This window comes from Chlorocebus sabaeus, chromosome 6 (genome assembly GCF_047675955.1).
Source record: "Chlorocebus sabaeus isolate Y175 chromosome 6, mChlSab1.0.hap1, whole genome shotgun sequence".
In the NCBI taxonomy this organism is placed as follows: domain Eukaryota; kingdom Metazoa; phylum Chordata; class Mammalia; order Primates; family Cercopithecidae; genus Chlorocebus; species Chlorocebus sabaeus.
In genome coordinates this window covers 10,882,616-11,165,990 of record NC_132909.1, presented here as the reverse complement: position 1 = coordinate 11,165,990, position 283,375 = coordinate 10,882,616, and the positions used below count along the sequence as shown (strand labels likewise).

The following is a 283,375-nucleotide window of genomic DNA, read 5'->3' as shown; positions in this document are numbered from 1 at the left end:
CATCTCTACTAAAAACACCAAATTAGCTGGGCGTGGTGGCACATGCCTGTAATCCCAACCACTTGGGAGGCTAAGGCAGGAGAATCGCTTAAACCCCGGAGGCGGAGGTTGTGGTGAGCCGAGATTGTGCCATTGCACTCTAGCCTGGGCAACAAGAGTGAAACTCCATCTCCAAAAAAAAAAAAAAGGCTGGGCGCGGGCGCGGTGGCTCAAGCCTGTAATCCCAGCACTTTGGGAGGCCGAGACGGGCGGATCACGAGGTCAGGAGATCAAGACCATCCTGGCTAACTTGGTGAAACCCCGTCTCTACTAAAAAATACAAAAAACCCCATCTCTAAAAAAAAATACAAAATACAAGAAAAAAATACAAAAAACTCTACTAAAAAAAAAAAGGCCGGGCGAGGTGGCGGGCGCCTGTAGTCCCAGCTACTCGGGAGGCTGAGGCAGGAGAATGGCGTAAACCCGGGAGGCGGAGCTTGCAGTGAGCCGAGATCCGGCCACTGAACTCCAGCCTGGGCGACAGAGCAGAGCGAGACTCCCTCTCAAAAAAAAAAACCAAAAACTACTGCCATGTGCAAAAATGAATAAATCCCAAAAGCATTATGTCACGTAAAAAAAGTCAGATGCAAGAAGCTACATAGTATATGATTCCACCGATGTAAAATTCTTTTTTTTTTTTTTGAGAGGGAGTCTCGCGCTGTCGCCCAGACTGGAGGGCAGTGGCCGGATCTCAGCTCACTGCAAGCTCCGCCTCCCGGGTTTTCGCCATTCTCCCGCCTCAGCCTCCCGAGTAGCTGGGACTACAGGCGCCGCCACCTCGCCCGGCTAGTTTTTTGTATTTTTTTTTTTTTAGTAGAGACGGGGTTTCACTGTGTTAGCCAGGATGGTCTCGATCTCCTGACCTCGTGATCCGCCCGTCTCGGCCTCCCAAAGTGCTGGGATTACAGGCTTGAGCCACCGCGCCCGGCTTAATTCTAGAAAGGTAAAACTAATTCATAGTGACCAAAAGCAGATCAGGGGTTACCTGGGCCTGGAGCTGGAGAGAGGGGCAGACTGCAAAGAAGCATGGGGAAATTTGAGGATAAGAATATCATGTATCTTGATTATGGGAGTGGTTTTTCACAGTACGTTCATCTGTCAAAACTCATTTAACTGTATTTTATTTATTTATTTATATATTTTTGTTTATTTTTTTGAGACACGGTCTCTAGTGTTGCCCAGGCTGGTCTCAAACTCCTGGGCTCAAGCGATCCTTCTGCCTCGGCCTCTCAAAGTGCTGGAATTACAGGCATGAGCCTGACCTAATTGACCTTAATGGGTGCAATTTATAATATGAAAAAAAAAATTTTTTTTTTTTTTGAGACGGAGTCTCGCTCTGTTGCCCAGGCCTGAGTGCAGTGGCACAATCTCGGTTCACTGCAAGCTCTACCTTCCGGGTTCACGCCATTCTCCTGCCTCAGCCTCCCAAGTAGCTGGGACTACAGGCGCCCGCCACCACACCCGGCTAATTTTTTTGTATTTTTAGTAGAGACGGGGTTTCACCATGTTAGCCAGGATGGTCTCAATCTCCTGACCTCATGATCTGCCTGCCTTGGCCTCCCAAAATGCTGGGATTACAGACATGAGCCACCACGCCCGGCCGAAAAGTTTTTTTTTGAGCCAGCCTTGCTCTGTTGCCTAGGCTGGAGTGCAGTGGTGCCGTCTTGGTTCACCGCAACCCCTGCCTGCTGGATTCAAGTGATTCTCATCAGCCACCTGAGTAGCTGGGATTACAGGCGTGCACAACCACACCTGGTTACTATTTGTATTTTTAGTGGAGATGCAGTTTCACCGTGATAGCCAGGCTGGTCTTGAACTCCTGGCCTCAAATTAGCTGCCTTGGCTTCCCAAAGTGCTAGGATCACAGGTGTGAGCTACCTTGCCTGGCCTATTGTATGTAAATTATACCTCAATTTATGGAAATTATACCTCAATAAGGTTGACCTCAAAAAGAGCAGATGGGGGCAGAATCCAACATGCCTAAGAACACTGACCTTTCTCTAAGACAAAACTGAGTCACTGCCCTCTGCCTTTCTGTCCCCATACTGCCACTCTGAGCCTAGAACCCAGGACCAACCCCAATCCAGGGCCAGCCTGGGCCCTCCCTCCTGGGCCAAGCTCCTTCAAAGAGGCAAGAGGGTGGGTGGGGCGATGGAGAAAGGGAGAGAAAGGTGGGAGCTGGGAACTGGGACTCAGGGAGTGGCCATCAAAGTGCTTTTTCTCCTGCTCTTACGTAACCCGCACCAGCAGCCTGTGGGTGAGGCATAACAGAGCCATTGTCACCAGCTGGTGAGACCTGGCAATGCTCACCCAAGGTCACATAGTTACCAGGCAGCGGAGTCAGGACTGAACCAGCCTCTTCCACCATTCCACCAGTGTTTATTGAGTACTTGCTGTGCTCATGCACCGGACCCCATGCTAGGCTCTGAGCATACAGCAGTGAACAATTCAAAGACAGGCAGGAAACAATAAACATCATAAAGCAGTGAGTTCTATAGCCTGTTGGAAGGGGACTGTTGCTATTTAAAAAAGAGAACAGGGCAGGGTACGGTTGTTCACACCTGTAATCCCAGCACTTTGGGAGACATAGGTGGGAGGATCCCTTCAGCCCAGGAGTTCAAAACCAGCCTGAACAACATGCAGAGACTGTGTCGCTACAAAAATAAATAAATAAATAAATAAGAAAAAAAAACTAGCTGGGCATGGGAGCATGGGTCTATAGTCCCAGCTACTTAGGAGGCTGAGGTAGGAGGATCACTTGAGCCTGGAAGGTCAAAGCTGAAATGAGCTGTGATCATAAAACTGCATTCCAGCCTGGGCAACAGAGCAAGACCCTGTCTTTAAAAAAAAAAAAAAAAAAAAAAAAAAGGGGCCGGGCGCGGTGGCTCAGGCCTGTAATCCCAGCACTTTGGGAGGCCGAGACGGGCGGATCACGAGGTCAGGAGATCGAAACCATCCTGGCTAACCCGGTGAAACCCCGTCTCTACTAAAAAATACAAAAAACTAGCCGGGCGAGGTGGTGGGCGCCTGTAGTCCCAGCTACTCGGGAGGCTGAGGCAGGAGAATGGCGAGAACCCGGGAGGCGGAGCTTGCAGTGAGCTGAGATCCGGCCACTGCACTCCAGCCTGGGCGACAGAGCGAGACTCTGTCTCAAAAAAAAAAAAAAGGCAGGAGAATCGCTTGAACCTGGGAGGTGGAGGTTGCAGTGAGCCAAGATTGTGCCACTGCACTGCACTCCAGCCCAGACAACAGAGCCAGACTTCGTTTCAAAAAAAAAAAGCGACAGGGTGTCCCTCTGTTTGTTGCCCAGGCTGGAGTGCAGTGGCACGATCATCGGTCACTGCATCCTTGAACTCCTGGGTTCAAGGGATCCGCCCCACCACAGCCTTCTGAGCAGCTGGGACTACAGGTGCACCACTGCACCTGCCTAATTTGTTGTTGTTGTTGTTGAGGTGGGAGTTTTGTTCTTTCGCCCAGGCTGGACTGCAATGGTGCGATCTCGGCTCACTGCAACTTTTGCCTCCAGGGTTCAAGCAATTCTCCTGCCTCAGCCTCCTGAGTAGCTGGGACTATAGGCACCCACCACCACGCCCGGCTAATTTTTGTATTTTTAGTAGAGACGGGGTTTCACCATGTTGGCCAGGCTGATCTTGAACTCCTGACCTTGTGATTCGCCCACCTCAGCCTCCCAAAGTGCTGAGATTACAGGTGTGAGCCACTGTGCTCGGCCTTAATTTTTATATATTTTTTTGTAGAGACAACGTCTCACTATGTTGCCCAGGCTTGTCTTGAACTCCTAGCCTGGAGCGATCTCAAAGTGCTGGGATTAGAGGTGTGAGCCCCCACGCCCAGCCCAGTGGTGTTTGATGAGCAGATACTGTCATTGTAGTGGCTGGTGCTTTAAGTCAAATTCTCAACAACACCTGATTAAATAGTTGACACTCAATTTTATTGCTAAAAAAGTGTCCTCTGGAGTGACAGCAGGTATTTGCCCTCAGCCTCTCCCCAGAGTCCCTGGGAGTATTTCTATTATTGTGGAGGGAATAGGGGATCTGGGGACATGGTGGGACGTACTGTGGAGACAGGAGGTCACAGAACACATATACACATGTGCACACACACATATTCCCCCCAACAACTACAGCCGCCAAAATAACCAGCACGGTGTTGAAACATCCCCCCAATGGGGCTAGAATTCCCCATGGTGACCTGTGACCTGCTCCCTGACACAGGTAAGGCCAAGTAGGTCATGGTGGGTAGGCAGCAGGACATTATTTCTCCATCTTGCTGTTTTCTAGCCTTGAGTTGGGGACATGAGTGAGAATTGGGGGTTTTGAGGAGTAACCCTGATGAACACATGTACTCCAGCAGCCAGGCATCCCAGATCTCCTGTCCAGGAGGGGGCTGGGGCCCCTGGCTCCCCAGAGTGTGCAGGCAGACCCCCAGAGCCCTAGTTCATTCATCTATCCATTCCTCATAATCCAGTGTCCAATGAGCACCTCCAGCAGGGCAGGGAAGGTCCCTCCTGGGGTTTACATGACTGATTCCTTCTCAGAGGCGGCCGTGGCATCCCCCGCAGGCCCCCGATAATGTTTGAGGAGGGGGTTCCCTTCCTCAGTGGGGGCTGGCAGCGGATCCAGGGGCAGCTCACTCTTCACTTGTATCAACTCGGGCTCTGTGCTTCTCACCTCCATACGGTCCACGTAATTTTGGAGGAGTCCTGCCCCCAGAGCGTCACCTTCTACATTGAGGACGGTACAGGACCGGTCACTAAAGGGGTAGAAATGACAGCAAAGTAAGTGGGACGGGAGAGGGTGACAGGGAAGGAAAGGGCCAAGGCCTAGGCCTCCTGCCTCTCTCCCCCTGGAATCTAAAAAGTAAAAATTAAGAGTTGGAGTCAGCGTGGGCAATAGAGTGAGATCCCATCTCCATATAGATTAAAAAAAAAAAAAAAAAAATTAGCCAGGGATGGTAGTGCACACCTACAGTAGCAGCTACTCAGCAGGCTGAGGCAGGAGGATTGCTTGAGCCTGGGAGGTAGAGGAAAAAAATTAGCCAGGCATGGTAGTGCATACCTATAGTCCCAGCTACTCAGGAGGCTGAGGCAGGAGGATCACTTGAGCCTGGGAGGTGGAGGCTGCAGTGATTACAACCATGATCACATCACTACACTCCAGCCTGGGCGACAGAGTGAGACTGTGTCTCAAAAAAAATTAAAGTATAATTCACCTACCATCAAATTAACCTTTTAAAAGTATACATCTTGGTATTTTTTAGTATATTCAGACTTGTGTAACCATTGCCAATAATTAATTCCAGAATTTTTTTGAGACAGGATCTCACTCTGTTGCCCAGACTGGAGTGCAGTGGCACAATCTTGGCTCACTGCAACCTGCACCTCCTGGGTTCAAACGATTCTCCTGCCTTAGCCTCCTGAGTAGCTGAGATCACAGGCATATGCCACCATACTGGCTAATTTTTTTGTATTTTTAGTGGAGACGGGGTTTCACCATGTTGGTCGGGCTGGTCTCCAACTCCTAACCTCAAATGATCCACCTGCCTGGGCCTCCCAAAATGTTGAGATACAGGCGTGAGCCACCGTGCCTGGCTGCTTTCCAATCTTTATACTCTTAATAGCTTAATCGTGATAGCAAATAATTATATAGCAATTATTGCTTACTGGGGGCTGCTCTAAGGCAGGTGTGTCTATTATCTAATCCTTAGGGAGAGACTGTTCTCCTCCTCATTTTACAGATGGAGAAACTGAGACACAGGGAGATTAAGCACTTCCCGAGGGCATAACAGCGAATGTTGGAGCTGGGATGTGACCCTGAGCAGTCTGACCGAAGAGTCTGCTGTATTCACCACACAGACGCCCTACTTTTCTGACGTTCCTCTTAGAGCCGCAAAGATGCCATTCCTTGCCCTCAGGAATGCTCACGTTTCCCCTACTTTTCTCCAGCATTCCTTCCTTCTTCTCCTCCTCTGTCCAGAGGCTCTACGGACTCTCACGCACTCATCCTCTTTCCCAGGCCCCTGCCCCAGTCTCTAGACCCACACTCACACTAGCCAGTCCACAGCCAGGATCAAGGAGATATGGTCGACCGGGAGGTTGACTGCTTCGAGGATGATGGCCAGAGTGAGGACACCTCCAGCAGGGATGCCCGCTGCCCCCACGCTGGACGCTGTGGCCGTGACCCTGAGGGAGAAGGTAGGAGGTTAGGCAGACGCCTCTGTTGTGGGAGAAGATGGGGGTCAACTAGGGTCCGGGGGTCCCATCCATAGCCCCCGACACTCACAGGATGGTGATGATCTTTACGAAGTCCAAGGACTGCTCGCTGAGCTGTGCAATGAACACTGCAGCCACGCACTGGAAGAGCGCGGCACCGTCCATGTTGACAGTGGCGCCGATCGGCAGGATGAAACGGCTGATGTGCTTGGCCACGCCATTATTCTCCTCCACGCACTTCATCATCAGCGGCAGCGTGGCCGAACTACAAGGGATGGGGGAGCTGAGTTAGGTCAACCTGCTGACGGGGCTCCGCCCACCCTCCAGGTCCGGCCCAGGCGAGGCCCCGAGTACCCCATCCCAACCAGCCAAAGCCCCACCCACCCCACCTAGTGGATCCCCACCAAAGCCTGCCTAAGCAAAGCCCTGTCACCCAACCAGCCAATGGCTGCCCACCCTCCAGGTCCGACCCGCACCACCAACCCAGCTGAAGCCCCGCCCACCCAGAGCCCACCCACACCACTTGCCCAGCCAAAGCCCCGCCCACCAGATCTCGCCCATACCACCTGCCCAGCCGAAGTTCCGCACACCTCCCCAGCCTGTCCCTTGGTCCAAGGCCCTCCCATCTAACCTAGATCCCCTTCTCTCCTACCACGTCCAGACTCCACCCCCAGCCCTCACTTGCTATATCTAAGCTCTTTTCCCACAAGCAGGCAGCACTAGGGAACTCAATACCAGGACTACAAAATCTGAGTCCTGGAACCTCTGGGAGAGTATAGACTACTACCTCCCAAAATACCCACACAATTCACACCTAAATTCTAATGTTTGGGTCCTGCTGACTCTCACCAATAATACACTAAGAATTACTACTATCTTGGAAGGGGACAGGGCCAGCAGGGACAAATGAAATGCCCAGGAGAGAGGGTGGAAGGAGTTCTGAGGTTGAATCAGAGCAGAATTTAAGAGCACCCCAGGGGCTGGGCACGGCGGCTGTAATCCCAGCACTTTGAGAGGCCGAGGTGGGCGGATCACTTGAGGCCAGGAGTTTGAGACCAGCCTGGTCAACATGGTGAAACCCCGTCTCTACTAAAAACACAAAAATTAGCTGGGTGTGATGGTGGACACTTGTCCCAGCTACTCGGGAGGCTAAGGCAGAGAATCGCTTGAACCCAGGAGGCAGAGGTTGCAGTGAGCTGGGATCACACCACTACACGCCAGCCTGGGCAACAGAGCGAGATCTCATCATTTAAAAAAAAAAAAAAAAAAACAGTGCCCCCAGTGCCATGGGGAGGCAGTTTAAGAAAAGGGGGAATAAATCTCTAAGGCAATCATTTCCTGTTTTTTTAAGGGTGGGGACAAATCCAGGACCTTATGAGGATCTCCTAAAGTATGGCCCCTGTACCCAGATCCAATGTCCCCGGCACAGAAAATTTCATCCACTCCATGCCGCTTAGCTTAAACATCTCGCCCTAGCCCACCCCAAGGCCGTACCTGGAGGAGGTCCCAAAGGCAGTGGCCAGCGGTGTCACGATGCCCCACAGAAAGCGGTAGGGGTTTTTCCGGGTGAAGAGGAAGTAGATGAGGGGCAGTACCAGGAGCCCGTGGATGGCATGGCCCAGCAGGCAGCACAGAATGTACTTGCCAAGGCGGGCAAAGAGTAAACCCACGTCTTCCATCTCCACAATCTTGCCGGCCACCAGGAACATGATGCCCACAGGGGCGTACCTGATCGGTAACACAGGCGACAGTTTGTTGCCTCTTCCACGGGCCCAGTGGCCAGGCGTGAGGCTCAGCACCCTGCCCACATCTTCCTGCCTTCTCCTGAGGTCAGGAGAAGCCCCAGCAATGTGTGCTTCAGCGTGGGCACCACTCGCAGGCCTGGCCCCTGAAGCCCCGGTGCCAACCTCACACTCTCTTTTCCCCTCAAAGGTAGAGCAGCCCGGAAATACAAGTCTCTGTGCAGGCCGGGCCAGGTGGCTCACGCCTGTAATCCCAGCACTTTGGGAGGCTGAGGCGGGTAGATCACCTGAGGTCGGGAGTTCAAGACTAGCCTGACCAACATGGAGAAACCCCGTCTCTGCTAAAAATACAAAATTTGCCAGGCATGGTGGCGTGTGCCTGTAAGCCCAACTACTCGGGAGGCTGAGGCAGGAGAATTGCTTGAACAGGGGAGACGGAGGTTGCTGTGAGCCGAGATTGCGCCATTGCACTCCAGCCTGGGCAACAAGAGTGAAACTCCGTCTCAAAAAAAAAAAAAAGTCTCAGTGCTTCCATCAGCACATGAAGCAGTCACCAGATTTGGACTTCACATGTGAGCCACAAGCGGATCACGAGGTCAGGAGATCGAGACCATCCTGGCTAACACGGTGAAATCCCGTCTCTACTAAAAATACAAAAAAAACCTAGCCGGGCGAGGTGGCGGGCGCCTGTAGTCCCAGCTACTCGGGAGGCTGAGGCAGGAGAATGGCGTAAACCTGGGAGGCGGAGCTTGCAGTGAGCTGAGATCCGGCCACTGCACTCCAGCCTGGGTGACAGAGCTAGACTCCGTCTCAAAAAAAAAAAAAAAAAAAAAAAAAGAAATGTCCATCAGTGTGTGCCATTCACACTTCTGGGTTGCTTTGCTATGGCAGCTAGCATGACTTGAACCAATACGCTCTCCGCAGATGATGAAAGATAAAGAGGTTGGGCACCGTTGCTCATGCCTATAATCCCAGCACTTTAGGAGGCCAAAGCAGGAGGATTACTTGAGGCTAGGAGTTCTCGAGACCAGCTTGGGCAACATAGTGAGACCCAGTCTCTACAAAAAATAAAAATAGGCCAGGCACGGTGGCTCATGCCTGTAATCCCAGGATGTAGGGAAGGCGGAGGCAGACAGATCGCTTGAGCCCAGGAGTTCAACACCAGCCTGGGCAACATGTCTGTCTCTCTTTTTTTTAAATTTTATTTTCTGCCAATATGTATTTTTTAAAATTTTCTTTTCTTTCCTTTTTTTTTTTTTGAGACGGAATCTCGCTCTGTCGCCTAGGATGGAGTGCAGTGGCCAGATCTTAGCTCACTGCAAGCTCCGCCTCCTGGGTTCACGTCATTCTCCTGCCTCAGCCTCCTGAGTAGCTGGGACTACAGGCGCCTGCCACCTCGCCCGGCTAGTTTTTTGTATTTTTTAGTAGAGACGGGGTTTCACCGGGTTAGCCAGGATGGTCTCGATCTCCTGACCTCGTGATCCGCCCGCCTCGGCCTCCCAAAGTGCTGGAATTACAGGCTCGAGCCTCCGCGCCCGGCTTAAATTTTATTTTCTGCCAATATCTTGATTTTGGAAAAACCCAGTTTCTTTTTTTTTTTTTTTTTTATTTTGAGACGGAGTCTCGCTCTGTCGCCCAGGCTGGAGTGCAGTGGCCGGATCGCAGCTCACTGCAAGCTCCGCCTCCCGGGTTCCCGCCATTCTCCTGCCTCAGCCTCCCGAGTAGCTGGGACTACAGGGGCCCGCCGCCTCGCCCGGCTAGTTTTTTGTATTTTTTAGTAGAGACGGGGTTTCACCGTGTTCGCCAGGATGGTCTCGATCTCCTGACCTCGTGATCCGCCCGTCTCGGCCTCCCAAAGTGCTGGGATTACAGGCTTGAGCCACCGCGCCCGGCCTCTTTTTTTTTTTTTTAAACAGAGACTTGCTCTGTCACCCAATGCAGTGGCGTGATCTCGGTTCACTGTACCGTCCACCTCCCAGGTTCAAGCAATTCTCCTGCCTCAGCCTCCCAAGTAGCTGGGACTACAGGCGCGTGCCATCATGCCCAGCTAATTTTTTGTATTTTTAGTAGGGACAGGATTTTATCATGTTAGCCAGGATGGTCTCGATCTCCCGACCTCGTGATCTGCCTGCCTCGGCCTCCCAAAGTGCTGGGATTATAGGCGTGAACCACTGAGCCAGCCACCCAGTTTCTTTAAAAAAAAAAAAAAAAAAAAAATTAGCTAGGTTTTGTAGCTGGGGTCTGTAGTCCCAGCTACTTAGGAGGCTGAGGTGGGAGGATCACCTGAACCCAGGAGGTCAGGGCTACAGTGAGCTGTGATCACACCACACTGCACTCCAGTCTAGGTGACAGCGAGATCCTAGCTCAAAAAACATTTTTTTAAATGACTATTATTATTATTATTTAGACAGAGTCTTGCTCTGTTGCCCAGGTTGGAGTGTAGTGGTGCAATCTTGGCTCACTGCAAGCTTTGCCTCCCAGTTTCAAGTGATTTTCATCCATCAGCCTCCTGAGTAGTAGCTAGGATTAAAGGTGTACACCACCATTCCCAGCTAATATGTGTATTTTTTTGTAGAGAAGAATTTTCGCCATGTTGGCCAGGCTGGTCTCTAACTCCTGGCCTCAAGCAATCCTCCCACCTCAGCCTCCCAAAATGCTGGGATTACAGGTGTGAGGTGCCACACCAGCCAAAAAACACATTTTTAAAATAAAAATTTGAAGGCCGGGAGCTGTGGCTCATGCCTGTAATCCCAGCACTTTGGGAGGCCGAGGAGGGTGGATCGCTTGAAGTTAGGAGTTTGACATCAGCCTGGCCAACGTGGCAAAACCCTGTCTCTACTAAACATACAAAAATTAGCTGGGCATGATGGTGAGTTCCTGTGGTCCCAGCTGCTCAGGAGGCTGAGGCAGGAGAATCAGCTGACCATGGGAGGCAGACGTCGCAGTGAGCTGAGACTGTGCCACTGCACCTTCAGCCTGGGCGACAGAGCAAGACTCCGTCTCTAAATAAATAAATAAAATAAAATACAAATTATAGAAAGGCCATGGCCCGGGTCTTAATAACAACTCCCAGGTATGAAGCATTTTTGATGTGCTGTGCCCTTGAACATGATATTGAATCTTCCCAACCACCACCAGAGGGAGGTTCTATGAGTCAGATTGCAGATTACACAACACCCAACAGATTCCTCACAGGAATGCTGGGAGGATGCAATGAGATGCCAGTTGAAAGGAGCTAAAGCTGCTGGGCGCGGTGGCTCACACCTGAAATCCCAGCACTTTGGGAGGCCGAGGCGGGCAGATCACAAGGTCAGGAGATCGAGACCATGGTGAAACCCCGTCTCTACTAAAAATACAAATAATTAGCCGGACGAGGTGGCGGGTGCCTGTAGTCCCAGCTACTTGGGAGGCTGAGGTAGGAGAATGGCGTGAACCTGGGAGGCGGAGCTTGCAGTGAGCCGAGATTGTGTCACAGGACTCCAGTCTGGGCGACAGAGTGAGACTCCGTCTCAAAGAAAAAAAAAAAAAAAAGAAAGAAAGGAGCTAAAGCTTTTTACAGACAGTAAGTGATCTATAAACTTCAAGTGGGGTTATTATCACCTCCCCTGCTGTGAAGATCCCAGGGATGGCTCCAAGCCAAGAGGACTCCCAAGGCTGGGCATGGTGGCTCACGCCTATAATCCCAGCACTTTGGGAGGCCGAGGTGGGCAGATCACCTGAGGTTGGGAGTTTGAGACCAGCCTGACCAACATGGAGAAATCCCTGTCTCTACTAAAAATACAAAATTAGCTGGGCATGGTGGCGCATACCTGTTATCCCAGCTACTCGGGAGGCTGAGGCAGGAGAATCGCTTGAACCTAGGAGGCAGAGTTTGCAGTGAGCCCAGATCACGTCACTGCACTCCAGCCTGGGCAACAAGAGCAAAACTCCGTCTCAAAAAAAAAAAAAAAAAAAAGCCTCCCAACATCACTTCCCTTGATTACTCAATCATGGATCGCCCATCAATCATCGCTGACTAGTTACTTCCCCAGCTCCTTCTTGTAAGTCACAGAAGAAAGGCATATTTTCCCAGCCACTTGTGCAGAGAGGGGAGGCTAGATACCCAAGTTCTGGCCAGTGGGAAGTGTCCGGAAGTTATACAAGCAAAATGCCCAATAAATATTAGCTATTAGGATTTACTGTAGGCACGCAATAAGCCAGGCACTGTACTAAGACCTTCCGTGTACCGTATTAACTTTCTTTTTTTTTTCCTTCTTTAGACAGAGTTTCCCTCTGTCGCCCAGGCAGTGGCATGATCTCCACTTACTGCAACCTCCGCCTCCCAGGCTTAAGTGATTCTTGTACCTCAGGCTCCCGAGTAACTGGGATTACAGGCGCATGTCCCCATGCCTGGCTAATTCTTTTGTATTTTTAGTAGAGACGGGGTTTCACCATGTTGTCCAGGCTGGTTTTGAACTCCTGATCTCAAGTGATCCACCCACCTCGGCCTCCCAAAGTGCCGTTCCCATTTTACAGATGAGGAAACTGAAGCAGAGAGGGAAAATCACTTGCCTAAAATCACACAGCCAGGGCATGGTCAATGCTGGATTTAAATGCAGGCCATCTGGCTCCAACGAGTGACAGAGGGTGCCTCACCCCACACAGAATGCCCCACACCTGCCTCTGGCAGCAGACCGACCCTCCAACCCCACCCACCCCAGCCTCCTCTCCCACCACCTACCACATGATCCAGGAGACCAGAACCATGGTGGCCTCATTGAAGGAGTTGAAGAAGCGGATAAGCAGCTCCCCCTCAGGCCCCAGCTTCCGCAGTGCCACACCAAAGACAATGGCAAACACTACTAAGCCCAGGATGTTCATGCCCTCCACCTCCTGCCCCACGGGCACCTGTAGGCAAGGAACAGATCGGGGTGGAAGGGACATTCAGTCTACCTGCACAGTCACTGAGGGCCAGTCCTGGGCACCACTGGGACCCAGCAGAGACATGGCAGCCCTCGGACTCCTTCCACCCAAGGCTTCCAGTCCAGGTCCAGGGGAAATATATGAGTCGTCAGGGATGGCCCAGAGTAGGTGGGGCTGGAATAAGGGAGCCCAGGGGAGTGTGGGAACCGAGAGAGGGCAGTGCCAGCTTGGGGAGTAGGGGGCAGTCGGGGGGACTTCCTGGAGGAAGGGGCATCTGAGCTGAGACCTGGAGGACAGGAGGAGTGAACCAGGTAAAGAAGGGTGGTAAAAGGATCTAGAGAGAGGAAGCAGAATGTGCAACAGCCTAGAAGTGAGTGCAACTTGGGCATTCAAAGAAGAGCCATAATCTACCGTAGCTAGAGTAGAATGACCTGCGCAGGGTCACTAGCTGAGGCTGGGCAGCCAGGCGGGCTGGCAGGGGTTTGACCTCACAGGGACCCCTTGGTCATAGACTGTAGCAAGGAGACTGGACTTTCTCCTGAGGGCACTGGGGCACATGGCAGGGCTCTGGGTACTGCAGAGATAGGGTCACATTTGTGTTTTGAAAAGATCCTCTGGCCGAACGTGGTGGCTCACACCTGTAATCGCAACACTTTGGGAGGCTGAGGTGGGTGGATCACCTGAGGTGGGGAGTTCGAGAAACCACCCTAACCAACATGGAGAAACCCCATCTCTACTAAAAATACAAAATTAGCCAGGCATGGTGGCACACGCCTGTCGGCTACTCAGGAGGCTGAGGCAGAAGAATCACTTGAACCCGGGAGGCGGAGGTTGCAGTGAGCAGAGATCGTGCCATTGCATTCCAGCCTGGATAACAAGTACAAAATTCCATCTTAAAAAAAAAAAAAAAGAAAAGAAAAGATCCTCGGGGCCAGGAGCAGTGCCTCACGCCTGTAATCCCAGCATTTTGTGAGGCCAAGGTGGGCAGATCACTTGAGCCCAAGAGTTCAAGACCAGCCTGGGCAATATGGCAAGACTCAGTCTCTATAAAAGATACAAAAATTAGGCCGGGCGCGGTGGCTCAAGTCTGTAATCCCAGCACTTTGGGAGGCCGAGACGGGCGGATCACAAGGTCCGGAGATCAAGACCATCCTGGCTAACACGGTGAAACCCCCGTCTCTGCTAAACACATAAAAAAAAACAAATTAGCCGTACGTGGTGGCAGGTGCCTGTAGTCCCAGTTACTCCGGAGGCTGAGGCAGGAGAATGGCATGAACCCGGGAGGCAGAGCTTCCAGTGAGCTGAGATCCGGCCACGGCACTCCAGCCTGGGCGACAGAGCAAGACTCCGTCTCAAAAAAAAAAAAAAAAAAAAAAAGATACAAAAATTAGCCGGGTGTGTTATAGTCCCAGATACTGGGAAGGTTGAGGTGGGAAGGATCACTTGAGCCCAATCAAGACTGCAGTGAGCTGTGATCGTGCCACCGTACTCCAGCCTGAATGACGGAGAGAGATCCTGTCTCAGAAAAACAACAACAATAACAGCAACAACAAAAACCTCTGACTGCTTGCCAGGTTGAGCAGGTTGAGGGTGGACGGAACAGGGCAGGGAGGGGGCAGCATGGAATGGGGTTGGGGGGTGAGGGATAAAGGGAGAAAGCAAGAGCCTGGACCAGCAAAGGAAGACCAGCCTGGGGCAGGAAAAGAGGGGACAAAGTAGAGACCTATCCAGAAGGCAGAAAAGACAGAAACTGGGGAAGGAGAGCAGAGTGTCAATCAAATTCCACAGTAAAGACTGAGGCAGAAATAAAACCAAAACATTACAGCAATGGGCAAAGAGGTAGAGCCCCCACTGCCTTCACTGCTCTCACCTTCACCCTGGTTCCGGTGACATTCCTCTCTTCATAGGAGGTAGAGTACTGTAGGTGGGGTTGGGAAGAGTCAGTGTCCATTGTCACCAGGGCCCCCCAACCCTATGCCAAGTTAACAATGCTCAAAGCCTGCCCTTCCATATCCTTTCTATGTGATCTCATTTCGTCTGCTGGCAACCCCACCGAGGCAGGATGATCAATATCCCCATTTTCCAGAGGTGAAAAACTGAGGCTCAGAGAGGTAAACACATTTGCCCAGAGTCACACAGCTAGAATTAAAACTCACAGGAGGCTCTGAGCCTGTGTTCTCATTGCACATGCATTTTTCCAGGCACTAACCAAAATCAGGTAGCAAGGGCTCCCCCTGGCTGCCATCCCTCCCTGTCCACCCCCCACCCCTCAGGACACCCCTGAGGACTCACTGAGCGAAAGGCTGCCGACACCAGGTTGGAAGGGAAGATATTTCTGCAGAGACAGAGACACAGAGACACAGAGGGTTATTAGATACCATAGCGGGAGGGCAGCATTGTCTGAGAGGCTGGGTTGGCATTTTAAGGCAGTGAGTGGAAGCTTTGGGGCCCCATCTGCACCCAAACGCAGTCCCTACTCATGCCTCAGCCCAGCAGATTTGGAACTAGACTTGCACCCCTTTGCAGGATGTGGGGAGTCAGCCTCCTTCAGCCCCAAGAGGCTGGTGTGCTAGCCCTGAGGCATTGTGCGTTCGGGGTGAGGAATGCTGGCCTCCCACAGCAGGCTGGGGAGGTCGGGAGGTCGGGAGGTCGCTCCGGGCCTCAGCTCCACCCCATGCAGCAAACTTAATACCCTGGACGGCTTGCATCATCTACTTCCTCCTGGAGGGCCAGCCAGCGCCTCTGAGAGCATGGGGGAGGATCTGGGTGTGTTGGGAGGCGGTGGCAGGAAGGGAGACAAGGGACGGCTTCATATCTCATGAACATGCATCTGTGTTTACAAGGCTACTCTTACTCTTGTTTGACAGTGCCTTGAGATGAAAACAGTAGCTAAGGCCAAGGCGCTTGCCTGGAATCCCAGCACTTTGGGAGGCCAAGGCAGGCAGATCGCTTGAGCCAGGAGTTGAAGACCAGCCTGGGCAACATGACAAAATCGTGTCTCTACAAAAAATACAAAAATTAGCCAGGCGTGGTGGCGTGTGCCTGTAGTTCTAGCTACTCTGGAGGCTGAGGTGGGAGGATCACTTGAGCCCAAGGAGGTTGAGGCTGCAGTGAGCCAAGATCACACCACTTCATTCCTGCCTGGGACAGAGTGAGACTCTCAAAAAATATATATAGCAGCTAAGCCATCTACAGCACCTACCGTGTGGCAGGCAGGCATTTTGGCCTGTGCTTTACACAGATTAACCCATTTCATCCTTATGACAGCCTTGGGAATAAGCACTATTACCCCATTTTATAGAAAAGGAAGCTGAGGCCCAGAAGGGTAAAGAAAATTGCCCAGCTGGGAAATGGCAGAGCTGGGATTTGAACCCAGCCAGTTGGCTTCATAGCCCCAACCACTCCACATGCTCCCTCTCACCAATGACCAGTGTACAGCCAACGCCATATGTCCATATACAATCTGTCAAATGTTATCGGTTTGGGTGCGGGTTAAGATTCAGCAGTCCAGCACCTACGTCCCGCCGCCGTCGCCACCATGCCCAAGAGAAAGGCTGAAGGGGATGCTAAAGGAGATAAAGCCAAGGTGAAGGACGAACCACAGAGAAGATCCGCGAGGTTGTCTGCTAAACCTGCTCCTCCAAAGCCAGAGCCCAAGCCTAAAAAGGCCCCTGCAAAGAAGGGAGAGAAGGTACCCAAAGGGAAAAAGGGAAAAGCTGATGCTGGCAAGGAGGGGAATAACCCTGCAGAAAACGGAGATGCCAAAACAGACCAGGCACAGAAAGCTGAAGGTGCTGGAGATGCCAAGTGAAGTGTGTGCATTTTTGATAACTGTGTACTTCTGGTGACTGTACAGTTTGAAATACTATTTTTTATCAAGTTTTATAAAAATGCAGAATTTTGTTTTACTTTTTTTTTTTTTTTTAAAGCTATGTTGTTAGCACACAGAACACTTCATTGTTGTTTTTGGGGGAAGGGGCATATGTCACTAATAGAATGTCTCCAAAGCTGGATTGATGTGGGGAAAACACCTTTCCCTTCTAGTTTTGAGAGACTTCCTCTTGGTTCCCAGGAGGAGGGACTCCCTGACTTTGACACACATGGCCACCTTGGCACAAAAGCCTTGTGGTATGGAAAAACAAATTTGTTTTTATGTCCTCTTCTCCCTTTCCATCTTTCAGCATAGACTTAACTCCCTTAAGCCCAGACATCTGTTGGGACCTGACCCCTAGTCATTGGTTACCAGTGTGTCAGGCACTCTGGACTTTCCAGTGATGCCACTGAGATGGCACCTGTCAAAACAGCATTGGTTCCATTTCTAGATTGTGGATCTTCAGATAAATTCTGCCATTTTCATTTCACTTCCTGAAAGTCAGGGTCGGCTTGTGAAAAGTTGTTAAACAACATGCTAAATGTGAAATGTCAACCCTCACTCTAAACTTTCCCTGTTCAGAGCATCAGATGAAGACTTCATTGGGTTTTATAGTGGCTTTCTGATTTTTGGTAGTCCATTGAAGAAGGGAGTTTGAAAGTTGTTGTATACTGTTAACGATTGTCTGCCCATGTCCTGCCTGAAATACCATGATTGTTTATGGAAAGTATCTTTAATAAAGCTGGATACAGTTTGGCTTGGAAAAAAAAAAAAAAAAAAAGATTCAGCAGTATGGGACAATGCCCACGGATGGCCAGCCACGCATCATGATAGAGTAAAATAACGTCATGGTAGAGTAATGAATTTGGCCGGGTGTGGTGGCTCATGCCAGTAATTCCAGCCCTTTGGGAGGCTGAGGTGGGCAGATCACTTTATGTCAGGGGTTCCAGACCAGCCTGGCCAACATGGTGAAACCCTATCTCTACTAAAAATACAAAAATTATCCAGGTGTGATGGCGCACCCCTTTAATCCCAGCTACTCGGAAGGCTGAGGTATGAGAATCACCTGAACCCAGGAGGTGGAGGTTGCAATGAGCCAAGATAGCGCCACTGTACTCCAACCTGGGTGATAGAGACTGTCTCAAAAAAAAAAAAAAAAAGCATGAGTTTATTGGTGTGTGACCACATAGGTGTGTATGTGAGTGTGTACTGTGTGCTCTTGAGCCTGTGTTTAGATGTTGGTGTGGCTGGCAGCATCACTGAACAGCTGTGCTACAGGGCTGTGTATGACACAGTGAGCGTGTGTATGAGTGTTGGTATCTGGCCATGTGTTTTTGTCGAGATGTTACAGCCTCAGCTGAGTGTCTGTGTGCCTGTGTCCAGCTGTGCGTCATTTGGTTGTAAGCCTGTGTGGCCGGCCAAGTGTGAGCTACAGCTGTGTTTAACACACAGGGGAGGCCTGTGCTCATAAACAGCCTTGGAATGGGTGTGTCTACCTGAAGGTAGGCCTGTACCACCCAGGTCCAGAGGCTGGGCCAGGACCCAGCTAATCTCCCCCGGCCAGAAGGTACTCTGAGGCTGCAACTCGGGACACCAAGCCTGCCCCAGTCTCCCATCTCAGCCTGCACTGACACCCCAAAAGCTGGGGAAACCCTGTTCCATGACTCATCATTTCCTCCCCTCAATTTCCAGGAAGTCCCCAACCTGGAGACACTGAATCAGCAAGCCCTAAAGGCAAGGGCATCAGGGCCTCTGCCCCCCGCCCTCCTCAAAGTGGGGGAGGCCATTCTTGGGGGTGCGGGGCAGAGACCAGGAGAAGGAAAAGAATCTGCTCCCCTTTCTGACTGGTTCTCTTCTGGGCTGCCTGCTAGGGGGTGGCCCAGACAGAGGAGGAAACGGGAGGGAAAGGCAGGGGAGGCAGGGCTGAACCAAAAGAAAAAGGGGAAGCGGCCAGGCCCCAGCTGAAATGGGTGGGAAGCGGATCCTGAAAACAGAACCTGGTTATATCCGAGTGACACGTGGTGTGGGGGTGCCCCAGGGCTGGGAAGAGGGCCTGGTGGGAGTTACTCAGATCAGATCCTCCAGGGGCTCCTTACCCAGGGATCCCAAACTCTCCGACCCTGGCCCCAAATTATATCTAGAAGCCCCATCTTGGGGCCCTTGACCACGCAAAGATTCCCTCCCCAAAATTTCCTCCTGGGGTCCCCTCCCCTCACAGTATCTTTCTCCCCTAGGCAGACCCTCCTGTGTCTCCCCACATCACTTTCTTCTCCCTCTAAGACCCCACTTATGTACCCAGGCCCCCAAATTTAGAAACCCCCTTCCCCAGGACACGAGACTTGCACTCCCGAGGGCTGGAGCTCGCCGCAATATCCTGTCGAGTTTTCCTAAGACTCTAGAGGGAAGTCTCGGCTCTAGCTGCCCCAAAGCCCTGTCCTACCCACGTGGCCACTTCCGCCAGCGCTAACACTCTTCCCCACCTCCCAAGGGAGCAGGGTCTGACCTCGCAAGATCCAGGAACGAATCGAGCACCTCCTTGTTGGGGGCATTTTCGGCACTGCCAGCGGCTCCCACCGAGGCGTTGATGGCGGCGGAGGCGGCGCCCGGCTGCAGCGCCAGCGCCAAGGCCACTCCGAGCGCCGACGCCAGCAGCGTAGTGACCAGGAAAAAGAGCAGCGCCCAGGCGCCCAGGCGGCCGAGCGCGCCGGGGTCCAGGCTGGCGGCGCCGCCGATCAAGCTGCACACCACCAGCGGCAAGATGATCATCCGCAGCAGGCGCAGCAGCAGCTCGCCCGGGAAGACGAAGGCGCTCAAGCGCTCCGGGCCCAACGCCAGCGCACCTCCGGCCCCCGATACCCCCAGCCCCAGCGCCACGCCGACCACCACGGCCACCACCGTCAGCAGCACAAGCAGGTTGGCTCGAAGGCAGCGGCGCACCCGGTCCCGGGAACCGCAGCAGCCGCCTGCTGCCGCGCCTTGGTCCTCGATGGAGGCCAGCGCCAGGTCCCCGTTGGCGGTGGGCTCCGCCGCTGCGAGCCCCTTGGGGTCTCCACGAGGAGGATCGGCCACCATGATGTGACGCACCGCAGTTTCTTAGCGCCTGGAAGCTGGCTGGGAGCGCTTGGGCTCCTTCCCAGGACCCGACGTTCCTAGGACTGAGTTGAGTAACAGCACCTGGAGACTGGAACTTTGGAGGGCTTCTTTAGTTGAGTTCACCGCACTGAAGTTCCTTGACTCTTGGAAGCCGGAGTGTTTAAATTTCCCAGGCTGGGCGCTGGGGCTTCTCTGCTCTGCCCCGTGTGTCAGATGCTCGAAAACTGGGAGTTCAGAGCGCCTGGGTTCCTTGGCCCTAGGAGCTGGGAATACGAGAGTTTCTCTGGGTGGAGCGTGGGGCCCTTGGCTCCAGGAGGTTGAGTGCGCCCAGATGGCGGAGGTCTGCAGGAGGCTAGGTTCTGGTGGCGCAGATCCGGGACGCCTGGATCCGGGAGGCTGGGACCCCGGGTGCCTGGGTCTTGGACATGGAGGGCTGGGGCGCCAGAATCTGGGGCCGGGAAGCGGAGCTCCGGCACCAGGAGACCCAGGCTGTTAGGTCCAGGAGGGTGGGATGCGGGCGCCTGTGTACGGAAGGCGGTGGTCTGATGCCCGGGAGTAGCGGTTACCAGCACAGAGAAAACCTCCGCGCGTGCCGCGTGGCTCTGAGCCTATTTAGCGGAAGCTGCCAGGAGTAAGGGTAGCGGGGCGGGGTTTGAGAAGGCGGGGACCGACCCGCGGGCGCCGATTGGCTGTAGAGCGTTCGGAGCCTGGCCGAGTAGGGGTGGGGCTGATACCCGAGATGGGCCAGGTCGCCCATAGAAGGCCGAATAATGATACCCATCTACAGGGGCGGGGCCCGGAGAGGACGGGGCGGGGCCAGGACGGGGCGGGGCCTTGGGAGGGTGCTGTTTCCCGTCAAAGGAATTGGGTTGTGGGTTGGAGCCCTTAAACCACAGGGGTTCGTTCCCTGGTGCGAGGGTCGCTAGAAAGCTCAGGTGGTCCTCGGGTGATTCATCTGCAAACCAACTCAGCTTTGGAACTCCTCAGCCTTGAGTTTGGTTTTTAGTTGCCTCTGAGAACTTTAATTCCTCGAATGTAAAATGCAGGTGATAAAAGCTTTTGTCTCATATGATTGCTGTAAGATTTAAATAAAATTGATGTATTTATTTAGGGAGCCGTGGCTCACGCCTGTAATCCCACCACTTTGGGAGGTGAAGCGGGCGGATCACTTGAGGTCAGGAGGTCGAGACCAGCCCGGCCAACACGGTGAAATCCCGTCTGTACTAAAAATACAAAAATTACCAGGTGTGGTGGCACGTGCCTGTAATCCTAGCTACTGGAAGCCTGAGGCAGGAGAATCGCTTGAATCCCAGAGGCAGAGGAAGTCATTCACCTTGAGGCCACACTTAGAGAGGATGCCACTTGCATGTCCACGTCCCAAGCCTCTAACCGCACCCACTCTGGTGCCTTCTCCCCAAATTCTCTGTTAGTGGCCGTTTGGGAAGTTAACAATGAATCATGATTCCTTACTCCATCTGACAGTGTTGAAATCCTCATTCTTTTCCCATCTCTAGCCTGTTCTGTGACATTTCAGGCTTTCACACTTGCTCAAAGATTGTAGTGGTAATGCCAGAAGCTTCCTCAGGCTGTGAGGCCTCAGGTAATTTACAACCTCTGTGAGACTCAGTCTTCGTATATGTAAATGGGAATAATAATGTCATACTACCTTGAGTGTTGCAAGGGTTCAAATGAGATAGTATGGCCGGTCGCAGTGGCTCACGCCTGTAATCCCACCACTGTGGGAGGTGAAGCGGGCAGATCACTTGAAGTCAGGAGTTCAAGACCAGCCTGGCCAACATGGCAAAACCCTGTCCCTACTGAAAATACAAAACCTAGGTGGGTGTGGCAGCACATGCCTAGAATCCCAGCTACTCAGGGAGCTGAGACAGAAGAATTGCTTGAACCCAGGAGACAGAGGTTGTGGAGAGCTGAGATCTCACCACTGCACTCCAGCCTGGGTAACAGAGCGTGACTCCATCTCAAAAAAAAAAAAAAAAAAAAAGTTATTTATTTGTGCTTTAAAAATTTTTGTTCTGGCCGGGCGCGGTGGCTCAAGCCTGTAATCCCAGCACTTTGGGAGGCCGAGATGGGTGGATCACGAGGTCAGGAGATCGAGACCATCCTGGTTAACACGGTGAAACCCCATCTCTACTAAAAATACAAAAAAATTAGCCGGGCGTGGTGGCAGGCGCCTGTAGTCCCAGCTACTCGGGAGGCTGAGGCAGGAGAATGGCATGAACCCAGGAGGCGGAGCTTGCAGTGAGCCGAGATAGTGCCACTGCACTCCAGCCTGGGCAACAGAGCAAGACTCCGCCTCAAAAAAAAAAAAAAAAAAAAAAAAAAAAAAAAAATTTTTGTTCTTTCTCTCTTGTTTCTAACAAAAATGCCTTTCAGAAGAAAGTCAAATACTACTACTACGATTGCTGTTATTGTTATTATTATTGAAGAACAAGCTGGATGCAGTGGCATGCACCTGTAGTCCCAGGTACTTGGGAGGCTAAAGCAGGAGGATGCCTTGAGACCAGGAGTTCAAGGCTGCAGTGAGCTATGCTCATGCCCAAGATTAGCCACTGGACTCCGTCTGGGGCAACATAGTGAGAACTTGTCTTTAAAAACATGAAAATAGGCCAGGCACGGCGGCTCATGCCTGTAATCCCAGCACTTTGAGAGGCCAAAATGGGCAGATCATAAGGTCAGGAGATGGAGACCATCCTGGCCAATATGGTGAAACCCCGTCTCTACCAAAAATACAAAAATTAGTTGGGCATGGTGGTGGGCGGCTTTAGTTCCAGCTACTTGGGAGGCTCAGGCAGGAGAATCGCTTGAACCCGGGAGTCAGAGGTTGCAGTGAGCCAAGATGGCACCACTGCACTCCAGCCTGGGCAACAGAGCGAGACTATGTATCAAAATAAACAAAAACAAAAACAAAACAAAACAAAAAAAACCAAAAAATTCCTTGGTTGCTAGAGTGGGGAGACAAGACAATAAACTTGGGCTTGGCCGGGTGCAATGGCTCATGCCTGTAATCCCAGCAATTTGGGAGGCCGAAGTGGGCGGATCACTTGAAGTCAGGAGTTCAAAACCAGCCTGGCCAACATGGTGAAAAGCCATCTCTTCTAAAAATACTAAAATTAGCTGGGTGTGGTGGTGCATGCCTGTAAGTCCAGATACTCGGGAGGCTGAGGCGGGAGAATCACTTGAACCTGGGAGGCAGAAGTTGCAGTGAGCTGAGATCACACCATTGCACTCCAGCCTGGGCAACAGAGCTAGACTCTGTATCACAAACAAACAAAGAAACAAACAAAAAACCCCACAAAATTCCTTGGCTGCTAGAGCTTGCATTCTAGTGCTGAGAGACAAGACAGCAAACTTGGGCTGTCAGCTGGAACTAAGTGTTGGGAGAGAGCAAAAGCATCCTGTGAGTGACAGAGTGGACAGCACAGCCACTGGAAGGAAGGGACATCTGCACTGAGATCTGAAAGATAAGAAGGAGCCCAGGACACAATGTGAAAACATTCAAAGGAGGCATGCGAAGCCCTGAGGCAACAGACAGAGAAGCTTCTTTCTCTGTTAGCTGTGCTCGCAGACACGCAGACACGGTTTTATCCCCACTAATCCAGGAGACCAGCTCACACTCCCATTATCTGATTTGGAAGCAGATAAGGGTAATGAGGTTTGCTGTGGCCCAAACCCCAGGCCTAAGCAAGAAATCTGAACTCAGATGTTTCTGATCCTGGTCTGCATCTCCTATCAGACACCATGGCTACTCCTGCACTCGGCTCTCTCCAACTAGGTGTTTTCTTCAAGGGACAGTCATTTATTCTGAGCTCAGTGTTGGGCCCTGCGATGGGTGATACCAGGGATCCAGCGGCGACCAAGACAGTTCTGGCCCCGTTCTGCTGGGACTCAAAGTTCAGTGGGGAAGACAGATAGTGATGATACAGAGTGGGCAGGGCTGGGATGGGGGACCTCAGAAGGGATGCTTGACCAGGCTTGGGGGACAGGGAGAGCTTCCTGGAGGAGGAGGCATCAGAGCTGGGATATGAAGGAGTTGGACCAATCCCAGGGAAAGAATATTCCAGACAAAGAGAATAACACATGCAAAATCCCAGACTTCTGGCCGAGCGTAGTGGCTCACGCCTCTAATCCCAACACTTTGGGAGACTAAGGCAGGTGGATCGCTGGAGACCAGGAATTCCAGACCAGCCTGGCCAACATGGCAAAACCCTGTCCCTTCTTAAAAAAAAAAAGAAAAAAAAAAATAGCCAGGACTAATGGCACATGCTATTCCGGAGGCCAAGGCAGGAGAATCACTTGAACCCAGAAGGCGGAGGTTACAGTGAGCCAAGATTACACCACTGCATGCCAGCCTGGGCGACAAAGCAAGACTCTGTCTCAAAAAAAAAAAAAAAAAAAATCCCAGACTTCAGAAGAGTCTGGAATATTTCAAAGCACAGATCGAACTGGGCCACCCCTACTCTCTGAACAGCCCCAGTGGCTTCTCTCAGGATAAAATCCAGTCTTCAGTTGGGCATTGGGCATTTGTCCACTTGGTGATTCATTTCTTCAGTCATTCAACAAACCACATCCACAGAACAGAAGGTTGAGAGACATCAAATAGAAGGAGACGGATGCTCGTGAGCTGACATGGGATCGTTGTGTTGACTCATCTGATGAATATTTATCAAACACTGAGAAAAACAGATGAGGAGCCGGGCACAGTGGCTCACTCCTGGAATCCCAGCACTTTGGAAGGCTGAAGCGGGTGGATCTCTCAAGGCCAGGAATTCGAAACCAGCCTGGCCAACATGGTGAAACCTCATCTCAACTAAAAATACAAAAATTAGTGGGGCGTGGTGGTACATACCGGTAATCCCAAGCTACTTGAGTGGCTGAGACAGGAGAATCGCTTGAACCTAAGAGGCAGAGGTTGCAGTGAACCAAGATCGTGCCACTGCACTCCAGCCTGGGCGACAAAGCATAAAAAGAAAAAAAGACAAAGAAAAACAGATGAGAAAAACATGAGCAAAACAGATGAAAATCCCTTCTCTGCTGGCACTGATATTCTAGCAGGGGGACACAGTCAATAAATACTAAACATAATATACAAGTAGGGTAAGTGGGTTATCTGGCTTGTAACTTACTGTCACAAACCAGAAAGTGCTGTGGAGGGAAATATATGTGTATGTATGCATGCATTAGGAAAAGTGAGGAATTAGATGAAAGAAAGGTAAATTGCAATAATAAGTCAGGCTGATCTCAGTGGCTCACAGTTGTAATTCAAACACTTTTGGAGGCCAAGACAGGACAATCACTTGAGCTCTGGATTTCAAGGTTATAGTGAGCTGTGATCGTGCCACTGCTGCACTCCAGCCTAGGGAACAGAGTGAGACTTTTTATCAAAAAAAATAAAAATTAGGTGGTCACAAAAGCATAGAGGGAGGCCAGGCACAGTGGCGCACACGCCTGTAATCCCAGCACTCTGGGAGGCTGAGACAGGAGGATTGCTTAAGCTCAAGAGTTCGAGGCTAGGCGCGGTGGCTCATGCCTATAATCCCAGCACTTTGGGAGGCCAAAGGGGGTGGATCATTTGAGGTCAGGAGTTCGAGACCAGCCCAGTCAACATGGTGAAACCCCACCTCCACTAAAAACACAAAAATTAGTTGGGTGTGGTGGAAGGCACCTGTAATCCCAGCTACTCGGGAGGCTGAGGCAGGAGAATCGCGTGAACCCAGAGGACGGAGGTTGCAGTGAGCCGATATCGCACCACTGCACTCCAGCCTGGATGACAGAGTGAGACTCTATCTCAAAAAAAAAAAAAAAAAAAAAAAAAGAGTTCGAGACCAGCCTGGGCAACATTTCAAAAGCTCATCTCTACAAAAGAATACAAAAATTAATCAGGCATGCTGACACACGTCTGTGGTCCTGGCTACTTGGGAGGATGAAGTGGGAGGATCACTTGAGACTGGAAAGTTGAGGCTGCAGTGAGCAGAGATCCCACCACTGCACTCTAGCCTAGGTGACAGAGGGACATCCTGTCTCCAAAAAAAAAAAAAAAAAAAAAAATAGAGAGAGGGAAAGCAAGGTGCAAGAAAGTGTGTAGAATGGGGAAAAGCAAATGAACATATAGCATCTGTTTTATTTGTTAATCTTTTTAATTTTTATTTTTTATTTTATTGTGTTTATCGTATTTATTTATTTATTTATTTATTTATTTATTTATTTATTTTTGAGACAGAGTCTTGCCCTGTCACCCAGGCTGAATTGCAATGGTATGATTTCAGCTCACTGCAACCTCTGCCTCCTGGGTTCAAGTGATTCTCCTGCCTCAGCCTCCCGCGTAACTGGGACTACAGGCGTGCACCACCACATCCGGCTAATTTTTGTATTTTTAGTAGAGACGGGCTTTCACCATGTTGGCCAGGATGGTCTCGATCTCCTGACCTTGTGATCTGCCCAACTTGGCCTCCCAAAGTGCTAGAATTACAGGCGTGAGCCACCGCGCCCGGCACATTTTTTATTTCTATTTATTTAGTTTTTTGAAACTGAGTCTCGCTCTGTCTCCCAGGCTGGACTGCAATGGCACGATCTCGCCTCACTGCAACCTCCACCTCCTGGGTTCAAGTGATTTTTCCTGCCTCAGCCTCAAGAGTAGCTGGGATTACAGGCACCTGCCACCATGCCCAGCTAATTTTTTTGTATTTTTAGTAGAGATGGGGTTTCATCATGTTGGTCAGGCTGGTCAGAAACTCCTGACCTCAGGTGATCCACCCGCCTCAGCCTCCCAAGTGCTGGGATTACAGGTGTGAGCCACCGTGCCCAGCCAACAGCATCTCTTTTAAATGCATTGACTATTCAAGAATTTGCAGAAACTGCTGGAAGGATTTGCTTTCAGGAAGGAAAGCTGTGACTTTGTGGTTCGGTGCCAGGACCCTGAAATCTGTCATCTTGACCTTGTATCTCACTTAGCAGCTGAATAGTCTCGGGCAAGTCATTCAACTCTCCTGTCTCAGTTTGCTGGGCTGTATAGTGGGGATCACTGTAGCTTCTGCCTTGGAGACCATGGAGGGGTCAGCAGAGTTCACGTGTATGAAGTGCTTTGGTTGGTGCCCAACAAATCACAACCCCATGGTATTTTAAGTTATGACGACCTTTTGCAGATAAAGATTATAAAGAAAGGAAAAGAAATAAAGATTTTTTTTTTTTTTTTTTTTTTTTTTGAGACGGAATGTCGCTCTGTCGCCCAGGCTGGACTGCAGTGGCCGGATCTCAGCTCACTGCAAGCTCCGCCTCCCGGGTTTACGCCATTCTCCTGCCTCAGCCTCCCGAGTAGCTGGGACTACAGGCGCCCGCCACCTCGCCCGGCTAGTTTTTTGTATTTTTTAGTAGAGACGGGGTTTCACCGTGTTAGCCAGGATGGTCTCGATCTTCTGACCTCGTGATCCGCCCGTCTCGGCCTCCCAAAGTGCTAGGATTACAGGTGTGAGCTACCGCACCCAGCCGCTGGGATTACAGGGTGAGCTACCGCACCCAGCCTAGAATAAATCTTTATTTCTAGGCTGGGCGCGGTAGCTCACGCCTGTAATCCCACCACTTTGGGAGGTCGAGGCAGGCGCATAGTTTAAGTCCAGGAATTCGAGACCAGCATGGGCAATATGACAAAACCCCGTCTCTACCCCCCAAAATACAAAAATTAGCCAGGCGTGGTGACACAGGCCTGTAGTCCCAGCTATTCTAGAGCCTGAAGTGAGAAGATCGCCTGAGCCTAGGAGGTGGAGGTTGCGGTGAGCTGAGTGCCACTGCACTCCAGCCTGGGAGACCCCGTCTCCAGAAAAATAAAAGAAAAGAGAACAGATCTCTTCCAGTGCTTACCCCGGAGCACAGATTCACAAGCTGGGAGCCTTTCCCCTGAGGACCCAGGGACCACTGGGCAAAGGGAGGCCTGAGAGGCCCCTGAGGGCCCCAGCAGCTGGTGACGCGGCTGGGGTGTGGAAGCTCTGGCAGCCCTCCAGGTCATCAGCACCCTGGGGTTTGGAGAAGTGGCCCAGGCCAGTTGGGCAACTTGAGCACAGGCCAGGCTCAGCCTAGTCACTGACCACCCACTCTAGAGCTAGAGGTGCCAGACAGGGGGAAGTTGGAGGGAGGAGGCTCCAGGACTCAGGAGACCCCAGAATCCTAGACCCTTCAGGGAATGTGGGGTGGGTCCAAGCCAAGAGGGCAGGGTTTGAGGGTTTGGACGATGTTGTCTGGAGCGCCTCGCCCCCTGCCCTCCCCCTTCTTAGAGAGGAAAATATACCAGCTGGTCTCAGCGGGCTTTGCTCCCACTAAGCCAAACCTCCTACCCAGATTCTGATTTCATCATTGGAAAAAAAAAAAAAAGACCTGGGGCTCCAGGAAGGCGGTGAGAGAGGCCAGGAGGAGGCTGGATGGAGCAGTGGGGAATCTGGACCCCACAGAGCAGAGAGGTCCTTTCTGGCCTCAGTTTGCCACCTAGGAAATGGCTTTGGGTCTTGTCTTGTATTGTCTTGCCTTTTTTCTCTTTTATTTATTTTTCCCTTCCCCTCCCTTCCCCTCCCTTCCCCTCCCTTCCCCTCCCCTCCCCCTCCCTCCCTCTCCCTCTCCCTCTCCCTCCCCTCCCCTCCCCTCCCCCTCCCTCCCTCTCCCTCTCCCTCTCCCTCCCCTCCCCTCCCCTCCCTTCCTTGAAACAGAGCTTTGCTCTCTTGCCCAGCCAGGAGTTCAGTGGTGCAATCATAGCTCATTGCAGCCTCAAGCTCCTGGGTTCTGGCTATCCTCCTGCTTCAGCCTCCTGAGTAGCTAGGACTATAGGCACACGCAACCATGCCTGGCTAATTTCTTAAATTTTTTTGTAGACCTGGGATTTTGTTATGTTGCACGGCTTGTCTGGAATGCCTGGCCTCAATAGATCCTCACACCCTGAACTCCCGAAATGCTGGAATTACAGGGCTGAGCCTCCGCACCTGGCAAGGTGCTGTTTTGAGTGGTATGCCCCCGGGAAGCCTGGTGTTGAATAACTCCACACCTTCAGCCTCATCCTCAAAAAAACAGGACTTGGGCAAAGTCCTCCCAGAGCTGAAGAGCCCCGGCATTTTGGGGGCGGGAGGGGGAGGGCAAAGGGGCTCCAGTGAGGAACCCACCTGAGGCTCCAGTGAGGCCTAGGCCCATGAAACCGAGGAGGCCAATCCCGTCCTGATAAAGACAAGGCAACCAAGTCTCAAAGTCCCACAGCCAATGAATGGAACAGCCAGGGGAGAAGCCAGGAGCTGGGAAGACTTTATGCTTCCAACCACCAAAGCCCTGTGGTGGGGGCCCTCACACGGCCTGAGAAAATCAGCAACACACATTCCACACAACTGTTTTTTTCCAAGGGCCAATTTATGATGATTATTATTATTTTGAGATGGATTCTCGCTCTGTCGCCCAGTCTGGAGTGCAGTGGCGCAATCTCGGCTCACTGCAACCTCTGCCTCCCAGGTTCAAGCAATTCTTGTGTCTCAGCCTCCCGAGTAACTGGGATTACAGGCATGCACCAATCAAGCCTGGCTAGTTTTTGTATATATATATATTTTTTTTTTTAATATGGAATGCTTCATGAATTTGCGTGTCATCCTTGTGCAGGGGCCATGCTAATCTTCTCTGTGTCGTTCCAATTTTAGTATATGTGCTGCCGAAGTGCGCATGATTTTTGTATTTTTTGTAGAGATGGGGTCTCACCATGTTGGCCAAGCTGGTCTCAAACTTCTGACCTCAAATGGTCCACCCGCCTCAGCCTCCCAAAGTGCTGGGATTATAGGTATGAGCCACCGCCCCCGGCCCAAGTGCCAATTAAAAAACAAAAAACTTTACTATTATTTTTATTTAAGGAACAAGGTCTCACTCTGTCGCCCAGACTGGAGTGTGGTGGTGAGATCATAGCTCACTGCAGCCTCTAACTCCTGAGCTCTAGTCATCCTCCCATCTCAGCCTCCTGAGTAGCTGGGAGTACAGGTGTGCACCACCAATACATATAGATAGATGATAGGTAGGTAGGTAGGTAGATAGATAGATAGATAGATAGATAGATAGATAGATAGATTTGTTTGTTTGTGATGGAGTCTTGCTCTGTCACCCAGGCTGGAGTGCAGTGGCGCCATCTCGGCTCACTGCAACCTCCACTTCCCAGGTTCAAGCGATTCTCCTGCCTCAGCCTCTTGAGCAGCTGGGACTACAGGCACATGCCACCACACCCGGCTAATTTTTGTATTTTTAGTAGAGACAGGGTTTCACCAGAAAAAAAAAAAAAAAAACTTGTTTTTTTTGTTTTTTTTTTTTGTTTTTTGAGACGGAGTCTCTCTCTGTCGCCCAGTGGCACGATCTCAGCTCACTGCAAGCTCCGCCTCCTGGGTTCACACCATTCTCCTGCCTCAGCCTCCCAAGTAACTGGGACTACAGGCACCCGCCACCACGCTTGGCTACTTTTTTGCCTTTTTCGTAGAGACGGGGTTTCACCGTGTTAGCCAGGGTGGTCTTGATCTCCTGACCTCGTGATCCGCCTGCCTCAGTTTCTCAAAGTGCTGGGATTAGAGGTGTGAGCCATAGCGCCCGGCCAAAACTTATTTGCTTTATATTTTCGCTTTCCCCTGGACCTGCCAGCCTGATTCCTTTTCCCTAATTAGGAGTCCACAACTAATGCTTATTGAACATTTACTATAGCCCAGAGGTACAGCTTCTCAGCAAACCAATGGGTCCTATTAGTATCCTCATTTTATAGCTGAGTAAACAGAGGTACAGACAGGTGGTGTGACTTGGCCAAGGTCTCACAGCTTAACTGATAGAGCCACATTTTTTCTTTCTCGTTTTTATTATTATTTAAAATTTTTATTTTATTTTTTTTTAGAGACAAGATCTCGTTCTGTCACCCAGGCTGGGATGAAGTGGCATGATCACAGTTCACTGCAACCTTGAACTCCTGGGCTCAAGCAATTCTCCCGCCTCGGCCTCCTGAGTAGCTGTAATCCCAGCACTTTGGGAGGCTAAAGAGGGTGGATTGCTTGAGCCCAGCAGTTTGAGAACACCCCGGGCAACATGACGAAACCCCATCTCTACAAAAAATATAGTAGCTGTATACCAGCTACTCGGGAGGCTGAGCCTGGGAGGTCAATGCTGTAGTGAGCTGTGATCGCAACACTATACTTCAGCCTAGGTGCAGGAGTGAGACCCTGTCTCAAAACATACACACACAGCCTGGCAGAGGCATGCACTGTTGAAGGTGCTAACATGGAAGAGAACAACAGTGAAAGGCCAGGCGCTGGGCCTCATGGTAGCACTCAAACTCCGGGAGCCAGCTATGCCTGAAGCCAGCCCATCGATTCCCGATGTCGCTGAAGAGTTACAATCAGGTTTTCAGCCACTCGAAACAGAAAGAGACCAAACTTACCCAGGGGAGGGACGAATGGATTCAGCCTGCTGATATGGCAATGGGAAGTAGGGTTCATGGAAAGGGGAAAGGTGGGACCGTGCAAGAGTGAGTGGGAACACGACCCATTCCAGGGAACAGACAGCAGATCATCGGGGTGGCTGTCATGCAAAATTTATAAGGGGTCATGGTGAGGTCATGGTGCCACCTTTCAGTTGCAAGAGAAAGGGAGAAGCCGTGACTATTGTGAAAGAAAAATAGAATCTCAGGACCCCAGATTCACTAGGCCAAAGGGAAAGTTAAGCTGGGAAACTGAGGCATCAGTCCTGTCTTCCTTTTGTTCCCAGATTGCTGTAATTTTCCAACCCCGTATCATAGCTTAATTAATTAATTAATTAATTTTTTTCTGAGACAGAGTCTTGCTCTGTTGCCCAGGCTGGAGTGCAGTGGCACGATCTTGGCTCACCGCAACCTCCGCCTCCCGGGTTCAAGTGATTCTCCAGCCTCAGCCTCCCAAGTAGCTGGGACTACAGGCACGTGCCACCACACCTGGCTAATTTTTTGTATTTTTAGTAGAGACGGGGTTTCACTGTGTTAGCCGGGATGGTCTCAATCTCCTGACCTCGTAATTCACCCACCTCGGCCTCCCAAAGTGCTAAGATTACAGGCGTGAGCCACCATGCCCGCCCATTTTAAAATTTAATTTAATTTATTATTTTTTTTGAGATGGAGTCTCATTCTGTTGCCCAGGCTGGAGTACAGTGGTGAGATCTCAGCTCACCGCAATCTCCACCTCCTGAGTTCATGAGATTCTTGAGCCTCAGCCTCCCAAGTAGCTGGGATTACAGGTGCCTGCCACCACACCTAGTTAATTTTTATATTTTTAGTAGAGACGGGGTTTTGCCATGTTGGTCAGGCTGGTCTTGAACTCCTGACCTCAGGTGATCTACCCGCCTCTGCCTCCCAAAGTGCTGGGATTACAGGTGTGAGCCACCGCGCCCGGCCAACACTGGATTATATCATGAAGGGAGAATCCAAAGGCTTCATGCAGGATCGGTGAGGACCACTGAAGGGTCTAAGCAGCGGAGTGACACAATCAAGTTTGTGTTGTTAGAAGCTTCTGCACTCTGACACATTTGCTGGTGGGTGTGGAAGTTGGTACAGCCTCCCTGGAAAGTCATTAGGCAAAAGGCCTTAATCTTAGATCCTCCCACACCCTTTGACACAGCAGTTCTTCTCTGAGGGATTTATTCCACGGCTATTGTCTTGCATGTGAAAAATCACCACAGCCCTGCTTGCAGTAGCAAAAGACTAGAAGCAAATTAAGTACATATCAGGAAGGAACTAGCAAAATATGTTATGGCCCATTCATGTTATGGAACACTAGGCAGCTGTAGAAAAGAATGAGCCACACCTACAGGCATCATACTGGCATGCTGGTAAATATTTGACCAGGCTGGGCATGATGTACTTGCAGCATTTTGGGGGGCCGAGGTGGGAGGATGGCTTGAGCCCAGGAGTTTGAGACCAGCCTGGGCAACGTAGCAAGACCCCTGTCTCTACAAAAAATACAAAAATTTGGCTGGGTGTGGTGGCTCACGCCTGTCATCCCAACACTTTGGGAGGCCGAGGTGGGCAGATCACCTGAGGCCAGGAGTTCAAGACCAGCCTGGCCAATGTGGCAAAACGCTGTCTCTAGTAAAAATATAAAACTTAGCCAGGTGTGGTGGTACAGGCCTGTAATCTGAGCTGTTTGGGAGGCTGCAGCATGAAAATCGCTTGCATCCCAGAGGTGAAGGTTGCAATGAGCCGAGATCACACCATTGCACTTCAACCTGGGTGACAGAGCTAGACTCTGTCTCAAAGAAAATACAAAAATTAGCTGGGTGTGGTGGCACATGCCTATAGTCCCAGCTACGCAGGAGGCTGAAGTGAGAGGATCGCTTGAGCCCAGGAGGTCAAGGTTGCAGTAAACTCTGATTGCACCACTGCACTCCAGCCTGAGTAACAGAGCAAAACCATCCATATATATATATATGAGATATATATAAAATATATATTATATATAATATATATTTTATATATATCTCATATATATATATATAATTTTTTTTTTTGAGGTGGAGTCTTGCTCTGTTGCCCAGGCTGGAGTGCAGTGGCGCAATCTCGGCTCACTGCAAGCTCTGCCTCCCGGGTTCACGCCTTCTCCTGCCTCAGCCTCCCGAGTAGCTGGGACTATAAGCGCCCGCCACCATGCCCGGCTAATTTTTTGTATTTTTAGTAGAGATGGGGTTTCACCGTGTTAGCCAGGATGGTCTCAATCTCCTGACCTTGTGATCTGCCCACCTTGGGCTCCCGAAGGGCTGAGATTACAGGCATGAGCCACTGAGCCCAGCCAATTTACTCTTAAGGAAAAAGGTGCATCAGCCTAGGCAATATAATGCGATACTGTCTGCACAAAAAAATTTTTTTTTTTTCTTAAGACAGAGTCTCATTCTGTCTCCAGGCTGGAGTGCAGTGGTGCAATCTTGGCTCACTGAAACTTCCGCCTGCTGGGTTCAAGCTATTCTCCTGCCTCAACCTCCGGAGTAGCTGGGATTACAGGCATGCACCACCACGCCCAGCTAATTTTTGTATTTTTTTTTTTTAGTAGAAACGGGGTTTCACCAGGTTGGCCAGCATGGTCTCGATCTCTTGACCTTGTGATCCGCCCGCCTCTGCCTCCCAAAGTGCTGGGATTAAAGGCGTGAGCCACTGCGCCGGCAAAAGTTTTTAATAAATTATCCAGGTGTCATGGACTTTAGCCTCAAGTGCATGGCCGCTGCCATTGACTGTGTGGACCAGACCATGGAGCATATGCGCTCGAGCGTGGAGCACATTCACCCTGCCATTGAACGCATGGGCCTGAACGTGGAGCATATGGTGCTTGCAGGCATGGAGGCTGGCCTGGGGCACATGGGCCCCATGACGGATCACATGGTCACTGGCCTAGAGCACATGGGCGCCAAGAGCCTCGCATGCATGGGCCTGGCCATGGGTGGTAGTGGCAGTGCCAGCTTTGACTGTGCCATCAATATGGAGTGTAACAACTTTGGAAGCTTTGCAGGTTCCTTTGGCAGAGCGGGAGACCATGCTCCTGGGAGTGGCCAGGACCCAGTCCTCTTTCTTGGCCATCTTCACACTCTGTGACCCCCACTATTGCCCACATGGTAAGGCTGGAGTCTATCCCAGCTCCAAACCCTCTCAGCTCAACTGCCTACTGACCATGCCCAGTGAGCTACCCAACAGGACTCTCAAATTAATCACATCCAGAGGAGATGACCACCTTCCCCCAGCCCAGCTCATTTTCCACCTTCAACTCATCACAGTGACCATGGGTGGTCTCAGCCCCTCAGCCAGAAACCTGGAGTCCTTGGACTCAGTCACCTCGCCTCCCACACTGAAATGGCTTCTGCGTACTTAGCTACTGCATTTAGATGTTCTTTTTTTGTTTTTTGGTTTTTTTTGCTTTGAGACATACCAGATATTTGTAAGAAATCTCCCATTCAGTTTTACACGGAAGATGCTAAAGGACAAATTCAACCAGTGTGGCCACATGCTGCAGACTGACATCAAAATGGAGAACGGGAAGTCCAAGGGGTGCATTGCAGTGTGGTTAAGTTCGGATAGCCAGAGGTGGCTGAGAGAGTCCGCCAGATGATGAACGGCATGAAGCTGAGTGGCCAAGATTGATGTTCGAATAAATAGAAATGCTTAAGCAGTTGCCTTTTTAAAACATCAATACCAGACCTCTGAATTTGTTGTCTTTTTTTTTTTTTTTTTTTTTTTTTTTGAGACAGGGTTTCGCTCTTGTTGCCCAGGCTGGACTGCAATGGTGCGATCTCAGCTCTCCGCAACCTCCGCCTCCAGGGTTCAAGCACTACTCCTGCCTCAGCCTCCTGAGTAGCTGGGATTACAGGTATGCTACCACGCCTGGCTAATTTTGTATTTTTAGTAGAGACAGAGTTTCTCCGTGTTGGTCAGGCTGGTCTTGAACTCCTGACCTCAGGTGATCCGCCCGCCTTGGTCTCCCAAAATGCTGGGATTACAGGAATGAGCCACTGCACCCGGCCCTCTTGCTAACCATTTTATTTTTTCCTTCTTTTTTTTTCAGACACGGTCTCACTCTGTTGCCCAGGCTGGAGTATAGTGGTGCAATCTCAGCTTATTGCAACCTCTGCCTCCTAGGTTCAAGCGATTCTTGTGCCTCAGCCTCCCAAGTAGCTGGGACCACAGGCATGTGCCCCCACACCTGGCTAATTTTTGCATTTTTAGTAGAGATGGGGTTTCACCATGTTGACCAAGCTGGTGTCAAACTCCTGACCTCAAGTGATCCACCCACCTCGGCCTCCCAAGTGCTGGGATTACAGGCGTGAGCCACCACACCGGCTTTTTTTTTTTTTTTTTTTTTGGAAACAGAGTCTTGCTCTGTCGCCCAGGCTGGAGTGCAGTGGCGCGATCTCAGTTCACTGCAAGCTCTGCCTCCCGGGTTCACGCCGTTCTCCTGCCTCAGCCTCCCAAGTAGCTGGGACTACAGGCACCCGCCACCACGCCCGGCTAATTTTTTGTATTTTTAGTAGAGACGGGGGTTTCAGTGTGTTAGCCAGGATGATCTTGATCTCCTGATCTTGTGATCCGCTCACCTCGGCCTCCCAAAGTGCTGGAATTACAGGTGTGAGCCACCGCACCTGGCCTTTCTTTTTCCTTTTTTTTTTTTGAGACAGAGTCTCGCTCTGTAGCCCAGGATCGAGTGCAGTGGCACGATGTAGGATGTAGGCTCACTGCATGCTCCGCCTCCCAGGTTCATGCCCTTCTCCTGCCTCAGCCTCCAGAGTAGCTGGGACTACAGGTGCCTGCCACCACGCCCAGCCAATTTTTTTTTTTTTTTTTTTTGTATTTTTAGTAGAGACAGAGTTTCACCATGTTAACCAGGATGGTCTCGATCTCCTTACCTTGTGATCTGCCTGCCTCGGCCTCCCAAAGTGTTGGAATTATAGGCATGAGCCACCATACCTGGCAGCATTTTTTTTTTTAATTTAACATTTTAATTTTTTTTTTTTTTTTTGGAGACGGAGTCTCACTCTGTTGCCAGGCTGGAGTGCAGTGGCACAATCTCGGCTCACTGCAACCTCCAACTCCCTGGTTCAAGTGATTTTCCTGCCTCAGCCTCCCAAGTAGCTGGGATTATAGGCACATGTCACCACATCCAGCTAATTTTTATTTTTTATTTTTAGTAGAGACGGGGTTTCACCATGTTGGCCAGGATGGTCTTGAACTCCTGGCTTCATGATCCGCCCGCTTCAGCCTCCCAAAGTGCTGGGATTACAGGTGTGAGCCACCACGCCTGGCCAATCATTTTATTATTTATTTATTTATTTATTTTTGAGACAGTCTTACTCTGTTGCCTAGGCTGGAGTGCAGTGGTGCAATCTCAACTCACTGCAAACTCCATCTCTCGGGTTCAAGCAATTCTCCTGACTCAGCCCCCCAAGTAGCTATACTGTAGGCACCCACTGCTACACTGGGCTAATTTTTTTTGTATTTTTAGTTTTGCCATGTTGGTCAGGCTGGTCTCAAACTCCTAACATCAGATGATCCAACCACCTCGGCCTCTCAAAGTGCTAGGATTACAGGTGTGAGCCACCACAGCAGACCACTTGTTAACCATTTTAATTTGTTGACTGGATGTATAAAGATGTTTAAAAAGCTTGAACCCAGTGAGACAGAGGTTGCAGTGAGCCAGAGGTGGTGCCATTGTGCTCCAGCTGGGCGACAAGAGCAAAAGTCCATCTCAAAAAAAAAAAAGTTAAAAAAACATCAGTTGCTCTTTAGGCTAATTTAATTACTTGTTTAATGACTGGGGTTCCATCTGACTGTTTGCATTGAGATTGCACTGTGTGCAATTTTTTTTTTTTTTGTAGTTATGGCATCTTCTTGATATTGAATATGAGTTTGATAATAAATACTGGTTCCTAAAAAAAAAATTAGCCAGGTGTGCTGGGGCACACCTATAGTCCTAGCTACTTAGGAGGCTGAGATGGGAGGGTGGCTTGAGCCCAGGAGTTGGAGGAAGCAGGTGAGCCCGAATTGTGCCACTGCACTGCCGCCTGGGTGACAGAGAGAGAGAGAGAGACACAGACAGACAGACAGACAGAGATAGAAAGACCCTGTCTCAAAAATAAATAAATGAGGCATGAGGCTGGGCAAGGTAGCTCACACCTGTAATCCCAGCACTTTAGTAGAGAACCCCGTCTCTACTGAAAATACAAAAATTAGCTGCACATGGTTGTGTGAGCCTGTAGTCCCAGCTACATGGGAGGCTGAGGCAGAAGAATTGCTTGAACCCAGGAGGCAGAGGTTGCAGTGAGCTGAGATCGCCCCACTGCACTCCAGCATGGGCAACAGAGCAAGACTCCGTCTCAAAAAAAAAAAAAAAAAACTAGCTGGGCATGGTGGCAAGCACCTGTAATCCCAGCTACTTGGGAGGCTGAGGCAGGAGAATCGCTTGAACCTGAGAGGTGGAGGTTGCAGGGAGCCGCGATAATGCCATTGCACTCCAGCCTGACTGACAAGAACGAAACTCTGTCTCAAATAAACGAGTAAATAAAATACATGAAAGTTGCAGACACATGTGAATGGCCTGGGCAGCATTTCTCCACCTGTGCTTGCATTTGGTAGACAGTCTGGGACTCTCTGTGGGAGAAAACACGAGAAACCGGCCCCTCTGCTGGTTCCCCACCTGGCCTGGCTCTCCTATTCTCTACCCTGCACGCTCATGCCTGGAAACCTGCCTCTCCTCTGAGCCTCCCTCACAGCAGCCCGGCCCACGTGGCATTTGATCTGCCCACTTCAGAGCCTCCACCTCCGGCCTACAGCCCATCAGAGGCAGCTGGAGCCGGGCATCCTCCCCACATGGGCCTTTGAGGATGAGATGAAGGAAGCTGAGCGGAGGTCCCGGTGCCTCCCAGGAGGGGCCTGGAGGGGAGGGAATAGGGGAGAGGAGAAGGTTTTTCCACTGTGTCCCCTCCTGTGACTGTAGAAATGAGCCTTGTGACTTTAATTACCTATGAATATTTTTTGAAGTGTTCTATAAAAAGTGCCTGCCTCGGGCTACTGTGGGGAGCAGGGAAGGAGGAGGGTGAGTCCAGGCATGAGGAGGCCTGGGCGGTGACCCGGGAGTGGGGACGGCCGAGGCTGCCAAGCAGTCACAGCCTGTTCCAGAAGGCCCCATGGTGGAATGCTGTGCAGAAAGTCCTTAGAAGGCTCTGGCCGGGGAGGCCTGTCCCTCAGCACCCTCCTCTCCAAGCCAACTTGAGGGTTTCCCAGAAAGACATCTCCTCCATCACCTCTGCCCCTACCCAAAAAGATCCCCAAATGTCCGGTGGATAAAAACTCTTCATCTTTCCTTCACGCTAGGTCTGTAAGTGTGGGAGCTGACTCACATCTGGCCCTCCACCTCCACCCTTCTCCTCTCTCCTCCCCGCCTCCTCCTCTCTCACTTGTGTCCTCTCTCTTCCTCTCCCTCCTCTCCATCCTCCCCTCCTATCCTTCCTCCTCCCTCCAAACCCTCCTCCTCCCACTGCCTCTCCTGCCCTCCCTCCTTCCAGGGAGACACAACCTCCTCCAGGGCTCCCCAAACACCAACCCTCTCTTTGCTCCATACTTTTGCCCATGCTGTTCCTGGTAGATTTCATTTGAATTTCTCTGATGATTTGTGACGTTGAGCATCTTTTCGTGTGCATTGTGGGTCATTTGTATGTCTTCTTTGCAGAAATGTCATTCAAGTCCTTTGCTCATATTTGAATTGGGGTGCCTGGAACTCTCTGCCCCCCCGCCCCCACCGCTCCCTGCCTCTTCACCAAACCCTGTTTTCTCCTGGGGATCTTGGATCCTTCCTTCATCTAACAAATATTTGCCAGATGTCAACTCTGCGTCAGGCACCCTGCCAGGGGTTGGGGAACACAGGGTGAGGAGAGGCTGCATCGTAGTGGAGAAGGCAGGAAATAAAGGAGTCAACAGAGACTGCAAACAAGGGAATATTTTCTCTTCTTTTTTTTTTTCTTTTTCTACAGCATTCATGGGCTTGCTTTAAAAGCTTGCTTGCTTTTTTATTATTCATTTATTTATTTTTGAGACAGGGTCTCATTCTGTCGCCCAGGCTGGAGTGCAGTGGCGTGATATGCACTCACTGTCACGTCTGCCTCTAATTCTTTTTTTTTTTTTTTGAGATGGAGTCTCGCTCTGTCGCCCAGGATGGAGTGCGGTGGCCGGATCTCAGCTCACTGCAAGCTCCGCCTCCCGGGTTCACGCCATTCTCCTGCCTCAGCCTCCCCAGTAGCTGGGACTACAGGCGCCCGCCACCTCGCCCGGCTAGTTTTTTGTATTTTTTAGTAGAGACGGGGTTTCACCGTGTTAGCCAGGATGGTCTCAATCTCCTGACCTCGTGATCCGCCCATCTCAGCCTCCCAAAGTGCTGGGATTGCAGGCTTGAGCCACTGCGCCTGGCCCAATTCTTTAAAAAAATTTTTTTTAATTTAAAAAACTTTTGGCCAGGTGTGGGGACTCACGCCTGTAATCCCAGCACTTTGAGAGGCCGAGGCAGGCGGATAACTTGAGGTCGGGAGTTTGAGACTAGTCTCGCCAACATGGTGAAACCCCATCTGTACTAAAAATACAAAATTAGCCAAGCACGGTGGCACACACCTGTAATCCTAGCTACTTGGGAGGCTGAGGCAGGAGAATCACTTGAACCCTAGAGGCAAAGGTTGCAGTGAACCGAGATCACACCATTGCACTCCAGCCTGGGCAATAAGAGTGAAACTCTGTCTCAAAAAAAATAAAAATAAAAAACCCTTTCATTTTCATTTTACTTTTATATTTTATTTATTTATGCATTTATATATGTGTGTATGTACGTATCTATTTAGTTTTGAGATGGAGTCTTGCTCTGTCGCCCAGGCTGGAGTGTGTGCCACCACACCCAGTTATTTTTTTTTTTTTTGTATTTTTAGTAGAGATAGGGTTTCACCATGTTGGCCAGGCTGGTCTGGAACTCCTGATCTTAGGTGATCCGCCTGTCTCGGCCTCCCAATACAGGCATGAGCCACAGTGCCTGGCCCACTTTTATATTTTTTAATTTAAATCTAATAGAGACAGGGGTTTCCTTATGTTGTCTATGCTGGTTTTAAACTCCTGGCCTTAAGTGATCCACCTGTCTTGGCCTCCCAAAGTGCTGGGATTACAGGCGTGAGCCATGGCACCTGGTCTCCATCTGATTCCTAAACACTTAAGTTCATTCTCACGTCTGATTCATTGCACTTGCTATTTCTTCTGCCAGCTTCTGTCTTCTCAGTCCCTCACCAGGGAGGTTCCTTGTCCTCCTTCAGATTGCAGATGAATTCTTCTTGCAGCTCTGAGCTCTTTTAAAAACATTTATTGGCCGGGTGCGGTGGCTCAGGCCTGTAATCCCAACATGTTGGGAGGCCGAGATGGACGGATCACGAGGTCGGGAGTTCGAGACCAACGTGGCCAACATGGTGAAACCCCATCTCTACTAAAAATGCAAAAACTAGCTGGGCATGGTGATCACGTGCCTGTAATCCCAGCTACCCGGGAGGCTGAGGCAGGAGAATCACTTGAATCCGGGAGGCAGAGGTTGCAGTGAGCCGAGATTGTACCACTGCACTCCAGCCTGGGCAACAGAGCAAGACTCCGTCTCAAAAAAAAAAAAAAAAAATGTCTTGGCCAGGTGCAGTGGCTCAAGCCCATAATCTCAGCACTGTGGGAGGCTGAAGCAGGAGGATCACTTGAGCCCAGGAGTTTAAGATCAGTCTGGGCAACCTACTGAGACCTCATCTCTACAAAAAAATCAAAAAATTAGCTAGGCATGGTGGCGGGTGCCTGTAATCCCAACTACTCGGGAGGCTGAGGCAAAAGAATTGCTTGAACCCAGGAGGTGGAAGTTGTAGTGAACCGAGATCATACCACTGCACTCCAGCCTGGGCGACAGAGCGAGATTCCATCTCAAAATAAATAAATCAATAAGAATGAAAAGAATTAGAAGGAACAGTGTGCCTGGATTCAAGGGATTGCAGGGAAGTGTCATCAGATGTTGCTGAAGAGGTAGGTCAAGATGGGCATCATAGACTCTGTGAAGAACTTGAGAACCTCCTCTTCCAGGAAGCCCTTCTTGACTGCATCAGCTAGGTTTTCCCATCCCAGCCCTGTGCCCACTAGGTTGTTGCTCTCGGGGCACTGGCCTATCTGCTCCACTGGCCTGTAAGCCCTGTGAGGGCCAGGCCAGTCACCACTATGTCCTCAGCATCACCTAACACAGGCCTGAGCACACAGGAGGTGATCAGTAAATGCCCAGGTCATTCTGGCACTGCCAGCTAACCCCAAGAAGCATCCCTTGCTCTGCCTCCCCGCCACCCACCCCTATTCCTGGGCGTAGCACCAGGGATTCCTGAGTTCCCGGTTTGGCCACTCACGTTGGTTTCAGCCTAGCCTCTTTCATCCCATCCTCAAAGGCCCATGTGGGGAGGAGGCCTGGCTCCAACTGCCTCTGATGGGCTGCAGGCCGGAGGTGAAGGCTCTGAAGTGGGCAGATCAAACGCCATGTGGATCAGGCCGTCGTCGGACCGGCTGAGAAACGCAGGTTCCCAGGCATGAGTGTGCAGGGTGGAGAACGGGAGAGCCAGGCCAGGTGGGGACCAGCAAAGGGGCCCATATGTTCACCCGTCTTTATAATAACACAAATTCCAATTGTTGATTCATTACGGCCAGGTGCAGGGTTAATTTTGTTTGTTTGTTTTTGTTTTGTTTTTTTTTTTGAGACAGGGTCTCACTCTGTCACCCAGGTTGGAGTGCTGTGGTAACATCATGGCTCACTACAGGCGTGTGCTACCATGCCTGGTTTATTATTTTTAAAAATGTTTTGTAGGCCGGGCACGGTGGCTCACACCTGTAATCCCAGCACTATGGGACGCTGAGGCGGATGGATCACCTGAGGTCAGGAGTTCAAGACCAGCATGGCCAACATGGTGAAACCCCGTCTCTACTAAAAATACAATAATTAGCCTGGTGTGGTGGCGGGCACCTGGAGTCTCAGCTACTCAGGAGGCTGAGGCAGAAGAATTGCTTTTACCTGGGAGGAGGAGGCTGCAGTGAGCCAAGATCGCGCCACTGCACTCCAGCCCGGGTGACATCACGAGACTCTGTCTCAAAAAAGAAAAAAATGTTTTGTAGAAACAGGATCTCACTATGTCACCCAGGCTGGAGTGGAGGCACAGCTGTAGCTCAATCCAGCCTCGAACTGCTGAGCTCAAGTGATCCTCCCACTTCAGCCTCAGAGTGCTGAGATTATAGGAATGAGCCACCACGCCCAGCTAAGAGTCAATTCTTTTGATAGAAAGGTCAGAAGAGCAGGGAAGCTCAAACAGCAGGTTCACGTGCTGATGGGAATGATCTGGATTTCTAGATTCTAGAAGAGAAGCAAGAGGGGAAAGTAGCTGGATTGTTGTTGCTGAGTAGGCAAGAGGGGAACCATCCCCAGGCTCAAGAGGAGGAGAGGTCTTGAGAAAGAGTGTGAGGTGGCCAGGCGCGGTGGCTCACACCTGTAATCCCAGCACTTTGGGAGGCCAAGGCGGGTGGATCACGAGGTCAGGAGATCGAGACCATCCTGGCTAACACGGTGAAACCCTGTCTCTACTAAAAAAAAATGCAAAATAGCCAGGCATGGTGGCAGGCACCTGTAGTCCCAGCAACTCAGGAGGCTGAGGCAGGAGAATTGCTTGAACCTGGAAGGCAGAGGTTGCAGTGAGCGGAGATCGCACCATTGCACTCCAGCCTGGGCTACAAGAGTGAGACTCCCTCTCAAAAAAAAGAAAAGGAAGGAAGGAAGGAAGGGAGGGAGGGACAGAGGGAAGGAGGAAGGGAGGGAGGTATAAGGCACTCTGAGAGGCTGAGGCGGGCGGATCACTTGAGGCCAGGAGTTCCAGACTAGCCTGGCCATCATGGCGAAACCCCCTCTCAACTAAAAATACAAAAATTAGCTGCTCGTGGTGGTGTGTGCCTGTAGCCCCAGCTACTCTGAGGCACGAGAATCACTTGAACCCAGGAGGCAGAGGTTGCTGTGGGTAGAGATCACACCACTCCACTCCAGCCTAGGTGACAGAAAAAAAAAACAAAAAACAAAGAGAGTATAAGTCTGGACGCAGTGGCTCATGCCTCTAATCCCAGCATTTTGGGAGGCGGAGGCTTTCAAATCACTTGAGGCCAGGCGTTTGAGACAAGCCTGGCCAACATAGCGAGACCTCATGTCCACTTAAAAAAAAAATACAAAAAATTAGCTGGGCGTGGTGGCACACACCTGTAATCCCAGCTACTTGGGAGACCAAGGCATGAGAATCACTTAAAACAGGGAGGCGGAGTTTGCAGTGAGTTGAGATCGCACTGTTGTACTCCAACCTGGGTGACAGACTGAGACTCTTTCTCAAAAAAAAAAAGAAAAAAAAAGAAAGAAAGAGTATAGTTCAGCCGGGCACAGTGGCTCATGCCTGTAATCCCAGCATTTTGAGAGGCTGAAGTGGGAGGATGCCTTGAGCCCAGGAGTTTGAGACCAGCCTGGGAAACATGGCCAATCCCCGCGATATGATTTGGGTGTGTGTCCTAACCCAAATCTCATATAGAATTGCAATACTCAGCCGGGCGTGGTGGCTCACACTTGTAATCCCAGCACTTTGGGAGGCCGAGGCAGGAGGATCATTTGAGCCCAGGAGTTGGAGACCAGCCTGGGCAACATATGAAGAGTCTCTACAAAAAATTTTTAAAAATTAGCAGGGCATGGTGGCACACACCTGTAGTCTCAGCTACTCGGGAGGCTGAGACAGGAGAACTGCTTGAACCCAGGAGGCTGAGGTTGCATTGAGCCATGATCAGGCCACTGCACTCCAGCCTGCACCACAGAGCCAGATCCTGTAGGGAAAAAAAAAAAAAAAAGGAAACCTCCAGAGCAGTAAGGTAATAAATAAATCTGTCTCCTATGGAGCCACTAAGTATATGGTCATTTGTTACAGGAGCAATAAGAAACCAATACCCTTGGCTGGGCACGGTGGCTCACCCTTGTAATCCCAGCACTGTGGGAGGCTGAGACAGGCGGATCATCTGAGGTCAGGAGTTCGAGACCAGCCTGGCCAACATGGAGAAACCCATCTCTACTAAAATACAAAAAAAATTAGCCGATTTTAGTGGTGGGTGCCTGTAACCCCAGATTCGAGAGGCTGAGGCAGGAGACTCATTTGAACCCAGGAGGCAGAGGTTGCAGTGAGCCGAGATCACACCACTGCACTCCACCCTGGGGGACAAGAGCAAGACTTTGTCTCAAAAAAAAGAAACAAAAAACAAAACCCAGTCACAGTGTGCATGGAATAGAGGAAGAGCGGGTGGAAGATGAGGTCAGACAGGGAACAGGGAGCTTGTGAGTTGTGGTGAAGACGTCTTTTAGTGAGTGTGGCAGGAACCGCAGGAGGGATTTGAGGAGGGGAGTGACATCACGTCACTTCTGTCAAAGGATTCTGCTGCTGTATGGGGACCTTTCTGTTGGGGACAAGGCCAGAAGCAGTGAGGAGGTGACTGTAATTGTCTAGGTGAGAGAGATCGTGACTAGAGTAGCTGTGGGGGGTCAGACTTTGTTTTTGTTTTTGTTGGGGTGCAGTCTCACTGTGTCTTGCCCAGGCTGGAGTGTAATGGTGCGATCACGACTCACTGCAGCCTCCATCTCCTGGGTTCAAGCGATTCTCCTATCTCAGCCTCCCGAGTAGCTGGGATTACAGGCATGTGCCACCATGCCCGGCTAATTTTGTATTTTTTAGTAGAGACAGGGTTTCACCATGTTGGCCAGGCTGATATTGAACTCCTGACCTCAGATGATCCACCTGTCTTGCCTTGGCCTCCTAAAGTACTGGGATTACAGGTGAGAGCCATGGCGCCCGGCCTTTGGGGGTCTGACTTTGGGCGCCTTTTGAAGGTCAACAGGATTTCCCACTGGATGGGATGTGGGGTGTGAAAGCAGAGAGGAGCCGGGCGCGGTGGCTCAAGCCTGTAATCCCAGCACTTAGGGAGGCCGAGACGGGCGGATCACGAGGTCAGGAGATCGAGACCATCCTGGCTAACACGGTAAAACCCCGTCTCTACTAAAAATACAAAAAACTAGCCGGGCGAGGTGGCGGGCGCCTGTAGTCCCAGCTACTGGGGAGGCTGAGGCAGGAGAATGGCGTGAACCCGGGAGGCGGAGCTTGCAGTGAGCTGAGATCCGGCCACTGCACTCCAGCCCGGGCTACAGAGCAAGACTCCGTCTCAAAAAAAAAAAAAAAAAAAAAGAAAGCAGAGAGGAGTTATGAGCCCTTTCTAAGTTTCTAGACGGCATGCTTGAACAGACGATGGTTTCTCTGCCGCTCAAGGAAATTAGGCTACTCACGGCCCTAAGGGTGTAACTGCACACACGAAGTGTACTACTGTGCTATGTTAATTAAAGCGGATGTTGTCAGCCGAGTTGGAGACATCCTGGGGGAGGAAAGGTCGGGCTGACCCTGGTTAACTTCAGGCAGGTATCGGGCACGCAGCCAATGTCATCTTCCGCCTCTCGTTCTCCCTCTGGGCTGGGCCTGCCTCTTCCTTCCCCAGCTGGCAAATAAATCATCTCTCCCATTTCCGCCTCGAATTCATTCTCACTCAGGTTTAATGAGGCTCCCACACCCTCCAGCCAGGTGTGTCTTCACCCAGTCGCTGATAACTACAAATAGGTTATATTTCAACTCTTCTGAGTATGCTGTGAGGTAGAGATCCAATTTCCTGCTGCTTGTGCAGAAGAGGAAGACTGTCTCACAAACAAAAAGAAAAACCAAAACAAGTATTTTAGGCCGGGCGCAGTGGCTCACACCTGTAATTCCAGCACTTTGGGAGGCTGAGGCAGGAGGCTGAGCTGGAGCTCAGTAGTTTGAGACCAGCCTCAGAAACATAGGGAGACCCCTGTCTCTGCTAAAAATTTTAAAAATCAGCCTAGCGTGGTGGTGCATGCTGTAGTCCCAGCTACTAGTGAGACTGAGGCAGGGGTGATGGCAGTGGCTGCTGTCATTATGCCGGCTGCAGCAGGGAGGTGCGGCTGGGGCTACACACTCCATGGAACCGGTGGAAGCTCTGCCCCTTCTGAGCTGTGGCGGGAGTTCCCCAGGTGCCACTGTAGCCGCCCAAACCGCCACTGTGGATTGACTGTGCTCTTGCGGGGTCCAGGAGTAGACAGGGTCTGCCCTCCCGGGTGCAGCTGCAGCGGGCCACCCATGGCTGCCAACCTGGGCCTCCTGCTCCACAGAGTGGGCAGGAGCCAGAGACAAGTGGGAGCCCCGCCCCTTCCAAGTTGGCAAGGCAGGAGCTCCCCGGATGCAGTTCTGGCCGCCCTCCGAGGCTCAGGACTTGGGCCTCTCTGTAGCCTACACTCTCAGGGGCCGGGAAGGCTCCCCCAATCTCTGTAGGCTCCCGGGTGTGTGCTCCTGCTGCCTGGCCTCTCTTCTCTCCCAGCACCAGCTCTGATCTGGGATCGGGGTTGGGGTCCCGTCCTGGGGCCATGAATGGCAGCGGGAGGCAGACAGATTCCTGGGCAGAAGTTGGGAGTGGGGGGTCCCTGGTAAGGCCCCACCTTCTTGCCAGGGACGGCCTGAAGGTTGAGGGCCAGGCTGCCAATCCCACAGACAAGAGGGGGGACTTGTGCCTCCTCGGGGCCCACCCATGGCGGCCCATGGACCAACCAGCACATACTTCCTCCTCTATGAGGTCCATAAAAGCCCCAAGCTCCACCAGTGCAGGGCAGAGGGCAGAGGGCAGAGGACAGAGGGCAGAGGACAGAGGACAGAGGGACAACGGGATGACCAGCTGCACAGAGGAGCTACATTCTCTGCTGAGAGCTTCAGAGACCTGCAGAGACGCCTAAATGACCTGCCTGCAGAGAGGAGCCACCCCCTCCAGGGACTCGTCTCTGCTGAGAGCCGAACACTCGATGGGGTGACCTGCCTACTGAGAGGAGCTACCCACCGTCGGTCTCCTCTGAGCTGTTCTAAGACTAAATAAAGCTCCTCTTCCTCTTCCTCACCCTTTACTTGTCTGCATACCTCATTCTTCCTGGACACAGGACAAGAACTTGGGGAAAGGCACTGCAGCTACAGAGGTTTATGGGAAGAAAATCTACACCCCAAAGATCCCGTAACAGGAAGGTCACTTGAGCCCGGGAGGCGGAGGCTACAGTGAGCTGAGATTGCACCACTGCACTCCATCCTGAGTGAGAGCAAGGCCCCATCTCAAAAAAAACAAAACAAAACAAAATAGCCCAAATATTTTATAATAAAAAAAACTTATGACTGGCCGCAGTGGCTCACACTCGTAATCCCAGCACTTTGGGAAGCCAAAGTGGGCAGATCACTTGCAGTCAGGAGTTCAAGACCAGCCTGACCAACATGGTGAAACCCCGTCTCTACTAAAAATACAAAAATTAGCTGGGTGTAGTGGTGTGTGCCTGTAATGCCAGCTACTGAGGAGGCCGAGGCATGAGAATTGCTTGAACTCAGGAGGCAGAGGTTGCAGTGAGCCAAGATCACACCATTGCACTCCAACCTGGGCAAGTGAAGCTGTGTCTCAAAAAAAAAGAAAAAAAAAAATCGTGACCAGCCTGGCCAACATGGTGAAACCTCATTTTTACTAAAAATAACAAAAACTTAGCCCAGCGTGGTGCTGTGCACCTGTAATCCCAGCTACTTGGGAGGGTGAGGCGAGAGAATCACTTGAACCAGGAGGCGGAGGTTGCAGTGAGCCAAGATTGTGCCACTGCACTCCAGCTTGGACAACAAAGTGAGACTCTGTCTCCAAAAATAAATAAATAAATAAATAAATAAATAAATAAATAAAATAAAATTTATTGAGACCGAGCCTTGCTCCATCGCCCAGGCTAGAGTGCAGTGGTGTAATCACAGCTCACTGTAGCCTCTATCTCCTGGCCTCCAGTGATCCTCCTGCCTCAGCCTCCCAAGTAGCTGCACCTAGCCCTCTGGGTTTTTTTTTTTCTGTTAATGTGCTTATCTAATCTTTATTCTATTTTTTTTCTTAATCCCCAATGGGATAGTATGCTTTGTCTAACCTTATGTAAATGCCATGCTTTCCTCTTTGCTAAGGCTGAATAATGAGCTGGATTTCTGGTTGGGCAAGCTTCTCTCATGTTTGTCTTCAAAATTATTTTGCCTTTTCTCAGAGCTTCATTTTCCTACATATATTAGTTTTCAAGGACTGCTATAAACAAGTACCACACTGGATTGATTAAACAACAGAAGCTTATTGTCTCACAGTTCTGGAGGCTAGACGTCCAAAACAAGGTGTCGGCAGGGTTTGTTCCTTCTGGGGCTGTGAGGGAGAATCTGTTCCTGGCTGCTTCTTTGGCTTGTAGCCACCTTCTCCCTGTGTCTCTTCACTTTGTCTTCTCTCTGTCCATGCCTGTCTGTGTCCAGATTTCTCCTACATTTTTATTTTGAGATGGGATCTCACTCTGTCACCCAGGCTGGAGTTCAGTGGTGTGATCTCGGCTCACTGCAACCTCTGCCTCCCAGGCTCAAGTGATTCTCCTGCCTCAGCCTCCTGAGTAGCTGGGATTACAGGCGCACGCCACCATGCCTGGCTAATTTTTGTATTTTTAGTAGAGATGGGTGTCACCATATTGGCCAGGCTGGTCTCTAACTCCCGACCTCAGGTGATCTGCCCGCCTTGGCCTCCCAAAGTGCTGGGATTGCAGGTGTGAACCACCATGCCCAGCCTAACATATCTTTTTTTTTAAGTGGGACACAATTCAACACATAACATTACGTAAACTTGGAAATCAGCTTAAATGTAGAAAGACTTTTTGTGAGGGGAAGGGGTAGATATTAATCAGAATTGCCTAAAATAGATAAATCTCCTGAAGTCAGGAGTTTGAGACCAGGCTGGCCAACATGGCAAAACCCCGTCTCTACTAAAAATACAAAAATTAGCTGGGCATGGTGGCACACACCTGTAATCCCAGCTACTCGGGTGACTGAGGCAGGAGAATCACTTGAACGCAGGAGGCGGAGGTTACAGTGAGCGGAGATCTTGCTACTGTACTCCACACTGGGTAACAGAATAAGATTTCATCTCAAAAAAACAAAAAAGAAAAGAGAAAAGATAAATCTCAGTCCATTTCCTGAAATTATTTCCTGCTTCTTTTTCTATTTTTTTAATTATTATTTTTTAAAAAATTGTAGAGACTGGATCTTGGTGTGTTGCCAGGCTAGTCTTGACCTCCTGGCTCAAGCCTCCGAGTAGCTGGGACTACAGGCACTTTGTCCTCAAAGTTCCCTCCCCTCACCAGGCGCGGTGGCTCACACCTATAATCCCTCCTGCTTCCATCTCCAAAAGTGCTGGGATTACAGGCATGAGCCTCCATGCCCAGTGTTTTTCTTACCTTTTAGAGACAGATCTCTCTTAAACATCTGTGCCCCTTAAAGTAAATGGGGGTCAGGTGTGGTGGCTCACATCTGTAATCCCAGGATTTTGGGAGGCCAAGGCAGGTGGATCACTTGAGACCAGCAGTTTGAGACCAGCCTGGCCTCAAAAATACAAAAATTAGCCAGGCGTAGTGGCACACGCCTGTAATCCCAGCTACGGGGAGGCTGAGGCACGAGAATTGCTTGAACCTGGGAGGCAGATGTTGCAGTGAGCTGAGATCGTGCCACTGCACTCCAGCCTGGGCAACCGAGTGAGACTCTCTCTCAAAAAATAAAATAAAATAAAATAAAATAAAATAAAATAAAATAAAATAAAATAAAATAGGCCGGGCGCAGTGGCTCACACCTGTAATCCCAGCACTTTGGGAGGCCAAGGCGGGTGGATCATGAGGTCAGGAGATCGAGACCACAGTGAAACCCTGTCTCTACTAAAAATACGAAAAAATTAAAAAAAAAAAAAAGAAAAAAATTAGCCAGGCATGTTGGCGAGCACCTGTAGTCCCAGCTACTCAGGAGGCTTAGGGAGGAGAATGGCGTGAACCCGGGAGATGGAGCTTGCAGTGAGCCGAGATCACGCCACTGCACTCCAGCCTGGGCGACAGAGCAAGACTCCGCCTCAAAAAATAATAATAAAATAAAATAAAATAAAAATAAAGTGAATGGGAAGACACAGAGTCTAGCACTCTAGAAATCTGGGTTCTGGTCTCATCTGCCCATTGTGTGTCCTTGGGCAAATGATCTTCCTTATCTGCAAAGAGGAGATAATACTCAGAATTGCAGTGCCACTTCACAGCATCATTACAAGATTAAATGGGATTATGCCTTTAATCCAAAGATTAAATGGGATTATGCCTTTAAAAGCCTTGGAAGCTGCTGGGCCTAGAGCAGGAGCTCCCCCTAACAGTTCAGAAGCTTCCTTGAGGCTGGGCTCAGTGGCTTACACCTGTAATCCCAGCACTTTGGGAGGCTGAGGTGAGCAGATGATTTGAGCCCAGGAGGTTGAGACCAGCCGGGGCAACATAGTGAAACCCCATTTCTACTAAAAAATACAAAAATTAGCCGGCCTGGTGGCAGATGCCTTAATCCCAGCTACTTGGGAGGCAGAGGTAGGAGAATCGTTTGAACCCAGGAGGTGGAGGAGGTTGCAGTGAGCTGAGACCACGCCATTGCGTGATCTCAAGCTTGGAGAACAAGAGTGAGACCTTTCAAAACAAAACAAAACAAAAAAAGTTTGCCAGGCGCGGTGGCTCACGCCTGTAATCCCAGCACTTTGGGAGGCCGAGGCGGGCGGATCGCGAGGTCAGGAGATCAAGCCCATCGTGGCTAACGTGGTGAAACCCCGTCTCTACTAAAAATACAAAAAAATCAACCCGGCGTGGTGGCAGGCACCTGTAGTCCCAGCTACTCAGGAAGCTGAGGCAGGACAATGGCGTGAACCCGGGAGGTGGAGCTTGCAGTGAGCCGAGATCGCACCACTGCACTCCAGCCTGGGCGACAGCACGAGACTCTGTCTCAAAAAAAAAAAAAAAAAAAAAAAAAAAAAAAAAAAAAAAGCAGGATGCAGGATACACGTACAGAATGTGCAGGTTTGTCACATAGGTATATGTGTGCCATGGTGGTTTGCTGCACCTGTTGACCTGTCCTCAAAGTTCCCTCCCCTCGCCCGATCCTTTTTATTTATTTATTTATTTATTTATTTATTTTTTGAGATAGGGTCTCGCTGTCTCCCAGGCTAGAGTGCAGTGGTGTGATCACAGCTCACTGCAGTCTCACCTCCAACTCTTGGACTCAAATGATCCTCCCACCTCAGCCTCCCAAGTAGCTGGGACTACAGGCAGGAACCACCGTGCTTGGCTAATTTAATTTAATTTTTATTTATTTATTTATTTCAGAGAGACAGGGCCTTGCTATTTTACTCACGCTGGTCTCAAACTCCTCGGCTCAAATGATCCTCCTGCCTCAGCCTCCCAAAGCTGGGATTAGACATGAGCCACTATACCCAGCCCAGAACATTTTTATCACCCAAAAATGAAACTCCACAAACATTAAGCAAACATTCCCTGCTCTCTTCCCCAGCCTCAGGCAACCATTAATCTACGGTCTGTCTCTGTGCTGTACAGTTCATGTGAATGGAATCCTATGCTAGATAGCCTCTTGTGTCTGGTTTCTTTCACTGAGCATCACATCTTCAAATTTCACTCATGCTGCAGCATGTGTCAATGCTGGGTTTCTTTTTTTTTTTTTTTTTTTTTTGAGACAGAGTCTTGCTCTGTCGCCCAGGATGGAGTGCAGTGGCCAGATCTCAGCTCAATGCAAGCTCCGCCTCCCGGGTTTACGCCATTCTCCAGCCTCAGCCTCCCGAGTAGCTGGGACTACAGGCGCCCGCCACCTTGCCCAGCTAGTTTTTTGTATTTTTTAGTAGAGACAGGGTTTCACCATGTTAGCCAGGATGGTCTCGATCTCCTGACCTTGTGATCCACTCGTCTCGGCCTCCCAAAGTGCTGGGATTACAGGTTTAAGCCACCGCGCCCGGCCTTTTTTTTTTTTTTTTTTTTGAGAGGAGTCTCGCTCTGTCACCCAGGCTGGAGTGCAGTGGCGCGATCTCGGCTCACTGCAACCTCTGCCTCCTGGGTTCAAGCAATTCTCCTGCCTCAGCCTCCTGAGTAGCTGGGACTACAGGTGTGTGCCACCATGCCTGGCTAATTTTTTTGTATTTTTAGTAGAGATGCGGTTTCACCATATTTTCCAGACTGGCCCCGAACTCCTGACCTCATGATCTGCCTGACCTGGCCTCCCAAGGTGCTGGGATTACAGGTGTGAGCCATCGCACCCAGCTGAGTTCTGTACTTTTAAGCTTTTCTCTTGACATAAAATTCAGACATGAAATGCAGTTTCCATGCAGTGAGACACACAAATGCCTTTGCTGTGAATCCCCCATTTCGCACATGGAAACAGACGCATTTCCCCAGGCAATTAAATACCAAGGACTTCCTGAGGACACTGAGTGTCCAGGCCATGGGGTTTGTGCTTCAGTGGCTGTGAACACCCACACCCCCGGGTATCCAGGAAGGTGCCCGATGCCCTGGTGGCCAGCTCCAGGCATTAACAGCTTCCTCCCCATTTCCAGCAGTTTCCTTCAGTTACTGAGTGGAGAGTTACTGAGTCAGAGGCTGGGGAGTTGAGGTTCCTTGGCAGATGGCTTTCATTTTTACCTCTCCCTACTGCCCTGTCGTCCACACAGTCCCAACACACACACACACAGACCTGTTTTCTTATCTACTAAACCTCTCTTTTTATTTAATATGGGAGGGAGAAGAACAGTTGAAATAGCTCCTTAAAGCCCCGTTCTATAGGATGCAGTGGGGAAGAGGGAAGCGCTGACGTTAGTCTCTCCCTTCATCCATTTCTTTTATAAACTGCCTGCTCTATTTTTATAAACATTTTGTCCTGGATAAACCTTCCCAAAGGCCATAATATACAATGAAGAAAGACTAACAGAAAGCAAAACACTAAACCCTTCTTCCTGAAAAAACATACCACATACAAAGTCAAAAGACAAAAGCAGCCTTGGGGGAATGTTTGTGACATGTAAGACAGACTGTGGATCCACAATAAATAAAGAGCTACTACAAGTAAACAAGAAAATGACAAACAGCACAGGAGGAAAATGGTCAAAAGGTTTGTACCAACACAGAAGAGGAATATGAATGGCTAGTAATGTTCAACCTCATTGGTAACCAGGCACAATAAAATAAAAATAGTGAGATCACACAGTAGCAAAGCTACACGGAAACAGGGGGGCTCCTCCTATGCTACTGGAGAGTAAAAATCAGCACAGCCCGTTTGGAGAGCGATTGGGTTGAACCTATCAAATGACCTGTTACAGAACACGTACCCTTCAGCCCAGAGATTCATTTCCAGGTACTTAGCCTCCACATGTATGTGAAAACACGCGTGGACAAAGACATTCTTTCAGCTTCATTAGGAGGAGCCGCACAGGCCTGGTTAAGTAACATATGGTGCACCCACATAATGAGATTCCACACAGACTGTACACAGAATCACCTCCAAGATGCACTGATAGCAAGCTACAGAACCACGTGCGGTGTGATCCTAAGACATCAGAAAAACCAGTTCTATCCTCACAAGTACGTGCATGAAATTTATTTATATATGTATGTATGTATGTATGTATGTATGTATTTATTTTATCTTATTTTATTTTATTTTATTTTTCCCGATATGGAGCTTCGCTCTGTCACCTAGGCTGGAGTGCAATAGTGCAATCTTGGCTTACTGCAACCTCCGCCTCCAGGGTTCAAGCAATTCTCCTGCCTCAGCCTCCCAAGTAGCTGGGATTACAGGCAGGCGTCACCATATCGGCTAATTTTTTATATTTAGTAGAGACGGGGTTTCACATGTTGGCCAGGCTGGTCTCAAACTCCTGACCTTAGGTGATCCACGCACCTCAGCCTCCCAAAGTGCGGGGATTACAGACGCGAGCCACTGTGCCCACCCTTATTTATTTATTTTGAGATAGGATTTGCTCTGTTGACCAAGCTGGAGTGCAGTAGCTCGATCTTGGCTTACTGCAGCCTCAATGCCTTGGGCTCAAGCAATCCTCCCATCTCAGCCTCCCAAGTAGCTGGGATCACAAGCATGATACCTACCACGTCCAGGTAATTTTTTTTTTTTTTTTTGGTGGAGATGCGGGGGGGTCTCACTGTGTTGCTCAAGCTGGACTCGAACTCCTGGCCTCAAGCAATCCTCCTGCCCTGGCCTCCCAAAGTGCTGGGATTACAGGTATGAGCCACCGCACCCGGCCAGGTTTATTCCTTTTCAATGTTGAGCAGTGCTCGGTTGTCTGGATGGGAAAGAGTTTGTTTTTCTATTCATTTTTGAAGAATGTTTGGGTTGTTTCCAGTTTTTGCTGAATAAAGCCACTGTAAACATTTGTGTGCATTTTGGTTGTTTTTCTGTTTACATCTACAAGGTAAATGTCATTCATTCATGTTTTGTAACATCTTTGTTGAGATATATTTATATACCATTCAATTCACTTATTTAGAATGTATACTTTGGGCCAGTGCGGTAGCTCACGCCTCTAATCCCAGCACTTTGGGAGGCTGAGGCTGGCGGATCACAAGGTCAAGAGATCGAGACCATCCTGGCCAACATGATGAAACCCTGTCTCTACTAAAAATACAAAAATTAGCTGGGCATGGTGGTGTGCGCCTGTAGTCCCAGCTACTTGGGAGGCTGAGGCAGGAGAATCCCTTGAACCCGGGAGGTGGAGGTTGAAGTGAGCCTAGATGGCGTCACTGCACTCCAGCCTAGTGACAGAGCGAGACTCCATCCAAAAAAAAAAAAAAAGTATACTTCTTTCAAGTGCTTGGGAGTTGAAAAATAAATTAAATAAATAAATAAAGCATATACTTCAATGATTTTTAACATATCCACAGAGTTGTGCAACCACCACCACAGTCAATATCACATTTTCATCACTCAAAAAGAAACCCAAGGGCAGGCACAGTGGCTCACACCTGTAATCCCAGCACTTTGGGAGGCTGAGGCGGGAGGATCACCTAAGGTCAGGAGTTCGGGACCAGCCTGGCTAACATGGTGAAACCCTGCCTCTACTAAAAATACAAACAAAAATTAGCCAGGTGTGGTGGCGGGCGCCTGTAGCCCCAGCCCGCTTGGGAGGCTGAGGCTGGAGAATGGCCTGGACCCGGGTGGGGGAGCTTGCAGTGAGCCGAGAACAGAGTGAGACTCCATCGGAAAGAAAGAAGGAAGGAGGAAGGGAGGGAGGGAGGGAGGGAGGGAGGGAAGGAAGGAAGGAAGGAAGGAAGGAAGGAAGGAAGGAAGGAAGGAGGGAGGGAGGGAGGGAGGGAGGGAAGGGAGGGAGGAGGAAGGAAGGAAGGAAGGAAAGAGGGAGGGAGGGAGGGAGGGAGGGAGGGAAAGGAGGAAGGAGGAAGGAAGGAAGGAAGGAGGGAGGGAGGGAGGGAGGAAGGAGGGAGGGAGGGAGGGAGAGAGGGAAGGGAGGGAAGGAAGGAAGGAGGGAGGGAGGGAGGGAAGGGAGGGAAGGAAGGAGGGAGGGAGGGAGGGAGGGAAGGGAGGGAAGGAAGGAGGGAGGGAGGGAGGGAAGGAAGGAAGGAAGGAAGGAAGGAAGGAAGGAAGGAAGGAAGGAAGGAAGGAAGGAAGGAGGAGAGAGAGAGAGAGACAAAGAGAGAAAGAAACTGTGACAGGGGCCAGGGTGTTCTCAGCTTGCTAAGGGTGTCAGGCATAGGCGTGGCCAGCAGCCCCCACATTCTGCTCTCAGTGGGCATCGGGGGGCCCCTTAACTCCAGAGGGCCCTAGAAACACTCAGGGGTGGCTTCTACTATCACAATGGCCAGAATGCCACTTCTGGCACTTGGTGGGTGGGTCAAAAGTCCAGCCACTCCTGGGGCAGCCTCACAATGAGGGATTGTCCTGGCGCAAATGCCAGCAGTGCTGTTGCCTAGAAACACAAATCACGAAGCCCAGTGCCTACATTTCCAACAACCACCAGGGAGAGCGGATAAAAATGAGGGTTCTGGAGTTGCCCACCTGGCTTCAAAACCGGCTCAAAACAAACCTGGCTTGGTCACTGACTAGCTACAGACCTTGGTCAAGTCTTTTTTTTTTTGAGATGGAGTCTCGCTCTGTTGCCCAGGCTGGAATGCAGTGGCGCAATCTCGGCTCACTGCAACCTTCACCTCCCAGGTTTAAGTGATTCTCCTGCCTCGGCCTCCCAAGTAGCTGGGACTATAAGTGCATGCCACCACGCCCAGCTAATTTTTGTTTTTTTTTTTTTTGAGATAGAGTCTCACTCTGTCGCCCTGGCTGGAGTGCAGTGGCGCGATCTCAGCTCACTGCAAGCTCCACCTCCGGGTTCACACCATTCTGCCTCAGCCTCCCGAGTAGCTGGGACTACAGGTGCCCGCCACCACAACCGGCTAATTTTTTGTATTTTTAGTAGAGATGGGGTTTCACCGTGGTCTCTATCTCCTGACCTCATGATCTTCCTGCCTCGGCCTCCCAAAGTGCTGGGATTACAGGCGTGAGCCACAGCGCCCGGTCCAATTTTTGTATTTTTAGTAGAGATGGGGTTTCACTGTGGTAGCCAGGATGGTCTCGATCTCCTGACCTCGTGATCTGCCCGCCTCGGCCTCCCAAAGTGCTGGCATTACAGGCGTGAGCCACCGCGCCTGGCCTGGTTGTCTTTTAATGTTCTCGGGCTTGATGATCTCACTTGGAAAATGGAGATAATAACAGTCCCGTCCTTGGCTGGATGGGATGGCTCATGCCTGTAATCCCAACACTTTGGGAGGCCAAGGCAGGAAAATCACTTGAGCCAGGAGTTCAAGACTAGCCTGGGCAACAGGGAGAGCCCTCGTCTCAGGACGAGGCAGGCTGATCACCTGAGGTCAGGAGTTCGAGACCAGCCTGGCCAACATGGTGAAACCCTATCTCTACTAAAAATACAAAAAATTATCTGGGCATGGTGGCACACGCCTGTAATCTCAGCTACTTGGGAGGCTGAGGTGGGAGAATCACTTGAAACTGGGAGGCGGAGGTTACAGTGAGCCAAGCTAGCGCCATTGCACTCCAGCCTGGGCAAAAAGAGTGAAACTCCATCTCAAAAAAAAGAAAAATTAACCACACGTGGTGGTACACATCTGTAGTCCCAGCTACTTGGGAGGCTGAGGTGGGAGGATCAACTGCACCCAGGAGGTCAAGGTTGTAGTGACCCACGGTCCTGCCACTGCATTCCAGCCTGAGCAATAGAGTGAGACCATGTCTCAAAAAAAAAAAAAAAGGTCCCACGCTCATCATCTAGTGAGCTTTAAGTAAGGTAAGACACGTCAATTGCTTAGAACAATGCCTGGGAGAGGGTGAGTGCCATTCAGCACTAGCTGAGGATTGTTATTTTAGTCACAAGTGCCTGGAATCTAAACCTATCACCCCTTCCAGCCTGGGGGCCCTTGGTGGGCAGGAGCAGGTCTGAAGAGCACCCGGGTGTCTCACCTTGCTCAGCACAATGAGGGGGGTTTGTTGACTGACTGACTGATGGACTGAAGGCAGGGCATCCTGGCTATCTGGTTCCCAGGGGAGACAGGCAAGGGCTCAAAGACGGCAAGGCCAGGCAGGACCACAGGTTTATTGGGGGCTCCACGCACACACGCTCATGGCATCACACGACAGCAGCACGGTTACTCGGGACACACACAGTGGCCTCCGCCCACAGCCAGGGCCCAGAGGCAGTGGGGTGCAGTCTCCTCCCTTGTGGCCCAGACCCAGCTGGGTCCCTTCCTCCTGGGCGGCTGAGGGAGGGACTGCTGGGTTGGCGACGGGCCTGGAAAGGGGAAGCGAGCAGGTGAGTCCAGGAGGGGCCGGGGCCGGGGCCGGGGTGGGGCTCGCCTGCCCTCACTCCAGGGACTGTAGCATCAGCAGCTGTTTCAGCACCTTCGTCTGGCTGGTCTCTCGGATTTCGCCGGCCAGGAACATCTCGTCCACGACCGTGTAAACCTGTGTGAGGGGAGACCCTGTGGTGAGAGGAGGCCCTCTGGGATGCTGGCGCGGACCCTGGAAGCTGGGGCTCTGATGCCCCCACAGACCTCAGCAGAGGCTCTGGGTGGCTAGTGTACCACGGGTCCCCCTCTGTCCCCCTCCTCCGGGTCCTTCAGCCTCCTCTTCACCAGGAGCCTACCTTGTAGAAATTGAACACCAGGTCCAGTTCACAGACATTGTGGAAATATTCGTTTAAGACCTGGGAGAGGAAGGCAGAGATGGTAAGAGATGGGCAGGGAGAGAGCCACACATGCACAGAGATGGGAACAAGGTCATCAGAAAGAGATATCGAGAAAAAGAGACCAAGGGGGAGGCAGGGGGGAGAGAGAGACAGTGATGGGGAGAGAGGCAAGGACACACACAGAGAGAAACAAAAGCCAAGATCGATGCAAAGAGATGGCAAAAGGTCAGGCACGGTGGCTCACACCTGTAATCCTAGCACCTTGGGAGGCTAAGGCAGAAGGATCACTTGAGGTTAGGAGTACAAGACCAGCCTGGTCAATATGGTGAAACCCCATCTCTACTAAAAATACAAAAATTAGCTGGGCATAGTGGCACGCGCCTGTAATCCCAGCTACTTAGGAGGCTGAGGCAGGGGAATCACTTTAACTAACTGGGAGGTGGAGGCTGCAATGAGCCAAGATTGCACCACCGCCCTCCAGCCTGGGCGACAGAGCAAGATTCCGTCTCAAAAAAAAAAAGAAAGAAAAGAAATGGAAAGAGTCCCAGCCACCGCAGAGGGGAGGACTCAGGAGGGACCAGGGCGGGTTCCCAATCCTCAGGGGCCACTCCAGGACTGCCCACCCGCCTCCCCACCTCACCTCCCCCTCCCGCCATACCTCCACGAAGTTGTGAATGGCCTCCAGGTAAGCCAGGTTGTTGTCATTGACGTCCACACAGATGCAGAAGTAGAGGCCAGCATAGCGGCGGTAGATGATCTTAAAGTTCCGGAACTGCAGAAGAGAGGCTGTCAGCAACGCAGCTTGCCGGGACCCAACGTGCCAGATACACTGGGGCCAAAACATTCAGTCCTTCACTCCACACGTGGTCCCAAGGCCCAGCTCTGTGCCTGGCCCTGTGCTGGGGTCACAGCAGTGACCGAGACAGCCCTAACCCTGCTCGCGGTACAGTGGGGGCAGGCATCCCCAGAGTGGACAGGACTGGGCTGTGAGAACCCAAAGAGGGTGCCTAACTCCCTCTGATCCTGGGGAGTCAGGGGGGGCTTCCTGGAGGAGCAGGTATCGGAGCTGAGACCTGGAGGATAGGCAGGAATGTTCCAAGCAGATAGCAAAAGCCCAGGGTTGGGCGGGAGCCTGACATGTTCAACAGCATCCAGGCAACCTTGCCACTCCTTTCTGTGACTTCCTGCTACCTCTGGAGACAGTCACGTTCCTCAGCCTGGAATGAATTAACTCAATTATTTAACAAATACTTCCTGAACAGCTACTCTATGCCAGGCCTGTGATAAGCAGTGCGGGGACCACTTGGTCACCACTGTCACCAAGACGATCCTGGGTCCTTGTCCTGCCCTCACTGAAATGTGATATATACGGTTAGCATAGTAACACAGACACACACCGTGAACAAATATGCCAGGATCAGGGACACGGATTCTAATTTTACGCGTGTGTTAAGTAGATAGAGACAGACACATATATATGCATACTGGGTTGCAAAGTACAATGTCTTTGGCCAAAACCTGAAAATCCCAGTTCAGTTCTATATGTTCTCAATGTGAGGTCCATTACCAAAAAAAAAAAAAAAAAAAAAAAAAAAAAAAAAAAATTCCCAGCACTCCAGGAGGCGGAGCGAGAGGATCACTTGAGCCCAGGAGTTTCAGGCCAGCTTGGGCAACATGGTGAAACCCCATCTATACAGGTATAAATATAAAAAGTAGCTGGGTATGGTGGCGTGTACCTGCGGTCCCAGCTACTCGGGAGGCTGAGGTGGGAGGATGACCTGAGCCTGGAAGGTCAAGGCTGCTGTGAGCCATGTTCACATCACTGCGCTCCAGCCTGGGAGACAGATACCCTGTCTCAAAAAACACATAAAAACAGCAGCTGTAGGTCTGGGGTGTGCGTGTGGCGCCATCTGCTGGCAGCTATGAGTGCCAGCATCAGTCCTCGGCTTGCTTTTTTTTTTTTTTTTTGAGAGGAGTCTCGCTCTGTCGCCCAGGCTGGAGTGCAGTGGCTAGTTTTTTGTATTTTTTAGTAGAGACGGGGTTTCACCGTGTTAGCCAGGATGGTCTCGATCTCCTGACTTCGTGATCCGCCCGTCTCGGCCTCCCAAAGTGCTGGGATTACAGGCTTGAGCCACCGCGCCCGGCCTCGGCTTTCTTTTTTTTTTGAGTCTTGCTCTGACGCCAGGCTGGAGTGCAGTGGTGGGATCTCGGCACACTGCAATCTCCGCCTCCTGGGTTCAAGCGATTCTCCTGCCTCAGTCTCCTAAGTAGCTGGGATTACAGGTGTGCCACCACACCCAGCTAATAGCTTTTTACTCATTTTTTCAGCTCAATCTCTTGTTCATTGCTATACTCCAAGCATGTTTACAGGGATTTTTGGGGGTTTTTCTGAGACGGAGTCTCACTCTGTTGCCCAAGCCGGAGTGCAGTAGCACGATCTCAGCCCACTGCAACCTCCACCTCCCAGGTTCAAGTGATTCTCCGATCTCAGCCTCCTGAGTAGCTAGGAATACAGGTGTGCACCACCATGCCTGTCTAATTTTTGTATTTTCAGTAGAGATGAGGTTTCACCATGTTGGCCAGACTGGTCTCCAACTCCTGACCTCAGATGATCCACATGCCTCTGCCTCTCAAAGGGCTGGGATTACAGGCGTGAGCCACCGCGCCTGGCCTGAGTCCGTTCTTCTGGTGTGATTACAGTAAGGCCTACATATAACCCACAGGTAAATGACCTGACACTGATCAGCAGTGCTCCTCTCTTCTTGCAATCCAGCTTTTCTGACTCTCACCCTCCTCCGCCTCCAGCTACTGCTCCATCTTTCCAGCCTCCCCTTCCTGTCTTAAATTTCGAGGCTTCTCAGGGATCTGCTGCAGACCCCCGTATCTCCTCCAGCTATATTCTCTCACAGAAGCACATTCTCTCATCCTGCAGGCTGGGGCAGGTGTCCCCTCTGAACACCCCACGCCACTGCCCCACTCCTGCCCCGCCCCAGCCTGACCACTGCCCCCGCCCCCTGCCCCGCCCCAGCCTGACCACTGCCCCCGCCCCCTGCCCCGCCCCAGCCTGACCACTGCCCCGCCCCTGCCCCGCCCCCTGCCCCGCCCCAGCCTGACCACTGCCCCGCCCCTGCCCCGCCCCTGCCCCGCCCCAGCCTGACCACTGCCAGTCGTCACTGTATGGGGATGGGTCTGTCTCCCCATTGGACTGTGAGGGAAGCTGGAGCTGTCACACTGTGTCCTCCGTGCCGCCCTGCAAAGGGCTGACACAGGATAATGGCCCCCAAAGACGTCCACATCCTAATCCCAGACCCTGTGAATATGGGACCTTATATGGCAAAAGGGACTCTGCAGTCCCTTAACCTGTGACGAAGTTAAGAAGCATGAGATGGAGCGATAGTCCCAGATGGTTCAGGTGGGAGCAATGTCATCACAGGGCTGCTAATAAGGGAAAGTGGGAGGCGGGACAGTGCGAGTGAGAGAGAGATTGGAAAATGGCCAGGTGCCCGGCCTCACGCCTATCATCCCAGCACTTTCGGAGGCCAAGGCTTGAGCTGAGGAGTTCAAGGGCAGTCTAGGCAACATATCAAGACCCCATCTCCATAAAACATACAAAAAATTAGTTGGGCGTGGTGGAAGGTACCTGTAGTCCCAGCTACTCAGGAGTCTGAGGTGGGAGGATCCCTTGAGCCTGGGAGGCGGAGGCTGCAGTGAGCTATGATTGCACCACTGCACTCCAGCCTGGGATACAGAGTAAGACTCTGTCTCAAATAATAACAACAACAAGAGGGATAGCCCGCATCTTCCAGCTGCCAACTCCTCCCTTTGATCTTCACTCACAAGTCCCCTCCAGGAAGCCCTCCAGACCCCCAGGCTGGGTCAGGTGCCCTCCCCCAACCAGGCTCCTGGATCCCAGCCCAGGCCACTCTGGTTGTCACTGTCTACGGACAGGCTTGTGTTCCCTCCTGGGCTGTGAGTCCCAAGAAGGCAGCACAAGGCTGTCTCAGTGACCGCTGTGAACCCAGCACTGGGCTGATCACGAGGAGGCAATGCAGAAACACTGGGTGAACACATGCACAAAGGAACAGCTGAATGAATGGGCAGGCCTGGATCCTGGAGGCACAGAGGAACTCAAGAGCTGAGCGTCAGCCTCCTCTGTCACATTCTCATCTGCCCAGCCCGCCTTTCTGGCTGCTCCTGTATCATTGGGCCTCACTGACCCCTCCTGGGCCCCAGCCCTCAGCACAGGACCAGCCACTACACCAGCAGCAAGGCGCCCACACAGCCAGAACACCCGACACCCAGTTCCTCTCCCCCTTCCCACCTGCCGCTCTTGGTGAGAACACCAGTGACCTCCTCCTGGAGAGGTAGGTCCAACCCTTTCCCCCTCCGGGCTTCTGGGACACCCAGTCTCTTGGTTCTCCTCTCCCTCCTCGTCTCCCTGACTGCAGATGTGGCCCTCTGGTGCTCTCCTCAGTCTATCCTCACTTCCCTGGTGAGTTCCTCGGCCTCGGTGTCCCTCTACGTGCAGAAATGCTGTTTCCATATCCTACTCAGCTCTCTCCAAGAACCCTGACTCGTCACTTCTTCCTGGACATCTCTGCTGGGATGTGGACGATACTCGGGGCCTCACCTCCAACACCTCCCTCCTGATCTTCACCTCCACCTGCCCTTCCCATCTGCCCATCTCAGATAATGACAGCTCCATCCTACCCAGGGGCTCAAGTGGGAAACCTAACTGTCGCCCTGGCTCTGCCTTCTCTCACATTCCAGGTCCAGTTCTTGGCCATTCAGCTGGGTCCACCTCCAAAACGCTCCTGGCCACCCCGACGGCTTCCATGCTGGTCCAGTCACCAGCATCCCCCACCTGGACGACTGCAGCCACCTCTCTCCGAGCAGTCTCCTGGTCTGCTCTTGCCCTATAGGGCAGCCTCAAGTTGGCCCATGGCCCTACTCTGCTCAAAAACCTCCGTGGTTCAAGACCAGCCTGGACAACATAGCAAGACCGCATCTCTACAAAAAATTTAAAAATTAGCCAGGCACGGTTGCTCATGGTTGCAATCCTAGCACTTTGGAAAGCCACAGTGGGCGGACCGCTTGAGCTCAGGAGTTCGAGACCAGCCTGGGCAACATGGAGAAACCCCGTCTCTACCAAAAGTATAAAAACTAGCAGGGCGTTGGTGGCACATGCCAATGGTCCCAGCTACTCAGGAGGCTGAGGTGGGAGAATCGCTTGAGCCCGAGAGGCAGAGGTTGCAGTGAGCTGAGATCACACCACTGCACTCCAGCCTAGGTGACAGAGTGAGAACCCATCTCAAAAGAAAAAAAAAAAATTTAAAATTAGATGGGCATGGAGGTGCATGCCTGTAGTCCCAGCCACTTGGAAAGCTGAGGCAGGAGGCTTGCTTGAGCCTGGGAGGGTAGAGTGAGCTGTAACTGTACCACTGTACTCCAGCCTGGGAGACAGAGCAAGACCGTGTCACTAAAAAACACCAAAAAACAAAATCAACCTTTCTACGGCTCCCATCTGACTCAGAGTAAGAGCCCAAGTCTTCCCTGCAGCCCTGCACCAACAGATTACCCTGTTATCTTCTCTCTTTCATCTCTTCCCCTTCCTCGCTGGCATTCCTGCTATCCCTGGAACGCCCTAAGTATTCTCCTGCCTCGAGGACTTTGTACTTGCTGTTCCCTTGGCTTGAAATGTTCCTCTCAGACACTGGTTCCTTCCTCCCTCTTAAGTCCTTCAGGTCTTGGTCCAGTGTCACCTTTTCAGCAATGCCATCCTGATCAAACCATTGAAATCTGCACCCGGGCTGGGCGCAGTGGCTCATGCCTGTAATCCCAGCACTTTGGGAGGCCGAGGCAGGCAGGTCACTTGAGCTCAAGAGTTTGAGACCAGCCTGGGCAACATGGTGAGACCCTGTTGCTACCAAAAATACAAATATTAGCTGGGCTTGGTAGAGCACAAGCCTGTAGTCCCAGCTACTCAAGAGGCTGAGGTGGAAGGACGGCTTAAACCCAGGAAGTTAAGGCCGCTGTGAGCCATGTTCGTGCCATTGCACTGCCGCCTGGGCGATAGAATGAGTTCCTGTTTCAAAAAAAATTTTTTGAAAGAGGGCTGGGCGCAGTGGCTCACACCTGTAATCCCAGCACTTTGGGAGGCCAAGGTGGGTGGATCACTTGAGATCAGGAGTTCAAGACCTGACTGGCCAACATGGTGAAACTCCATCTCTACTAAAAATACAAAAATTAGCAGGGCGTGGTGGCGAGCACCTGTAATCCCAGCTACTAGGGAGGCTGAGGCAGAGAATAGCTTGAACCCTAGAGGAGATTGCAGTGAGCCAAGATTGCCCCCATTGCACTCTCCAGCCTGGGTGACTGAGACAGACTCCATCTCAAAAATAGCCAGGCACAGTGGCTCATGCCTGTAATTCCGGCACTTTGGGAGGCCGAGGAGGGTGGATCACGAGGTCAGGAGTTCGAGACCAGCCTGGCCAATATGGTGAAACCCCGTCTCTACTAAAAATACAAAATTAGCCGGGCGTGGTGGTGGGCGCCTGTCATCCCAGCTACTTGGAAGTAGGCAGGAGAATTGCTTGAACCTGGGAGGCGGAGGTTGCAGTGAGCTGAGATCACACCACTGCATTCCAGCCTGGACAACAGTGTGAGACTCTGTCTCCAAAAATAATTAATTAATTAATTAATTAAATAACATGAAATAAAAAATAAAGATGAGGTCTTGCTACATTGCCCAGGCTGGTCTTGAACACCTGGGCTCAAGCGATCCTCCCACCTCAGCTTCCCAAAGTGCTGGGATTACAGGCATGAGCCACTGCACCTGGCCTATTCTCTCTACTTTTCTGTGTTTGAACATTCTATAGGAAGTCTGAAAAAGGCACCAGCAAAAAAAAAAAAAAAATTATTTGGCAAAATAAAAAAAAAAATTTCTTTTTTAATCTTAGGTAAAAAAAAATTAATAATAATAGTGCAAAACAAAAAGGCAAAATATTAATACTGATTAAATTTGGGTAGTAGGTATATGAATCTCCAATACACTCTTCTTTCATTGTACTAATCTATATGTTTATGATTTTTCACAATGAAGAGTACAAACAAAGGAAGGGAAGAAGCAAGCAAGCTCAAAGCAGGTTGAGTGAATGAATATAGGATGGATAGAGGGTCCAAGGGGTTCTTGCAACTAGAGGCTGGGTAGGGAGTGGGGAAGTAGGGCATGAGGAAGCAGCGGGGTGCAGGAGGCATGAAACAGGCATCACCTCCACAAAGTTGGTGTGTTTGGCATCTCGGACGGTGACCACGGCGTGCACCTCCTCAATCAGCTTCTGTTTCTCATCGTCATCAAACTGCATGTACCACTTGGCCAGGCGCGTCTTGCCTGCCCGGTTCTGGATGAGGATAAAGCGGATCTGGGGAGAGCAGGAGGAGAAGGAGGAAGTGAGAGAGGCAGGGAGGGCGGGTTGGGCACTGCCCAACAACCCCACCCATCCACCCGGAGGAGAGATAGGGCTCAGGGCCTCCCTGCTGCCTGACTTCCAAGAGTCTCGGCTGCTCCCCAGACCCAAGCCAGGCCAGCCTGACCACATGCTCCATCCCTGGTCCCTCCAGCACCCCTGTGAAGTAACTTCCCTTCCACAAGTCAACTCAGGAGTCAGCTCCGAGTCCCAGGCTCCACCACCTCTTGTCTCTCTCTCTCTTTTTTTTTGTAGAGACAGAGTCTTGCTATGTTGCCCTGGCTGGTCTCAAACTCCTGGGCTCAAGCAATTCTCCCACCTCAGCCTCCCAAAGTGCTAGGATTACAGGCATGAGCCACCGTGCCCAGCCTTGTCTGCCTCTCTAGGCCTCAGTTTCCTCACCAGCAAAACAAGTCTCCCAAGAAGATTCATCTCGCCAGGGTGGTTTTTCATTATTGTTTTTTGTTATTTATAAATGTTTAGTGTTTCGTTCTGTCACCCAGGCTGGAGTGCAATGGTGCAATCTTGGCTCACTGTAACCTCCACCTCTTGGGTTGAAGCAATTCTCCTGCCTCAGTGTCCTGAGTGGCTGGGATTACAGGCACCTGCCACCACACCTGGCTAATTTTTATATTTTTGGTAGAGACGTGGTTTCACCATGTTGGCCAGGCTAGTCTCGAACTCCTGACCTCAGGTGATCCACCCACCTCTGCCTCCCAAAGTGTGGGGTTATAGGCGTGGGCCACCATGCCCAGCCAACCAGGGTTTTTTTAAAGGTTAAAAAAAAGTTTATAAACTTAGTCCAGTGGCTAGGAGGTGGTAATTACTCAAATGTTTGAGGTTCAGACTCCTTTGGGCTAAGTCTCAGCTCTGCCACTTCTTTTTTTCTCTTTGCTTACTAACTTTTTATAAAATTGAAATGTAATTCACACACTATAAAATCCATCCACTTAAAATGTAGACAGTTAAAATGGGTTTTGGTATATTCTCTTAGTATATATTCACAGTTGTGTAAAAATCACCACTATCTTTTTTTTTTTTTTTTTTTAGACAGAGTCTCGCTCTGTTGCCCAGGCTGGAGTGCAGTGGCGTGATCCTGCCTCACTGCAACCTCCACCTCCTGGGTTCAGGCGACTCTCCTGCCTCAGCCTCCCAAGTAGCTGGGACTGCAGGTGCACACCACCATGCCCAGCTAATTTTTTGTATTTTCAGTAGAGACGGGGTTTCACCATGTTGTCCAGGCTGGTCTCGAACTCCTGGCTTCAAGTGATCCACCACCTCAGCTTCCCAAAGTGCTGGGTCAGGTGTGAGCCACCGCACCCCACCTAATATTACCACTATCTAATTTATTATCTAATTCCAGAACATTTTCATCATCTCCCCCGAAAATCTCCCCACCCATCAGCAGTCACTCTCCGTCCCCCCAGCGCCTGCAGCCACGCATCTCCTTTCTGTCTCTGTGGATGTGTCTGTTCTGGACATTGCATGTGAGTGGAATCATGCACTCTGTGGCTTTCGTGTCTGGCTTCCTTCACTCAGCGTGACGTTTTCCAGGCTCATCCATCGGGTGGCAAATGGCAGAGCTGTATTCCTTTCCATGGCTGAGTGTTCCCCTGTTGGATGGATAAGGCCGCACTTCGGACATCTGGGTTGTTTCTGCTTTGGGGCTATTATGAATAATATTGCTATGAACTTTCGTGTGTGAGTTTTTGTGTGGATGTATCCTTTCTCTTGGGTATCTACCTACGCATGAGATTGCTGGGTCATAGGCTAACGCTATGTTTAACTTTCTCAGGAATTGCTAAACTGTTTTCCAAAGCGTCTGTCACTTTCATGACTTGACTTTGGTGCCACTTTGGTGCCTGAGTTTACTGTGAGGAGTAGAGGATATTCCTGGCCGGTCACGGTGGCTCACGCCTGTAATTCCAGCACTTCGGGAGGCCGAGGCGGGCAGATTACTTGAGGTCAGGAGTTCGAGACCAGCCTGGCCACCATGGAGAAACCCATCTGTACTAAAAATACAAAAATTAGCCAGGTGTGATGCGGGGGTGTGGCTGCAATCCCAGCTACTCAGGAGGCTGAGGCATGAGAATCGCTTAAACCCAGGAGGCAGAGGTTGCAGTGAGCTGAGATTGCGCCACTGCACTCCAGCCTGGGTGACAGAGCGAGACGCTGTCTCAAATAAACAAAAACATAGAGGTGTAGTACAGTGACTGGTACGTACTAAATGTTATATAAGTACCAGCTCTTAACAGCATTATATTTTCCATTATGTGATTTTCAGAAAACCATGGCCCAAGCTTACCCCGCTAGAAGCTCTGGGCCCATTTCTGTCTGAGCCAGGCATGCTTATGCCCATTTTATAGATGAGGAAACTGAGATTCAAGGAAAGGAAGTCTCACAGCCAGAAAGCAGAGGTGGGAGTCCAAAGGCTTTGCTCTGAACCCTCTGACCCCAACTTGTGGTAGCCTTCTGTCAGGAAAGAGAGCCCTCTAGTCCTGTCTTTTTCTTTTCTTTCTTTCTTTCTTTCTTTTTTTTTTTTTTTTTTTGAGACAGAGTCTCACTCTGTCGCCTAGGCTAGAGTGAGCTCACTAGACAATGGCACTGTCTCAGCTCACTGCAACCTCTGCCTCCCAGGTTCAAGCGATTCTCCTGCCTCAGCCTCCTAAGTACCTGGGATTACAGGCGTGTGCCACCATGCCCGGCTAATTTTTGTATTTTTAGTAGAGATGGGGTTTCACTATGTTGGTCAGGCTGGTCTCGAACTCCTGACTTTGTGATCTGCCCGCCTCAGCCTCCCAAAATGCTGGGATTACAGGCATGAGCCACTGTGCCCGGCCTTTTCTCTTTTCTTTTCATTTTTTTTTTTTTTTGAGACAGAGTCTCACGCTGTCACCTAGGCCAGTGGCACAGTCTCGGCTCACTGCAGCCTCTGCCTCCCGGGTTCAAGCGATCCTCCTGCCTCAGCCTCCCAAGTAGCTGGGATTACAGGCGTCCACCACCACGCCTGACTAATTTTTGTATTTTTAGTAGAGAGGGGGGTGGGGGTCTCACCATGTTGACCAGGCTGGTCTCGAACTCCTGACCTCATGTGACCAGCCTGCCTCAGCCTCCCAAAGTGCTGGGATTACAGCATGACTCACCGCCCCAGCCTGAGAGTCTTCTCTTAGGAAAGCCTCATTCTCCACACGCTCTATCCTCCCTCCCCCAACCAACCAAACTGGACTGCAACAGGATGTTACACTCTCCTTCCAAGAACTCCTTCTGCTGAGCCAGGGAAAACCACTTCCTAGCAGGGGAGGGGTCCCGGGCAGGAAGGGACGCTGGGGGACCTACACCAGGCAGCCACAGCCTGGGAGCCAAGCCCGAGACATAGGCACAGAGTTAGGAGAACTAGAAGCAAATCCACAGAGTTGACAAAATGCTCTGCCTCTTGCTCCCAAATTCCCTCGTATACCTCTTCCTGTTTTCTTCCCAATTGGAATCTCAAGTCCCCTCCGTCCTGAATGCCTGCATCCTCACGCCTCTGCCGTCCCCCCTGGATGCCCCCCAACCTTCCCTGTCTCCAGTCCCCCTCATCTGGAGTTGTTCCCTTTTGACCTCCACTTTCTCGGTCTTCGTTCCCCTCCCTGGGGCCTCAATGGGCTTTTTATTGGTGACATCCCTTGTCCCATTCCCAGGTTTCCTCCCTTCTTCAAAAGGTCACATTTTGCCTCCAAGGACCCTGTTCCTGGAGGAGACTCCGCCCCGACTCTGACACCCTTTCCCATTTGTTTTCTTTCCCAACTTCCAGCCCAAGGAACCCTTTCCTAGATCCAAAGCCCCAACCTGGGGGATAGGGGCACTCCTAAATCCAATGTTCAGTCTTTGCCCCAACAAAGATTCCTCCCCAGATCTCACACTTTCAAGCCTACTCCCCACCCCACAAGATCTCTCTTTTTGGAAAGACCTATTCAATTGCTATTCAATTGCTCCCCATTCATTCCGAGTGTCTATCTTACCTCCAGGCCCTCTCTCCTTTTACAGAGCTCTCCCAGACGCTTAAGTCTCATTCCCTACAGTTGCCTCCTTTTGGTTTCCTGTGCCAGGTCTCTTCTCCTTGAGATGATCCCTCTCTCATAGGCAGTCTCCTGCCCCTGTTTCAACATCCCCTCTCCACCTGCAATCAGATCCTTGTCTCTAGAGACTCCTCCCACCAAGAAAACCTCCCTCCCCTTTTCCAAGGTCTCGCGTTCTTGTCCCAGCGCTCCCGCCACACTTCCAGAGCGCCTTCCTCTTTGGGACGCCCCCTCCCCACCTCTAATGCCTTCTCGCTAGCCCCAAGACTGTGTCTCACGAGTTTCCTCCCGTTTCAAAGCTTCCAACTATCTACAATGTCTCCCACCTGCACAGCCCTTTCCCCTTGGAACACCACCCCAATGCCCGTCGCAGCGAGACCCCTGGTAACCCCCGCGCGCAGAATCACCGCCCTGTGCCCTCCTTCCCGGCCCTGGCCCCAATCCCCGGAGCCCGCGCCCGACCCAGACCATCCGCAGCAGAGAAGGGGCTTGTCAGCGCCCGATCGAGCCTCGGCTATTTACGCGTGGACCCCCCTCCGCCAGTCCCAGGCGTAGCGCGCCCCCGTTACCATGGCGACCCCCGTCCGGACCCCAGCGGCCCCGGTCCCGCGGCAACTGGGCAGCTCCGGCTCAGGGTGCAGTTGTAGGGCCCAGAGCTAGAGCGGACTTCCGGTAGAAAAACCCGCCTTCCCTCTCGCGCACAGACCCCTGGGAGTTGTAGTTTCACCAATGGGGCTAGCCTGGGTGAAGATGGGTGAAGAGTCACAGCCAGTCCTTTTCCTACCAAACGAGTCAGATCCCAAGTGCATGCTGGGATTTGTGGACAAACATCTTTACAGAAGACTACAGTTCCCAAGATGCTGAACAACCAGCGGTGCAGGCGTTGCATTCGGGGAAATGTAGTTCTCTTAGGCACCCCACCCCCCCCCACCCCCACCCCAGAGAGAAGGGCATGCTGGGAATAGTAGTTTTAAATTTTGAAAACCTGTCCTGGGGAGCTAGAAAATGTCTTTCCATTCCTCATTCAGTGATTTCTTCAATTTTTTTTTTACATAGAGACGGGTCTAGATACATTGCCTAGGTTGATCTCGAACTCAGTTCAAGCGACCCTCAGCCTCCCAAATCACCAAGATTACAGGCATGAGCCACCACCACACCAAGCCAGTGCTTTGCTTAAAACATGTTGCGTGTGTCTCTCGGGAGACAACAGTTTAAGAGCATGCATTTGAACCGGCCGGGCGCGGTGGCTCACCCCTGTAATCCCAGCAGTTTGGGAGTCCAAGGCGGGCGGATCACTTGGTCAGGAGTTCGAGAGACCAACCTGACTAGCATGGTGAAACCCCCATCTCTATTAAAAATACAAAAAATTAGCCGGGCATGGTGGTGCGCACCTACAATCCCAGCTACTCAGGAGGCTGAGGCAGGAGAATCACTTGAACCCAGAAGGCAGAGGTTGCAGTGAGCCCAGATCTCACCACTGCACCCCAGCTTGGGCAATAAAGACTCCAAAAAAAAAAAAAAAAAAATCTCTAGGTTGGCCGGGGTGTGGTGGCTCATGCCTGTAATCTCAGCACTTTGAGAGGCTAAGGTGGGTGGATCACCTGAGGTCAGGAGTTCGAGATCAGCGTGGCCAAAATGGTGAAACCCTGTTTCCACTAAAAATACAAAAATTAGCTGGGTGTGATAGAAGGTGCCTGTAATCCCAGCTACTCAGGAAACTGAGGCAGGAGAATTGCTTGAACCCGGGAGGCAAAGGTTGCAGTGAGCCGAGATCATACCATTACACTCTAGCTGGAGTGACAAGAGCAAAACTCTGTCAAAAAAAAAAACCAAAAACTCCAGGTCAGCAGTTAGTTTAGTTTTTTTGGTGTGTTTTGCTTTTGTCTTTGTTTTTTTCCTGAAAGAGGGTCTCCCTTGGTCACCCAGGCTGTAGTACAGTGGCATGATCTCAGCTCACTGCAGCCTCAACCTGCTGGGCCCAAGCAATCCCCCAGCTTCAGCCTCCCGAGTTGCTGAGACTACATACACATGTCGTCACACCTGGCTATTTTTTGGTACTTTTTGTAGAGACAGGGTCTTGCTATGTTGCGTAGGCTGCTCTTGAACTCCTGAGTTCAAGCGATCCTTCCTTTTCCACCTCTCAAAGTATTGAGATTACAGGCATGAGTCACCATGCCCAACCTAGTTTGGTTTTTTAAAATGGCCTTTATTACATTTTAAAAATTATTTCATTTGCCCTATGAGTATGTAGTGTATGTTTGTCTAGATCTCTCATTAGGTAGTGAGTTGTTGAGGGCAGGGACCCTGTCTGATAACTGTATCTTCATTACCTAGAACATGATGACAGATGGTAAGCAGTCAATAAAGTTATTACTATTAGTACTGAGGGGAGATTGGCCCTAATAAGAACAAAGCAGGCCAGGCGTGGTGGCTCACTCCAGTAATCCCAGCACTTTGGGAGGCCAAGGCGGGCAGATAACCTGAGGTCAGGAGTTCGAGACCAGCCTGTCCAACATGGCGAAACAGCATCTCTACTAAAAATACAAAAATTGGCCAGGCTTGATAGCACATGCCTGTAGTACCAGCTACTCGGGAGGCTGAGGCAAGAGAAGTGCTTGAACCCTGGAGGTGGAGGTTGTGGTGAGCCGAGATCGTGCCACTGCACTCCAGCCTGGGGGACAGAGAGAGACTCTTTCAAAAAAAAAAAAAAAAAAAAAATTAATTAAGTAAATAAAACAGAGTGTATTATGGAATTATGTAAATTTAAGGTATAGTACTCGCAGAATAGCCAACACATAGTTGTTGAATATTACAGGGGCAAAAAGAGGCCAGAGATCATTTCTGTCTTATGTACTTTTTTGTCTCCAACAGGGTTGATACTAGGATGACATAAGCAAAGTGTCCAGCTTGCAAAATTTTAAAAGGACCTCACTCTTACATGCCAATTCCTCTCTTACACAGGACTGAGAACATGTGCCTCATTAAATTTTGTGCCCTTGCCTCCCCTTAGTCCCAGTCCTGATCTCCAGTGCTCAACTTCATACTTGGCACAAGTCTGGTGTTCAATAAACATTTGTTGAATGAATGAATGTATTTGCAGCAAGAAAACAGACACAGCCCTCACCCTCACAGTATTCACAGTATAACAGGAAAAATGGACTTAAATGACATAACACAAATAAATTTTAAGGCCAGGTACAGTGGTCATCCCTGTAAACCCAGCACTTTGGGAGGCCGAGGTGGGTGGATCACCTGAGCTTGGGAGTTCAAGAGCAGTCTGGCCAACATGGTGAAACCCCATCTCCACTAAAAGTACAAAAATTAGCTGGGCATGGTAGCGTGTGACTGTACTCCCAGCTACTTGGGAGGCTGAGGCACGAGAATCACTTGAACCCGGGAGGCAGAGGTTGTTGTGAGCTGAGAGTGTGCCACTTCACTCCAGCCTGGGCAACAGAGTGAAATTCTGTCTCAAAAGAAAATTTAAAAAGGCCGGGCGCGGTGGCTTATGCCTGTAATCCCAGCACTTTGGGAGGCCAAGGTGGTCAGATCACCGAAGGTCAGGAGTTTGAGACCAGCCTGGCCAACACGATGAAACCCTGTCTCTACTAAAAATTCTTTTTAAAAAATGTGCCAGGTATGGTGGCAGGTGCCTGTAATTCCAGCTACTCGGGAGACTGAGGCAGGAGAATCGCTTGAACCCAGGAGGCGGAGGTTGCAGTGAACCGAGATCGTGCCATCCCTCTCCAGCCGCGGGGGACAAGAGCAAGACTTTGTCTCCAATAAGTAAATAAGTAAATAAATAAATAAATAAATAAATAAATAAATAAAAGAAGGCCAGGGGCGGTGGCTCACACCCATAATGCCAGCACTTTGAAAGGCAGAGACGGGTGGATCACCTGAGGTGAGGAGTTTGAGACCACCTTGATCAATATGGTAAAACTCTGTGTCTACTAAAAATACAAAAATTAGCCAGGCATGGTGGTATGCAACTGTAGTCGCAGCTACTAGGAAGGCTGAACAGGAGAACTGCTTAAACCCAGGAGGCAGAGGTTGTAGTGAGCCGAGATCGCACCATGGCACTCCAGCCTGGGCTACAGAGCGAGACTCCATCTAAAAAAAAAAAAAAGATATTAGCCAGTGCTACAGTCATGAGAACACTATCTTTTTTTTCTTTTCTGAGACAGGGTCTTGCACTATAACCCATACTGGCATGCAGTAGTGCAATCACAGCTCACTGCAGCTTCAACCTCCAGGGCTCAAACAATCCTCCCACCTCAGCCTTCTGAGTAGTGGGAACTACAGGCACGCGCCACCATGCCCAGCTAATTTTTAAATTTTTTGGAAAGAAGAGGTCTTGCTATATTTTCCAGGCTGGCATGTGAACGCTTGACTGGAGCTGAAGCACTTGTGTTCCAGGTGGCTCGCTCCTGTGGTTGGTAAACGAATGCTGGCTATTGGCCAGAGGTCTCAGTTGCTCTCCACGTGGATCTGTCCACAAGGACATATGAATGTCCTCACATGGCAGCTGTTTTCCCAAAGAATGAGTGATCTAAGAAAGAGCATGGTGGAAGCTGCTATGTCTTTTATGACCTTGCCTCAGATCTTTTATGACACTGTTATTTCCACAACGTTCTATTGGTACCTAATCAGCCCTGTCCAATGCAGGAGGCAATGCAAATACCAGGTGAGATTCACTGGGGTCCATCGTGGAGACTGGCTGCCACAGCTGCTCATAATGGGTACCTAGCCGAGTTGAAGAGTTAGTGACAGCTTCCTAGACGGGGTGACATTTGAGCTGAGATCACAAGGACGAGTGGAGCCGGGCATGGTGGTGCATGCCTGTAATCCCAGCTACTCAGGAGGCAGGAGAATCACTTGAACCTGGGAGGTGGAGGTTGCAGTGAGCTGAGATCGTGCCACTGCACTCCAGCCTGGCCAATGGAGTAAGACTCCGTCTCAGGAAAAAAAAAAAAAAAAAAAACAAGCGCAGTGGCTCATGCCTCTAATGCCAGCACTTTGAGAGGCCAAGGTGGGCAGATCACTTGAGGTCAGGAGTTTGACACCAGCCTGGACAACATGGTGAAAGCCCGTCTCTACTAAAAGTACAAAAATTAGCTGGGCGTGGTGGTGTGTGCCTGTAATCCCAGCTACTTGGGAGGCTGAGGCAGGAACATCGCTTGAACCTGGGAAGCAGAGGTTGCTGTAAGCCGAGATGGCACCACTGCACTCCAGCCTCTGAGACAGAGCAAGCTTCCTTTTCAAAAATAAAAATAAAAATAAAAGGAGTGGAAATTAACCAAGCAAGGATTAGTGTCCAGGATGGGGCAGAGTGCTGGACAGAAGAACACAGGTAGGGAGAAGATCAAAACAACTTTGTCTCTACCCTGAGGAGTCTCATGGCTTGAGTGGTTTTGAGTCTGTTTGGGGCTACGTGGCACAGGCATAGAAAAGATAAGTCCTGAAAGAACAATTATTTATTTATTTATTTTGCTAGACAGGGTCTGGAACTCCTCCTGGCCTCAAGTGATCCTCCTCCGTTAGCCTCCTAACGTGCTGGAATTACAGTCTCGAGTCAGCGCGCCTGGCCTCAATTTTAAACGTTTATTAAAATAGAGAGGTTGTGGCGGGGCGCGGTGGCTCACGCCCGTCATCCTAGCACTTTGGGAGGCGGGGCAGGTGGATTGCCTGAGCTCAGGAGTTTGAGACCACCCTAGGCAATATGACAAAACCCTGTCTCTAATAAACATACAAAAAATCAGCCAGGCGTGGTGGCGCGCGCCTGTAGTCCCAGCTGTTTGGGAGGCTGAGGCACGAGAATCGCTTGAATCCGGGAGGCAGAGGTTGCAGTGAGCGGAGATCACGCTACTGCACTACAGTCTGGGTGACAGAGAGAGACTGTCTCAAGAACAAAAACAAAAACAAAAACAAAAAACAGAGAGGTTGGCTGGTCGCGGTGGCTCACTCCTGTAATCCCAGCACTTTGGGAGGCCGAGGTGAGCGGATTACTTCAGTCCAGGAGTTCGAGACCAGCCGGGGCAACATGGCGAGGCCCTGTCTCTACAAAAAATATAAAAATTAGCCGGGTGCACTGGCACACGCCTATAGTCCCAGATACTGCGGAGGCTGAGGTGGGAGGATCCCTTCAGCCGGGAAGGAGGAGCTTGCAGTAAGCTGTGATTGCAGCACTGCGCTCCAGCCTGGGCGACGGAGCGAGACCTTGCCTCACATTTTTTTAAAAAATATAAATGTTTATTACTCATTCATGCAGTAGATATTTAGTGCGTATCTGCTAAGCAAGGGGCCCAGGCACTGCGATTCCGCGGTGAATCCGAGCATCCCCGCCTCCTGTTCCTGCCTCGTGATTGGCTGCTCTTGAACCAATGGCTGAAGAGTCCACCGCTCCGCCAGCCCCGCGGCGTCCTCCGGCTGCAGCTTCCCAGGTTCGGTTTGCAGGCGGCGCTGTGGACCCACTGACTCCTCCGTCACAGGCAGACCTGGTCCCCACCCTCTCTGTTTCTTCAGACTCTCAGAAATGAAGACAGTGTATACCCCAGCGTCCCACCCTCTTTACAAAATCCTTTTGTGCATTTTTCTGCCTGTGCAGGTTTCCAATGCAGGTCCGGAATCCCACGCCCGCCTCTTATCAACCAACCCCGACGGCTCTCCCGTTGATGTGACCTCCAGACATTCGGCCCCTAGGGCGATGCTTGGGAAATCTTGACAGCGACCCAAGCCGGCAGTCGGCACTTCTCTGTGTCGGTTAATTGTTTACTCGTTTGTTTATTTATCCTGGAGTGGAGGCTAGCCGGGTGCGCGGAGGCGGCTGCCCCCAGGGAAGCCCGCTTCCTGTGGTTGACTTGCTCAACTACTGTCCGCCCTCTTGCGCACTGGAAAAAATTGCAGAGCTGGGAATGCACCCCTTGATGGTTCCGTTCATGCAGTAAAACAATGCCTGGGCCCCTGCCTTGTGCCTGGATCCGTGCTAGAGATGTCTACGAAGACTGAGACAGCCCTGGCCCTGCCCTCAGGGGCCTCGCAGTCCGATGGGAAAGACCTATCACCAGATACGGACCACCCAAGGTGGCCAGGGCTTGGACGGGAGACCTAAAGGGACTGTGGGAGCCTGGAAGAAGCAGCTGACCCAGCCTGTGGCATCAGAGAAGGCCTCCTGGAAGAGGGGACATCTGAGCTAGCATCTCAAAGAAGGCTAGAAGGACAACGACTTTGTCTCTGGCTACCATGTCCCCAGTGCCTACCACCCCCTTGTTTAGCATTGGATTCTTTTTTTTTTTTTTTGAGACGGAGTCTCCTTTCATCCAGGCTGGAGTGCAGTGGTGCGATCTTGGCTCTCCCGGGTTCAAGTGATTCTCCTGCTTCAGACTTCCAAGTAGTTGAGATTACAGGCATGCACCACTATGCCTGGATGATTTTTGTATTTTTTGTAGAGACAGGGTTTCGCCATGTTGTCCAGGCTGGTTTCGAACTCCTGGTCTCAAGCAATCCACCTGCCTCAGCCTTCCACAGTGCTGGGATTACAGGCCTGAGCTACTGCGCCTGGCCGACTCGTTCATTTTTATTTATTAACAAGTTTTAATTGTGGGCCATTTGCCAGACTTTGGAACTAGCCAGAGTCCCCTGCCTTCAGAGGGCTCACACACAAAATGGTGATACCAACACAGAACTTCATTTAATCTTTTTAGAGACAGGGTCTGGTCCTGTGGCCCAGGCTGGAGTGCAGCGGCACAATCATAGCTCACTGAAGGCTTGAACTCCTGGACTCAAGTGATCTTTCTTCCTCAGTCTCCCAAAGTGCTGGGATCCAACACAGAACTGCAAACCCTGAACCCTGAAGAAATGTTATGTGTAGTAACGTGACCCAGTTGTCTGGGTTTATATCTCAAACCTGCTACTTACTAGCTGTGTAACCTTTCTGTACCTTATAACTTACTCATAAGGTTGCGAGGATTCAGTGAGTTAATGGGTCTAAAGTGCTTTTAAACTGCTGCCTGGCATGTCCAGGTATGGTGGCTCATGCCTGTAAACTCAGCGTTTTGGGAGGCTGAGGCAGGAGGCTTGCTTGAGGTCAGGAGTTTGAGACCACCCTGGGCAACACAGCAAGACTCCATCTCCACCAAAAGATTTTAAAAAACTGACCAAGTGTCTTTTGAGGTCATGTAGTTCCAGCTGCTCAGGAGGATTGCTTGAGTCCAGGAAGTTGAGGCTGCAGTGAGCCATGATTGGTCCACTGCACTCCAGCCTGGGCAACAGAGGAAGACCCTGTCTCAAAAAAAAAAAAAATCCACCAAAAAAAAAACCAAATAAAAAGAATGTTGACTAGCCTGGCCAACATAGTGAAACCCCATCTCTATTAAAAATACAAAAATTTGCCAGGTGTGGTGGCAGGCAACTGTAGTCCCAGCTACTCAGGAGGCTGAAGCAGGAGAATCGCTTGAACCTGTGAGGTGCAGGTTGCAGTGAGCCGAGACCACGGCATTGCACTCCAGCCTGGATGCCAGAGTGAGACTCCATCTCAAAAAAAAAAAAAAAAAAAAAGTTGTGGCCAGGCTTTGGGAGGCTGAGATGGGTGGACAGCTTGAGGCCAGGACTTCCAGACCAGCCTCGTCCGAACAGGTGAAACCCTGTCTCTACTAAAAATACAAAAATTAGCCAGGTGTGGCGCCTGTAGTCCCAGCTACTCAGGAGGCTGAGGTAGAAGAATCGTTTGAACCCGGGAGGTGGAGGTTGCAGTGAGCCGAGATTGCACCACTGCACTCCAGCCTGGGTAACAGAACAAGACTCTGTCTTGAAGAAAAAAAAAAAATTAGTGGGGCATGGCGGCACAAGCTTGTAATCCCAGCTGTAATCCCAGACTCTGTCTCAAAATAAAAAATTTAAAAAAGACTGTTGCTTGGTACAATGTACTCATTTTTATTATTAAAGAACGAGGGATTAGGCCAAATCTGGGAGACTACCCTGAGAAGGTGACTTCAAGCTGAGAGTCGAAGGGTAAATCAGAGCTGATGGGTTCCCAAGGGGTTTGGGGGATCCAGCGTGAGCCCAATGGTCCTTGTTCTCCAGGTGCTGCCAGTTCACAAATTTAAGATTGAAAAGACCTGGAACACTGCATAGGCGTTAAAGACATTAATTTGAAGGACGGGTATCAGGAATTCACTGCCCCCCACCTTGTCTTTCCTGTGTCTCCTCAAGTAATATCAAAAGTCCCTTACACACCACGGTTTATAATGACAGCCCACACACTCGATTTGGCAGCCCCGCAGTGCTTAAAGAAAAGTTGTTGCTGTTGTTTCAAGCCACTAACATCTAAAAATCAGATTGAATGCATTAAAAGTACTTTTTTTTTTTTTTTTTTTTGAGACAGAGTCTCCCTCTGTTGCCCAGGCTGGAGTCCAGTGCGATCTCGGCTCACTGCAACCTCTCCTTCCCGAGTTCAAGCCATTCTCCTGCCTCAGCCTCCCGAGTAGCTGGGATTACAGGCGCCCGCCACGACGCCCACCTAATTTTTGTATTTTTAGTAGAGACAGGGTTTCATGTTGGCCAGGCTGGTCTCGACCTCCTGACCTCAAGTGATCCGCCCGCCTCGGCCTCCCAAAGTACTGGGATTACAGGCGTGAGCCACCATGTCCGGCCCTAAATGTGATACATTAAAAAAAAAAAAAAAAAAAAGGAAAATCCTTTAATATAAAAAGCTTTATTAATGGAATAAACAAGCCCATGTAATTTTATTTATCAACGCTTACAGAGCGCTTACTATATGCAAGGCCTGATTTCCAGAGCTTTACAAAATATAATCTATTTAATTTTCACAGCAGCCCTACGAGAGAGGTATGATTATTATCCCATTTTATAGATGAAGAGACTTATGGCAGAAATGCCAAATGTAATAGGAAACAGCCTTTCTTCACGCATTCCACAAATATTGGCTCGGCGCCCGGGAAGCTCATCTTCCACGATCTGTACTTCCGGAGGAGTCCCAGAGGAACACCTCCTCAGTTCAGAGGAGTCAAGGGTTACAGCGGTGCCCTCTCCCATCACTACTCTTTTCCTTTCAGGCGCCCTAATTGACATTTGATTTGTAGTCATTTGCACAATGCTAAGTGACAGGCTTGGGCTGCACACAGTACCAGGCCGTCTTCCCTCTCCTGGGGATCAGGCGATCACAGAACCAAAAACAAGTTGCAAGGACGCGCGCGTTGGCTGCGGATTTTCTTCACAGCCAGGAGAAAGAGCACGCGCTCTCCATCCCCGCCTCTTCTTCCGGGACGACGAATTGCGGGGCTCGGATTGGGCTGAGGCGGGCCACGCCTCCTCATATCCTCCAATCAACTCCCTCTCTGGTGCGCTCCCTCCTTCTCAGCCCCGCCCCACCGCCCCACGTTACGTCGCTCCTTCTGGCCTCCTCCGTTATCCCGGGGGCTGCGGCTCGCGCGGCAAACCCACCTCCCATTGCTTCCCATTGGCTGCTCAGGTCCCGCGCGAGCGGGATCGCGCCCTTCGCCCCCCACCCCCAAAACCGGGCCATGCCTCTCTCCTTCGGCTTTCTCCAGAAGCCAGCGCGAGGTGGCAGATCGGCTGCTTGAGGCGCGCGCGGAGACGCGCGCTCCTCCTGCGGGCCACTCCCTCTGCCCTGCGCCAACAGCTGCGCCGGCTGGCAGCCCCCCGCGCACGCGCGCTCCCCCACCCCGCTCCCTCTGCTCGTTTGCAGCTCGCCTAGAGCTCAGTCACGACGGCGGCCGCCGCAGTAGCCGCATTTTTGGGGGCGCACGCGCACTGCACCGTCCGCGGCGGTTCCTAACCTCAGGCAGCGGCGGTGGCAGTGAGACCCTCGGGTGCGCACGCGCTCTGACCTCTCCCCACTGCCTCGCTGGTTGTCCCTTCGCGGCGCGCGCACAGGGGCCGTTATCCCCCTGCAACGGTCCACGCGCCGCGCACGCGCAGTAGCGAGGGGGCGCGCGCGCGGGAGCGGCCGTCGCAGGAAGGAGGTGCCGCCGCTGCCGCCATTGCGAGTGAGGGAGGGAGGGAGGGAGTGAGCGAGGCTGGTCCGCCCTCCCCCTGGTTCCCGCCCCTCCCCCCTTCCCCTCCCCGCCCCCCGCCCCGAGGGAGAGCCGCGGCGCGGCGGCAGGAGGAGGTGGAGGAGGCGGAGGAGGGAACCCGCGAGGGAGGGTCCGCCCGGCCCCCCGCCGCCGGAGCCGCCGCCGCCGCCGCCGCCTCAGCCGCCGCTGGACTAGGAACAGGGGAACATGGCGCCGGGGCCCCCGTCGTTGCTGCCGGGATCCTGGAGGCCGGGGCCGCACTGAGGGCGCCCAGCTGGTGAGTGCGCGAGCTCACGGGCCCCGGGCGGCGAGGCCGGGCGCCGCCCCGCTGCGGGGTCCAGGGGGAGGCGGGGACGGCGGGGCCCGGAGCCCGCGAACAATGGAGGAGCTGGAGGGGGAGGGGAGGAGCGGCCCCCCCAGCTCCCCGGGCCCCGCCGTCCCCGTCGCTTCGCGCGTCGGCCCGGCCCGTGGGGCCTTTCTGCCCTTTGGACCTACCCCTGCCCGCCGCAGCCCTGCTGTCCCCGCCGCCGCCCCCACCCCCGACCAGTTGGGATCTCGGTGTCTGCCTCAGAGCCTCCCCGACTTCAGCCATCCGGCTCCCAATTCTGCGACCCCCTTCCCTCTTCCACCCCTCCATAATGCCCTTCGCTCCTCCCGGGCTCTGCAGTGCTCTTGGGACCCACCTTTTTCTCATTGAGCATTCTGCATCCCTTAATTGTGGCTCCCACTTTTGAGATCCGTGACCCTTCTGCCTCTTCTCGATTCTGCTCTCACCACCCTTCATATCTGTCCTCGGCCCCTTCTTTGACCTACCTGCTGTGCTATTATTCTTATCTCAGAATATGTTGTTCCCTGGGAGCTGTCCCTTTAGGACCTGCGGTTCCAACCCCTTGGAGATCCATCTGAGACCCCTGTTCAACCAGGCACTGCTGCCGCATATCTTCCCCTTGGACTTAATCCGGTTCCCTCGTGGGCCCTACTATCTGCATTTCTGTCTGCCCTCTCACAGAGCCTGCTGCACCCCGGGATGCCCCTCGGCTGGCCTTCTGACCCTTCCGTGCCCCAGTTCATTCCCCTGATCCCCTCGGACTTGGCTGCACCGTGCTTGCCTTTTCCCCTTCTCAGCTCTTGTTACTGTTTGCCATTCAGACCCTTTCCTCTCTTCCATACCTTTCTACCTCTCAGCTCTGCCCCTTGCCCGACCTCAGATCTTGCTGCGCTCCCCTCACCTGCTTGCTTCTGACTCTGCCTTCCCGGGAAGCAGCAGCCTCCCGCTTCTCTGACTCTGCAGGTCTCCCATTTCTGCTATTCACTCACTGATCTCTCCCTAACTCAGACTGCCTTCAGTTTCAGCCCCAGTGTTCTCTTGGAGGTTTCCTGTTTCCCCCCCCACCTCCTTTTTGGCACTTCTCTGAGCTTCTGCATGCATTTGCTACTCCTTTCTTTGGCCTGTCTCTCCTTCAGTTCTCTGCCTAAAAACTGCTTCCTGTCCCCTTTGCTCCAACTCCTCTCCTCCCCGTTTTAGCCCTTAGACATGCCCTTTAACGTCACTATACCTCTGATACCTCCCGGGCTGGTCACCCATCCCCTTCCCGTTGTGCATCTCACAGACCTGCCCCTAGATCCATTTTGTACCTGCACTTTCTCGTTTTTTTCAATTCTGCCCCATCCTCTATTTAGTGTTTCCCTCCCCAGCTCGGCTGCTTCGGAGCTGTCCACTTGCCCGCATATTTTTAGACCGGTTTTTAACTTCTGTATTGCCGTCCGCGCTTGGAGCGGTCGTTTAACACTGGGGTTCTTGTCACTGTGTCCCCTCTCTGTTCCCTCCCGAGTCTTAAGTTTTCCACATGACATTCTCTTCCCCCCACCATTTTGATTCTGCCCTCACCCTTCACTCTGCTTTATTTGCCCACCCTCCACTGCCCTGCCTCTTGTCTTCTTTTGGAGTTCTCACTCCCTCCAATTGTGACATTAAGATGTCTTCTTAATCATTCTTTCCTGTGTATCCCCCCCACCTTCCTCTTGGAGCTGCCTCAGTGCTGTGATAGATTCTCACTCCCCTTACTCACCTTTGATATCCCTCTCCCAATTCTGTTCCTCTTGGACTTGTTTCCTTCCTCACCTTTTTTTTTCCCTTTCCCCTTGTATCTTGGCAGGCTCCTTCTCTTCCCATTTAGTTCCTATCAGACCTGCTCATCGCAGCTCACCACCCGTGGCCCACCCATTCCCCATTGAGCACTTCCCCTTTCAGGCATGTCTTTCTCTGTTCTCCATCCCTCTGCTGCAGAGGCAAAGGGGCTGGATTGGGCCTTAGGCTCTCGGGCTCTGAGACTGCAGAATCTGTCTCTGTGCCCTAACCCTGAGGGTTCTATCCCCAGGGATCCTGAGAGATCTGGGTAAATAGGTGGGAGTTGGTTGATTGTTACTGCTCTGTGGAGTCTGGGAGTGTCTCCCCCATTTCTCCCACTTCCACTAGGTTAGTAGTGTGGAGGGAGGTAGATCTCTTTCCATTGCCCCATTTTCTTTTCTCTGCTGTTTGCTCTCCCCCTTCCGATTTCTGGGCTCTGCAGCTTTGTGTCCTTTGGAAAAGGGGATTGCAGATGCTCACAGATCTTTATTCTCTTTCTCACTTTCCCTCTTTCCTTCTCTGAGCGGTTGCATACAGTACCCTCTCTCCTATTCCACCTCTAAGCCAGCACCCCTAGGAGTGTGCTTTTTTTCCCCCCAGCTGACAAGTCATTTTGTTTTACCTCTAGCTGGGGAAATGCCAGTTCTCAGATTCTCCCGATCCCACTGGGGGTTAAGGCCACACTTGGACCTAGGGAAGCTACAGTCTTGCCTTCCCTAATGGCCTCTGGTTTGCAGTGTGACCTTGGGGGAGGGGATGGGGAAGGTGGGCTTATTTCTTTTTCACCTCTGCTCCAGGGAAGGCTCCAGCTTCCTGGTCTTCAAAATGGTGAGGGCTTGGGTTTGGAAAGCACTTTGCGGTTGTTTGTTGAAAGAGAGAGTGCCAAGTGTCATTCAGATTTCTGCCCTCTGGTATTGCAGGCTCTCCCTGCCACAGGAGCTGAGTGCCTCTGGGCAGATCCATGCTAGATTCTGGGGCTCATTGGTGTACAAGGGGTGTGTGGGTGGGCACTGACATTCCTTAAGCTTTTTGAGTGACCTGATTTGGTAGAGTTAGAAAAGGGTGCCAGGAACTGGTGGATGTGATTGGATTTTTAGTCGTATTATCTGAGAAATGCGTCTTAGCTACCATTCCTGAGCGATTTTCTTTAATGACTATATGGTTGGGCGACGGGGCGGATTTAGAAAGTTCATTCAGGGGTAAAGGTGGTTTTTACAGAAAATCTATCCAACCATTTTCCTTCCTTAACTTGGGAAAGGGGATCTTTTGCATGTTCTAGGTTTATTTATTTTATTTCTTAAGTAAATCAAAAGCCTGATTTTTTTTTTCCCTGCTGTGGCCCAGGGCAATTGTATATTAAAGTAGCCATCCAACTGTGAAGGAGCATTTACTGGAAGGACTTTCTTAACTGAGCTATGATCAAACTTTGTTTATTTTAGTACTTATTTAGAAATAATTCTGTGTGGACATATTTGAAATAAAAAACATTCACTGTCATCTACAGAGTTGGACCGTTCACTCATCAAATATTAGGGCATTTGTGTATGAGACAGTGAAGAGGGCTGATAGTAGATCTGTATGGCTCCTTGAACTTTTTAAAATTTTCTGACAGAATCTGGTAATTTTAATGATCTATGTATGGCATGGGTTTTCACCATTATTGACTTAAAGATTTTTTGATTCATTTCTGTTGGTGAATTTTTAGCCTTGTATATCATGATTAATTTCCTGAATTTATGTTAGAGTTTGTGTTACCCATGTTAGTATCAGTGGTTGTTTTGTTTTTTATTCTTAATATAGAAGTGACAGATAATTAAGAATAAAAACAACTGTGTATGCAGTACTGCTTAAATGTGTGTCCCAGAGTTTTAATATCATTGGCAGCATAAAAAGGTCCTGCATGCCAAAAGCCTAAGTTTACATAATAGGGAGAGAGGAAACACAGAATAAAGAGCTGATTTTTCTACCTACACTGCTAACCGATGTTCTTAAAGACTGTCAGATTTCTCTGAGGCCAGCAGAGGCCCCAACTCCAGCATTGACATTTGCTTTCATGATGAAATTGGGTGCTACAGAAATGTGAGGTGGTAGCCTTGGCCTTCTGGCACAGTTAATATGCCATTTGGAGTCGGGGGGGGCTGGAGCAGGAGATGGCGGTAGGCAACTGCTTTCGACGTAGTAACATGTTTTCAAGGGCTCTTGCCCTGCCTAGGAAATCTTTGTAAAGACTTTTAAAAACTAATCTGATCAAAGTTCCTCGTTTAAGTCATCTTGTTTTCAACTAACCTTTTTTTGGCCATCCCTCCCCCCTTTTATCTGCCCCCCATTTTCCTTGGCATGGTGAAGGTTGACGCATTTAGGACGGTGACAAATCAGAAAATACTCATTCTTCTTGATCCAGAAGAGAAGAAGTTGAAAGAAGTTGTCGGTGTGCAGATTCATGGGCAGATCCATGGACCTTGATGGTGACTTTTGGCAAAGGACACAGCCTGGGAGGGGTGGGGGCTGCACAGGTGACAGTAAACCATAGCCTGATAGATGTTTGGTGAGTCTGCATGTGAGGAGGTGAGGCATCAGGTCAATATAGTTGGAGATTGAAAAGGTTGGAGTGGCTGTTGGTCTCCGTCTAGTCTGGTCTGCTTCCCATCTTTGGTCCACTGTGGTCTCCTGAGAGGTGTTAGGCTGCTTGCAGGGTCTTCCTGTGATCTGCTATAACTATTGTCAGTCACCACCTGGCAGTCTAAACAATGTCTTGATTTACATAGTCATCGTGACTTTTTTTTTTTTTTTTTGAGACGGAGTTTCACTCTTGTTGCCCAGGCTGGAGTGCAATGACATGATCTCGGCTCACTGCAACCTCCGCCTCCCGGGTTCAAGCGATTCTCCTGCCTCAGCCTCTCAAGTAGCTGGGATTACAGGCATGCGCTGCCACACTAGGTTAATTTTTGTATTTTTAGTAGAGATGGGGTTTCATCGTGTTGGCCAGACTGGTCTTGAACTCCTGACTTCAAGTGATCCACCTGCCTTGGCCTCCCAAAGTGCTGGGATTACAGGCATGAGCCACCACGCCTGACCTGTTTTTCCCTTTTTTAAAAAAATCTTCTGTTATTCATCACGGCACTATCCATGATGTCCAGTTGGTAAGATTTCTTTTTCGTGATCTATAAAATGGCTAAAATTGAGATTCTTTGCATGAAGAGAGAAGGTGACTAGCAGAAATACCTCCTTTGACACCTTGCGTTCATTGGAACTCAGTGTGAAAGTCAGTGCCTGGTCTAGCCTCCTCATTTACAGATGGAGGAATGGAAGGCTGGCATAACGCATTGTGACAGGCTTCCTGCCACAGCAGAAAAGTACTGGACTTATATAAGGGCAGGGACCTGCCTTCTGATCTAGGCCTTGTCCTAATTAGTTGGGACCTTGAACAAATTGCTTTACCTCTCTGGGCTTCACCTTCCTAGTCTGAAGCCTGGTGTGCTGTCCAGGTCTGATTGTAGATTCTTGTTGTCCTGGGTCACTTACCAAGTTAGAGCTGGGGCTTAGGACTAAGCTCCTGTTGCTGCTCTTTGATTCCTCCCTCACCTGCCAATCCCCAACTGCCTGTCATCAAGTCCTATAACCTGGAGTTTGTGTAGGGGGCTCTTTCCCTGGGAGACGCAGTAAAATGAGCTGGATTACCCTTGTATACTTTTTCAGATATAAAATAAACACTGCGTGTTTTTCAACCATTCACATGGAAATTACTTTATAATTTAGGGGGATGGGATTATCCAGATTATATTAGCTACATAACTGAAACCATATATCTCTTTTAAAAACAATATGGAATTTTTCAAGCTGAGTCATTGTTGACCTAGGCTCTCAAACAGCAATGGTCTGAATAGCACTTGTATTCCTGGCATTAAGAAATGCAAACAAATAATTCATGTTCATCTTCCCGAAAGTTTCTTTCTATTTAACTTTTGATCCAATGCTTTATCAGGCTTCATCTATGAAGAATTCTTGAAGATAACTTTTGGCACCTGTCAATCTAATTTTCACTTATTTGCTTCTCTGATATTGAGAAATGCCATTAAGTTGATATATTAGCAGAGAACCAGATACTTTCAGCCATGAAGTATCATTACAGGAAAGTAATATTTATTTTAGTTGAAAATAGCCAGACTTGCCTATCTCTCTCATTTTCCTTTATTGAAACAAACATTTTCTTTTTATGCACTTTGCAGCAGTTGTGACTGTTGTATTATAGATCTGTAGGTATTTCCTGCCCCTTTTGCTCTCCTAATATCTCTGCATTCTTACTTGGATGATGTCCTCGTCCTGGCCACTGTAGTAAATTGGTAATTGAATTTGAACAATTGAGAGGCAACTTCCTATGATGTAAAGAATGTTGAAGAAACCTGGGTTCTAGCCCTAGCCCTGCCATTTACTAGCCGTGTAACTAGCCAAATCATTTTCATTTCTGTGGACTACAGTTCCTTCATTTGAAAAATGAGGGGATTATACTAGTTAGTTCCCATTCTGCCTTATGTTGTGGCTAATAGTAGATTGTCATCTCTCTCTAGATAGATAGTAAACTCCTGAGGATGAGGAGCCTCTTACATTATCTTTGATTTCCCACCACACCTAGCAGAATACTTTGTACTTGGTAGGCCCCCATTGCATCCATGTTGATAGAAGATAAAACAGGTGCTAGAGTCTTTTTTTTTTTTTTTTTAGATGTTTGTACCAACTGTAATGGCCATTTGCAGACTTTAAATGCTTAGAGGGCCTGCTGTCCTGGTCAGCTTTTTTTTTCTTTCTTTCTTTCTTTTTTTTTTTTTTGAGACGGACTCTTGCTCTGTCGCCCAGTCTGGAGTGCAGTGGCGAGATCTCCGCTCACTGCAACCTCCGCCTCCTGAATTCCAGCTATTCTCACGCCTCAACCTCCCGAGTGGCTGGGATTACAGGCACACGCCAACCATGCCCATCTCATTTTTATATTTTTAGTAGAGATGGGGTTTTGCCACATTGGCCAGCCTGGTCTTGAACTCCTGACCTCAGGTGAGCCACCCGCCTTGGCATCCCAAAGTGCTGGGATGACAGACGTGAGCCACCGCGCCTGGCCCTGGCCCAGGATACTTTAATCTGCATACTTGCTGTATTATAAATTTCTTGATCATGGTGACACAGTTAATAAGTAGTAAGGCAGTGTTAAGAATCCAGATCTGTCTCATTTCAAAATGTGTGTTTATTTTATTAGGCTACGTTGCCTCTCTGGGCGTATAATAATTAGCATAGTTCATCACCTTAAGGAATTTATAGTCAGTTGTAAACAATTAACCATATAGGGTGAAGAGAAGTAAATGTTGAATAGACTATTCTGATTAGTATCTGGCTTCTTGGGACATAATCCTGTATTAATAGTCTTGAAGACTTTCATATTCAGAGATTTGAGCACACAGTAGGTTCCGTATCACAGTATTTTGAAAAGAATCTACACCACAAGTACCAGCTTGCCTTTTTAGCCAGCATATTTGGAAAAGTTGAGCATTTTATTTCTGACCTGGATTCAAACACAGGTGTAACAAAACTGTAAGTAAACTAGTCTAACAGGAAGAAGGTAGAGATGTTTGGTCATGTAATAACTCCTTAAATCTACATTTTTTTCAGCAAGTAGAAAAGTATTTGGGTAGCTACAAATTGAGATATTTTCTTTAGGTAGGCAACTAAAAATATATGTATAGAATATATACAACTACAATTTGTCAATTTACAATTAAAAATTTAAAAAGATACAGATAGAAATACATCTTTCCTCTTGAGTTATTTATGTGGAGCTCACTATGATACTCTTTTTTTTTTTTTTTCTCGCGACGTAGTCTTCTTCTGTCACTCAGGCTGGAGCACAGTGGTGCGGTCTCAGCTCACTGCAACCTTCACCTCCCAGGTTCAAGTGATTCTCCTGCTTCAGCCTCCCAAGTAGCTGGGATTACAGGCGCTCACCACCTTGCCTGGCTAGTTTTTTGTATTTTTAGTAGAGATGGGGTTTCACCATGTTGGCCAGGCTGGTCTTGAACTCCTGACCTCAGGTGATCCTTATGCTTCGGCCTCCCAAAGTGCTGGGATTACAGGCCTGAGCCTCCCCATAGGGCCATAATACTTTATTTAGTAACTTTTTGCATTTAAGAAAATGTTAGTCTAAAAGTATGCTGGTTAGTTACAGCTAATAGCCTCCTGAGGTGTATATATATAGTTGGCCAGGCGTGGTGGCTCACACCTATAATCCCAGCACTTTGGGAGGCCAAGGTGGGCAGATCACCTAAACACCTAGCCCCCAGAGGTGAAGGCTGCAATGAGCCACGATCACGCCACTCCAGTCCTGCCTAGGTGATGAAGTGAGACCTTGTCTCAGAAAAAAAAAAAAAAAATTATATGTGTGTGTGTGTATGTGTGTGTATATGTATTTGCATTGTGTGTTTGTGTATGTATATAGTTGCATTGTACTTTTTCCTCATTTTCATTTAAAAGAAAGGTCAAAACTGTGGCTTTATCTTTTGCAGCCTGCACTACTTAGGAATGAGACAAAGGAAAATGATTACCATTAATTGCCATGGGCAATTAAAAAGAGTTCTTTGTTCGGTAACAAATTGATTGTGTACAAATGAAAGTCAGCACTGCGTTAATACAAGATTATTAGATTCTTGAAATCTGCATCTTCTGCTAGAGTAGCTTTCACTTCAAGGGAATTATTTCACTGGGAATAGCTTACCTAAATGATAGGTGATAAAACGTATCACTAGATCTTTATTTTTCAGAAATGCCTATTAACGTTGTAGGTAGAGGCTGGTGGATGCTGTTTTTATAGTAACCTTTTTAATGGCCTGAAATCATTGTGTATGTTTTTTAATGCTGCCAGCGTATAAGAAATTTCTTCCTCTGATTGCTCAGTCATTTGAGGAATGTAGATAAAACCTTTGATAAATGAGGAAAAAGAGAAGACTCCTGACTGCTGTGGAGTGGGTCTTGGCTGTTGGCATGTACCTAGTAGTAGCCACTCAGTAACCACAAAGGCTTAAAAAATGGCAGCCTTAGCTAAAGTTGTTATGATTTGATGTTATGTATATACAAGGTGTATATATTTTCTTGTGTACAAATCCCCTTTTAAGTTTTTTTCTTAAAAAATTAAAGTATAATCTACATGTAGAAAAGTAAATAAATCTTAAGTGTCCATTTCTGAATTTTTTGTATGTTGTACAAGCCCCTTTTTCCTATGATGGGGCATGATTCCCTTTTCTACATAGTTCTTACTGAGCTGGAAATTATTTGAGAGTCTAGTCTATATAAGGCACTTCAATTATTACTTTAATATACAAATGTGAACATGTAGGATGTTTCTAACTTTGCCTATCTGGGCAGGGTCAAATACCTGATAAAGAATGGGATAACGGTGATTTCATTGTATAAATTATCACAAGTGTGAAAGCATTCCTTTAACAGATCTTTTCTACTCGTGTTGTAATTTCAGATTATTTTGGTCTCTGTTTGCAGAAATTAAAAGAAAAGAGATAGTGGTCGATGCTGATGAGAGTGAAATGGAACTGATACTGAAATTACTATCAGGCCTGCAAACTAGTGTGAACTTTCAGGAAAGTAGTTTAGCAATGTTTTATTTGTTTGTTTTTTGAGATGGAGTCTTGCTGTGTCACCCAGGCTAGAGTGCAGTGGCATGATCTCGGCTCACTGAGAGCTCTGCCTCCCGGGTTCAAGCAATTCTCCTGCCTCAGCCTCCCCATTAACTGGGATTACAGGCGTGTGCCACCATGCCTGGCTAATTTTTGTACTTTTAGTAGAGATGGGGTTTTGCCATGTTGGCCAGGCTGGTCTTAAACTCCTGACATCATGTGATCTACTTGCCTTGGCCTCCCCAAGTGCTGGGATTACAGGCGTGAGCCACCGCACTCGGCCTGTTTTTCTTGTTGTTGTTGTTTGTTTGTTTTTTTTTTCCAAGAGAGAGTTTTGCTCTGTTGCTCAGGCTGGAGTGCAGTGGTGTAATCTTGGCTCACTGCAACCTCCGCCTCCCGGGTTCAAGGGATTCTCTTGCCTCAGCCTCCCAAGTAGCTGGGATTACAGGTACCCACCACCATGCCTAGCTAATTTTTGTGATATATTTATGTGTGTGTGTATATATATATATTTTGTTGTTGTTGTTGTTTTGAGTAGGTACGAGGTTTCACCATATTGGCCAGGGTGTTCTCGAATTCCTGACCTCAAGTGATCTGCCCACCTCGGCCTCCCAGAGTGCTGGGATAACAGGCGTGAGCTACCATGCCCGTCCAGCAATGTTTTAAGAAACATACAATCCTTGATCTACTTGTAAGAATCTATAGGGCCGGGTGCGGTGGCTCATGCCTGTAATCCCAGCACTTGGGGAGGCCTAAGTGGGCGGATCTCTTGAGGTCAGGAGTTCGAGACCAGCCTGGCCATCATGGTGAAACCCCATCTCTACTGAAAATACAAAAAATTAGCCGGGCATGGTGGCGGGTGCCTGTAATCTCAGCTACTCGGGAGGCTGAGGCAGGAGAATCGCTTGAACCCAGAAGACAGAGGTTGCGTTGAGTGGAGATTACACCATTGCACTCTAGCGTGGGTGGCAGAGTGAGACTCTGTCTCACAGAAAAAAAAAAAAAGAATCTATAGGGACCGACAAATAGAGATGTGAATCAAGATTGTATACAAAAGAAATGTTAACTATGTTAACTATATGGATGTTTATAAATTAACAAAAAAAAATCTAAATGTTTTAACCTTAGGGGAATGGTTTGCTTTATGGAAAGGTTATGGAGTCATTAAAAAAGTATGTTTTTGAGAATATTTGACATGGGAAAGTGCACACAAAATAAAATTAAATGTGGGAAAAAATAGAATATAGAACTATAAACAGCATGAGTCTAGTTATTTTAAAATATATATATGAAAAAGTGGAAGAAATATGCTGAAGTATTACTAGTTAACTCTGTGTTGTAGGATTATGGGTGATTAAAACTTTTTTTTGAATTTTCCCAAGCTTTCCACAATGATTTTACTATTTCTGATTCAGGGAAAACAAGATTAAACAAGTTTTTTTTTGTAGTGTGGTTGTCTTGTGTTTGGCTTTTCTTATAAACATATGAAGGAAAAATTGAGCCAAAAAGCAATAAATTAGCCATGGTAAGATCTGTTGGACTCTAGTATCTTCGAAGGTAAGACATTCACCCTTTCTTAGAGAATAATCAAATTAATTACTAATAATGTTACCAAATAATAACAGTGACCTGTTTATTACATACCAGAAGACTACGAAACGTTATCTTATATCCTCCTCACAATAACCCTCTGGGGTAGGTGGTATCCTCACCTTCTAGATGAGGAACCGAGGTTCCAGAGAGGGGACTTGCCCAAGGCCACATGGCTAGTAGGTCCCCAAAGCAGTCTGGCCCAGAGTCTCTGCTCCCTACTGCCTTCTCTGGCCGACTTTACAGTTTCCAGAATGCTTTTTTTACACACTTTCCAGAAAGTCTGGAAAGGACTTTACACTTTCCAGAATGGTTTTGCCCAGTGTGATCTCAGCCCAGAGATGAAGATAATTCAGATCTATTCCATGGTGGATAGAGCTGAACCCTTGGTTATCTTTAAACAAGGTTCTCTTCTAATCCCTGAAGTGTGCTTGTTTTAAGAGAAGAGAGCAGGGCCGGGCGCAGTGGCTCACGCCTATAATCCCGGCACTTTGGGAGGCCAAGGTGGGCGGATCACGAGGTCAGGAGATCGAGACCATTCTCGATCGATAATACGATGAAACCCCCTCTCTACTAAAAGTATTCTCGTGAAAATATGAAAAAATTGGCTGGGCATGGTGGCAGGCGCCTTTAGTCCCAGCTACTCGGGAGGCTGAGGCAGGAGAATGGCGTGAACCCGGGAGGCGGAGCTTGCAGTGAGTGGAGATCGCGCCACTGCACTCCAGCCTGGGTGACAGAGCGAGACTCCGTCTCAAAAAAAAGCAGGCTGGGCACGGTGGCTCACACCTGTAATCCTAGCACTTTGGGGGGCCGAGGTGGGCGGATCATTTGAGGAGTTCAAAACTGCCCTAGCCAACGTGGTGAAACCCTCTCTCTACTAAAAATACAAAAAAAAAAATTAGCCAGGCTTGGTGGCGGGCACCTGTAATCCTGCTACTTGGGAGGCTGAGGCAGGAGAATTGCTTGAACCCAGGAGGTGGAGGTTGCAGTGAGCTGAGATCGTGCCACTGCACTCCAGCCTGGCTGACAGAGTGAGACTCCATCTCAAAAAAAAAAAAAGCCATTGGTCAAAGTCGGGAATGGCTATAAAATTAGTTATGTGTTCCCTTTTATGCACCAAAAACATTTTAATAGGCTGGCATGCAATGGCACAATCTTGGCTCATTGTAACCTCCACCTCCCGGGTACACGTGATTCTCTGGCCTCAGCCTCCTGAGTAGCTGGGATTACAGGCACGCACCACCACGCTGGGCTGATTTTGTATTTTTAGTAGAGACAGAGTTTTTCCGTTTCGTGAGGCTGGTCTCAAACTCCTGACCTCAGGTGATCCGCCCGCTTCAGACTCCCAAGTGCTGGAATTACAGGCGTGAGCCACCTTGCCCGGCTAAGCTAAGCTATTAAATTTTTTTTTCCCAGAGTCCTATTTTGAAGTCCTGTCTTTAATTAATTTTATTTAAATAATTTAGCAAAAGTATTAAGCAGAAGAGGGAACAAACTAGTTCTTTGTAGTTCAGAGGATAGAGGTAGAGGTATGGGTATCTACAAGGTTTACAGTGCACAAAACATGCCTCCTCCTCTCTCGGAGAATTTATATGCCGTTTATAAAACAAAAGCAATTCTTCCTTTACAGGTAACACAAGGAACACCCTGTTTCTTTAGCAGAATGTAAAAAATTTAGAAGGCCAGTGGCCTAATTATTTTTCCTTGATCTTATCTTAAAGAATTATGTGTGACTAAGCATTTCAATGCAAGAATGCATTGACTAGGAAGACCGATTTCATCTTATTATGAGAAAGAACTTTTTTTTTTTTTTTTTTGAGACGGAGTCTCGCTCTGTCACCCAGGCTGGAGTGCAGTGGCCGGATCTCAGCTCACTGCAAGCTCCGCCTGCCGGGTTTACGCCATTCTCCTGCCTCAGCCTCCTGAGTAGCTGGGACAACAGGCGCCCGCCACCTCGCCCGGCTAGTTTTTTGCATTTTTCTTTTTGGTAGAGACGGGGTTTCACCATGTTAGCCAGGATGGTCTCGATCTCCTGACCTCGTGATCCGCCCATCTTGGCCTCCCAAAGTGCTGGGATTACAGGCTTGAGCCACCGCGCCCGGCCGAGAAAGAACTTTTAAAGAAAGTGATCCAAGCTCGTGTTTTATGTTTTGTCTTTTTTTTTCGAGTCGGAGTCTTGCTCTGTTGCCCAGACTGGAGTGCAATGTTGCAATCTTTGGCTTACTGCAACTTCCGCCTCCTGGCTTCCAGCAATTCTCCTGCCTCAGCCTCCTGAGTAGCTGGGATTATAGGCACACGCCACCACACCCGGCCAATTTTTGCATTTTTAGTAGAGATGGGATTTCACCATGTTGGTCAGGCTGGTCTCGAACTCCTGACCTCTTGATCCACCTGCCTGGGCCTCCCAAAGTGCTGGAATTCCAGGCATGAGCCACCGCGCCTGGTCTCGTTTTGTCTTAAATAAACAATAATTTTAAAGTTTACCCCATTTGGTTTTATTGTTGTTTTTATTTAACAAGACGTCTACACATATATCTATTAAATGGTTATTTACTGATCATTCTTTCTGTTGTTGGGGAGAGTAACAGATCTTCAATTCAAGGAGGTTGGTGTTCAGGCATCAGGAAGAAATTGCAAAATAAAGCATTTTGGATGCTCTGTGAGATTTTTGTCTTTTGTTCCTCCATTTGTTCTGTGACATCACCTAGAACATGACCTGACAGGTCAGTAGGAGCTCAGTCTTCGTTGAATAAAGGTATGAGTTTCTGAATGAGAGAACCCTGGAATAGATGAAGTTTGTCGCCTTTCAGTCTTCAGATTCTTGGGATTCCTCAAGCCAGGTAGAGGAAAGAAACTTACCTATTGTTAGTTTTCATTTGCATCTTACCAACTTTGTGACTTAGGACAAGTCATTTATTCTTATTCTGAGTTCTCTTGTCTATAAAATGGGCTTAAATACCTATTTTGCTTGCCACGGTCTTTTTATTTTTATTTTTTGAGAACTAAATGCCGAGAGTAAACATAACGCTGAAGTTGGTAACCTTTGATTTTGCTGGAAGAATGAAAGAGAGCAATTAGGTAATTAAAATGTTCAGGTAAGTGAGCATGTGAGAGTGCTGCAAAGACGGCATGATGAAATTTTGGATCAGTGGAGCAGCACATGCTATTGATTTGTTATCTCTTGGTCTTTGTACAACTTGTAATTTGCCCCCAGGTAGCAGATAGTTTGAAGGTCTTATCAGAAAGTGTGTCATACACCTAAATGTTAACACCAGGTCATAGGCCAAACAGCAGTTGTCCACATTTGTTAAGGCCTCCGTTACTCTTTTTCTCATCATGACACATGGCTTAGATTTGAGTCCCAGTCCCACCTCTTACCTGCTCTGCACCCTCCGACAAGGCCCCTTAAACTCTTGGTACCTTAGGCACGTCGTCTATTAAAAAGGAGAATATGGTAGTGTTTACTCATAGGGTAACTGTGCTAGTTAATATGCTTACTATGTGTCATTATTAGTGCTGCCCTACCTGGACCTGGCTTTTCTTTTTATTTTTAATTTTTTTTTTTTTTTTTGAGACAGGATCTCACCCATGCTCCATGGAGTACAGTGGCATTATCACACCTTACTGCAGCCTTACCTCACAGGCTCAATCATCTTGCTTCAGCCTCTGAGTAGCTGGGACAACAGGTGTATGCATGCCACCAAGCCCAGCTAATTTTTTTTAAATTTGTTGTTGTTGTTGTTGTTTTCTTTTGAGATGGAGTCTCACTCTGTTGCCCAGGCTGGAGTATAGTGGCGCAATCTCGGCTCACTGCAACCTCTGCCTCCCGGTTTAAGTGATTCTCCTGCCTCAGCCTCCCATATAGCTGGGACTACAGGCACCCACCACCACACCTGGCTAATGTTTGTATTTTTGCTAGAGACGGGGTTTCACCATATTGGCCAGGCTGGTCTCGAACTCCTGACCGTGATTCTCCCGCCTCAGCCTCCCAAAGTGCTAGGATTACAGGCGTGAGCCTCCGTGCCCAGCCTAAATGTTTTTATTTTTCACAGAGGCATGGACTTGCTGTATTGCCCAAGCTGGTCTTGAACTCTAGACTCAAGCCTCCCTTTTCAGCCTCCCAAAGTGCTGGGATTACAGGTGTGAGCACTTGGCCGGACTTGGCTTTAAGAGACCAGCTAAAGAATATAGTGGTAGGAAAATAAATATAGGCATAACTCAGAGATAGTGTGGGATTAGGTCCAGACTACTGCAATAAAGCATATATGACAATAAAGCCAGTCACATATTTTTTGGTTTCCCAGTGCATATAAAAGTTATATTTTGGTCAAGCGCAGTGGCTCATGACTGTAATCCCAGCACTTTGGGAGGCTGAAGTAAGTGGATCACCTGAGGTCGGGAGTTTGAGACCAGCCTGACCAACATGGAGGAACTCCATTTCTACTAAACATACAAAATTAGCCAGGCGTGGTGGCGTGCGCCTGTAATCCCAGCCACTCAGGAGGCTGAGGCAGGAGAATCACTTAAAACCAGGAGGCAGAGGTTGCGATGAGCCGAGATCATGCCATTGCACTCCAGCCTGGGCAACGAGCAAAACTCTGTCTCAGAAAAAAGAAAGTTATGTTTTGGCCAGGTGCGGTGGGTTATGCGCGTAATCCCAGCACTTTGGGAGGCGGAGGTGAGTTGATAACTTAAGGTCAGGAGTTCAAGACCAGCCTGGCCAAAGTGGTGAAACCCCGCCTCTACTAAAAATACAAAAATTAGCCAGGCATAGTGGTGGGCACTTGTAAACCCAGCTACTTGGGAGACTGAGGCAGGAGAATTGCTTGAACCTGGGGGGCGGAGGTTGCAGTGAGCCGTGATTGTCCCATTGCACTCCAGCCTGGACGACAAGAGCAAGACTGTCTCAAAAAGTAATAATAAAAAAAATTAAGAAATAAAAGTTATCTTTACGCCATACTGTAGTCTAAGTGTGCAGTAGCATTATGTCTTTAAAAAGGTATATAAATTTTAAAATACCTTTTTAAAAAATTTAAATATTTTATCAATTAATTTTTTTGTGTTGGGGGCGGACAGAGTTTTGCTCTTGTTGCCCAGGCTGGAGTTTAGTGGCGTGATCTCAGCTTATTGCAACCTCTGCCTCTCGGGTTAAGGCAATTCTCCTGCCTCAGCCTCCCAAGTAGCTGGGATTACAGGCACCTGTCACCATGCCTGGCTAATTTTTTGAATTTTTAGTTAAGATGGAGTTTCATCATGTTGGCCAAGCTGGTCTCGAATTCCTGACCTCAGGTGATCTACCCGCCTTGGCCTCCCAAAGTGCTGGGATTACAGGCGTGAGCCACCGTTCCCGGCTTAAATTTTTTTATTTTTTATGTTTATTTTTTTGAGACAGTCTTCTTTTGTTATCCAGGCTAGAGAGTGCAGTGGTGCTCACTGCAGCTTCCACTTCCCAGATTTAAGCAATTCTCTCAGCATCCTGAGTAGCTGGAACTACAAATGTGCACCACCACACCTGGCTAAATTTTTTGTAGTTTTAGTAAAAATGGGGTTTCTGCACATTGACCAGGCTGGTCTCAACTCCTGGCCTCAAGTGATCTACCCATCTCGGCTTCCCAAAGTGCTGGGATTACAGGTATCAGCCATCGCGCCTGGCCTAATATTTATTTTATTTTTTTTGAGACAGACTCTCACTCTGTCACCCAGGCTGACATGCAGTGGTGCAGTCTTGGCTCACTGCAACATCTGCCTCTCGGGTTCAAGCAATTCTTGTGCCTCAGCCTCTGGAGTAGCTGGGTCTAGAGATGCGCACACCACCATGCTTGGCTAATGTTTGTATTTTTCGTAGACATGGGGTTTCGCCATGTTGGCCAGGGTGATCTCAAACTCCTAGCCTCAAGTGATCTGCCCACCTCGGCCTCCCCAAGTGCTGGGTTGATAGGCAGGAGCCACGGTGCCCAGCTCCCCCAACTTCCTTTGTTGTTGTTGTTGTTTTTGAGATATCTCATTCTGTTGCCCAGCCTGGAGTGCAGTGGTGTGGTCACAGCTTACTGCAGCCTCAACCTCCTGGGCTCAAGTGATTCCTTGGCCTCAGCCTCCTGTAAAAATACGTTATTGCTTAAAAAATGCTAGTGATCATCTGAGCCTTTGGTGAGTCATAACCTTTTTGCTAGTGGAGGGTCCTGCCTTGATGCTGATGGCTTCTGACTCATCAGGGTGGTGGTTACTGAAGGTTGGGCTGGCTGTGGCAGTTTGTTAAAATAAGGCAACAGTGAAGTTTGCCACATTCATTGAGTCTTCCTTTCATGAAAGATTTCTTTGATAGCATTTTATCCACAGTAGAAATTCTTTCAAAATTAGAGTCAATCTTCTGAAACCCTGCTGCTACTTTATCAGCTAAGCTATGTAATACTCTGAATCCTTGGTGTCATTTCTACAGTGTTCACAGCATCCTCACCAGGAGTAGATTCCATCTTAAAAAATTGCTGGGCAGGCCAGGCATGGTGGTTCATGCCAGTAATCCCAGCTCTTTGGAAGACCGAGGTGACCTCATCTGAGGTCAGGAGTTGGAGACCAGCCTGGCCAACATGGAGAAACCCTGTCTCTACTAAAAATACAAAAATGGCCAGGTGCGGTGGCTCACACCTGTAATCCCAGCACTTTGGGAGGCCAAGACAGGCTGATCATAAGTTAAGGAGATAGAGACCTTCCTGGCTAACATGGTGAAACCCTATCTCTACTAAAAATACAAAAATTAGCCAGGTGTGGTGGCACGTACCTGTAATCCCAGGTACTCAGGAGGCTGAGGCAGAAGAATCAGTTGAACCCAGGAGGAAGAGGTTGCAGTGAGCCGAGATCATGCCACTGCACTCCATCCAGGACAACAGAGTGAGACTCCATCTCAAAATAAATACATAAATAAAAATACAAAAATTAGCCATGCATGGTGGTGAGCACCTGTAGTCCTAGCTACTCAGGAGGCTGAGGCAGGAGAATCGCTTGAACCCAGGAGGCGGAGGTTGCAATAAGCTGAGATTGCACTATTGCACTCCAGCCTGGGTGGCCGAACTAGACTCTGTCTCAAAAATCATCATCATCATCATCATTATCATCATCGCTGGGCGCAGTGGCCAACCCCCAGCACTTTGGGAGGCCGAGGCGGATGGATCACTTGAGGCCAGGAGTTAGGGACCAGCCTGATCAACATGGTAAAACTCCATCTCTACTAATATGCAAATTAGCCAGGCACGGTGGTATATGCCTGTAATCCCAGCTACTTGGGAGGCTGAGGCATGAGAATTGCTTGAAACCTGGAGGCGGAGGTTGCAGTGAGCTGAGATTGCGCCACTTCACTCCAGTCTGGGCGATGGGGCAAGACACTGTCTCAAAAAAAAAAAAAAAAATTTACTTTCTTTGCTCACCAATAAGAAGCAATTCCTGGCTGGGCGTGTGGCTCACGCCTGTAATCCCAGCGCTTTGAGAGGCTGAGGCGGGCGGGTCACCTGAAGTCAGGAGTTTGAGACCAGCATGGCTAACATGGAAACCCCCTGTCTACTAAAAATACAAAATTAGCCAAGCATGGTGGTGCACGCCTGTAATCCCAGCTACTCAGGAGGCTGAAGCAGGAGAATCACTTGAACCTGGGAGGCAGAAGTTGCAGTGAACTGAGATCGCGCCATTGTACTCCAGCCTGGGCAACATGAGTGAAACTCCATCTCAAAAAAAAGTAATTCCTCCTCTATTCAGATTTTATTATGAGATTGCAACAATTCTGTCACATCTTCAAACTCCATTTCTAATTGTAGTTCTCTTTCTACCACATCTGTGGTGACTTCATTCAATGAAGTCTTGAACTTCTCAAAGCTGTCTGTGAGGGTTAGAATCAACTTCTTCCAAATTCCTGTTCATGTTGATATTGTGACCTCTCTCATGACTCACGAATCTTCTTTTTATTTTTATTTTTTTTTAAGAGATGAGGTCTTGCTCTGTCACCCAGGGTGGAATGCAGTGGTGTGATCATAGCTTACTGCAACTTTGAACTTCTGGGCTCAAGGGATGCTGTCTCAGCCTACCGAGTACCTGAGACTACAGGCATATGCTGCCATGCTGGACTAATTTTTTTTTTTTTTTTTTTTTTTTTAAAGATGGGGTCTTGCTACATTGCCTGGGTTGGTCTTGAACTCCTGGCCTAAAGGGATCCTCCTGCCTCAGCCTCTCAAATGGATGTTCCTTTTTTTTTTTTTTTGAGATGGAGTCTCACTCTGTCACTTGGGCTGGAGTGCAGTGGCGCTATCTCAGCTCACCACAATCTCTGCCTCCCGGGTCCAAGCAGTTCTCTGGCCTCAGCCTCCCAAGTAGCTGGGATTACAGGTGCATGCTACCATGCCCGGCTAATTTTTGTTTTTTGAGTGGTGATGGGGTTTCACCATGTTGGCCGGGGCTGGTCTTGAACTCCTGACCTCGTGATCCACCCACCCTGGCCTCCCAAAGTGCTGGGATTACAGGCATGAGCCACCGTGCCTGGCTCAAGTGGATGTTCTTAATGGGATCATGGGATCTAGAATGGTGAATCCTTTTCAGAAGGTGGACTTTACCCAGATCCATCAAAGGAATGACTATGGCAGTGTTGCCTTATGAAATGTGTTTCTTAGGTAATAAGACTTGAAAGTCGGAATTACTCCTGGATCCATGGGCTGCAGAAAGGATGTTGTGTTAGCAGGCAAGAAAACAACATTAGTCTTGTACATCTCCGTCAGAGCTTTTGGATGACTGGGTGCCTTGTCAATGAGGAGTAATATTTTGAGAAGAATCTTTTTTTGCAAGCAGTAGGTCTCAATGGTGGGCTTAAAATATTCAGTAAACTGTGCTGTAAACAGATGTACTGTCATCCAAGCTTCGTTCCATTTATAGAGCACAGGTAGAATACAGTTAGCATGATTCCTAAGGCCTGTAGGATTTTCCGAATAGTAAGTAAGCATTGACTTCAATTTAAAAAGTTACTAGCTACGTTTGTCCCTAACAAGGGTCAGCCTGTCCTTTGAAGCTTTGAAGCCAGCCATTGACTTCTCTCTAGCTCTGGAAGTCCTAGATGGTATCTTTTTCCAACATAAGGCTGTTTTGTCTACAGTAGCCACCTTCATCAAGGTGAGCTAGGTCGTCTAGATGACTTGCTGCAGCTTCTCCATCAGCACTTGCTGCTTCATCTTGCACATTTATGTTATGGAGGTGGCTACTTTCCTTAAACCTTGTTAACCAGTCTGCCAGCTTCCAACTTCTCTTCTGCAGCTTCCTCATCTCTCAACCCTATTGGATTGAAGAGAGTTAGGACCTTGCTCTGGATTAGGTTTTGGTTTAAGGGAATGTTGTGGCTGGTTTGATCTTCTGTCTAGACCACTCAAACAAACTTCATTTTTCTTTCTGGTTTTTTTTTGGTTTTTTTTTTTTTTTTTTTTTTGAGACAAGGTTTCACTGTGTCACCCAGGCTGGAATGCAGTGGCATTATTATGGCTCACTGCAGCCTCAACCTCCCAGCCTCAAGCAGTCCTCCCATCTCAACCCCCCAGGTTGCTGGGATTGCAGGCATGTGGCAACATCCCTGGCTAATTTTTATTTTATTTTTTGTAGAGACAGTATCGGCCTATGTTGACCACACTGGTCTTGAATACCTGGCCTCAAGCAGTTGTCCCGCCTTGGCCTCCCAAAGCACTAGGTTTACAGGCATGAGCCACTACACCCTGTCAAACTTTCTCCATATCAGCAATAGGCTGTTTCACTTTATTTTATTTATCTATTTTAAAATTTTACTTTAAGTTCTGGGATACATCTGCAGAATGTGCAGATTTGTTACATAGGTATACATGTGCCATGGTGGTTTGCTGCACCTATCAACCTGTCATCTAGGTTTTAAGCCCCGCGTGCATTAGGTGTTTGTCCTAATGCTCTCCCTTTCCTTGCTTCCCACTTCCCGACAGGCCTGATGTTCCCCTGCCTGTGTCCATGTGTTCTCATTGTTCAGCTCCCACTTATGAGTGAGAACATGCAGTGTTTGGTTTTCTGTTGCTGTGTTAGTTTGCTGAGAATGATGGCTTCCAGCTCCATCCATGTCCCTGCAAAGGACATGAACTCATTCTTTTTTATGGCTGCAGGCTGTTTCACTTTCTTATTACTCATGTGTTCACTAGAGTAGCACTTTTAATTTCTTTTTTTTTTTTGAGACGGAGTCTGGCTCTGTCGCCCAGGCTGGAGTGCAGTGGCCGGATCTCAGCTCACTGCAAGCTCCGCCTCCCGGGTTTATGCCATTCTCCTGCCTCAGCCTCCGGAGTAGCTGGGACTACAGGTGCCCGCCACCTCGCCCGGCTAGTTTTTTTTTTTTTGTATTTTTTAGTAGAGACAGGGTTTCACCGGGTTAGCCAGGATGGTCTCGATCTCCTGACCTCGTGATCCGCCCGTCTCGGCCTCCCAAAGTGCTGGGACTACAAGCTTCAGCCACCGCACCCGGCCAGCACTTTTAATTTCTTTCAAGAACTTTACCTTTGCATTGACAACATGGCTGTTTGGTACAAGAGGCCCAGCTTTCAGCCCCTCTTGGCTTTTGACATATCTTCCTCACTAGGCTCAATCATTTCTAGCTTTTGATTGAAAGCGAGGGACATGTGGCTCCTCCTTTCACTTGAGCACTTAGAGGCCATTGTGGGATTATTAATTGACCTAATTTCTTTTTTTTTTTTTTTAAAGAGTCTCACTCTGTTGCCCAGGCTGGAGTACAGTGGCACGGTCTTGGCTCACTGCAACCTCCGCCTCCCAGGTTCAAGTGATCTTCCTGCCTTAGCTCCACTAGTAGCTGAGATTACAGGCATGTGCCACCATGCCCGGCTAATTTTTGTATTTTTTTTTTTTTAGTAGAGACAGAATTTCACCGTGTTGGCCAGGCTGGTCTCGAACTCCTGACCTCAGGTGATCCACCCGCCCTTGGCCTCCCAAAGTGCTGGGATTACAGGCATGAGCCACCATGGCCGGGCAATTGGCCTAATTTCAACATGCTTGTGTCTCAGAGAACAGAGACAAAGATGAGCAGTTAGAACACATGCAACGTTTTTTCAACTTGCTGTCTTATATTGGTGCAGTTTATGGTGCCCCAAATCAATTGCAATATTAACAGCAAACATCACTACTCACAGATGACCATAACAGAATAATAATGGAAAAGTTTGAAATATTGCAAGAATTACCAAAATGTGACATCGAGACAGGAAGTGAGCATAAGCTATGGAAAAATGGTGCTGATAGACTTGCTCAAGGCAGGGTTGCCAATGACCTTCAATTAAGAAAACACACACACACGCATAGTATCTGAAGCGCAGTAAGGGGAATGGCAGTAAAACGTCTTATGCCGGTCAGATGCGTTGGCCAGCACTTTGGGAGGCCATGGTGGGTGGATTGCCTAAGCTCAGGAGTTCGAGACCAGCCTGGGCAATATGGTGAAACCCCGTCTCTACTAAAATACAAAAAATTAGGCATGGTGGCGCATGCCTGTAATCTTACCTACTTGGGAGGCTGAGGCGGGAAAATCTCTTAAACCTGAGAGACACAGGTTGCAGTGAGCCGAGATTGCGCCAGTGCACTCCAGCCGGGGTGACAGAGTGAGACTCCATCTCAAAAAAACATAGTATGCCTATACGAGTTTACTAGTTTTTAGTTTTGCCAAGGAGAGCATTTAAAAAAGAAAAATTATTCCCACCATTATTTCATAAAAAGTAGGATCTAGGCTGGGCATGGTAGCTCACACCTGTAATCCCAACACTTTTGAAAGCCGAGTCAGGAGGATTGCTTGAGCCCAGGAGTTGGAGGCTGCAGTAAGCAATGATTGTGCCAGCTACACTCCAGCCTGGGCAGCAACAACAACAAAAAAGGATCTAACTTCAGAATAAAAGATATCCCTTCCTGAGGAAACTAGCTGCCTTATAGGGACATATGTAGGTATATGCTTATAATTCTCATTTTAAAGATAAGCTGAGGAAAACTGCCACAGGCATTTATTCTGTTATGGTCATCTGTGAGTAGTGATGTTTGCTGTTAATATTGCAATTGATTTGGGGCACCATAAACTGCACCAATATAAGACGGCGAGTTGAAAACATGTTGTATGTGTTCTAACTGCTCCTCATGTCTGCCACAGGCCAGCTATTTAAGTTTTTGGGGCCTTAGTTTTCTCATCTATAAAATAATGATAATATCTTTTTTTTTTCTTTTGAGATAGGGTCTCTTGCTCAGACTGGAGTGCAGTGGCATGCTCACAGCTCACTGCAGTCTCAACCTCCTGGGCTCAGATGATCCATCTCAGTGTCCCTTGTAGCTAGGACTACAGGCATGTGCCTCCATGTCTGGCTAACTTTTGTATTTTTTTTGTAGAGATGGAGTTTTGCCATGTTGCCCCAGCTGGTCTTGAACTCCTGGGGTCAAGCAATCCCCCCGCCTAGGCCTCCCAAAGTACTAAGATTACAGGTTTAAGGGCTAGAGTGCAGTGGCATGATCATGGCTTGCTACAGCCTCGACTTTCTGGGCTCACATGATCCTCCTGTCTCAGCTGGGACTACAGGTGCGCACCCACCATGCCTGGCTACTTTTTAAAATTTTTAGTAGAGATGAGATCTTGCTATGTTGCCCAGGCTGCTCTCAAACTCCTGGCCTCAAGTGATCCTCCTGCCTTGACCTCCCAACGTGTTGGGATTATAGGCTTGAGCCACTGTGCCTAGCCCAGGGGTCTATATCTAAATCCTAAAGCTTGCAGAAATTCTTTCAGTTGTCCTCATGGCTTTGGACATTATCAATAATAATTCATAGGACATGATTGGAAGATGTTTCAGCTTAGGTTGGATTGGACTTTTCAAAAGCGCCCCTTCTTATAGTCAGCACAACATCTCATTCCCCTTTGAGCTCACCCTTAGGGAAATCATTTACTTTTGGACAAGTGAGACTAGATCCTCAGAGATAGTTTGTGACTCTTGCAATAATAATAGCAAATATTTCCTTAATCTTTTCTATATGCCAGGCACTGTTTTAGGTAGTTTACGTGTATTAACTCAGGGAATCCACATAATGATCCAATGAAGTAGGTGCTATCCTTGTACCCATTACTCAGAATAGGAAACTAAGGCCATACATGCTAGGTGAGGTAAACGAAGGATTCAGATGAAGCAAAATAATAAACTACCTCCCACTTAGAAAGTACTAGTCTGGGTTTGTGTGCTCTCTCTTCTCCTCACCTCCCTCTTCTCTCTCTGGCCCTACTTGTTTTTATTAATGTGGGGTTAATGCCTGTGATTTCACATACTAACCTTGATCATTGGGAAATGTTTCTCTCACTGGAAGGTATTTGGATGGGCATAGTACATTCTTTGGTTTGTCCTCTTGATCTCTAGTTTAGCTTGTTAAAGATTTCCAGAATGATCTAGCAGTTATTTCCAGTTCTATTTTCCCTTCCACCTTTTTAGTGAGGTCCTAATTGGATTTTTTTAATCTTAAGTTTTTTAATTTTTACCTTTTTAGAGATGAGTTATCGCTGTGTTGCCCAGGCTGGGCTCTAACTCCCAGGCTCAAGCAATCCTCCCACCTCAGGCTCCTGAGTTACTGCTGAGGTGGCTACTATACCCAGCTGTAAATAGATTTTTATAATGTGATTTTTTCATTTTAGGGTATTTTTATCTAAGCTTATCTTAAAGTACAATCAAAGCCTGTCACCCATTTCATTTCTCTAATGCCTCCTTCTGACTTCAGGGAAGAGCCTTGGAGATTGGGTATTGCATGATGCTGCAGGGAGGCCAGTGGTGTATGTTGTTGTCCTCCATCCTGGAGTACTTGCCTTAATGCTGCTCATTTCAAATGCCTCCTCTCTGTTTCCAAGGTTGAATTAGCATCAGGTCTTCTTTTACATCAGCCTCGTCTAATAGAACTTTCTGCGTTGTTCATTGTGGTAACCACCAGTCACGTGTTGCTACTTGAAATGTAGCTAGTGGGGCTGAGAAACTAAATTTAAAATTTTTATTTAATTATTTATTAGTTTAACTTTAAATGGCCGAAGTAGTGCAGATATAAACTATGCTCCCTAAGGGAGGTTATTTTTTTTCTTTTGTTTTTTTCCTACTTCTAACTCTGACATAGGGCTGTGCTCTTTATGTATTTGTTGAATGCTTTCACTAGCTGAAATACAAGGAAAGTTAAAGTATTCCTTAAAGTCTTCCTCCCAGGGATAACCATTGTTAGTAGTTGTATTTTTTAATTGTAGAATAAATTGCCAGTTTGTATTAGCATTACAGTGATTTCTGCACAGGATTCACCCTTGATTCTAGAAATCGGGCTTTACTCAAGGTTGTTGTAGATTTGGGAGTTTTAGGAGATGGAGGAGGCTTAGAACGTAGGTTATAAATGTAACAGAAAGAAGTATGACTAATACTGGTAAAGTGTCTTTATAATGATTGTTGCGATACGATTGAATTTCTATCCTAATGCTTAAAGAGTCCTTAGTGAAAATGTGGGAAAGGGGATGAATCACTGTTTTCTTCCTTCCCAAATCGCAGATGATTTTGCTAGAATTTTAAGGATGGATTGAGCATTCAGGTAATTTTGTCTTGACTTTTTCTTGGGGTGGTTGGGATCTTTAAAGAGAGAGAGATTAAAGAGGACTTACTACTAGCAAAACTGAAAAAGCAGAAACATGTCTGCTTGGTACCTTCTATTTGGTACTGAAAGGATATATTTACCTTCTCAGTGAGTTGGTGAAGTTGGGGGATGGGCAAGCATACATGGAAACTGATGAAAATGATAAAACCGTGGTGCTCTGAAGTAAAGAAAGGGATTTTTAAAAACCTGAATTTAAGTGGAATATGGGATCTTGGATTGGATCCTGGCACAGAAAAGGCAATAAATGGAAAAACTGGTAAAATCTAAGTCTGTAGTTTAGTTTTTTGTGCTAATTTCTTAGTTTTGACAAATACATCATGGTTATGTGAACATTAGGGGAAGCTGGGTGAAGGGTATGTGAGGACTCTGTAACATCTGCAACTTTTCTGTATATCTAAAATTATTCCAGAGTAAGAAGTTAAAATAGAAGCTGTGACTAGCAAGAGCTTCCAAGGGCTGTGGCTTCACCAAGGGAGCATGTTTATAAGTAGGGCTTTTCTCTAAGGGCCTCTAGAAGTTCTGCCTATCTGCCTACTTCCCTCCTTCAACTCAGTGCTCTAACCATGTGGAATGACTAGCTCTTCCCAAAATCCATGCTTCTGGGCCATTTCATACACTTCTCATCAGAGGTATTCTCCTGCTAGCCCCTGCCCAACCGAACCAAAAGCAAAATACGTAAAGATCACCTAAAAAACAAAAACTGCAGCTTGACTAATTCCTTTTCATTCTTTAGGTCTCTGACTTAGATTTTTTTGTTTCCAGGAAGCCTTCCCTGACCCACAGAAGTCAGCCCCTTTGCCTGAGTTTGCCTGCTGAGTGGACCCCCATTGTGGTGGTACTTAGTACTTTGCCTTCTTTTTTTTTTTTTTTGAGACACAGTCTCGTTCTGTCACCCAGGCTGGAGTGCAGTGGTGCCATCTCGGCTCACTGCAAGCTCCGCCTCCTGGGTTCATGCCATTCTCCTGCCTCAGCCTCCTGAGTAGCTGGGACTGCAGGAACCCACCACCACAGCCGGCTAAGTTTTTTGTATTTTTAGTAGAGACAGGGTTTCACCGTGTTAACCAGGATGGTCTTGATATCCTGACCTTGTGGTCTGCCTGGCTTGGCCTCCCAAAGTACTGGGATTACAGTTGTGAGCCATCACGCCCGGCCTAGTACTTGCCTTCTAATGGTCTGTTTTCTTGACTCTATCTCCACCAATATCTTAAGTACCTTGAAGGCAGGGGCTATGCTTTTCATCATTGTATCTCTAAACATGTAACTCAGGAAACTAGGCATTGATGTTGTTCAGGAAATGTTTATTGACAAATATCTCTGGGAGGCCGAGGTGGGAAGATTGCTTGAGGCCAGGAGTTCGAGATCAACTTGGGCAACATAATGAGACTCCATCTCTAGAAAATTTAAAACATTATCTGGGCATGGTGGCGCACACCTGTAGTTGCAGCTACTCAGGAGGTGGAGGTGGGAGGATCGACTGAGCCTGGAAAGTCGAAGCTGCAGTGAGCTATGATCGTGCCATTTCACTCCAGTCTGGGCGACAGAACAAGACTCTGTCTCCAATCAATCAATTATATATATATGTATTTCATACACACACACACCACAACAAGAAGGAAGGCTGCTGCTCACACCTTCTTAGGCTCCACTGGCAGCAGCTTCCCTCATGCCCTTGGGTAATGGTGGCTGTGGTTTGCTCTGTACCAGCATATATGCTGTAGATGGCCAAATCCCTGTCAGAGAGACAAACTCAGCACCATAAAGATGAGAAAGCATGTTTTGTAAGGCTTATTCTTCTATTTCAAGGTCCCAGGGGTCCAATTTAGGAAAAAGTTTTGTTTTTTAAAATCTGCTTAGTTATGTAGCATTATCTTTTCCTGTACTATGTGAATTTACAGCTCATTTTACCATAAAAGATAATGTGTAGGTTGTTTAAAACCTGTTCTTTGGCCAGGCGTGGTGGCTCATGCCTGTAATCCCAGCACTTGGGGAGGCCCAGGCGGGCGGATCACTAGGCCAGGAGATCGCCACCATCCTGGCTAACAGAGTGAAACCCCGTCTCTACTAAAAATACAAAAAAAAAAAAAAAAATTAGCCAGGAGTGGTGGTACGTGCCTGTAGTACCAGCTACTCAGGAGGCTGAGGCAGGATAATCACTTGAACCCAGGAGGTGGATGTTGCAGTGAGCCAAGATCATGCCACTGCCCTCCAGCCTGGGCGACAGAGCAAGACTCCGTCTCAAAAAAAAAAAAAAAAAAAACCCTGTTCTTAGGCTGGACATGGTGGCTCATGCCTTTAACCCCTGCACTTTGGGAGGCTGAGTCGGGTGGATCACCCAAGGTCAGGGGTTCAAGACCAGCCTGGCCAACAGGATGAAACCCTACTAAAAATACAAAAAATTAGCCCGACGTGGCCGGGCGTGGTGGCTCACACCTGTAATCCCAGCACTTTGGGAGGCCGAGGTGGGCAGATCACAAGGTCAATAAATAGATTGAGACCATCCTGGTGGACATGGTGAAACCCTGCCTCTACCAAAAATATAAAAGTTAGCTGGGTGTGGTAGCATGTGCCTGTAGTCCCAGCTACTCGGGAGGCTGAGGCAGGAGAATTGCTTGAACCCAGGAGGCGGAGTTTACAGTGAGCCGAGATTGAGCCACTGCACTACGGCCTGGAGACAGAACAAGACTCCATCTCAAAAAAAAAAAAAAAAAAAAAATATTGGCCAGCCGTGGTGGCAGATGCCTGTAATCCTAGCTACTCAGGAGGCTGAGGCAGGAGAATCGCTTGAACCTGGGACCCAGTGGAGGTTGCAGTGAGCCAAGATTGCACCACTGCACTCTAGCCTGGGTGACGAGCGAAACTCCATCTCAAAAAAAAAACTCAAAAAACTGTTCTTTAGTAAACCAGTCAACAGCAATTAATTATCTAAATGTGCACCTCCCTAGGTGGAATACATAGCACTATCAGACATGGCTCCTGCTTTTGAATTTCTTACTTTCTAGTAGGGGAAAATAGAATATCCTCACCCCATTCTGTGGCTTAACCACATGAATCAGGAAACGAGTAGAGGCCATTGTGGTAGGTGGTGAAACATTACAATTACTAAAGCCATTGCTTCAGCTTCCTTTAACAGTGTGACCGCTGAAAAACTAAATGGTTAGTGTTTGGGGTTGCCTGTAGTCAGACATGGCTAGAGGTGCAGATTCTAAGCAAAGGTTATAGGAACTTGAAGTTCTGTAGTCCCTTAAGGGGTTGGATCAGGGGTGTCTGTGATGCTTTCAGAATGAGTATATGCTGAATTTTTAGTTCTCTTTATTTTCTGCAGAGAGAGAATTCGTAGATTTCATCAAATTCTCAAAGGAATCCATGACCCAAAAAAGACTAGAACCACTGGCTTAGAGTAACACTGAGCCCCATGGCCTCATTTTGTCTCCGTTTTACTTTACTGTTTTAGATTGAGACCTGCCTTTTATTTTTCCCTGATACTTATTTGGAGGGGTCCTTGGTGCAAAGAATTCTCTTGTTGAACATCTAAGGGAGGAGTGTGTATGCTTTCTTTTTTGGAAGCTTGGTATTATGGCTCTTAAATCTTCATCTCTTCTGTCATTGTTTAGTGAAAATGTCTTTCTATTTGAAATAATAATTACTGTATTTCTAGGTGCAAGTATTCATTCATTTGTCATATATTTATATGCTGAGGCCCATGCTGGGCAGTGGTCATAGAGATGAAATTACTGGATCCTGGCCCTTAGAGGCTTTTAGCGATACACACGTAAGTGCTCAGAAATGGTAGCTGTTAGGCTCATGGGAACAGCTATCATATGGTGTCATGGCCAAAGTCATGGAGGATATACAGGGTAGAACAGGAACACAGGAGAGGTTATTTAGACTATGTTTCACTGAAATTTCACTGTTGATTTATCTCATTACGTCATTGATGTGTTGCAAACAAAAAGAGGGTATAACAGATCAGGTGTTTAGGGCCTTTGCCAAACTGGAGACAGTGACTAAGGCTGTAGCTGTGACACATGTATTCAAATGGAACTCACTTAAAAACTACTGACTGCATTCCTCTACTTTTCTGTCGACAACAGTATATGGTTCTCTTTGCCCTTAGTGACTCAGGAGGTATTTATTGGATGCCCAGAGGGTGTGTAATACTGGACTGGACCCTTGGACTGGACTGTTTACTTACTAGAAGAGCAGATGGAAATGATTGGGTTGTGGCTCTTTGTCAATATTCTTTGCTGTCTCCCAGTAATCAGTATGGTAATAAGGTTCCCTCTGGTGGGAGGTAGGATAGTTGGGCTTTGGAAGTCAAAATGCCAGAGTTCCAAACCCAGCTCTGCCACTTTCCATCTGGGTAGCCTTGGCCAGGTCATTTGATACCTCTAAGTCTTGGTTTTCTGATATACAAAATGGGGATATAACTATTACCTGCCCTCCAGGACTTCTGCCACATAGTAAAGCCCAATAAATGGAAGCTGTATTGTTACTAGCAGGTGAGGATTATAAACTGTGGAGGAATTCTCATTTTATTTATTCATTGAGGATAATTATTACGTTGTGCAGAAGAACGAGTATTCTTCTTATGTGAATGGGGGAGTTGGGTATTCCTAGTTAGAAACAGGCTCAATCTCTCATTTTTGGCCACTTTTCTTAGGCTTTTTGCTAGGGCAAGGCTTTTTTGTTTTGTTTTGTTTTGTTTTAGATGGAGTCTCTTTCTGTCACCAGGCTGGAGTGCAGTGGTGCAGTGGTGTGATCTCGGCTCACTGCAACCTCCACCTCCTGGGTTCAGACAATTCTCCTTCCTCAGCCTCCCAAGTAGCCGGGACTACAGGCTAGCACTGCCACGCCCAGCTAATTTTTGTATTTTTAGTAGAGATAGGGTTTCACCATGTTGGCCAGGATGGTCTCAATCTCTTGACCTCGTGATTCACCTGCCTTAGCCTCTCAAAGTGCTGGGATTACAGGCATGAGCCACCGTGCCTGGCCAGGGCAAAGGTTTCTAATCCAGGGTTCCTGAATTTTTTGTATAAGTGCATTCTATTTTCTGGGCGAAAGTGTTCAAGTTTTTATCAGATTGTCAAAGGGATTCCTAACTGCCAAAAGATTAAGAATTGGTTAATTGACCAGGCATGGTGGCTCACGCCTTAATCCCAGCACTTTGGGAGGCCGAGGCAGGCAGATTGCTTGAGCTCAGGAGTTCGACACCAGCCTGGGCCACGTGATGAAATCCTGTCTCTACCAAAAATACAAAAATTAGCCAGGTGTTGGCCGGGCACAGTGACTCACACCTGTAATCCCAGCACTTCGGGAAGCCGAGCCAGGCAGATCACTTAGGTCAGGAGTTCAAGACCAGCCTGGCCAACATAGTGAAACCCTGTCTCTACTTAAAAAAAAAAAAAAAGAACGAAAGAAAAATTAGACAGGCATGGTGGCGCGCCTGTAATTCAAGCTACTTGGGAGACAGGCAGGAGAATTAACTTGAACCCTGGAGGCAGAGGTTGCAGTGAGCCGAGATCACACCACTGCACTCTAGCCTAGGCGACAGAGTGAGACTTTGTCTCAAAAAAAAAAAAAAAAAAAAAAGCCAGGTGTGCTGGTACACACCTATAGTCCTAGCTACTTGGGAGGTTGAGGTGGGAGGATCACTGGAGGGAAGTCCAGGCTGTAGTGAGCCGTGATCGTGCCATTGTACTCCAGCCTGGGTAACAGAGTGAAACCCTGTCTCGAAAAAAAAAAAATGGTTAATTGACCTGTTGGGTGGGTATGCAGCCACAGTTGGTTCCTTTGATTCTGAAATTGTCCATTATAATAAGATATTACCGAGAGTACTTTTCCAAATTATAAAGTATGTAATGAAGATACAGGGAGAATATTCAGAAGTTTTTGTTGGCTGCTTTTTTTTTTTTTTTTTTTTTTTTTGCCAGGAGGAGGTGGGACACGTATAAAGGAAAGTGGTATCGGGAGGAAGTAAGAAACCACCTAAATAATTGTTAGCTTCTTGTCCTCATAGTTCTTTCCATAGGATGATTGCAAGTTGGGGCTTCTCTGCAGTGCACCTTGCAATCAGGCCGGACCACTTGCTTTTTCCTGAACACTGTGTTCAGGCTTTGTCTGTTTGTGAGGTCCCTCTGCCTAGAGTGTTTCTTCTCCCAACATTTGTAAGTCCAGTTCTCCGTGCATCAGAGCTTCCTGGTGTTGCCTTTTAGAGTTCTCATCGGCTTATAACTCCCTCGAGAGCACTGATTCTTATCTTCGGATCCTCCACAGTCATGGTCCTTTGCACATGGTAGGTGCTAAATAAATGGTTGTGGAACTAAATGAAGGTGATACATATGAAGGAAACAAATACCTGTGTAAGGGAGAAGGATATAAGTTAAAATTATCAGATGCCAGTGAATTCTGGGGGGGCAACTTGGGAAACCCTTAGAGTTTCAGTGATAACCTGAGTAGGGGGAAGAGCCTGCCCTGAATTAAGAAGCAGGAACAGGTAGCCAGCTATAAGGTCTTGGCCAGGTCATATCACTTCTGAACTGGAGTTAACACCTTCAAAAACTGTTCAGGTTGGACTTTTTGAACATATAATAGAGGTGATGTTGATGAGCATCTACCATATATCAGGTACTACTCTAGGTCCTGGGAATATAGTGGATAGCGACGAGACAACACCCCGTCTTCTTTTCTAGTGGGAAGCATTGGGTGGGAAGTTAGTCCCTTCTAGCCTTAAAATGCAGTGATTCTGTCATCTGAAGAATGGGCACCAACTTCTGCTTGGGATCATTTTGAGGATCAAATGAGAAAGCACTTTAAAGATTATAAAACACACTTAACTTGTTTATTATGAATACTTCTCTCCCGCCTTGGTTTTGCCCCCCTTGGTTTTGACTTAGGTTTTTTATTTTTATTTTTATTTATTTTTATTTTTTTATTTTTTGAGACAGAATCTGCTCTGTGGCCCAGGCTGGAGCGCAGTGGCGCGATCTCAGCTCACTGCAAGCTCCGCTTCCCGGGTTCATGCCATTCTTCTGCCTCAGCCTCCAAGTAGCTGGGACTACAGGCGCCCGCCACCGCGCCCGGCTAATATTTTGTATTTTTTAGTAGAGATGGGGTTTCACTGTGTTAGCCAGGATGGTCTTGATCTCCTGACTTCGTGATCCGCCCGCCTCAGCCTCCCAAAGTGCTGGGATTACAGGCGTGAGCCACCGTGCCCAGCTGACTTAGGTTCTTTAAAAGTTTAAAATTGAATAGAAGCTTTTTGTACCAATAGGAGTATGAACTAATGATCCCAGGGTTTAGGTAGATTTGGGGACGTAAATCTTTCAATAAGTGATCCCTTAGCTAGATTGGGATGTAGGTTTGTAATATCTTCACCAATGAAAAATGTATTTGGCAGGGGGCATCCATTTATTTATGGATATTTTGGATATTTTGTTTCTGCCTTAACATAAGTTCTTTCATTTGTTTTCTTTCTTCCTTCCTTCCTTCCTTCCTTCCTTCCTTCCTTCCTTCCTTCCTTCCTTCCTTCCAAGATTTCAGACTGTGTCTGCCATTATTCTTAAATACAACTTCATATTGGTGAAGGCTGCTTGTCAGGGAAAAACCAAACTTCTCTACTGATTGGGTGGGTTTTTTGTTTTTGTTTTTGTTTTTTTTGTTTTTTCCCGTAAACTCAGGGTGCAGTTGTTCTTGAAGTGGCTCCATTTTGTGATTCGGCTGAGTATTGTTAAGCACCACTCTCTGCCTTGTCCTTAGAATTATCTCCAGTATCCTCAAAACAAAGAGCAAATGATGCAATTAGGATGCAATCCCTTACCTGTGGATTTCAAGGAAAATTATTTTCAACACTACTTGGAAGCTCATGGACAAAGTCGAGCTTTCTTTAGGTCTGGTGAACTTATAAAAAATAACTTGATAAAGTGAGATTCTTACCTTGAGGTTAGTTTTTGAGAGTGGATCAATGATGTGAAATTTCTAAGATATTCTAGATTTATAAATAAAATATCACTTTGTGACTCATTCCTTGGAGCAGTTTTTATTTTTTCCTTTGAAGCTTTAGATGTAATTGACTTTGGTTTACGCTGTATCCTGGTGTTTTTTTTTTGTTTTTTTTTTTTTTTGGAGACGGAGTCGCTCTGTCGCCTAGGCTGGAGTGCAGTGGCATGATCTCTGCTCACTATAACCTCCGCCTCCTGGGTTCAAGGGATTCTCCTGCCTCAGCCTCTGGAGTAGCTGGGACTACAGGCATGCGCCACCACACCCAGCTAATTTTTGTATTTTTAGTGGAGATGGGGTTTCACCATGTTGACCAGGCTGGTCTAAAACTCCTGACCTCAGGTGATCTACCTGCCTCGGCCTCAGAAAGTGCTGGGATTACAGGAGCAAGCCACCATGCCCGGCCATACTTTTAGTGAAAGGAAAGCCATGTATCTTTTTCTGCTGTCTCCTGTGTCATGTCTTACTCTGCCATTTTGTAATGGTCCTTGAGATTGAGATGATAGAGATAGATTTTCTAGATTTTTCACCTACTCACTGATTTTTACTACCGGCATTTTAATTCCTTTAAGTCTGAGACTGATTTTCTTCCCATAGTATTTAACTTACCATCATTCTTATAGGTGGGCCAGACCCTTCAGATTTATGTGAATACTGTTAGTTGGAAAGAAAGGTACTTTTCCTGAAGCCTTGAAAGAGTATTTCCAGAATAGTGAACTTCGTATTTTTTTGGTGACTTTTTTTTAAAGGTATACTTTCTGTGTAAATAGAAATGGATTTTTGCAATTGGATGAGGGGAAAAAAAGAGCTGAAATTTAAAGGCAAAATCTTACAGCATCTTATCCCTTCTATGGTTTGGGAAATTAAGAAAAGTGCAAGTTGGTGTTTTCTCACAATTTAATGCTCAGGCAAGTAAAATGATATTCTTAATTGCAAGTTTCTGAAGTTGAAAGGTGACCATTTCCCATCAATTAGAAATGATCTTTATGGTTAACTCTGGCGGAAATTCTGTTTCTTCTGTGAGGCTTGGGTGATATCAGTAGTCCCACTGAGGAGACAGCATATTGAGTCCTCTGACTTTGGGCAAATAATTTAGTCTCCAGGTCCCAATGCCCTTGTCTGTGGAACGAAGAGAATACTTACCATTCCTGGGTGGGTTTAAAAATCTGTGAGGAAAGCCAGGTGCAGTGGCTCACGCCTGTAATCCCAGCACTTTGGGAGGCCGAGGCGGGCGGATCTTCTGAGGTCAAGAGTTTGAGACCAGCCTGGCCAACGTGGTGAAACCCCATCTCTCCTAAAAATACAGAATTGACCGGGCGTAGTGGCACGTGCCTGTAGTCCCAGCTACTCGGGAGGCGGAGGCAGGAGAATCACTTAAACCTAGGAAGCAGAGGTTGCAGTAAGCCAAGATCACACCACTGCATTCCATCCTCAGTGACAAGAATGAAACTCTGTCTCAACAAAAAGCTATAAGGAAGCCCCACACAGTGGCTCACACCTGTAATCCCAAGCACTTTGGGAGGCCAAGGTGGGAGGATCACTTGAGCCCATGAGTTCGAGACCAGTCTAGGCAACATGGTGAAACCCTGTTACTACAAAAAATTAGCCAGGTGTGATGGTGCGCACCTGTAGTCCCAGCTGAGGTGGATCACTTGAGCCCGGGAGGTCGAGGCTGCAGTGAGTGGTGATTGCGCCACTGCACCTGCACTCCAGCCTGGGCAACAGCAAGTCCCTGTCTCAAATAAAAGCTGATAAGGCAAGTTTTCTAATAGTACTTTGAGCAGCTTAAGGTACATATACAAAATATTGTGGGGAATATATTGTGAAGCTTTGCATCTAGGTACATAAGAGACTGTTTCCCTCACAGTGGAGAGCTTTGGTAAAAGAGCAAGTAGATTAGAGCAGTAGTAGCTTCTGTTTTCTCCAGAAAGCTCATGCTGTGCAGCAGCTCTTTTTGTCCATTCTGGCTTTGCAGCAGTGCAGTATTGGGGTTAAGCCACGTGTGTGGGCCTCAGAGGCAGGCGGCTGGGGCTGTACTAAGCTGGGTGATCTTGAACGAGTCTCTTGACCTCTGCGAGCCTGTTTTCTCATCTGTAAAATGGGGATTATAATAGTAATTGCTCTGTTGGGTTACTGTGAGAAGTGCTTAATATGGGTTGTAGGGCTTGATTTCCTATGGTAAGGTTTTTAGAAGTAATAATGAACCAGCTAAAAATGTTCAAGCATTCATTTATCTACTGGGCATGTTGTCTTTTTTTTTTTTTTCTTTTGAGACAGCGTCTTGCTCTGTCACTCAGTCTGGAGTGCATTGGTGCGATCTCAGCTCACTGTAACCTCCACCTCCCAGGCTCAAGGGATCCTACCACCTCAGCCTCCCAAGTAGCTGGGACTACAGGCGCACACCACCACATCTGGCTAATTTTGTGTGTGTGTGGTTTTTTTTTTTTTTTTTTTTTTGGCAGAGATAGGGTTTTGCAATGTTGCCAGCCTGGTCTTGAACTCCTAAATTAAAAAAATCCATCCACTTCAGCCTCCCAAAGTGCTGGGATTACAGGCATGAGCTATTGCGCCCAGCCTTCAGTGTGTTGTCCAAGGAAGTATGAAAATGACAACCGCTGATGGCCCATTTTCATCAGTCATCCTGGAAATCAGCAAGAGTCAAGCTGCCTTGTGCACTTATTGGGGTGCACTTATTTTCTCCAAGGTATCCATTTCTTGAGGCATTTTTTTGTTAATGGAAAGCTGGGTTAGCAAATGCAGTGATGAAGGGCCATAAGTATAGTTTTAGTAGTTGTTAACCCTTGAAGGTAGTGGGTTTATTTTGTCTTTTTTTTTTTTTTTTTTTTTTTTTTTTTACGACCTCCAACATTTTATCCTTATCTTGGCTTAATATAATACCTGAAAATGAATTTTAGTTAGGACTTAGAGATTTGTCTAAGCAATCTCCAACTGATTGAAAACTCAGAGTTTCAAGAGCCAGGGGATTTGAATGTGTTCCAAATTAACCTGGTTCTTCATCTTTCCAAGAAAGGTAAACTGTGTTCTAGGCAGTTTTTGTAATGGGATTTTCAGGCTAGATCTTTAACCAAAAAAAAAAAAAAAAAAAAAAGAAGAGGCCCTACAGAAACCTAGAAACAACCTTTACAGGGTCAGGGGGAGCTTTGACAAGGAAGAGGCAAAAATCTCTGCCCCATGTGCCAGCTGAACTTCTTCCACCTTCCCTCACCAGTGGCTACATTTCAGGGCTGAAAGGGCTTTGGAATCCTTTGCTGAGTGCTTTGGATGAGATTTGTTTTCAAGTTGCTTTTTAGAATTAGAGTGACCATTTACATGGCTTTAATTCCCAATCTGTGAATTCCAAAGCCTTATACCAGTCACCAGGCAGATACATGACCTAAGAAGTGCCTACTTTGGGAGGCTGAGGTGAGCGGATCTCGAGGTCAGGAGATCAAGACCATCCTGGCGAGCATGGTGAAACCCTGTCTCTACTAAAAATACAAAAATTAGCTGGGCATGGTGGCACATGCCTGTAATCCCAGTTACTTGGGAGACTGAGCCAGGAGAATCGCTTGAACCCGGGAAGCGGAGGTTACAGTGAGCTGAGATTGCGCCACTGCACTCCAGCCTGGCTACAATGCGAGACTCTGTCTTAAAAAAAAAAAAAAAAAAAAAAAAGAAGGGCCCTCTGTATATAAAGTTCTGAGGAAACATAAAGGAAGGATTTTCCCAATTCCACAGAAACTTGATTTAGTCAAAAAAAGTACTTACTGACTTTCTTTAAAAATGAAAAAGAAAAACAACTAAATACACAGCCAACTAGCATCTTTATTTTCAGAACTCAAAAATTAATTGGAATATACCTAGGGAGAAATTTTCTGGGATTTCATTTTGTGGGATATTTTTTAAAATTGCTAGTCCTCATTCCTTTGTCATTTTATATTTCATTTTCCATCTTAGTTAATATTGCTGTTTTTATTTCCTCATTCTCTGTTGTTGTATCAGTTATTGTCCAATCAGGAAAGTAGAAACCACTCTAGATAGTTCCAGCAGGAAGGGATTTAAATGCAAGGGATTTATTACAAAGATGTTGGAAAGGCTTAGGCGGAACAAAAGGGAGAAGAGGGTTGTTATCCAGAGATGAGAAAACTGCCTGTGGGCTAGAACCCAGGAGCCTACATGCACAGATGAGCTGCTGCTGCTGCTGTTGGAGCTGTATTGCTGCAGTTCACCAGGAACCCAGAAGCCAGCACTGCGCTGATGTGCTGGAACCTGTGGTGTGTGTAGTTGCCTGCGTTCTTCCATAGTCGTTCACTGCTCCTGCTGCTGCTGCCGCCGCCGCCGCCACCACCGCCGCCAGCGCCGCCGCCGCCGCCGCCGTTGCTCCCCAAGACAGAGCAGCAACAGGAAAAAAGTGGCGTTATCCTTCCACTTGCCAACCAGTCTCCAGACTTTGAAAACCTAACTGTGGAAGCCAGCTAGCAAAGGAATCTGGGAAATGTAGTGTGCAGGCTTTCAGTTCTGCTGATACAGAAGAGAATGTAGAAGGGCATGTGTGACCAAATGAATGCTGTAGTTGCTTGGGTGATGCATTTCTCATAACAGAGATGGGCAGAGAAGGCATTATTTTACACTGATAACATTCAGAGAGGTGAAGAGGAGGCACAGTGGCATTCCAGATAAGGGGATAGCCAGAGTGGTGGTGTGGAGGCAGGAATGCTCACGGCATGTTCAGAAAATAACTTAGCTGGACCATGGAGTTCTTTTTGAAGGATAGCTAGAAATGAAGGTGGAGAAGAAGGTTGGGGTCAAATTGGACTGGGATTGTGGTAGTAAAAACTGTCTTACGATTAACCCAGGTCGGGTGTGGTGGCTCATGCCTGTAATCTCGGCACTTTGGGAGGCTGAGGCTGGCAATCACTTGAGACTAGGAGTTTCAGACCAGCCTGGCCAACATGGTGAAACCTTGTCTCTACAAAAAAATACAAAAATTGGCTGGGCGTGGTAGCACACCCATACATCTAGTCCCAGCTACTCAAGTAACTGCAGCGGGAGGATCGCTTGAGCCTGGGAGGTTGAGGCTGAGTGGGAGGATCGCTTGAGCCTGGGAGGTTGAGGCTGTGGTGAGCCATAATCTCTCCACTGCATTCCAGCCTGGGTGACAGAGTGAGACCCTGTCCAAAAAAAAAAAAAAGATTAACCCATAGCACTTTACACAGTGATTTGACCTGGGACAGACCAATGAGGAAACTCTTATGATAGCTCAAGCTTTAAGGGCTTGAGGACTGTGATAAAAACCTGTACATTCAAGGCAAAGTTGTCTTGAATGAACTGTTTCTGTCTTAAGAACTGAGGCTATGGTAGTGGAGTTAGAGATAAACAGTTCATTCAAGATGCTTTTAACTAGTGTACCTGTCAATGGCTTGGGGCAAGTAATTGGAATAAATAATGAATTCTGATTTTCTGTTGATTTTTCTATATAAATTGAGTTTGTCGATTACCTTATGCTCTTGAAAAGGCCATAGTTCTCTACTTTTTATGCTTTTACCTCTCTGGTATAATGCCTTGATAAGTTAGACTCATCATGGTATTGTTAGGATCTTCCTTGAAGTGGCATTAAATTCATTTTGATCGTAAACTTTATTAGTAAATTTGTTTTTTTTTTTGTTTGTTTGTTTTGTTTTTTTTTTTTGAGATGGAGTCTCACTCTGTCACCCAGGTTGGAGTGCAGTGGTGCAATCTCGGCTCACTGCAGCCTCCGCCTCCCAGGTTTAAGTGATTCTCTGCCTCAGCCTCCCAAGTAGCTGGAATTACAGGCATGCACCACCATATGTGGATAATTTTTGTATTTTTAGTAGAGACGGAGTTTTGCCCTGTTGGCCAGGCTGGTCTTGAACTCCTGGCCTGAAGTGATCCACCTACCTTGGCTTCCCAAAGTGTTGGGATTACAGGCGTGAGCCACCATGCCTGGCCTTTATTAGCAGATTTGAAACCTGTGCAACAAGTTCTGCAGGGCCTTGATAACTGAGGTAACACTTAAATTACTTGTGGACAGCTTTTTGGTTTTTTCTTTAGACACTAATTCATTAATTGCATTTAGCAGGTATTTGTTGAGCCAGCAGTGTGTGTGGTGCTGAGGTCCCATGAGGAGCAGAATAGATAAGACATTAAGTCCCCATCTTTTTGGAGTTAACAATTTAATGAGAAACAGAAATTAAAACGAAAAAAAGAAAAAATTCCTCGGCCTTAGGGCCCTTGCAGTTGCTATTCATCTGCCTGGAACACTGTCCCCCAGATGCCCAGATTCTTAACTCCCTTGCCTCCCTCATGGCTGCTCCCACGCCTCCTGCTCGATGGGACCTACTCTGGCCATCTCTTTCAGCTCTGTGCATACTCCTCTACCATGTGCCAGGGCTTTCACCCTGCTTTACCTTTTCCCCATTCTATTTCTCTCCTAACCTAAGTTTGCTTTGTAATTGTCTGTTTCCCTCTGCTAGAATGTAAGTTCCATGAGGCAGGCATCTTTGTCTCTTTTGTTCATTGCTATATCCCCATGCCTAGTACAGTGCCTGGCACAGCAGTACGTGCTTGCTCAGTAATTTTTGTTGAATGATTGAATGGGTGAATGAGAATAAACAAATGAGGGCATCCAGGGTACCCAAGGAAGGCTACAGTGGCTAGTGAGAAAAAGGCAGAATGGTGGAGATGAGATCACATAGGGAATAAGAATTTGAGGGTTTAATATAAGAGCAGGCCGGGCATGGTGGCTCACCCCTGTAATCCTAGCACTTTGGGAGGCCGAGACAGGTGGATCACTTGAGGTCAGGAGTTCAAGACCAGCCTGGCCAACGTGGTGACACCCCATCTCTACTAAAAATACAAAAATTACCTGGGCATGGTGACACATGCCTGTAGTTTCAGCTACTTGGGAGGGTGGGGCAGGAGGATCACTTGAACCCGGGAGGTGGAGGTTGCAGTGAGCCGAGATCGCACCATTGCACTCTAGCCTGGGTGACAGAGCTTAGACTCTGTCTTACACAAAAAAATGATCAAATATGTTTTTTAAAAGATAACTTGCTGCTCTAGGAGACCGAGAGTATACATGGGAAGAAACACATGAGGCTGTGGGGATCCAAGCGATCTAGATTCCCTGGCAGCAGATATGTTGGCTTTCTCAGCTGTTGAATTTGAGTGCCCATTCCAAGGGTAGGGATTGATCATTATCATTCTGATTATAATTGCATGCGCTTAGGTTATCATTAGCCCCTAGAGACTTACCTGTCTCCTTGAAGAACGTCATTGTCCAGTGATCCTGCTGACAGATGAGAGCTGTCAAGATAGCTTGGCTATGAGATGCCATTTAACTAGTTTTTATCTGTGTGTGCTTTCCCTCCCCCTGCGAGATTTAATGACCTAGCTAGGAGAGAGTCTAGGCTTCCTGGCTCCTCTCCAAGTGTTCTACCACTAAAATGTTAATATTACCTTTCTCAGAATTATTCTGAATCACTTGCTGGCACTGTAAGTGGCTTTTTAAACTTTTATTTTGCCATTTTTGAGTCTGTTTGTACTAGGATTTTTTGCAGGAGGAATTTGAGCTGATCTGATTACTTAAAGAAGACCTTTTCACTTGCCTTTGCTTTTTAAAGTTGAGTAGCCTGTGATAGGTGGGAATGTTTCTGCCACCTGACATGTTAGTTGGCAAAGTAGTAGAGGCAGCCTTTAATAAAAGTCACTCTGGAAGAATATTAGTTGGGTACTTAGCATTCTTGGCATTCTTATGGAATGATACAGGTTTGTGGCCTTTTTATTAACTTCTTAAAATCAAATGATCTTTAATTAGAAGCAATCATATATAAAACTTTGTGACTCCAGACAACATTGGCCTTACTGTATTCCACTATGGAGTGGGGTTTGTGCCTGTAGGAATGCAGGTTTGGGTTAGGGGAGCGGAGAAAGGGGTGAGAAGGCCATATTGAACACACTGTAGCCCGGTCTGTGCCATCTGCTCCCGGCAGCCTTACCGGTATGGAATGTGAACATACAGCTTTTGAGCCCAGCTGTACCTCACTTGGCTTTTAGTTCTCATGATTCAACTGGCTGAGCTTAGCTTTTTGTTATAGTCAGTAAGGAAAATGGAGTCGAGCAGCCTGTTTCTTGAACTCAGGTAGTCATGAGGCTTGACAAGCCATGACACATATATTTTAATCACCATGGCCCCCTCTAATATTTTAAATAAGACAGTAGAGGAATATTTACATTCAAGGAGCAACACGTTATCACAAAACTCCCCCCAACACACACAGCGAGAAAAATCCCACCTAATTCTATTGTATATGATTCTTCACTGGGCAAAAAGGGCTCTTTATCTGAATGCAATCCACGATGTCCTCAGTGAAGAAGACTAAAGGGTTGGTGTGTATGATATCACATTTTGGTATGAACAAATTATATATGTTTCTGTGCCCACACCTATACCCTTGAGGAGCGGTAATAGCCAGAAGGGATCATGGTGTTAGAGATGCCAAAACTAAGGCTCTGACAGGCTCTCTTAAGTTAAAGCCTTGACAGTGGGTTTTCTGAGCAGAAAGCAGAAATCACAGATGGATTCAGGGGCCCGGGAGTGGTCTGCAGCATTAGGGAGATACATGCAATAGTGAAGGAACTGGGTTGAGACACCTACTCATCCCCAAACCCTCTCTTCATTCTGCACACAGTAATCACATTAGCTACGGTACAAGTTTCCCATAAGATTTGAACATAGTAGATGCCATGGGAGTCAGAGTCGGTCTGCTGACAAGGTTTTTATAATGGTGATGTGCTTTCCTATTCCATTCTTGCTGGTGTGAGTTAGAAATCCACAGTAGCTATTTGTTGTGCGTTGATTTTAAGACGATTCAAAAGAAAGTAATTGCTCTGTGCTCTTCCCAGTGCCATTCAGAGCCAGGGAGTGGGAGGTGAGGCCACGGAGGGGAACCACTCAGTGGGTTTATCTTGGGCATTTTGTGCATATGTAACTGAGAAAGGTATGTTGTTACCTAACGTATGCTTTTGATAATTTGGACCAAGAGACATGGTGTTCTGAATAGCAGCCAAATATATGAGGTCAAGGTGACTTCCTCTAGCAATTAGGACAGCTGTCATGGAAGAGTAGGCCAGACCTGTTTTCCTTCTTAAGTCCAAGGGCTAAACCAGTGGTAAGAGATGACTCATTGATCTTCCTGATATTATTACTGGCCAAACACTTTCTAAGGAATGACGATTGATAAGGAAGAACAAACTACTATTCTGGTCTCTTATCTAAAGGAAAATCATGAAGCTAGCACTTTATAGAAAATGCACTTATTCAGTTCCTTGTATGATCACAAATGTTTTCTTAGTTATTTTTGGGCTCTCCAACAGGATATGTTACTTATAGTTTGAAATTCGTCTTTTTTTTTTTTTTTTTCCTGAAATGTATCTTGAAGTGTTGAGTGGTGGCTAGGTGCCATATAGAACATATAAGCAGAATTTTATAGAAGTATACATTTAGTGAGGGGTGGAGATTATTGCTGTAATAAATGGGACTGGCATGATGTCATTTTTTTTGGTCCCCTTTCTAGTCACTTTGACTCTAGGGCCTTGATTAACGTGACCATCTCTGCAGAGTGTGGAGAGACAGCGCTGGGATGGGGGTGGGAAGTGGGCGCGAAGCCCTTCTTAGCGCATAGACAGCTCTGACAGCAGCTTCTGGGACTGCCCTCCCCTCTCCCCTTCAGCTTCCGCATCTGTGACGTGAGGGAGCTGGCTGCCAGCGTTCCCAACTTGGCCTGCCTTCCAGCAGCTTTAATTCAGAGACAGCAGATCATGTGCATCTGGAAAGTCTTCCTAGTTGTTCATCTCAAGAAGAATCTTAGGAATTTTTTTCAAATCAGCCAGTTTTCCTCAGATTTTGCTGCTGCTTTATCTGCCCTGTTCCCTTGGCTGACTCCCCTGTCAGCGAGACACAGGGTCATCGGTTTAAGTATGGGAAGGAAATTACGGCCTTGAGCACTGGCAGAAAGCATCTGGCTCCCAGGCGCTTCCTGTGAGCCACCGCGAAATTACAAAGACTGGGCCTGACAAGGCTTTTCAAAGGAACATCTCACACCACCACTGTGTCAGCATTTCCATGATTCCATCGTAAAGCAGTTGTTTTTCCTAGTGCTTATTATGACCAGGTTGGAGTTGGCCTTTACATGGGAAGTGTTTATCCAGTGGATGAGAGTGAAATAGCAGGACAGAGGTGGCGGGAGAGAGGGCACAGATTACTCTCAGAATTCCCTTCTCCAGTCCGGTCCTGACCAAGCCATTCTTGCTCAGAAGCCTGTGGTTCCTCAGAGGATGAAGTCCAGACTGTCTTTAGCATGTCAGGGCCCTCCACAGACTTGCCCCCAGCATCTCCTGCCGTATGTGCCTATGCTCTGCGTTCCTGTTCTCTAGCCAGGGCAGTGCGGGGAGTGGAGGGACAAGAGCTGGGGGTGGTGTCAGGAGACCTGGGTTCTGAACTGGGGTTCGTGTCTATCTGAGTTATTTCCTTTCTCTCTGTCTCAGTTACTAATCTGGATGGGCTTACCAAATGAGAGGAGAAGAAAAGGTTTAGGGGACAGATTACAAGCCTCTTGTCTCCTGGCCTAGCTTGGAAATTAGAACACCAAATGTCTGAGCATTAAATGGTTTTTTGAACCATGAAGTTTTTTTAACTTCTTTTTTGGAAAAAAAAAAAAAAAAAACTGTAGATCTGGCATGGTGGCTTATGCCTGTAATCTCAGCACTTTGGGAGGCTGAGGTGGGTGGATCAGGAGATCGAGGCCAGCCTGGCCAAGATGGTGAAACCTCATCTCTACTAAAAGTAGAACTTAAAACTTTTTTTTTTTTTTGAGTTGGAGTCTCGCTGTGTCACCCACCCAGGCTGGAGTGCAGTGGTGCGATCTCGGCTCACTGCCACCTCTGCCGCCCAGGTTCAAGAGATTCTCCTGCCTCAGCCTCCCAAGTAGCTGGGACTACAGGTGCCTGCCACTGTGCCCGGCTAATTTTTGTATTTTTCACCACCGCACCTGAGACGGAGTCTTACTCTGCCACCGTGCCTGGCTAATTTTTTTGTATTTTTAGTAGAGACAGTGTTTCACCATTTTGGCCAGGCTGTTCTCGAACCCCTAACCTCACATGATTCGCCCACCTCAGCCTCCCAAAGTGCTGGGATTACAGGCATGAGCCACTGTGCCCAGCTAATTTTGTATTTTTAGTAGAGATGGGGTTTCACCATCTTGGCCAGACTGGTCTTGAACTCCTGACCTCGTGATCCACCTGCCTCAACCTCCCAAAGTGCTGGGATTATAGGCGTGAGCCACTGTGCCCATCCACTTTTTTTTTTTTTTTTTTTTTTTTTTTTTTTTTAACATGGGACACAAACATACAAAACAGATCAAAAGCTAGGTAAGGTGGCTCACACCTGTAACTCTAGCACTTTGGGAGGCCAAGGCGAGAGGATTGCTTGAGCCCAGGAGTTCTGTACCGGCCTGGGCTACATAGTGAGATCCTGTCTTTACAAAAAATAAAAATTAAAAAAATTAGGTGGGCATGGTGGCCCAGCTACTCAGGAGGCTTGGTGGGAGGATTGCTTGAGCCCAGGAGATCAAGGCTACAGTTAGCCATGATTGTGTCACTCTACTCCAGCCTGGGTGACGGAGTGAGACCCTGTCTCATAAAAATAAACAGAAACAGATCAAATTGGACTTGCTTTCTTGAGGGTGAAAGGTCTGACATGCCACCTGTTGAGCCTTAAAATGTGCCAGTTCCATCCAGGGTTCCCCAGGGCACTGCTTCTCTCTATTTCTTCTATCTTGCTGTGCAGCCAGGATTAGAGTCACCTGTTTGACATGACCCCAGGCAGGGGCCTAGTGTAGAAGTGGGAGAGTGTACAGAAAAGTGTATAAAGTAGGTACAGTGTGAACAACTATAAAGTGAATACCAATATAACCACTACCCAAGTCCAGAAATAGAACAGAAGCTCCACTTTGTAGTTAGTATTTTCCTTGGTTCCATTCATTCTGTTTCTTAGCTTCTTAGCCTTAGCTTCAGTACAGATGCATTAGATAAAATAAAAGCCAATGGTCCTTTTTCTGTCCTGTCTCCTTAGTCTCAAAGCAGGAATCCAAAATGCTGCTTTCAAATACAGATGATAAATATTTGAATAAGAGATAATATTTTGGCTGGGTGCAGTGGGTCACACCTGCAATCCCAGCACTTTGGGAGGCTGAGGTGGGTGGATTACATGAGCCCAGGAGTTCAAGACCAGCCTGGGCACCATGGTAACACCCCATCTCTACAAAAAATACAGAAGTTAGCCAGGCATGATGGCACACACCTGTAGTCCCAGCTACTCTGGAGGCTGAGGTGAGAGGATCACCTGATCCTAGGGAGATTGAGGCTGCAGTGAGCTGTGATTACACCACACTGTGCTCCAGCCTGGGTGACAGAGTGAGACTCTGTCTAAAAAGAAGAATTATTTCTTAATAAAAAATATTAAGAATAAGAAATATTTTATAATAATTTTTTTTTTGAGACAGAGTCTCGCTCTGTTGCCCAGGCTGGAGTGCAGTGGCACGATCTCGGCTCACTGCAAGCTCCGCCTCCCGGGTTCATGCCATTTTTCTGCCTCAGCCATTTTTCTGCCTCAGTCCTCAGTAGCTGGGACTACAGGCGCCCGCCACCATGCCCAGCTAATTTTTTGTATGTTTAGTAGAGACAGGGTTTCACCGTGTTAGCCAGGATGGTCTCGATCTCCTGACCTCATGATCCGCCCACCTCGGCCTCCCAAAGTGCTGGGATTACAGGTGTGAGCCATCGCACGTGGCCCAAATATTTGTTTTTGTTTTTTTTTTTGAGACAGAGTCTCGCTCTGTCACCTGGGCTGGAGTGCAGTGGCCGGATCTCAGCTCACTGCAAGCTCTGCCTTCCGGGTTTATGCCATTCTCCTGCCTCAGCCTCCCGAGTAGCTGGGAATACAGGTGCCCACCACCTCGCCCGGCTAGTTTTTTTTGTATTTTTTAGTAGAGACGGGGTTTCACCGTGTTAGCCAGGATGGTCTCCATCTCCTGACCTCGTGATCCGCCCGTCTCGGCCTCCCAAAGTGCTGGGATTACAGGCTTGAGCCACCGCGCCCGGCCTCCAAATTTTTGTTAATAGTGCCCACATGTAACGTTTTCATTCAAAAAAATCCATTTAATTTTAAACCTATTAACTCATATTCATCTCTAGAAGATAGGAACAAACAGCCTCAATTTAGCGGATTTTCAAATATGATGAGTATGTTTAATTGACCCTAGGGCACAAGTATGTGCTGATTCCAGGACCCTCTTCATGTTCTGCCTTGTAACTGTTCATTTTTTCATTTCTCTCATACCTCTGTTTTTAACTTCATTTGAAATAAGGCGAGCATGTAAGTAAATTTTAAGTAAATTTGGAGGCCAGAAAATGGAAAGATGGTATTTATTTTGCTAATGTGAATCTGTAGTTTTTTAATCTCTAAATCCAAATTGTTCCCTACTAGAATTTACTGGATTTAGATGTTGGTTCCATTCATTCTGTTCCTTTCTTTTTTATTTTATTTTATTTTTTTGAGACGGAGTCTCCCTCTGTTGCCCAGGCTGGAGTGCAGTGGGGCGATCTCAGCTCACTGCAAGCTCCGCCTCCCAGGTTCACACCATTCTCCTGGCTCAGCCTCCCGAGTAGCTGGGACTACAGGCCCCCGCCGCCTTGCCGGGCTAATATTTGTATTTTTAGTAGAGATGGGGTTTCACCATGTTAGCCAGGATGATCCTGATCTCCTGACCTCGTGACCCACTCGCCTCGGCCTCCCAAAGTGCTGGGATTACAGGCGTGAGCCACCGCGCCCAGCCCTTTTTTCTTAGCTTCTTAGCTTGGTCTTTGCTTCACTACAGGTGCATTAGGTAAAATAAAAGCCAACCGTCCTTTTTAAAAGAAGGGTATACATGTGGTATAACTTTTATTACTTGCGATAACCTGTTTTAGGACTGGCAGTTTACAGAATAATGCAAGTGAATAGTGAAGAATAATTAGAAATAATGGGCTGAAATCCTCATGTCATCCTAACATGCCATCAGGGAATAGCAAGGCTTACTGTTGGACTTGAAAATAAGCTGACCCATTTTTCCCAATGGACAGAAATGCCTGTTTCTTCAGCACTGTCCTTTGTTGGCGAGGCACATTTGGCTGGACGCAGCCTCCACTCTTCTTGCATCAAGGACATTTATATAGAGAATGTTCTTTCAAAAAGAACTTTTTTCCTAGTGAGTTTAAAAAAATTAATAGATTATAACTGCTTAGAAGCAACTGCTGGAATAATTTTATAGGTTTTACTTACCATTTCAAAAATCAGTGTAAAATTGGTCTTAATGCCAGGAAATTTCAAAGGTAAGACTCGGCTGTGTTTTTGTATTTTGACTTGGTAAGAATCTCGGCTCACTGTGGTAATAGTAATTATGCTGTGATACCTAGGCTTATTGGAGGGCCTCCAATTTCGAATTTGCCTTGGTTTTGTATTCGCTTTGACGTAGAATATTTTTACAGCTTATCAGAATCCTGGTTTTTGTTGTTGTTTTTCTTAATATAGGTAACTCAGAAATTATGCTAAATCAGTGAGAAAGACTTCTTAGCTTTGATTTTGTCTTTGTTTATATTTGCTTTATACTTTGATCAGATAGCTTAATTAGAATTCCATAGTTACCTGGTAGAAAGCTGCTGAGGATAAAGCTTAAGGAAGTACTTTGGCTAAAAGCGGCTCCCTTTATTCATCAGGGGTATTTGATTTCATCCTGTGGATAACATAGCTTAGAAATTCTGTTTCTTTGGGACCAGCCTGTAGAGTTCTGCAAGCCTGGAAGGGTGAGAACTGTGGCGGGGGAAAAATGGGCTACTTGCTGTATTTAGTATGGACTGGCTAGGACGGTAAGGTAGCAACATAGTTCTGTTTTCTACCCTGGAATCCGAAGAACCTTTAAGCAGGGATTGCATGAAGGTGGGGAGGACAAATCAAGAGGGGCGGGGGAGACATTTGCAAAAAGTATAAATGGAATGTCAGAAAATCTTTCATAGCTACTCTTTAAAAATTAACTTTAGGGCCAAGAGTGGTGTGGCTGACACCTGTAATCCCAACACTTTGGGAGGCTGAGGTGGGAGGATCGCTTGATCTAAGAAGTTCAAGACCAGCCTGGGTAACATAGTGAGATCCCGTCTCTACAAAAAAATTTTAAAAATTAGCCGGCCGTGGTGGCATGCACTTGTAGTCCCAGCTACTCGGGAGGTTGAGGTGGCAGAATCTCCTGAGCCCTGGAGGTTGAGACTTCAGTGAGCTGTGATTGCACCATCACACTCCAGCCTAGGGAACAGAGTGAGACCATATTTAAAAAACAAAAACAAAAAAACTTTAGGCCAGATTATTTTCAAAACAGGCATGTGAGTTACTAGCCCTTGAAAGTCTACTGATCCCTTTGTGGTTTCCTTCGGTCTTCTGGAGTGTGCTGCACACTGAATTTATAGAGGGTATAGTGAGAGCTGAATGCACGTAATCAATATCCAAGAATTTGTTGCATGAGACCACGTGTTTCAAGCCCAGATAGGCAAACACTTAAATCAGTCTTTCTAAAGATCCAGATGACCCATTTTAGAGATTGCCTGTATCCAGAGCCCTAGGGATATAGTGAGATTCCATGGCTAAGAGGAAATATTCCTCTCACATTGGGTAGGGGTAAGTGTAAGTGTATGCAGCCTATGCTAGTGGGAACAACCACCCCACCAACACTGTTCTGGGCAAATGTCACTTTCTTTTTTCCCTTTACAAATCCTGGTTTTGCATACCATCCCCACAATGTTATTATTTTACTTTTATGTGTTTTAGAAGTAGGTCCTGTGTTGCCCAGGCTAGAGTGAAGTGGCTTTTCATAGATGTGATAATGGTGCACTGCAGCCTTGAACTCCTGGGCTCAGGTGATCTTCCCACCTGAACCCCCTAAGTAGCTGGGACTACAGGTATGAGCCACCACCCAGCTCAATGTTGTTATTTTAATTTGCATTGGACTTAAAGGTAGACATATAATTGCTATATTCAAATGGAGTTTTCGTTTATGTAAGATGATTAACTCCTTAGACTGTGTTAATTTGTTGGGTGAGTAGTTGAGGTAGCAGTGTACCAACAATAAATAACTCAATGGGGTAAAAGATTATTATTACTATTTTGAGATGGTATCTAACTCTGTCACCCAGGCTACAGTGCAGTGATGTGATTATAGATCACTGTAACCTCAACCTTCTGGGCTCAAGCGAGCCTCCTGCCTCACCCTTCCAAGTAACTGGGATCACAGGCACATGCCACCATGCCTGGTTAATTTATTTTATTTTTTTCTTTTTCTTTTTTTTTTTTTTTTTGAGACAGAGTCTCACTCTGCTGTGCAGGCTGAAGTGCAGTAGTGCTATCTTGGCTCACTGCAACCTCTACCTCCCAGGTTCAAGCCATCCTCCCACCTCAGCCTTCTGAGTAGCTAGGATTACATGCATGCACCACCTCACCCAGCTAATTTTTTTTGTTTGTTTGTTTTTTTAGTAGAAATGGGGTTTCACCATATTGGCCAGGCTGGTCTCAGACTCCTGACCTCAAGTGATCCACCCACTTTGGCCTCCCAAAGTGCTGGGATTACAGGCGTGAGCCACTGCACCTGGCCAATTTTTAAAGTTTTTGAGACAGGGTTGTACTCTGTTGCCCAGGCTGGAGTGCAGTGGTGCAGTCTCAGCTCACTGCAACCTCTGCCTGCTGGGCTCAAGTGATCCTCCCACTTCAACCTCCCCAGTAGCTGGGACCACAGGTGTGCATCACCACACCCAGCTAATTTTTTGTATTTTTTTGTAGAGAAAGGGCTTTGCCATGTTGCCCAGGCTGGTCTTGAACTCCTGAGCTCATGTGATCCACCCACCTCAGCCTCCCAAAGTGTAGGGATTACAGGTAGGAGCCACTGTGCCCTGCCTACATTTTTTGTAGAGAAGGGTTCTCACTGGTCTTGAACTCCTGGGCTCAAGGAGTCCTCCCACTTTGGCCTTCCAAAGTGCTGGGATTACAGGTGCGAGCCACTGCACCCTGCTCTATTATTTTCATATTTGATTCTCAGAGTAAACATACAGCTTGTTGGTAATCTGAGCCCCGACTGCCCATCTCATCTTCTGTCTCCCATTCTTGGAAACTCTTTTTCAGTCAATCTGTCCAAAAACCCGTTTAGTGCTTTCCCATTTTAGTCACTATTATTCATGCCTTTTATATCACCTCTCCAAACTCTGCCAGTCTTTTAAGGACCAATTCAAATTTTACTTCTGCCTGATGCCTTTCTCACTTACTCCAGATTGAATGATTTTTCTTTCTCTGGATCCCGGGAAATGGTCTGTATCATTTGTTGTCTTATGGTTTGGCTATTTTTAAAAGTGTAAATATTGTGTCTCAAGTAAATTATAAGATCCTTATCAGCAAAGACAGTACCTGTTCCTTTTGTTTCATCACATTGTCTTTGCTATGTGAGTATGCATTTGATTTGGGTGATGGACAGTTCAGTCCTTAATTTCAAAGATTAGGGTAATACAAAAATGATTAACATTCTGAAATATGCAGGAAGGAGGGAATTTAGCTGCTTTATAACTAGATCTATCAAATGGGGATATTTCTCTTTTACTCAGCTTTAGAGATTCTGTTGTCCTTGTTGAGTTTGATGGAATCCTTCTGTAAGATACTCTTCATGTGGTAAACAGATGAGTAGAATAAGGGTATTGCTTCAGATTCTGACAAATCATACATAGAAAATGAAAATGCCCTCTATATCTCACTCAGATTCAAAAAGATTATAATTCCCTTTTACACCTAAATGCCCTAACACATCATTTTTGCATATTACTAATTAAGGTTCTCTCTAAATTCAGCTGGATTTTACAGATGAATGAATTGGATGAATAAGGACCTTGGACTCCACTTCCAACTTTTCTTCTCTAATTTATCTTTATTCAAAAGGAAAAACAAGCAAAAACCCTAAAGAAGTTTACTTTAACATTTATTAATATGAAAATGGAAGCATTGGGTTTTAAGAAAATGTTTCGCTTAAATTCAGTGGTTTAATAAGCCAGAGAATAGTATTCCCTTCTCTTTTTTTTTTTTGAGATGGAATTTCACTCGTGTTGCCCAGGCTGGAGCTCAGTGGCACGATCTCGGCTCACTGCAACCTCCGCTTCTAGGGTTCAAGCAATTCTCCTGTCTCAGCCTCCCGAGTAGCTAGGATTACTGGCGCCCACAACCATACCTGGCTAATTTTTGTATTTGCAGTAGAGACGGAGTTTTACCAAGTTGACCAGGCTGGTCTCGAACTCCTGACCTCAGGTGATCCACCTGCCTCGGCCTCCCAAAGTGCTGGGATTACAGGCATAAGCCACCACACCCAGCCAGTGTTGTCTTCTTTTATTTATTTATTTATTTATTTATTTATTTTTCGAGACAGAGTCTCGCTCTGTTGCCCAGGCTGGAGTGCAGTGGCACAATCTCGGCTCACTGCAAGCTCCGCCTCCCGGGTTCACGCCATTCTCCTGCCTCAGCCTCCCGAGTAGCTGGGACTACAGGCTCCCGCCACCACGCCCGGCTAATATTTTTGTATTTTTTTAAGTAGAGACGGGGTTTCACCGTGTTGGCCAGGATGGTCTTAATCTCCTGACCTCATGATCTGCCCGCCTTGAACTCCTCAAGTGCTGGGATTACAGGTGTGAGCCACTGCGCCCGGCCGTGTTCTCTTCTTGTTGAAACTTTTATATCCCATCCTTCCTGGCCTATTTGGTAAGTATTAATACATTCCTCTGGAAAACTTCCATGTCTCCCTGACATGGAAAGTGCTTCCTACATAGGTATAGTTCTTGTTCCACCTCTCCCAACCCACAACTGAGTCTTTTCAAGTATCTACCAAATGCAAACATTTCAACCAGCTGCTAATGGGAATTCATAGCTTTGAAGACGTAGAAATGTAAGATGTTGAGAAATACGAGGTTTTTGGAGATTTAGAGAATGCTTTTTTGCTTTCCATTACGATGTATATTTCCGTTTCTTTCCGCTATTGAGATTAAGGAAAATTGTGATAACAAGTATTTTACTTCCTTTGCTTGTAGTTCTGTATGAAATTATTTCCTTATAGTGTTATTAGTTGGTGGTGTTCTGTATGTGATTATTTTAAACTCAATGTGTTTCAAAAGTTGTTGAACATTCTCAGGTGGAGGTGGTAATTTTGATTATGGATAATGGTGGAAGATTTGTGTCTTAGGGAGCATTCTAGATTACAGAGCACACAAACATCTCCTACTTCAGGGAGAGAGGGATGAGGTTCCTGGGTTGGAAGGGTGATACACACACTTCCAGGCATATGCCGATAGAGCTGTTGACAGTATGAACTTTCCCAGTCATAGTAAATCTGGGATCACGATGGCATTTCTAGGTCCTACAAAAATGTGTGCTATCTTGGGAATGTTACCACTTCTTGCCCTGGGTGTTTCATAGAGGTGTTAAAAAAGAAAACACCCTCCCTCTACCTTCCAGTTGAGGCACTCTGGTGGGGAGCTTGTGTCTTGATTAAACAAATCACAAACAACTCTAGATGTTTGGTGACAGTTTGAAGAAGGCACATAGATATTTGCATTATGTTTTATTACAGCATATATTTGTGACTGAGAAACCAAAATACTTCTGAAGTATTTTCCTCTCTGAAGTAGTTGACTCATGGCATAAAATGGGAAACTATGAAGTCCTGTGTTTCTATTTTTCTAATGTAAATCTCTCTATAAAGCTCAAAGATAAAAGTAGTTACCATTTTTAATGGATCCTTTTTTTCCCCTCTGTTTTAACTCTTCCATTTAAAAAGGATTAGCATTGGAAAATTATTAGAATGGACATTCAGATTCTGTTGTGTATCTTAGTTGCCCGCTGAGAACACTGGCTCCCATCAGATTTAAACTCTAAATTAGACATTGTGAAGTCTTGGATATGCCCTGTCTCCTACTTTCTCTTTCTTTGTGGCCTTCAGATCATTAAATTTAGTGACTCAGCTAATTTTTTTTTTACCCACCTCTTAGAAAAGTTGAATGTATTTGTGACCAAGCACTTAAAGTTATTTCCTTTAAATCGAGTGTTTGAGACGTTTTTAGATTTATAAGTCTTTGTTTACCGTGTAATTCAGTCCAATTGAGGAACTAGTAAAACTGCATTATCCAGACATCAAAGCTAAGAAGAGTATACCTACACCAAGAAACTTATTAGGTTTCTAACAAGTGGAAAGTTACCAGGTGTCCCAAAATTAACCACTTCCATGCCAGCTGATTTTCATTTTTTGTAGCTATTTTAATGATCAGCAGCATTCTGGGTTTAAAAATATCAGTTGTGGCTGGGCACAGTGGCTCACGCCTATGATCCCAGCACTTTGGGAGGCTGAGGTGAGAGGGTTGCTTGAGGCCAGGAGTTTGAGACCAGCCTGGGCAACATAGCAAGACCCCATTTCTAAATAATAACAATAATACTAATAATAAATTAGCCAGGCATGATGACTTGCACCTGTAGTCCTAGCTACTTGAGATGCTGAAGTGGGAGGATCACTTGAGCCCAGGAGGTGGAGGCTGTAGTGAGCTATGATTACACCACTGCACTCCAGCATGGGTGACAGAGCAAGAATCCATCTCATAAAATAAAATAATCAGTTCTACATTATTCAGAGTTGAGTGTTGCTTTCTTTAGCAGCCTTCAAATAACTGAAAATATGCCATTAAAAAGTATAACCAAGGTGTTGAATGGATAATACATTTTAGTTCATTTCAAAATAGAGCCAGTATCTTTATTTCTTGAGGTTTGAGAGCAAGCTGGTGTTTTGTTTTGTTTTGTTTTTCTTTCAGATTTCTGTGAAGGGATAGACGTCAGACCGACTTTACAGAGAACAATTGAGTCACAGACAAGGGATGACTTGCCAGTTGCGTGCAGCAGTCACTTTAAGTAGGACAGATGCTACCAAGTTGCATTTCAAGATTGGTGACCTTAAGACCTGACAGACCCTGGGGTCAGGAATTGATAGAGAAGGACTCTGTTAGATGAGGACCCATGACTTCCTTAACCCTTCATCAGCACTCCTGTCTGAGGCTCTGTTAAACCTAAGTGTCTTCATGGATTGAAACAGAATTATATGTGCATATTACAGAGTAATTGATTTTTGTACAGATATTTCCTGTTAGGTATTTCAGAGGATGTGTGTAAACATGCTTTAGATATGCATAAGCATCTTGTAATTTTGTTTATGTAAGCAATTGCCTAGAAAAGTAGAGGATGGGGAAGATTTGTTTTTCTTTCCCATGGATACCCTGCTTGTTCCTGCTGAATTCTAGAACATGGCATCTTTAGGAACATGCCATTATCTGGAGACAATTGCCTACAGTCATTGAGATTTTTCTTTTTAAAATGGTCAGTTTTTGCATACTACATCTAGTCACATTGCATAGAGGGTTTGGCTTTCTGGGATATCAGAAGGAAACTATGGATATTTGGAAAAGGGCTGTGACCTTTTGAGGTTATCATAACAGGGGACAATTGCACTCTCCCATTCATTGCTCCCTGGTATCGGTCAGAATAATGCGTGGTGGTCTGACTTCCAGTGGCATTTCTTATGCGATAGGCGCACAAAAACATATTGAAGTCATGGCAAGGCTAGGTTTCTACAGACATAAATGAGATTCAGAAGAAAATTGCTCTGTTCATTTCAGATTCTCCTCTTTGTGATTGTCTTGGGAGACTGTTCATTTGGCTGCAGGTTCAGTGCTTGCACAGTCATATTGGAGTGTCTAAGTAAACTGCAATACAGCATCAACTGTCATAGCTGGAAAGTTGGTAAAGACTGTAAGCCATAACAGTTTGTTACTTAAGCTGTTAAAACTTTAGGTCCTTTAAGGTGCAATGTTTTTGGCCACATTCTGTGGTCCCCCATAGCCTTCAGGAATGAATCCAAACTCTTAAAGTGGTTTGTTCCAGTCCCTGATTCCTTGCTAATGCATCTTACCCATTCTTTCCCCCGACACACTTTGTTCCAGCTGGTTCTCCCAACTGGCTGTGCTTTTTTTCAGGGAGGGAAGGGTCTGTGCACACTGTCCTTCTGTCTTAAATGCACTTCATACTTCAGGTCTCACCTGAGATGGAACTTCCTACAGAAAGGTTTTCCCGAATCTAAAAGGCGGGCTTGGGGACCGTTTAATATGCTGAATCGTCATTCAGTTATTGATTCTTTCAGTAAATATTTGTGTCAAGCACTGTATAGGCTGATGATGCAGAATAGAACTAGACAGGGGACAGGCCTCACAGAGCTTGCGTTCTTGTCAGGGAAACCATCTCGTATTTACATACTTAATTTTATTTGGAACTGATTGAAAACTTATAAAAATAGCACAAAGGAATATCCTATATGTTTTACCCAGATTCTCTTTTTTTTTTCCGAGATTCATGTGTTGTTAACAATTTACCACCCCATTTGTGTTCTTACTCTCTCTGTATACATAATTTTTGGAGTGGGATCAGTTACATGCATTATGGTGCTTCCCCCCAAAATACTAAGGTGTAAATTTCCTAAAAGTGGAGGTATTTTCACATGATAGATTTTATAGATTTACATTGATAAAATATTTCATTTGGGAGGGTTTTTATCCTTCCTGCATTTCTTTTTTTTTTTTCCCAGTCTTTTTTTGTACTGTGTTAAAATACATAAAACATAAAGCTTGCCGTTTTAATCATTTTTAACTATACAGTTCAGCGGTATTAAATACTTTAATGTTATGCAACTATTTCTGTAACTCTTTCCATCTCATAAAGCTGAAACTCTGTACCCATTAAGCAGTAACTTTTCATTCCGACTTTCCCTAGCCCCTGACAACCACTGTTCTACTTTCTGTCTCTATGAGTTTGACTACTCTTAAGTACTGCATATAAGTGGAATCATATAGTATTTGTCTTTTCGTGACTGGCTTATTTCACTTAGCACAGTGTCCTCAAGATTCAGCCATGTTGTCAGAATTTCCTTCCCTTTAAAGACTGAATAGACCAGGCGTGAAGGCTCACACCTGTAATCCCAGAACTTTAGGAGGCCAAGGCAGGCAGATCACCTGAGTTTAGGAGTTTGAGACCAGCCCAGGCAACATGGTGAAACCTCATCTCTACTAAAAATACAAAAGTTAGCTGGGCATGGTGGCGCATGCCTGTAATGCCAGCTACTCAGGAGGCTGAGGAAGAAGAATTGCTTGAACCCGGGAGGCGGAGGTTGCAGTGTGCCAAGATCACACCACTGCACTCCAGCCTGGGCTACAGAGCAGGACTCTGTCTCAAAAAATAAAATAAAAATAAAGGTTGAATAATATTATATTGTATGTATATATCACATTTTCTTATCCATTCATGAGTAGGTGGATACTTTGGGTTGCTTCTGTGTTTTGTTGTTGTTGTTGTTGTTGTTGTTGTTGTTGTTTTGAGACAGAGTCTCATTCTGTTGCCCAGACTAGAGTGCGGTAATGCCATCTCAGCTCACCGCAACCACCGCCTCCCAGGTTCAAGCAATTCTCCTGCCTCAGCCTCCCAAGTAACTGGGATTACCATTACATGTCACCACACCCGGCTAATTTTTGTATTTTTTGTACAGATGGCATTTCACCATGTTGGCCAGGCTGGTCTCAAACTCCTGACCTCAGGTGATCTGCCCACCTCGGCCTCCCAAAGTTCTGGGATTACAGGTGTGAGCTACCATGCCCGGCGGAGGTTCCTGTTTTTTGCAATGGGTTTATAATTCATTACCATACTTAATATTTTGGTGCTCAAATTGTCCCAGACTTGGCCAGTGGGAACCCCTTCAGGCTGGCTTCTGTGTCCTTGTGAGATGCTCCATCGTTTTTTTTCTTGCATAAAAAGATGTTCCAGGCTCATCTTGTCCCTATCCTGCCCTAACCCTGGAATCAGCCCTTTTTCCAGGGAGCCCTCACACCCTTGTTTTAGCACTTAGCACACTGCTTACTTATGTTTTCCTCCATTGGACTAGATTGTACCTCTCTGAGGACACACAGATGTGAGTCTTATTTGCTCTTGTATCTTCACCCAGCACAAGGCCTGACACATGAGATGTTTACTAAATATTTGTTGAATAAAAAATGTTTACTGTAGTTAATTGATTAAAATTTGGTTCTAAAATTATGATGCTAATGGGTTTTCTCTTTTTTTCCCCAACTAGGAAGAAATGTTGGCTATTTGGCGATGAGAGGTGGTGAACAGTGACCATACTGGTATACAACACTATGGGACCTGGCATTTTTGCTGCATGTCCAGCCCACCCCCACTAATAATGTAGGAAGCCATCTGATCCATTGGAAACACTAATCTGATCTTGGAAGTGGCTGATCGTGGCAGGATGTGTCGACGATGATGATGGCAAGAAAGCAAGATGTCCGAATTCCCACCTACAACATCAGTGTGGTGGGATTATCTGGGACCGAGAAGGAAAAGGGCCAGTGTGGGATTGGAAAGTCTTGTTTGTGCAACCGCTTTGTGCGCCCGAGTGCTGACGAGTTTCACTTGGACCATACCTCCGTCCTCAGCACCAGTGACTTTGGAGGGCGAGTGGTCAATAATGACCACTTTCTCTACTGGGGAGAAGTTAGCCGCTCCCTGGAGGATTGTGTGGAATGTAAAATGCACATTGTGGAGCAGACTGAATTTATTGATGATCAGACTTTTCAACCTCATCGAAGCACGGCCCTGCAGCCCTATATCAAGAGAGCTGCTGCAACCAAGCTTGCATCAGCTGAAAAACTCATGTACTTTTGCACTGACCAGCTGGGGCTGGAGCAGGACTTTGAGCAGAAACAAATGCCAGACGGAAAGCTGCTGGTTGATGGTTTTCTTCTTGGTATCGATGTTAGCAGGGGCATGAACAGGAACTTTGATGACCAGCTCAAGTTTGTCTCTAATCTCTACAATCAGCTTGCAAAAACAAAAAAGCCCATAGTGGTGGTCCTGACTAAGTGTGACGAAGGTGTTGAGCGGTACATTAGAGATGCACATACTTTTGCCTTAAGCAAAAAGAACCTCCAGGTTGTGGAGACCTCAGCGAGATCCAATGTAAACGTGGACTTGGCTTTCAGCACCTTAGTGCAACTCATTGATAAAAGTCGGGGAAAGACAAAAATCATTCCTTATTTTGAAGCTCTCAAGCAGCAGAGTCAGCAGATAGCTACAGCGAAAGACAAGTATGAGTGGCTGGTGAGTCGCATTGTGAAAAACCACAATGAGAACTGGCTGAGTGTCAGCCGAAAGATGCAGGCCTCTCCAGAATACCAGGACTATGTCTACCTGGAAGGGACTCAGAAAGCCAAGAAGCTGTTTCTACAGCACATCCACCGCCTCAAGCATGAGCATATCGAGCGTAGGAGAAAGCTGTACCTGGCAGCCCTGCCATTAGCTTTTGAAGCTCTTATACCTAATCTAGATGAAATAGACCACCTAAGCTGCATAAAAGCCAAAAAGCTCTTAGAAACCAAGTCAGAATTCTTAAAGTGGTTTGTTGTGCTTGAAGAGACACCATGGGATGCCACCAACCACATTGACAACATGGAAAACGAACGGATTCCCTTTGATTTAATGGATACTGTCCCTGCAGAGCAGCTGTACGAGGCCCACTTAGAGAAGCTGAGGAATGAGAGGAAAAGAGTTGAGATGCGAAGGGCGTTTAAAGAAAACCTGGAGACCTCTCCTTTCATAACCCCCGGAAAGCCTTGGGAAGAGGCCCGTAGTTTTATTATGAATGAAGATTTCTACCAGTGGCTGGAAGAATCTGTATACATGGATATTTACGGCAAACACCAAAAGCAAATTATAGATAAAGCAAAGGAAGAATTTCAGGAGTTGCTTTTGGAATATTCAGAATTGTTTTATGAACTGGAGCTGGATGCTAAGCCCAGCAAGGAGAAGATGGGTGTTATTCAGGATGTTCTGGGAGAGGAACAGCGATTTAAAGCATTACAAAAGCTCCAAGCAGAGCGTGATGCCCTTATTCTGAAACACATTCATTTTGTGTACCACCCAACAAAGGAGACATGCCCCAGCTGCCCAGCTTGTGTGGACGCTAAGATTGAGCACTTGATTAGTTCTCGGTTTATCCGGCCATCTGACCGGAATCAGAAAAATTCACTCTCTGACCCTAACATTGATAGAATCAACTTGGTTATATTGGGCAAAGACGGCCTTGCCCGAGAGTTGGCCAATGAGATTCGAGCTCTTTGTACAAATGACGACAAGTATGTGATAGATGGTAAAATGTATGAGCTTTCCCTGAGGCCAATAGAGGGGAATGTCAGGCTTCCTGTGAACTCTTTCCAGACACCAACATTTCAGCCCCACGGCTGTCTTTGCCTTTACAATTCAAAGGAATCGCTATCCTATGTAGTGGAAAGTATAGAGAAGAGTAGAGAGTCCACGCTTGGCCGGCGGGATAATCATTTAGTCCATCTCCCCCTTACATTAATTTTGGTTAACAAGAGAGGAGACACCAGTGGAGAGACTCTGCATAGCTTAATACAGCAAGGTCAGCAAATTGCTAGCAAACTTCAGTGTGTCTTTCTCGACCCTGCTTCTGCTGGCATTGGTTACGGACGCAACATTAATGAAAAGCAAATCAGTCAAGTTTTGAAGGGACTCCTGGACTCTAAGCGTAACTTAAACCTGGTCAGTTCTACTGCTAGCATCAAAGATTTGGCTGATGTTGATCTGCGAATTGTTATGTGTCTGATGTGTGGAGATCCTTTTAGTGCAGATGACATACTTTTTCCTGTCCTTCAGTCCCAAACCTGTAAATCTTCCCATTGTGGAAGCAACAACTCTGTTTTACTTGAACTACCAATCGGACTGCACAAGAAGCGGATCGAACTGTCTATTCTCTCATACCATTCCTCCTTTAGCATCAGAAAGAGCCGGTTGGTTCATGGGTACATTGTTTTTTATTCAGCCAAACGTAAGGCCTCTTTGGCTATGTTACGTGCCTTTCTTTGTGAAGTGCAGGATATTATCCCTATTCAGCTGGTAGCACTCACTGATGGCGCTGTAGATGTCCTGGACAATGACTTAAGTCGGGAACAGCTGACTGAGGGGGAGGAGATTGCTCAAGAAATTGACGGAAGGTTCACAAGCATCCCCTGTAGCCAACCCCAGCATAAACTTGAGATCTTTCACCCGTTTTTTAAAGATGTGGTGGAAAAAAAGAACATAATCGAGGCTACTCATATGTACGATAATGCTGCCGAGGCCTGTAGCACTACCGAAGAGGTGTTTAACTCCCCCCGGGCAGGGTCACCACTCTGCAACTCAAACCTGCAGGATTCAGAAGAAGATATCGAGCCATCTTACAGCCTGTTTCGAGAAGACACATCACTGCCTTCTCTGTCCAAAGACCATTCTAAACTCTCTATGGAACTGGAGGGAAATGATGGGCTGTCTTTCATTATGAGCAATTTTGAGAGTAAACTGAACAACAAAGTACCTCCACCAGTCAAACCAAAGCCTCCTGTCCATTTTGAAATTACAAAGGGGGATTTATCTTATTTAGACCAAGGCCATAGGGATGGACAGAGGAAGTCTGTGTCTTCTAGCCCCTGGCTGCCTCAGGATGGGTTTGATCCTTCTGACTATGCTGAACCCATGGATGCTGTGGTGAAGCCAAGGAATGAAGAAGAAAACATATACTCCGTGCCCCATGACAGCACCCAAGGCAAAATCATCACCATTCGGAATATCAACAAAGCCCAGTCCAATGGCAGCGGGAATGGTTCTGACAGTGAAATGGACACCAGCTCTCTAGAGCGAGGGCGCAAGGTTTCCATCGTGAGCAAGCCAGTGCTGTACAGGACGAGATGCACCCGGCTGGGGCGATTTGCTAGTTACCGAACCAGCTTCAGCGTGGGGAGTGATGATGAGCTGGGGCCCATCCGGAAGAAAGAGGAGGATCAGGCATCCCAGGGTTATAAAGGGGACAATGCCGTCATTCCATACGAAACAGACGAAGACCCACGGAGGAGGAATATTCTTCGCAGCCTAAGGAGGAACACTAAGGTAAGACACCAGTTTAGGATTAGTCATAGTGTTTTGTACAGTGTCTCGGTGAGGGTTGATAGATGATGATTTTTCAAGGACAACCTATTCTGGTAAAAAAAACTGCCCTGTGTATGTGTTTGACTTAGCATAAAAAGCAGTGCCTCAATTAACTACTACTACTATTGGCAGCTCTCAAGTAGTTAGGACTTTGGATAGATAGTCTGAGTTGTTGTTGCCTAAAACAATAGTTAATTAATTAGCAAAATGAGGAGATAATGCAGAACTTGTCAGCGCCTTGACAAATGGCCAAGCACAGTGACAATACACTTGCTCTCTGCTCTCCCTTCACTAAAACACCGGAACTCAAAACTGCTTGCCGCAATCTGTCACTGCTAAACATAACATTTCATCCGCACATCTCTTAAATGACCCTTTCCTCCCTTGCTGATCTGTAAAGGTTGCTGCATTTGAGTGAAAAATTGGATGATGATTTGCACACACACATCAGTGACGAGTCTTTGAGTACATAAATGAAAAAAGAGAATCTTGCCACTGAGAGTTATAAACCTGTCCTGTATTTGTTAATTTGGAATACCATCCGGCTCTATTATTTTATCTGCAGGGGAGTTGCTGCTGCTATCAGTTAGAAATTCAGATTTTATTTAGGGATCACAAATGGGGCAGTGAGGGAAAAGAAAAAGTTAACTGTATACGTTATAAACATTGAGCCTACTCGTCATATGTAGAGGCAGGATCAAATGAAGTCTCTCTCTCTCTTTTTTTTTTTTTTGGAGGGGGAAGGATTCTCGCTTAGTCACCCAGACTGGAGTGCAGTGGTGCGATCTCCGCTCACTGCAAGCTCCACCTCCTGGGTTCACGCCATTCTCCTGCCTCAGCCTCCTGAGTAGCTGGGATTACAGGCGCCCACCACCGTGCCCAGCTAATTTTTTTATTTTATTTTATTTTTTAGTAGAGACAGGGTTTCACCGTGTTAGCCAGGATGGTCTCCATCTCCTGACCTCATGATCCTCCTGCCTTGGCCTCCCAAAGGGCTGGTACTACAGGCATGAGCCACTGCGCCTGGCTGCAGATGAAGTCTCTTATCCTGCTAGAATTGTAGTTTGTAGTCTGCAGGGCAGAGAGCTGTAAGCAGTACTTTGTCCCCTTGGGTTTAGGCTTTGAGAAAGAAAAGGCGTTTCTCAACTTTTTTTTTTTTTTTCCATTTGGAGTAGGGAGAAATACTCTTCCTCCCCACCCCCAAATGCCAAGGCTGATTTAGAAATACTGAAATACTCTACAGGCCAGGCGCAGCACAGTGGCTCACGCCTGTAATCCCAGCACTTTTGGAGGCCGAGGCAGGTGGATCTCTTGAGGTCAGGAGTGAGACCAGCCTGGCCAACGTGGTGAAACCCTGTACTAAAAAAGTACAAAAATTAGCCGGGCGTGGTGACAGGCACTTGTAGTCCCAGCTACTCAGGAGGCTGAGGCAGGAGAATCGTGTGAACCTGGGAGGCAGAGGTTGCACTGAGCCAAGATCATGCGACTATATTCCAGCCTGGGCAACAGAGGGAGACTCTGTCTCAAAAAAAAAAGAAAGAAAGAAAAAAGAAAAAACAATATGTGTGTGTATATATATAAATACTCTTTATTTTTTCAGAAAAAGACATTTTGGTGAGATACCACAACAGAACTGTGTTATATAATAATCCTTGACCAGCAGATTATGATATATAGAAGGATTTCTTCATGTTAAAGCTTTCGCTACTCTCCTTCCCATGAAAGAACAGAGAACAGAATTACTTGTCCAAAAATATTGCAGGGACCTTTGGAAAGAAAGGTTGCCAGAAACTTTTAGTATTACAAATCCTACCAAATCAGAAGGTTCTAGAATCCAGGCTGTCTTGAAAGCTGACAATCCTGACAACTCTTTGTAAAATATAATACAGAGGCCAGTTTGGCAGCCCTCCGGGCCCCGAGAGATGGGGGAACAGGGTGCCATCACCCTCCCAAGGAAATTGCATCCCCTTTGTGCTATACATCACATAGTAGAGTGTGTTCCTGCATTACTGCTGTCCAGGAGCTTCCAGAGTTTTCTCACCTGTGCTGTGTGAGAAAGGGCAGAGTGGTTCGGTTCCTCTCCCCACCTGTGCTGACCATTAATAAATGCCATAGGCATCCTCCTGTTTGATATTCCTTTGCCTGGCTTTTCTACATGGAGTCCTTCATCTGCCTCCAGTGTTTTCTCCTCCAAAGGTTGGTAGGAGGCCAACCTGTGGAAAGCATTGCTTATTTAGGAAGCCAGAAAACAGCCTGACTTGCCTCCAGTATTTTCCCAGAGCTCACCTATTTAATGATACTGGAATCCAAACATTTTGAACATTTCTTCTCTTCCTCCTCCTCTCCCAATGAAGACTGTTGCCAGAACAGCTTAAAAATGCTGACAGTCTTCTAATTTGTGGGGGTGTTTGCACACCTGGAAATTAGGAAGGTGGCATAATAGCATACTGAATTATAACTATGTTCTGACTTCTACCTACATTTTTAATATTTACTGAAAATGATGCTTTAAAAACACATTCCCATGCAAGCCAGGCTTTAAAGAGCACACACTGTAGTGGAGGCTGAGCAGAAAACAACTGATCACAGTGCGCCTCTGAGATAGCTGTGTTCATGCTGGTAATGAGCACTTCCTAACCTGAGACTTCCTTCCCCGGGTTGTTGGGTCAGCATGCAAGAAGTGGTCAGCTTCCGGTCTATCTTTAGCTATGTGGGCCACACCTCTTCAAGTCAAATAAAAATGATACTTCTGGCCCAAGAGCAATAGCGTGCCAGAAGTCAGTTATGGAGTATCCTTTGGAAAGAGTGACTAGAAGGTGAAATTTTCTTTTCCTGCCTTGGAAAATGGTGCTTTGAAATGAGGGTAGTTGCTTTATCGTCCCAGTGCAGAGATGAGCAAATCCTTTGCCGCTAGAGCAAACCTCCTATTAAAATTGCTGCAGTTCAGAACATAGACTGGCACTTGTTTTACTGGAAAAGCAAGATACCGTCAGGGCAGAGAAGGCCAAAACAACCCCTATGTGGGGGATTTGGCCTTTGATTTTTATTGGCATGACAAAGCAAAACAATATTTATTTGAAGGGAGGGGACAGCCAGGCACTAGGATTTCAGTTGGTAATGGAAAATACACTCAGTACCTCCTGTGTGCCAGGCACCATGGGGAAATGGCACAGACCCTTCTTGCCCAGACCTTAGTACCCAGTTGAGGCAGCAAGACCTACACAGCCACTGAAAATAGGTGGCCTGCCCAGGGAAGGCTGTGTGTGGGCATGTCGGGGTAGTTATGTTAGAGTAGGGTGTAGTGATTAGGAGCTCAAGCTCTGGGAATCTGGGCTACAGTCAACTCCAGCTCCTTCACTTCCTTACTTGGACTTTGAGCACGTGAGTCACCTCTCCACATTCTTTTTGCAAAAGAGGGAGCACCTTCCTGATCAGGTTGTGAGAAATGAACACTGGGCGTAGTGCATGCTGGATAAATGTCAGCTGTCTTCATTTAACTAGACCCCAGAGAATGAGTGGAACTAAAGCAGTCATGTGAGGTAAGGAAGGACTTGAAGGTAGAAATATGCATATTGTATTCCGAGAAAGGAGAAAACTTGTCTGGTCTAGCTGAGGGCTTGAGGGACCAACATTATCCATCCCCTCTTGTGGAAGTTTTAACTCCATGAATTACTGAGCTGCTTTCTTGGTACTTACCCTAGCAACCGCCCTAACAAAAAAAAAAAAAAAAAAAAAAAAAAAAAAAGCTATGCTCTGGGTACCAATGTGATACAGAAAAAAATCACTCAGTGCCCTTGGCTGATTTGCTAGATTAGGTCTTTACTGTAAAACTGCAGTTGGAGTGAGGGAATCGCTTTCATTTCTCCTCATGAAAGTGCAGACTGTAAAGCTGACTCTCATTCTGGGTGCTTTTCCCAGCTGAACCGTTTAGCAACCCACCCTCATAGTGGGAGCCTTCCGCACTCAGCTGAATGAAATTGAAAATCTACGATTGCACTTCAGTAGGGTCCATGAATAGTGGCTTTGTCTGTAAAGAGTTGTTGTTGCACATGGTCTCTGTCTCCCAGTGCCATGCGTTTGCAAAGACGAGATCAGGATCGGCAGGGTCTTATTTTAAAGCCAAAAAACAGGCTGGGGAGCCTTGTTCCACAAAGTACGCCTTTTGGTCATGCTGAAATGGCTGCATTTGGTGTGTTTGACGGTGGATTTAAAGAGAAGACATTATTGGCTATTTACGCTTCTATCTGATGTGTTCTTATTTTGGCGCTAAAAAAAAAAAAGACAAAACAGCATGATAAAGAAAATCTTTCACTCACTGCAGCAACCACATGACAAGACAACCTATTGAAAAGCTAACCAATTCAATCATGCATTGTTTGGTCTATAAGGCACCAAGTAACCAGTTTGACAGTTTGTGTCCTCCCCTGGTGAATTGGCTTATTTCATTGGATTCAGTGAATTGGCTGGTTGTTGTGGCTTTGTGTGGACACAGCTCTCATTTTGTGAGGCCTAGAATGGAGTTAAAGTTTCTAGTGTGAATAAAAACCAGCTGGGGAATTGGACTGCTTGCTCCCCTGGGAGGGATGTTGCATTTTGACAGACAAGCTGAATGCGATGAAATATGAGCTCTTTGTAACCTACCTAGGAAAGACTCCCAGTGTGTGCTTCAGGAATGATTAGTCCTACTCAATGAGCTTTGAGACCAAATACACATCTTGGTTTTAAAAATGGGGTGGGCACACTGACTTGACCTTGGATTTTCTGTTTCCTGAAAAAATTTTGTCTTTTAAACGAGGTACTTTTTTCTCCAGAGCACAAGTTCAGTCATTCTTTTAGGAAGGAGACATGCAATTCGGTGCGTGGGCATTTAGTGAGCACTTGTTTTATGCCCAACATTGTGCTGGGTGTCCTAGGTGTGGCAGTGACGTTAATCCAGCTTACAGTCTTGGGGATGTTGGGTTTTAAACATGTACTTGCATGCGTTTTGAATATTACCAAAGGGAAGGTACGGGATACTAAGGAATTGTGTAACAAGGAAGTTTAACCTAAACTGCAGTGTCAGGAAAGCTCCCCAAGGAAATGATATTTAAGGCTGAGACTTTTGAAGCGTGAGGCAGACAAAGTCAGTGAGGATGGAAGCTTCGTGGAGCTGAAAGAACTTGATGTGTTCAAAGAGTTGAAAGAAGCTTAGCGTGGCTGTTCTGGAGAGTTGAGGGGGACCCAGGCCAAATGATAGAGGGCTGTGGCTACCACATGAAGGGTTTTGTGTTTTGTGCATTTATTGAATACCTGCTGTGTGTCAGGTACGTATCAGGCATTTTCACATGAATTTATTATTTATTCCTCCTCCCAGTCGTAATGAGGTGATGTTTTTCCTCCTTGATTTTGAGGTGAGGTAACTAAGGCTCAGAGAGATTAAACCTTGCCCAAGTAAATGTAGCCACTGAGTGGAAGAGCTGAGATTCTGAACCCTGGTGTTCTGACTTCCACTTCCTGTGATTTTCATCATCCAGTCTGCAGAAAAGTTGCTAATATTCAACAGTCAGGTGCCTATATTTAGACCACTCAATCAGTCCAGTTGATTTGTTCATTCCAACAAAAGATCTTTGATTATCTGAAAAAATCCATTTCTCCTCACTGCCCCCCAGAACAGCACGGTGCTGTTTGTTTCTAGCTTCAAAGCCTAGTTGAGTAGAGGACAAAAAAGGCATGGAGACATTGAAATAGCAACTGGAACTTTGAGAAGTTGTTTCTCACTGGTGTCACTCGATTCTCAGTTTATTTTAAGCCTGAAGAACTTCTGTAGTGTGTTTTTGGTGATAAAAATAGACTATCTTTAACTATCTGCCTTAGCTTACAGCACACCTGTTCTTAAAAAAAAAAAAAAAATGACGATAGGCAACCCAAATCTCTTTTTAAAAGAACTGGGAATTGTGTTGATGCCTCACTGAGCCAACTTGGTCTCCTCCACCACCTGGTGATACTGAAGTACCTTTGTAGGGACTCAAATTATTCCAGCTCTAGTTGGGAATCACCTTTGCTTATAAGGCAAAGGCCTTCCAAATGGATTTTTACAGCGTTTGAGGCAAGCGATAAAAACTGACTCATAGCACTGAAAAGTCCAAATTCAGTGTGTGTTGAACTTCAGGCAACTTCAGGCAAGTGTTCATGAAAATGTACCTGGAACTAGTGGGCCCTTCTCACTATTTGGCTCCCAATCACACTGGCCATGAGTTGTCTTCTCAGGGGTGGACTCACGGTTGCCAGACTTCATGCCTTTATAGAGCAAAAAGCTATGGTCTGGGCTGGGTGCAGTGGATCACACCTGTAATCCCAAAACTTTGGGAGGCTGAGGCAGGCACATCACTTGAGGTCAGGAGTTCGAGACCAACCTGGCCAACATGGCAAAACCCTGTCTCTACAAAAAATACAAAAATTAGCCAGGTGTGGTGGCGGATGCCTATGATCCCAGCTACTCAGGAGGCTGAGGCAGGAGAATCAAGTGAACCCAGGAGGCGGAGGTTGCAGTGAGCCGGGATCATGCCACTGCACTCCAGCCTGGGCAATAGAGGGAAACTGTCTCAAAAAAAAAAAAAAAAAAAAAAAAAAAAGGGCTATGGTCTGGATTTAGTTAGCTCCTGCAATAGGATGACATGCCTCCATTTCTTTTCCCATTATTTAAGAGGATTAGGGATGGCAGGAAGGCCAGGACTTTGTGGTCCTTCCTGTTCATCCCTAAATAAAGATGCTCCACGATGGTGAGTGACTGAGTCATAGTATTAACTGCCAGCTTGAAGGAGACCATATCTAAGCATTTGCGCTTTAATAATAGATTTTATCAGCAAGAATACATCTGCCTTCAGGTTTTCTTTTAAACTTGGGCGTGGAATTTTTCAGAGCCAGAAGGGGGAGCACCGGTTAACCAAGAATACATTTGGAGCATAAACAAATAACTTAATTGAAAAGGTCCTTTTGGAACTCTTTTGGAAATAGAAGAGAATAATTGCCAATCAGAAAGGCACGATGTTGAATATTGAATGCAAGAAAGTGGTTTAGGGAACAGCTATAGTAATGCCACTTATGGAATCTTTCCGATTTTCTAAGACTCTACTGGTTACAGTTAGTCCACAGTGTGCCACCACACAACTTGGCAAGCCATGAGTGTGACCCTCTAGGGCTCTGTGTATTGATTTCACTCTCATCCTCATTCAGATGGCACTGCCCCTGTTCCAGACTGCATTCCGTATATGGTGTTACCCTGTTACTCATTTTTTTTTTTTTAACATAAAACATTAATGCTGGGTGCGGTGGCTCACACCTGTAATCCCAGCACTTTGGGAGGTCGAGGTGGCAGATCACCTGAGGTTGGGAGTTCGAGACCAGCCTGACAAACATGGAGAAACACCATCTCTACTGAAAGTACAAAATTAGCCAGGCTTGGTGGCACATGCCTGTAATCCCAGCTACTCAGGAGGCTGAGGCAGAAGAATCACTTGAACCTGGGAGGTGGAGTTTGCAGTGAACTGAGGTCGCACCATTGCACTCCAGCCTGGGCAACAAGAGCGAAACTCCATCTCAAAAAAAAAAAAAAAAAATTTTTTTAAAGTTTGGGTCTCACTATGTTCCGGGCTGGACTCACAACTCTTGGCCTTAAGCAGTCCTCCCACCTGGGCTTCCCAAAGTGTTGGGATTACAGGCATGAGTCACTGCACCTGGCTGGTGTTAACGGTTTTGAAAAAAGGCCAGACATGGTGGCTCACACCTGTAATCCCAATACTTTGGGAGGCCGAGTTTGGCAGATTGCTTGAGCCCAGGTGTTTGAAACTAGCTTGGGCAACATGGCAAAACCCTGTCTCTACAAAAAATTATCTGGGCGTAGTGGCACACACCTGTAGTCCCGGCTAGTTGGGAGGCTGAGGTGGGAGATTCACCTGAGCCCAGCGAGGTCGAGGATGCAGTAAGCCGTGCTTACACCACTGCACTCCAGCCTGGGCAACACAGTGAGACGCTGTCTCAAAAAACCTACCAGAAAACCCAATACCGATGCCTGGTTCCCCACCACCCCACCCTGCTTCCATTCCAATTAAATCAAAATCTCTAGGGCTGTTGTCTAGGCACTTAAAAAAAAAAAAGACCAAAGAAAGGCAGTGAATCCAACAGGCTGGGTTCTGTTTTGTATTTCCTTTAATAGATATGTTACCAGGCATTTAAAAGGTTTAAAAGGCTATACTCGATAGTACAACTCTAGTGACCATATTTTCTGACTCTAAAATCTAGATAAGTATCTTTACATGTATAAGGTTGTTTATGGAGACCAAAAGAGAATATTTGAAGTTGACAGCATAGGGTCAGTAAGTAGCCCTCCCTGCTGTTCCCACAGAAGATAGAATGTTCTTACCTTTTTCCATTGTCACATAGCTGATACTTGCTCATGTGGTACCTAGATCAGCTTTGTTTATTGTGGATATGTCTTCTGTTACCAAATAGATATAGAAGTTCATTGAGGGCAGGAGACGACTTTGGTCCTAGTATTAGCTCTGCTGCTAGTTTGTTATCTGGCCTTGGGTAATTCATAAATTCATTTAAAAAAAAAAAAAAAGGACTCTTGCCTTCTAGGAACTTAGCCCAATAGAATATTTGTTGTATGTGTACATAAATAACCATACCTTATTCAGTGCCTACAGAAGGAATTAGGACTTCATCTGGCAGTTTTTAAAAGGCTTGTGATATAGTACTGCCAAAGTATGAACAAGGCCTTCTAAGCCTCACCTCCTCACACGCTAGTGTGGCAGCACAGTGTAAGGAGAAAAGAGAATCTGTACCATAGAGATAGTCCGCGTCTCAGCTAAATTTGAGAAAATAGAAAGGAACATTGGCCCAGTACATTATTGGAAACTGTTTTTGTTCAGCAAATATATTGAGTGCCCACTGCACGTCAGGCCCTGGAACCCAACCATCTTCCCAGCTGATAGAAGGCCCTTCTTCTGGCTCTTACCTATCCCTTGGCTTCCATTCTACTCTTTTTCTTGCCCCAGTGGACTTGGACAGGGTCTGTGGACTGGGCTTACAGCCGAGTGGGGAGCAGAGGCAGTGACAGATGCAGCTTCCTGCTCTGCCACAGTCGGGAGTTTCCTCTTTATGCCCTTGTGTCTGAAAAGCTGAGAGACCAGAGGTAGCTTCCAGGCACCATTTCTCCCCAGTGCACCACAGGCATAAACTATTATTTATAAACTTTGCTGTGGTTAGTATCAAGACCAAAAATCAGGTGTGTTTTTAAGCAAACTATGAGGTACAAAGCAATGGACTATGTTGTTCATTTTTTTTTAATCGATCTAAAAGGCCAAGGTTAAAGTGTTTCAGGCTGGCCCAGTCCTTTGTGTATGGCAGTGGCATTTCATCGTGGAGGAGATAGATCATGCAGGGGAAAGAGCGTGGGACTTTGACGTTCAAAGATCACAGCACACTAAGTGCTGGCTCTGAATCTCCATAAGTCTCTGTTTTCTCAACTGTAAAATGGGTCTAAATGACCCTTACCTTGCAGAGTGGTCGTGAGGTTTTGAATAATTATGCAGAGCAACTACCACCATGCTCAGCCACTCCTAAGGAATCTCTCTTCCATTTTGACCCAGTTGGACTCTAAACTTAGAGCGGCCGGTCATGGTGGCTCACACCTATAATCCCAGCACTTTGGGAGGCCAAGGCAGGTGGATCACTGGAAGTCAGGAGTTCAAGAACAGCCTGGCCAACATGGTGAAACCCCGTCTTTACTAAAAACACAAAAACTTGCTGGGCATGGTGGCTCACGCCTGTAATCGCAGCTACTCAGGAGGCTGAGGCAGGAGAATGGCTTGTTCTAGGGAGGCGGAGGTTGCAGTGAACCAAGACTGCACTCCAACTTGAGCGACAGAGTGAGACTCCATTTCAATAAAAATTAATAAATAAATAAATAAACTTAGAGGCACACACGTGGAGATTGTTCTCAGGGATTGACTTTCTCTGGCTAGATGCTTTTTTCAGTTCGGCCTGCTAATAGGTAAGTGCCTCCAAGAAGGTGGATGTTGGGTATTGTCACTTTCTCCTTTTCAAGGACCTGCTGCTGAAAGTGCACCCAATAACTCCCTAAAGAGTGACACACGTCTGATTGGGGTCATGAGATATCTGGCAGACCGCTCGGGAGAATGCCACTTCCATCAGAAATATGTCCAGTAACCCTTCCGATACCTGAAGTGTTGGTTCTATCAGCAATCTGGCCCAGCTCTTGGCATGCACCCCAAACTCTGATTTTCTTACTAGGAAGGTTTAGAATTCATTTTGCAAGAGTTCCAATTTTGTGACACCCTAGAGAGCCTTCAGTTATCTCAAGGAGGTATTTTGAAATTCTGTAAACCAGAGTTTAAGTCTTAAAAAAGAGGGAGTGAGATTGAATCCATGTCACTCGGCAAGGAGGTGGGGTGATGCTACTGCAAAAGCTTACCCTCCACATCCACTGTTGTAAATGGAAGGATTGAACTAAATCTTCGACTCTTTGAGGTGAAAGAGATAGGAGCAGTTGTCTCAGTTAGTCTTCCGTCTCTCTTATCGCTCCCAACGTGACCCTTTGGAGCCGTACAAAAGAAGCCTGCTCCATAGTCAATAGGTAGCTCTATAGCTATTCGAAAATAGCTATCAGAGTGCCCCATTCTTCTCTTTGCCGGCTTAAAGTTCCCTGGTATTTTGTATGAGTGGATCTTTATTACCTTTAGAAACCTTTGGAAGTCCTCCAGATAATCAGTGATCAATGTGCCTCCCTTTATTTTTATTTATTTATTTATTTATTTTTTGAGACAGGGTCTTCTGCTGTCACCCAGGCTGGAGTGCAGTGGTGCAACTTTGACTCACTGCAGCCTCCACCTCAGCTCAAGCCATCCTCCCACTGAAGCCTCTCAAGTTGCTGGGACTACAGGCGTGTGTCACCACACCCAGATAATTTTTAAAATATTTTTTGTAGAGATCGGGTTTCACCATGTTGACCAGGTTGGTCTCAAACTCTGGCCTCAAGTGATCCGCCCGCCTCAGCCTCCCAAAGTGCTAGAATTACAGGCATGAGCCACTGAGCCCAGCTAGTGTGCTTTTTGTTTTGTTTTGTTTTTTGAGACGAGTCTCGCTCTGTCGCCCAGGCTGGAGTGCAGTGGCACGATCTCGGCTCACTGCAAGCTCCGCCTCCCGGGTTCACACCATTCTCCTGCCTCAGCCTCCTGAGTAGCTGGGACTACAGGCGCCCGCCACCAAGCCAGGCTATTTTTTTTTTTTTTTTTTTTTGGTAGAGACGGGGTTTCACTGTGTTAGCCAGGATGGTCTCGATTTCCTGACCTCGTGAACTGCCCGCCTCGGCCTCCCAAAGTGCTGGGATTACAGATGTGAGCCACCATGTGTGGCTGCTAGTGTGCTTTTATTCACTTAGTCATCCATTTATTTATTCCCTCGATCCCAATAATTTTCACTAGATTATAAGCCGTGGTTGTTAAAAGCACAGGTTTTGCAGTCATGCAGACCTGACTTTGTCAAGTTACTGACTTTTTCTAGGAGCTGGCCTCTATAAAATGGAGTTTTTAAACACCCACACCCATAAATCTTTTGTGACTCTGGAGTCCTTATAAAGAATTTATGCTGGCTGGGTGCAGTGGCTCATGCCTGTAATCCCAGCACTTTGGGAGTCCAAAGCAGGAGGGTCCCTTGAGCCCAGGAAGCCGTGGTTGTAGGGAGCTATGACTGTGCCACTGCACCCCAGCCTGGATGGGCAGATTGCTTGAGCTCAGGAGTTCAAGACCAGCCTGGGCAACATGGTGAAGCCCCATCTCTATCAAAAATACAAAAACAATTAGCTGGGCATGGTAGTGCACGCCTATAGTCCCAGCTACCTGGGAAGCTGAGATGGGAGGATCGCCTGAGCCCAGGAGGTCAAGGCTGTAGTGAGCTGAGCAAGACCCTATCTAAAAAAGAACTTATGCTAGGTTCTGGTGCACAGAAAGTACTCAGTTGATGAAGGCTAAATGTCCTGGGTAAGTTAGATTGTTAGAACACACCGGCATCATCTTGTTCCTAGTATTAAGAGGGTAGGGGAATATAAGATTGAAATTTGTTGTCTGTTTCCTAGAACCATGGTTAGAAGGAGGCTTTAAAGTGATTAGGAATAGCTTCCTTGCAGCTTCCATTTTTATTCCTTCACAGAGGTTTATTTGGAAGCCTCTGTTTTATTGAACAGTGCTGTTAGTTTTGACAGGCATATTCTGTAGGATTTGAAATTGTTAAAAACTTGAATGATAGAAATGGATGAATGTGATTTAAGTACAGATGCTCTTTGGTTATTCAGATTGTATAGCTAACCTTTTAAACTCTAAATATAAAAACTTTTCGACTTTTAACATGTTAAACTTTAAAAAAATATGAAATATTTTAAGGGGAGAGAGCATTGTTTGAATCATTGTTATCTGGTTGCAACGACGTGTGAAATAGAAGCACTCAGCCCCTCTTCCCCACCCCGCCCCCCACCCCGAGACGGAGTCTTGCTCTGTCGCCCAGGCTGGAGTGCAATGGCACAATCTCAGTTCACTGCAACCCCTACCTCCTGGGTTCAAGTGATTCTCCTGCCTCAGCCTCCTGCGTAGCTGGGATTACAGGCACTTGCCATCGTGCCCGGCTAATTTTTGTGTTTTTGTAGAGACAGGGTTTCACCATGTTGGCCAGGCTGCTCTCAAACTCCTGATCTCCGGTGATCCACCTGCCTCACCCTCCCAAAGTGCTGGGATTACAGGTGTGAGCCACCATGCCCAGCCAGCCCTCTTATTTATTTATTATTTTGAGACAGGGTCTCACTTTGTCACCAAGGCTGGAGTGCAGTGGCACGATCTCAGCTCACTACAGCCTTGACCTCCTGGGCTCAGGCGATCCTCCCATCTCAGCTTCCCAGGTAGCTGGAACTATAGGCGTGCACTACCATGCCCAGCTAATTGTTTTTGTATTTTTGATAGAGATGGGGCTTCACCATGTTGCCCAGGCTGGTCTTGAACTCCTGAGCTCAAGCAATCTGCCCACCTCAGCCTCCCATAGTGCTAGGATTACAGGCATTAGCCACCATGCCCAGCCTTAAATTCTTTATGTTATACTTCATATAAGTAAAAGATGCTAGACAGACAGTATAGACTGGCTAAATTATTTCTTGTATATCATATATCATTAATTGACTTTTCCTTACTTCTTTGGTAAAAAAAAAGTCTGAAATCAGAGCCTGTTTGCTTCAGTCTATAAGGGGAGCAAGCAGCAGCCATTCCCCCCAACCTAGGAGGCTATGCCACCACTTTGTGAGAGGTGGGTATCTCACAGTGAGTGGGGACAGGCTTTATGGAGTGCATGGTTCTTCCCTAGGACCCCAGAATCCATTCACATTATAGCATTCTCCATACTGAGTCAAGGAGCAGGCTGAATGAAGACTGGATTCTCATTGCCTTTGGTTTGTCATTTGAAGTAATCTCACCCAGCAGCCCAGAAATGGAATGGACTTGCTCTTTCCTTGTGTACATTATATTCTGCTCTATTCTTTTTTATTTTTTTCTTGCTACTTGTTTGCACAGGAAGTTCTCAAAGAATCTCAGACTAAACAGGAAGTGATTTTTTTCCTATATAGAGGGGTACTAGTAGTAACGAAGACGGGCAGGAGAAGGAGAGGGAATAGGTGACCTGTGGCCTGGCAGCTTGTTGTTTCCTTCCGTGGATTTTTATGTAAAATCCCTAAATAATTTAGTTTTATGGGCTGTGCACATTTCTGAGTAAATCTGCTTTTCTAAATTGGTTTCATCAACTGGAAAATGAAACTGAATTGCTGGAGATACACCTGTGTCTAATTTACCGTGATCCTATTTGGTTACTTTTCTCTTTTTAGTAGATATTTTAACAAAAGGCCAAAATTTCAAGTGTATTTCTTTGGCTTTAGGAAATTTATCATTTGTTTAGAGTAATTTTTTCTCCATTTAAGGTTCAAAAGGAAAAGATTGAATACTTTTGAAGCAGAGTATCTCAGTATTAATCATGTTAATGAGTATAGGCTTTGGAGACAAATCTTCCTGAATTTGAATCCAAGCAGTTACTTAGTTGTGTCATTTAGGCATGTGAGACATTTTTTCCTTGGTAAGATGGAGTGTCATCAGGTTTAAAAGAAATAATATTTGGCAGGCTGGGCAACATAGTGAGACCCCCCATCTCTACAGAAAATTTAAAAATTAGCCTGGGTACATGCCTGTGGTCCCAGCTTTGGGATGCTGAGGTAGGAAGATCGCTTGAGCTCAGGAGGTCCAGGCTGCAGTGAGCTGTGATTGTGCCACTGCACTCCAGCCTGAGCAACACAGGGAGACCCTGTCTCAAAATTATAATAATAATAATAATAATATTTGGAACTTACTCTGTGCATAGTAAGTTCTCAAGTGGTTGCTGTTGCTGCTGCTGCTGCTAGTACTTCTTGAAGAAGGTGACTGGGGAAAAAATAGACAAAAAAAATACTTTGTCTTGTTTGATTAGTTGACTTTACCTTTTCCTAATATGGATGCAACTGAGAATTGACCCCAAGCTAATGTATCAAGGGACATTCTCATATGGGGCTATCAGCCCTAGCAGAATGCCTGCTGTCTTTTCTAGAAAGAGGAAATTATCTGTTTTCCATTTCATTTTTTTTTAAACGATTTTAGCAATCTTTGAGTATGTAACATCTATTATCCTTGTAGGGTGTTTGGAAAACTTCCTGTTTACTCCAGAGCATCCCTGGTAGAGGATGTAGATAATTATCGTATTGTTATTTTATTACATAAACATGGCCTGCTTCTTATAAACATCTTTGTTCTAATAATGTGGTCTCATGCTCAAGGTGTGACTCTTTCTGGCATCTTATGTGGTATTCAGAGGCCAGAAGATAGAAAATTAAAATTAATGAAATGAGCCAAGCGAGTCTTTTTAATCCTTCTTGAAATTATTTTATTTTATTTTATTTTATTTTTTGAGATGGAGTCTTACTCTGTCGCCCAGGCTGGAATATAGTGGCGCAATCTCGGCTTACCACAGTCTCCACCTCCTGGGTTCAAGCAATTCTCCTGCCTCAGCCTCCAGAGTAGCTGGGACTACAGGCGCCCGCCACCACGCCTGGTTAATTTTTGTATTTTTAGTAGAGATAAGTTTCAGCATGTTGGCCAGGCTGGTCTTGAACTCCTGACCTCAGATGATCCACCGGCCTCGGCCTCCCAATGTGCTGGGATTACAGGCGTGAGCCACCGCATCCAGCCACTTCTTGACATCTTTCTAGCAGTTTTTATACCACTGCTTCCCCTTTAGAAGCCTTACTGAAGGTTAAGTTACATGTTGATACTCACTTTGTTTTTGTGCTTCCTTTTCTCTTTCCTGGACAGAAACCAAAGCCCAAACCCCGGCCATCCATCACAAAGGCAACCTGGGAGAGTAACTATTTTGGGGTGCCTTTAACAACTGTCGTGACTCCAGAGAAGCCGATCCCCATTTTTATTGAAAGATGTATTGAGTACATTGAAGCCACAGGTAAGAGTATTACCTCATAGCAGTTTATAGCTTTCACTGTCTACAGAATGCTTACTGGAGGGCCAAGCCATCTGGAGATTCTGGAATCAGTTGTTGTTGAGTGTGAGATGCTCTTGGAGAAGGAGCTGAGCAGTCCCAACAGCTGTCAGATGTGTGGATTCTCCATTTGTGTGCAGTTTTGAGGCTGTCGTTGGGCATTTATTAGGGCTTGGCCTACGAAGGAGCCATTCTATGCTCAAGGTGGCAGCTGTGACTGCTTGGGCACTTTCTCTGTGCTCCCTCACCCACCAGAGCGTCAACACTCTTGTCAGTTGCCTGCCCACCTGTGTTCCCTGCAGATCTGTGAGCTCCTTGAGGGTTTTGCTGTCGTGTCCTCAGTGCTATAGTGGATACATAATACTTTTGGTTTAGTAAAATGAATACAGCCCTTAGCATTCATCGGGTGCCTGAGACTCATGTATTGACAGGATTTTTTTCTGAGATAAGAAAATGATTAGGATGTTTGGGATATCTTCTGGTTATGCAGCTCCTCTGACAACTTGATGCTATCGCAAAGGTAGACTATCTTGGAAAATTTTTTTGCATTGTTCTTGAAATAACTAAGTTTTACTTGTGTTGAAACCATTTGCTTTATTCATTTGAGCTCTCATGTGTTCCTTTGACCTTCCAGTTTCACTAAGGTGGGTTCTTGAACATTAGGAGTTGGGCTCAGGAACACAGGCTTAAACTAATTTGAAACTAAGGTAGGGATTACAGCCTTCCTATCTGTTCTTTCTAACTCTGATGTTATCTACAAGGGTATTAAGTATTGTGTGGTGTGGACAGCCTACTAGGCTCTGCTGGTAATTTCAGCAGCATCGTGTGAAGCTGAGTGACAGTGTTCATATTTATTTATGATGTTGTAAATCAGGGAAGATAGCTTTATTTATTATTTTATTTTTATTTTTATTTTTTATTTTTTGAAACAGAGTCTCACTCTGTTACCCGGGCTGGAGTGCAGTGACACAATCTCAGCTTACTGCAACCTCCGCCTCCCGGGTTCAAGCGATTCTCCTGCCTCAGCCTCCTGAGTAGCTGGGATTACAGGCGCCCGCCATGACGCCCAGCTAATTTTTGTATTTTTAGTAGAGACAAGTTTTCGCCATGTTGGCCAGGCTGTTCTTGAACTCCTGACCTCGTGATCCGCCCCCGCTCAGCCTGGCAAAGTGCTGGGATTACAGGTGTGAGCCACCGCTCCTGGCCTGAAGAAAGCTTTTAAGTTGAAGCCCACCAAAGACTTTGTAGTTATTTCCTAGGTTTTCTCTGTGGCACCCCAAGCTTGAATCTCAATAATAAGCACTTTGCATAATCATTACAGATCTATAGCTTTGTTTAGTCCATTCTGTACCCAAAGCGGTTTCTCAGTGTCCATCTTTTTTTTTTTTTTTTTTTCCTGCTGTAGACACAGGGGTCTCACTTATTACCCAGGCTAGTCTCACAATCCTAGCTTCAAGTGATCCTCCTACCTTGATCTCCTAAAGTTCTGGGATTACAGGCATGAGCTACCATGCCTGGGCTTCAGTGTCCATCTTTTTTGACACTCATTTTATATTAATTTCTTCCTTTATCTGTCTCTATAAAATGTTTGAAAGTTACAGGTGTGATATGCACCTTTACATTTATTTATTTATTTACTTATTTAGTTTTTTTAGACGGAGTCTCACTCTGTCACCCAGGCTGGAGTACAGTGGCATGATCTCAACTCACTGCAACCTCTGCCTCCCAGGTTCAAGCAATCCTCCCGCCTCAGCCTCCTGAGTAGCTAGGATTACAGGCATGCACCACCACACCTGGCTAATTTTTTTTGTATTTTTAGTAGAGATGGAGTTTCACCATGTTGGTCAGGCTGGTCTCAAACTTCTGACCTCAAGTGATCCACCCGCCTTGGCCTCCCAAAGCGCTGTGATTACAGGTGTGAGCTATCGTGCCCACCCTGCACCTTTATTTTTAAATACTTCAATGGGTATTTCCCAAAAACATTCTCTTATAGAACCACTGTGCATTTATCAAAATTAGGAAATCAACATTGATCTAGTACTCATCTGTCTGTAATCTAATCTATAGCCTTTCTCATTTCATCAGTTTTCCCACTAACTTCCTTTGTAGCAACAGATAAAACACTGTTTTGGTCCAGGACCTTATCCGGGACCATACGTTATATTTAATGATCAAATCTGGCCAGGCACAGTGGCTCACAACTGTAGTCCCAGCACTTTGGGCGGCTGATGCAGGCAGATCGCGAGGTCAAGAGGTTGAGATCATCCGGGCCAACATGGTGAAACCCCGTCTCTACTAAAAATACAAAAACTTAGGCCAGAGGTGGGTGGATCACCTGAGGTTGGAAATTCCATACCAGCCTGATCAACATGGAGAAACCCAGTCTCTACTAAAAATACAAAATTAGCCAGGCTTGGTGGTGCATGCCTGTAATCCTAGCTACCCGGGAGGCTGAAGCAGGAGAATCACTTGAACCCAGGAGGTGGAGGTTGCGGTGAGCCAAGATCGCACCATTGCACTCCAGCCTGGGCAACAAGAGCGAAGCTCCATCTCAAAAAAAAAAAAAAAAAAAAATTAGCTGGGCATGGTGGCACGCACCTGTAGTCCCAGCTACTCGGGAAGCTGAGGCAGGAGGATTGGTTGAACCCAGGAGGCAGTGGTTGCAGTGAGCCGAGATCGCAACAGTGTACTCTAGCCTGGCGACAGAGCTAGACTCCATCTCAAAAACAAAAACACAAAAAACAAAAATACCAATCAGTTCTTTTGTAGGGTGTTCCTCAGCTTGGCTTTGTTTTCCTTTTTTTTTTTTTTGGTAGAAATGGTCTCAGACTCCTGAACTCAAGCCATCCACACGCCTCGGCCTCCCAAAGTGCTGGGATTACAGGCGTGAGCCACGGTGCCCAGCCTTGGCTTTGTTTTCATTTTTTTTGGATATTTCATCATGATCAGGTTCTGGGTTTGCACTTCTGGCAGACATCACAGGGCAGCAGTGCCTTTGCTCTGTCCCCTCCACTTCATTTCTGCTGCCCACCATCACCCACCTTCTCAGTCCAGTCTATGGATATGATGATTTATCTGCTGAAAACCCATCCTTGCTTCTTTGTTGCCTACCAGATGCAGGCCACAATCATAATCCTCCTTCCCAGACTCAGGAACAGCAGGACTGTTACTATGCCATCGTCCCCTGCCCTCCTTCCCACCCTCCTTTTTTTTCCCTCTCCCCCTCCCTTCTTTCACCCGTTTCTTTCAGTTTTATCCTGCCTCAAGTATTAATTTTAAAATTATTCTACAAGAATGCAAACAATTTATCAGAAGGATGTGAACCAAGCAGAATTTCTTAGTGTTTCTCTGCCTTAGGGCATTCCCCTTGTGTGGTTTAAAATTTGTCCCCCACTTCTCTTTGCCTCTGGAACTTATCCTTATTCTTCAAGAGGCTCCTACCCCTAATAGCACTTTGAATTTAAACTCCCTGGTAGTTCTTCTCAGCCAAATTTCACCTTCCTGAAAATGGGATTCTCTGTTCTCCTTGTCTCCCTAGAGCCTGATATAGCATATACATTGATTGATTATTGTAAATTAGCCAGGCATGGTGGCACGCATCTGTGGTCCCAGCTACCCTGGAGGCTGAGGTGGGAGAATTGCTTCAGACCAAGAGTTCAAGGCTGCAAGTGAGCTGTGATCGCGCCACTGCACTCCAGCCTTGGCAACAGAGCAAGACCCTGTCTCTTAAAAAACAAAAGAGAGAGAGAAAGAGACAGGGTCTCGCTCTGTTGCCCAGGCTAGAGTGCAGTGGTGCAGTCATAGCTCACTTGCAGTCTCACCTTTCTGGCCTCAAGCCTCTTGAGTAACTGGGACTACAGGCACATGCCACCATGCCCACCTAATTTTTGTATTTTTTGTAGAGACAAAGTCTCACTGTGTTGCCCAGGCAGGTTTCAAATGCCTAGCCTTAAACCATCTTCCCACCTTGGCCTCCCAAAGTGCTGGGATTATAAGCATGAACCACTGCACCCAGCTAGAGACCCTGTCTCTTTCAAAAAAAAAAAAAAAAAGATTGATTGAATGAGTGGTTTTCAATCTGGAATACCTTAATTCCATTTTTGTCTTTCTTTTTTTTTTTTTTTTTTTTTTGAGACGGAGTTTCGCTCTCTCGCCCAGGCTGGAGTGCAGTGGCCGGATCTCAGCTCACTGCAAGCTCCGCCTCCCGGGTTCACGCCATTCTCCTGCCTCGAGACTCCCGAGTAGCTGGGACTACAGGCGCCCGCCACCTCGCCCGGCTAGATTTTTTGTATTTTTTAGTAGAGACGGGGTTTCACCGGGTTAGCCAGGATGGTCTTGATCTCCTGACCTTGTGATCCGCCCGTCTCGGCCTCCCAAAGTGCTGGGATTACAGGCTTGAGCCACCACGCCCGGCCCCATTTTTGTCTTTCTTCTTCAAGAAAAAAATAACCATATATTTCCCCTTGTTGGCATTAGTTTGGCCTTTTTTTTTTTTTTTTTTTTTTTTGAGACGGAGTCTCGCTCTGTCGCCCAGGCTGGAGTGCAGTGGCACAATCTCCACTCACTGCAAGCTCCGCCACCTCCCGGGTTAAGGCCATTCTCCTGCCTCAGCCTCCCTAGAAGCTGGGACTACAGGCGCCCGCCACCATGCCCGGCTAATTTTTTTGTATTTTCAGTAGAGACGGGGTTTCACCATGTTCACCAGGATGGTCTCCATCTCCTGACCTCGTGATCCGCCCGCCTCGGCCTCCCAAAGTGCTGGGATTACAGGCGTGAGCCACCGCGCCCGGCCTAGTTTGTACTTTTATGAAATTTCAGAAGAAAAATTAAATCTGGTGTCTGTGAGCTTAGTGTGCATTGGAGGGGAATCTTTGTGTACCCTTATTTCCTAAGAAAACTTTTTTCTCCCCTTTATAAAATTAAAGCACATTCATTGTAGAAATTGGACAAATGGAAAGAACTGTGAAGAGAGGAACTCAAAGATTTGTGATCTGCTACTTAGTGAAAACCACCATTAATGGTTTGAGATGTTTCTTGTAGTCTTATTTCTCTGTATATGCACATATATTTATTTTTACATAATTCAGAGTATGAGGTAAGCTAGTGTTCAACTTTTTTTTAACGTAGCCCTCTTAGATGAGGCAGAAGAGGCTGGGTGCAGTGGCTCACACCTGTAATCCCAGCACTTTGGGAGTCCAAGGTGGGTGCTCACTTGAGGTCAGGGGTTCCAGACCAGCCTGACCAATGTGGCAAAACCTCATCCATCTCTACTAAAAATATAAAAATTAGCTGGGCTTGGTGGTACATACCTGTGATCCCAGCTACTCGGGAGACTGAGGTGGGATAATTACTTGAACCTACAAGGTGGAGGTTGCAGTGAGCCAAGATTGCACCACTGCACTCCAGCCTGGGCGACAAAGTAAGACTCTGTCTCCAAATAAATAAATTAATTAATAAAGCGTACATGAATGCCAGGCATAGTGGTGTGCACCTGTGATCCCAGCTGTTTGGGAGGCTGAGGCAGGAGGGTCGTTTGAGCCCAGGAGTTCCAAGGCTGCACTGAGCTCTGATCGTACCACTGCAGTCCAGCCTGGGCAACATAGCAAGAGCCTGTATCAAAACAAAAAAAAAAGAAAGAAAAAGAAAAAAATTACCATTAATTCAGTAATATCATTTCACATATAATTCATTTTTAAATGTATTCATTTAACTTAAAACTGTATGTTATAGCTGAGATTTTTGTACTAGGATTCAATCAATAGTCACACTGCACTTGGCTTTGCCCCTTCAGGCCCTTGCAGTCCAGAACAGTCCTCTCTGGTTTGTTTTAATAATGTGATTTTTTTTTAAAGAGACAGAGTCTCACTCTGTCACTGAGGCTGGAGTACAATGGCACAATCATAGCTCACGGCAGCCTCTAACTTCTAGGCTCAAGTGATCCTTCCTCCTTTTCTTCCTGAGTGCTACAGGCATGTGCCACCACACTCAGCCAATGATGACCTTTTTTGAAAAGCCTAGTCAGTTGTCTTGCAGAATGTCCTCCTCATGTAATGTGCTCTTTGGACCTCTTCACCATCCTCAGCTCCCTTCCAGGACCACCTGTGACCATGTCAGAGTGTGGCCTCTGGCTGAGCAGGGGGTTGAGCACCCTGTATGTGGTGGATGCGGGACTGCTGCCTCCGTCTCCAGACAAGGCACACGTATGAATTGGGCTTACGGTCTCCATTGGGTTGTACTGAATAATTGAATGAATTGTGGGCTAGTGTTTTCTGCAACTCTGACTGACAGACAGTGGGCTTGCACGTTCCTTAGGGAAAGCTGTTGCTGCCACCTGCCCTCTCACCCCATCTCCCTCTCTTGCTCGTGGTGGGAATGGCCATACGACCACACAGTTTTCATGTGCTATTCCAGGCAGGGGCTCCTAGCTGATTAGAGATAACATTCCCAATGAAACTTGTTTACCAGGCCTGGTCAAAGCAGTCCAAAGTCAGAAGTCATTGTGTCCCTGTTTTTGTGTCCATTTCATGTACCTTGGCACTTTAAGGCTTGTCCTGGAAAATAAAACATTGCATCATCACTTGTGAAGGCAGGGCTTGGGAGTTTGCACTGCTAAGATGAGGATAGGAAAGAAATTTATGCCGCAGGGCCTTTGCTGCTGCCCACTCACTTGTCTGCACAGCCAGGGCATGGCCAGCGGAAGTGGAGAAGACGAGCGAGACCACAACCTTGCCGTGGAGAGGTGATAAATGGGGACTTGAACTATCCCATCACTCTAAAAATGTTTTTTATCTGATTACAAAAGTAATATATGGCCAGGCATGATGGCTCACGCCTGTAATCCCAGCACTTTGGGACGGCAAGGCAGGAGTAGCATTCCAGCCCATGAGTTTAAGACCAACCCCAGCAACATGGTGAAACCCTGTCTCTACCAAAAATACAAAAATTAGCCATACATGATGGTCTGTGCCTGTAGTCCCAGCTACTCAGAGGCTGAGGTAGGAGGATCGCTCGAGCCCAGAAGGTTGAGGTTACCGTAAGCTGAGATCATGCCACTGCACTCCAGCGTGGGCAACAGAGTAAGACCCTGTCTCAAAAAAAAAAAAAAAAAATATATATATATATACACACACACACACACACATATACTTGCTTACTGTAAAACAAATTAATCATTATAGATATGTATGACAGAAAGTGAAAATCCTTTACAGTCCCAGTCTCCAGGAGTCATCTCATTAATGTATGGATTATGCTTCCTGCTAATGCTAGTCCCCCAAAACATTGAAAAGTCTGAGTATGAGATCATCTCTGTGCTGTTCTGCAGCTCGTTGTTTGTTTTAGCTGAACATGATATCTTGGGCGTCACTTCTGAATTCCACCTCCAAGCCAATTGCATTTTGGTTTTTGATGTGGGGAGAGGATGCAAGAGCTATTATGAGAGGAGGGTGTCTGGAAGTGTGGGAAGAGAAGCCTTGTTTGCAGAGGTGGCATGTCGCAGGTTCCTGTGACTGGCATCTCCCAGCCCCTTAGTTTGTGAGTAAAGTGCCAACTCCTTCTAAACACAGATCACAAGAAAAAGGATCATCACTTTCTTACCTCAGTTTACTGCTCCTGACGTTTACGAGCAGGGGAGCAGGGCGCTGTGTTGAGACTCCTCCCTCATATTTTCCCTTCTTAGGTTAGCTTCTAACATTGTGAGGGAAATTGGTTCTAATTTGCACCTGTCTTCTTTCCTGAGCTTTCTGACCAGTTCATTTACCCTTGTTCATATTTCTGAAAATCAGAACACAGTCAAAAAATGACCAGAGAGTAGAACAGCTTTCAGATTGATCTGCAGATGCTTTTAGCCCAGCCCAGGGACATCCTCTGTGCTTGCTGTGCTAATAGGATATTAGACTTTCACTCTCTCAGCTCCGGTTACATGGAAAGGCTGGATGAGGGCACGTCACTGCCACAGCTGCTCTGGGACCAACACTGAGAGTGGGAAGGAGGCGGGGGTTGGCGGGGAGCTTAGGAGTCAGACTAACTTTCTATTCTAAAAAAAGCTTGAATGCTTTTTTTCCTCCAGTTTTCATCTTTGTGGAAAATTGGTTGAAGCAATGGAGTCACTGCTCCCTTCTGCAGCAGTGTGGCTCCTAATGACAGAGAACATTGGCCAAGCTCATCTGAGCTCTCCGATGCACAGCAGGAAGTAGAATTATTCAATTCAGTGTACCTCTCTGGAATGGGGCGAGAGGTTACTTTTAGAGCCGGCTCACAATCCTCTTGAGAATAATTTCTCAGGGTAAAGTACACTCTTTATAGCTCATGGTGGTCACAAGACTGAGGTTTTAAATCCTGGGTCTCGGGGCCAAATTTGAGTCAAGCCTTCCTAGGATTCAAGAAATCTGACAGCAGAGGAACCCCCGAAACAGCCTCCAAGTGTCTGTCAGCCTGCCTACCTGGGACAGTCTCAGCGTTCTGGAGACAGAATCTTAGTGCCCCACTCGCTTTGGCTCTGCTGCATGTGTTCCCGGTCCCCCAGCCTCTCCTCAGCCTCACTTGCTATTTAACTAAAAATAGCATTCTCTGCGCATGCTTTCTTTGAATAATGTGTGAGGCCAGACTTCGTTCCCTATTTCTGTGATTTTTAACCTCTGCTTTTGGCAGTGCAAGAGGGGGCAGGGCAACAGTGAGGAAATTATTTCCCTGGCCCCAGTCATTTCTTAATTGGTTTGCTTACTGAGATGACCAACCTCCACACCTCCAACAAGTGCTGTAGGGGAAATTGTGCCCAGGGAGAAGCAGTTTCATTGGGGCAGAAGGCACCCATCTTCTCTCTTGAATTATGGTGTATTCAAACTATTCTATAAAAATAACTACCAGGCCACAGTTTTGTTAGTGCAGCTGACTTTCAGTTAGTCCCTCTGGAATGAAAAGCTGCCTGAAGTCAAGGAGGACCTGGCAGGCGTTGAAAGTAATAATGCTCAAGGTGGTTTGCCCTTGGGTTCCCTCACCCTGCTTTCTGTTCCATACACGTTTCTTGAGCATTGATATGGCCTAGGCCTGGCTCTGGGCACTCCGTCATATATGATCCTATAAGAGGTGGCGTTTTGCTCTAAGAACATGGGTGTGGTAGGCCCTTGGGAGGAGTCACGGTACATCTCAGTCTTTGTCACTGTGGGGAGGACCTCAATGTCAGTAAAGTTCAGGGTTAGTCTGGCTGGAAAAAAGGTGGTAGCATTGATATTCCCTTCCCTGCATAAAACCTTGAGAGGAGTCCTGCATAAAATCCTGTGACAGAACCCAGGCTCTGCCTCTCAGGGCAGCACCTGCCTGTCATAGTATTTTAGCTGAAGTTCACATTTATTTTCTTTTTCTTATTTTTTACTTTTTTTCAGAAACGGGGTTACCCTGTCACCCAGGCTACAGTGCAGTGGTGCAATCACAGCTCACTGCAGCCTTGAACTCCTGGATTCAAGTGATCCTCCCGCCTCAGCCTCCCAAGTAGCTGGGACTACAGACACATGCCACCATGCCTGGCTTGGTTTTTTGTTTTGTTTTGTTTTGTTTTTGAGATGGGGTCTTGCTGTATTGCCCAGGCTGGTCTCTAACTCCTGACCTCAAGCGATCCTCCCTTCTCAGCCTCTCTAGTCTCTGAGATTGCAAGCATGAGCTGCTAAGCCCAGCTTCACATTTATTTTCAAAAGCTCTTTGCTGGAGGGCTTGCACAGCCCCACCTTGGGGTATCATTGCCTGCATTTAGGAGACTATAATGTAAATGGTGCCTTTATTTGCCTTCCAGGGGCACTTCCTTGATGGACACATAATCAGGTCAACTTTGACCTCTCATCCCTGGTTGAGTGGGGAAATCCCAGAGAGAGGATCACGTGGTTGTAGGAAGACAAACTTCCAGATAACTCTTTAATAGCATTAAGCTTAATTCACTTATCATGTTTTTTGTGGGGGTGGATGGCAGATTTTGTTTATTAAACGAGTATTTATTGACTGTTTATATTAATTAAGCACCTACTGTATGCTGGGCACTGTTTTGAACTCAGGTTGCCCCCATGTCTCTGGGAGTGGGGGAGGTAGATATAATCACACGAATGCATAATTCATCAGACAAGGAACATTATTGGATTTTAAAATTATTGGGGAATAAAATAACACATGGGACCCAGTGTTGGTGAGGATATGGAGCAATTAGAATCCTCACACTGCCGAAGGGAGTGTAAAAGGGCAGTCACTTTGGAAAACTCTTTGGCAGTTTATTAAAAAGTTAAACAGATCCTTTTATAGTTCATAAGTGTGACGATGGGTTGGAAAAACTCCAACCCCATTTTTCCTCCACCCTCACACCACAACTATCACTAACACAGAAGACTTCTGTGACCAAATGTGTGGGGTGCTTTCCCCACATCCCCAGACACCAGCTGCAAGTGCAGGCCTCTGGAACTTCTGACTGACCAGCTTCAAGTTGGGGTTCCCATGACCCCCTCTTTGGGTTCAATTAATTTCTGGAGCAGTTCACAGAACTTAGGGAAACACTTGCTTATGTTTACTGGTTTATTATGAAGAATATTACATGGGATACAGATGAAGAGACGCGGGTAGGGCGAGGTACAGGGGAAGGTCGTGGAGCTCCCGTGCCCTCCCTGGGCATGCCACCCTCCAGGAGCCTCCAGTGTTCAGTTATCTGGAAGCTCTCTGAACCCTGTCCTCTTGGGTTTGATGGAAGCTTTATGACATCAGCATGCCTTCCCCCAGGGTATAGGGTGGGACCCTCTCAGGGAAGGGTCTTAAGACTCATAGTTGGAAAAGTGGGGTACGATTAGAGTCCTGCCTTGTGGCAGGTGAAAGGAGGACAGGAGAGAGATTGTGTTTCCTGATACCTGCCCTTGGGGCCTAACACACCCAGCATTATAACAAAAGACTGTAACAAGGGCTGTGGGAGTTAGGAACCAGGAACTGTAGACAAAAACCCGTGTATCATAATATCACATTGGGTTTTCGTGCTCATGTGTGAAAAGTGCCTCTTTCAAACCTTGTTCTGGCACATTATCTTACATGAAAGGAGAAAAAGCTAAACATACACTTACCATCCCACTTCTAGGTATTTGCCCAAGATAAATGAAAACATAGTTCACACTAAGACTTGTACTCAGCTGTTTCTAGCAGCTTTGTTCGTGACAGCCCCAAACTAGAAGCCACCCAAATGTCCACCGGCAGGAGAATAGACCAGTAGGTCCATCTATCCGATGGAATACTTCTCATTCATTAAAGGGAATAAGTACACTGTGTGTAACAACAGTGGGATCTCAAAATTATGCTGCTGAGAGTCATAGAAGCCAGACACACAAGACCATGAACTGCGGTTCCCTTTCTAGAAAACTCTGGAAAATGCACACTAACCTACTAATGTGAAGCCAACCAGTGGTGGCCTGGAAGCTGGGATGGCAAGAAGAATCAATTGCAAGGAAAAAATAGAAAACTTTCGGGGGTGGTGGAAGTATTCCAAATTTTAATTGTGATCATTTCACTCATGTATTACATATTACAAAATTATCGGGCTGGGCGCAGTGGCTTACGCCTGTAATCCCAGCACTTTGGGAGGCCAAGGCAGGCAGATCACAAGGTCAGGAGATCGAGACCATCCTGGCCAACAAGGTGAAACCCCGTCTCTACCAAAAATACAAAAAATTAGCCAGGAGTGGTGGCAGACACCTGTAGTCCCAGCTACTCAGGAGACTGAGGCAGGAGAATGGCGTGAACCTGGGAGACGGAGCGTGCAGTAAGCCGAGATGGTGCCACTGCACTCCAGCCTGGGCAACAGGGCAAGACTCCGTCTCAAAAAAAGAAAAAATTATCAGATGGTATACTTTAAATGGATACAGTTTACTATATATAAATTATACCTCAATAAAGTTGATTAAAAAAAAAAAAGTCATTGGGGAACAGTTTCGCAGAAACTTGCTGTTTATATAGTTTCAAAATATTATCCAGCACATTAACTACTAGTTACAAAGGGGGCACCTTTATAATGCAAAAATCTCTGAGTATTACCACCTTACCAAAGTAGTTACACTCAGTATCTCTACCGGGTCAACCCGACATTGTGTTGTGCCTCCTGGCCAAAAATAATCTCACCCAAATTTTATCAGGAAGAAGCAATCAGACAAATCCAGAATATGATACATTTATAAAACAAGTGGCCTCAGCACTTTGGGAGGCCGAGACAGGCGGATCACGAGGTCAGGAGATTGAGACCATCCTGGCTAACCCGGTGAAACACCGTCTCTACTAAAAAATACAAAAAAAACACTAGCCGGGCGAGGTGGTGGGCGTCTGTAGTCCCAGCTGCTCAGGAGGCTAAGGCAGGAGAATGGTGTAAACCCGGAAGGCGGAGCTTGCAGTGAGCTGAGATCCGGCCACTGCACTCCAGCCTGGGCAACAGAGTGAGACTCCGCCTCAAAAAAAAAAAAAAAAGTGGCCTGAGCTCAACAAAAAAGGGTTGTGAAGAAGAAGAGTTGGGGGGTCTAATGTGACTTCTCCATTTGTACTGTGAACTCATTTTCCACCAGCCTAGTGAGATGTTAAACCCATGAAATTTGGAGTCACAGCTGACACCCCGCCTCTGCCATGCAGAAATAGCTGGCCAGCCATAGGCAAGACACCTAAACTGTCTCAGCCTCATTTTTCTGTTCCTTCAAATCGGGAATGAAAATAGCTCTTTCAAAGGGAGTTTTCGACGATTAAGTCTTGTTTGTAATGTTCTTGGAGTAGTGCCTGGCACATAGTGATCACTCGGTCAATGTTAGCAATTATTTTGGTAGCTCCCGTCACTGACTTGCAGTGGCATGGAAATCCCAATGGGACATTTCCCCAAAACGGTAGTGGATGAGACTGGGCAGTGTCTGTAGGCAGTTTTTAAAACTTCTACTTGAAGTATAACACACACTAAGAAAAGAACACCTATCTGGGCACTGGTTGCACAGGTCAGGAAACAGAAGATGGCTACCCCCCAAAGCCCCCTCATCATTTCATCCCTCAACAACGATAACCAGTATCCTGGCATCCGATGGTATGGAATACTTTTGCCTGCTTTTGTATTTTAAAAATGGAATCATACCAAATGCACTATTTTGTACCTGGCCTCTTTCACTTAACGTTATGTTTATGAGATCCAGCTACACGATTAAATCCATAAATTCATCCATGGTTGTGTGTGATTGTAGATGATTCGTTCTCATTGCCATGTAGACTTTTTTCATGTGAATATTCCACAATTTATTTCTTTCTTCCACTCTTCCTGGACATTTGGGTACTTTCCAGTTTGGGGCAGTTAGGAATAGTGCTGCTGTGAACATTCCTGTACATGAATTTTGGTGTACATATGTGTGCACGTACATTGGTGTGTATACCTAGAAGGGAGGCAGTTTTGAATAATTCAGTTTAGCATGTTGGACACAATGATTTAAATGATGTCTCCAAGCATGTATCCGTCCCTGAAGGGGTAATAATCTCCGAGGCTGATGGCAGAGGCAGTCAGGGGATCTCTCTGTGTTACTGAGCTTGTGATGGTGCGTTTTTGTGTCTTTGGGGCTGAAGGAGTGATTCTGGCAGGATGAGTGTGGTTTCCCCAAAGCTGTCACCACATTCTTGCCCCAGCTGGATCGTTGCCATCTACCGAGTCCTGGCTGGCCCTCCATTACCTCGCTGTGGCTCTCTCTGTGGTTTTGCGTTGAGACTGTGGTTCACACACATCTTGAAGACCCCATGATTTTTACCTGCCGGCCATCATAGGACAGTGCTCTCTGATGAAATGCTGGCTATTTGTGGCACAGATAAGTAGGTGTCAGCAAGAACACCTAGCAGTGAGACAAGTCTTCACCAAGACTCCAAAATGAAAGGTTCAGCCTTGTGGGCAGTTTGTGAGGAGAGGAAAGGGAGCTAGTCAAGAAGTGAGGCTCTTATCCCAGTCCGTTTACAGGGTGAACGTGGAGCCCTGCAGCTGTGGACCAGTTTGTCTTCATCATTTGCAGGTCAGAGGTTACCCTCAGCTCCTCAGCTGCAAATGGAAGCCCTCTATCAAATGGCCTTTGCCAGAATACTTAGGCTGTGACCTTCCCCCTGATGCAGTTCATTTGCCTGGGTAAATGAGTAGAGTGCTTTCTGCGTGGCAGATTTAAATTTCACCACTAATTGATGCTAGCGTCTTCAGGGGAAAATGCTTGCCATTAGATCAGAGGCCTTTGGGAGACAGCCTCAACAAATATATCCAGGACAGGGGGCGGGGATGGGGAAAGTACAGAATGCAACTGTACCGAAAGGAACTGTGGGATGTGCCAAGAGAAACCAACTGAGGACTTTTGAGGTGTGTCCTTGGGGAGTGTGCATGTGCATGTTTGTGCCATGTGTGTTTTGATGGCCTTTTTTTTTTTTTCTTGCTAGTATATAGTATGTACAGGACAAACTTGAAGCCAAACTGCCTGGAATCAAATCCCAGCCCTGCTGCTTATGAGCAAATATTTAACTTTTCCATTGTTAGTTTCCTTGACTATAAAATGGGGATAATGATGGTACTTTGAGTCACGAGATGATTCAGTATGTTAAAGACCTCATAACAGTACCTGGCAGGTTGTAAGTAGTCAATTAGCTGCTGCTGCTGTTGGTGTTACTATTGAAATGATCTAAGATGCATCTTCTAGGCGGGCCCCTGTGCTGGCTATCCCCTTCACTTGCAGAGTCCCTCATGCAGAGGCTCCTGGTCTTCAAGACCCAGTATGGGTGTCTCCCCAGGGAGAGTAGCCCACGTGACTTGCTCTCCCTTCTGCATTCCTAAGGTCATAGCAGGGCGGGTCAGAGCATGGACTTTGGAATTAGTATGATTGGTTTAAAATCCCAACTGGAGGGGGATGGGGGATTAAGAGAGGATGCTTAAATGGATGTAAAAATACAGTTAGAAGGAATAAGTTCTAGTATTTGATAGCCCAGTAGGATGACTATAGTTAACAATAATTTATTGTATATTTCGACATAGCTACAAGATGTGAAATGTTGCCAACACAAAGAAAGGATATATAGTTGAGGTAATGGATAGCCTAATCAGCCTGATTTGATCATTACACATTGTATCCTTGTATCAAAATATCACATGTATCCTGTAAATATATATAATTATGTATCCATTTTTAAAAATACATTTTTAGAATAGAATATTAAAACTATGAATACTCAAAGTTCTGAATGATTGTGTCATTTATTACATTAATTGTGCGGTTCAATTTAAATTTATGATCCTCCAAATAAATTGTCAAAATGATTTGGAAGGAACTATTATTTATCTTATGAAAAGTAAGCCCCAGAAATAAAAAAGTTCCTGCAAAATAATCTGTAGTTGTGTTTATATTGCATGAATTATTCGCTGTTTCTCCAAAAGAGCATGTAAGAAGTCAGTAATTCTCAGATGTGCAAAATATTTCCACATGCTTAACAAGAAAACTATCCAAAATGAAACAAACAAAAATCCCAGCTCTGCCACTTACCTTGGCTAAACTCTTTCACATTGCTGAGCCTCTGTTCTCCCTCTGCAAAATGCAGCTAATGATAATGCCCACCTTATTAGGACTATAAGGACTGTTTTTGTTTTGTTGTGTTGTGTTTTATTTTGTTTTGTTTGAGACAGGGTCTCCCTCTTTCGCACAGGTTGGAGTGCAGTGATGCAATCTCAGCTCGCGGCATGCAGCCTCGACCTCCTGGGTCTCAGATGATCCTCCTAACTCAGCCTCCAGAGTAGCGGGGACCACAAGTGCCACCACGCCCAGCTAGTTTTTGTATTTTTTGTAGAGATGGGGGTTCGCCATGTTGCCCAGGCTGGTCTTGAACTCCTGGCCTTGAGTGATCTGCCCACTTTGAGTGATCCCAAAGTGCTGGGATTACAGGCAGGAGTCACCATACCTGGCCCTACATCACTCTTTAAGGGGTCCTTTGTGCATTTATTTCTCTGCCTGGCTCCAGAGAGCCAGAGGACTGTGAAGACACTGTCCTTTTTTCGTCTATTCAGCAAGTATATATTGAGCACCTTATACCATGTGCCATGCACTGTTTAAGATGCTGGTGATACAGCATAGGACAAAACAGACAAAATCCTCACCCTCGTGTGGCGTACATTATAACCTGGGAGGAGACCGATAATAATAAGTAAAATGTAAAGAACCTTAGTGATTAGTGCTCTTGAAAGAAAAAATGAAGCAGGAAAGGTGGAGTATGAAATGTCTGGGGTGAGTGTTAACATTTTAGATAAGGAGGGCTGGGAAGAGTGACTTTTGAGAAGGTCCTAGAGGAAATGGGGGAGGGAGCCATGCCATTTCCTGGGGAAGAACCTTTCAGACAGCGAGAATAGCAAGTGCAAACATCCAGAGGCCAGGGCATTCCTGGGAAAGAGCTTGGTTTTTACTCTGAGTGAGGTAAAAACTCAGAGTTTTTAGGCCTTTGTTTAATAAAATAACTGGCTGCTCTGTGGAGAACAGTCCTTGCCCTTGAGGACTTGTGTGTTCTTGTTCTAGCTGCCTTTCTGCAAATCTTTCTCTATTCTGCTATTCCTTTCTCTGAATGTATACCCAGTCCCCCATATTGCCGGCATGGGTTCAACCAAACCCTTCCTTCAGACTTGAAAGGGTAGAGTAGCACACTCCAGCGTGGGGGCAGCCCAGGGTGGAGCCCAGCTGGGAGAATTCAGCACAGTAAGCAGACAGGTCACTTCCCATCCAACCCTGTCTTTCCAAGCCCGTCTTCCTTCACACTGGACTGCTTATCACCTTCACACGGTGTTGTGCCTCTGCGTCGTTGTTAATCACTGTTCCTACCGCCTAATATGTTGTTTTGTCTCCCATCTAACACATTCCCATCCTTTCCAAAGACTTCACACTCTAGACATGCCTTGATTATAGTACCTGTCCCCTTGTGCTAGGGATACTGTTTCTGTCTGTCACTCCTCAGAAGAAGAGACAGAAGGGAGCTTGCTCTCCTCCCTCTGCCATGTGAGGACACGAGAAGGCGGCTGTCTGTATGTAAGCCAGCAGGAGGGCTCTGCCAGAAACCAAATAGTCTGGCCCCTCGATCTTGGACTTCTCAGCCCTCGGAACTGCGACAAAAAGAGAGCTATTGTTGAAGCCACCCAGTCTGTGGTATTTTGTTATGGCAGCCTGAGCAGCTAAGACCGATGGCAAGGTGACCGACTCAGGCATCAGAACACCTGAGAGCCTTAAGGCAGGGGCCCCTTCTTTCCTGATTCATGTGTCCCCATGGGACCTGGCTCTCCAGAGTCCTCCGTCAGGGATCTTTGTGTCCACATGACCAGAACAAAGCAATTGGGTCAGTAGAAATGGGAATTGAGGCAACTGAAAGTCAGAAGGGCTGAGACAGGTGGACGAAGACGTGGACAAATGCCACTTAAGAGCCATGGTCTGAAGAGATGAGCTCACGCCTTTGTGTAGTGCCCGGCTCCCAGGTGGTTTACTGTTTGAAATGTAAGCTGACTGGGTATCAGACAACTGAATCCCACTTTTCCAAACAAAGATGGTGCAAGGCCTTGTGATTTCACCCCAGTTTGCGTTCTTTCACTCTTGGCTGGCATCCTTTGGCTATTTAAATTCATAGCCTCCCAACAGTTTTAAAAAAACAAACAAACTCACACAATTTATCTTTTCATGTAAGCTGCAATTTGCTTGAAACAAGATCTTTCTGGTACATAGTCCAAAGCTCCTGATAACTGAAACTACAATCAGTGTTTCTCTTCTGTGATCTGTTTTTTGTTTTAAAAGCCACAACAGAAAACCTTTTCTTCTGTTATGGCTGTCAGGAGCCATCGTTTGGGCTTAATCGATAATGAGGTGTTTCACTTCCTGGGGTTGGGCTCTCTGTGGAGAGCACTTACTTCTCCGTAACCCATGAAGCCAGTGAAGGACCCTGAATCTGGGTAAATTCAAAATTCTTTTGAGCCTTGGATAGTCTTAGGCATAGTTCTGGCAGGGTCTGACTTGAAAAAGTAGGTTGTGTATTTATTATTGTCGTTTCAATATCTTCTTCAATAGATGAAGAAGAAGGCAAAAGACTCAGCCTGAGCAGAACTCAATGCAACAGTCCTTGATTCTAAGCCGCCCCTGTCCATGTGATACAACTCCTGGCGGCGGGGGGGATAGTGGGGCGTTTTAGTAAGTATAGGTATTAATGATAAGTTTGTCTAGTTTGGAAAACTTTTGAATGGGCAGAGGTGAACATAATCAGATGGCAAGGATGTGGTAGTAACTGTTTGAATAACAATAATGATGAGGATAGCTAACACTGATAAGCATTATTTCATGTCACCCTGTCCATGACGGACAGAGCCTGAGAGGAGTCGCCATTGCCCCCACGCAGCCAGCCTTTCAGCAGCCTTCTTGGCAGCAGTTATGTCAGACCAACAGTATCTTCCTAATCTTAGCCTCACAAAATTCATTTATGTTTCTGTATACCTTATACACATAGCATGAAGGTAATTTCACACAGTGTGTTTTGTTTTGTTTTGTTTTGTGACAGGGTCTCTTTCCGTCACCCGGGCTGGAGTGCAGTATTTCATACTTCCTGTATTTGTGGCAGGAAGCTTTATGCTTTATCATCAGAGTGATCTTTGAAGGGAAGGACTTACTCAGCATTTAAATAACACAAGCTAGATTACCGGGCAACCCTTTAAACCATTTAAGAAGAAAATGATTTCCTTTTTAAAAAATGGTAATTGCTGTATGATTCTCATATTTTTCCTCTTGAAAGTTTTTTTTAGGTAAAAATGAGCCTTCATGCTACACCCACATATGCCCATCATTTAGCAAGACAGGGTCAATGCAGGTCATGCATCCCTAATCCGAAATCCAAAATGCCCCAGATCTGAACATTTTTGAGCACCAACGTGATTCCCCACCTGACCCCATGTGGCAGGTCACAATCAAAATTTGTTTCATGCACACAATTACTTAAAACATTGTACGAGGCCAGGCACAGTGGCTCATGCCTATAATCCCAACACTTAGAGAGACTAATGCAGGCACTTGAGCCCAGGAGTTTGAGACCAGCCTGGGCAAGATGGAGAAACCCCATCTCTACTAAAATTACAAAAATTAGGTGTGATGGCGTGCACCTGTAGTCCCAGCTACTTGGGAGGCTAAGGTGAGAGAATCACTTGAGCCTGGGAGGCAGAGGCCACAGTAAGCTGAGATTGCACCACTGCACTGCAGCCTGGGTGATAGAGCAAGACCCTGTCTCAAAAAAAAAAAAAAAAAAAAAAAAAAAGAACTTTATGAAATTACCTTCCATGCTGTGTGTATAAGGTGTGTATGAGGTATATGTGCAACATAAGTAAATTTTGTGTTTAGGTTTGGGTCCCATCCCCAAGATATCTTTTTTTTTTGGAGAGGGAATCTCACTCTGTCACCCAGGCTGGAGTGCAATGGCACAGTCTCAGCTCACTACAACCTCCGCCTCCCAGGTTCAAGCGATTCTCCTGCCTCGGCCTCCCGAAGTGCTGGGATTACAGGCGTGAGCCACCACACCCAGCCTCATCCTCAAGATATCTCATTACGTATATGCAAATATTCCAAATTCTGAAACACTTCTGGTCCCAAGCATTTTGGTTGAGGGCTGCTCAGACTGTAATACATCAGTGTGGTTAAGAGCAGCCATATGGAGTCAGTCTCTTTAGATGCCAGGCCTAGCTCTGCTACCCAGTAACTGTGTAATCTGGGGCAAGTGACTTACGCTGTCTAAGCTTCAGTTTCCTCATCTGTTAAACAGGCATGATGATGATAAACAGTATTTTATGTATGCCTATATCTTCCTAAGTTTAACCAATGGTTTCTAAACATTTGGGGCATATGTATAGCTCTCATCTTACAATTACAAATTATCATTAGCTGTTCTTAAAGCAGACTTTCTTTTTCTTTTTCTTTCTTTTTTTTTTTTTTTTTTTTTTTTTGAGATAGAGTCTTGCTCTGTTGCCCAGGGTGGAGCGCACTGGCACAATCTCGGCTCACTGCAACCTCCGCCTCTCGGGTTCAAGGGATCCTGGGATCCTCCTGCCTCAGCCTCCCAAGTAGCTGGGATTACAGGCGCCCGCCACCACTCCCAGCTAATTTTTTGTATTTTTAGTAAAGACGGGGTTTCACCATGTTAGCCAGGATGGTCTCAATCTGCTGACCTCGTGATCTGCCCACCTCGGCCTCCCAAAGTGCTGGGATTACAGGCGTGAGCCACCGCGCCCGGCCAAAGCAGACTTTCTAACACTGCTATTCAAATGGTACCATCCTTCGTCGTTGTTTTTTTTTTTTTTTTTTTTTTTTTTTTTTGAGACGGAGTCTCGCTCTGTCGCCTGGGCTGGAGTGCAGTGGCACGATCTTGGCTCACTGCAAGCTCCGCCTCCCGGGTTCACGCCATTCTCCTGCCTCAGCCTCCCGAGCAGCTGGGACTACAGGTGCCCGCCACCACGCCCGGCTAATTTTTTTGTATTTTACTAGAGATGGGGTTTCACCGTGTTAGCCAGAATGGTCTCAATCTCCTGACCTCGTGATCTGCCCGTCTCAGCCTCCCAAAGTGCTGGGATTACAGGTGTGAGCCACCACGCCCGGCCCGTCGTTTTTAAAAAGTGTGATTTAAACTGTTAGGTGGGGCTGGGCACAGTGACCATCCCAGTACTTCTGGAGGTCGAGGCAGGAGGATCACTCAAAAATAAATAACTAAACTGTTAAATGTGTGGCTTAGATGATTTATTCATCTAAATAGGATGAATAAATTTGTGAGGTTGGGCATAGTAACCATTTTGGTACAGTGGCAAGGTGATTGATGCTGGCATCAGAACACACCTGACTGTTAGTTCAGGATCTGTGCTTCTCACATTCATACAATGAGGATGTTTAATGAACCTCTCCATCAGGCCAGAAGATAATGCATAGGGCATGGTCTCTGCTATTAGGAGTTAGAAAATGAAAATGGGGGAATAGGTATAGAAGGAGGGAGATTTTTTATGTTCAGAATACAATGAGAACCCTGAGGAGGGAGCTGGAGTGCAGTGGTGCGATCATAGCTCACTGCAGCCCAAAACACCTGGGTTTAAGCGATCCTCCTGCCTCAGCCTCCTGAGTAGCTGGGACTACAGGCCCAACCCACCATGCCTGGCCACCATCTTAATCATTTTTAAGCGCATGGTTTAGTGTGTGCCAGATCCTTTTAAAATTAGTTCTCTTTGAAGATTCTTTCCTAGTCTTAACAAATTTGTAGAATACTATGGGAGGAGGGCCCAGCTTAGCAAGAGTGTTCCTTAAATATTTTCTATGTGGATGACACTGCGAGGCTTTTTCCTCAGACATCTGGAACTGGCCATCAGAGAGCTGCTCCAGGCAGTTGTTCTCTGTTGCTCCATCTCATTGATAGACCGCTTCCTGCACATTGGACCTGTGTGTATGATCCTGCACACCAGATGGGATCTGAGGAAGGCTCAGTCAGGAGTCCCTGAACCAGTTCCCACTGTTTGAAACAATGGTTTTGCACCCTGGTAGTGAAGCATTTGTTTTTGAGAACTGCAATTGCATGCCTTCTCTGACATCTGTCACAACAGGCATTCTCTTTCATCACTTTCCCACGCCCTCATTTGACCTTTACAGCATTTGGCCGTTTTTTTTTTTTTTTTTTTTTTTTTTTTTTTTTTTTTTTGAGACGGAGTCTCGCTCTGTCGCCCAGGCTGGAGTGCAGTGGCCGGATCTCAGCTCACTGTAAGCTCCGCCTCCCAGGTTCCTGCCATTCTCCTGCCTCAGCCTCCTGAGTAGCTGGGACTACAGGCACCCGCCACCTCCCCCGGCTAGTTTTTTGTACTTTTTAGTAGAGATGGGGTTTCACCGTGTTAGCCAGGATGGTCTCGATCTCCTGACCTCGTGATCCGCCCATCTCAGCCTCCCAAAGTGCTGGGGTTACAGGCTTGAGCCACCGCGCCCGGCCCATTTGGCCGTTTTTACTCACATATTGGGGATTGAGGTCACAGATGTCTCTAGTTTTGTCAAATAGGTGATATTTCTGTTTCTCATTCTCCTGGTTGCTTTTGTGTGATTCTCCAGAGGAAAAGGAGTAAAATCTTTATTCTTACATCTGCTATTTTTAAACGAAGTACAGTTGTTTGAGTAAAATAAATTTAGCATTCTGGAAAATCTCCTTTTTTAAAAAATTTTATTTATTTGAGACAGGGTCTTACTCCATCGCCCAGGCTGGAGTGCAGTGGCACAATCTCACGGCTCACTGCAACCTTGACTTCCTGGGCTCGGGTGATTCTCCCAGGTAGGGGCTACAGGCATGTACCACCACACCTGGCTACTTTTTTGTATTTTTTGTAGAGATGGAGTTTTGCCATGTTGCCAAACTGGTCTTGAACTCCTGTGCTCAAGTGATTCGGCCTCCCAAAGTGCTGGGATTACAGGTGTGAGCCACTGCACCTAGCCAAAAATCTCCTTTTTAATTTATTTTATGATATTTAATTATTATTTATTTATTTATTTATTTATTTATTTATTTATTTTTGAGACAAGAGTTTCACTCTTGTCACCCAGGCTGGAGTGCAATGACATGATCTCGGCTCACTGCAACCTCTGCCTACTGGGTTCAAGCAATTCTTCTTCTTCAGCCTCCCTAGTAGCTGGGATTACCGGCGCCTGCCACCACACCTGGCTAATTGTTGTATTTTTAGTAGAGACGGGGTTTCACCGTGTTGGCCAGGCTGGTCTCGAACTCCTGACCTCAGGTGATCCGCCCACTTCGGCCTCCCAAAGTGCTGGGATTACAGGCATGAGCCACCGCACCCGGCCAGCTATGTAATGATTTATTTAATCAGTCTCCTGTTAAAAGACATCGTCTCAGTCTTTTGTTAATATAGATAATACTGCATTGGCTATCTGTACATGTGTAAACACATGTATACACACACGTGTGCATGCAAGTACATCTATGGGACAGATACCTCAGAATGGAATAGGTAGATGGAAGGATATGTACATTTTATATTTTAAAGAATATTGCCAAAATGTTCTCCAATATAGCACCTCCATCAGCTGTGTATTAGGGTAGTGGTAAAATGGAAATGTGTTAGAATTACAGCTGCTTTACAGTCATCCAGTCCGCCTTTCTACAACATGGGTGAATCTCATGGATGTGTTGAATAAAAGAAGCCAGAAATAAAGGAATGCATACTGTATATTTTATTTCTATAAAATAGAAAACCAGAAAACCTACCTGTGCTATTAGAAATCAGGATAGTGGCTGGGTATGGTGGCTCATGCCTGTAATCCCAGCACTTTAGGAGGCCGAGACAGGTGGATCACCTGAGGTCAGGAGTTCAGGACCAGCCTGGCTAATGTGGTGAAACCCCGTCTCTACTAAAAACACAAAAATTAGCCGGGCGTGGTGGTGCACACCTGTAGACCTAACTACTCAGGAGGCTGAGTCAGGAGAGTCACTTGAATTGGGGAGGCAGAAGTTGCAGTGAGCCGAGATTATGCCAATAATCTGCACTCCAAACTGGGTGACAGAGTGAGACCCTGCCTCATAAAAGAATGACAGAGAGAGAGAGAGAGAGAGAAGAGAAGAAGGAAGGAACGAACGAACGAGGGAGGGAGAGAGGGAAGGAAGGAAGGAAGGAAGGAGAGAAAGAGAAAGAAAGAAAAAGAAAGAGAAAGAAATCGGGATAGTGGATTTGGGGAGGGAGAAGAGGCTGGCAGAGGGCGCGAAAGGCTTCTGGAATGCTGGGATGTTCTATATCTTGATCTGTGGGTGCTGTTTACACAGGTGTGGTCATTGTGTGAAAATCCATCACTGTACACTTCTCTGTAAACTTCTGAATGTGTATTATCTTTCAATAAAAGTTTGTTTTTTTAAAAAAGCCTCTAGTCCTAACTCTTTCATTTTAAAGATAAGAACCCAGGAGTTCAAGGGATTCCCCCCTGTCTTGCCATATGAGCAGCTTAGGGTTTCTAAGAGCCTGTGCAAGAAGCCAGTGTCCTGGCCTGCCTTGCCAAGACTGGCTAGTGATGCTGTTGGCACTTGGAAAGGCTGTGAATATGTGACAGTGTCTCTTACTTTGAGACCCTTGAAGAATAATGGAGAGTCTCAGAGCCAGCTCATGTGTCAAATGGAATTTCTGGTTTTATAGCTTATGCTCTTGTGTTTAGGACAGAAATTCTAGCTTAAGGCCTCACACCCAGGCAGTAGACAAGGGTGGGGAAGGTTCTGATGGGGAAAGGTTTGCTTCTCCATTACTCTGGCCAACCTCTCATTCTTTTGTTTTTGTTTTTGAGATGGAGTCTCACTCTGTTGCCCAGGCTGGAGTGCAATGGTGCAATCTTGGCTCATTGCAACCGCCACCTCCCAGGTTCAAGTGATTCTCCTGCCTCAGTTTCCCGAGTAGATGGGATTACAGGCACACACCACCACACCCAGCAAATTTTTGTATTTTTAGTAGAGATGAGGTTTTACCATGTTGGCCAGGCTGGTCTCGAACTCCTGACCTCAGGTGATCCACCTGCACTCAGCCAAAGTGCTGGGATCGCAGGCATGAGCCACTGCGCCCGGCCTCAATCTCTCATTCTTAATCCTTCTTCTCACTGCATCCTCATCTTTTCTGTTTTGCTGCTGCTTCCTAATCCTTTTCAGGCTAGCCCTTTTCAAAAAATTGTATCTTTTTTAGTAAAATTATTTGCTCAGAATGAAAAGAAAGCAGATTTCTGTTTCATTCTTCCTGGGCCTGCTTTGGGAGGGTGGTGAGTGGTGAATTCCAATGAATTGTTTGCATGGCGTGCTACCCTGATGGGAGATTCTCAGCATCCAGGATTCCTTTACTTTTCTGTGGGGGTTCTATCTGGAAACCTTGTGTGACTCAGAGCATAGTATGATTTTGAGCACTTCCTGTGGTCAAAAACTGTTGCCTTTGATTGGAAATTATGCTGTGTTGTGAGTGCTTGCTGGCACGCACACACTGTTGGCTGCTTGTTCTGGTAGCGCATCTGTGTGGGGTGCCTTAAAAATGGGCACTCTCTCAACAGAAAATTCCCATGTGGGACCTTAGTCCAAGCCCCTTCTCACCTTCATCACTTTCTTCTCTTTTGCTTCCCTTCCTCTGTGCCTTCACTCCTCCACACTGGCCTCAGCAAATCCCATCTATTTTCTAAGCCCCATCTGAAAGTGTGCCTCTTCTCTGATGACCATCCTTGTTGGAGGTGACCTTGCCCTCCCTCCGGTGGAAATCGTGCCAGTTGTCTGTGTCATCTGTTTAGCAGTCATCTGGTCCTAACTTTTAGCTTATCTTTTATTATATCTAAGTGTGATCTAATGTTTCACCTTTATCTTTTCTTCCTGTCACTTCATAAGAGGACAGGACAGTGCTGTTAATTTTTGTATCCCCCATGGGACTTAATCGGTGTCCTCCATGTAGTATGCTTTAATAATGGTTTATGCTGTGATACTGCTTTACAAATGCCAGCAGATGCCATGCTGTGTCATCAGAGATGAGATTATTTTATTTATTTCTTCATTTTTAATTGTTTTATTTTTTGAGATGGAGTCTTGCTCTATCGCCCAGGCTGGAATGCAGTGGTGTGATCTCGGCTCACTGCAAGCTCTGCCTCCTGGGTTCAAGCGATTCTCCTGCCTCAGCCTCCCGAGTAGCTGGGATTATAGGCGAGTGCTACTACCCCTGGCTAATTTTTGTATTTTTAGTAGAGATGGGGTTTCACCATGTTGGCCAAGCTGGTCTTGAACTCCTAACCTCAGGTGATCTACCTGCCTCAGCCTCCCAAAGTGCTGGGATTACAGGCATGAGCCACCGTGTCTAGACAAGATTATTATAAATTAAAATTTCAATTTGTAATTTATTTTGTGAACCTGAGCAGGTGACTTTTTTTTCTTTCTTTTTTTTTTTTTTTGAGACAGGATCTTGCTCTATCACCCACACTGGAGTGCTGCAGTGGTGTGATCATGGCTCACTGCAACCTTGACCTCTTGGGCTCAAGTGATCTTCCCGAATAGCTGGGACCACAGGCATGCACCACCAAGCTCGGCAACTTTTTAAAATATGTTTTGTAGAGATGGGGTCTCACCATGTTGCCCAGGCTGGTCTTGAACTGAGCTCAAGGGATCCTCCCACATCAGCCTCCTAAAGTGCTGGGATTACAGGTGTGAGCCAGTATGTGCAGCCAGTGGCATCATTCTTTAAGTTCCTTTACACCATAGGCCAGTCCCCCAATGAAAAACTGACAAAAATAATTCTCAACTTTTAACTGGTTTCAGCTGACCCTCTGACTGTGGGATAGTATTTGCTTGACAGGGAAGTTTCAGTTCGGCAGAAGGGCTGATGTGGCTCATTGGAGCTTATGGAAGGGGGTTTTACCAGGGTAATGTGAGTATGTGAATCCTTTGATAAAAAAGAAATGGGCACAAGCCAACATGGACCCAGAGGGAGAACAAAAGTCTTAAAAACTTGCAGAAATGAACAGTCCTGGTGGGTCTTTGGTAACCTGTCCAAATACAGAGCATGGATCTAAAGTGATTTCTTTCCCTTCATGTGTTTATTCAGTTAGCATAGTACTACCTTTTGATAGCATTCCCCTGTATTTTGTGACAATTACTTTATCAAATATTCAGTTCTTAAAATTGAGTCTTTTAGGCCAGGCATGGTGGCTCACACCTGTAATCCCAGCGCTTTGGGAGGCCGAGGCAGGCGGATCACCTGAGGTCAGGAGTTCAAGACCAGCCTGGGCCAACATGGTGAAACCCCGTCTGTACTAAAAATACAAAAATTAGCCAGGCGTGGTGGCAGGTGCCTGTAATCCCAGCTACTCAGGAGGCTGAGGCAGGAGAGTCGCTTGAACCCAGGTGGCAGAGGTTGCAGTGAGCCGAGATCATGTCATTGCACTCCAGCCTGGGAGACAAGAGCAAGACTTCATCCCAAAAAAAAAAATTTTTTTTGAGTCTTTTCTAAGATTTCTCTTGTTTTACTGATTTTACTTTCTTATTTCTATAGCAAAATCGTGTTTTCTAAATTTTTACTCTCAAAAGTGCTTTAATAGCTGGTAAAATTCAACTTTTTCTCTGGGTTTTTTCCTTGGGTTTTTTGTTTGTTTGTTTTGAGACAGGGTCTCACTTTGTCATCTAGGCTAGTGTGCAGTGGCACAGTCATGGCTTACTGCAGCCTCGATCTCCCAGGCTCAAGTAATCCTCCCACCTCAGCCTCCCAGGTAGCTGGAACTTCAGGTGCACACTACCACACCCAGCTAATTCTTGTATTTTTTGTAGAGATGGGGTTTCACCATGTTGCCCAGGCTGGTCTCCAACTCCTGCGCTCAAGTGACTCTCCTGCCTCAGCCTCCCAAAGTGCTGGGATTACAGGCATGAACTGCCACACCTGGCCTGAATTAATCTTTTTCAACTCCATATTTCATTCCCATAATTGCTGTCTTTGCCAGAATATTCTTTAGCCTCACAATGTTTAGTTTTTACAATCCTAAAAGAATAATTGAACTCCTGTTATATGCCAGTTCCATTAGGTGCTGGAGGCTAAAAGATGAATAAGATAGTTCATATTGCCCCCTAGAAGGACTCTTCGTCTTCTCTGGTCAAGACCAAGTCACTAAAGGACGTATTAGTTGGAAACCCTCCGTCTCACCACCCTCAGTACCTAGCTTCACTTGTACAGCCAGCAGCCCCTGGGGTCTACTTTGCAACCTTCCAATTTGCCATATGTGATATTTTCTATTGGATCTTTTAAAGATATTTTTGGTATTTTTTTCTTTGCAAAAATATTTATATGATTTTTGGTATTATTTTGTTTAGTGCATTTTAACCATTCCATTGAGATTTTTATTTTATTTTATTTATGTATAAAATGCAATTGAGGCCAGGTGCAGTGACTCATGCCCGTAATCCCAATACTTTGGGAAGCTGAAGCGGGAGGATTGCTTGAACCCAGGAATTCAGGACCAGCCCCAGCAACATATCGAGACTCTATCTTTTTGTATCTATCGAGACAAAAAATTAGAAAATTGGCCGGGCGCAGTGGCTCACGCCTGTAATCCCAGTACTTTGGGAGGCCAAGGCGGGTGGATCACGAGGTCAGGAGATCGAGACCATCCTGGCTAACACGGTGAAACCCCGTCTCTACTAAAAATACAAAAATATTAGCCGGGCGTGGTGGCAGGTGCCTGTAGTCCCAGCTACTCGGGAGGCTGAGGCAGGAGAATGGCGTGAACCCGGGAGGCGGAGCTTGCAGTGAGCTGAGATCCTGCCACTGTACTCCAGCCTGGGCGGCAGAGCGAGACTCCGTCTCAAAAAAAAAAAAAAAAAAAAAAGAAAAAGAAAATTAGTCAGGTGTGGTGGTGCATACCTGTAGTCCCGGCTAATTGGGAGACTGAGGCAGGAGAATCACTTGAGCATGGGAGGTTGAAGCCATGGTGAGCCATGATTGCACCATTATACTCCAGCCTGAGTGACAAAGCAAGACCCTGTCCCCACCCCCCCAAAAAAATGCAATTGAACATCTTTGTAATGTGTGATCCTTCATTTCAAAGTCATGACACCTCTCTACTTTTTTTCCTCTTCTCTTTGTTTCATGTGTAGTCATTACAGTTGTTTGTCTTACTTTCTAGGGTTGATGGGATGGGGTGAGTGTAATAAAATAGTCTATAATATTTCTGGCCTATCAAGTACAAGGCATTTTTGAAGCCAAAAAGATCCTGAGGAAGCCTAAATCCAGCCCCCATTGGAGAGATGACTACACACATCAAAGAGAAAATTAATATCTCTCCACAGTCAGCTTGCCGGGTGCCCATGAGGCTACACAGGTTAGTGCTGCAGAAGTCAGGGAGCTTTCTTGCTTGAAGTCTGGGATGGAGGCTTGGCCTAAAAGATACATTGGATTCTCTAACAGGATGGGAGGAATATTCTAGGTGTGGAAAGTCGACTGAATGAGAGTCAGGTGTAGAGGTGAGAGGCCGTGCTGACCACATAGCCATATTGCCCTGAAATCCTTTGAACATCAGCCTCCAGCAATTGGACTTGGCCCGGGCTTTTCAGATTTTTTTTTTTCCTCAGACCCCTAGAATTGTAAGGAAGTGTGTCTGCATGGGGAGGGCCACCAGGACTCTGGATCCTTCAGCCTTAAGGTTCAGTTTAAGATTTCGTTTGGAAGAAGGATTTTCTCACTCCTGAGAAAGCTGGTCAGCCCTCTCTGTTACCATTTGTGGGAAGGTAGGGTTTGAAGGTTTTCATCCCAGAGAATCTGCTGACCTGTGTCAACAGCATGTCCTCCATGGGGAGGGGTCTCTCCTTTGTTACCTTCCCACACCAGTCAAGCTCATCAGTGAGTCCCATTGTTTTTACCACCTAAGTGTGTTTTCAGCCTGGCCCCTGCCCCTGTGTTTAGTCTCTCACCCTCTTCTTGGTTTACTATCATAGCCTCTTTGTAATTGGCCTTCCTGCTTCTGGTCTCATGTCCTTGCAGTCCCTTATGCACAGTGCTGCAAATATCTTTCCAAAATAAATGGGATCAGTTCGCCTTCACCTGCTTAAAACTCATCACTGGTTCTGCATCACTCCAGGATGAAGTTTCACCCTGTTAGTTACCATCAGGATGTGGTCCCTGTCCACTGTCTAGCCCTGCCTCTTGCCATTTCCTTCATTTGCTCTAAACTTCAACCCACAGATTAAAACTATCCACAGTTCCTTAAGCTGCCATTATATTTCTCGTCTGCACCGCCTTTCCTTGCTGTTCCATTTTGAGAGTCCCTCTCAGAGGCCTTCTCTGACCTGCTCTGTGAGCCAGGGCTCCCCGCCATGTCTGTCACGCCCTGTGCTTTCCCAGTGAACACGTAGCACACTGTATGCCAATTGTCTTCCTTCCTCAATAGATCCTAAGTTCCTTGAGGGAAGGGACCGGGTCGTCTTCATTGTCTCCTCCAAGCCAAGCATACAGGGCTCTAGTAAATGATGATGAATGACTGAATGGCTTAGAAACACTCCAGAGACCTCTCCCCTCAATAGCTTCATTCAGTGGTGGAAATGTGGAATTGTATACATAGAAAGGGAGGAGGAAGAAGATTCATATAACACTAAGGTCTTGAGCAAGGTGGCAGCATGTGGGCAGGAGCAAATGCCCAGTGTTTAGTGTGTGGGCACAGCATGTGTGTTGCTGATAGGGCATGCGTGTGAAACGTTTAGGTGGGATATCTAAATAAATGGGCTTGGACAGAAGGAGCTGTGGGTCAGCAGAGCAGGAGGGAAGAAAGCGAGGGAATCCGCCGACAAGGCTAATGGGAAGCCTGCTGTTCCTGCGCTGGAGGCCAGCCACAAAGATTCACACACATCCTTTCTGAGTTTGGGGAAATATCTGTAGGTCACTTCAGAATTTGGGTTCAAAATAATATGGAGGCCGCATTATTCATAATAGCCCGAATATGGTAAGAACCCAAATTCCCACTGATGAGTGAATGGATAACGAGATATAATATATTCATACAATAGAATATTATTCAGCCGTAAAAAAGAACAAAAGTAGTGACGTGCTACAGATGGATGAACCTTGAAAACATTACGCTGAGTGAGGTAAACTAGTCACACAAGATCACATGGCCCATGATCTCATTTATACAGAATTATCTAGAATAGGCTAATCTATAAAGATAGAAAGTAGATTAGTGGGCCAGATGCAATGGCTCACACCTGTAATCCCAGCACTTTGAGAGGCCAAAGCAGGCAGATCATCTCAGGAGTTCAAGATGATCCTGGCCAACATGGTGAAACTTCATCTCTACTAAAAATACAAAAATTAGCCAGGCATGGTGGCACACGCCTGTAATCCCAGCACTTTGAGAGGCCAAAGCAGGCAGATCATCTCAGGAGTTCAAGACCATCCTGGCCAACATGGTGAAACTTCATCTCTACTAAAAATACAAAAATTAGCCAGGCATGGTGGCACACGCCTGTAATCCCAGCTACTCAGGAGACTGAGGCAGAAGAATCACTTGAACCAGGGAGGCAGAGGTTGCAGTGTGTCGAGATTGTACCACTGCACTCCAGCCTGGGCCATAGAGCAGGACTATCTCAAAAAACAAAAAAAGAAAAAAGTAGATGAGTGGTTGCCAGGGGCTGCGAGAAGGGAGGAATTTGGAGTGACTGCTCATGGTTACAGTTTTTGGGTATTGACGACATTGCTCTAAAATTGTGGTGATACTTGTGCAACTCTGCATGTGCTAACAGCCATCAAATTGAATACTCTCAGTGGCTGAATTGTATGTGAATTATATCTCAATAAAACTGTTGTAAAATAATAATCATAGTAAATGGAGGATAGGTGGATAGATGTTTTACTCCAGGTTTGCTACTTACAATTTTTCATTGAGTCTGCAGTGGCCTGTGTTCTTTTTGAGGTGGCTCCTTAGAGAAGAGACCTGCTCTGACAGAGGCTCCTCACTGCCTGGTGGTTTCTCCTGTCTGGCTCATACGCTCTAGGACTGCTTGAGGCACTGCTCCACTCTCAGGAGCGACCGGGGGACGGGGAGACAGCACTAGTGTCTTTGCTGAACGTCTGCATCCAGGCCGTGTGAGCTGCGACACACAGACCCTTAGAGAACACTTGCTTCCTGCAGAGGTCTAGGGGCAGAGGGTTGGACCAGTCCTGCCCTCGATAACTACCGGGCGACTTGTTCTCTGTGGGGTGTCATCAGCTCAGAGAAGCAACACGTCTTTCCAGGTTCTCTGAAGGAGATCTACTCGTGCCATTGTTGGCTGTCTGCTACAAGTGTTACTGGGCTGCATTCGGGGACTTTGTTTTTCTATCCGCCCTCTGTATTTTCCTAGGAATGCTTCTGTGAATACTCCCCTCCCACCTTCCAAGGCAAGTGAGGCAGCAGCACTGGGAGAGCCAGGAGGATCCCTGCACACACCCCTACTGCCACCACGTTGCCTTGGCTCAGCCACCTGGCTTCTCCGTTTCCCCTACTGAACTGTGAGGAATGGGGGCAAAAACTGTCTCTTCTTTCCATTACCTGTGACCTGGAGTAGGCACTCGGGTATCTGTTGAAGGAATTAGTGGATTTTTCTTTCCACGGATTGAATTAGATTGAGACAAAGAAAGAAAGTCATGGGGTGCAGGGTGAATTATTGGGGCTTGATCACTTCAAGATCTCATCTTGGCTTAAGTCTGGCAACATTTTTCTTTTTCCTTACCCAGCCCTAAGCTATTTCCATTGGTAATATATTGCACACAAGCTGTGTTTCACTTCTTAATGCTATGGGATATTGCTGCTACAAGGGCCATCCTTGGTGTTTGCAGAAATATTTGTGATTTGAGGAACCCAGTGCAGTGTAGAGCAGGTAACGTGGGGGAGAGCAAACTCACACCCCTGCAGTCTCTAACTTGAAAGACTGTGCAAGCAGGCGTGTTCCTTACATAGGAGTGCTTAATCTAAGGTCTGTGGATAGGCTACGGAAGTCTGAACCCCTCAACATTACTGCGGGAATTTCGTGTGTGTGCACACACCAAGTGTACACGTGCACTGTGGATGGTGCAGAGTCTATACCCTTCAGGTGATCAGAGTGAGAGGCATCTCCTACCCTGAAGAAGTTAGAGATCTCTGTCCATTCACAGCATTTGTGGAAACTCTACCACTGGTCCAGAGCAAGCCGGGATGATGATGCAGCCTCCTTCTCAAGGGATTCATGATCCAGCAAGGGTGAAGATTTCACCCTAAACCATTTAGAGCCTACACAGGGTGGCCAGGGAGGGCTGGGAGGTGGAGTTGTTGGGACTTAAAGGATGAGTTGAAGTGGAATGATTGAGCCTAGATCAAATCATTTTCCCTTCACAACTCTCCGTGACAGGAGACCGCATATCTTCCCTGTGAGTCCATGGGCCCCAAAGTGATTATATCTGACCTCTAGCTTGACTGTGCCCATCCCCTGCCATTGGATCCTCTCCAAAACAGTCATTGTCACGTATACTCACACAACACACAGGGACAGTAGCAACCAACCAACCGTTTCCATGTGTTAAGAGTGGTAGAACCTGGCTTCATTTCCAGTGTCTCACCTCCATGGTATGAATTAAAAATAGACAAACTTGGCCGGGCGCGGTGGCTCACGTCTGTAATCCCAGCACTTTGGGAGGCCGAGGCAGGCAGATCACAAGGTCAGGAGTTCAAGACCAGCCTGGCCAATATGGTGAAACCCCATCTCTACTAAAAATACAAAAATTAGCCGGGCGAGGTGGCGGGCGCCTGTAGTCCCAGCTACTCGGGAGGCGGAGGCAGGAGAATCGCTTGAACCCGGGAGGCACAGTTTGCAGTGAACTGAGATCATGCCACTATACTCCAGCCTGGGCAACAGAGCCAGACTCCATCTCACACACACACACAAAAATAGACAAATTTCTGGGGAGTGTCAGGGTGTAATGACTCCCTTGGTTTTTGGTTTTCTGGTTTTGGTTTTGGTTTTGGTTTTGGTTTTTTCTTTTCAGACGAAGTCTCGCTCTGTCACCCAGGCTGGAGTGCAATGGTGCAATCTCAACTCACTGCAACCTCTGCCTCCCAGGTTCAAGCAATTCTCCTGCCTCAGCCTCCTGAGCAGCTGGGATTACAGGTGCACACCACCACACCTGGCTAATTTTTGTATTTTTAGTAGAGACGGGGTTTCACCAAGTTGGTCAGGCTGGTCTCGAACTCCTGACCTTGTGATCTGCCTGCCTCGGCCTCCCAAAGTGCTGGGATTACAGATGTGAGCCACCCTGCCTGGCCAACTCCCTGAGTTTTATCCTTCCCTACAGAGAGGTGGCCTCACATACATCCATCTCACTTAACGTTTTTATGTGATTGCAAAAATAACTCCCAATGTTAAGAACACTTTGATAGGGGTGCACAGTTCTTCAGAAAATATCAGCCCAGTTTTTCCTGGAACTGCCGTCCAAAAAAACCCACCAAACGTGTAAATGGAAAATGGCTAATAAGTGCTGTTTGTTTGTTTGTTTGTTTTTTGAGACAGAGTCTTGCTCTGTCACCCAGGCTGGAGTGCAGTGGCGCAATCTTAGCTCACTGCAACCTCTGCTTCCTGGGTTCAAGCAATTCCCCACCTCAGCCTCCTGAGTAGCTGGGACTACAGGCATGCACCACCAAACCAGGCTACTTTTTGTATTTTTGTAGTAGAGATGGGGTTTCGCCATGTTGGCCAGGCTGGTCTCAAAATCCTGACCTCAGGTGATTCACCCACCTCAGCCTCCCAAAGTGCTGGGATTACAGGTGTGAGCCCCCGCCCCCGGCCAGCTAAGTAATAAGTAATGTGCATATATTTTCAGCTTTATAACTGAGAGCAAATTGCCATGTTGTCCTGATGGGACACAGCAGGACAAAAGGCCAACTATTTCTTGAGCTGATTTCCTACAGCTGTTGGTGAACTCCCAGATTGCTTAATCTAACTGGGAAGTGCTGTTTCTTTAGACTTAGCGTGCGGCACACAGCCTTTCGTGAGAGGTACCAAAGCAGTGTCTGCGGACAGCATGACAGGTGTGGCCCTGAGCAAGTTCTTTCACTCCTGAGTCTCCATGTCCTTGACTGAAAAATAAAGACAAAAGTAGCTTCCTTGCTAAGTACTTGTGCATATTAAAGGGGATAATATGTACCAAGTGCCAGGCTGGAGCTCACATTGCCAGACCCTGTGCTAAGTGTTTCCATGAGTCTCATTTAAGCCTCACAGCAACCATATTAGATAGCTGTGAGTTCCAATTTTCTCATAAGAAAAATGGGATTCAGGCAGGGCGCGGTGGCTTATGCCTGTAATCCCAGGACTTCGGGAGGCTGAGGCGGGCAGACCATGAGGTCAGGAGATCGAGACCATCCTGGCTAACATGGTGAAACCCCATCTCTACTAAAAAATACAAAAAATTAGCAGGGCATTGTGGCAGGCACCTGTAGTCCCAGCTACTCCAGAGGCTGAGGCAGGAGAATGGCGTGAACCCGGGAGGCAGAGCTTGCAGTAAGCCAAGATTGCGCCACTGCACTCCAGCCTGGGCAACAGAGCAAGACTCCGTCTCAAAAAAAGAAAGAAAGAAAAGTGGGATTGAGAAGGATGAAGACAGGATCTGGGATTCAAACCCAGAGCCATTGCCTGCTGGCCACACTGCCTTCCTTTACTGGAGTGACTTGAAGCCCACAGAAGATAGATCAGGTGGAGTCCTGGCTACTCACAGAGAAATGGAAACAGGCAGATAGTATTCAACCGTGTTCCCCTGCACTGAAGATTTACTTCCAAACCTCTCTTAACTACCTGATTTTTTTTCTTCCTGACAAATGTGTACATTTTCTTTTCTTTTTTAAAAAAATTGAGACAGGTCAGGTGCAGTGGCTCACACCTGTAATCCCAACACTTCAGGAAGCAGGCACATCACCTGAGGGTCAGGAGTTCAAGACCAGCCTGGCCAACTTGGTGAAACCTTGTCTCTTTTAAAACTACAAAAATTAGTCAGGTGTGGTGGCATGCACCTGTAATCTCACTACTCGGGAGACTGAGGCAGGAGAATCTGCTTGAACCTGGGAGGCGGAGGTTGCAGTGAGCCGAGATCGCGCCTCTGCACTCCAGCCTGGGCGACAGAGCTTGACTCCATCTCAAAAATAAATAAATAAATAAATAAATAAATAAATAGGATTAAAAATTGGCCAGGCATGGTGGCTCACGCCTGTAATCCCAGCACTTTAGGAGGCCAAGGTGGCTGGATCACGAGGTCAGGAGATTGAGACCATCCTGACTAACATGGTGAAACCCTGTCTCTACTAAAAATACAAAAAAATTAGCCAGGTATTGTGGTGGGCACCTGTAGTTCCAGCTACTCGGAAGACTGAGGCAGGAGAATGACGTGAACCCAGGAGGCGGAGCTTGCAGTAAGCGGAGATCTCGCCGCTGCACTCTGGCCTGGGCGACAGAGCGAGACTCCATCTCAAAAAAAAAAAAAAAAATTGAGGGCCAGGCATGGTGGCTCATGCCTGTAATCCCAGCGTTTTGGGAGGCCAATGCGGGCAGATCACAAGGTTAGGAGTTTGAGACCAGCCTGGCCAATATGGTGAAACCCCACCTCTACTAAACCCCGTCTCTACTAAAAATACAAAAATTAATGGGGCATGGTGGCGGGCGCCTGTAGTCCCAGCTACTCAGGAGGCAGGAGAATCTCTTGAACCCAGGAGGCGGAGGTTGCAGTGAGCCGAAATCGCACCACTGCACTCCAGTCTGGGTGACACAGCAAGACTCCATCTCAAAAAAAAAAAATTTTTTTTTTGAGACAGAATCTTGCTCTGTTGCCCAGGCTAGAGTGTAGTAGCACAATCACAGCTCACCTCACAACAACTTCAACCTCCCAGGCTCAAGCAATCCTCCCACCTCAGCTTCCCAAGTAGTTGGGACTACAGGTGTGCATCACCACACCCAGCTAAGTGTATCTTTTCTAACACCACTTTTTCAGTTTTCTAACATCACTGAGTGTCTTTCCAGCAATTCATTTAATTCTGACACTAACTCCCAAAGTTAGCATTAGACTCCATAAGTTCAAGGGCTCAGTCCCACAAGACTGCCCTTACTTCAGGTGCCAGTTGCAAGTACTGGGTGACTCACCAGAAGTAAGCTTATCCACACTTCTGTCCGGCTTGCCTTCAAAATCAGGCGTTACCATCCCATTCCTCCCTGGGTTCCATAATTTGCTAGGATGGCTCACAGAATTCAAGAAAACACTTTACATACATTTGCTGATTTATTATAAAGGGTATAACTCAGGAACAACCAAATGGAAGAGATGCAAGGGACAGGATCTATGCAAGGGCAGCAGTGCACTGGGAGCTTCTGTGCCCTCTTTGGACATGCACCCTCCCATCACCTCAACGTGTTCACAAACACAGAAGCTCTGCAGACCCTGTCCCTGAGGGTGTTTATGGCGTTTCTGTGATGTCTGCGTGACTGATTAACTCATTGGCCACTGGTGATTGAGCTCAATCACCAGCCCCTCTCCCCTCATCCCCAGAGGTCGGGGGTGGGGCTGACAGTTCCAACCCTCTAATAAAGGTTTGGTCTTTCTGGAGACGAGCCCCATATCCTGCACTATCTAGAGGCCCACAAGAGTAACCTCATTATCATGAAACTCAGATTTGGTTGGAAGGAGCTTGTTTGTTTTGAGATGGAGTCTCACACTGTTGCCCAGGCTGGAGTGCAATGGCACGATCTCGGCTCACTCCAACCTCTGCCTCCTGGGTTCACACAGTTCTCCCGCCTCAGCCTCCTGAGTAGCTGGGATTACAGGTACACACTACCACACTCGGCTAATTTTTTGTATTTTTAGTAGAGACAGGGTTTCACTATCTTGGCCAGACTGGTCTCAAACTCCTGACCTCGTGATTGACCTCGTGATCGGCCTGCCTTGGCCTCCCAAAGTGCTGAGATTACAGGCATGAGCCACCGTGCCCGGCCGGAAGGGGCTTGTTAGTGAGTAACAAAAGATACTTCTATCACTCAGGAAATTCCAAGAGTTTGGGAAACTCTGTGCTAGGAACCAGGGACAAAAACCAAATATATATTTCTTCTACTACTACACTGCCCCATCCCTCCCCCAGAGTTCCTAAATTTAAGACCTTGCTGGTGGGCTTCCTGCACCCTTCCGAGGGTGTGCAGGAGAGGAGGCTACCAGCCTCTACATCTGGAAGGAGCACCAGGAAGGGGCCAGCGTGCCGCGGCAGCACCGTGAGAATCCTGGGCCTGTGTGGGGCTTGTTCTTCACAGTGCACCCCATACATGGTTTATTAGCTAATCTCCCATGAGCCAGAGGACAGTATTAATCTCAAAGTAACACTAATCCCTTTTTACAAGAGGAAACAGAAATCCCTGAGTCCTCTGGCAGAGGCCGTTCACAGCCCATCAGAATGGAAAAGGCCCACGTTCCAGCCCTTTTCCTGTCTTCTCTGCTTTAGGTTGATGAAGCTGTGAGTTTTATAGCATTGGACTGAGCAGATTCAGAATTTTACCAAATGCCTTCCCACTTGGGAAACAGCCACCCTGCAAAAAACCTCCGTGTTTCCCTCCACATTCATCATAGCCACCACTTCCTAGAGCTATCATGAAGAAGAGTTGGCGGTACGAGAGCTGTTAAATTCAGTTAGTTATTTCCCTGCAGTCAGAGAGCCTAGATCTCTGTAATTCTGTCTTTCAGAGAAGGCAGCTAATTTCAGTATAGATACTCCCATCTATCACTGTAACAGTTTAATAGGTACGGTTACAGCTTGAATACACCAACAGGCTTTATGTGAGTAATTGCCGTTATTTGCACTGCTTTGAATTGATGATAAAGTGCTAAAATATGAGGTATACGGTTTCATATGCTATGATTTTTATGGGGGTTCTCTGTTACTTAATCTCTCTCCCTCTCCCTGTAATTCTAGGTTTACTAACGGATTGCTTTCCCACAGTCCAAATAGTTTTAAAACAAAGCTTTCTCCTTTTTTTTGCTACCATTCCTCAACACCCTCCCGTTTTTCTGCTTGCTTGTAAGTTAAGCACAAGTCACTTGCATTCCAGAAATTCCCCATTGCCATAAAGGCAGGCAGTCAGCTCGCCAGCTCTTGCCTGTTCCAGATAAGCAGGGTTCATTTAGCTTGTGACTCGGCATTGCTAGCGGATTTCCTCAGGCCCCAGTGCCCTGATCAGAACAGTGTGCCCTGGCACACCGCCTGGAGAGCCCAGCAGCCAAAGAGAAGTAGAGCTTGTTTCACAAAGTAACCCTGCCCTTCCATCCAAGACAGAAATAGTCTGGGTGGCGGCCCGAGGCCCCGAGACAGTTCCAGCGGGCTGCTTTGCCTGGCTGTCCCGGCTGCACTTGCCTTCTCCGTGGTGGGGAGCTCGGGCAGACAGGTTGCTCTGCCTGAGCGTGCCAACCAGGCCCACGGCTTGTCCTGCTGTATTTGCCAAGGCAGTACAAACAGGACGGTACCAAGGGACAGCAGGATATCCTGTGAGAGTGGTCCCAAGGAGCAGTGCCCACTCTCGGCTGCAGGACCTTCTCGGGCCGTTGGTGGAACTGGCCTGACTGTGCCTTTGAGTTATCACCTGGGGGCTCTGGTGGCCCTTGCTCTTGCTCTTGCTCTTGCTCTGTGTCTGTGTCTGTCTGTTCATCTCACTCACACGCACACCTTCTATGCTGCCTTGCCCATGAGGTTTCACACCCAGCAAATCCCCACGCCTCTATAACCCCTGTCAGTTCTCCTGACCTCTGCTTTTTTCCTGTTCATTTCACCAAAGCCAGTGAAGCACAGATGAACTAACCTCTTCTCCGTGTTACAGTCGCTGTAAAAACATCTAAGACCCACATAAGGTCAGTCTGGGAAGGCTGAGCCCTGATAAAAGGTGACAGAGCAGCCCATTAGCAAGAATGTGACCAGCTTCTGCAGGGGGTGTGGCCCTGTGGGGACTCCCAGCCACAGCCAAACCATGGCTCTACCCTGTAAAAGTTAACAGCCAAGTCTGGAGACAAGACTTAACAGCAGCACATAACTGGCGGTAGTGAAGTAATGAGCCCACTATGTTCCTACTGAAGTCACTGGGAAGAAGGGGAGGAAGAAGGCTTCTTGGGGAATGTAGAACCTCAATACATCTGGAAAGGAAAGTAGGAGTCGGATGCTCCAGCGGCTTAGGGAGCAGCTCCTCCATGCTGGCCCCCTTAAGGCACAAGCCCCTTGAGGACAAACACTTCAGTCACCTTCCCCCCTCTCTTCAACTGGAGAAATGCTGCACTTTTCTTCCTCCTTCCCTCCTTTCCGAAGACAGCTACTGAATGCCTTCCCTGGTACTAGTTACTGCACCAAGCCCAATACACAGGTGGGTAATGAGAGAACTCTGCCTGCTCTGGTGAACTCGGGGATCTACTGGGGGACCAGCATTAAGCAGCTAATCACACAGCTATCCAGCGACTTTTACATGCTGCCCAGGGCTATCAAGGAAGAGCATGGAGGCAGTGCCTTGTGGTGATTGATCAAACATGGGCTCTGGAATCGGACTGCCCGGGTGTGAATCCCAGCCCTGCCATCTGTTTGCCGTGTGGCTCAGTTTGTTCAGTTATAAAATGGGAAGAAGGATGGTAGAATACAACTCACAGAGCTGGTGTGAGGACTGGGTGAGACAGTGCATGTAAAATGTTTACGGCTGGCCCTGGCCCAGAGCATCGGCACTGCGTAAATGTAAGCAATTGTTGGGATCCTATGATAGGAACTTAATTTAGTGTAGGAGTTGGGAAACCTCGGAGGGAGTGTTGTTTAGTCACAGAACAGAGGTAAAAGTGGAAGGAACAACCTGTAGGGAGACCCTGCAAGGTCATCAGGCCTGCAGTGAAGTGTAGGGGGAGGGTGGCGGGCTTGAGCCTGGTGACGGGAACCCCTGAGGCCACATGTTGAAAAGTGTGTGTTGTACCCTAGATTTGTATCCTAGATGACAGGGACTGGGATCAGCCTTCCTGCCTGAGGCTTACAGGCTTCTGACTCTGAAAAGTATTCTTTCTTAGGGAAGAGAGGCCAGGAAAGGGACACTGGGCTGTGATTGGTGACATCTTTGCCTCCTTTCATGGGTCATTGGGATCAGGAACCTGAAGGAAGTTAGCCTCTGCCCTCTTTAATGCTTGGGAGGAATCTGTTTGTGACCCCAAGGGGCTTTTCTACTTGGGCCTATGGGTGTTGTGTGTGTGTGTGGTGGGGGGTGTGTGTGTGTGTGTGTGGTGGGGCGTTTGTGTGGTGGGGGTTTGGTGGGATGTGTGTGTGTGGTGTGGTGGGGAGGGTGTGTGTGGTGGGGTGTGTGTGTGGTGGGGTTTGTGTGGTGGGATGTGTGTGTGTAGTGGGGGGTGTGTATGTGGTGTGTGTGTGGTAGTGGGGAAATAGTACACCTGTACTGTGCTTGCAGTCTGTTTCTTTGTTGGTGGCTCTTTAGCCTGTAAGATCCCTCACAGTGGTGGCACCAGCTCTCCCCAGAGTCATACTGCCATCACCCCTGTGCCACTGGGCCTGTGTGGGCATGCCAGCAAAGTCACACTTCAGAGCACGAAGACATCTCATGTTCTTGGCAGGAGGGCTCTCCCAGCTGCTCCTGGCTTTGAATGTTCACTCCCGTTTTGCAGAGCGCAGTCAACTCACCTCGATTATGGACCACACTCTTCCTCCAGAATGGGCAGGGTGCCAGCTCTAGGCTGGCCTCAAGTTCTTCGCTGGCATGGTTTTTTAAGCCCAACTGTTGGGATATGCGTTTTCTTGAAAGTCAGGGAAAAGAACAGAGCCCCCTGTCAGGCTCAGAGCAGGTCCAGAAGCCCTACTTGACGGTTCATGGCAGCAAATGCATGGGCAGCTTCTGAAGGATCAGTCAGATGCTGGAGCCATCTGATCCCCCAGACCTGGTGCAATGTCGCACCTCCTCCCTCCTCCTCAGCCCTGAGATTTATGACACGGCCGTGTGCACATCACTGGCATCGGGAACGTATAAAGCCACAGTGCCTGCTTGTGGCACTCACACCCAGTCAAGTCATCCTAATAGAGCGTTAGTGGCCTTCTGTCATGGGGGGAAAGTCTGGCACAGGCAGAAGCAGGTCTTGACTGACAGGGGAATTACCCGGGAAGACAGCTAACAAAGGGGCAGGGGAGGGGCAGAGGACCCAAGTGTTCTAGGAAGAGAGCAGCCAGAAAACCACCCAGTCACCTCCCAAGCAGGAAGGCAGCAGGGGGAGCTGCGGGGACTCGTGTGGTTTCAATAGTAGAACTTCTGCGGAGAGGCACAGCGAGGAAATTTCTATGGAGAGGAGGCCGTCATTCTTGTGCCAGACATCCTTGCCCTCCAGTTCACAGAAGAGAAAATTGAGGGCCTAGCGCGATGGCTCATGCCTGTAATCCCAGCACTTTGGGAGGCTAAGGTGGGCGGATCACAAGGTCAGGAGTTCCAGACCAGCCTGGCCAATATGGTGAAACCCTGTCTCTACTAAAAATACAAAAATTAGCTAGGCGTAGTGGCGGGCGCCTGTAATACCAGCTACTCAGGAGGCTGAGGCAGGAGAATCTCTTGAACCCGGGAGGCAGAGGTTGCAGTGAACCGAGATTGTGCCACTATACTCCAGCCTGGGCGACAGAGCAAGACTCCATCTCAAAAAAAAAAAAAAAAAAAGGAAGAGAAAATTGAATAGAGTGTGGATAAAGAGGCGAGTTCATCTGACTAGATAGACAAGGGAGAAATGGAAAATCTTCATAAGCCATCATGAATCTGGCATTTATGGGATGTGTACATATCATATTTAAAGGAGAAGGGAACAGGGAGCTAGCATTGGCGGTAATAGCATAACATTTAAACACGCCATCAGCTGAGACAATTGAGTTAGCCAGTTCAAATCACAGCACCACCACTTACCCAGTTCCATGGCCTTGGGCAAATGGCTTAGCCTCTCTGAGCCTCCATTTGCTGTTTGCAGATTGGTAGTAAAAATAATATTTACCGCAAAGAATCATTGGAAGGATTCACTCTGTATTTCTAGTAAAGAGCTTAGAATGGTACATGGTATATAGTAAATTCTCAGTCGGAAGTTAACTATTATTGTCGTTACTATTATGATTATTTCAGTATGCCATCCATTTGTGGTACTACTTGTTTTCGTTTGCATAATTTCTTTTAATATTCACAGCATCTTGCCTGAGCGCGGTGGCTCACGCCTATAATCCCAGCACTTTGGGTGGCCAAGGCGGGCGAATCACCTGAGGTCAGGAGTTCAAGACGAGCCTGACCAACATGGTGAAACCTCGTCTCTACTAAAAATACAAAAATTAGCCGGGCGTGGTGGTGGGCGCCTATAATCCCAGCTACTTGGAAGGCTGGAACAGGAGAATCGCTGGAACCTGGAACTGTGGAGGTTGCAGTGAGCCGAGATCGCACATTGCACTGTAGTCTGGGAGACAAGAGTGAAACTCTTGTTGTCTCCAAAATAATAATAATATTTACAGCATCTTGACAGACTCATTAATGATGTCATTACCCCATTTTTGGATGAGGATTCCAAGCCCCTGAGAGGAGAGGTGATTTACTCTCAGGTATCCAACCTAGCTATAAGACACAAGCAGGCCGGGCGCGGTGGCTCAAGCCTGTAATCCCAGCACTTTGGGAGGCCGAGACGGGCGGATCACCAGGTCAGGAGATCGAGACCATCCTGGCTAACACGGTGAAACCCCGTCTCTACTAAAAACACAAAAAACTAGCCGGGCGAGGTGGTGGGTGCCTGTAGTCCCCGCTACTCGGGAGGCTGAGGCAGGAGAATGGCGTAAACCCGGGAGGCGGAGCTTGCAGTGAGCTGAGATCCGGCTACTGCACTCCAGCCCGGGCGACAGAGCAAGACTCCGTCTCAAAAAAAAAAAAAAAAAAAAAAAGACACAAGCAGGATCAGAACCGAGGTCACTTTGGTGTCAAAGCCGTGCATGTTTTAAAATGTTTTTCTACAAATTGTCTTGTTTTGGCCAAGCTCTCAGAATAGGTCATGCCTACAGGCAGGTGCCATTGTTGAGGCTTGTTAAGAGTATAGAGAAAAAAAGAATACTGGCAGGCATTGTGCAGTGGACTGTGCATAGACGCTCTCGTTTATTCCATTGTATAGTCAGATGAGCCGAGGTCGGGGCAGGAATCGAACCCATGTCTCCCTGACAGCAGAACTCAGGTGCTCATCCACTTGTTGACAACCAGCTTTCCACTTAGATCATTAGGATAATAGCTACTCTCTCAGGCTAAGTGCTAAGATCTCATTAAATACATACCACCAGGGGATGAGGTGAGAATTGTTTATCTTTGTTATACATAGAAGGAAATGGAGACATAGTTGCTTTGATTTTGACCTAAACACTCTCCTGCCCCCTCACCCTTTCATCTTCCATTGAGGTGAGATTGGGGGAGTGCGGCAGTGTGGTCCTCAGAAGACACACTATAAATACACTGTTAGCACTGAATGAAAAAGAAAAGCTTCATACCTTTCCACAGCGGTGGGTCCTCTTCAAGACCATTTGAATTGGATGCTCTGGAGTTTCCTTCTCTCCCTGAGTGCTTAGCACCCCTCCAGCCTTGCAGTTTAGCCTGCCTTAGACTTAGTCTTGCATGTGTAAAAGAAAAAGGGAATAGTTTATTAGATGTTTCCAGCCTCCAGAAAAGTCCACAAAAGCTGTTAGTTAAGGCCTGTCTGGCATGGGGTGTTTTAGAGTACTAGCAGTGCCAATTAAATTTTTTTAAAGGACTAAGTGCTGAGTTTTTATATCTAAATATAGAAAGTAAAAAATAAGCGAGTCTGAGTTCGTCTTGGAGGAAGTATTGATGTGTAGCTAGAAAGGAAACTTTGGAGGAACTGAGTCCTGGTGTGAAGGAGCAGAAGCAAAGCCTGATGCTTGCCGACAGCACTGCTGCTAAGAAGGGCCTGCCTGGGGTCCAGGATCAAAACCTGTTTGGATATTTCAGAAAATCAGGATACCAGGAAAGGAGGTGATTTTCCCTCTTGATTTCCAAGCTCTGAGGGGCATCTCTCCATTTTCTTAGTGTTCATCCTGCCACAGGCACCTCTCAGGAGCAGGGCCAGCCACCACAGCTCTGACAGGGCAGTCGAAGACTGAAATACCAGTTCCTAGTTCATGGGGAAGTCCCCACCAGCTCGCATCGGAGGACCGTCTAGTCCTCCTATGTCACCAAAGTATTTTTTGGTGTTTTGTTTTGTTTTGTTTTGAGATAGGGTCTCATTCTGTCTCCCAAATTGAAGTGCAGTGGTATGGTCATGGCTCACTGCAGCCTCGACCTCCCGGGCTCAAACGATCCACCCACCTCAGCCTCCCAAGTAGCTGAGACTACAGGCATGCCACCATGCCTGGCTAACTTTTTATTTCTTGTAGAAATGGAGTCTCACTATTTTGCCCAGGTTGGTCTTCAACTCCTGGGCTCAAGCAATCCTCCCGCCTTGGCCTCCCAAAGTGCTGGGTTTACAGGCGTGAGCCACCACCCCTGGCCTGCCAAAGTACTTTTGTGGAAGACCAAGACTGAAAACTTTGTAAAGGAGCTGGGTGCGATGGCTCACGCCTGTAATCCCAGCATTTTGGGAGGCGAAGGCGGGCAGATCACTTGAGGTCAAGAGTTTGAGACCAGCCTGGCCAACATGGCGAAATCCCATCTCTACTAAAAATATAAAACTTGGCCAGGTGCAGTGGCAGGCGCCTGTAATCCCAGCTAGTTTGGTGGCTGAGACACAAGAATTGCTTGAATCTAGGAGGGGGAGGTTGCCAAGATCGTGCGACAACACTCCAGCCTGGGTAACAGAGCATGTGTGACTCCATCTTAAAAAAAAAAAAGGCCGGGCGCGGTGGCTCAAGCCTGTAATCCCAGCACTTTGGGAGGCCGAGACGGGCGGATCATGAGGTCAGGAGATCGAGACCATCCTGGCTAACCCGGTGAAACCCCGTCTCTACTAAAAAATACAAAAAACTAGCCGGGCGAGGTGGCGGGCGCCTGCAGTCCCAGCTACTCGGGAGGCTGAGGCAGGAGAATGGCGTAAATCTGGGAGGCGGAGCTTGCAGTGAGCTGAGATCTGGCCACTGCACTCCAGCCTGGGCGACAGAGTGAGACTCCGCCTCAAAAAAAAAAAAAAAAAAAAAAAAAGGCTGGGTGTGGTGGCTTAGGCCAGGCACGGTTCCTCATGCCTGTAATCCCAGCACTTTGGGAGGCTGAGGTGGGCAGATCAGGTGGTCAAGAGATTGGGACCAGCCAGGCGCGGTGGCTCACACCTGTAATCCCAATACTTTGGGAGGCCAAGGCAGGCGGATCACCTGAGGTCAGGAGTTCGAAACCAGCCTGGCCAACATGGAGAAACCCCATCTCTACTAAAAATACAAAATGAACCAGACATGGTGGCGCACACCTGTAATCCCAGCTACTCGGGAGGCTGAGGCAGGAGAATCACTTGAATCTGGGAGGCGGAGGTTGTGATGAGCCGAGATTGTGTCGTACTCCAGCCTGGGGAACAAGAGCAAAACTCCGTCTCAAAAAAAAAGAGAGAGAGACAGATTGAGACCATCCTGGCCAACATGGTGAAACCGTGTCTCTACTAAAAATACAAAAAGTAACTGGGCTTGGTGGCATGTGCCTGTAGTCCCAGCTACTCGGGAGGCTGAGGCAGGAGATTCACTTAAACCTGGGAGGCGGAGCTTGCAGTGAGCCGAAATCACACCACTGCACTCCAACCTGGAGACAGAGCAAGACTCCATCTCAAAAAAAAAGAATAAAACCCGAAACTTTGTAAAGGAATTTATCTGCCTATGGATGCTTGGTAAATATTTGTTGAAAAAATAATAAGGTCTCTGCTTTTCTCAGCTATTTTAAAAATGTTTTATGAAAGTCATACATGGCCATCCATGGTTAAAAGATTAAGGCTGGGAGGAGTGGCCCACGTTTGTAATCCCAGCCTGTAATCCCAGCACTTTGGGAGGCCAAGGCGAGTGGATCACCTGAGGTCAGGAATTTGAGACCAGCCTGGCCAACATGGTGAAACCCCATCTCTTCTAAAAATACAAAAATTAGCTGGGTGTGGTGGTGGGTGCCTGTAATCCCAGCTACTCGGGAGGCTGAGGCATGAGAATCGGTTGAACCCAAGAGGCCGAGGTTGCAGTGAGCCGAGATCGAGTCACTGAACTACAACCTGGGCGACAGAGTGAGACTTTGTCTCAAAAAAAAAAAAAAAAAAGATTAAATAATGCCTAAGGGCTTGTTTACGTACAAAAAGCAGCAGTTTTCATGCTTTTTGGAAGTGCTTTGTTCCTAAGTATGTGGTATCTATTTTGCCTGGTGTATTACCCCTGATTTTATTGAATCATAGAATTCAAGAGTTCTGATTAAGGCTTCTCTGGAGCCTTAGAGCTCTGGCACATCTTCTAGAATGGCAGTTCTCCAAGTATGGTTCCCTGGCCAGCAGCAGCAGCATCACCTGGGAATGCATTAGAAATGCAGATTTTGAGGCCAGGCGCAGTGGCCCACACCGAGCATCCCAGCATTTTGGGAGGCAATGGCAAGAGAATCGCTGGAGCCCAGGAATTTGGGACTAACCTGGGTAACAAAGTGAGACCCCCATCTCTACAAAGAAAATTAGCCAGGTGTGGTGGCACACACCTGTAGTCCCAGCTACTCGGGAGGCTGAGGTGAGAGGATCGCTTGAGCCCAGGAGGTTGACGATACAGTGAGCTGAGATGGTGCTATTGCACTCCAGCCTGAGTGACAGAGTAAGACCTTGTGTACAAAAAAAAAAAAAAAAAAAAAAATTCTTGGGCTCCTCTCCAAACTGACTGAATCCAAAACTCTGTGGCTGGGGCCCCCGCACCTGCACTGTAACAGGCCCTCCAGGTGACTCTGCTACATGCTCACTCTTGAGAAATAGTGATATCAAGCATCATAGAAGAACAACTCAGGTACTAAAATCTCACAGGATTCAAATTCCATCTGTGCGACTCACTCACTCTCTACATGTTCCTTTACCTCCTAGCCTCAGCATTCCTGTCTGTAGAATGGCATAATAATCACCAGTCTAAGCTGGGCGCGGTGGCTCAGCCTGTAATCCCAACACTTTGGGAGGCCGAGGCGGGTGGATCACGAGGTCAGGAGATCGAGACCATCCTGGCTAACACGGTGAAACCCCGTCTCTATGAAAAATACAAAAAAATTAGCCGGGCGTGGTGGCGGGCGCCTGTAGTCCCAGCTACTCGGGAGGCTGAGGCAGGAGAATGGCATGAACTCGGGAGGCGGAGCTTGCAGTGAGCCGAGATGGTGCCACTGCACTCCAGCCTGGGCGACAGAGCAAGACTCCATCTCAAAAAAATAATAATAATAAAATAATAATAATAATAATAATCACCAGTCTGGCGGAGTTATTGTGAGAACTGCTGTGAAAAGGCACGAAAGCGCTTAGCATCGTGTGCCTCGTACAGAGTAAGCATTTGATAGATGGCTTATCATTTTTGTTATTAGCTTCCTAGACCAGGTATTCATCTTTTTAAACAGTACCCCAATCAGATGGTTGCCTGGTGAGAGGAGATTCAAAAATTCTCATCTATTCCAATGAATGACAGCTATGGTTGTTAATAGTTATATATTGAGAGAATATTTGCCATTCTGTAATTTCCATTCTTGATTATGACTCTGTTCCCTAGAACCATTGGAACAAGACTTTTCTACGTGGCCTTGTTCAAATATTTGAAGATAGTGATCTTGGCTGTTCTGAGCTTTTTCTTGTTCTATTTCCAAAGATTAACTTAAACATAGAAGATAATTGCAGCCAGTAGGGAGGGCTTTTTAAAAAGAAAGAGAGAAACAGAAAAGGCCTGCAGCCAAGGCTATGCTTTGGTGATGTGGGTCTTTGGAGATTTCTGGTAGGTAAGGATGCCTGTAAGTTTAAGGTTAAGGCTTTCTCAGATGGACTTGGGAGCCTGCAGTAGACATGGTGGGTGGAGGTCACTGTTGGTAAGAATTCTGCCTTCTGCCGCTGGCAGGTGTGGGCCAGAGTCACCCCTAGAGTGTTTCCATGTAGGAACACTCGGGTGTTCCAGACACAAATGCCTTAATATCCAGCATCTTTGCCAGGGGGTCTGCTCCAAGACCCCAGCCCTTTTCCTGCTGTGGTCTCAGGCCTTTGGCAAGCTGCCCGTACTCTTTCCAGCATCCTATTTCTCACCTGGGTTGCCAGCTCCCTGCAACCTTGGTGGTGTTTGCAGCCTGCTCTCAGTTTTTTTTAATCTTTCTTTAATTGATGTCTAATTAGTAGTTATGAGAAATTGCGCTAGCCAAGCAAATGCTACCTTTCCTAAATTATGCCATGGTATTGTGTACAACAGCAGCAAGGTTGCTATTTTAAAATGGGATTGCATAAAATAAACATGTGCCCAGATGACAGGAAGTACTAAGTTGATGATTAATTGATGCTCTGGTGCAGCCTCGTGCTTTCCAGTGCTTCCATTTTTGTGATGATCCATCTAGTGAGATTTCAGCAGGTCCACACCACTGATAATTGCCAGATCGCTAATTTGCAGTTCGTCTCCTGCCCTCTGATGCCGGGGCCGGTGGCCATTAGGAGGCAATGCAGAGCAGTCCTCAGTCCCGCTGAAGGTCAGGCTCACCAGAAGGTGATGTGCCACCTTCGGCTGGCCGGGTCTTCTGCAGCTCAGAGACTGCCTCTCTACACTGAGACTCAGGAACGGCGACATTGCTGCGTTATTCCAGGCTCTTGAGACTGGTGCTATTTGTTCTATCATTTTCTTTGTATTGTGGAGGGCTGATAATCAGGGAAAGGGAAAATAACTTAGATTTAGTTTTATTTGTTTTTTTCAAATTAGGAGATGAAGACTTGAGCCTGCTGACACATACCCAAGGCTTGCCCAGATGTGAAATAGGTAGAAGTTTAAGTATGTCTTGACAGCAGTTGAGAAAAGAGTCCGTGGAAAAATTACTAACTAGGGCTGGTGAGCAGCGTCTCAACAGCACAGGGGGTAGGGGTGTGCCATCTCAAAAGCTGCGCGGGTGCTTAGGCCAGAGGACTTCACTCAAATGTGGTGTTGCTTCTGGGAAAGGGGGGTGCTGTGGTCTGGACCACAGCCTGGTGGATTAATAGGAAGCGGCAGAAGCTGGAGCCAGGTGTCTTCTGGAACAGTAAGGAGGCAGGACAGTGGCAGAGGCCCCGGACTCAGACCACTCTGCCTCTCAGCAGCTGTGATCTGGGGCAAGGACTTCACCTTTCTGAACCTTAGTTTTCTCATGTGTATTCTCTACCCACCCAATAGCTCCTCCCATGAGGTGTGGGAGATTAAATGGCATCATCGTTTATTTAATAAACAAGCGAATGGTGGATGGGGACAAAGCACCTAACTCAGTGCACAGCGTGTGACCACTCTGGAAAGTGCCAGCACTTCTCCCAAGTGAGTACAGCAGTGGCAGCTCCTTTGTAACTAGGCGTTGCATGGTAGGATGTCCCTGGGGTTGGTCCATTAACCTCCTTTTCTCTCGGGGGAAGGGCCTTGGTGCAATTAACAGCTTTTAAGCCAGGGAATTGATACCTCTTGTTCCAGTGTTCTTGAAGTCTCAAGAAGTCTGGGACCCCAGAAAACAGGCAGGCCAGTTGCTTTTATCTTGCCTGATGGCTGTCTCTCCAGAGGTAACAGTGACGATGACAACCAACACATGGCTTTCTGGAGCCTGACTGACTCCAGGGCTCGGTGCTCTCCACTGTCCACACTGTTTCTGGCATCCAGTGGCAGCACCCACGGTGTTTCCTCTGTGCACCTTCAGCAAGACAGAGTCGCTCAAAGCCAGTCTTCAGAAGGGACCCAGTGTTGCTTTAGCCATGAGACCCCGTGTCAGTTTTCACAGTGACTTCACCATCCTTTAGATAAAGTCCTTGAGATCTTGATGGCTTCCAGTGGACTTCTTTCCCAGGACAGGGCGAATGGACGCAGTAGGCAGCTTGGAATCCACTCTGAGCTGAACAGCGCTACTCTGCCCAGGGTAGGATGGGGAGGGAGTGGGCGTCCATCCTTCCCTTGATATTTTATTCTAACTTACTTATTTAATTGACTTTTACTACTTTTTTTCTTATATCACACTATACACCAAATAAGTTCCAGAATGATCACAGAATGAAATGATTCTTTAAACTGATAAAAAGAACGAGAAGGAAAAAACAATAGCTGATACAGGAATGGGAAAAACCTATTCTAAGCATAAAAACAAAGGAAGACATCATAAAGAAAATGGTCTTAAAAACCTAAAAAATTTTTGAATTATATACTTCAACAAATTCAATAAAATTAGAAGACAAATAACAAAAAGGAAAAATGTAAACATATATAACGTTGATATAATTACTTAATATTCATGGAGTTTCTCAAGTTCAAAATAAGAATCACTACAATAAAATTAACAAGAACATGAATAGGATATTCACAAAGTAAGAAATACCTATATCTAGTAATCTGTTAAGCTTTTACTAGTTGTCAAAAAAACATACTTGTGAGTTAATTTTCTTTTTTTTTTTTTTTTTTTTGAGGCTGAGTTTCGCTCTTGTTGCCCAGGCTGGCATACAATGTGCAATGGCACGATCTCAGCTCACCACAACCTCCACCTCCTGGGTTCAAGCAATTCTCCTGCCTCAGCCTCCCGAGTAGCTGGGATTACAGGCATGCGCCACCACACCCTGCTAATTTTGTATTTTTAGTAGAGACAGGGTTTCTCCATGTTGGTCAGGCTAGTCTTGAATTCCTGACCTCAGGCGATCCACCCACCTTGACCTCCCAAAGTGCTGGGATTACAGGTGTGAGCCACCACACCCAGCGCGAGTTAATTTTCTAACAGTAAAAACTTGGAAAACCGTGTATCACTGTTTTTTTTCTTTTCTTTTTTTTTTTTTCGAGACACAGTCTCACCTGTTACCCAGGCTGGAGTGCAGTGATGTGATCTCAGCCCACTGCAACCTCCGCTTCCCAGGTTCAAGCGATTCTCCTACCTCAGCCTCCCAAGTAGCTGAGACTACAGGTGCGCACCACCACTCACAGCTAATTTTGGGGGTTTTTTTGGGGTTTTTGGGGGGTTTGTTTTTGTTTTTGTTTTTTGAGACGGAGTCTCGCTCTGTCGCCCAGGCTGGAGTGCAGTGGCGCGATCTTGGCTCACTGCAAGCTCCTCCTCCCGCGTTCATGCCATTCTCCTGCCTCAGCCTCCCAAGTAGCTGGGACTACAGGCGCCCGCCACCTCATCCGGCTAATTTTTTGCATTTTTAGTAGAGACAGGGTTTCACCGTGTTAGCCAGGATGGTCTCGATCTCCTGACCTCATGTTCTGCCCGCCTCAGCCTCCCGAAGTGCTGGGATTACAGGCGTGAACCACCGCGCCCGGCCTGCTAATTTTGTATTTTTAGTAGAGATGGGGTTTCACTATGTTGGCCACACTGGCCTTGAACTCCTGACCTTAAGTGATCCTCCTGCCTCAGCTTCCCAAAGTGCTGGGATTACAGGCATGAGCCACAGCACCCAGCCAACCCTGTATGATTAACAGCACGACTATTCTTACAGTGGTCATATACTTTGGTGTCTTTAAAATCATGTAAAAGAATAAGAACTTGAAGTGATTAGAATAAGTTCACAACACACTTTGCTTTTTTGTTTGTTTTGTTTGGTGTTTGTTTGTTTTGTTTTGTTTTGTTTGAAACGGAGTCTTGCTCTGTCGCCCAGGCTGGAGTGCAGTGGCGCAATCTCTGCTCACTGCAAGCTCCGCCTCCTGGGTTCACGCCATTCTCCTGCCTCAGCCTCCTGAGTAGCGGGGATTACAGGCACCCACCACCACGCCCAGCTAATTTTTTGTATTTTCAGTAGAGACAGGGTTTCACCATGTTAGCCAGAATGGTCTTGATCTCCTGACCTTGTGATCTGTCCACCTTGGCCTCCCAAAGTGCTGGGATTACAGGCGTGAGCCACCGCGCCCGGCCACAACACACTTTGCAAGTGAAAATGATGGGTTAAAATATATATTACCTCTTAATGAAAATGAAAAACTCAAGAGTATACATCAAAATATGAACAGAAGTTATCTTTAACTGCTGTGCTTCTACAGTCTTTCCATTTTTACCAAAGAACAAATACTTTAAAATTTTTAAGTGGAGAGCAATGAGTTGAAGCATCTAGAAAAATCTAACAGGAGTGTGCTGAGGCCTGCTCCTCTCTTGTGGTGGGCACCTCATGGACTTTCCCTGGCTTTCTCCTTCTGTCTTCGAGCCTAGCCCTCCTCATTCTCTGCTCTCCAGTTCCTACTCCTAAGACCCTGCCTGTTTCTCCTCAGGACTGAGCACGGAAGGCATCTACCGGGTCAGCGGGAACAAGTCAGAGATGGAGAGTCTGCAGAGACAGTTTGATCAAGGTAAGGCGCAGCCTGGCCAGGTGTCCGAGGCCAGAGCTGGTCATGGCAAACACAGCTGCCTTGGTGAACTGTCTGTGGGGCCTCGGGGCACTCCTGCCAGCACAGACCCAAAGTCACAAGGTGCTGAAACTGAGAAACAGACCATGTGTGGCCGCAGTGGGGAGGAGTGGACTGGGTCCTGTCAGTGAACCCTCCCTGCCAAAGCTGGGTTATGTAGGCCACTCCCCACACCGCCACTCACAGATGCTCTTCCAGGTCACCCAGGCACACGCCTCCCTCACCACACTGAAGAGTTTTGCCTGTTTGGCCATGCAGAGCTAGTTGCAGGCACATGATACACAAGTCGGGTTGAGATGTGATCCTGTTTTGCCAGGGCCTCAGATCTATCCTCCTCACAAAGTCCCAGTGCCAGAGAAAGCGAGGGACCATCGTGTGAGGAGCTGAGCCCTTGGGACACAGACCCAAGTTACATAGTTCTTGGCAGGGACTCTCTTCTCCTAAGCCGAGCCAGCTTCAAGAGGCCTAAAGTCAGGCAACCAAATTCTACCTCTTGGAATTGACCACACTGTGGGATGAGAAACCACGTCCCCCAGTGCCAGCAGCAAAAGCACCGGAGCAGGGCACATTCCCATCTGTCAGCAGCCAGGGCAGGAGGCACCACCCAGAGCAGACACCACACCCACTCCCCAGGTGGGCAGCCCTTGCACCTTGCAGCACCGCAGTTGGGCTCAGCTGGCCGCAGCAGGCAGAGGGCACCACACGAGAGGGAGACGCCTGCTAATCTGTGGGTTAGGAGACACGAGGCCAAAGTGAGGGGAGAACCCCCGGTGTGGGATGCATCTGTATATATGGGAGATCCTGTACCAGCTTACCTCCCCCACAATGGAACCTGGTACTGTCCATCCATAGAGATTTCTTCGTCATCAGGAATGCACTGAAGTATGTATGCAACAAGAAGGAAAGCAAGAGATGGGTCAGTGGTACTGGTGGCTGGGAAGGGCCAGAGAGAGAAAAAATGAGCCTATTTGCCCTCCCACCATAGGGGACAAGGATGGAGGCGGCAGTCACAGTGGTTGCTAACATCTCTGTGACCTACCTGGAAAGTGAGCCACCCTTAAGGAAAGCTGCCTCCTTCTTCTGTGATGGGAAAGGAGTAAGGAAGAGGTAACAGCATATCAAAGCCAGATGAGGGCAAGCTCCTGGCACTGAAAACCAGCATCCCTGCCCTGAGGGTGGTGGAGGAGGCAGTTCAGCAGTCTTGGAAAGAGGTGCTGGGGCCAGCCCATGCCTGAACCTCAGAACTCGAGTTAGCACTCCCACAGGTCCCAGCCCTCCAATCCGTGTCAGTCCTGAGGCCGTCCCTGGCTCCTTAAGGTTTCTCTAGCCTCTCCCGAGCCCCGAGTTGTCCTGATGCTTCTGCCTGGCTTGGAATGGTTTGTCCTTACTCTCCTGACTTCCTTTCAGACCATAACCTGGACCTGGCAGAGAAAGACTTTACGGTGAATACCGTGGCCGGTGCCATGAAGAGCTTTTTCTCAGAACTGCCTGACCCCCTGGTCCCGTACAACATGCAGATCGACTTGGTGGAGGCACACAGTGAGTACCGGCAGCCCAGTGTTGGGTGGATTGAGGGAGAAAGGGCTCAGCACTGGAAGAATAGGTCCTGCCCTCAGAATGGACACTGGCTCTTAGAGCTGACGTTTGAAGGACAGAAGGCAAGGGAATTAACCAGATGACAATGGGACTTGCAAATCGGGCTCTTGCCCTTGTAGACCTTAGATGCTTATCTGGGGGTTGCACCAAGAGAGTTGCAGGTTTCCCTCATACTCTCATTAGTTAAGAGCATGGTTTTTGGTGTCAGACTTGGCTCCTTTGCTTGCGGCCAACTTAACCTTCCCTGCCCCTTAGTGTCCTGCTGTTGTTACATCCCTACTCCTGCAGATGAAATTCGGTTCGGAAAGGCCTAGAAGTGAGGCTGTGAACAGCCTATTTAATAGTAGGTCTTATTTTCCTTTCCCCTCTTCTTACCTGTCTTCTCCCACCTCTCATGTAATGAAGTTAACATGCGTCTAGGGTCCTACAGCCTCTTAGGAAGCCGGCCTCTGGAGGGAAAGAGACAACTCCAGTGGCCAAGTGATCATTTGATGCTGTAGCAAATGAGCACCTCTGGTTTTAGTGGTATCCTGTGTGCTGTGCCACCTTGCCTCATCAGCTGTTCCTGCCCCAACCTGCCTCTCTCTAGAGGTGTTTGTCCAGATGGGCGAGCCTTCTCACTGGCCAGCCTTTCCCTGGACTTGGCGTAGTACCACAGAGGATGCCTGACCTCTCAGAGCGTCCCACCATGTGGCCCTCACTACCTTTTAAGTCATCAGCAGCCTTCCTGCTTTGTGCCTCTGGCCGGCCAAGACCCAGCAGCAGCCCTTGCTGTGCAGCTGCAGAAGGGAGTGTCTCTGCCAGCTGCCCAGAGATGACAGCCACCCCATGATCCAGCGATCAGAGGGTGGGGAAGAGGAAAGGAGATGTGTTCCTCATGGGCAGGACATTGGTCTCATCATGTCACTGCCCAACTCTAAAGAGGGAGCTTTAAACAAGCCTCATTTACTCACAAGGCTGATGGTGTAGGCAGAAATTTGAGGGAGGTGATGGATCAGCATGACTCCAAGTCCTGGGTCACTGACTCTAAGTAGCATCTAAGGGAGACAGGTGTGGAGGAAGCCCACCCCTGAACTGTCAGAGCCTCAATAGTGACAGGGCTGCGGGACCTCCAAGGTCACCCTTCCAGGGTCTGCACTTCCTGTGGTGTCTATTTTCACAGTCTGGATGCCACTTTCACTTTATTCTGTCCACACTCTCTTAGCTGACTGGAATGTTCACAGCTCCTGACCTAGCTAAGCCCACAGGGATGGGGCAGGAGAGCATGGTACTCCTGGGACGGTCATAGAGTAGCCTGCCTTCTGAAGACGGGAGTCAGGGTTTCTCCAGAGCAGTTAGTGGGTGGGGACAGTTGCCGGCTTCTCCCCTGATCCTGCTGTCGGAAGATAGAGGCTTTCCCAGCAGTCACTTCTCCAGGAGGCTCCAGGCAGGCACAGATGTGAAGTCGCATGGGAAATCTCTATTCTGGAGCCAGCTTTCTTTCCATGGAAGCTTGTCTCACAGTGGAAGTTAGGAAAAGAGGAAGGCATGGACTGACACCCAGTTTGCTGGAAGCCGGGAATTCCTGTCTGCATTTGTCTTGACTTGGCGCCATCTAGAGGTGCGTGGAATCCTGCCATCCGGCAGAACCCCATTGTTTCTGCGGGAACTGCTGACACAGCATCTTTTTGTGTAGGGTTGGGGGGCCGGCAGGAACGGGAGGTGCTATTGATAGGGAATCAGCTGCCCTTCCCACAGCAGCTTCCACTGCTCAGGAGGTGGCTTCTTACCGCCGCTACTGCAGCAGCCTGGGAAAGGGTGGAGGTTTCCCACTTCCTCTTCCCATTGTGTGTTTCCTGTCCCCCACGGTACTCAGCGGGGGCTCCGTTGTCTTGAACCTGACTGATGGGGGTGGGAGAGGAGAAGATCTTGCTGACATGGCACCTCTCTGGGCCAGAGCAGTTGACTGAAAAGCTAGGCTGTGGATGTTGCAGGGCCAGGTTCAACTGAGCCACAGATACCAGGCAGTGTAAAAGTTAGTAGTGTTAAGGGATAGTATGGAAAAAAGATGATCATGCCCCAAAGTAGCTCTTCCCAGACTGGCTGGGGTTTCCATGGCTACATCAACTTGACCAGCTCTTTCTACTTAATCCCTGAGAGCAATTGTGTCTCTATATGTTCAGGCCTTGAAACCAGTTTCAGATCCCATCACAACAAGTGTCAAGGTCACTAGCAAATGGTTTTGTTAGCTCCAGAATTTCACAGTATTGAACACTGCTGAAAATGTACCCGCAAAATAGAGACGTTTGTGATTATTTGCCAGTTATTTTCCTACCACACTCAAGGTGATGCGTGGGAGATTCAGAAATGAACAGCAGCAGCAACCGCACCGCCCATGGCCTGTGTGCCTGCCTAGGCTTGGCCCTGCTCTCCACAAGGCATTTGATTCCCACCGCTGATCTTCCTTTGAGGAAGATGGTATTTTAATACATCTCCATTTTGCAGAGGAGGAAACAGCTTCTCAGAGGTGATACAGCCTGCCCAGGGTCACACCGCTAGGGGGCGACAAGCCGGGGCTTGAGTCCCTGCCTCCATGGGTGCAAGTGAAGTTCTCTGAAGACAGCAAAGCTGAGCTTGAAGTGCACAAACCCCAGCGGGGAAGGCGCGAGGAAGAGGGCTTCACAGGGGAGATGGGCCAGGGTTTCAGGAGGCAGAGGAAGAGGCTTGCGCTGCCTGTCTTGTCTCCTCCCTGTAGCCCACTCCTGCCTTCAGGAGTCACTCTTGCCTGGTGTCTCCCCTGTCTCTGGTGACTCCCTCCTCCCTGCCTATCTTGAGTTGACTCTATCCAGCCGGTGTCCACAGGCCCTGCCCTATGGCTTTTGTGCTGGAAGGGGTGCTAGAGCTGGCTCCATCTCAAGCCAGACGGTCTGGACCAAAGGACCTGTGGCTCCAGGGTCCCCATTAACTCCCTGTAATAGCTCGTAAAATTCAGTCTTTTTAATTTAAGGAGAGACCAGTCGTTTTCGTCAGATTGTCGAAGGGGATGTGTGACCCGAACATGGTTCAGGATGCCGGCTCATTGTCTCGGCCTTTCCTTTTGACAGATGAGACCGTTGGAGCTAGAGATAACAGTGCAGCCTAGGTTACCAGGAGGCGGCCCTGCTGCTCTCTGGGCTCTTATTCACCAGCTGCCTGGGGACGTTGCTAGTTCTGGGATCCTGCCTTCCTTTGATCTGTCCAGATAGCTGCCCGAGGGCACGGGGGTGCTCCTCACACCCACGCACGGGGTCATTAATTTCACAGATAGCCAGGCCCTGTGTGGACAGAGACAGATGGCAGTGGGCACACACATATGCGGCCCCAGCTCAGTCTGGTGGGACAGGACATTCAACAGGTGATTGCAAAGCCATGTCTCCAGGGGAAGGACAGCCTGGATTCCCCATCCTGGGCCCTGTAGAGTGAGGTCTTGACCTTGGAGTTGTTTACCACCTGGGACGGGGAGAGCGGACGCCGGACGAGCCTGCGTGATCACTGAAGGACTGACCCTGAGCTGGGCTTTCCCTTTCCTGGTGATGCAGGCGTGCAGATGGTCAGCGGCGGCCAGCAGGGACTTTACTCCAGGCACTGAGCTGGCAGCAGCAGACCCAAGCCTAGAGCTTGGTTGGCAGCCTGGGTGCCAGTGATGGCAGTGGCGCAGCACAGCCAGGCAGGAGTATTCTTTGGGAACAGGGTCTCTGCTGCCAATTTGTTTGACCTTGGACCAGTATTCTGGCTTTGTGAGTCCTGGTGTGTCTGTGCTGTAAGAGGTATGGGAAGCTATTCAGTAAGGTCCCTGTGCCCTCTGGCTATCCCCTCCCCTTCCTCCTGAGTTCTTGGGGTCTCTATTTTATTAAATTGCTGGGTCTGTGTCCAGGCTGTCTTGGTTCAACTGGCCCAAAAATGCGTCCCCTGGACGTTTCTTGCTGTCTCAGGCGACTAGCCCCTAAGTTCAAAAGTATGATGCCCCATCAAGAGGTGCAGCTCCCAGCCCACACCCCCTGAGCAAGAGCAGAGCCACTTGGAGCCGAGCCAAGCGAAGGGGTGAGCGCAGTGTAGAGGCTGGGTTCTCCTCCATAGGCCACCGTCTCTCCCGGCCCACACCCCTGGACTCCTGTCTACCACTGACCAACACTGGAGCAGGATGGGTTCTTCTTGTTGTTGTTAGAAAAAACTAAGTGTCTTGACTCCCAAAGGGTGGGCTGAGGGAGTAAAGGATGTGAGGATCGGGCCCTCCACAGTCTGGGTCCTGAGGGGACTCTGAAGGGGTTGGAGGTCATACCAAAAGTCTGGACGAGTGGACCTGAGAGTCCACAAACCAGCACACGCCAGGTGTGGGGAGAAGCCACCCTGGGCACCTGTACCATGGCGGGTCCAGGTTGCAGCAGCTCACCCAGGGCTGGGTGCCCTGACGGCCCTGTCCCAGCAGGGACCTCAGGGAGCCTATTGCCCCTGCTGTTTCTTTGGCCAGTGTAGACACCTGGCCGGGCAGGCCAGCCCACCTGTTGAAGCTGCGGGTCCCTGTAGAGCAAGGTTCCACTGAAGATGGTGAGTGGCTCCCCTGAGTGTGCCACTGCCCTGTGACCAGGTCCACACAGACTGTGGCCCCAGCCTGCAGCAGCACCATGGGGCAGAAGGTGTCCGGGGTGCACGGGCTAGGCTGGCTCTTGGCCACCAGCTTGTTCCCAGGCCTCTGGCTTGGAGCTGCCAGAGTCTGTGCTTGACCACACCCAGGCCCAGGTTGGAGCCGGACAGCGCAGTCAGCACCGTGCTCAGCAAGTAGCAGCCAGCCAGAGGCCCCGTGAACTCACCAGGGATGAGGATGGTGGTTACGAGGGTAGACTGGGGCTGGACCAGGAAGGCCTCGAGGAGCCAGCCCAAAGCTCCTGGACTAGAGAGGGACCCTCTGGGTCCTTCCCTCTTTCCACTAGACCGTAAGCGGCAGGGAATTTGGTTTTTGTTCCCTACTGCATCCCCAGCCTGTAAAATAGTACCCAGGCAGGAGCAGGCCCCCGTAAACATCTGCTTCTCCCACACACTGAGGATAAACAAATGACCCAAGCAAGAGGGGCCTCCCAAATCCGAGAATGAAATAATTCGCATTGTCTGGCGAGGCAAGAATGGGGTGCTGTCACCAACAGCCTCACCCATCCCCATGTGCTCAGTCCAGTCCCTCTCATGCTCACCTGCCTCTGGGTCAGAGTCGCCTCCTGCCTCACTGAGGACTGTTGAGGGACCTGTGCCTGGTTCCAACCAAGGCAGCTGAAAATGCCACACAGGGCACAGACACTGCTGGTGCCCCCTCAGTCCTGGGTCAGGGGAGAGTGAGTATAGGAAAAACGTATGAAGCCGGGTGCGGAGGCTCACACCTGTAATCCCAGCACTTTGGGAGGCCAAGGCGGGCGGATCTGGAGGTCAGGAGTTCGAGACCAGCCTGACCAACATGGTGAAACCTCATCTCTACTAAAAATACAAAAATTAGCTGGACCTGTAATCCCAGCTACTCAGGAGGCTGAGGCAAGAGAATTGCTTAAACCTGGGAGGGGTTCTCTACTAAAAATACAAAAATTAACCATGCCTGTAAGTCCAGCTACTCAGGAGGCTGAGGCAGGAGAATCACTTGAACCTGGGAGGTGGAAGTTGCAGTGAGCCAAGATCACGCCACTGCACTTCAGCTGGGCAATACAGCGAGACTCCATCTCAAAAAAAAAAAAAAAAGTGTCCTAGCTGGTGAAGCCAGCACCCTGGAGGCCGCCCCATCCCCTTTCCTGTCAGAGGATTACTGCAGTCAGAGAGGACTCTGCTGCCTGCAGGGAGGCGAGGACCCAGAGCAGATGGACTGAGCTGGGGGACAGGCCTAGGTCCCATCCACCTTCGACATCACCAGCCTTGTGACCTTCTCTTGGCCTCTGGAGTGGGTTTCTCAGCCACCATATGGGTAACACCCAGCCCCACCTTCCACTCAGGTCTGTGGTCAGGGCCATGCGAAGAGCACTGTGAAGCTGTCCTGCCAGCACTCAGGCAGCACCCAAACCTAAGCAGCTGCTGGTGCCTTTGCCATGTGAAGAGGCTGCAGCCGGAGCCTAGAGGGGTGAGGCAAGCTTTGCTTAAGGAAAGAGGTGAATGGGGCTGAGTCAAAGGATGTTGACAAGGTCGGCCTTGCTTTTAGTGTGGCCCAGACTTGAGCAGAAGGGCCTCTCGCCCTCCTTGACCTCTGCCCAGCGAGCTCCTAGTGCTGCTCCGTACTCAGGAGCACCTGGACCAGGCAGCCAGTGGGGAGGGGAGCAGGCCAGGAGACTGGCCACCCACTCCTCACTAGGCATTCAGCTGAGGTGCATATGCAGAAGGAGGCTGGGATTTTAGGGGCCAGCCCCTAAATTTTTTTTTTTCTTTTTGAGATGGAGTCTTGCTCTGTCACCCAGGCTGGAGCACAGTGACGCAATCTCAGCTCACTGCAACTTCCACCTCCCAAGTTCAAGCAATCCTTCTGCCTCAGCCTCCCAAATAGCTGGGATTATAGGCACACGCCACCACACCTGGCTAATTTTTGTATTTTTGGTAGAGATGGGGTTTTGCCATGTTGTCCAGGCTGGTCTCAAACCCCTGACTTCAAGTGATCCACCCACCTCAGCCTCCCAAAGTGCTGGGATTACAGGCGTGAGCCACCACACCCACCCGGCCCCTAAATTATTATCAAAGCAGGCTCTGTAACTCCCACCCCTGCCCCTCCCCACCCCCTGAGGAAGAAACAAAACCACCCTCATTGCTGCTTATCAGATAGGAAGGAGAGCAGGCGTCCCTGGCATACCTAGGCTTTGCCAGCCCCGTTTCCTGCCTCCAGCCAGAGGATGGGATGAGACCCAGCGCTTACATAAAGGTGCTACCACTCGTTGCCTAATTAAGACAAACACAGCTGTGTTTGGGTCGTGCAGGCACCTGCGGAGAGACCTGTGTCCTCCTGTGCCAAGCTAGCAGCTGGAAGGGGGCGTGACGCTTTTATGAAGTGAAGCTTCGCACCACACACATGCTGCTTGTGTTTTCTAATACAGTCTTCTGTCCTCCCTACAGCAGTTTACTTTTTTTATGTAGATATTGTATTGTAACATGACAATGAACTGTTTGAAGACTCAAGGTCGTGGAAAAGAGTGTGCCCATGGCTGGGTGCAGTGGCTCACGCCTGTAATCCCAGCATTTTGGGAGGCCAAGGCGGGTAGATCACCTGAGGTCAGGAGTTCCAGACCAGCCTGGACAACATGAGGAAACCCCGTCTCTAGTAAAAATATAAAAATTAGCCAGGCGTGGTGGCAGGCACCTGTAGTCCCAGCTACTTGGAAGGCTGAGGCAGGAGAATCGCTTGAACCCAGAAGGTGGAGGTTGCAGTGAGCTGAGATTGCGCCACTGCACTCCAGCCTGGGGGACAGAGCAAGACTCCATCTCAAAAAAAGAAAAAAAGAAAAAGAAAAGAATGTGCCCTTGAGGTGGAACCCTTAAAATAAACCTTGGATTCAGAGAAATGAAGCTGCTCATAGGCCAATAACTAGCTCTCAGGACTTTTTTAGTCATTTCTGATAGACAGATGTTACCAAGACACTGCTCTCATCAAGTTACACTCTTAAGGCCACAGATTTGCCTGGTTTCATTTATCCTCATTAGGCTGCCCGGGAGAGCTCCTGGAGCTCTGTCCCTTCCAGTCCTGCAGCCTCCCTCCCGCAGGCCCCTGCAAGTAGACTGGCTCTCAGGTGCCCTTATTTTGTGTCCAGCTGTGAACTCTGAATTTAACTGCCGGGTGTCACCAAATGAAGGAGGCACTGTCCACAGCCCCTTTTACAGACGAGGAAACTGACCCTACGGTGTCACTTGCCCAAGGTGACACGGTTGGCGCGAGAGGCTGGATTTGTACCCAGGGCCATCTGAGTCAGGATCTGGACTCCAGACCACCACAGGACCTTCCTCCCTGCTCCGCGTTCCCACCCTTGGGATTCTGTCTGCTCTTCCAAGTCTCACTCTCCCCAGGGTCCTTGTGCAACTCCCCCAACTCTGACCCTCTGGGCACATCACCTGCTGCAAAGGTGACTAGGAAGCCATGGGTTTCCTAAAGAATACCTGGTTCAGGGCCGGGCGCGGTGGCTCACGCCTGTAATACCAGCACTTTGGGAGGCCAAGGTGGGTGGATCACGAGGTCAGGAGATCGAGACCATCCTGGCTAACACAGTGAAACGCCATCTCTACTAAAAATACAAAAAATTAGCCAGGTGTGGTGGCGAGCGCCTGTAGTCCCAGCTACTCAGGAGGCTGAGGCAGGAGAATGGTATGAACTCAGGAGGTGGAGCTTGCAGTGAGCCGAGATGGCGCCACTGCACTCCAGCCTGGGTGACAGAGCGAGACTCCATCTCAAAAAGAAAAAAGAATACCTGGTTCAGGGAGTCCGCACCCCTCCCGGATTCATCAGCAGAATGGTACACATGTGTCTCCGGGGCAGACGATCTGGCACCGTCGTCTATCTCAAAGGAGCCTGAACCCCCAAGCCCATTAGCAACCATCGGCGTTATAATAGACCCCCTCTTCACCAACCCCACCCACAGCCACCAGTTGTGAGATAGCTGCCGTCTCCTTCGTGAGACCCTCCCATGGTTCTTCTGTGCCCTGGAGTCCAAGAAGGAAACATGGGGACGTCTTTCCCTGCACAGAGAAATCTGTCTCAGCCAGCTGGGCTCCAGGTGGGCCCTGGGACATGTGTGCCTCACCAGCCCGGGATGCCCTTCCCAGCCAAGGTGGGCCACACCCACTCAGGGATGGCAAACCCAGTGGCCACGGCTCCAGCCCCACAGCCAGTCCCAGCTCTGCAACTTCTAACCTCAGATACCTCATCCTCAAAATGGGGTGACGAGTTCCTGCCTCACACAATTGCAGGGACTCATGGAACTGGGCCTGGCATGGGTTACGAGCTGCATTCCAGGCAGTTGTTTTCCCTCCCCTAGGACATTGGGATTCCGTGATAGGCAAAGTGTGGGCATTGGGGGGAAAGGGGGTGCATAGTTCCTTTGGTGAAGTGTGTAAGTATTCCCCCACTGTTTCCATCAGCCCCTCCAATGGGGATGTGCGGAGGGTCCCTGTGTCTCTAGGGAAAGGACAGAGCCTTGGTCTCATGACCGACTCCCTCCCTTAAAGGTCTGTTGGCGTGGGTGGGTGGCAGCGGCTGCCTGTCTCCATCTGGTCAGGAAGCAAGCAGGCTTTCTGCGTAGGGATGCCTGTCTCCAGGGGCAACCGGATGAGCAAAGAATGGTGTTCTTTATGGCGTAGTCTCTCCAGATCGTTCTGTCTCGGGTGGTGGGGCCAGGAAGCCCCAGGCACACAGTGCCGCCCTTCAGTGGGGGCCTGGGACACAGAGGTGGGCCAGGCTCCTGGGCCAGTGCCACTGCCAGGTGTGCCAGCCTTGGGCACAGGCTTTGGGGGAAAGAGTGGAGTTAGTGTCATCCGAAAGCCCTGGGCTGCCCTCAGAGAAGGCCCATTACAGAGCACGCCCTGGGGTGGCCACCAGCCTCGGCCATGAAAGGCAAGGCTTTGGTTTTCTCTCTCCTCAGAAATCAACGACCGGGAGCAGAAGTTGCATGCCCTTAAGGAGGTATTAAAGAAATTTCCAAAGGAAAACCACGAAGTCTTCAAGTATGTCATCTCTCACTTAAACAAGTAAGTCGCAGGGCCTTCTGGTTGGTTTTTCCTCCGGAAAATTGACAGCCAGGGTCAGTGCGTCGCAGAACAAGGCTGCCAATAGAAGCCTCAGGCCCTGGCCTGGAAGGGGCGCTGGCCGGCCTCCCATGGTGCCCACTGGGCTCAGCGCCTGGAGCCTCTGCCTGTCGCCCAACCTAAGGCCTCCCTCCTGCTCCTATCTGAGGGCGGCCACGTGGCCCCAAACCTGCCCAACACCAGACAGTGCACTTAGCTCTGTCAGGCATGGGGCCTCTTGTAGGCCTGTGCCCCAAAGCTGGCAGAGAGAGAAGATCTTCTGGTTGGTGCTGATGTTCCAGAAATCTTCTCCTGAATCAAAAACACCTCAGAGCCCCTGAAAGTCCTCTCTCAGCATTCACATTCCCAGCTGGGGAGAACCGGGACATCGCACCTCGAGAGGTGTGCTGCAGGAGCCAGCCAGCCTCCAGCATGGAGCACAGGCTGCAGGCAGGAGGCCATGTGGCTCTTCCCTGAACTTCCGTGTGTGTGGAGGAGGGCTGCTGGCCAAGTGGCATCTGATGGCTCTCTGGTTTAGGACGCTCAGCCTCCCTCCCTCATCACAGCTGGAGCACCGCCACTGCTTTGGCTGGCTGCAGAGCTAGTCCCTGAGGTGGTCGGTCCACCCCCAGGGGTTTTCAGGGCTCCGGGCAGCCTCTCCAAGGTTGGCCATGTGGAGGCGCTGGGCTGGAGGGAAGAGGACACTGAGGGCGCAGCCTCCCGGGCAGGGCAGGGCAGGGCACAGAGAGAGAGCTGCTCGTGGCCTTTTCTGCTCCGCCTGAGGGTACGCAGGCGGGGCTCAGCCTGCGTGCTGAAGACCATGAGCGCCCGGGGCCAGGCAGGGCCCTGCACAGTTCTGACCATTGAGTTTGGTGTCACCCGCAGGGTCAGCCACAACAACAAGGTGAATCTCATGACCAGCGAGAACCTCTCCATCTGCTTCTGGCCCACCTTGATGAGACCTGATTTCAGCACCATGGACGCCCTCACAGCCACGCGAACCTACCAGACAATCATTGAACTCTTCATTCAGCAGTGCCCCTTCTTCTTCTACAATCGGCCCATCACCGAGCCCCCTGGTGCCAGGCCCAGCTCCCCCTCTGCCGTGGCTTCCACCGTCCCCTTCCTCACTTCCACGCCTGTCACAAGTCAGCCGTCGCCCCCACAGTCGCCTCCTCCCACCCCCCAGTCCCCAATGCAGCCACTGCTTCCCTCCCAGCTTCAAGCCGAACACACGCTGTGACCCACCAAGACCTGGGGCGACAGGAGAACCGGTCCTCTCTCTGACGGGGTGGCATTTGGCCTTGAACAAAACCAAGTCCACTGGGGGCAGAGGCAGGGGCAAGTGGCCCTCTCCATCACGTTCTCAAGACCTCAGTGGGAGCACCAGCCAATGGTACCATCCGCCAGGCTGCCAGGTGCCCTGGGCCCGGCGCTGCAGACCTGAGCTGGCTGCAGGCAGCAGCCATGGGGCCCTGTCCTTTGACTTGGACCCCTTTGAGGACTGAACTAGGCAGGCAGCAGCCCCAGTGCTCTCCCTCTGTTCTCTGGACCACCACCCCACCCGGCTGCGCACACCAGCCTCCAGGTGCCTCCCTCTGCTTGTACAGGGCCCGTGGTCGGGACAGTGCCCAGGCCTTTGCCGGGGAGGAGGAGGCTCTGAGATTCAGGGCGGGGCTGGCAACCCCCGAAGAGAACACTTCCTGCTGGTCTGTCTCTTCCCACCTTCCATCTGTACACACCCGCAAGGTAAGGGTGCAGCCCAGCTGGTGGCTCCTTGGGAACGTGTAGGCCACGGCTCTGCCACCACGAGGTACCTGCTGAGGGCGCTGGCCCTGCAGATCAGAACAACGGAGGATAGCTTTGTGCCTGGACCCAGAGAGTGCAGGACTTCCCTCTTTATCCCCGCCGTCCCACTCCGCAGGCTTCCCGAAACATTCCCTGGCAAACAAAGGAACACTAGGAGAAAAAATGGAAAAACCCTTCCAATAATTAAAAAGGAAAAAAACACGGAAAGAAAACTACAGACCTCAAGATTTCACTCTGTGCCCACCTCTGCTGGGAGGGAGGGAGGCACACAGCTGGAGTTGACCCTCGTCTTTGTGGCAGCAAAACCAGGATGCCTGGAGCTGTGGCCTGAGAGCCTCCTGGGGTCTCACTCACCCACTTAGGTCTAGTCGCCAGATTCCCCGTTTTCCCAAGAAGAGGGTTCGAGCCCTTGGTGGGGAGAGCCCGGGAGATGGCAGAGCAGGCTGGAACCTGGGCTGCCCCAGAACACAGTCCGATAGAAACACTACTTGAGCGTATGTGTGGGGTGTGTGTGTGTGCACGTGTGAGTGTGTGTGTGGGCACTTGGTGGGGAGTTGGGGACTGCTGGAAGGTGCCAGGTGCACTTGGGGTTGGGGTTGGTGTGTTGGGTGTTGAAGTGGAATCGTTTCATCCCAGCCATGGAGGCCACCGGCAGGAGTGTTCGTGGGGATGTGGGCGGGGTGGGGCACTTTGAAGGAATGGCGGTCTGCTGGTGCCCTCGAAGGGGCATCCTTCCTGGTCCTTGCCGGCCCAGAGGCGCCATGCCTGCCTATCACCCACCACCACCTTAGCCCAGCCTTTCCACTGCTCCAGGAAAAGCTCTTCTCCTGCCCACCTCTGCCCTCCAGCACTGCAAACTTGTGTGGCTGGGCCGTGGCCTCTGCAGCCAGGAAGACTGGGCACCCCCCAGGCGAGAGCTAGTGGGGTGCAGAGGGCCCCACACCAGACAGCCCTTGGGGCTCGTTGCACTTTAAGAAATAGGATCTGTGGTATATTCCAGGGGGCCTGATGGACACCTCCTGGGCGTCTGCAGCTGCCCCGCCCATGCCCACCTGCTGTGGTTGGAGACAGGAGTGGCCCTTCGTCTCCCAGGCTCCCTCTGGGGACGGCTGCCTCACTGTCTCCAGTTTGCAGTGGCCAACGAAGGTGCTTGGAAACACTCACGTACCCTTGCAAGTTTTAATGGGAGAAAAACCCAGGGTCCAGGCGTGTTTTCTGTGAATGTTGGATGATGAATTTTTGTCTTTTCTGGCGGAGCTGTGCCTGGCCCTGTAGGCCCAGGGTTGACTGGAAGGTGACATCTGTGTTTCGTTTTAGCTGAGGTTGGCAGATAGGTTCCCAAACTCCCCCAGTCCTGGGCCCCAGCAGATGAGGAAACGGCCGCATTTACTCACCCCGCCCTCTTTTCAAGGTCTTGCTCACCTGGTCAGCACCTCACGGAATTGGGGGTGGAGGGGAAGCATGGTGGTGGCCTGGGCCATCCCTGTATGAACGCAGGCAAAAGCAGCCCAGTCCCCCTCACTGCTTGAGCTAACACTGCCACCTGTTTTGTGAGCACGAAAGCCACATCCCAAGCCACCTGGCCCCTGATTCCACAGATGTGTGTGCGGCCAGTGACTTCCCCGGAGTGTGGAGGGGGCAGTGAGGAGGAGCACCTGGGCTTTCTACCCCTCCCCTCACAGAAGTACCTGAAACTAGGCCTGGGGACCCCCAACACAGCGCCCCATCAGCCAAGGTGGGCAGGCAGGGACTGTGGCAGCTCATGTCCGAAGGGAGCCCCCATGCAAAGGAAGCCCCAGGGTTCCTCTTGTTTCCCCCACTAACTCTTCAGCCTCTCGTCTGCTGCTTCGGGCTGAGGGACTAGAGGACATCTCAGTCGTTTGAGTGGCATGGCCAGTCGTGGCAGGCCAGGCTCCAGCATCCGGTCAGGGCAGCAATCAGACTGAATAGGTCCTTGTGTGGGAGCATCCCTGGGGATTGTTGGAACCGTGCTGTCCCCACCCCTGCTTTCATCGGGGCTCTAAGTTCTGGAAGGTGCTTGCACAGAGGGTGCTCATGGGACCCGCATGCAGCTCTCAGCACTGGGCGGGTGGGCATTGGCTTGTCCAGAATGGGGACGTGGGGCAGCCACCGCCACCCAGCGAGAGTGCAGACACCCTGTGAGGGAACAGCAGCCCTTGGTGCAAAGCCAGAGACTGATCCTGGCTCTGACGGCTGAGAAGGGAGGACCCGAGGCTGGGTGGCGTGGCTCGTGAATCCACTTAGAATTCTTGGCTTTTGTCGCACACTGGGTGTCACGGCACACATTTACTCTGCATTGTCCCTGTCTTTCCTGTCGCCTAGCATTTGGGGAGGAAGAGGGAGAGAGCTCCAGGGTATCTGTCTCCTTGCTCTCCTGCCTCCACCGCCTTGGTTTTGCTTCCTGCTGGAGGCGCGGCACCTGCTGCGACCCAGATTCTTCTGCAGGATATGTCTGTTTTTGTCACGGTGGACAGAGGGTGACATCATAGGAGCAGCTCGCTGGCCAGAAGGGGATGGGGCATCCCTGTGCCTCAGTCAGCTTCTGCTGCTCCTAGGGAAGGGAGGCCTGGGTCAAGCCAGCATCCCTTTGGTTAAGACCCCCGCAGGCCACCAGGCATTCTGGACATACACACATACAACTCCACAGCAGGCCAGCTGCAGCGTCTTGTCATCAAGAGTCACCTCAGCTGCGCTCCCCTCCCGTCCTTTCCTATGAGAAGCCACTGCTTTGGGGGCGCCGGCTAGAAAAATTAGGGTGAGGTGGCCAGGAGGGCCCCTGCCGCGCGGGGGCCTGGGTCCTTTTGAGGCGCTGATTTCCCGAAGGCAGCGCAGGGATCCAGGGAAGCTGCGGCAGGGAGCGGCCCCGGCTCCGTGGCTCTGAGGTGTAAGGGGGGTGGGCTCCCTCCCTCGGAGCACGTGGTCTTGTGTCCAGGTCAGAGAGTGGCCCAGGAAGCGGGCAGTTTCTGTCGCGGGTCCGGTGGGGGCGCGGCCGCGGTGCGGTCGGTGCAGCGTGGCCAATGCGCGGCGCGCGGGGGGCAGAGCAGGAGGTGATCGGTGACCTCGGGCACTGCTGGCCTGGGCTGGCCTCCTCCAGCCCTCCCGTGACGGAGCCGGCAGTGATGCTACACTTCACTGTAGTCACGACAGGGCCTAAGTTATTGTTTGCATAAAAAGAATCATGTTCCCTGTGTACATTTAAGGAAAAAAAAAAAAAAAAAAAAAAACGGAAATGTCAGAATTGTATGGAAATAAAACTTGTTTGAAAATTTGGAATAGTGCTGCTGCCAGCTTATTTTTCTGGTACTTGTATTTTCACATGTTAAATGATCTTTATATATGTTGAATTAACAAATATTTTCAGTTTCTGAGAAAAACAAAACATATTAATGGTATTGAAATGTGTTAGTAGTCTGGCTGTATGCCCAAAATTCTGTTTTGCAGCAAAAGTGAAGACTTGTATGTAAAGAAAGTATAACAATTATTTCTTTGTATTTTAGGGGCTTTAACCGGAACATCCTTTAGCTGGTGTTAGGAATGTTTGCTTAATTTCCAGACTTTTTTTTAAAAACACATCGTGGGTTTTTTGAGGCTCCAACCTAATTAGTGCATGGTCAGCCCTCAATGAAGGCTGAGGCATCTCTGACTGAGGTGTTTTTGTTTGGTTTTGTTTTTTAAAATCATGTATTTGCTACAAAGTATTGTACTTGTCTCAATGGGAATGGTGTAAAAAACTGAAAAGGCCTTATGTGATCTGTATCATAGTTAATAAATCAATCTTGTAAAAAACCAAACCTGAGAGAAGTGAAGGGGGGCCTCCTCCTTACCGGGCCAGTGCAGCGCACACCTGGGTCTCCCTGGGCACCTAAGCCAAGGATGGGAAGCAGGAGGCTCCCGCAGGGGGGCCTTTGCCAGCACGAGCTTCCGCTCCCAGCTCTCACCTGCTTTCCTCTCCAGCGCAGCTTCCCAGAAGGCCGCGTCATTCCTGTGGTTTCTCAGCATCACCTAAAGTGGCCCCCATGAACCCCCATGGCCACAGGAGCTGCAGGCAGGCATGGGGAGGGGATGCCAGAGGTGCCACTCCTGACCTTCCTTCCCACTCCCCTCCTGCCTGAGGCCATGCGGGCGGTACTGGGAGTCAGATGCCTGGGTTCACTTCCTGGCTGGGGGTGGAAGTGCCTGGGGAGTTCCAGGGGCAGGATCATGAGCAGGCTTGTGTCCAGGAGGTGGCTGACTTCAGACCCTTCTCAAGGGAGGGGTCAGGGCTGAAGTTCTGAGAGGGGAGAGCCAAAGGTCACACTCACTCCCTGGTGCTGGCCCTGGGGTCAGAGACACAGGCTCTATGCCAGAGTTAGCCACTGTCACCACCGTCATCCAGGACAGCACCTCCAGGGATGGAGATGGGCGGCTTCCTAAAGAAGCCTTGCCACCAAAAACACCTCCTCTCCGCTCACCCCCTAAAAAGCTCTTGTTAGGAATATCTCCCTCTTTCCAGGCTCCCAGGCTCAAGTTTGCTCTCTCCTTGGCCCCCTCCTTACCCCTTACTGCTTCTAAGATCCCAAATGTCACTTGAGTGTGACTCTGCTCTTCCCTCTGCCTCCATTCTAGCCTAGACCCGAATTCAAGCTCACTAGACTCTAATAGACACTCCCACACCCTGAATGGCCTCCCTGCCCTCAATCTCCATAGCAGAAGGATGAACTACTCAGCATGCAAGACGCATCCTTCCACGCCTGTGCCCATAGCAGACATGGCTAGCTGATCACCGCACTCTGCCATACCGCTCTCCAGGTAGCCACTACCAATCAATAGGGGCTGGCACCAGAGATGACGGCTGTTTGCCACAGGCTCAGCCAGGCAGGCAAACAAACGGAGATGGCTACTGACCATAGCCCAGGCTCCTTGACATACATGCAGAACCCCACACTCTGGATCCATCCTGCTCTTCTCTCGCATTCCTTTAACCCAACTCCCCAACATCAGTCAAAATAGTCTTTTTTTTTTTTTTTTTTTTTTTTTTTTTAGACGGAGTTTTGCTCTTGTTGCACAGGCTGGAGTGCAGTGGCTCAATCTAGTCTCACCACAACCTCCGCCTCCCCAGTTCAAGGGATTTTCCTGCCTCAGCCTCCTGAGTAGCTGGGATTACAGGCGCTCGCCACCACACCTGGCTAATTTTGTATTTTTCATAGAGACGGGGTTTCTCCATGCTGGCGAGGTTGGTCTTGAACTCCTGGCCTCAGGTGATCTGCCCACCTCAGCCTCCCAAAGTGCTGGGATTAGAGGCGTGAGCCACCTCGCCTGGCTGAGTCTCATTCTTTGAGTGCAGCTGGCTGCTTTCTGCTTCCAGATCTTTGCTTTGAGCACTTCCCTCTGCCTGAAATTCCTTCCATCCACCCTTCCCCAAATCTCCAGCCTGCCCATCAGATCCTACCCTGTTCTTCAAAGCCAGTGTTTCTCCAGAAACGTCCCTGACCCGCTCTACTCACGGATTCACCCAGCATCTGGGATTTACCTGCTGGGGGTTTATGTCACTCCCCGTGAGTGCGCCAGGCTTTCTCCTTTGTTGTTGGTGGTGGTGTTGTTTTTTAATTAAATCTCTACATCCTCCTGGTGTGCAGTTGGTACTCAATATGTGCTGACAGAAACCTGTCTTCTCTAGTTTTTTTTTTTTTTTTTTTTTTTCCCTTAGTCTGTTGTGCAGGCTGAATGCAGTGGCACAAACATGGCTCACTGCAGCCTTGAACTTGTAGGCTGACGCAATCCTCCCACCTCAGCCTCCAAGTAGCTGGGACTACAGAGGCACATGTTACCACACCTGGCTTTTTTTTTTTTTTTTTTAGAGATGAGATCTCGCTCTATTGCTCAGGCTGGTCTCGAGCTCCTGGGTTCAAGTGATCCTCCTGCCATGGCCTCCCAAAGCACTGAGATGACAGGCGTGAGCCACCCTGCCCGGCCTCTTCCCTTCTTTGGGGAAAGGCTGAGCCATCTTGGGGCCCTGCTCTGTGCTGAGCTGGGTTGAGAGAGGCACCAGAACCAGGACAGGCAGTGGGCTCTGCGTGCTGACTAGCCAAGGAGTGTCTTTTGTTTTTTTTTTTTTAAACGGAGCCTCACTCTCGCCCAGGCTGGAGTGCAGTGGTGCGATCTCGGCTCACTGCAACTTCCGCCTCCCAGATTCAAGTGATTCTCCTGCCTCAGCCTCCTGAGTAGCTGGGATTACAGGCACTACCACCAGGCCCAGCTAATTTTTGTATTTTTAGTAGAAATGGGGTTTCACCATGTTAGCCAGAATGGTCTTGATCTCTTGACCTCATGATCCACCCGCCTTGGCCTTCCGAAGTGTTGGGATTACAGGCGTGAGCCACTGCGCCTGGCCTTTTTTTTTTTTTTTTTTTAGACGAAGTCCCGCTCTGTCACCCAGGCTGGAGTGCAGTAGCATGAGCTCGGCTCACTGCAGCCTCCACCTCCCGGGTTCAAGCAATCCTCCCACCTCAGCCTCCCAAAGCACTGGGAGGGCAGGCGTGAGCCCCTGTGCTCAGCCTTCTCTGGCTCTTGATCATCAAGCTTTGTGTGCTTTCTATACATGAGCATTTCAGCCACCAGCACCCAAGTTGAGAGCTTTGGGGGGCAGCTTTGTGGCTCCCAGATAGGCCACCCCAGGAGGCCCAACAAGATGCCTTACGCATGGTAAGCCTTCAGTCGGTTTTTCGAACACAGTGGTCTCAACCTTGCCCTTGACTTGCCCCATCTATAAACCAACCTCTCCCACGTGACTCCAGCCCAGACCTCTGCTCCAAGTAAAACATGATATCCAACTGTCTATGACACTCTACTTGGGGACTCCACTGTGACACACCCACAGCCAAACTCCAGACCCCTACTCCAAACAGGTCCATTCCCCAGGATCCCCCCTCCAGCCAGAGAGAGACCCTGGGGGCCTCCTTGGGGTGTCTCCCTTCGAGTCAACCAGGTGCACCTCCCAGTTCCATTTTGCCTTCCAGTGCACTCCCCTTCCTGCTCCCTGCACCCCATCCCTGTCTGATCTTACCAAGACATCTGCCCTCCATGCTCACCCACTCCCATCTCCATGAGGGCAGATCAGATCTCACATGTAGCCATGCCGCTCCTCCCGTAACATCCTCCAGGGGTCTCCAGTGCCCTTAGAGGAAGCCCGAACTCTTCCATAGGGTCCCACCCCGCACCCCCCCCCACCTCCCAGGAGCCTTTCCTTGCACTCTCGTCCAGACACCCCAACTCCCCCAGGGCCTGCCCACCTCGGGCCCTTTGAAGTATCGTGCCCTCCTCGTCCAACACTGTCCTCCCTTGAGGCCACCCCACCTTGCTAACTTTCTCCTTGTCCTTCAGATTTCAGCTCCTCAGACTCCATAGGGAAAGCGCTCCCTGACTCCGCCAACCAAGGTGGGTCTCTTTGCTTTCGGACAAAATCAGGTGGATTCAGGGTGGTCATAGACTCTCTTTGCTTTCAAAGGAAAAAAAATAGGTTCTTTCAGAGTACTTTCTGAGCTGGGCATGGTGGCTCATACTTGTGATCCTAGCGCTGTGGGAGGCCAAGAGAGGAGGATCGCCTGAGCCCAGGAATTCAAGAACAGCCTGTTCAACAAAGTGAGACCTTGTCTCTACAAAACATTTTTTTAAAAATTAGCAGCTGGGGCTGGGCTCAGTGACTCACGCCTGTAATCGCAGCACTTTGAGAGACCAGCACTTTGAGGCTGGGATTTCAAGACCAGCCTAAGCAACATGAAGAAACCCCCATCTCTACTAAAAATACAAAATTAGCTGGGCGTGGTGGCGCATGCCTGTACTCCCAGCTACTCAGGAGGCTGAGGTGGGAGGATCACTTGAACTCAAGAAGTTCAAGGTTGCAGTGAGCCAAGATGGCACCATTGCACTCCAGCCTGGGCAATAAGAGCAAAACTCCGTCTCAAAAAAAAAAATTAAAAAAGAGTCTTGTTTAAAAAATCAAAATTAGTGCAAAAAAAAAATCAACGATGAACAAATTATCAACATTTTAAATAAAGACGAATCAGTAACAGTGTCAAGTGAGTGGAGCCTGAGGCTAAAGGAGAAATCAGTTAAGACTGGCCCTGAATTCTGGGAGTTCAGCAAGGAGGTGACTGCGATAGTCCAGGAGTGAAACGGTGGCGGATTAGACCAGAGAAGGACGGTGCTGGTGGAAAGAACGGGGAATTGCAGGTATCTTGAAGGTCAAGGCGACAGAATTTGTTGAAGATGGCATGAGACTGGGGGAGAGAGAAGGTGCAGATGACGCCAGGGTTGCCGCATACGACAGTGTGAGTAGCTGATTATCCGCTGTCTTCCCCACTCTCCTGTGAAACCTACGAGGGCAGGAGCTGTGCTCCCCAGGCCACAGCCAGCACCCAGCACTCGCTCCCGGGCTCCAGGCCAACTGCCCTAGTGGAGAATGCGCTGTGTTACTCCATGCGGCCACCAGGGGTCAGCAGAGCGCCGCCCTGCCCAGCCATGGCCATCCCGGGAAGAGAATAAAGCCCGGATGGCGACTTTTTAGGAAGAAGGCCAGATTAGAAGGAGAAGCAGCAGGGACTGCTGAGGAGGAGACGGGTTTTGAGAAAAAAGGCTGGAAGCGAAGTGTCCCAGGAGCTGGCCGAGAAGCAGGTGAATGAGCTACTGTTTCTGTCATTGCATCCGTCCACCCATTTATTCCACCATTCAGTCACAGGCCACTCAGGGCCTTGCAGGGCCAGGTGAGAAGCTCAAAGTACATGTATCCTGAGGGCACTGGGGAGACCAGACTGGGTCTGATTTGCAGGAGCTGAGAGGAGGGAAGAAAGTAGGGATTCAGAACATGCAAGCTCACGGCCAACCTGCCTCCCAGGTAGGCCTGAAGAGCATGCAGTTAACGTAAATGTTAGCAAAACAAATAATATTGGCCGGGCACGGAGGCTCACACCTGTAATCCTAGTGCTTTGGGAGGCTGAGGTGGGAGGATTGCTTGAGACCAGGAGTTCGAGGCTGCAGTGAGCGACGACTGTGCTATGCACTCCAGTCTGGGAGACATAGCAAGACCCCGTCTCTACAAAATATACAAAAAGGTAGTCAGGCGTGGTAGCACACACCTGTGGTCCCAGCTACTTAGGAGGCTGACATGTGAAGATCACCTGAGTCCGGGAGGTAGAGGCTGCAGTGAGCCGTGATCACATCACTGCACTCCAGCCTGGGTGAAAGAGTGAGACCCTGCTAAAAAAAAAAAAAAAAAAAAAAGAATACAAGTAATATTAAATTAGTTAAGGCTAAAACTCACTGGACCCTTACGAGGTAACAGGCCTTGTTTTAATCTTTTCACCATCAATTTTCTTTTTTTTTTTCTTTTTTTCTTTTTTTTTTTTTTTTGAGACAGAGTCTTGCTCTGCCACCCAGACTGGAGTGCAGTGGTGCGATCTCTGCTCACTGCAACCTCCATCTCCCAGGTTCAAGTGGTTCTCTTGTCTCAGCGTCCTGAGTAGCTGGGATTACAGGCATCTGCCACCATGCCTGGCTAATTTTTGTAATTTTTTTAGTAGAAATAGGGTTTCACCATGTTGACCAGGCTGGTCTTGAACTCCTGACCTCAAGTGATCCACCCGCCTCAGCATCCCAAAGTGCTGGGATTACAGGCGTGAGCCACCACGCCTGGCTCGTTTTTTGTTTTTGAGACAGGGTGGTGCTGTGTTGCCCAGGGCTGGAGTTCAGTAGCACAATCACAGCTCACTGCAGCCTCAATCTCCTGGGATCATGAGATTCCCCTGCCTCAGCCTCCTGAGTAGCTGGGACTACAGGTGCGCACAACCACACCAGGCTAATTTTTGTATTTTTTTTGTGGAGACAGGGTTTCACCATGCTGCCCAGGCTGTTCTCGATCTCCTGGGCTCAAGTAATCCTCCCTCCTCGGCCTCCAAAGTGTTCAGACTACAGGCGTGCGCCACCTCACCCAGCCCTTTTCTTCTTTTTTTCTCTGTTTCTCTCTTTCTCTCTCTCTATTCCCCTCCTTCCCTTCCTACTTCTCTCTCCCTCCGTCTCTCCCTTTCTTTCTCTCGCTTTCTTTCTTTCATTTTTTAGAGACAGGCTCTTGCTCTGTCACCCAGGTTGGAGTGCAATATTGCAATCACAACTCACTGCAACCCCAGACTCCTGGGCTCAAGCAATCCTCCCACCTCAGCTTCCTAAGTGCTGGGGCTGCAGGTGCACATCACCACATCTGGCTAATTTCTTTAAAAAAAAAAAAAAATTGTAGGCCAGGTGCAGTGGCTCACGCCTGTAATCCCAGCACTTTGGGAGGCTGAGGCAAGCGGATCATGAGATCAGGAGCTCGAGACCAGCCTGACCAACATGGTGAAACCCTGTCTCTACTAAAAATACAAAAATTAGCCGGGCATGGTGGCACACGCATTAATCCTAGCTACTTGGGAGGCTGAGGCAGGAGAATCGCTTGAACCCAGGAGGTGGAGGTTGCAGTGAGCCGAGATCGTACCATTGCACTCCAGCCTGGGCGACAGAGCGAGACTCCATCTCAAAACAACAACAACGACAATAAAAATTGTAGAGACGGGGTCTTGCAGCCGGACACATTGGCTCACACCTGAAATCCCAGCACTTTGGGAGGCCAGGCAGGTGGATCACTTGAGGTCAGGAGTTCAAGATCAGCCTGGCTGACATGGCGAAACCCTGTCTCTACAAAAAATACAAAATTTAGCCAGGTGTAATGGTGCATGCCTGTAATCCCAGCTACTCGGGGGGCTGAGGCAGGAGAATGACTTGAACCTGGGAGGCAGAGGTTACAGAGAACCAAGATCATACCACTGCACTTCAGCCTGGGCAACAGAGCAAGACTCCATCTCAAAAAAAAAAAAAACGAGAGAGACAGATGGGGTCTTGCTATGTTGTGCAGGTTGGTCTTGAATTCCTGGGATCAGGCAATTCTCCTGCCTCAGCTTCCCAAAGCACTGAAATTACAGGCATGAGCCACAGTGCCTAACCTGGCCTTTTCTTTCCATTATATGTTTGTTGAATGAATAAGTAGTGCCTTTGGAGACAGAGACTGGGTGGGGAGTGCCAAGATTTACAGAATTCTCATTCTGCCACCTCAGGAGAGAAGGATGACCCAGCCCCACCCCTCTCAGTGATACATGCTAAAATGTACTTGTGGCTTGTGAAATGCGTGACACAGTACTAAGCATGCTACACGCATGCACATCAGCCCCAGGAGGTCTATGATGTCTGCTAGCCCGGCACATAGTAGATACTCAGTAAATAATAGTTGGTTGGTTATATTTTTGTTTGTTTGTTTTGGTTTTGGGTTTTTTTGTTTTTTGTTTTGTTTTGTTTTGTTTTGTTTTGTTGAGACAGAGTCTCACTTTGTCACCCAGGCTGGAGTGCACTGGTGCGATCTCAACTCACTGCAGCCTCTACCTCCCGAGTTCAAGCAATTCTCCTGCCTCAGCCTCCCGAGTAGTTGGGATTACAAATGTGTGGCACCTTGCCCAGCTAATTTTTGTACTTTTAGTAGAGATGGGTTTTGCCATATTGGCCAGGCTGGTCTTGAACCCTTGACCTCAAGTGATCTACCCACCTCGGCTTCCCAAAGTGCTGGGATTACAGGCATGAGCCACCACACCCGACCTTCTTTTTTTATTTTATTTTATTTATTTATTTATTTATTTTTAGACAGAGCCTGGCTCTGTTGCCCAGGCTGGAGTGCAATGGCATGATCTTGGTTCACTGCAACCTCTGCCTCTGGGGTTCAAGCGATTCTTCTGCCTCAGCCTCCCAAGTCCCTGGGATTACAGGCATGTGCCACCACACCCGGCTAATTTTTTATTTTTAGTAGAGATGGGGTTTCTCCATGTTCAGGATGGTCTCGAACTCCCGACCTCAGGTGATTGGACCACCTCAGCCTCCCAAAGTGCTGGAATTACAGGTGTGAGCCACCATAGCCGGCAGATAAATATTTGTTGAATGAATTCATTGAATGCTGACAGCAACTCCACGAGGAATGTCTTGGGGCTTGTTTTCCTATTACTTATCTATTAATAAGCATTCGATTGAAATCGTTCCCACACCATACATTTTAAGCGTTTAAAGTTGTATTTAGCAGAGTCAGTGGTTTTTAGCATGTTCAGGGGTTTTTAGCATATTCACAGACTTGTGCAACCATCACCACAGTCAATTTTAGAACATTCTCATCACCCAAAAAGCAAGCCTGCAACCATTAGCAGTCACTTTCCATCCCCCGGTATTAGTTTGCTGGGACTGCCAAAACCAAGGACCACAAACTGGGTGGCTTGAAAAAACAGAAATGTCGGCCGGGCGCGGTGGCTCAAGCCTGTAATCTCAGCACTTTGGGAGGCCGAGACGGGCGGATCACGAGGTCAGGAGATCGAGACCATCCTGGCTAACATGGTGAAACCCCATCTCTACTAAAAAATACAAAAAACTAGCCGGGCAAGGTGGCGGGCGCCTGTAGTCCCAGCTACTCGGGAGGCTGAGGCAGGAGAATGGCGTAAACCCGGGAGGCGGAGCTTGAAGTGAGCTGAGATCCGGCCACTGCACTCCAGCCTGGGCGACAAAAGCAAGACTCTATCTCAACAAAAAAAAAAAGGGAAAAACAGAAATGTCTTCTCTCGCAGTTGCCAGAGGCTGGAAGTCCGAGATCAATCAGGGTGTCAGCAGGGCTGGTTGCTTTTTTTTTTTTTTTCCGTTTGAGATGGAGTCTCGCTCTGCTGTCCAGGCTGGAGTGCAGTGGCGCAATCTTGGCTCACTACAACCTTTGCCTCCCAGGTTCAAGCAATTCTCCTGCCTCAGCCTCCGGAGTAGCTGAGATTGCAGGTGTGTGCCACCACGCCTGGCTAATTTTTGTATTTTCAATAGAGACAGTGTTTCCCAATATTGGCGAGGCTGGTCTTGAATTCTTGACTTCAAGTGATCCACCCACCTTGGCCTCCCAAACTGCTGGGGTTACAGGCTTGAGCCACCATGCCCAGTGAGGGTTGGTTGTTTCTGAGGCTGTGAACAAGAATCAGTCAGTCTGTAATCCCAGCACTTTGGGAGGCCGAGGCAGAAGGATCATAAGGTCAGGAGTTTGAGACCGGCCTGACATGGTGAAACCCATCTCTACTAAAAATACAAAAATTAGCCGGGCGTGGTGGTGCACACCTGTCATCCCAGCTACTCAGGAGGCTGAGGCAGGAGAATTGCTTGAATCCGGGAGGCGGAGGTTGCAGTGTGCCGAGATCGTGCCATTGCACTCCAGTCCGGGTGACAGAGCGAGACTCCATCTCAAAATAAATAAATAAATAAATAAATAAATAAATAAATAAATAGAATCAGTCTCAGGCCTCTCCCCGGCTTCCGCGGGTGTGCTGCGCAGTTTGGTATCCCTTGGCTTGTAGAGCTGTCACCCCGAACCCTGATCTTGCCTTCGCCTCCGCATGGCCCTCATTTTTTTGAGATGGAATCTTACTCTGTGGCCCAGGCTGGAGTGCAGTGGCGGAATCTCAGTTCACTGCAGCGCCTCCTGGGTTCAAGCGATTCTCCTGTCTCAGCCTCCTGAGTAGCTGGCATTACAGGTACCCACCACCATGCCTGGCTAATTTTTTGTATTTTTAGTAGAAATGGGGTCTCTCCATGTTGGCCAGGCTGGTCTCGAACTCCTGACCTCAAGTGATCCGCCTGCCTCAGCCTCCCAAAATGCTGGAATTACAGGCATGAGCCACCGTGCCCTGCCGAATTTTTATTTCTATTTTATTTTATTTTTTGGAGACAGAGTCTTGCTCTGTCACCCAGGCTGGCGTGCAATGGCACAATCATGGCTCACTACAACCTCTTCCTCCTGGGTTCAAGCTATTCTCTTGGCTCAGCCTCCTGAGTAGCTGGGATTACAGGTGCCCATCACCACGCCCAGCTAAGTATTTTTAGTAGAGACGGGGTTTTACCGTGTTAGGGTGGTCTCGATCTCCTGACCTCGTGATCTGCCTGCCTCGACCTCCCAAAGTGTTGGGATTACCGGCGTGAGCCACCGCGCCCGGCCTAATTTTTATTTTTTTGAGACAGGGTCTCACTCTGTCACCCGTGCTGGCGTGCAGTGCTGTGATCTCAGCTCACGGCAGCTTTGACCTCCCGGGCTCAAGCAATCCTCCCAGCTCAGCCTGCCGAGTAGCTGCAATTACAAGCAGTACCACCGTGCCTGGCTAATTCTTTAATTTTTTTGTAGAGACAGGGTCTCGCCATGTTGCCCAGACTGCATTCCCTATTTGTTTAAATCATGGACTACATGGTACAAACGAGAGAGTGCACAAAACACGTCTGCCTGAGAAAATAATGAAATGGCCGTCCAGGAACCCCCCATCAGCATTAAGACCTAGGCTGCAGCTCCCTGGCCGCACCCACTGTGTCCCCTTTCTCTTGCTCCAGATTCAACCACTCTTCTCAATCTCACGTTATTCATTCTCTTTCTTTCTTTCATTACTCTTTTTTTTTTTTTTTTTTGAGATGGAGTCTCACTCTGTCATCTAGGCTGGAGTGCAGTGGTGCGATATTGTCTCACTGCAAGCTCCGCCTCCCAGATTCAAGTGATTCTCCTGCCTCAGCCTCCTGAGTAGCTGGGATTACAGGTGCCCACCACCACATCTGGCTTTTTTTTTTTTTTTTTTTTTGAGAGGGAGTCTTGCTCTGTAGCCCGGGCTGGACTGCAGTGGCCGGATCTCAGCTCACTGCAAGCTCCGCCTCCCGGGTTTACACCATTCTCCTGCCTCAGCCTCCGGAGTAGCTGGGACTACAGGCGCCCGCCACCTCGCCGGGCTAGTTTTTTGTATTTTTAGTAGAGACGGGGTTTCACCGTGTTAGCCAGGATGGTCTCGATCTCCTGACCTCGTGATCCGCCCGTCTCGGCCTCCCAAAGTGCTGGGATTACAGGCTTGAGCCACCGCGCCCGGCCCATTTTTTTTTTTTGAGATGGAGTTTCGCTCTTGTTGCCCAGGCTGGAGTGCAATGGCACGATCTCAGCTCACTGCAACCTCCGCCTCCTGGGTTCAAGCGATTCTCCTGCCTCAGCCTCTTTAGTAGCTGGGACTACAGGCATCCACCAACACACACCCAACTAATTTTTGTATTTTTAGCAGAGACGGGGTTTCACCATGTTGGCCAGGATGGTCTCAATCTCTTGACTTCATGATCTGCCCGCTTAGGCCTCCCGAAGTGCTAGGATTACAGCCTGAGCCACGGCGCCCAACCGAGTTTCCTCTTAAGAGGAGGAGGCTCTCTTGCCTGTAATCCCAGCTATTCAGGAGGTTGAAGTCATAGGATCATTTGAGCCCAGGAGTCTGATATCAACCTGGCCAGCAGATCAAGACCCTGTCTCAAAAAAAAAAAATTAAATTAAAATGTAAAAATTAGGCTGGGTGCAGTGGCTCATGCCTGTACTCCCAGCACTTTGGGAGGCCAAGATGGGTGGATCACTTGAGTTCAGGAGTTTGAGGCCAGCCTGGCCAACATGGTGAAACCCCGTCTCTACTAAAAATACAAAAATTAGCCGGGCATGGTGGTGCATGCCTGTCATCTCAACTGCTCGAGAGGCTGAGGCAGGAAAATAGCTTGAACCCAAGAAGCAGAGGTTGCAGTGAGCCAAGATCGCACCACTGCACTCCAGCCTGGACAACAGAGTGGGACTCTGTTTCAAAAAATAAAATAAAATTAATTTAATTTAAAATTAAAATAATAATTATACACCCATTACAGGCCAACATAAATATTTTATGAAAAATGTATTTTCCAATTTAAAAAACAGTTAGTGAAGGGAATGGCATTCTTTTACATTTTTGCAAATCTCTTTAATGTCCAGCTTAATGGAAGATGGCCGGACCTTGGGCTGGACAGTGTGCTTACGCCTGTGATCCCAGCACTCTGTGAGGCTGAGGTGGGAAGACTGCTTGAGGCCAAGAGTTCAAGACAAGCCTGGGCAACATAGCAAGACCTCTTCTCTACAAAAAAAAGAAAAAAAGAATAATAGTAAGAAGAAGATGGTTGGACCTCATGGCTCCTTCTGCATTTGGTCTGTTGTAATATCACACATTAAGCAGCATCTGGAAATCTCCACCAGACAACAGAATGAAGTGAAAAAGACAGAAAATGTCTTGTTATGAAAATTTGACCCAGCTCTCAGGGACCAGTTCTCAGGTCACATTGAGACCTTCTGGGTAAACTTATTTTATCTTCACTATGATGCTATGAGGTGGGTACTAGAATTAAAATATCCTCATTCTACAAGGGAGAAAACAAAGGCCCAGAGAGGTGGAGTTACTTGCCCAGAGTCACACAGCAGTAAGTGGCAGAGCTGAGGTTTCAACCCCACCAATTAGACTCTTAACCTCAACAAAATCCATGTGTAGGCCAGGCGCGGTGGCTCACGCCTGTAATCCCAGCACTTTGGGAGGCTGAGGTGGGCAGATCACAACGAAGTCAGGAGTTCGAGACCAGCCTGACCAACATGGTGAAACCCCATCTCTGCTAAAAATACAAAAATTAGCCAGGTGTGGTGGCATGCGCCTATAATCCCACCTACTCAGGAAGCTGAGGCAGGAGAATCACTTGAACCTGGGCAGTGGAGGTTGCAGTGAGCCGAGATCCTGCCACTGCACTCCAACCTGGGTGACGGAGCGAGACTCCATCTCAAAAAAAAAAAAAGATCCATGTGTATGTGCAATCATAAATAAATACAGGCTGGGTGACATAGCTCACGCCTGTCATCCCAGCATGTTGGGAGGCTGAGGGAGGAGGATTGCTTGAAGCCAGGAGTTCAAGACCAGCCTGGGCAACATAGCTAGACCCTCTCTCTACAAAACTTTTCTTTCTTTTTTTTTTTTTTTTTTTTTTGACATGGAGTCCCACTCTCACGCAGGCTGGCGTTTAGTGGCGTGATCTCAGCTCACTGCAACCTCTGCCTCCGAGGTTCAAGCGATTCTCCAGCCTCAGCCTCCTGAGTAGCTGGGACTACAGATGCACTCCACCTTGTCCAGCTAATTTTTGTATTTTTAGTAGAGATGGGGTTTCACCATGTTGGCCAGGCTGGTCTTGAACTCCTAACCTCAGGTGATCCACCTGCCTTGGCCTCCCAAAGTGCTGGGATTACAGGCATGAGCCACTGCACCCAGCCAACAAAACTTTTTTTTTGAGATGGAATCTCACTCTGTCGCCCAGGCTGGAGTGCAGTGGAGTAATCTCGGCTCACTGCAAGCTCTGCTTCCAGGGTTCACGCCATTCTCCTGCCTCAGCCTCCCGAGTAGCTGGGACTACAGGCACCCGCCACCATGCCTGGCTAATTTTTTGTATTTTTAGTAGAGACGGGGTTTCCCCATGTTAGCCAGGATGGTCTTGATCTCCTGACCTCGTGATCCGCCCGCCTCGGCCTCCCAAAGTGCTGGGATTACAGGTGTGAGCCACCGCGCCCAGCCTCCCAACAAAACATTTTTAAGAAATAGCTGAGTGTGGTGGTGCGTACCTGTAGTCCTAGCCACTTGGGAGGCTAGGTGGGAGAATCTCTTGAGCCTGGGAGTTCAAGGCTGTAGTGAGCAGTGATTGTGCAGCCTGGGTGACAAAGTGAGAAGACTGTGTCTCAAAAATAATTAATTAATTAATGGCACGAGTGCACCTCTCATGGCTGGCATAGCACCCACCCAGGCTGCACAGCCAGGAAGTGCTGTCAGGAGATAGGAGCCCATGATCTGAACTTGAATCCTTGCCCTGAAACCCTAGCAAGTCTCTCTGGGGACAAATAGGGAACTGTTGTCTGAGAGGTCACTATCACCAGGCTATATCACTTCCCAATGCCTCAGTTTTCCTAGTTGTAAAATGGGTCTAGTAACAGAGCCCATGTCAGAATCTTGCTATAAAATAAAAGTATTAGGCTGGGCGCGGTGGCTCACACCTGTAATCCCAGCACTTAGGAGGCCAGGAGATCAAGACCATCCTGGCTATCACGATGAAACCCCGTCTTTACTAAAAAACACAAAAAAATTAGCCGGGTGTGGTGGCGGGCGCCTGTAGTCCCAGCTACTTGGGAGGCTGAGGCAGGAGAATGGCGTGAACCCAGGAGGTGGAGCTTGCAGTGAGCTGAGATCGCCACTGCACTCCAGCCTGGGCGACACAGTGAGACTGTCTCAAAAAAAATAAAAATTAAATAAATAAATAAAGTATTAGCAGAAAATAAGCACTCCCTAAGTGTTAACTATGAGGATCATGAATGAGTTTGTGTGTTCTTGCGAGCAAGTGCACATGGGTGTTTGTGTGTGCCTCAGTTTCCCCATCTGTCCAACCAAAGGCCAGCATGTGCTCCCTGCAAGCCCCTGACTGTGTGCCTCTTCTAAGATCCCCTGTTCCATTTTCTTTTTCTTTTCTTCTTTTTTTTTTTTTTTTGAGACGGACTCTTTCTGTCGCCCAGGTTGGAGTGCAGTGGCGGGATCTCAGCTCACTGCAACCTCCGCCTCCCGAGTTCAAGCGATTTTCCTGCTTCAGCCTCCCGAGTAGCTGGGACTACAGGTGCCCACCACAACACCCGCCTATTTTTTGTATTTTTAGCGGAAACGGAGTTTCACCGTGTTGGCCAGGCTGGCCTTGAACTCCTGACCTCAGGTGATCCACCCGCCTTGGCCTCCCAAGGTGCTGGGATTACAGGTGTAAACCACCGCGCCCGGCCCCCAGCTCCATTTTCATTCCCCATGTTGAGGTCAATGTGGAGGCTTTTCGGTGCCTGGAGACCCCCATGCCAGGCAGCATCCTGAGAACGGGAAGTGGAGGCTGCATGGAGGGAACGAGTTAGGGGAACTGTAGGACCTCCCAGCAGACTGAAGAAGGCCTGGCTTGGACACCTGGGTCCCTGTCCTCTGTACGAGGTGCTACAACCCCTGAGTTCCCATTTATGATCTAATGGGGAGCTTGGATGTCAGGGTTCCCGTCCCTGCGGCGGGGGATGGAGATAAGACACCAGGATCCTGGTCTCTGGAGCTCCTTAGAGGGCTGGATCCTGGTCCCTGACAAGGGAGGAGTATGTCCCCCTTGCAGGGCGGGTTGGGTTTGGATGTGAGGTCCCAGCCCTGTGGGGGGAGAGTGTGCTGACACCCAGGGTTCTCTCCCGGAAAGGGAGGGTCTCGAATTTGCATCCCGGAGGGAGCACTGATGTCTGAGTCTCCACTCGTACAGGGGGCTCGGGTGCAGGGTACCCGTCTTGTCCCGAGGGGCTTCTGGGGCACTAGCTGCCTCCTGAAGGGGTGTAGAGACAGTGCCCGGACTCCGGTGTTCCCCACTTGGGGTGGGGAAGCTCCGATCCGAGGTTCTCATTCTGACCCCCGACGTTACTGTGGGGCGAGGGAACTCGGACCCCAGGGTAGCTGGGCCCCCTACTAGGGAAAAGCGAGCGGGGCGGGTCCGGGGGCGGAGACGCGGCGGGCGGGGCTCCGGCAGACCCCGCCCCCGCCCGCCAGCGCTGGCCGCGCGTCTCCAAGTCTGCGAGGCCGAGGTGGGCGCCGAGAGCCAGGCGCCACAGCCCGCGCGTCTCGCTGCGCCCCGCGCGCCCCGGGGTCTATGGAGCGGCCCCTCCACGCCGCCCGGCCGGCCCCACGCCGCGCCCGGAGCTTGCTCTGCGGCCAAGTAACCGGACTGGCGGTCCTGCCGGTAGGGGAAGCTTGCAGGCTGGCAGGAGGGGGACTTCTGGGTCCCGGAGGAATGGGGGGCTGGAACTCCAGTGTCCTGGGGGCTACGGGGTCGGGACAAGGGTATCCCGAGGCTGGGGGAAGGGGCGCACGGGTGTTTGGGTCCTGGAGAAATCTGGGGCTGGGAGACCTGGACGCGGGGGTCTGGGGCATCTGGACACCTGGCTGGGAGGTTTGGGGGAGGCCTGGTACCTGCGTTTAGGGAGTGTTCTGAGCGCCTGGTCCTGGAGGAATGAAGACCTAACTGCAAACGTTCCTGGTTCTAGGGTATGAGGAGACCAGGACACCTGGTCCCCGCGTGTCGGGTCAATCCTGGGGGCGTCCTGGGGCAGAAGCTGTGGCGGCTGCGTCTGGGGCTGGGGCTGGGGCTGGCGCGCCGGGGTCTTCAGGGAGGAAGTTGTGGTCGTGGGGATGTGGCGGTCCGGACACGTGGCGCCACCCCGAGATGCTGGAGGTGATCCTTGGGCAGGACACAGGATGGGGGTCCCTGCCCTCTGCCCCCTGCCTCCTTAGCCCAGCCAGGGAAACAGACTGCAGATTCGCGGAGTCAAGACTCCGGGGATGGGCTTGGGGGGCGGGTCCCCGGGGCAGAGGGCTCCGGGGGCTGGAGCGGTGCGTACCTGGCCCGGGAGGCGCCCGCCCCCCGCCCGGCTTGGGCATGCTTGGCACGCAGCGCGCGGGCCGGTTCGATCCGTATGCGCGCCGCGTGCGCCCATTGGTATGCGGGAGCCGGCCCGGCGCGGGCGTGAGGCGGGCGCGCTGGCGGGCGGCGCGGGGGAGGCGGCGGCGGGGCACGTCCTCACCCGGAGCGCCAGCCCCGGGCCGGCTAGGGTGGGAGCTGCGGCCTCTGGACCGAGGCCTCCAGGGAGGGGAAACTGAGGCACCATCCAGCCCCCGTCCCCAGCTCCTTGCTGGGACCCTGAGCCCCGCACAGATCTCAGTTTCCCTAGGTCTCCCGAGGGCACTGAGCGCTGCCTCTGACCCCCTCCCGCTGCAGGAGACTCGGGACTCGGAGCCCGCCTGAGCAAGCCCCCCGGAGATGGCGGCCCCCTATCCCGGCAGTGGCGGCGGAAGCGAGGTCAAATGCGTGGGAGGCCGCGGCGCCAGCGTCCCGTGGGACTTTCTACCCGGGCTGATGGTCAAGGCGTCGTCCGGACCATGGTGAGCAAAGCCCCGCCCTCCTGGCCGCGGCCCCGCCCCCGGGGAGGCGTCCCCGGGACCAATTCACACCCGATGTTCTGTCTCCATGCCAAGGGGCAGTTCACACCCAGATCCCTGCCCCGCCCCTTGGGGCTGGGTCTTACCTTGAGTTAACTACCGTCCTGAGCCCGCTCTCCTGCGTTCAGCTTCTAGTCCCGGTCCTCAGAATTCACGCCCAACATCTTTAATCTCTCGCCCTTCCTCCTCCTTCCCCCAAGAATTGACACTCGAGGTTCTGTCCCTGGGCCGAAGTGTAGAATCCACACTCCGGTCTGCTCCCACCTGCAGAGGTGTAGAATCCACTCCCAATGTCTGGTCCCGTTCCCAAGGCCCCGGGAGGCGGGGCTCGCCCCCAGTTCCCACGCCCCTGAGCCCCGGGACCCCGCAGACACCTCCTCCGCGCCGCCCGCCCAGCCTGCAGGCGCAGCGCAAGGAGAAGTCCCGGAACGCGGCGCGCTCGCGGCGCGGGAAAGAGAACCTGGAGTTCTTTGAGCTGGCCAAGCTTCTCCCGCTGCCCGGCGCCATCTCGAGCCAGCTGGACAAGGCTTCCATCGTGCGCCTCAGCGTCACCTACCTCCGCCTGCGCCGGTTCGCCGCGCTGGGGGCGCCGCCCTGGGGGCTGAGAGCTGCGGGGCCGCCAGCTGGCCTCGGTGAGTGCGCATGCGCGGGGCAAGGGTCCCAGGGCCCTCGTGGGCGAGTCACTGCAGCCCGGGTCTGAGCTGAGGATCTACCCTCTCCCAGATGCTTGTCTCTGGAGTCAGCTGGGACCTTTGCGTGCCCCTATCAGGTGGCTTCTGCTCTTCAAGCCTCAGTTTATTAAACTGTCGAATGGGCGCCAGAGGTTGGGAAGATTTCGTGAATTCTGCCCTAAACAAGGTCCTGGCAGTGCTAGGGGTCACTGGTAAATGCTATGCCTGTATTTTATTAGGAGAGAGGAATCATTATTACAACCAAAGAGACTCCCAGCTGCATGAGCGGGACAGAGACCCACCCTGACTTGGGACGTCCATTCGCTAATGGGCGAGAGACCCTGGAGCCAGACCTGAGGGGCCCCAGAGGGCACGCAAGGACTGTGCAGTCTGGGCCCCCAGTTGGAGGAGCAAGAGGGAGATAGTATGATGTGGCGGATGAGATGGGGTACTTCAGGAAGATGCCCCATGTTGCTGTCGCCGCGCAGCCACCCCCCAGATTTGCCACCCCGGGCAGGTCGCCTCACTTCTCTGTGCCTTAATGTGAAGTGGGACAAACGGTCCAACCTCCCCCAGGGGGCTGAGCAGAGAATCAACCAGGTCATATTTGCAAAGTCCCTGGAAGTGCCTAGCTCAGAGCAAGCCACCGCTATGCTGCCAATGCTGTTAGCAGCAGTGACCTGCAGGGCTGCTGGAGGGGTTCGGGGCGTGGAGGAGGGGGCGGTGGGGGCTGCCGCTTTTGGAGCGTCTCCTGCCTGTCTGGCACTTTTCTGAGCGCTGGGATCCAGCAGGAGAAACAAACTAGACAGAAGTCCCTGCCCCGGAGCGGCTGGCATCCTAGTGGCCAAGGCACAATAAAGAAATAGGCAAAGCAGTATAATCTAGAATATGTAAAAACATAAACTCTGTAAGATACAGATAAATATCTAAGTTTATTATTATTACTCAGACTTTATTATTGAGACATAGAAGTGTTGTTATGTTGTTATTATTACTTCTATTTTATGTGTTTGTTACAGCTTTGCGGTGATGAGGATAAGGTGTGAGTGGTGTTTATCTGAGGTCTCAGGGCACCCCAGGCTACCCCTGTCCCCACCCCTCCAGGAGAAGAGGGTGTCCTTAGGGTGGGGTTGGAGGGGCTCCAATTCCCCTCCTGCCCCGTCCCAGGGGAAGAGGGGGGAGAGAAAATAGCATTGATTAAGCTCGCAATAAATCACCATTTAAATTTAAATAATCCGGCTTCCCAGGCGGTAATTAGGCGAATTGACTGGCGCGGAGAGAATGCGGCATTAGCGCCGCTGATTACTGTCATTACCGCGAACAACATGTGCGCCGGCGGGGGATAAACATCTTGTCTATTGTCCCCGAGCTGGAGGGGGGGAAGGCGGGGGCTAAGAGAGCCCCGGCGGCGTCCAGCCCCCCATTACCTGGATGGGCATTCCGGGGCTCAGAGGCATCAGGGGCTGGCTGAGGTCACAGCACTGACGTGGCACAGCATGGACTTAATCGACCCCACTTGGGCCACGGTGCCAAGTGCAAGTAGGGCCAGGACAGTGTCGGGGTGCTTGGTACTGCGTGGACTCCTATAGTCCCAAAATTGGGAAATCGGGGGTCAGGGACATTTCTAGCTCTACAGAGTCCCTAACAAGAGGCCAAGCACCTGCTTCCATAGTTCAGAGGAGGAGCTGAGGACAGCGTTTTAGCTGAAGCCACAGAGCAGAGCAGTCGGTCACACTCTCTGAAGGGGAGGGGACTCCCATGCCCTCCTCAGTAATAAGCCGGGCACCATGGCTCACATCCGTAATCCCAGCACTTTGGGGCGCCAAGGTGGGAGGATCGCTTTAGGCCAGGAGTTCAAGACCAGCCAGGGCAACATAGCAAAACCCTGGGCAATATAACAAAGCCCTGTCCCTACAAAAATAAAAATATTGGCCGAGCAGTGCGGTGGCTCACGCCTGTAATCCCAGCACTTTGGGAGGCCGAGGCAGGCAGATCACGAGGTCAGGAGTTCGAGACCATCCTGGCCAACATGGTGAAACCCTGTCTCTACTAAAATACAAGGAATTAGCTGGGCATGGTGGCATGTGCCTGTAGTCGCCGCTACTCAGTAAGCTGAGGCAGGGGAATTGCTTGAACCCAGGAGGCGAAGATTGCAGTGAGCCGAGATCGCGCCACTGCACTCTAGACTGGTGACAGAGCAAGACTCCGTCTCAAAAAATATATAAAATAAAAATAAATAAATAAATAAATAAGTCAGGTTTGGTGGCGCCCGCCTGTGGTCCCTGATACTGAAGAGGCTGAGATGGGAGGATTGCTTGAGCTGAGGAGGTTGAGGCTGCAGTGAGTCGTGATCGTGCCACTGCACTCCAGCCTGGGCAACAGAGCAAGACTCAGTACCTAAAATCATAACAATAATAGTGATCATATAGAATGTATGCACCACACCCTGTAATAAGCCCTGTATACAAAATAACTCTTTTTCAGAGGGAGGCACTATTATGGTTCCCAAGTTACAGAAGTGTTTGCCCAAGGTCACACAGCTGGGATTCAAACCCAGATGACCTGGCCCCAACCTCTCAACCATCATATGTGGTCTGTAGGTCTACAGGAATGGGTTCTAGGTCTCTGCCTCGCTAAGCCTCAGTCCATCTGCGAAACGGGACAACAGATGTTTGAGTCTAGCCCTGAGCCTCTGAGTCTGGAGAGGAGACAGCCTAAATCTCACGTCAGCATCCCCTATTCCTCTTTTTTTTTTTTTTTTAAACGCAGTTTTGTTCTTGTTGCCCAGGCTGGAGTGCAGTGGTACAACCTCTGCCTCCAGGGTTCAAGCAATTCTCCTGACTCAACCTCCTGAATAGCTAGGATTAAGGGTGCCCGCCACTGCGCCCAGCTAATTTTTTGTATTTTTAGTAGAGAGGGGGTTTCACCATGTTGGCCAGGCTGGTCTCGAACTCCTAACCTCCTTATCCTCCCAAAGTGCTGGGATTGCAGGCATGAGCCATCGCGCCCGGCTTTTATGGCCTTCTTTCTTCCCATAGCACTTATTGTCATCTGAGACTCTGTATTTATCTTGTTATTTTGTGTCATTCACTAACAGCCCCTTGGTTGCTGAGCCTGGAATAGCATCTGGGACACAATGAGGGCTTACTAAATTGTTGAGTGACTGTGGCAGTTGAGGGAAGGGGGGGGTGACATATTTATTTATTTATTTATTTATAGACAGAGTTTCACTCTTGTTGCCCAGGCTGGAGTACAATGGTATGATCTCGGCTCACCGCAACCTCCACCTCCCGGGTTCAAGTGATTCTCCTGCTTCAGCCTCCCTAGTAGCTGCGATTACAGGCATGTGCCACCACGCCCGGCTAGTTTTGTATTTTTAGTAGAGACGGGGTTTCTCCATGTTGGTCAGCCTGGTCTCGAACTCCCGACCTCAGGTGATCCACCCACCTCAGCCTCCCGAAGTGCTGGGATTACAGGCGTGAGCCACCGCACCCGGCCCTTTTTTTTATTTTTTTGAGACAGGGTCTTGCTCTGTCGCCCAGGCTGGAATGCAGTGGTAAAATCTTGGTTCACTGCAGCCTCTGCCTGCTGGGCTCAAGAGAGCCTCCCACTTCAGCCTTCCAAGTAGCCAGGACTACAGGCACAGGCCACCACACCTAGCTACTTTTTGCATTTTTTATAGAGACGAGGTCTTACCATGTTGCCCAAGCTGGTCTCACATTCCTGGGATCAAATGATTTGCCAACCTTGGCCTCCCAAAGTGTTGGGATTACAGGTATGAGCCACTGTGCCCAGCCAACGGGTGACTTCTTAGCTCACAGGTCAGGCACAGCCTCGCTGAGGAAGTAACTTTTTTTTTTTTTTTTGAGACAGAGTCTTGCTCTGTCACCCAGGCTGGAGTGCAGTGGTGCGATCTCGGCTCACTGCAACCTCCACTTCCCAAGTTCAAGTGATTCGCCTGCCTCAGCCTCCCAAGTAGCTGGGTTACAAGCACATGCCACCATGCCCAGCTAATTTTTGTATTTTTAGTAGAGACGGGGTTTCTCCATGTTGGTCAGCCTGGTCTCGAACTCCCGACCTCAGGTGATCCACCCACCTCAGCCTCCCAGAGTGCTGGGATTACAGGTGTAAGCCACTGGGCCCAGCCAAGGAAGTAATCTTTGAGCTGAGGCTCCAAAGAGGTGTGGGAGCAGCTGTGAGAAAAGCTGGAAGAAAGTGGCTCAGCAGAGGGAACAGAAGGTGCAAAGGCCCTGAAGCAGGCAGGGATCAGCTTGCTGGGTGCAGAACCTCATGCACAGTGGTAGGGGTTTGGCTGTTACCCGCAGTGAGAGGGGAGTCACGGAGGTGGTGAGGGCGGAAGTAGGAGCCCAGTGAGGATGAGGGTGTGGTGGTCCAGCCAGGGCAGCTAGACTGGGCTGGGGCCATGGGTGGTGGGACACAGGTGACATGGTCAGGTCCAACCCCTGAGACTTGCTTAAAATGCATGTAGGTGTGAGAGACACAGAGGGCGGCCTCCAAGAAACCACCCGAAAAGGCAGAGGTGCCCTGATGTTATCTGTAGTCATACTGAAAAGAAAAGCACGACCGGCGCAGTGGCTCACACCTGTAATCCCAGCTCTTTCTGAGGCCGAGGTGGATGGATCACCTGAGGTCAGGAGTTCGAGACAAGCCTGACCAATATGGTGAAACCCCGTCTTAACTAAAAATACAAAAATTAGCCATGTGTGGTGGTGGGCACCTATAATCCCAGCTACTCGGGAGGCTGAGGCAGGAGAATCGCTTGAACCTGGAGGCAGAGGATTTGGTGAGCTGAGATCGTGCCACTGCACTGCAGCCTGGGTATCAGAGCCAGACTCTGTCTCAAAAAAAAAAAAAAGAGAATGGTGGCATGACTCCCAGTATTAGGCACCTACTGTATGCACTAGCCTATTCAGCTCTATCACTGTAGACCAATTTTACAGATGAGGCTGAGGAAAGTAAAGGCAGAGGTAACCCGGCACTGCCCTACCCCATGGTGCTCACCCCCATGCAGCCCTCCGGCCTGCAGTGCTTTGACGATGGGGCACGTGAAGGACCCCTCTGCCCGACTTCCCTGGGTGATGAAGCCCCAGCCTCTTCTCTCCAGGACCCAGGGTCAACACATCCCCTCAGGGCAGTTGAGAAGGGCAGGTGACAGGGGAGACCTGGGAACCTGGAAGAGGTCTTGGCTTCTGCCCTTTGCCCCTGGATCCCCCCTCTCTCTGCCCCAGGTCCCCCCTCTCTCTGCACCCAGTTTCCCCCTCTCTCTGCCCCTGTGTCCACCTCTCTCTGTCCCTGGTCTCCCGTCTCTCTGCCCCTGTGTCCCCCTCTCTCTGTCCCTGGGTCCCCCTCTCTCTACCCCTGGTCTCCCGTCTCTCTGTCCCTGTGTCCCCCTCTCTCTGTCCCTGGTCTCCTGTCTCTCTGCCCCTGTGTCCCCCTCTCTCTGTCCCTGGGTCCCCCTCTGTCTGCCCCTGGTCTCCCGTCTCTCTGCTCCTCATGCTCCCTTTCTGTGCAGGAGATGAGGACACTGAGCAGGCTCTGATAAGAACCACAGCAAGTGTTTGTGAAATGGATGAGCGATGTTCGGGTTCTGGACATGGGAGGGCGGATGTGGAAGTGGTGAAAAGTCTCCTGCTGAATGTGGGGGACAGAGGAGTGGGGACATTTTGAGGGGAGAGGGAAAGGAGGAAACAGCGGGAGGCACCGGGGAGTTGGTGGGATCGGGAGGTGGAGGCTGGGGGTAAAAAGACACATCAGTCAGTGATCAGAAGGAGTCTCTGGGGGTCCCTTTCACAGGGCACCGGACCCGTGTATGGGAAAGAGCAGGTCCCCAAGCCCCCCCCCAACCACACCCCCCAGTCCCGCCGTGCCCGTTAATGTTGTTAATTGCAGCGGTTCAGTCTGACCCAGGCTGATCCTGGGAGAGGGAAAATGAAGGAATTAGCAAAAATGACAGGGGAAAATTGCGACAATTAGCAGGCAGCATTGTTCCTGCCTGTCACCCGGCTGGTTCCGAGCTGTATCTTGAGGGAGGGGGTCCCCGTCACCCCCCCAGTCCCCCAGTAATTGTTCCTGGAGCTCCAGGCGGAGGTGGAGGCAGGGAGGAACAGCCAGGAGGGTGTGGGGTACTCCCGGGAGGAGGAAGCTCAGCCCAGACACTAGGGGACTGGGGATGCGGGGGCTGCGTGCCCATGGGGGAGGGGCGGGGTTTCGCCGCCTGGTGTTTTGATGGTGGGATAATAACAATAGTAATCACACTATTAATACCAGTCCCGGCTCTGTGCCGCAGCATCTGCTTCTGCCAGGCCCCAGCCAGGCCCTTTCTGTCTGTTAAGTGGACTGAATGTGTGACCAGCCTGGGAAGTCACCGCTCCTGGCAAACCTGCTTGACAGAGGAGGACACTGAGGCACAGAGAGACAGAGAGGCTGGTCCCAGGGCACACAACCAGGGAGGGGAAGTGCTGGGGCCTGACAGGAGACCTGGTCCCTTAGCCCCATAAGAAGCAGGCACTTGGCTGGATGCGGTGGCTCACGCCTGTAATCCCAGCACTTTGGGAGGCCGAGGCGGGCGGATCACGAGGTCAGGAGGTCAAGACCATCCTGGCTAACACGGTGAAACCCCGTCTCTACTGAAAATACAAAAAATTAGCCGGGTGTGGTGGTGGGCACCTGTAATCCCAGCTACTCGGGAGGCTGAGGCAGGAGAATGGCGTGAACCCAGGAGGCAGAGCTTTCAGTGAGCCGAGATTGCGCCACTGCACTCCAGCCTGGGCGACAGAGTGAGACTCCGTCTCAAAAAAAAAAAAAAAAAGGAGAGACAATTCTATGTTAACTTATTGAGAAACCACCAAATTGTTTTCCATGCTGGCTGTACAATTTTACATTCTCACCAGCAATGTACAAGGGTTCCAGTTTCACCACATCCTTACCAGTACTTACTTTCTGTGTTTTTTTGTTTTGGTTTAGTTTGGTTTGTTTTTTGAGATGGAGTCTCGCTCTGTCACCCAGGTTGGTGTGCAGTGGCATAATCTCGACTCACCTCCTGGGTTCCAGGGATTCTTCTGCCTCAGCCTTCTGAGTAGCTGGGATTACAGGTGCACGCCACCACGCCCAGAAAATTTTTGTATTTTTAGTAGAGGTAAGGTTTCACCATGTTGGCCAGGCTGTTCTCAAACTCTTGACCTTGTGATCTGCCCACCTCGGCCTCCCTAAGTGCTGGGATTACAGGCGTGAGCCACTGCGCCTGGCCACTATTTTGTTGATGCTAGCCATCCTAGCGGGTGTGGAATGGTGTCTCATTGTGGTTTTGATTTTCATTTTCATAATGACTAATGTTGAGTATCTTGTCATGTGCTTATTGGCTATTTGTATATCATCTTTGGAGAAATACCTATTCAAGTCCTTTGCCCATTTTTAAAAATATATTTTTTGTAGAGATGAGGTCTCACTGTGTTGCCCAGGCTGGTCTCAATCTCTTGGGCTCAAGCAATCCTCCCACTTCAGCCTCCCAAAATGCTGCGATCACAGGTATGAGCCACTGTGCCTGGCCCTTTGCCTTTTTTTTTTTTTTCCAAGACGGAGTCTCACTCTGTCACCCAGGCTACAGTGCAATGGCCCTAACTCAGCTCACTGTAACCTCCTTCTCCTGGGTTCAAGTGATTTATCCTGCCTCGGCCTCCCGAGTAGGTGGGATTACAGGCACCCACCATCATGCCCAGCTAATTTTTGTAGCAAATTTTTGGGGTTTCATCATTGCGGTTTTGCAGAGAAATTTTGGGGTTTCATCATATTGGCCAGGCTGGTCTCGAACTCCTGACCTCAGGGGATCCACCCACTTCGGCCTCCCAGAGTGTCGGGATTACAGGCATGAGCCACCGCACCGGGCCCCTTAGCCCATTTTTGAATTGTCTTTTTGTTGTTGAGTTGTAAAGTCTCTATCTCCTTCTATTCCTTTATATCCCTCTGTCTCTGTCTCTCTGTCTCCTCTCTGCCACCTTCTCATCCTTCAGGTCTGAGCTCAAATGTTCCCTCCTTCAACAGCCCTTACCCCATTACTGTCCATTTTGTACCACCTATTTCATTCTCCATAACACTGGCCACAAAAGGTAATTCTATATTTGTTAGTTTCTTTTTTTTTTTTTTTTTTTTTTTAAGAGATGGAGTTTCACTTTGTTGCCCAGGTTGCAGTGCAGTGGCATGATCTCGACTCACTGCAACCTCCGCCTCCCAGGTTCAAGTGATCCTCCCACCTAGCCTCCTGAGTAGCTGGAATTACAGGCCCACGCCACGACATCCAGCTAATTTTTTTGTGTTTTTAGTAGGGACAGGTTTCACCATGTTGGCCAGGCTGGTCTCAAACTCCTGACCTCAAGTGATCTGTCTGCCTCGGCCTCCCAAAGTGCTTGCATTACAGGCATGAGCCACCTCGCCCAGGCTGTTGGTTTCTTTTCTTTCTTTCTTTTTTTTGAGACGGAGTCTAGCACTGTTGTCCAGGCTGGAGTACAGTGGCGTGATCTTGGCTCAGTGCAACCTCCGCTCCCAGGTTCAAGCGATTCTCCTGCCTCAACCTCCCTAGTAGCTGGGACTATAGGCGCCCACCTCCACACCCGGATTTTTTTTTATTTTTAGTAGAAACAGGGTTTCACCATATTGGCCAGGCTGGTCTCGAACCCCTGACCTTGTGATCCACCCGCCTCGGCCTCCCAAAGTGCTGGAATTACAGGTGTGAGCCACCTCACCCAGTCTGTTGGTTTCTTATTTATTGATTTTTATGGGATCCCTAAGCAGAGATGTTAGTTTCTTGCTTGCTGTTCAACTGTCCCTGGTCTGAGAGCCCAGTAGGAGTACGGGGGTTGCTGGGCTGTCCTGGTCGCCATTGCACTCCCAGCAATGCCTAGCGCAGGACCACAGGGAGAGTAGATACTCAGGGAGTTTTTGTGAATGAATGGGTGAACGAATGAATGAGTCCCTCTGTGCACCCCCTGGCCCGTCTGTCCATTTGAGTCAGTCTGTCACTCACTGTCGCACCCACCTGTGTGTCCCACGCCCCAGGTCTCTCCCCCATGGGTGCCCCGATACCCCAAGATGTCTACAGGCCTTAGGGGAAGAGAGGGAGGTTTGTAGACTGGCTCCCGGGGGACCTGCCCTGGGCAGGGTCAGCCAGACTAGCAGGCTTCATCCTTCCATCTGCCCCCAGCCCCAGGCCGCCGCGGCCCTGCAGCGCTGGTCTCCGAAGTCTTCGAGCAGCACCTGGGAGGTCACATCTTGCAGGTGAGTGAGGCCCCTTCCCTCCCTGCTGCTCCTTGCCGCCACCTAGCGGTCGCCTCTGGAGAACAGCAACCTCTTCAGCATCCATCCATGGTGGGGGGTACCTGGACTGTGAAGCCGAATGCTCAAGATCCCCCCCATTCCCTGCGCCTTCCGAGGACCACTGAAGCCCCCTCCCCACCAGAACAGTCCACCTCAGGCGGAGACCCAGGTTTCAGAACCTCTTACCACTTGGTGGCTGGACAGAGGGACAACAGGTCCACCCTTCCGCCTGCCTGTCTCTCCCGGCTCTAGTCCCTGGATGGCTTTGTGTTCGCCTTGAACCAGGAAGGAAAATTCCTCTACATCTCAGAGACAGTCTCCATCTATCTGGGTCTCTCACAGGTAAGGGACCCCCAGTGGGCCTGGATTGGCTCAGCCACCATCTCCCTTACCAGGCCCATGCATGCCCTTCCTCTCTCCTGGCCTCACCACTGCAGCAAGAAAAATGGACTGGATCTCTGTGGTCCCCAAAGTGTGTTCCTTGGCAACCCACATGGCACCCAACACGGTTCATCCTCGAAGGCAGAGAAGGGCTATTTTTTATTTTTATTTTTTATTTATTATTTTTTTTTTTTTTTGAGATGGAGTTTTGCTCTTGTTGACCAGGCTGGAGTGCAGTGGCGCGATCTCGGCTCAGTACAACCTCCACCTCCCAGGTTCAAACAATTCTCCTGCCTCAGCCTCCCGAGTAGCTGGGACTATAGGCACATGCCACCACACCCGGCTAACTTTTTGTAATTTTAGTAGAGACGGGGTTTTACCATGTTAGCCAGGATAGTCTAGATCTCCTGATCTCGTGATCCACCCGCCTCGGCCTCCTAAAGTGCTAGGATTACAGCATGAGCCACTGTGCCTGGCTGGGGAGGGCTGTTAAAGTAACAGGTAGATCTGAGGAAAGCAGGTTCGCCGAAAGATCAGTTTCCCAATTACTGGCGGGCCAGATGCACCATATTTGCCAACACTTGTTTCCTCTTAACAATTTGAAAGGTTTAGAGGCCCGGCACACCGGCTCATGCCTGTAATCCCAACACTTTGGGAGGCTGAGGCAGGAGGATCACTTGAGGCCAGGAATTCAAAACTAGCCTGGGCAACACAGTGAGACATCCCACCACTACCACCCCCTCCATCTCTACAAAAAAACTTAGAAATTAGGCAGGCATGGTGGCACACTGTTGTCCTAGCTACTCAGGAGGTTAAGATGGGAGGACTGCTTGAGCCCACGGGATCAAGGCGGCAGTGAGCTGTGATGGAGCCACTATACTCCAACCTGGACAATAAAGTGAGGCTCTGCCTTTAAAAAAGAAAAAGAAAAAGAAAAGAAAAAGGTTTAGAGTAATTAGTATTGGAAGGGATTGAGGTATTGAGGTTTACCGGCTTTGGAAGGTTTTTGTGGTGTTCTGGTTGATCGGCTTGCATTTCTGTCTTTATCTCAAGCTCTTGTTTTCACCCCAGCTCCTACAGTTGGAGGCTAATGAGTAAGTAAAAGAAGGGCAGATGGCCGGGCATGGTGGCTCACGCCCATAATCCCAGCACTTTGGGAGGCCGAGGCGGGCGAATCACCTGAGGTTGGGAGTTCAAGACCAGCCTGACCAACATGGAGAAACCCCATCTCTCTACTAAAAATAAATAAATACAAAATTAGCCAGGTGTGGTGGTGGACACCTGTAACCCCAGCTACTTGGGAGGCTGAGGCAGGATAATCACTTGAACCCGGGAAGTGGAGGTTGCAGTGAGCCGAGATTGTGCCATTGCACTCCAGCCTGGGCAACAAGAGCGAAACTCCATCTCAAAAAAAAAAAAAAAAAAAAAAAAAGGTGTCGGGGGAGGGCAGGAAGACCTACTGAAAGCCCCATCCTTGGAGCACTGGCATCTCACGGCACCTTAAGCTTTGCTGGTCCCTCCAATACAAATTGCTATCAACTTTGATCATTTTTACAAATATTTTTTGCAAATAGGAAATTTGGGAAATTCAGTGCATTGGCAACTTGTGAGCGGCCTTTCAGTGAGATTTCCGGAGGAGGAAAACACCAAAAGGAGGGGAATTTGGACAAGAGGACGGGAGGGAGGAAGAGTGGAGGAAAGGCTTGGCCAGGTGTGGTGGGTCACACCTGTAATCCCAGCACTTTGGGAGGCGAAGGTGGGCAGATCACCTGAGGTCAGGAGTTTGAGACCAGCCTGGGGAACATGGTGAAATCCGGTCTCTACTAAATATACAAAATTAGCCGGGTGCAATGGCAGATGCCTATAGTCCCAGCTACTCTGGAGGCTGAGGCAGGAGAATCATTTGAACCCAGGAGGCAGAGGTTGCAGTGAGCCAAGATTGCCCCATTGCATTCCAGCCTGGGCAACGAGAGCAAAACTCTGTCTCAAAAACAAAACAAAACAAAAAGGCCGGGCACGGTGGCTCACGCCCATAATCCCAGCACTTTGGGAAGCCGAGGCAACAAGCACTCCAGTCTGGGCAACAAGAGCGAAACTCCATCAAAAAAAAAAAAAAAAAAGCAGAAGTAGAAGTAAAGGCTTGAAGCTGTTGGAGCTGGTGTGGGGGAGGATTTAATGAGGGGGAGGAGCCCAGAGGGATAAGAGACTGAGGGAAGCATGTGATCCCCAAGCTGAGGGGCAATAGGAGTCATGGCAGCCATGGTGGTCAGGTAAGTAACTTGCAGAGGTATCTTTGAACTGTAGGTCAGAAGACCAGTGAGGACACAAGGGCAGAAACACAGTGGGGAGAAGATGGGGGCCTGGATCAAGGGAGGCAGGGAGAGAAGGGGACTGCTGGGAGAGAGATTTACGAGGTAGAATTGAATATAAAAGTGTTTGATTGAAAAGCTCTAACTCTTTAAGAGCTTAAAAACCACTCCCCTGTTTGTATCTTGAATCTCATATCTGCTGGGATACTCAGTGATTCATGCCAGGGCACAGTTGTTTGCTGTATGGGGGTGGCAGTGAGTAAGCAGGAGTTGGGTAAACGGAGGCTCTGACACCTCCCACCCATGCCCCACTCCCACACACAGCCCCTTAATAGAGTGGGCGGGGAAAAATCCTTACTAATCACTAGGTATGAAGCGAGAAGAGTCTAAGTTGGTATCTTCCGTTTGAAAGGTAATTTTTTTTTTTTCTTAAAAAAATGCACTGGCATGAAGCGCACCTGGATGCAGGCAAATGAGGCGAGGCTGAGCCCAGCGGGCGGGCGAGTTACTGCGCGCGCACCTCACCCGCCCCCTGCATTCACCTCCTTCGCCGGCAGGTGGAGATGACGGGCAGCAGCGTCTTCGACTACATTCACCCTGGGGACCACTCGGAGGTGCTGGAGCAACTGGGGCTGCGGACCCCGACCCCAGGCCCCCCAACCCCGCCCTCCGTCTCCTCCTCTTCCTCCTCCTCTTCCTCTTCGCTTGCGGATACCCCCGAGATCGGTAATTCTAAGGGCTCCCAAATAATGAAGTCTGAGGGTAGATCGGGGGACGCCCGCTGTACTGTATCCAGCCATGCCGCGTTTATACAAAAAGCACTTAAGTTAGAACTGTGTAGAACGAATCTTTGCAAAAGGAATCGGAATATAAATTGAGGCGGTGAGACTTGGCTCCTTAAGCTTGCCAAGCTCACAAAGATTTGAGCTACAGAAAGACACCCCTGGCTGCTGAAAGGAGTTGGGAGAGGCTTAGGTAAATAACAAGGCAGGCTTATAGGGAATGTACACTGGGCTGTGCCTTTAAATACATAATCACATAACTACATTAGGGCCAGGTGCGGCGGCTTGCGCCTGTAACCCCAGTACTTCGGGAGGCCCAGCAGAGCGGATCACTTGAGCTCAGTTGGAGACCAGCCCGGGCAAATTAGTGAAACCCCATCTCTACAAAAATTACGAAAAAGGCCAGGCGTGCTGGCGCACACCTGTGACCCCAGCACTTTGGGAGGCCGAGGCGGGTGTATCACCTAAAGTCAGGAGTTCGAGACCAGCCTGGCCTGCATAGTGAAACCCCATCTCTACTAAAAAAAAAAAAAAAAAAAATTAGCTGGGTATGGTGGCACGTGTCTGTAGTCCCAGCTACTCAGGAGGCTGAGGCAGGAGAATCACTTGAACTCAGGAGATAGAGGTTGCAGTGAGCAGAGATTGTGGCACTGCACTCTAGCCTGGGCAAGTCCAAGACTCTGTCTCCAAAAAAACAAAAAGAAAAAAGAAAAACAGCTGGGCATGATGACATATGCCAGCGGTCCCAGCTACTTGGGAGGTGAGAGGATGGCTTGAGCCTTGGGGACAGAGGTTGCAGTGAGGAGATCACATCACTGACGCCAGCCTGGGTGACAGAATCAGTGTCTCAAAAAAAAAAAAAAAAAAAAAAAACGCTGAGTGGTGGCTCACGCCTGTAATCCCAGCACTTTGGGAGGCTGAGGCGGGCGGATCACCTGAGGTCGGGAGTTTGAGATCAGCACGGTGAAACCCCGTCTCTACTAAAAATACAAAAATTAGCTGGGCATGGTGCAGGCGCCTGTAATTCCAACTACTCAGGAAGCTGAGGCAGGAGAATCGCTTGAACCCAGGAGGCGGAAGTTGCAGTAAGCCGAGTTCACGCCACTGCACTCCGAGCAAGACTCCGTCTCAAAAAAAAAACAAAAAAAAGGCATTAAATCTTAAGCACAGCCCCACAATGCAGGAACTGTTATCTCCATTTTACAGCAAAAAACTGAGGCACAGCGCAGAGAGGTTAAGTTAATTGCCCCAGGTCACACAGCTATAAGTGATTGAGTTGGATTCCAGCCCAGGTCTGTCTGCTCCGGGGTCAGCAAGCCTAACCCTTCTCTCCTGTGGAAATTTCCACTCCCACTGTGTATGGGAGGGAGGGTGCTGCAGATTACCCTGCCGGCTCTTTTTAGCTCTGAGATGTTGGGGGCCTATGAGGCTAACTATCCTGTAAATAGGATTTTCCAATCTTGGGTTTGCTTAACACCAAAAACATCTGAGACATCAGCTGTGCTTGCAAGCGTGGGGTGATGTCTGCGACACGTGCAGGCTGTTGGGGAGCAGGGCTGTGTTCGTACCTGAGTTTGAGGCACAGGGTCATCTGTGTGTGAGTATATTTTTAGGACTGTTTTGTGGGGGTTACAGAAGGATCTGCATTTGTGAATCTTATTTGTTGCTATTCCCCAATCCCCTGTTCTGGGCCAGCCCCTGTCCTGGTGACACAGTAGTGACCATGACAGCTCCAGTGCCCCCCCCACCTGGGACTCCCAGTCCTGTGAGGGGAGACCGACCTGTCCTCAGACAGTGACAACCCAGATGGGGCAGGGCTGGGATAGGGGAACCCAGAGGGGATGGCTGACCCAGCCTGGGGGTCAGGGAGGGCGGCTTGGAGAAGTCTCTGCTGAGACCTGGAGGATGGGGCTTGAGAGGCAGGCTTTCTTCTAAAGGCCCTAGGGAGCTATGGCAGGTTCAGAGCAAGGGAGGGTCGGGGCGGGTTTGAGCATTAGAAAGACGTGGATGGGGCCAGGCATGGTGGCTCACGCCTGTAATCCCAGCACTTTGGGAGTCCAAGGCAGGCAGATCACGAGGTCAAGAGATCGAGACCATCCTGGCCAACATGCCAAAACCCCATCTCTCTTAAAAATACAAAAACTAGCTGGGCGTGATGGTACACGCCTGTAATCCCAACTACTCGGGAGGCTGAGGCAGGAGAATCGCTTGAACTGAGGAGATGGAAGTTGCAGTGAGCTGAGATCGTGTCACTGTACTCTAGCCTGGCGACAGAGTGATACTCAGTCTCAAAAGAAAAAAAAAAAAAAAAAAGCAGCGGATGGCTGCCACATAGGGGAGCCCATATACTGTCCCCATGAGCTTGCAAAGTCATCAGGCGTGCTTCTGAGTGCGGCTGTGGTCTGCTGGGCATCTTGTGTCTATGTCCAGCGGGCTCTGCAAGGGTCAGGGTGGCCTGTGTGTTTCCTCTTCAGGACCTCATAACCTTCCTTCGCTCTCTGTCCCAGAGGCCAGCCTCACCAAGGTGCCCCCCTCCTCCCTGGTCCAGGAGCGCTCCTTCTTTGTCCGCATGAAATCCACACTCACCAAAAGGGGGCTGCACGTCAAGGCCTCGGGGTACAAGGTGGGTGTGAGCAGTCAGGCTCCTGTATTCCAGCCAGCCATGTCCCCTGAGGGTGACCGAGGGAACCAGGCTGGTGGCTTCACTGGCTGCAGGTGGCTTAGGGAACTGGGTCTGGGAATGGGGTTGGGGGGGTCACACAGTGCCCAGCACTGTGGGGGACAGCGGGAACCCAGCCCAGTGATGGTCCTCTTGCCGCCACCGGCCCGCCTTGCCCCTCCAACCATGCCCACCACCAGCAGGTCATCCACGTGACTGGACGCCTTCGGGCCCACGCCCTGGGCCTTGTGGCCCTCGGGCACACGTTGCCCCCGGCCCCCCTGGCTGAGCTGCCACTCCACGGACACATGATCGTCTTCCGTCTCAGCCTGGGTCTCACCATCCTTGCCTGTGAGAGCAGGTACCGGGGTTGGGGGCTGTGGTGGGTGGATCGGGGTCACAATGGAGATCTGGGGGGGGGGTACATGGGAAGTCAGAGAGAGTGCTGGGTCTGCAGGGTACGGCACTGGGGAACCATGGGAGGCAGGACAGCAGTGGAGGGACAGGGTGATGGGGAGAAGGGAGGGAAGGCAGGGGACCAGGGTGGAGGCCTGGCCCAGGGGTGCCTTCGGGGATGGAAGAAGGGCTGTGTCTTGGGTCCAGGCCCTCCTTCTGGGGCTGCAGAGCTTGGCCTATCTCAGCCCATTTCTCTGGCCTCTCATCTGCCATCCATTTCCTCTCCTGCACTCCACCGTGGAGACAAATGAAGAGCTGAAATAGCCCGATGCTCTGAGGCCTCCAGGGTGCCTAGGGCCTTGCCACGTAGCATCCGCCTGCATGCTGGCAGCTACCCCAGGAGAGACACTGTTTTGTGGTTTGTTTTGTCACACAGGCTGGAGTGCAGTGACATGATCTCAGCTCACTGCAACCTCCACCTCCCAGGTTCAAGTGATTCTCCTGCCTCAGCCTCTCAAGTAGCTGGGATTATAGGCGTGCACCACCACAACCAGCTAATTTTTGTATTTTTAGTAGAGACAGCGTTTTACCATCTTAGGCAGGCTGGTCTCAACTCCTGAGCTCAAGTGATCCGCATGCCTCAGCCTCCCAAAGTGCTGGGATTACAGGTGTGAGCCACCACGCCGGCCAACACTGTTACTGCACCCATTTTACAGCAAGGATTTGAACCCCAGGTGACTCTGGAGCCAACTCTGCCTCTCCCCCCACCCCGTGGTCTTGGACTCCTCCCCTTTTCTCTGTCACCCCCCAGAGTCAGCGACCACATGGACCTGGGGCCCTCAGAGCTGGTGGGCCGCAGCTGCTACCAGTTCGTCCACGGACAGGACGCCACCAGGATCCGCCAGAGCCATGTGGACTGTGAGACCCACCTCCACCCACCACGCCTGCCTACCACCCCCCAGACCCGAGTACCCCACTCCCTGGTCCCTAGAAGTCCTTCTTCAGGGCTGCCCACAGTGCCTCCTGCTGCACCTACAGCTCCAGGGACTCCATTTAGCACTGCAAGAGCAGCAAGGAGACTGAGCGATGCCTCAGGATGTTGGGTGGGGGGGTGTCACGGGGGCTGTGGGATCTCCAAAACACCCAAGAGGCCTCACTGCTGGGCTACCTCTCAGTCTCTCTGACTCTGCCTCTCTCTCTCTGTGCTTTCACCTTTATCTCTTCTTCCCGCTGTCTCCCTGCCCACTCCCCTGCTGTCTCTCACTCCGCCTGTCTCCTCCTATCCACCTGTCTCTGTCTCGTCCCTGTCCCCACCCCACCCCTTCCCATCTCTCCCACCCCTGGGCTGGGCCCAGTGCTGGACAAGGGTCAGGTGATGACCGGTTACTACCGTTGGCTGCAGCGCGCCGGGGGCTTCGTGTGGCTGCAATCCGTGGCCACGGTGGCTGGGAGCGGGAAGAGCCCCGGGGAGCATCATGTGCTTTGGGTCAGCCACGTGCTCAGGTGAGGGCTGTGCCCACCCCCTCTTGCAGGGGACTTGGGGCCCTGCTGTCTCTCCTCACCTCCAGTGAGGGTGCTTCGGAGAGGGCTTCTAGAATGGGACAAGCCCTCTGCAGATAGGAAGGGGAAGGAGGGGGAGGATGGTGAGAGCAGAGGCCCAGAGTGGAACGGTCTTGCTGGCAGGAGACAGGAGTCACCAGGGGGAGGGGGACAGTATCTTTGAGGAAGGCAGGGGCAGGCTCACAGCCTCCTCAGGCTCAGGTGAAGGGTCTGAACTCTTGACTCTGGGGCACTGGGGAGCCATGGCAGGCTCTTACCAGGGGAGGCCCACAGAGCAGAGCAACTAATGGAAAGAAGCAGTGAGGGGTGTTCCAAGCAGAGAAAGGGTTCCAAGCAACAGCCTGACCCTAAAGGTAATGCTTGGGGTGGGAGTAGAAAGCAGTGAGAAACCAGCCTGAAGATGATGGCCTGGCCTTTTGGTGCAGGGGCACTGGGGAGCCATAGAAAGCTTTAGAGCTGGAGAGGATCATGGTCAAATCTGCTTTTTAGAAAGACTGCTCTAGACTGGACATGGTGGCTCATGCCTGTAATCCCAACAATTTGGGAGGCTGAGGCAGGTAGTTTGCCTGAGTCCAGCAGTTGAAGACCAGCCTGGGCAACAAAGTGAGGTCCCATCTCTATAAAAAAAATTTTTTTTTTAAATTGGCCAGTTACAGTGGCATGCACCTGTGGTCCCAGCTGCTCCAGAGGCTGAGGTGGGAGGATCACCTGAGCCCAGGAGGTCAAGGCTGCAATGAGCTGTGACCGTGCCACTGCAGGCCAGCCTGGGCAACAGAGTGAGACCCTGTCTCAAAAAAAAAAAAAAAAAAAAAAAAAGGAAAAAACACCCTTCTAGGCCAGGTGCAGTGGCTCACGCCTGGAATCCCAGCACTTTGGGAGGCCGAGGTGGGTGGATCACGAGGTCAGGAGTTCAAGACCAGCCTGGCCAAGATGGTGAAACCTTGTCTCCACTAAAAATAAAGAAAATTAGCCGGGCGTGGTGGCATGCGCCTGTAATCCCAGCTACTCGGGAGGCTGAGGCAGGAGAATTACTTGAACCTGGGAGGTGGAAGTTGCAGTGAGCCAAGTTCATGCCACTGCACTCCAGCCTGGGCGACAGAGTGAGACTCCATCTCAAAAAAAAAAAAAAAAATCCTTCTAGCTGCCATGAAGGAGGCACTGAGGGACAAGATGGGTGCTGGAGGACCAGGGCAGAGGCTGGGGCCAGTCCTGGGAGGTGCCAGACTCTGTGGGGGAGGAGACCATCTTCTCCCCAGGTCTCTGGCTTTGCTGAGCCCGGATTTGGGCTCCTGAGAGGAACAGCAGGTTTGAAAGGGAGATGCAGACATCAGATAGGCATGAGGTGCCAGAGGACACACAGGTGGTGACATCCAGGTGGCCACCGGCTATCCAGGTCTGGCCTTAGGAGCGAGGGCCACGCCAGGCTAGGAATCAAGACGGAGTTTAGGGATCTGGTGATGAGCTCTGTAAATGCCTCAGGATGGGGATCCACCTTTACCCATAGGGGTGTCCACACTTACTGCCACAAATTGGGTAAAGCAGGAGGGAGTCCTGAGAGGCCAAGGACCCCTGGCTCCTAACCGCATCCATCTTGTCCCCAGCCAAGCCGAGGGTGGCCAGACTCCTTTGGATGCTTTCCAGCTTCCAGCCAGCGTGGCCTGTGAGGAGGTATCCAGCCCGGGGCCAGAGCCCACAGGTGAGCCCCACCTCCCACCTCAGGCCCTGGGAAGCTCCAAGGAACCTTTGGGTCCCGGCTGTCCATTCCAGAAGCCACTAGCCACATGCAGCCATTTATTTGCAATTAAAATTAAAATCCAGGCCGGGTGCGGTGGCTCACACCTGTAATCCCAGCACTTTGGGAGGTTGAGGTGGGTGGATCACAGGGTTAAGAGATCGAGACCAACATGGTGAAACCCCGTCTCTACTACAAATACAAAAATTAGCTGGGCGTGGTGGCGGGTGCCTGTAGTCCCAGCTACTTGGGAGGCTGAGGCAGGAGCTTGGAATGGCATGAACCCGGGAGGCAGAGGTTACAGTGAGCCAAGATTGCACCACTGTACTCCAGCCTGGCAACAGACCAAGACTCTGTCTCAAAAAAAAAAAAAAAAAAAAATTTAAAATCCAGGCCGGGCCTGGTGACTCACGCCTGTAATCCCAGTACTTTGGGAGACCGAGGCAGGCAGATCACGAGGTCAGGAGATGGAGACCATCCTGGCTAATAATGGTGAAACTCTATCTCTACTAAAATACAAAAAATTAGCCGGGCATGGTGCTATGCTCCTGTAATCCCAGCTACTCGGGAGGCTGAGGCAGGAGAATCACTTGAACCCAAGAGGCAGAGGTTGCAGTGAGCCGAGATCACACCACGGCACTCCAGCCTGGGTGACAAACCAAGACTCCGTCTCAAAAAAAAAAAAAATTAGCTGGGCATGGTGGCATGTGCCTGTAGTCCCAGCTACTCAGGAGGCTGAGGCAGGAGCTGAGTCAGAGGTTGCAGTGAGCTAAGATCACACCACCGCACTCCAGCCCGGGCGACAGAGCGAGACTCCATCTCAAAAAAAAAAAAAATTAAAATCCAAGCCAGGCTTGTTGGCTTATGCCTGTAAACCCAGAACGCTGGGAGGCCAAGGTAAAAGAACTGCTCTAGCCTAAGAGTTCAAGACCAGTGTGGGCAACATAGTGAGACCCTGTCTCAACAAAAAATTTTTTAAATTAGCCAAGCCGGGTGTGGTGGTACGCACCCATAGCCCTAGCTACTCAGGAGGCTGAGGTGGTAGGATTGCTTGAGCCCAGGAGTTACAGGTTGCAGTGCACTGTGACGGCTGCACTGCACTCCAGCCTGGGTGACCGGGTGAGACCTCGTCTCAAAAAAATTTATTTATTTACTTTTTTTGGGAAACAGAGTTTCATTCTTGTTGCCCAGGCTGGAGTGCAATAGCACAATCTCAGCTCACTGCAACCTCCGCCTCCTGGGTTCAAGCGATTCTCCTGCCTCAGCCTCCCAAGTAGCTGGGCATACAGGCACCCACCACCATGCCTGGCTAATTTAATATTTTTAGTAGAGACAGGGTTTTGCCATGTTGGCCAGGCTAGTCTCAAACTCCTGACCTCAGGTGATCCACCCGCCTCAGCCTCCCAAAGTGCTGGGATTATAGGCGTGAGCCACCTTGCCCTGCAAAGAAACAAAAACAAACAAAAAAACACTTTAAATCCATGTCCTCACTCACACCTGCCACATTTTGCGTGCACAGTGGCCACATGTGGCCAGTGGCTGCTTTATGGGACAGTGCGGATGTAGAACATTTCCATTACCACAGAAAGCTCTATCCTGGAAACTTCCATTGAACAGCACAGGTCTGGGTTTCTTGATTTCTACTCTACTGACATTTTAGGGCCAGGTGATTCTGTGTTGGGGGGACACTATGGGATGTTTATTTAACAGCATCCTTGGCCTCTACCCTCTAGATGCCATTGGTACCCTCCCCAGAGTTGTGATACCCCAAAATATCTCCAGACATTGCCAGGTCTCTCCTGGGGACAGAACCACTCCCAGCTGGCCGGGCGCAGTGGCTCACGCCTGTAATCCCAGCACTTTGGAAGGCTCAGGCAGGCAGATCACCTGAGGTTAAGAGTCTGAGACCAGTCTGGCCAACATGGCGACACCCCATCTCTACTTAAAATAGAAAAATTAGCTGGGTGTGGTGGCGTGCCCTGTAATCCCAGCTACTCGGGAGGCTGAGGCAGGAGAATAGCTTGAACCCGAGGCGGAGGTTGCAGTGAGCCCAGATGGTGCTAGTGCACTCCAGCCTGGGGGACAGAGCAAGACTCCCTCTCAAAAAAAAAAAAAAAAAAAAAAAAAAAAGAACCACTCCCAGCTGAGAACTACAGGTCTGTCCCGTTGAGCATAGCTCCATTCCAAAGACAGGAAGACTGAGGGCTGGGGACACACACAGGCCCTGACCATCTTCCTCTTCCAGAGCTAGAGCCTCCAACTGAAGGGAAGCAGGCTGCCCCGGCGGAGAACGAGGCCCCCCAGACCCAGGGCAAACGCATCAAAGTGGAGCCCAGCCCGAGGGAAACCAAAGGCTCAGAGGACAGTGGCGACGAGGATCCCTCCAGCCAACCGGCCACCCCGCGGCCCGAGTTCACCTCTGTCATCCGGGCAGGGGTCCTGAAGCAGGATCCGGTGCGGCCATGGGGCCTGGCGCCTCCCGGGGACCCCCCGCCCGCCCTCCTGCACGCAGGCTTCCTGCCGCCGGTAATGCGAGGCCTGTGCACGCCCGGCACCATCCGCTACGGCCCCGCGGAGCTGGGCCTGGTGTACCCGCACCTGCAGAGGCTGGGTCCGGGCCCCGCGCTCCCGGAGGCCTTTTACCCGCCCCTGGGCCTGCCCTACCCGGGGCCCGCGGGCACCAGGCTGCCGCGGAAGGGGGACTGAGGACTGGCAGAGCCGCCGGCACTGGACCCTGCGACGACTGGGGGCCCCCTGGGACAGCGGGCCCGACTGTGCCCGTAGCCCTGAGAATTAAACGCCAGCTCTCCCTGCAGTGGTTTGGGCTCCGGGCTGTGAGCTCCTCTGTCCATTTCGGTCTCCCCCCGGGTCCTCTCCTCCCTCTCCCACCACCCGCCCTCTCGCCTCTCCAGTTAGTCCGCTCCTCGCCGCCCTTCCCCAAGGAACACGAACCAGCACTCTGCATCTGGAGGAGGGGAGGTCAGGTTTTAATGTCCCAGTCCTCGGGCGCTGTCGTCCAGCGCCTGCCAGGCCCCACGGCCGTGTCGCTCACTCGGGTGGCGGCCGACCCGCCTCATCAGGGCCTTCTGTGGAGGCCGTCCCGTCGTCCTCGGGCACCAGCTCCACGTCCAGCTCCAGCTGCCCCATGTAGAGGCCCACTGCGCACGCCCAGAGCAGGCTGGCGGCAAGCACGGTGCCCACGCCCACGGCCGCGCCCCCCAGCGTCAGCTGCATGGGCCCTCGCAGCGCCGCCAGGCCCACCGTGTACGAGGCACTGCCCCACACCACGCACAGGCCGCCCAGCAGGAAGAAGCCTGCGGGAGAGGCAGGGTAGCGACAGGGCCAAGGTCGGGGGACGAAAAGGTATTGGGGGTGTGGGGGATGGTCTGGGAACAAAGCCAGGGTTGAGGAGACAGGAACAGAGGCAGGGCCGTGCCAGGGGCTGGACTGCATCTTTGAGAATCAGATCGGAGGGGAGGGGACCATAGCCATGTCCTGGGCCACCCATTCAGATGGGCCCATGGGAGGGGTGTCTTCCTGGTGGGGGAAGAATGGGGGTTCTATGCTTACTACTGGGAGTGGGATGGGGTGGGAAAGTCTACCCTCACCAGGACAGGTGGTAGGGGCTCTGGATTCCCTGGTTCCCTGGTGGAGGTGAGAGTGGGGATCTGTACTCACCATATGCTGCTTCCCGACCCATGTCACTCTGCATGAAGGAGATGACTCCGATGCCCGACGCCAGGAGGCCATTTCGGAACCAGGAGAGAAAGGCTGGAGGGAGGGAGACATGGGGGGATTAACATCACACCCAACCCTACCTCCTCAATCTCCCTTGCCCCGTAAAACTGAAGGGGCTCCCTTCAGCTCACTCCACCCCATGCGGCCACAAGGCAAGCCCACCCCAAATCCTCACCTCTTCCAGGAAGTCCCTCACCTAACCACATCCCCCCACATGCTCTCTGGCCTCCACCTCAGTGCCCCTCTCCCCCAAACTCTGTAACACTAAGGATTCAAGGGCCGGGTGCGGTAGCTCACGCCTGTAGTTCCAGCACTTTGGGAGGCCAAGGCAGGTAGATCATGAGGTCAGGAGTTTGAGACTAGCCTGGCCAACATAGTCAAACCCCGTCTCTACTAAAAATACTAAAATTAGCAGGGTGTGGTGGCACGTGCCTGTAGTCCCAGCTATTCGGGAAGCTGAGGGAGGAGAATCACTTGAATCCAGGAGGTGGAGCTTGCAGTCAGCCAAGATCTTGCCACAGCACCCCAGCCTGGGCGACAGAGCGAGACTCCGTCTCAAAAAAATAAAGGATTCAAGATAGTCCTTGCAGAATGTGGAGGACAATCCAGGGGCAAAATTGCAGAACCTCCAATCTGAAGAGCCATCCTGACCAACCCCCTCCCTCTATGTATATCCCCACGGCCTGCCCACTCACTTCTTTCTCAGAACTCTGGGGCAAACTGTTTCCTAACCCAGGCCGCACTTCAGCCTCGCCCTTCCTTTCCTTCAAATGCCGCCATCTCCTACCGAGTATGGCCTGCGCCAATCCCATTCACGTCCGTCCCCATTCAAGTCCCTTACAAACAGCCCACCACACCCTATATCTAGATACCCAGTACTGGCCCAGTGAGGTCGCTCACGCCTGTAATCCCAGCACTTTGGGAAGCCAAGGCAGGATTGTATGAGCCCAAGAGTTCAGACCAGCCTGCGCAACAAAGCGAGACCCCGTCTCTGCATGAATTAAAATAGTTGGGCACGGTGGTGTATGCCTGTAGCGCCAGCTAAGCAGGAGGCTGAGGCAAGAGGATGACTTGAGTCCAGGAGTTCAAGGCTGCAGTGGGCTACAATTGTGCCACTGCACTCAAGCCTGGGTGACAGAGCAAAACACTGTCATTAAAAAAATAAAATTAGGGGCCGGGCGCGGTGGCTCAAGCCTGTAATCCCAGCACTTTGGGAGGCCGAGACGGGCGGATCACGAAGTCAGGAGATCGAGACCATCCTGGCTAACCCGGTGAAACCCCGTCTCTACTAAAAATATACAAAAAACTAGCCGGGCGAGGTGGTGGGCGCCTGTAGTCCCAGCTACTCGGGAGGCTGAGGCAGGAGAATGGCGTAAACCCGGGAGGCGGAGCTTGCAGTGAGCTGAGATCCGGCCACTGCACTCCAGCCTGGGCAACAGAGCAAGACTCCGTCTCAAAAAAAATAAAAATAAAAATAAAAATAAAAAATAAAATTAGGCCGGGCGTGGTGGCTCAAGCCTGTAATCCCAGCACTTTGGGAGGCTGAGACGGGCAGATCACGAGGTTAGGAGATCGAGACCATCCTGGCTAACACGGTGAAACCCCGTCTCTACTAAAAAATACAAAAAACTAGCTGGGCGAGGTGACGGGCGCCTGTAGTCACAGCTACTTGAGAGGCTGAGGCAGGAGAATGGCGTAAACCCGGGAGGCGGAGCTTGCAGTGAGCTGAGATCTGGCCACTGCACTCCAGCCCCGGTGACAGAGCGAGACTCCACCTCAAAAAAAAAAATTAATTAAATTAAATTAAATTAAATTAAAAAAAAAAAAAAAACAGATGGCCACTCCGCTACATTCTGGACCTCGCCTCCGTCACAAGCCCCGCCCCCTGCAGCCTAGATCACCTCCCCCTCCAATCAGCAGAGAGCTTTTTCCCTATTGGTTGTCCCCTCCTCCAATCCTGAACTTCCCCCTCGTCTGCGGGGATCCACACTCCCGCTCTCTGCACAGTGGTGGCCTCTGTAATCGGGACGGACCCCTCTAGTATCCAACTCCACAGACTCTAAGCTTTCTCTGGAAGCCCCTCTTCACACGACAGGCGCGATTCTACGAGGCTGCCTCGCGCAACCCTATCACCCCCTCCAATCCCTACGGCGCCCCGTTACTCGGGGTCCTCGTCCTCCCCGCAAGCCCATCCTCTCTGCGGGTACCTGCGCTCTTGCACTCTGCGCTTCCGTGCGCTCACACTGAAGCCCTTCTCGAAGCCGAGCCCGGGCCCCGTTTCCTGCAGAAGCCCCCGACCCATCGAGGTTCTACGCGCGCCGGGACCCCCGTCCCATCCACACCGCCCCCACCTCCAGTCACCGACCTGTCTCGTGCGCCTTTCGGAGGAGCCAGGCGTCCGCACGGTCCAGCTCGGACACTGGGGGCGGCGAAGCCCCGGCGCGGGGGCCGTGGCCGGGGGCGAAGGACCCCCGGGCGCCCCCGCTCCGGGGCCGCTGAGGCGGCAGTAGCGACCTCCGGAAGCGGAGACGGGCCAGGCGAGCTGCCCGAGCCCACCACCAGCCGCCTCCCATGGTTCGCACTACGGGCGCCGCGCGCCGTACCGCCCCACGGGCCTCCTGTAGGTTGCAACCCATGTCACTCAGGCAGAGTGGCTTACCCATTGGCTATGCGCTCGCCACTCAGTTTCGGCGTGAACTGTCCATTGGTCGGAATGGTAGTGATTCCCTCCTCTGTCATCTAGGCCGGTAGTGCGCGTCCCTCCTTGATTTTGTCACTGGACTACGAATCCCAGCGATCATTGCGCTCGGGGAAAGACGATCTTCAGAAGTCGTAGGCGAGATGTCTGCTGGAACTTGTAGTTTTTATTCTTTTTTTTTTTAACGGAGTACATGCTGAACACCTATTGTAGTTCTCTCTCTCTCCTCTCTCTCTCTCTCTCTCTCTCTCTCTCTCTCTCTCTCTCTCTCTCTCTCTCTCTCTCTCTCTCTCTCTCTCTCTCTCTCTCCCCTCTCTCTCTCTCTCTCTCTCTCCTCTCTCTCTCCCTCTCCTCTCTCTCTCTCTCTCCCCTCTCTCTCTCTCTCTCTCTCTCTCCTCTCTCTCCCTCTCCTCTCTCTCTCTCTCTCTCTCTCTCTCTCTCTCTCTCTCTCCCCTCTCTCTCTCTCTCTCTCTCTCTCCTCTCTCTCTCCCTCTCCTCTCTCTCTCTCTCTGCTCTTTCTCCCTCTCCTCTCTCTCCTCTCTCTCTCCTTCCTTCTTTCTCTTTTCTTCCTTCTCTTTCTTCTTTCTTTTTCTCCTTCCTTCCCTCCTTCCTACCTTCCTTCCTTCCCTCCCTCTTCTTTTCTCCTTTTCTTTTCTTCTTTTTTTTTCTTCGGAGACTGAGGCTTGCTCTGTCGCCCAGGCTGCAGTGCAGTGGTGTGATCTCGGCTCACTGCGACCTCCGTCTCTCGGGTTCAAGCAATTCTCCTGCCTCAGCCTCCCACATAGCTGGGATTACAGGCACCTGCCATCACGCCTGGCTAATTTTTGTATTTTTAGTAAAGACGGGGTTTCACCATGTTGGTCAGGCTGGTCTCAAACTCCTGACCTCATGATCTGACCGCTTCAGCCTCCCAAAGCGCTGGGGTTACAGGTGTGAGCCACCGCACCGGCCTGTAGTTTGTATTAATTACGTCAATTCCAATGGCCAGAAAACAAAATAAAACGTGGGGCACTTAATGGAGAATCTTTGCAAAATCTTGAAGATCTCAGAAAGGAGAGTAAACCTCACCAGTAATTCCACCAATGAGTGATTACTACTACCATCTTGTTGTATTCCTGTCCAGTGTGTTTTCTATGCAGATATAAAATAAGATGCCACCTGACCATTAATTTTTCTTCACATAACAATATATTGTGATCATTAACCCAAAGCATTGATTTTTTATGGCTTTTTTTTTTTTTTTTTAATTCTAAGTATCAGGCCAGGCCAGGTGCAGTGGCTCACGCCTGTAATCTCAACATTTTGGGAGGCTGAGGCAGGCAGATCATTTGAGGACAGGAGTTTGAGACCAACCTGGTGAAACCCTGTCTCTACTACAAATACAAAAATTATGGCCTGGCGTGGTGGCTCACGCCTAAAGTGAGGCCAAGGTGGGTGGGTCACCTGCGGTCAGGAATTTGAGACCAGCCTGGCCAACATGGTGAAACCCCATCTCTACTAAAGATACAAAATATTAGCCGGGCATGGTGGTGTGTACCTGTAATTCCAGCTACTCGGGAGGCTGAGGCAGAAGAATCACTTGAACCCGGTTGCAGTGAGCCAAGATCACACCATTACACCCCAGCCTTGGCGACAGGGCGAGACTCCATCTCAAAAAATTATTATTATTATCATTGCTAAAAAGTTAAATAAATATGAGGCCAGGCATGGTAGCTCACACCTATTATCCTAGCTCGTTGAGAAGTTGAGGCAGGTGGATCGCTTGAGCTCAGAAGTTCGAGACCAGCGTGGGCAACATGGTGAAACCCCATCTCTGTAAAAAATACCAAGGAAAGGCCGGGCACAGTGGCTCACGCCTGTAATCCCAGCACTTTGGGAGGCCGAGACGGGCGGATCACGAGGTCAGGAGATCAAGACCATGCTGGCTAACATGGTGAAACCCGTCTCTACTAAAATACAAAAAAAATTAGCCGGGCGTGGTGGCAGGCGCCTGTAGTCCCAGCTACTCGGGAGGCTGAGGCAGGAGAATGGCGTGAACCCAGGAGGTGGAGCTTGCGGTGAGCCAAGACAGTGCCACTGAACTCCAGCCTGGGCCACAGAGCGAGACTCCATCTTAAAAAAAAAAAAAAAAAAAAAATTGCTGGGCATTGTGGCGCATGCCTGTAGTCCCAGCTACCTCGGGAACTGAGGCAGGAGAATCACTTGAACCCAGGAGATCGAGGCTGCAGTAAGCCAAGATTGCACCACTGCACTCCAGCATGGGTGAAAAAGTGAGACCGTGTCTCAAAAAAAAAAAAGAAAAGAAAAGAAAAAAAAGAAAAAAAAACCTATTTTGAATATGGTTCCAAATGTAGGGTCCAGTGAAAAGTAATTCGTATGGGTTCCCTCTCTCGGCTTTGGATTCCCCCTCCCTCTAACTCTGTACAGGGGAGATTCTTCCTTCTCCCTTCCTTCTTGCCCCTTCTTGCCTATACATTCTCTGCTCCTTAAAACCACTCCACCTGTGTCCGTGTCATTTTATCTAAACCGGCATGACGACCAAGAACCCTGGTATTCCTCCACTCATCAGAGCTGTATACTTTTAGTGCATTGGCTGGGAAAGGAAATTAATTCATCAGACTGAATGAAAAGGAATTTTTTTTTTTTTTGAGACAGAGTCTCACTCTGTTGGCCAGGCTGGAGTGCAGTGGCACGATCTCGGCTCACTGCAGCCTCCAACTCCTGGGCTCAAGCAATTCTCCTGCCTCAGCCTCCCGAGTAGCTGGGATTACAGGCGTGTGCCACCACACCTGGCTAATCAATATTAAATTGAAATTAATATTAATATTTTATTAATATTAAATTGAAGTTAATATTAATATATTGATATTAATATTAAAAATATTAATTCTAAATTTCTCTTCAAATAATTAATATGTCAGTATGTGCAACTGTTTGCCTTCTACTTTTAAACTTAACCTCCTCATAAAGCAATCTTTTTCGATTACTACCCCACCCTGACTCATTTCACTTACCTACTACTCCACCCTGACTCATTCCGACCACCTGCTCCACCCTAACGCATTCCAATTACCTGCTACCTGTTCCACCCTGGCTCATTATCCACCCTGCATAACTATTTTTTTCCCGCCAAAGCACTCACCTGGTCACTCTCTTTAAATTAGCCAATCGGAAGTAGATTAGCCTGTGCGGTCTAACCCTAGCCAACAGGGAACCGACACAGCAGCAGGTGCCACGTGCGTCAGGGATAAGAACCCCTTTCCCTCCCTTGTCCAGGTGTGTGCTCATCATTGCTCCATCGGCGAGGACCCACCCTTCTATAGAAGTACCTTACCTTGCTGAGAATTAAAAAGAAAATTTTATATTCGAGTGCTATTTCTTTTGCGGCACTGAAACTTTTTATATAACACCACAACACCTGGCTAATTTTTTTTTTTTTTTTTTTTTTTGAGATGGAGTCTCGCTCTGTCGCCCAGACAGGGAGTGCTGTGGCCGGATCTCAGCTCACTGCAAGCTCCGCCTCCCGGGTTCACGCCATTCTCCTGCCTCAGCCTCCCGAGTAGCTGGGACTACAGGCGCCCGCCACCGCACCCGGCTAGTTTTTTGTATTTTTTAGTAGAGACGGGGTTTCACCGTGTTAGCCAGGATGGTCTCGATCTCCTGACCTCGTGATCCGCCCGTCTCGGCCTCCCAAAGTGCTGGGATTACAGGCTTGAGCCACCGCGCCCGGCCACCTGGCTAATTTTTAAATTTTTTGTAGACAGAGGGTCTATTTTGCCCAGATTGGTTTCAAACTCCTGGGCTCAAGCGATCCTCTTATTGTGGCCTCTCAAAGTGCTGGGATTTCAGGTGTGAGCAACTGCACCTGGCCCAGTCATCGCCTTTTTTTTTTTTTTTTTTTTTAAATGAGATGGAGTTTTCCTCTTGTTGCCCAAGCTGGAGTGCAATGGCATGATGGCATGATCTCAGCTCACTGCAACTCCGCCTCCCGGGTCCAAGTGATTCTCCTGCCTCAGTTTCCCAAGTAGCTGGGAATACAGACGTGCATCTCCATGTCCAGATAATTTTGTATTTTTAGTAGAAACGGGGTTTCACCATGTTGGCAGGGCTAGTCTCGAACTCCTAACCTCAAGTGATCCACCAGCCTTGGCCTCCCAAAGTGCTGGGATGACAGGCATGAGCCACTACGCCCAGCCCCAGTCAGCTCTTAATAAAATGCATTCCTCGTAAAGGAATATCAATGCCTGGTCCTATACTGCTCCACAGATACTGGCTACATAGCTCTGGGATGGTTCTGGGCCATCAATATTTTTTTAAAACCCTCTAGATAATTCACGTTACAACTAATCAGCCACCGTTAAGATCCATCTCTTTTGGCCAGGCGCGGTGGCTCACGCCTGTAATCCCAGCACTTTGGGAGGCCGAGGTGGGCGGATCACAAGGTCAGGAGATCGAGACCATGGTGAAACCCCCTCTCTACTAAAAATACAAAAAATTAGCCAGGCGCGGTGGTGGGCGCCTGTAGTCCCAGCTACTCAGGAGGCTGAGGCAGGAGAATGGCGTGAACCTGGGAAGCGGAGCTTGCAGTGACCCAAGATTGCATCACTGCACTCCAGCCTGGGCGACAGAGCGAGACTCCGCCTCAAGAAAAAAAAAAAAAAGAAAAGATCCATCTCTTTTTTGGTGTGTCTCTTTTTAACATTTCCAATAAAAGGTCTGTCTCTTTTTAATTATTTATTTATTTCTTGAGATGGAATCTAGCTCTGTCACCCAGACTGGAGTGCAATGGCCTGATCTGCCATTGCAGATCCCCGAGCGGCAGAAGGTGGAAGCACAGGCGCCGCGCAAAAAGCCCACCTTTTCATCGACGATGTCGCTACCTCAGGAAGCCTGCAAATCCAAACCCAATTCATCCTCACAACCACAAGGGGAGATGGAATATACATACATATATATCTATATCTATATCTATATCTATATCTATATCTATCTATCTATGTATCTATCTATCTATCTATCGAAACGGAGTCTTGCCCTGTCGCCCAGGCTGGAGTGCAGTGGCGGGATCTTGGCTCACTGCAACCTCCGCCTCCCAGGTTCAAGCGATTCTCCTGCCTCAGCCTCCTGAGTAGCTGGGATTACAGGCACGCACCACCACGCCCGGTTCATTTTTGTATTTTTAGTAGAGACAGGGTTTCACCATGTTGGTCAGGCTGGTCTGGAACTCCTGACCTCGTGATCCGCCTGCCACAGCCTCCCAAAGTGCTGGGATTACAGGCATGAGCCACAGCGCCCGCCTGAAAAGGTCTGTCTCTTTAAGGCAGATTTGTTTTCTCTGCCCTGACCCATTCTGGGATTCAGCTTCGCCTTCTCTCATCAGCATAAACCATTTCACTAGCCAAGAATGTGAAAAATGTGTTTTGAATATTTTCTGTTTGCACTTAATCCCATTTAAAGCTTCACATTCATTGCAAGTCTGCAGGCTTTGCAGTGCAGTCCATTTGAACTCCCTCCTCAAGTTTAACCCCCTTGGCAGCTCCCCTACTTTTCCTCTCCATAAAATCCAAGCTCGGGCCGGGCACGGTGGCTCACATCTGTAATCCCACCACTTTGGGAGGCTGAAGCGGGCGGATCACGAGATCAGGAGTTTGAGACCAGCCTGACCAATATGGTGAAACCCCGTCTCTACTAAAAATACAAAAATTATCCAGGCATGGTGGCGCATGCCTGTAATCCCAGCTACTTGGAAGGCTGAGGCAGGAGAATCACTTGAACCTGGGAGGCGGAGGTTGCAGTGAGCTGAGATAGTGTCACTGCCCTCCAGCCTGGACGACAGAGTGAGACTCCATCTTAGAAAAACAACAACAACAACAAAAAACAATCCAAGCCCTGCTTAGTAGAAGATAAAGGAGCTGGGTTTTTTTGGTTTTTTTCTTTGAGGCGGAGTCTTGCTCTGTCGCCCAGGCTGGAGTGCAGTGGCGCAATCTCGGCTCACTGCAAGCTCCACCTCTGGGTTCACACCATTCTCCTGCCTCAGCCTCCCGAATAGCTGGGACTACAGGCGCCCGCCACCACGCCTGGCTAATTTTTTGTATTTTTAGTAGAGATGGGGTTTCACCGTGTTAGCCAGGATGGTCTTGATCTCCTGACCTCATGATCCGCCGGCCTCAGCCTCCCAAAGTGCTGGGATTACAGGCGTGAGCCACCACGCCCAGCCCCTTTTCTTGTTTTTTATTTTCATTTTCTGTAGAGATGGGGTCTCCCTGTGTTGCCTGGTCTCAAACTCCTGGGCTCAACCGATCCTCCCGCCTCAGCCTCCCAAAGTGCTGGGATTATAGGCATGAGCCACCTTGCCTAGACTAGCTGCCCCCATCTGACTGCTGCTTTGCCTACAGCAAACTTGAGTCAGGTTTATCTTCTTCAATGGGCCCCTGAACTTCTAACTCACCCTCAAGTCTCAGCAAGCAATGAAATGTGGAAGGTGCCTCCTGGTTAGCTTATCCTAAGAATTGCCTGACCTCACATAGCCCTGTTTCCTGTTGAATGATGCAGTCGGCTTAGTCCCTGTCCTCTGTCCAACTTTCCCGAACTGCAAAGCCCCCTTAACATAGAAAATAAATGGCTTTGTTTGGTTTTGAGGTGCTTGCAGATTTCTGAGACTAGGACACTCTCCCTAATGCAACAAACTTTATGACATTTCTCAGTATTTAAGTTTGGATATGTTGTTTTCTTTCTGGTTTTTTTGTTTTTTGTTTTTGAGACAGAGTTTCGCTCTTGTTGCCCAGGCTGGAGTGCAATGGTGCGATCTCAGCTCACTGAAACGTCCACTAACTGGGTTCAAGTGATTCTCCTGCCTCAGCCTCTGGAGTAGCTGGGATTACAGATGCCTGCTACCACGCCCGGCTAATTTTGTATTTTTAGTAGAGACAGGGTTTCTCCATATTGGTCAGGCTGGTCGCAAACTCCCAACCTCAGGAGATCCGCCTGCTTCGGCCTCCCAAAGTGCTGGGATTACAGGTGTAAGCCACCACACCCGGTTTTTTTTTTTTTTTAATTTTTTATTTTTGAGACAGAGTCTGGCTCTGTCACACAGGCTGGAGTCCAGTGGCACAATCTTGGCTCACTGCAACCTCTGCCTCCCGGGTTCAAGAAATTTTTTGAGAGAATTACTGAGACTCCATCTTGAAAAAACAAAAAAAGAAATAGAAAAATTAGTAGAGCATGGTGGCACACGCCTGTAATACCTACTCTGCAGGTTTGCTAATTTGCTAGCCGAATTCACGGAAGTGGGCAGAGCACAGTGGCTCACGCCTGTAATCCCAGCACTTCGGGAGGCTGAGGCAGGCAGATCACTTGAGGCCAGGAGTTCAATACCCGCCATGGCCAACATGGTGAAACCCCGTCTCTACCAAAAATACAACAAGTAGCCAGATGTGGTGGCACATGCCTGTAGTCCCAGCTGCTTGGGAGGCTGAGGCACAAGAATCGCTTCATCTTGGGAAGCGGAGGTTGCAGTGAGCCAAGATCACACCACTGCACTCCAGCCTGGGAAGCATAGCAAGATTCTTATCTCAAAAAAACAAACAAACAAAAGGCCAGGGCTCACGCCTGCAGCCACAGCATTTTGGGAGGCTGAGGCAGGCAGATCACGAGGTCAGGAAATAGAGACCACCCTAGCTAACATGGTGAAAACCCGTCTCTACTAAAAATACAAAAAATGGCCGGGCGCGGTGACTCAAGCCTGTAATCCCAGCACTTTGGGAGGCCGAGACGGGCGGATCACGAGGTCAGGAGATCAAGACCATCCTGGCTAACACGGTGAAACCCCATCTCTACTAAAAAAAATACAAAAAACTAGCCGGGCGAGGTGGCGGGCGCCTGTAGTCCCAGCTACTCGGGAGGCTGAGGTAGGAGAATGGCGTGAACCCGGGTGGCGGAGCTTGCAGTGAGCTGAGATCCGGCCACTGCACTCCAGCCTGGGCGACAGAGCGAGACTCCATCTCAAAAAAAAAAAAAAACCAAAAAACAAAAAATTAGCCCGGCATGGTGGCACGCGCCTGTAGTCCCAGCTACTCAGGAAGCTGAGGCAGGAGAATTGCGTGAACCCGGGATGCAGAGGTTGCAGTGAGCCAAGATCGTGCCACTGCACTCCAGCCTGGGCAACAGAGCAAGACTACCTCAAAAAAAAAAAAAAAGAAAAGAAAAGAAAAAGAAGAAGAAGGAGAATTCATTGAAAGCTGTCATGCTCCCGGTTATGGTGTATTATAGCCCAAGAATACAGGTGAAAATCAGCCCAGGGAAGACGGGCATTCAGCAGAGCCTGGGGCTGGGGTCCCATCATTAGGCTTCCAGCCCCCTTGTCCCCATGGAATGTGGACAGCACTCACTTTACCCAGCAACAGTGTGTAACAGTACACATGGAGCTTTGTCGACTAGGGAAGCTCACAGAAGCCTCACTGTCCAGAACCTTCATTACCCCTGAGACGCGTACACCCAGTAGTCCTCCATGAGACTGACGTGACCTCAATCGCTAGCCCTTCCAGAGGTCAGCTGATACCCTGTGACCCCAGGGCCCCACCCTGAGTCGCACTGCTACTAGCTAGTTGGCCTAAGGCTGATAGGTAAACCAAAATAATCTTATCAGGAACAACATTCCAGAGATTTAGAGGAGGTGACCTCAAAGGCGCAGAGGACAAAGGTCTTACCTCTCTTTGGGGAAGGTTAAATTCTTCATTACACTGAACCAAACAATGCAGGCCAACTCCAGGAGCTGAAAAAAGACAAAGAAATGAATTCTTCTCTGAGTCCCCCGAGCAGGAACACAGCCCAGCCGACATTTTTGTTTTATTGATGTATTTATTTTTTACTTTTAATTAATTTTTTGAGACAATGTCTCACTCTGTCACCCAGGTTGGGTGCAGTGGCTTGATCTTGGCTCACTACAACCTCGGCTTCCAGGGCTCAGCCTCCCCAGTAACTGGGACCACAGGCACGCACCACCATACCTGGCTAATTTTTGTATTTTCTGTAGAGATGGGGGTCTCACCATATTGCTCAGGCTGGTCTCAAACTCCTGGGTTCAAGCCATACACCCACCTCGGCCCCCAGAGTGTTGAGATTAGAGGTGTGAATCACTGCACCCGGCTGGTTTTATTTTATTTTATTTTTTTATTTTTATTATTATTTTTTTTTGAGACGGAGTCTCGCTCTGTCACCCAGGCTGGAGTGCAGTGGCCGGATCTCAGCTCACTGCAAGCTCCGCCTCCCAGGTTCACGCCATTCTCCTGCCTCAGCCTCCCGAGTAGCTGGGACCACAGGCGCCTGCCACCTCGCCCGGCTAGTTTTTTGTATTTTTAGTAGAGACGGGGTTTCACCATGTTAGCCAGGATGGTCTCGATCTCCTGACCTCGTGATCCGCCCGTCTCAGCCTCCCAAAGTGCTGGGATTACAGGCGGTTTTATTTTTTTAATTTGTATTTTTGTGACAGGGTCTTGCTCTGTCACCCAAGATGGAGTGCAGTGGCGCGAGTATGGCTCCCCGCAACCTAGACATCCCCAGCTCCAGCGATCCTCCCTTCTCAGTCTCTGGAGTAGCTTGGGACTACAGGAGTGAACCACCATACCCCGCTAATTTTTTTTTTTTTTTTTTTTTTTCTTACGGAGTCTTGCTCTGTCTCCAGGCTGGAGTGCAGTGGCACGATCTTGGCTCACTGCAACCTCTGCCTCCTGGATTCAAGCAATTCTCCTGCCTCAGCCTCCCCAGTAGCTGAGAGTACAGACGCATGCTGCCACATCCAGCTAATTTTTGTAATTTTAGTAGAGACGGGGTTTCACCACGTTGGCCGGGATGGTCTCAATCTCTTGACCTCGTGATCCACCCGCCTCGGCCTCCCAAAGTGCTGAGATTACAGGTGTGAGCCACTGCGCTCAGCCCTATTTTTGGATTTTTTGGTAGAGACGGGATTTTGCCATGTTGCCCAGACTGGTCTCCAACTCCTGGACTCAAGAGCTCCTCCCACCTTGGCCTCCCAAAGTGCTGGGATTACAGATGTGAGCCACAACACCTGGCTACATCTTGGTTTTAGACTTCCTATCTTTAGAACTGTAAGAGAATACATTTGTGGTTGGGCATGGTGGCTCACACCTGTAATCCCAGCACTTTGGGAGGCCGAGGCGGGCAGATCACCCAAGGTCAAGAGTTAGAAATCAGCCTGGCCAACTCGGTGAAACTCCATCTCTACTAAAAATGCAAAAATTAGCTGGGCATGGTGGCGGGTGCCTATAATCCCAGCTATTAGGGAGGCTGAGGTAGGAGAATTGCTTGAACCTAGGAGATGGAGGTTGCAGTGAGCTAAGATCATGCCACTGCACTCCAGCCTGAGCGACAGAGCAAGACTGTCTCAAAAATAAATAAATAAATAATAAACAAATACATAGAATACATTTATGTTGTTTTAAGTCACTAGGTTTTTGGTCATTTGTTACAGTGGCAACAGAGAATACAGTTAGAAACCCAACAACGAATACAGTTGCAAGGACCTGAGAAGTCTACAGAGGAAAGTAAAAGGAAGAAGGGCGGGGAAGGGAGGGTGAAGAAAAAACAATAAAAGGAAAGAAAAGAAAGTAGATGGAATGATGGTTCTGATTAATAATTTTATTTTCTTTATTTGAGACAGCGTCTTGCTCTGTCGCCCAGGCTGGAGTGCAGTGGCACAATCTCAGCTCACTGCAACCTCCGCCTCCTGGGTTCAAGCAATTCCCCTCCTTCAGCCTCCCAAGCAGCTGAGATTACAGGTGCCTGCCA

The 283,375-nt window shown here is 48.9% G+C and overlaps 6 protein-coding genes, 1 long non-coding RNA gene, 1 other non-coding gene and 1 pseudogene across 13 annotated transcripts; 4 read left to right on the top strand and 5 right to left on the bottom strand.

Annotated features, from left to right (window-relative positions):
• Window positions 1-3,966: 3,966 nt before the first annotated feature.
• Window positions 3,967-20,480, bottom strand: SLC1A5 (solute carrier family 1 member 5). Of its 2 annotated transcripts, none has more exons than XM_037991882.2 (8): window positions 19,287-20,480; window positions 15,205-15,247; window positions 14,783-14,830; window positions 12,731-12,897; window positions 7,763-7,996; window positions 6,339-6,533; window positions 6,104-6,238; window positions 3,967-4,809 (listed from the first exon to the last, which is right to left on the bottom strand). In XM_037991882.2, the coding sequence occupies exons 1-8, from the start codon at window positions 19,853-19,855 to the stop codon at window positions 4,572-4,574; spliced, it is 1,629 nt and encodes a 542-aa protein (XP_037847810.1). In that variant the 5' UTR covers window positions 19,856-20,480; the 3' UTR covers window positions 3,967-4,571. The 2 variants fall into 2 exon arrangements, with proteins under 2 accessions (XP_037847810.1, XP_037847811.1); XM_037991883.2 differs by lacking the exon at window positions 19,287-20,480 and adding an exon at window positions 16,334-16,424.
• LOC103234925 (non-histone chromosomal protein HMG-17) lies at window positions 16,451-17,539 on the top strand. Its single transcript, XM_007997317.3, has one exon. It carries the CDS (start codon window positions 16,451-16,453, stop codon window positions 16,721-16,723), a length of 273 nt encoding a protein of 90 aa, XP_007995508.3. The 3' UTR covers window positions 16,724-17,539.
• Window positions 20,481-29,467: 8,987 nt separating the features above from the next.
• Window positions 29,468-29,572, bottom strand: LOC119621804 (U6 spliceosomal RNA). Its single transcript, XR_005238407.1, has one exon. It is a non-coding gene; the product is annotated as a U6 spliceosomal RNA (small nuclear RNA).
• A 4,510-nt stretch (window positions 29,573-34,082) lies between these two features.
• On the top strand, window positions 34,083-35,046 carry LOC103234924 (heterogeneous nuclear ribonucleoprotein M-like; annotated as a pseudogene).
• Window positions 35,047-58,047: 23,001 nt separating this feature from the next.
• AP2S1 (adaptor related protein complex 2 subunit sigma 1) lies at window positions 58,048-70,866 on the bottom strand. Of its 2 annotated transcripts, none has more exons than XM_037991885.2 (5): window positions 70,752-70,866; window positions 65,930-66,079; window positions 59,317-59,430; window positions 58,617-58,676; window positions 58,048-58,435 (listed from the first exon to the last, which is right to left on the bottom strand). In XM_037991885.2, the coding sequence occupies exons 1-5, from the start codon at window positions 70,752-70,754 to the stop codon at window positions 58,334-58,336; spliced, it is 429 nt and encodes a 142-aa protein (XP_037847813.1). In that variant the 5' UTR covers window positions 70,755-70,866; the 3' UTR covers window positions 58,048-58,333. The 2 variants fall into 2 exon arrangements, with proteins under 2 accessions (XP_037847813.1, XP_037847812.1); XM_037991884.2 differs by lacking the exon at window positions 70,752-70,866 and adding an exon at window positions 70,126-70,309.
• A 10,418-nt stretch (window positions 70,867-81,284) lies between these two features.
• ARHGAP35 (Rho GTPase activating protein 35) lies at window positions 81,285-228,109 on the top strand. Its single transcript, XM_007997319.3, has 7 exons — window positions 81,285-81,510; window positions 139,619-143,487; window positions 158,952-159,096; window positions 212,076-212,153; window positions 213,618-213,749; window positions 223,403-223,508; window positions 224,430-228,109. Exons 2-7 carry the CDS (start codon window positions 139,807-139,809, stop codon window positions 224,785-224,787), a joined length of 4,500 nt encoding a protein of 1,499 aa, XP_007995510.1. The 5' UTR covers window positions 81,285-81,510; window positions 139,619-139,806; the 3' UTR covers window positions 224,788-228,109.
• Window positions 165,462-166,802, bottom strand: LOC140711830 (uncharacterized). The gene is made up of 3 exons (XR_012093132.1): window positions 166,729-166,802; window positions 166,086-166,216; window positions 165,462-165,683 (listed from the first exon to the last, which is right to left on the bottom strand). It is a non-coding gene; the product is annotated as an uncharacterized lncRNA (long non-coding RNA).
• A 16,776-nt stretch (window positions 228,110-244,885) lies between the features above and the next one.
• NPAS1 (neuronal PAS domain protein 1) lies at window positions 244,886-268,951 on the top strand. 4 transcript variants are annotated; one of them, XM_037991886.2, is made up of 12 exons: window positions 244,886-245,063; window positions 246,099-246,262; window positions 246,716-246,951; window positions 256,205-256,278; window positions 256,570-256,659; window positions 259,565-259,733; window positions 262,297-262,412; window positions 262,652-262,809; window positions 263,656-263,762; window positions 264,247-264,347; window positions 266,006-266,100; window positions 268,382-268,951. In XM_037991886.2, exons 2-11 carry the CDS (start codon window positions 246,141-246,143, stop codon window positions 266,066-266,068), a joined length of 1,236 nt encoding a protein of 411 aa, XP_037847814.1. In that variant the 5' UTR covers window positions 244,886-245,063; window positions 246,099-246,140; the 3' UTR covers window positions 266,069-266,100; window positions 268,382-268,951. The 4 variants fall into 4 exon arrangements, with proteins under 4 accessions (XP_037847814.1, XP_007995515.3, XP_007995514.3 ...); XM_007997324.3 differs by having other exon boundaries at window positions 264,200-264,347; XM_007997323.3 differs by having other exon boundaries at window positions 262,649-262,809; window positions 264,200-264,347.
• A 151-nt stretch (window positions 268,952-269,102) lies between these two features.
• Window positions 269,103-272,479, bottom strand: TMEM160 (transmembrane protein 160). The gene is made up of 3 exons (XM_007997327.3): window positions 272,240-272,479; window positions 269,815-269,907; window positions 269,103-269,450 (listed from the first exon to the last, which is right to left on the bottom strand). The coding sequence occupies exons 1-3, from the start codon at window positions 272,445-272,447 to the stop codon at window positions 269,185-269,187; spliced, it is 567 nt and encodes a 188-aa protein (XP_007995518.2). The 5' UTR covers window positions 272,448-272,479; the 3' UTR covers window positions 269,103-269,184.
• Window positions 272,480-283,375: the final 10,896 nt, after the last annotated feature.

Coding starts and splice junctions, on each gene's coding strand:
- LOC103234925 (XM_007997317.3), top strand. CDS start 16,451: ATGCCCAAGAGAAAGGCTGAAGGGGATGCTAAAGGAGATAAAGCCAAG.
- SLC1A5 (XM_037991882.2), bottom strand. CDS start 19,855: ATGGTGGCCGATCCTCCTCGTGGAGACCCCAAGGGGCTCGCAGCGGCG. Junction 14,831..15,204: donor TGTCGGCAGCCTTTCGCTCA/GTGAGTCCTCAG, acceptor CCCCACCTACAG/TACTCTACCTCCTATGAAGA. Junction 4,810..6,103: donor CTGGCTGTGGACTGGCTAGT/GTGAGTGTGGGT, acceptor CTACCCCTTTAG/TGACCGGTCCTGTACCGTCC.
- AP2S1 (XM_037991884.2), bottom strand. CDS start 70,176: ATGAGACTTAAGCGTCTGGGAGAGCTCTGTAAAAGGAGAGAGGGCCTG. Junction 59,431..65,929: donor AACACACCAACTTTGTGGAG/GTGATGCCTGTT, acceptor TCTCTTCTGCAG/TTCCGGAACTTTAAGATCAT. Junction 58,677..59,316: donor CCATTCACAACTTCGTGGAG/GTATGGCGGGAG, acceptor TTCCTCTCCCAG/GTCTTAAACGAATATTTCCA.
- ARHGAP35 (XM_007997319.3), top strand. CDS start 139,807: ATGATGATGGCAAGAAAGCAAGATGTCCGAATTCCCACCTACAACATC. Junction 143,488..158,951: donor GCCTAAGGAGGAACACTAAG/GTAAGACACCAG, acceptor TTTCCTGGACAG/AAACCAAAGCCCAAACCCCG. Junction 223,509..224,429: donor GTCATCTCTCACTTAAACAA/GTAAGTCGCAGG, acceptor TGTCACCCGCAG/GGTCAGCCACAACAACAAGG.
- NPAS1 (XM_007997323.3), top strand. CDS start 246,141: ATGGCGGCCCCCTATCCCGGCAGTGGCGGCGGAAGCGAGGTCAAATGC. Junction 262,413..262,648: donor TCAAGGCCTCGGGGTACAAG/GTGGGTGTGAGC, acceptor GCCCACCACCAG/CAGGTCATCCACGTGACTGG. Junction 263,763..264,199: donor CCGCCAGAGCCATGTGGACT/GTGAGACCCACC, acceptor GGCTGGGCCCAG/TGCTGGACAAGGGTCAGGTG.
- TMEM160 (XM_007997327.3), bottom strand. CDS start 272,447: ATGGGAGGCGGCTGGTGGTGGGCTCGGGCAGCTCGCCTGGCCCGTCTC. Junction 269,908..272,239: donor CCGAAAGGCGCACGAGACAG/GTCGGTGACTGG, acceptor CCCTCCCTCCAG/CCTTTCTCTCCTGGTTCCGA. Junction 269,451..269,814: donor GGGTCGGGAAGCAGCATATG/GTGAGTACAGAT, acceptor CCTCTCCCGCAG/GCTTCTTCCTGCTGGGCGGC.